Source organism: Streptopelia decaocto (genome assembly GCF_964273445.1).
Source record: "Streptopelia decaocto genome assembly, chromosome: 10".
Lineage (NCBI taxonomy): Eukaryota > Metazoa > Chordata > Aves > Columbiformes > Columbidae > Streptopelia > Streptopelia decaocto.
This window is the reverse complement of record NC_138665.1, coordinates 6714940-6980667: the sequence shown is the minus strand read 5'-3', so window position 1 is coordinate 6980667 and position 265728 is coordinate 6714940. Positions and strand designations below refer to the sequence as shown.

Genomic DNA, 265728 nt, shown 5'->3' with positions numbered 1-265728 from the left:
CGGGAGCTGTGGGCTCACCGGCGCTTTGGGCCGCCACGGCAGCCGCTGTGTGGCCGCGGTCACCGGCGGTTCCTTCTTCAGCGCCGCGGGCGCGCAGAGAGCGGCGGAGGGTCCCTGCGGACACCGGGGTGGGTGCCGGCGGGGCCGGGTACGGGGCTCAGGCCCGCGCAGTCGGTTTCCTTCTGGGGCAGGAGTCAGCTTGCCCCGTTCCGGCTTTACCGCACCTCACCCTGCCGGGCAGGGTCTTCCGAGATCCGGCGTGGGACCCGGGACCGCAGATTCGCCCGGGCGGTTCCAGCCGCAGCAGCACTGACTGCTCACTACTAGTTATTGGGAAAAGCACCGTAATACCGTATTATCTTAAAAATGAAACAAAACTTCCATTGTCCGTGTGCCGGTGCCTTACCTCGGCTCTCCAGCGCACGGCACTCACGTTTCCGTGGTCTAATTACGGGGGGCACTGGGAAGATGTCAGCATGCCTGGGGCACGTGGGCGGTGCTGCCCTCGGCGGGTTCCGGCATGCGGTGCTCAGTTTGGAGCCTTTCAGCTACAAACTCCCAGATTAAAAAAGGGGCCGGGTGCCGGCGCGTCCCTGCGGCAAACCGCCCCGGGAGCCCGCCGATCGATAGCGGCGAGCCGGCGCCGCGGCGAGGAACGCAGCGGGACGAGCTACCCGGCCGGAGCTGCCGCGGCACAGGCCCCCAGCTGACGCCTCGGCGCTGCAGCCGTCCCGCGGGCACAGCCCGAGCACCCCCGCGGCGGCGGCTCCGGCCCCCCGCCCGGCCCCGGCCGCGCCGTCTGGCCCCGCGGCTTCCCAGGCACAACGGCGCCATCTAGTGGCCGCCGCGGGCGGCGCGGAGCGGCGGGGACCGGTCGAACCGCGCACGGCGCAGCCGGGAACCCGCCCGGCCCTGGGAGGGCCCCCTGCCTGGGCGGCTCCGGAGCGGCACGGCAGCCGGCTGGTTGGGCCCGGGACACCACCCCATCTAGAGACACCACCCCCCGGGACCGCATCCATCCACCGACACCGCCCCCCTGGACACAACCCGTCGGGACACAATCCCCTGCGACATCTGTCCAGGGACACCACTCCCTCCAGGGACGTCATGCCCCAGGACACCCGAGGAGATCCCTCCCTTCTCCCCGGGAGTCCTGGGTGGGACGCGGGGTCCCTCCCCTCCTGATCGTCGTGTCCCGGAGGAGCGGGAGCACAAGGCAGCGGAGAGAAGAGCCTTTGCTCGGCATTTCTTCCCCTCCCCGGGAAACAGTGGCATGGGTCACCGCGACCCGCGGGGGAGTAGGGCTGGGACGTGGGGAGGCGACAGGTGGGGACGGTGCGAGTGGGCAAACCTTCTGCTCCCGCCTTCGCGAAGTCTTCCTTGGAAAAATTAATTCTGATGACTTGAACTGTGCCATGTGGATTGAAAACCTGGCTGAAGGATCATAAACAAAGGGTAATTAGAAACAGGGGGAGGTGTTTATGGGGTACTGCAGGGATCTAGGTTAGGTCTGCTCTCATTTAATACCCTCATTAATGACCTGGAAAGAGGGAGTAAACTACACATTAATGAATTTGGCAGATGATGCTATATTGGGAGGTGCTGTGAGCTCCAGCAAGCATAGAAAATTAACACAAAAAGGGCCTAGTGAGATTAGAAACGTGGGCAGGAAGCAGTAAAAGGATCTGTGCCTTGGACAAATGTGAGTGAGTGCAGCTGGGAGGCAAATGCAAGTACCAACCAACAGCAGAAGGGGCAACCATGGCTGAACCAAGCCAGCAGCATCAGAGCAACACCCCAGCAAAGGGCCTGGGGTGAGGGAGACAGCGAGGGGGACCCAGGAGGCTGCTGAGCATAAGGGCAGCGGAGAAGAGACGAGCCCCTGGTGTCCAAGGATGGCGTGGAGGTGCCGGGGGGCTCAGGTGTGGCCACAGCCGGAGCACAGGGCTCCCTCCGTGCAGATATGTTGGCGGTGGTTCACAGGGAAGCCACACAAGTGATCAAAGGCACAGAGAGACTGATTTCTGAAGGAAGATTAAAAGGCTTAAATATATATATTGCTTGGCTAAGAGCTGTCCATAGGGAGACAAACTAAGAGCCTTACAGATCTGGTCGGTGTAAATAGAGAGGGAGGGAAGGAATTATTTAATAGAGTACAAGGGGCATCACCAGAAGGGATGACAGGAAATGAAGAAATGGAGCATTTAGGTTGAATGTCACAGGGGAAAAAATTCCCTCTGCTGACAGCGAAAATTATGAGGCTGTGACGTGGTTCCCTGGAGGGAGAAAGTTCTGTGGCTTGAGATATTTAAAACCAGACAGGATCAGTCTGAATATAAAGGCGCCTGCAATGAGCCACTGGCAGGGGATGCATGGAGGAGCAAAAGCTGGGCAGGAACCCACCTCATTCTCTAGTTCTTTTTCCACTGAAATATTTCATTATGTATCACATATATAAAAGTTCCGCATTTTTTATTTATTGCATATATGTATTTCTGCAGCTGTAAAGGAAATCATTGACATGATTAATGCTGTGCCAGGGCTGAACAGGCCCTGAAACTGGAGAAACTTCACCTCTGTATAGTCACAGAGGGGGATTAGAAGGGGGTTAAGTGACTGGCAGGAGGTTGCTGAGCAGATCCACAGTGTGACATACCCTGAACCACAATGTCTCCTGCACATTCAGCTTCTGCGGAACATCTTGTATCTCAATGGCTTTCTGCAGGACACTCTCCAGGTGACCGAGGAGAAGCCAGGCCACAGCTCGTCAGCTGCAAGGCACCCATAACCATGGTCAATGGTCCATTCCTTCACCATGAGTTAATGCTCAGTTTGCCAGAGGCTGTGACAGAATCCCTTCAGAAGAAAACAGGCATCGATTGCAGCCCCACCCCTCCCCATCTCCTGCCTCACTGGAGGTCTGTGAGTGCTGTCAACAAAATGGATTAATAGTCCTATTATCAGTTCAGATGGATGGCCAGGGTGAGGAGAAAACATCGCGTCCCAGGGAACTCAAGTAGGCACATTAATAAAGATGCCACACGTTGGCTCTGAAATCTAAAAGCTTCGCTCCACTCCTTGCAACACAATTAGTTTATCCAAAGCCCAACACTCCCATCATGATGCACCTGCCAATGTCCCCAGCACTAGTGCATGGTGGCCTGACAAGGAGGGAAGGGGTGGGTGACACAGTGGTCCTTATGCCCTCCTTGGCCAAACCCCATGCAAGAGCTCTCTGTGCACAGCCTGTCACTCACCAGCTCATTGATGGGTACAGGCAGCATGCAACAAAGATATTGGTTCTGGTTCTGCCCACGCTGTAAAATAAGGAAAGCTTTTAATTAAAAGCAAGTGGTGCAGCCTGCAGCCCTTTGTTTGAGCGCTAATGTGAATGACTTTCCTTTCCAACCCGGCATTTATAGCTGTCTCTCTTGTACCTGTCAAAAAGTAAATCTCAGGATCTAAAACATGTATATTTAAAACTATGGTATCAGCAGGCTGTCAAGCCTGGGGTTTTTTATTAAACATTCCTTGTGCAGGGCGTGAAAGCAAAGGATGAGCACGGGGTGAGGCCAGCAAAGCAGCGGGGCCAGTACCTGCCTCCCAGCACACGACTGGACTACACAGGCAGAGGCTTCATGGGCAAACTGGCCTCCACTGTCACCCACAGATGGGGCAGCAGGATGGACTCAGCGCTGCCTCTCCCAGGGCACACTGCTGCGGAGGCTGGTGGGCTTCGGGGGCTCAACGCACACCCTGCCTCCCCCTATAGCAAAGGCTGGTACCCAACCCAGATACTGGTACCCTGCCTAGATGCTGGTACCCAAGCCACCACTCGCATCCTCTGCTACAACAAAGGGAGTACAAAGCTCACTCGGACCCAGCTCCCCCACCACCCCATTTTTCCAGGTGCAGCACAGAACTGGATAAAACATGAACAAAATAGTTTCAGATTTTGAAATTTGTTTTAAACATCAAAGAGGAACTTTATCTTTTTAATTTTTCAGAACCTTTCTTTTAATTTCACATTTCTGAAGTGTTGTTTTTCCCCTTTCCAGCACCTTTTCCTTTTAGCTACTAGGTGAAGTAAAATAAATGATGTAGGTTTATTTTTTCCTTTCTTTGCTTATCCAGTTCTGCAAAACTTGAAAGCTTTTCAAAGCATCTGGGTGTTGGCAGGTACAGTTTAAGTTTGTACTTTTTTTTTTCCCCTAGCAATGTTTCTAATATCACACCAAAGTAGGAAAAAAAACTTGTAGCATAGAAAAAGGAAATGAAGAAATAGGAAAACTCAGAGCAAAATCCCTATCAGACATCTGCTGTGTGAAGAGAAAGGGAAGACCTAAAAAGGATAAAAATAAAATATTTTGTATTTGGAAGGGTGTTTGGAAAATAAGACAAAATATTCATCTTAGAATTAAACACACTTTTTTTTCCCCATCATGTGGGAATTCAGCACATGTCCACTCTCAAGAGGGTTTGGAGCGAGAACAGCCTGGCCAGCTCTGCCCATCAGCCCTCTAAGAGCCAAACTTTATCGAGCATCCACAGGACTTGCAGACATCTGTCCATGTAACTCTGTTAGCAGTTCGCACAGAATGCAGATAAGGGACCACTGCTGTAAAATATTGAGTCTTTGGACTATAAAAAACTGTCTTTCTAAGCTGAAATCTAACTTTATTTGTACTTCTGCAATTCCATCCAAGTCAGCAGGGTTTCCTGGCTGTTAGCAAGGGCAGTGTCTGGCACACTCCTTCCACAGGAGAGGTTAAAGTGCCAAACAGAGGACAGCATCGCTCTGAGGAATTCGATAAACTCCTATCACTCAATAGTTTAATTCACTTTTCCTGATGCAGCATCTTTTATCAAAGATTACATAATGCTGAATAATCATGAAGCACATAATGCAGAGCCAGACAGGCAGTTATAATCAGATTTAAAGCCTATATTAAAAAAGTGGCAGGTGCGGGGCTAAGGCTCCGCTCCGGCACTGGTGCCAGTCCAAAGGAAATCCGCTGGAGACGCTCTTGATTTATACAACCCACCCGGCAGCAAAATGTGGGGAGCAGGGTGAAATAAAGGGATGGTGTTTTGTGGAGGTACCTAAGGAACGAAGCAGGTGAAGGTAGCGCAGGGAACAGCATCACTGTGTACGTTGCCTGGCTCTGGGCAGCGTGCACCGGGCAACACGAAGGCGAAAGGCAGTCAACATCACCAACCCCACTCTTTTCAATGTGATCTACTCAGATGCAAAGCAAAAAATGCTACATGGATCAGGGGGCCATTACAGGCGATGTGGCCTTTCCCCCCATCTCACTGGCCCACGTCCTGGCTGCTGGCAGCATTCATTACCCAGCAGCTACCCAACAGCCTCTGCCAAACGAGCACACTCATTCTCAGGCTGCTTTTCAGGAGGCACGTTATGAAAAGCCACTGCTGTAACCATCTCTGCTGGCTGTGTCAGCTGAGAGGCTGGGGCTGAGCAGGTTGGGGACATGCCCCCACCCAGGCAGGGAACCCACAGCAAGAACCAGGACCACCAAGTCAGTCCCGCTGCCAGCACATCCCCACTGCACCCAGGTCAGCATCAAGCACCAAACAGCATCCTCACAGCACACCGACAGCTGACCTGCTGTCTTCTGCAGGATCAGACAAAAAAAAAACCAAACTATGCAGCTTGATTGATTTGATCCCATGTTTTACAGGAAAAGCTGACCTGAGGGTCTGAAAAGGGCTCATCACCCTCTGAGACGTCCCCCTGGCCCCCAGGTGCAGCAGCACGCCTGCAGCTGGCAGCCTGCAGGGAGACACAAGCTTCAGCCCTGCTGGCTAAATATTTCCCATGCAATCAATTCCAGTGTATAAAACCATCAAACAGGATAACCTTGTGATCAAATGGCCAACAGAGAAAAGTGCTTAATATTATCCACTCCAGATAATGAGCTGTATTTGTAGCACAGGCCCCAAACACACATCACCGTGCACTAAATGCCGTGCAATTGCCTGCACAACAAGTTAAGCAAAGATTAAAAGCGAGGAGGAGAAAAGGGGAAGGGTAGAAAATTAAGCACAAGGAAATTGCAATCTGTGCCGTCAGCGTGTGCAGGAGCAGAGCCGGGGGAGTGCTGCAATGCAGCTCAGCACACAGTTGCATGGTGGACCTTCAGGATGGCGTGTTGGACACCTGCCTGGATTTACAAACAATGCGTGCTGTTACCCACACAGGTGAAGAACAGACAGCCTTAGGGTTTACAAGACAGCAATGCCATGGATGAATTAAGAGGCAACCAAACTCCTCTGTGTGGGATATCTGCCTGCTGGTGAAAGTTATCCTAGGTGATGGGAGAATAGCTGCTCTTTCTACCCTGCTTACAAATAGGATGTCTTAATTCAGTGTCCAGGTCCTTGCATGGACAAACAGATTGTGAAGGTTGAGGGAATAGAGACACCTGGGGAAGGACAGTGATTTAGAGAAACAGAACAGCGCAGTATCTCTGGTCTGAATGGCTACACAGGTAACACACAGGGTTGGCAAACTCTGCACAGCCACTCCAGCAACATCAAAACAAGCACAAATACAACTAAACCACTTACTCTACAATTTTTTTTCTTCTTTCCTCCCCTCTTCATTCCAGACACACTGCTTATTTTGCTGCTGACTCCATGGGATGGGAAAGAGACTGCGATGCTTCCTTCTTCCAGCAGAAATTACATACCTGGCACTGGCAGAGAGGTGACAGTTCCCAAACACTTGCTTGCATTTACAGAGCCACAAGCCTGCTGCCCAGAACACAACAGGCAGGAGAGCACATTTCTGGGATATATACAGCCTCCTGCCCCAGGGCTGAACACCAGCTGGGAGATTTCGGCAGCATTCCTCAGCTGGCGTGATTTGCCCCAGCTCTGGAGCCACTGATGGAGATGTGTACCACCTGCTGAGGAGCAGCCCCTGTCTGCAGGCCAGGCTCCAGCTCCATCCCACCAAGGTGCCGACATCAGGCAATCTGGCTCTCTCGCCTCACTGGTATTGACTTAGCAGCATCCCACGGTTTGCCATTTCAAACACTGCCTGCCTGTATCTTACACCCGGCAATTAGCAGTCCAGGCACTGATCCCGGCACGCTTCCCTCCTCCCTTCCCACTTCTGCAACTGCACATGTAGGGAAACGGCAGAATACACCCATCAAAACCCCAGCTCTCCCCCCAGCATCTCTGCATGGATTGTTTTCATCCACCAAACTGAGATTCACACATTGCAGCACCCACCTGTGCTGTCTGGGGTGAGCCTGCTCTTCCCACACCACAGCAAAGCCCGGCTACCAGTGCTGTTTCAGAGATGAGAATGTCAGGGAAAGCAATTTGTCACATAACTACCTACAAGAGAAGGGAGAAAAGGCTAGGAAAATGCCTCACAATTTCTGTAGTTATGGCCTCTTCAAATGCCTACACGATGTCAGACACGGTGCAGGGGAAAGGGCTGGCACAGCTTATCATAACTGAACTGAGGGTGGATGCTGTTCCAAACCAGGGATTAATAGTCTGCTAGGATTTGGTTTGGCACACCAAAGAACCCAGCGCAGCGTCTCAGAAGGATGCAGGATGGACAGCTCGGAGCAGAGACCCCATCCAGCCACTGGCACACCGCAGCGCAGGTGCTGGCAATGCTGGTGCAGTTGGTGACCCTGCGCTGCATGGTGCTTGCTCCTTATTTGTGGGGTAATGGCATCCTGGCAGAGACTGGCTCCTGCTGCTGTCCCAGGCCCTGGAGCTCCTCGAGCTGTTCCCAGCACCATGCAGAACAGGCATAACACTGGATGCAAAGACCAGCATGCAGGCAGGACCGCTGGCTCCCATGCTGCTCAGCAGCCTCTGCTGGTGCTGTGGGAAGACAAGCACGTGAAGGCAGCTTTGTCGCCACTCTTGCATCAGGTGTATCTCTGCAACAAATTTCTGGAGCTCACTTCTAGGATGAAGCTTTCCTCCTGCAGCCCAGGCTGCTCCTCCTCGCCTTCCCCAGCCCTCAGACTTCATTTGCTTTGAGTGGATGAGACATCACCCTCCGGGCAGCCAAAACAGCAGCCACAGCTCCAGCAGTCCAAAATCATGAAATGTGGTCCCCCAAGAAGCCACCCACCTGCCATGGGGTGGGTGGACAGAGCACCCAGCCCAGGATGGAGCTGCCTCCCCTCAGGACCTCAGGCCAAGGTTTCACCACAGCCATGGGCAACATGGACCCTGTTCTTCAGAGAAGGACACAGCTGAGAGGTGGCAACCATGCCCATCCAACAGCTCACATCACTCATGCCCTTGGAAAGTAAGAGGTAGATCTTGGCTATCCATGCGATCAGAGACCAACATCTCAGTGTCTGCTGATGGCAACGTATCCTTCAACATCAGGCTAAGGATAAAAGTGAGTGCAGCTGGGCCACAAGATATATTGTTTGGATCAGGCTGAGAATCACTTATGCAGTGTTTTATTAACCATAATGGATAGCTGTGCCTGGTAAAATGAGTAATAATCTCGTTTAAGGGATCGCTCCTGAATCACACACCGTTGCTGCCAATACCACAAACTTTTCTCACTGATCTGCAGGCCAAATCCCTTCCTGGAGCAAGCAATGCCCAGAACAAAAGAGAACAAATCAGACAGAAGCAGCTTTCTGCCTTTTTTTTTTCCTTAAGAATTTGAGATAATATAACAGGTAGCATCCTACATCTCACAGTGCCTCTGATTTTCACACTTCATGTCACCTTAGTCCATGCAGAACACTATCTCACTTACCCAGCCTGCTGCTCCACATCCAGCTCAGGTTTTTTCTTGGGGACAGAGCTCTGCCTGGAGTAAATGGTCGGTGGCTAATGGAAGGAAATAGACGAAAAAGTAATTTACATCAGCTAAGCATCTCTTCTGTACACTGTTATTTTGTGATCATCTATAATTTTATTCTATTAACAGTAGAAGATGCATCTGTTCTCTAGGTTTATCTTGTTTACAGGTTATGTGATCCTGAGGCACTGGTCTTCTATTTGAGGGCATTTTTTGAAATTCTGTATTTCTACAATTATGAGTGACTTCTGAAAGTGAGGGGGCACTTGGGAAGGGATGGCATCCTACCTGACAGAGGAGCTGCCTTTCAAGCAAGAGTGTTACATGCTCAGTAGCAGCAAATCCTGCCACATTGAGACTGCCAGCCTGTTTCTGCAACGACAAGACACACCGCTGCCGTCACCCCAGCTCTGGTTAAAGAGCAGCAAGGTGCAGCAGGTGGCAGCAGCGTGGAGACAGACACACAGACACTGTGCAGAGCTGGGACCAGACACCCATACTGGGAGGACTGATCTGGAACTCATTTGGATCCCAGAGAAAGCGGTCAGCTAGAGCATAGCTTTGCATGCACGTCCTCCTGAAACATCCACCCCCTTATTCTCCACCCTGTGCCCCAGACACTCACACAGCCGAGCCAAGGCTGTGATTCAGGGCACCAAGCTCTCCTGCAGCCAGGGAATAAATAATCATTAAAGTCAGGGCAAGTACCATGTTCAAAGGAAAAAGCAGCAATTACAGCCTAGAGCATGTGGCAGAGTTATGTGATAAGCTACGTGAAAACACACACTTCTTGGTAGACACTTAACATATACCCCAACCCTATCACCATGATTTACTTTAATTAGTAAGCTAATCAGCTGACAGTGCTGTGGAGCCAGGGATGGCACTGGGTGACAGCTGAGGGTCCTGGTGGAGAAAGCCACCAGTATGAACTACTGCCCACACAGGCCCTCTGCACCCTACACAGGGCACCCCTAAACCTGGGAGGGGTGCAGGTGGTGGACTCAGTACCACAGAGCATGGGTCAAGCATCTGTCCTATCTGTCCATGAGGAAGGCCTGAGCAACCAGCCCATGGCCCAGATCAAGTTCCCAGCTCCTTGAAATTCTGCCTGCCCTTCACAAACAAAGCCCATGGCTGGGCTGGGCACCCCCGTCCTGCCTGCACAGCTGGGAATTCGGGCTTACCCACAGCCGGATGGGGGACCACACATAACCATCAAGGCTGCTGCTCAGCCTCCTGTAGACATCAAAGAATCAGAAAAATACTAAACAGGTCTCTCACAACGCACACAAATGCCACAGGAATCATCCTCTAAGATGAGCCGATTTTCCCCCAGGACCCCCTTTGAGCTCTGTTTTTTCCAAGCCCAGGACAGTATCTTTTTCCTCGCAGCTATCAAGGCCAGCAGCACAGGCAGGCTGTCCCCCGCTGCTGTCCCCAAGGGGATGTTCCTGCCTGCATATGGAAATGCAACTACACTCAGGTTTTGAATAAGTCACATATCTGCAAGAATCACAGCCACCCCCAGTGGCTCTGCCCACCGGGCTCTGGCTGACGCCATCACTCACACACTGAAGTTTTCACAGCTTCGGGCACCTGCAGAACCTGAGCAGGAATGGGCAGACCTGGTTTGGTTACTATATTCTGTATATTTGCAGCAAAGTGTTTATTGGAAACATTTAGCTCTCTTTCTGTTCATTAATGAAGTTCAAACATACTTTCATTTTCTTCATATTTGCTCATTATTTGAAATTGCACAGGGATGCTTTAATGGGGATGTTCCAGAGTGGGCACTGCCTGCCCGCTGTTCACAGGCAAGCAGCAGCCACAGCACAATCCTGCTCCAGCCTCGACATGCTCTGCAGGATGGAAACCTGGCAGGGATTCAGGCTCCTACTGCTGCCCCCCAGCCCTCCTCTTTCTGCAGGCTTTTCTGCAAGCAGACTTTGCTCCAGACACAGGAGCTCTTGCTGAGAGCAATTTAAAAGGGTTTGCAAACATCAGCATGGTTCTTATTGAAACAAATATCCACCAATCTGCGCCATGCTTCGAGAGCACCAGCTCTGGGAAAGATCACGTCTCCCCAGCTGGTTCAGACACGGTGTAACGGCAGTGGTGTCAGAACCGCTTGGGCACAGGCAGCCGCCTGCCAGCCCTGCCTGTGCCATGAGGCACAAGTCCCGACCGCCCTTTCAGCCAGCACACAGCCCCAACAGGACCATGGTGCTGGAAAAGGGAGGAGGTGAATGCAGCTGGAGAGTGTGAGGGGACACCCCATCGCCAAAATGTCCCCTGTGGTAGGAGCACCCAAGCCAGGGCAGACAATTTGTTGGGAGGATGTTGTGGGCACCAAGCACAGCTTCTCTGTGCTCCCATCAACACCTGCATGGAGAACAAAGCTCCATGTACACAAGTCCACCATGCAGACAAGGAAATGCAGATGTCTTTTTCTGCTTCTTCAGCCACCTCCCTGACCCAGGCCAGGAGGTCTGAGGCAACCCTGGCTGGTGTAATCAGAAGGGAGAACTGTGGGGTAAGACATATACTCCCCATTAATCCTGGTTACACCAAGAAGGAGCATCTGTGATGCTGCCACATCTGCCAAACTGCAGAAGGAAGTCTCACCTCAGGCATAGTGGAGGTTCCCTGCCCCAGCTGTGGGACAAACAGCCAGCACAGGGGTTTCCAAACAAGAAGCCAACATCAACCAGCAGAAAGCTTTTCTGTGGATTCTTCAGCCACTGCCAAAACTTCTGCAGACTGAATATTCCAGACCTGCTGTAGCATTCTGGTATTTCACACAGATCGCACAAACCCAGTTTAGTTCGGGAATTATATGGTGATGGATAGCTAGATGCAAGGAAAGGCCATTATACGCTATAAAAAGCTACACAGCCTTCCTGCCTGCTCCGTGCTCTGTGACAAACCATCTGCTTTGCCTGCACCTCCTTTTGTTTATCCTGCTCGGCTCAGCTGAAATTAAAATTGACAAAAGCAATTTCTCCCGATCAAGTTGGAAAGATAAGGAGAGTGGCTGCTGCACACACTGCCATAGAAACCTGGGCTACTCCAGCATTTCATCCTCCTCCTCCCCGTGCAGCAGCTAAGCCTGTGAAGTGCCCAGCTGCAATGGGAAGATCCTCCTGCTCACGCCAAAGGAGAAATACAGATGGATTTAGCCACGGGAGATCCATCTCACAAACACAGCACTGAGAAGGACTTTTGTTTTAGTCGTGCTCCAATCCCCTCCCCTTGGATTCAAAAGTACAAAGTGGCCCCTTTGATTAGAAAAGCACATTTGGATGAATTTGGAATTATTTCCCGTTCGAGGAAGGGCAGGGGGAAAGCAGCATATTTTCACAGAGAACATTGCTGGAGTGTTTGAGAACCTTCTAGGTTATATTTACACCGCTAAAGCACTTTCCAGCTCAAAGCACTCTGCAAAATATGGGTCCAGGCTGCAGATGCAGCTGTAGCTCAGCTCTGGCATCACATCTCCAGAATTTGGTCCCCCAGCTCTTCAGCCCAGACTCTGACAATACAGCTGCAAAGGGCTGTAAAAAAGTGGGAGACAGCCCCTCATCACCTCCTCCCACTCTGGGACCTTGTCCTCATGGGGCTGGAGCACAAGTTCCCCCTTTAAGCCCAGTGGAGTCAGCTCCTGTAACATATTTGCATCCCTCAGTGCTGCACCGTGCATGCAACAGCCCAGAGCCGGAGGCACAGAGTGCAGCTCTTAAAAGACAGGGGACCTTCATATTTTTACATCCAATTTCTTTAGACATGTTAATAGCATGAGGCCTCTTTTCTCCAAGATGCAGGAGCAGCTGTTCAAGTCTCCACTGAATTAAGCTAAGGGGCAAGTTTTATGTTTTGAAGAGAGATTTCGGGGGCTCTGGTATTTTTATTTTTTTTTAAACCTGAGAGCAAAGAAAGACATCAGAAAAACAAGCTGCTAGACATGCCATTTTCCCTGTGCCCATATAACTCAGGAACAGCTGAATAACTGCAGTCCATGTTCCTAACAAATTCCCTAGTGGGCTGAGTAAAGGCTGGAGAAATTCCACCCCAGAAGGTAATTGCTTTTTCTTTCCCCTTTCTGAAGTTATTAGAGTTGCAGGAAGACCCTGAAGCAGAAACCCCTTGACTCGCAGGAGCAGCAGATCCACGTCTGCTGCACCTGGGACTGGGGGAACCAGCTTTTGCAGGGCAATGCAGCAAAGTAAGGGGACCATCAAATGTCACGGCCCTTCTGCTCACTAAAGTCACAAGTAGAGGGTCAGGAGACCTCCAGGGCTCAAGAGGAGACCAAAGAATACCCTAGGTAGGAATAGGGGCCTTCAGCACCTTCTCCAGGCATCCCTGGCTCTGTGACCACGTTCAACAGCAAAAAGCAGCTCTTGCAGCTCAGGTGAAATCCAAACAGAGGGTGCCTTGATTCCCAGCCAGCCTTTAACCTCCTCCCTCTATTGTGCCAGTCTGACGTAGGAAACCTCATCACTCCACAGTCCTGCAGCCAGGCATGCCAGGCACTCACTGCCACCAATTAATCAAGATGACCGCTTTGATCATGTTACACGTCAAGGGGTAGATAACAATGATAAACCCCCTCACAGCAAGGCAAAACCAGAGCGATGACGGCAGCAAATCAATAGAGTGATTCTGGATTTGCACAGGCTGCGTTACCTTTGGATCTGGATCTGCTCCTGGGTTTTTCCAGGATAAGCAAGATTAGATCTGGATCAATCCCAAGCTTACCAGGGCTAAGCAAGATTAGACCACAGATCAGCTTCCATATTGATCATACCATTTGTCACTACTATACTTGGGGAAAAGAAAAATCCCCTGTGCAGCTAATGGAAGCTGTACCAGCACGAGGGAGTGGAGATGCCAGCCCTGCTCCCCTCACTATATTCATTAGACTTGTCATTCACTCAGCACAGGCATTGTTTTCTGTGATAACATACTTAAAATTCAGCAGCACACTCTTCCCCACATTTAAATAGAAACACAGATTTACCCCCGGACATATATTATGCATTAAAACAGTATTTTAGAAATTGGAGTAAGAATTCACCTGACTCCTCATTTATCTGTGGCTAATGAGGCTCTGCAAATCAGCACCCCATGAAGGCTCCCTCCTGGATGAGAGCCGGAGGGACCATGATGCTGGGATGGCACAGAGGGAGCAGTGTGCGGTACAAGTAGTAACTCGGGGGAGAAGCAAGCCCAGCATCCGAGGAAGCCGGGTACACAAAGAGAATGGGGAATGATCCGCAACACCACTCGCTTGACAGCATCCGCCGGCATTGGCCAATGCGATGTGACATTTCCATGTCTGATATCGGGACGTGACTACTTCATCTAGACCTTGCTCGGTTGCCCTGGGATTTTGAAGGGTTTGATGATAATAATAACTGGTTGTGGTTTTTTTCATGCGAGCTGCTTTTTATGCATCCCTGACTGGAAGAGTTAGAAGGAATCAAAGACTTTGCAAACCTTCTGGCAGCCTTAGGGATCGCAGCCCTCTGCGAGCAGGGAGGAGAGGGAAGAGCTCTCCTGGCCTCTGAAGTTCGCTCCTCCTCGGGGAGCTGCAGAAAGTTATTTCTGCAATATTGCAACTGGATCAGCTGAGGAGGAGATGACATGAGATTAATGAAATAATAGTGCTCTGAGGGCTGAGCAGGGCAGGATGTCACCCTGGTGATGCTCTTAACAGCTCACTGAGCAGCAGGCAGGAGAAATCACCTTCTGCCTTCAACCCTCTGCCTCCATGCAGCAAGGACTACTGTCTGCATCTCTCCCATGTCCTCATCCCCTCCTGAGCAAGAGAGGGTCATTTCCAGGCACAGAGACAACACATTGCTCAGTTACAGCTGATGCAAGAACACCAAGCCACAGCTTGCTGTGTTTGCAGTGTGATGAATACGCAGTGCTTGGGACTCATCCAAACAGAAGTCATCCCCAGAATTCCTCTTCAAATTTTCCCTAGGTATCCATGTCCCTTTCCTATTGATTGCACTCTTGAAAGCATTCTGTTGAAGACAAGCATTCTCACGTGAGTGGCAGATAACACAAATAAATCACTGGGTTGTGCTGCTGCCAGGGAGACCCTGCTGAGGAAGGGCTGTGGGGGCACCTGGTGCTTGGTTTGGGATCCCTCTCTGAGCTCCCCAGTTGCCATTTCCCAGCCCAGCCTCGGAGCGAGACCAGGGTTTGCCTTGCCCCATGCACCAGAAGCCCCTCGAGGGGCTCAGCCACCATCTGCAGACACCAGTTTCTGCAAACAACACATGCACACTTTTTTTTTTGCCTGCTTATCCCGGTAAATATGTTTCAGTTAATCCAATTTGCTCTCACATTGAGTAGCATCAAACACAGCAGCTGCCAACCAAATATTAAAGATACAAAAAAATAAAAGGCAGCTCCAGCCCCTTGCTGGTGGTTTGGGAAGGAAGGCTCAGGGCAGGCATCCACACATTGCTGAGGGCAAGCAATTCCCTTGGCCCCGCGAGACACAGCTGGGGTACGCTGGTGACCGGCAGCAAATAACATAGGGGCAAAGGACTAACTCACATTTGTACAACCTCCTCCCCCGTGTTTCTCTGCATTATTTAAGAGAAAACATGTTCTCTTCTAGTCTTTATTCTTTTGCACTCAATTCCTGCTGCTGCTGAGTGAACTAAATCAAACCCTCCAAAGCCAGGCTTCGAAGCAGCATGAAGCCACCGGCTGGGTCTAGAAAGGTGTCCCAGTTCCTGCAGCGGGACAGAGCTGGCTCTGGGATCAGACAGACCTGGGCTCAGCAGAGCCAAGGGCTGCCACACATTGACTGGAAGCCCAGAATCCAACACTTGTAGCTTTGAAATGCAGATCCAGGTCAAACCCTGGGGAAGAGCCATGCCCAGGCAGCAGGACACACAGGCTGCTGACTCTGACCAAGATCATCACAAGCATCAAGAAGGACCAGGACAAAGCAAGAGCCTGAGACCACCATGGTCAGGCAACATCTGGAGCCAAGGCCAGGCAACAAAAACCCCAGGTCCCCCACCCTCACTCAAGCATCAGACAGGTCTGTGGCATTGCAGTTCCATGTAATAAGTGTCACACCAACCTGTCTAAAGACCCCAGGAGGACCTCGTAAATCCTTCACACCCTCACAACCTCAGGGCCTTGCAGGAGCAGCATCACTTTCCTCAGCAAAATGACTCCCCACCTGCACCCCCTCCCCAAGCACAGGAGGAGGGGAGGGTGACAAAGGGACAGCCCCACACATGGCCCAGGACAGGCAGGGGAGCTGCTTCCCCCCCAGCAGGCTGAGTTGAAGGCAGGGAGGGGGTTCTGCCCCCCTCAGGGCACATATTAGGACATGAGGTTAGAGCAGGTGCCAGCATCTCTATTGGGAAACCTCCCCCTGCAGAGCTCAATTGATTTTTTTTTTTTTTTAATTAATCTATTAACAGCAGTCAGGGTTGAGCTAGCTTTAGATGTTATTTAAGCTGCTTTCCCCTCTGCCTCAAATTCAGCATTTGCATGGTGGGATTAAGTCAGATGGGGGAGCAGAGGCACAAGCACCTCTGGGTGCTGCTGTGCAGTGTCTGCACCCCCACCTCCTCACAGCCCTGCATCCAGCATCCCCAAAGCTTCCCCCCACCTGGACAAGGCAGTGGAAGCAGTGAAGAAGCCCCAAAAGCTTGCGGTGCAACATCTGAGGGCCAGACCCCACCAGCCTGAGGTTCTCCAGCCCAGCAGGACCCCCAGCAGCCTCCACCAGAGATCCTTCATGCTTTGGAAGAAAAGCTTAGTGAGGAGGATTTCTCCTCTGTCATTAACCTGACATAATGTCTTTCCTGCTGGCAGCTTTCAGGCTCAGCAGGTTTGTTATAAAATTCATTATCAGATATTGCAATCACAGTCACCTTTATTGGGCTCTGCATTTACAATAATTAGGCCAATAAACACTGATTTATAAAAATGACAAACAGGAACTCCCGGTAAGCAAGAAAAATGCGCTTTCTTTAGCAAGTAGTTTCTCACAGGACAAAAAAAATGTAAAAAGGCAGAAACCAATCACTGTAGCTGATGGTAAAGTTAAGCAGATTGTCCTGGGAATTTCCACTTGCCAGCCAAGACCTCGCCAGGGACAGACCCAGGGTGAAGACCCCATGGCCAAGCAGCCCAGCTTGGGGCAGGGGCTGCACCGCTGCGGTGCGTCTGCCTTCCCAGGGGTGCAGCACTGAGACAGCCAGGGAGCAGGGGAGATGCTGGAGGTGCAATGGGTGGAGAGGATTGTGCCAAGTGGCACAGAGAAGGAAAGAGCAAGGAGGGGGCAGGAGGAACCCGAAGGGAGGGCAGGAACAAAGCAAAGGAGGAGAGAAAAATCCGATAGAAGAGAAGCACCTTGGCAGGGAGAGAGGAAAAAAAAAAAAATCTCTGCCAGTATAGCAAGGGGAGAGCAGAGTTATGAGAGAGAAAGAGGGCAAGAGGGAGCTTCAAGCCTTAATGTTATGAAAAAAAAAAAGAGCCTCAGCAGGAGGAAAGGAGAGGGGAAGATCACCTGAGAGGAGGCAAAGCAGATGCTTTCCGCACACCTGAACTGCTCCAGAGGTATATGGGGCTGGGCTCAGCCCACTGCAGATGGGCTTTGGGGGGGCACAGGGTGGGCTCAGCCCCTCTGCAACAAACCCTGGTGGGTACATCAGATGAAAGGTGAGGGCAGACACACCACACACAGCAGAAGTGTGCAGTCATGACCCCAAAGGCAAAGACTCACCAAGTTGAGGACGGAGCTGAGCTGCAGCCAGCCCAGCTGTGGGGCAGGGAGACAGCAGGGCACAGCGTGGGGCCAGCCATGACACGGGTGGCCCAGCACCACATGGGATGTGAGCTGGCCCTCCTGCGGACCCTGGGGTAGGATTTGGGACAGCTCTGTACAGAGATCAGTACACTGGGACTGTGGCACCTTCCAATGACTGTGTCACCCAGTTTTTCACAACAACCCAATCACAGTGGGACAGCAGCTCCCAGTGCCACCAGACAAAGCCCTAGAGCTTGCCAGGGTCAGGCAACAGCCTCAGGACACAGTCCCCGATCAGGAGGCAGCCTGGCAGCAGCTCTGTGCCCATGGCCCCAGCAGCCAGCCCACAGGCAAGGAGCCTGTGCCACGGTACATCAGCATCAATATGCTTATTGTCTCCCCTCCACACCCCCTTTGCAGCCCATCTGCCATCACACATGGCTGAGGCAGAGAGGAAGCTGCAGAGGAGGAGGAGAAGGAGGAGAACCCACCACAGTCACAGCATAAGCACACAGCCCATCACAGGTGTCAGTTCCATTCAGGAATGGTGCTGGTTGACGTGCCCAGCACTGCCATGACCATGCAGCTCCCACCTCACCTGCATGACCCAGAGCCTCCTCCCTGCTCTGTTTCCCACCATTTTCATCAATACTCATCCCAATTTCCTCTTACCAGTTCTCTGCTCTCAGCCCCCTCTGACAGCTCAGGGCCAGCAGCAGCACAGCCCAAACTCCCGCTGCATCCATCCTGCCCCCTATATACCCCCCAGGCAGGGGCAGCTGAGCAGCACTGGCTCCATCACTTTTGCTCATGGGGAGCACCTGGTGCCCCAGCTGGAAGAGCAGTTGCCTGGGGTGGCCCAACCTGGACACCCCCAGCCCCTCCCCAAGTTGCCCAGGAGCATCTGAAGGGGAGCCAGCCCACAGCAACACCAGCTGATGAACCCCAAAATTCATAGAGCTGCAGAGCCTTCCACTGCTTCTTTCTATTTGAGGCAGAGATGGGCTATCGCACTGAATTTGGTTCATTTTATTTATTTTATTGATTTTTAAAATAGCTGCTTTTTTTCTTCCAAAAGAACCCTGGGGCTGTGAACAGTTTGACTGTACACATGAGAGCTGAGAAAGAGGCAGTGGCTGAGCTCGAGGAGCAGGGGAAGGGCGGCATGGGGACATCACTGAGAGGACCGGGCAGACCCCCCATCTTCTGAGACTCGGGGTCTCCCCAGAAACCCCAGCACACCCAAGATTCCAGAGTATTCATCCTCCCACCGCTGGGATGTTGCGGCTGTACATGGTCTCAGAGGACAAAGAAAAATTATGCTTGCAACATCACAGAGCAATTAATTACAAAGGCCATCAATAGGAGATTTAATGACAATCAGAGAAAAATTAACTGTGTTGAAATTCTTCAGTTTAATGGATTCTTCCTTGATTAGTTGCATTCAGGAGCAATCTCAATTCTCTCTTTACTTGCTTTAGTAAGTAAACAACATTAATACTCATATCAGGTGACAGAGTAAGATAACACAGGAGCCTATGTCATACTGAACTAATTTAGTGGGAAATTTTTAATATGTTAATACTAAACATTTCAGGTTTACTAAGCAGTGATAATCAAATGGTTATTCTGTTCTCACAATCCCAGCACAATGCAGCAATTTTTGCCAAAAATTGTCTTCTCCCTCTGGGTTTCCCACTGTTGGGTTCACAGACATGGAGAAATTCAGGCCCTGCAGTCCCCCGAAGGGACCTTTCTTGGTTTCTTTTCTTGCACATCCAAGAGGAACTGTAGACTATTCCTTCAGATCTTAACAACCCTTAAACTATTTTTAATAAAATGCTTTTCAGTGTGACACTGATGCACATGTAGCTTTCAATTACATTTTAGCACTCCCAGTGGGAAGTAGCTCTTTATTGGGAGAAGTGACTTATGATCATGCAGGATTATGGGTTTGGTCTCTGCATTACAGATATTCAAAGCCTGGTGAAAATAAAAACTGCTCAGCACATATTCTAGAGATGAGCTAAGCCTTGTACACGGGGAAGCATTTCTGAAGAAGTGTTTGACATAAAACTGTGTAGTCATCTAGTAGAACAGAGACGTGAAATTGTTATTTGTCAAGATGAAACTGGCATTTGGATAAAATTCTCTGGCGCTGTTAATAACTTCAGTTGACGAGGGAGTTACAACAGGAGCAATAAGGTAGACATACCCATGAGCCCAGAGGAGCAGAGCTTTTCATGGGTTGTGAGCAAGGAGAAGAGTGTGTCTTCAGTAATAACTTTCTGAGCGGCTCCATCAGAACGGCCACCACGAATTTATCTCTTTCTATTCTCTCCAAAGCTTTGTCAGCTTTGAATAATCTGCTGTGGCTACAGGCTGCTGGAGTGCCACATGGCCACGTGCAGCTCCAGCATGAAGTCCAACTCCCCGAGCAGTTTTATCATGATTACGTTTCTTAACTTAAATCAAGGAAGTCTCTGGAGTTCCCTACGACAATGTGAACTTAAGATAAACAATGAATGATGAATAGGCCAATTACTGAAACCTCCCTTCAGCTGAAGCCATATGCGACTAGTTGATAAGAGGAGGTACGTGTCCTCTCATCTGGCAAGTCTGACAGAAAATGGGACAGTTTGAAGCAGAGATGGTTCTGTGTAATCAGCCACTTGGGTAATGAGCAATTTCCTTTCATATGTGATTTTTCCTTTTCTCAGTTTGCTGTTCAGGATGTTGGAAGTGGGGAGAGAGCCGGCAACGTGACCAACACACACGCAAGTGCTTTGCTCTGGGATAAATCACCCAGATGGCGCTGGGTCTGAAGGACGGTGGTGTTTCTACAGGTGGCATGTGGATCCAGGGTGAGAGCTGCATCCTACACCCCTCACTCGGGCTTCCCCCTCCTCCTGAAGCCCCCCCGGGGCAATGATACCTGAAAATGCCCCTGCAGAGCCAGCACCACTCTCTGCCCCACAGCAGGTCCCAATCAGAGACACAAAAGCATCACGAGATGGCTGAGGCCTGAGTGAAGGCACCGCACGTGTCTCCCAGGGGTGAGGAAGCCTTTCCCAAGAGACCCACACAAACTAGAAGAAGAGACCATCTGTAAACTTACCAGCAGCCTGCTCAAAGCTTCGTGTGTGCCACAGCAAAAGGAACAGACACCCTGGACCATGGCTGCAGGACCAGGGGACAGACACCTTGGACCGTGGCTGCAGGACCAGGGGACAGACACTTCAAACTGTGGATGCAGCACCCTCGACAAGCTGTAAGCTCCAGGGCTCTGTGCATATTTTGGGGCTGGATGGCCTAAAAGAGCAAAGGGAGGGGCATTTCCCCTACTAAGGGACCCCCTAGCAGCACCCAAGGAGAATGGGCAAAGGCTTGTAGAGGGACACACACTGGGGTCCCCTCAGGTGCTGCAGCTCCTTGTTGCTACGCCGACTCTGTCTGAGAGTCGGTGCCACCACTGTCACCACTGCCACCACTGCCACCCTGCAGCGAGAGCTGCGAGGTGCCACGTCCCATGGTAAACGGTATGATTTACTTACTACCTATGGAATTGCCCAATTAATTCACTATCCACATTAATATTATGGCTCATTTTTAACTTTACTGTCTCCATCGTTCCAATTTAGTGCTGCTCAGAGATGCTGCCACTGATCTTAACGGGTTTTTCATTATAACGAAGAACACCGTATTAATCACAACGAGGTTTCAGCTGGAGGTTGCTGCCCAAACCCCACTGCTTTGGGGAGCTGCCTTTTAGTGCTTTGGGGACCTATTTTATTTTTGGCAGGTTCCTTGCCCCACCTCACGCCATGTGTGAACCTTCATGCTGTCTGGGAGGAATTTTTTGGTATAACATTTCCAGACACACAGACTTTATGCGGCACTCAAGCCACGCTGTGGATGTGATAGATTTTTCTGGGCAAATTGGAGCAAGAAGTAGAAAACTGAAAGGATGCACCAGTTGTAGCCAACGAGCTTCTTATTGTCCTGTATAAAAATCAAATGCCTTTTAATCATTTCAAATGTTCTTCTGGGTATCAATTAGTCACACATTAATATCAGTATTGCTTCTCATCCTCAGTTCACATCAGATTAAGTTCTCCCCTGTCATATAGACTTGCGCTCATTAGCTTCAAGTAAAATTAGTGATTGTTCCCTCTTCATTGGCACTGATGGGAGATTTCCATTGGAACTGCTTTTTATACAGAAAACCTGATCGTCATCTTAAAGAGTATGAGAGGTTTTTTCCCCCAAAACATTTTTGTCTTTTCATGGAAAATTCTTTTTTTTTTTCTTCCTCTGAAACGGAGCCCAAGCACTGGGGAATGGGGAAAAAACCAAACATTCCTGGCCAGCAGGGGGTTGCTGCCATCAAATTCCCCCCAGTTCTAGGCTGTATATTTATAACGCTCTATGGAGAGCAGTGGTGATCAGGGGTCTCATCCTGCTCCCTGCCCTGCAGACGGACTGGGGCGCACGCTTGCCAAGCGCTGGATGGGATGATGATATTTATTGAGTTTTATTAACTCCCAGCCCTGGGACGTTCTCACCTCTTGCAGCTAATTCAGATGCCCGACTCCTGCAGGAGTTACAGTGATTGCCATTAAAAAGCTTGACATTTACCTTACAACAGCAATAAAATAATAATGCCTAATTTGGTTTACGAGTGGTATTTGCAGTGTTTCCTGTGCCTGGAGTGGGGGATATTGTGAAGATTGTTGCTATGCTGATCAATTATGTCTGCTTAACGGCACTGTTGTAATTCTTTCCTGTAATCATCACCATCTTTCAGTAGAGCTGCTCCAAACTTTTCCTTTGAAACTGTAATTTTGACAGGAAAAGAAAATGATTTCAGATACTTCAGTTTCCAGTGAATAACAAAAGCTTCAGAGGCGAAACTTTCTGGTGAAAAGTGAAGAAAGACAAACCTGGTGTCTGCATGGATTTGCTGCATTTAGATTCCCCAAATCTTTCAGATGTTTTCAAAGGCTGCCTGTGATTGCTTTCCATTAAAAAAGTGATTTTTCTCCTCCAAATAACCTGCTGTCTTTCACTCGTCAATATAATTCCCTTCTGTTATTGGCCTCTCCGATATTAAAAACCCTCACTGTGTTTTACATCACTGAGCGATCGCTACCGAGTTAAGCGGGGGGGAGCTGCTGCGGGGCTGTGACGTAAGGAGCCCAAAGCCCTTTGCAGGGATCCGATACACATCCGTGCACACACGCCCCTTGCACACACACATGCACAACACCTTTCTCAAGCTATTCTGCAGCTCCGCTTCTACTTCTGTCCCGCTTGGATTTGCCCCCAGGTTGCAGGCAGCGATGCCTCGACACACTTGCGAAGCCAGCACTGGGCTCACTAAAAGCAATTTCTTCCCCCATTTCTCACACTGAGCAAACTCGACATGGATTTTCTTCTTTTTTTTTCAGTGCAATTTTAATTAGTACATGATGCACTCTGGGTTTTTATGAGAGTAAACAGCTTGGAAAAACAGTTTATGCCAGCTCCTCTACACCAGGGAGCCTCATCCTGTTCAGACTAGAAACCTCATGCTGGATTTCTGAAAGCCTTTCTTAAGATGGGTTCACTTCCACAAAGAAATGGTACAATTTCAACACATGGAAAATTTTTAATGTAAAAAAAAAAATCAGGAAATTCCTAGTTAGGCTGACTTTGGGGCAAGGCTCTGTACAAAGCGGGTGTGGGATGCCAGAGACCCCGTGGGGAGAGCTGGTGCTTCACACCGTGCTGCTGAGGGCTGACAGTGAGTATGTGTATGCGCACACACACGCATATATGCATGCACACCTATGTAAATGTGCATGTTCATGCATGCATACACATGTGCACGTGTGCATGCACACCTATGCACATGCACATACACACACGTGCACACCCATGCATTTGCACCCACGCACATGTGTGTGCACACCCACATGTGCACACCCATGTCCATGCACATCCCTGTACCTCCCACCACGCCATGTCCCCCCACACACAGGCACTACCCCCCAAAAGCAGCAGTGCCCTTGTCCCCAGAGCTCCGGGGGTGACAGGAGCGGAGTTAAATGAAAATTTGGGATGCCAGATGTGGCCGATGGACAGCGCACAGCAGAGCTTCGTGCAGGCTCATCTCCAAAAGCGTGGGAATGGCTGCGGGAGCACCCGGGGCCTGGCAGCTGTGGGGAAAGCTGGCGGCTGCCGTCATCGGGGCGGCCGTGACCCAGCCTTCCCCGCCGAACGTGCAGCCCAGAGCCTCTGTAACTCCTCTGTAACTCCACCTCAGAGCGGGACTGCATCCTTGCACACGGAGGAGACCATGGGAGGGACGGCTCGGGAGAGCCTGGAGGATTGTCGCTTTCTGGACGTAAGTTCGTGGCTTGCTTTGCTACCATGCAGCTTGTCAGCATGATAAATCTCTGATATGCCTGTGTGCTCGTCTCTCCTTGAATCATCATCCAACCTCTGGCTATGGCTGTTTTATCATTAATTAGGCAGAAGCATCCAAGAGGCAAAAGAAGACCTGCACCAGATACCAGGTCTGCGGACTGCTCCTCAGTGTGCTGCTCATTTCTCTTATTCTGATATTTTTTGGTGTCAAATATCTCTGGAACCCAATACCCAGAAAAGTAAGTAAAAACTCTTTGATCTGGCGTTTCTGAGTGCCGCTTCCCCAGACAGAGCTGTTCCCCCCGGCTCACTGAAACTTTTAACTACACCCCGACACCCAGGCAACTTTACAAAATGCATTTTCTCAGACCACAAGTATTCATGGGACTTAAAAATCTTCATATTATTCATAACTAGCTTTGACTTTATACGCACTGTTTTTTTTCCTCTGTTGCTGCATTCTTTCCCTAACTGACAATTATAGGGGATGGGAGCTACACCACGAAGAGTTAAAGTTAGTCTTATTTCACCGGCAGCAAATTTTATGACAAGTAAGAAAATATTTTCCATTTCATTTCAATTATCTTGCCAGAAACTGGTGGAAAAGTCATTATGCCACCGCATAAAGAGGAGAGAAAGCCAGGACGCAGTGGTGATTGATTGTCATGGATTATATTTCTTACTTTAATGTGTCTGCAATGTGAGGGGACGGTGAGACGGATTAGCTTTTGGAGGAGCTCCTGCTAACTGGATTGTGCTCGTTTATTCCCAGGTCCCCAGACAGATGCTGCTGTAAGTGCCGAGCATGCCGGGGGTGGCATCTCTGCCCATTCTGGCCAAGAACTTGGCAATTCTGCCAACCTCCTCTTTTTTTTTGTCCCATACCCAAAGAAAATAGCTTAACCTTGAAGCCAACAGCCTGCCCAATGCTCCCCATTGCTCCTCTTTGACTTTCCACGGTCTTTCAGGAGGCTCCGTTCTGCAGCCTGGTGCTGGTGGGTTTTGCCAGCTCTTAAGAGCATCCCTAAAACACCCAAGTACAGCCAAAGTGTCCTTTTTCCCATGGTGGCACATCCTCTGTCCTCCCTGTCCCACACTGGAGCCGCGCCAGGGCTGCCCTCCCACGGGGCAGAGGAAGCGCCCGCTCGCAGGAAACTTTGTCTTCTTATCATCAAGTAGAAATACATCCCCCCCAAAAAATAAAAGAAAAAGCAATAAAAGCCATATGTGCTTCCAGGCTCCTGCCAAGATGGTTATAAAGTTTCTACTGTTCCTCGAAAAACAGGGTGTGTGCCAGCCATGGGAGGAAGAGGCTGTTAACCCCCGGAGGGGAGGTTTCCTCTGAGCCAGAGGCACAGAGCCATCGCCACAGCCTTGGAAGGGTTATCCATGGCGCTGGTCCTCGGCTCCCATGGCCTGATGGAGGATGGAGTCTGGTATTTCTGAAAGCCCTTCACAACACCTGATGGATGGGTGAGCGAAGCACAAGGTCACGGGAGAGCAAAGATGTTCCTGTGGTGGAGCCACAGGTGTCATGACGCTCCTGGTGTCCAACATCGCCGTGTCTGGCATCACTTCTCCAGCTGGTCCAGGAGTCCTCTGGGAACAGGATGATGGGGGAGGCTGGGAGCTCCTAATGCTTGAAAATATAAACCAAGTGGGATTAAACTCTTTAAAGAACAAAAAAACCCTTTGAGTTCCCTTCATGCAACTGGAGAGTGGAAAAAAATCTTTAAAGAAGACTTGTTCCTCTGAGGGATGGCCTTGGACATGGCGCTGCCCTCTGCACAGCAGCATCCGCGCCGGCCGGCACCACGGGTGAGCGAAGGCGATGAGTCAGCTAACAAGGGGCTCGTCGCGGCCTCGCAGGGGGACATATTTCAGCAATTCGCAAGCAAGTGCATTTTTAGCCCTATAAAACATCTCACAGCTCTATGAGCAGCACAAAGGCAGCCAAGCCCAAATGGGTTTGCTAGCCACTGTGTTGGCCAAAGTAATTCTTCCTAAATGGCAAGATACTCGAAGCTAAGGTGCCATCTGGGATCCTACCCTCCTAGAAATGATTTATGGCCCCGTGCACTTTTTGTCAGTCAAAACCGGCCGCCTTCCAGCCATTTTAGGCTTCAGACTGTCTTTACCATAACATAAAATCCATTGACAGCTATATATCTTGATAAAAGCCTCCTGCTGACTAACAGGAGATGCTCATGGCTGCCAAGGCGCACATCGCTCTCCGAACTCTTAAGCTGGGGTTACTGCCTGCACAGCCGGTTCTGCAGTTGCAGAATGGGGGATGCTGATGTGTCTGGGGGTGTTGATGGACAGTCAGCTCAACATGAGCCAGCGGTGTGCCCAGGTGGCCAAAAAAGCCAACAGCATCTTGGCTTGTATCAGAAATAGTGTGGCCAGCAGGAGTAGCGAAGTGGTCGTCCCCCTGTACTGGGCACTGGTGAGGAGGAAAAAGAGGCTGAGGGGAGACCTTATCACTGTCTACAACTACCTGAAAGGAGTTTATAGCATGGAGGGTGTTGGTCTCTTCTCCAAAGTAACAAGTGATGGGAAGAGAAGAAATGGCCTCGAGTTGCACCAGGGAATGTTCAGATTGGATATTAGGAAACATTTCTTACTGGAAAGGGTTGTGAAGCACTGGAACAGGCTGCCCAGGGCAGTGGTGGAGTCACCATCCCTGAAGGATTTAAAAGATGTAGAGATGAGGCTCTTAGGGACATGGTTTAGTGCCAGAGTTAGGTTATTGTTGGACTCAGTGATCTTAAGGGTCTCTTCCAACCAAAATGATTCTATGATTCTATGAAAATATTGTTCAGAGGCTTTGAACCCCCTGACAGGGAGTGACATGCAAGAAGCAGGGGCCTGTGAAAGGGGGTTTGGGTTGGGTTGCAGGCAGAGCCCTGCCCCTTGCTGAGGCACTGCTGTGGGACCAGGGCACTCTTCCCCAGCTCCAAGACCATACCAGAGGACAAACAGGGGTTTTCCATCCCCGTGCCTCCATCACTCCCTCCTGCCTTGCAGGCTTGAGGAGTTTTACACAAGCCCTTTGCTTCCGCATGACACCGTTTGATTCGGGAAATGAGACTCCCCAAGGCTCGTCAGCTCTCACCACGCCAGCGGGATCATTTTTGTGCTTCAAATAGCATCTGCCACTGCTCATCCTGTAAGGTCAGACATCCACAGGGACTGGAGGGCTGCCGGGCTGGCTGAGTGCAGCGAGCACCTGTGAGGAGGAGAGGCTGCTCCCCCCGGAGCTGCTCCCCCCGGCTCCCCGTGGGGATGAGTGCCGGCGGGAAGCCGGCTGCTACGCCCTGAAGCTCTTCAGCAGCCCTCGAGGAGGTCTTTGATCCGCAGGCAATCCCTGATCTTCTCCAGGCATAGAGAGGCTTTTACCTCTGCCTTTCCAGGAAAAACAGAAGGCGCGGAGATGGAGCAAGCGAGCTGAGGATGATACTATGGAGCAAGTGAGCCGGGGACACAGTGATGGAGCAAGTGAGCTGGGGATGCAGTGGTGGAGCAAGAAAGACAAGGACACAGTGATGGAGCAAGCAATCCAAGGTTGGAATGACAGAGCAAGAAAGCCAGGCAGAAGGCAAAGCAAGGTCCCTTGGGCTCAGGACTTGAGTCCAGCCTGGGACGTAAATGGGCTCGTGGCGCAAACAGCAGCGGAAAAGGCTGAGACATGGCAAAGCTCCTGGTGCAACTGTGGGATGAGCATCTTCTTCCAGGCTTGACACACTTGCCTCCACACAGCCTGGCCTCATCCTGCCCCACTTCCCACCCCCGGTGCCTGGGAGCTGCCTCTCCTTGCACAACCCAAATGATTGCCCTATCTCAGAGCTGAGATGCAAGGAACCAAGCAGCCCCATGGCGGGGTGCTCAGCACCAGGGTCAGGCACCCAGCAGCAGCCCACCTGCCTACTGGCCACCCTGTTAAATTGGGTGGGGGCAGAGGCAACCCCTGTGCTCTTTTGGCCCTCACAGGTTTACAACATGGAGCACACATTCTTCAGCCATGGTGAAAAGAAGAAGATTGTGATGGAGATCGACCCACTGGCCAGGACAGAGACTTTCAGGAGCGGGAATGGCAGCGAGGAAATCCTGGAGATCCATGACTTCAAAAATGTGAGTGCAGCAGGATTTGTCCCTGGGACCCTGCCTCTGGTCTTGCAGCAGGACCAATGGGATCCCTTAGGATGCTGTGGGGTCTCTGGAGCAAGACCTGGAATGGTCAGGGAGAACCACGTCCTTATGCAGCCTCTCTGGGGATGCTCTCAAAGGAAAGGAGATGTGTACCTACAAAAGCTTCCACTGGTATTTAATAGTGGTGTGGTTCAGTTCCAGTGAAATATATCTTCAAAGCAAGACCTAGTTATTGGATTTACCCTTGCAAAGGAATGCAATCATCATAAATCTATCCGAGCCAAGTACATTTGTCTGTCTGGAGAGAACTAAAACCTCATGACAATGTTGTAGGTTGTAGGCTCTCTCTGAAACCTAATTAAAATTTGTAGGGAAATACCTTGTGCAGAGACATATGGCAAAATTTTCAGCTAATAGCCTAGCAGAAACTGGGTGCTGAATGTTCATATAACCATAATGGTCAGGTGCTATTCTGCATATTTTTATTTATGATAACCAGAGCTCATGATAGTTATATGGAGAAGAGGAGCAAAGTAAAAATTTTATCACTATCTGCCTTAAAATATTTGTAAAAAGCCCAATTCTCCCAAACCATAAAATGCAATATCCCTTAGGAGAATCTGTTAGTACATCTTAGCACTCTTGCTGAACAGAGTTTGCAGAAAAACATCAACAGGAAAAATAAAACTATACCCTCATCCAGCTGTACCTTCCATGCAATGGGGTTATTTATCCTCCTACTTTGCCCTGACTGCTGTTTTTTGTGTTCGTTTTGGTGCTATAGGGAATAACTGGCATCTTCTTTGTCGGACTTCAAAAATGTTTCATCAAAGCTCAGACTAAAGTCCTACCTGAGACCACAGAGGCCAAGATTCCCGAGCTTGAGGTAGGTGAATAAAACAGGACACCTTTCTTCCCCCCATGAAATACCCCCTTTCCTTGGTGTTGGGAGTGTGATCACTGTCCCCACTGCCCTCCCATCTACTCCAGCCTTCCCAGAGACTCCTCAATAAAGAAATAATGAGTTATGATCACTTCATGAAATGATCTTATTTCAGAGGCCTGCTTGTAAAAACAGCAAGTGGAAAGAGACAGGATTAGACAGCCAACAGACAAAAACCTCTCTGCACAATACCGGAGATCAAGAACAATAATCCTGTTGTAGTCAAAAGGTCACAAGGCAGCTCAGGATTAGCAGGCACTAAAAAGTCCATCAAATTGTTTTCTCCAAGAATTGAACCTCATGTTCTCAAGCTGGATGAGGCAGGAGTAATGAATTTAAAAGAGCAGCCGCGTTAAAGAAATGTGATTTGAAAAAGCACTTGGCAAACAGCCCTGGGAGGTGGGAAGTGCGGGGCTGGGGCCGCCTCCCCGTCCTGACCTTCTCCCACAGATGTGCCCCATGGCTTCTTACACCAATTGAACTTCTGCCCACCACATCCTGCTGCTGGGAGTCTCACGCTTTGCACGATGCATGGAAATATTGTTTAAACCCATATTTTAAACCCTCTCTGACTGCGTAACCCGGGGTGATGCCTCTGTCCCTTGAAAGCAATCGTCCTCTTTCCCTGTCTCCTTCCCCAGTGGCACAGGCCCTTGGCACAGCCCTCCTGCCTCCACGTTTGCAAGACAAAGGGTGATAGCAGACTGAACCCCCCCTCAAGGAAGCCATTGCAGATAAAACACCAGCAGGACACATGTTTGAAACGAAGCATGGGCAGAAACATTTCCCTGAATCATGACCCAAATTCCCAGACACCGATTCTTTGATTATGCCATAAGAAGCTAATAGATCTTTTCGGCTGCCATCATAAAAGGGATATGACTTCCCAGGCTTTAACAGAACATTGCCCCGGGTAGAGAGCTGAAATGTAAAACCCAATGAGATAAACATAGATTTAAGCTCTATTCATCTCTTCCCAGCGCTGCCAGGTTCTTCAGGCAGCACCTGCCCAACCCCCCAGCTTTCACCAGACACCCCAAAACCAACTCAGGCTGGTCAGGTTGTGTTGGCGCTTTCCTAAGACTTCCCAAAGCCAGACGGAAAAACTCTATAAAAGAGAAATACGGCTCTAGACACCTTCTGGAGAGAAAAATGCCATTTGCCGGCTTGCTCTATGGGCTACCACCACCAACGTACACAACGTCTCCTTGGCAAGATAGCTCAGCACAGACACATCCAATAATCTTTATATATCTCCCTCCCTAAGTGCCTGCCAAAACACACCATGGACTAATGCAACAGCAGAGACATGTGGTATAAATTACAGAATACGGCCGTGCAAAGAATTTCTGTGAGGAATAAATTAAAGTGTTCGATCACAAAATCAGTAGCAGAAGGAGAGACAAATTAAGTAATAAGAGCAAAGCAGAGGGGAGATGTTTTAATTTTGGCTTTTAAATGAGCTGGGGCACTCCAGAAGGCTCTTCCATATGGTGGGGACTGCACAGGAGAAGGCTCTTGGAGCATGATGAACAGAGGGAGGAGAAAGCTGGGTGGTGTTGGCTTAGAGTGGACAGGACAGAGAAGGCTCCTGATGGGTCTCCCTCCATGAGGACCAGTGGGTTGTTGCATGTGCACCCAAGCAAGCACCACCATCGAAGGCAGATGAAGTCCAGCTGCTCTCTGGGAGGGGAGAGGTGCCTCTGGGTTAGCCAAGAAGAGGAGAAGCAGCCAGCAGCGGGGAGAGGGTGTCTCACCACGTCGGGGTGAAATCTCACTCTTCTTTCAGGGAGAAGAAATCACGAGCACCTACTTTGAGCAGTCCGTGGTCTGGGTGCCTGGGGAAAAGCCCATTCAGAACAAGGAGTTCCTGAAAAGCTCCAAAATTTTTGACATCTGCAGAAATGTGACCATCTACTGGATCCATCCAACGCCAATAGCAGGTACAAGGAGCCACTTCCTCCCCGAAGTGCTCATTAATCCCTTCGCTGGGACCAGCCCTGCCACCTGCCCATGTCCCCACTGCCATTTGCCCCAATACAACATGGTGGAAACCTGTTCCTGCCTCATTGTATGTCTCAAACGCAAACACAATGTTGGCCATGACCACAAGAGAACCTGGCCAATGTAATAGCAGGGGCTGAAGTTTCTCTCTGCAGAGTGCTCATTTCTGCTGGCTTCCCACTGTCCTGCACTTTGCAGAGTAGCCACCCTCCTCATAACAAGGCAAAAAAAAAAAGAACCACCAACCCAAACCCTTTGTACCTGCAAAGAAACGGGCACTGCTGGAAACTGGGACGCCTAAATTCTCATCACTGCATGAACATCAGAGCTTGAGCAGACATCTGCATCTAAATCACACAACGGGGTTGCCACCTCCAGCTGCTCGCTGCACAGCCCTCGCAGAGGTTGTGGCCTCGGAGATCTGCCAGTGTAATTACCTGCTCTCTCTAACCCACTTCTCTCTGAATGAGGTAGTTTAAAAACTCCTACTGAGAAAACTTCCTCTGCTCTGCTGCCCCCCAGGGTGACAGGCAGCTCATGGCCATCAATGGTCCTGGGAGCAAGTGGGTATCAGAGATCCCCGATGCGGAGAGAGGCTGCTGTCCCCTTTCTGCTTCCATGGTCACTGCTGTTCAACCTTGCCGCAAAGAAAATTAGTGTCACTGTGGGTCTTACCTGAGCCACCAACAGGTGCTGTAGCTGGGTATAATCTGCTCCCAACCACATTGACTTGATGATGGTCTACAAATCCCACCCTGCAGCAGCAGAACCCACCACAAGGGCCTATAAAAAAGGGGACTATAGGAAAGATGAGGATAGACTTTTTAGCAGAGCCTGTTATGATAGGACAAGGGGTGATGGTTTTAAACTAAAGGAGGGGAGATTCAGGTCAGACATGAAGAAGAAATGTTTTACAATGAGGGTGGTAAAACACTGGCCCAGGTTGCCTAGACAGGTGGTAGATGCCCCATCCCTGGAGACATCCCAGACCAGGCTGGACGGGTCTCGGAGCAACCTGATCTGCATGCTCATGGCAGGGGTGGACTGGATGAGCTGTGAAGGTCCCTTCCAACCCAAACTGTTCTATGATTCTATGAGGACATGCTTCTCTGCACCTGCAGCCCTGTGCAGGGGGTGCCAACACCACCCATGGGTACCCAAAACCCATGAGCATAGGGAAGGTATAAGCCATGTCTTCTCTGCCCTCTCCTCCTGCATAGTATCTCCTACAGACCTTCACTTGAGCTTGGTAAAAGTAGGAGGCAATGGAGCACAGCTGGTTCACTGGTGCAGTTACTGAGGTTGCAGTGATTTCCTCTTCTTGTACCACAGAATTAAATTTTGGTAGAGACATCAATGCCTGTTGCTACATTTGTCCCTCTGCTCCCTCACTGTTGGTGTTTGGGCTCTTCCTGTAGCTCCTGAGCTGGCTGACCTTGAAGGGACAGAAGAGGAGGACCCTGAGCTGCTTGTGAACAACCAGAGCTGGCTGGATGGGGAGAGTGAACGCGAGGTGGAGAAGGATGCACAGCCAGGGCCCAAGCGTCGGGCACGGCAGCTTACCGAGGAGGACCTGCCCGTCAACGACTATGTGAGTGTGGGGAATCGCATCCTGGGGGTGTCCTGGACATGGTCCTGGGGTGTCCTGGCTTTACTCCTTGGAATGTCTTGTTCATGCTTCTGGGGTGTTCTGGTCATGTTCCCAGGGTGGTCTGGCCATGCTCCTGGGGTGTCCTGGTCATGTTCCTCAGACGCCCTAGCTGTGGTCCTTAAGGATGTCTTGTCCATGCTTCTGAAGTGTCTTGGCTGTCTTCTCAGGGTACCCTGGCCACATGTCCCCCTCTCTCTCCACGTGTCCCGCTTTGCTGACACTGGCTTTTCCCACAGTCAGAGAACGGGCTGGAGTTCCACCCGCTGTGGGATGAGCGAGGCTACTGCTGTGCCCAGTGCCGCCACGCCAACCGCTACTGCCGGCGGGTCTGCGAGCCACTCCTGGGCTACTACCCCTACCCCTACTGCTACCAGGGTGGGAGGGTCATCTGCCGCATCATCATGCCCTGCAACTGGTGGATTGCGCGGATGCTGGGCAGGGTGTAGCACCCACCCACCCGGCGCTTGGGTGCTGCCCTGCACCCGCCTGCCACACCACCCCCTGTCCAGATGCATCCCGACACAGCTGATGTGCAGATCGTTACCTGATTGATTGCTGGCGAGCGTGCAAGCCCCCTGGCTGCGGCACCTTCACTGCCTGTCCCACTCCCCGCATCCCCCGCGGGGCTGGGGGAGGCTGTGCTCAAGCGCATCGTTGCCACGCTGAGCAGCAAGACGCGAACAATAAATGTCTTGTATGAGCAATTGCAAAGAAAATGGAAAGTTGTTTTAGTCTCAGTCTGTGATGCTTAATGGGTCTTGAGAAGTGATCTAATTGCTTGGCTGCCTCGTCACGAGCATCCATAACTCAGGTACCGGGACCGCCGGCGCTCGCCTCTCTGGGAACGTGCAGAGGTCCCTAATTTGCTCCCTGACAGCGCTGGTCGTTGTTCAGCACGTCCCATGTCTCCGTTCCAGCACGTTCCCATGTGTTCAGTAGTTATTGGTGACAGCTCAGGGGTGCCACCAGGCCCCTCAGGAGCAATGTGCAGCGTGACATCATGCGGGCAAGGCAGAGGCAGAAACAGGCACAAGATCTCCTGGGGAACCAGCAGCCAAAGCCAGAGGGAGCGGAGGCACCGAGAACCCCCAGTGCCATCAGCTGTCCCCAGCTGTGATCAACAAATGGGCAAAACCTGAGCTGTGGGAGGGAAAAAGAAAATCCTTGACACTGCAGCTGCCCTGAGCAGGACACTGCCTGTGTGCTGAGGGTTAAGAGCGTATTAACCCCTGCTTAAACCCTGTGCACCCCCTGACAGCCTACCTCTGCTTGTGGCCATGGTGCTAAGGCCAGACCCAGGTTCCAGCTCCTGTCCCAGCAGCTTTGACACACCGGGTAAGAGAGGAGCCTCACTGCGCCGCTGCTGCATTACATTTGGTAAGGCAAAGGCTTGCCAGTCAAACAGCAAACACAAAAGTTTAAATCCATGTTTCTTGCCCCGGGGAGAGGCTGGAGATGCCAGCAGCTCCAGCAGCGCTGTTCGTTGCTTTGAGCGAGCGGTGGTCAGCGGAGGATGCACACGTTTGCATGGGGCTGAAGAAACCCACCTGGCTGCTGCCCTTCTGCTTCAGCACTGTTACACAACCGCTGTTATGAAGAAAATTCAATTACAGAAGGTATTTGTAAGCACAAGTGCACCAGTGAACACCGGAGAACTGCGAGCTGTAATGGTCCAGAGGTTACTGGCTGGCCTGGGGTGAGCAGATTGCCTCACGGGGTCTTGCTGCTGTTTAGAGTGACCTAAGCAGAGAAATTTCCAGGAGATGAAAAGCCAAGGCAGTTTAATAGAGTAAAATATCTTAATATTTATTGTGTCTCAGGACAAAAGAGTTCTACTCGATACAGAAAACGAGTTAAAGCAGCATATAATACTGACAATCAAGTCACAGCTGACTCGGTGCAAGGACACCTACCAAGGTAAAGGCACCAGGAGCTACGTCACCAAACCTCGCTACAGCTTACAAAGAATCACTACAGCCTGTACTTTTAAAAGTACAACTATAAAAAAGTATATAAAACTCAGGGATGAGAGAAAGCTTGGCAACAACCCGAGACCTTGCTGAGCCAAGGGCTTCAGGCAGACAGGGCTGTGTTTTAATGGGGCAATAGCCCCATCTCGAGAGCAACTGTGTCTGGAGAGTGAGGGGAAATTGAGGGGTTGCCTGAGCTGAGGGAAAGCATCACTTTCTGAATGAAGGCACTGGAGATGAGCACTGGGAGTCCCATGGGGCTGCCAGCGTAGTCGGCTTCGGCACGGCACTCGAGCGCAGCACCGAGGAAAGAGCCGGGGGCTGCAGCGCCCGGCGGAGCACGTTTGCTGTAACCACCACAGCTACACTAATTATCCCACGCGGTGGCACAGCAGAGTAGTGTTAGGACAAGTCCCTGAGCGCACCAGGACAGCTGCTGCGCTCGTTTCTATGAGCTAGTTGAGAAGATCAGTCAGTTCAAAGGAAGATTTCAGGAAGCAGCATCCAGAGGAAAACTGGAGGTGGTGGCATCCTCCCTGGCTGCAGAGAGCACATCCTGGAATGCACAAGGCAAAGTGTTGAGAGGGCTGCATCTACACACAGCTTAAAATGATGGAGCAGACACAGTCTTGCAGGTCCCCTCTATCCCCACACAGCCCCAAAAGTGGTACCCGCTGCTGTGCTGACCAGGCAGCAGCCCGGGATGCAGAGGCAGCGCACCAAGCTCACATCGCTGGGCAGACATACCTGATCACAGCTACACCATCTCATACTGGTTGTTCGTGATGTACTGAGACAGGCAGCAGGCGAGAATGATGCCAACCAACTGAAAAAGAGAAAACAAGAAAAACACATCAGAGGTAGCCAAAAACAGGTTGCAGTGATTTAGGGGACATGCCTGACAAATTGCTCCAGAACATCAGTTTCATAAATTCCAAAGATGAACAGTGGGATTTATAAACCACAACATGGGCAGCCATGCTCTGCCTCAGTGTAACGGAGAGTGGCTGAAGCGGAGGATCCTGGCAGGCACCAGCCAAACAAGCTCCTCACAAGAAATGTTCCACAGCCCATCCTGTTACATTTTGCTTCATGAAGCATTTAGTGTTTCATGGAAATTTTGGAGATCACACAGACATCAGGAGTGTCACAGCCAATTAAGCAGCCACTAGAGAACAGTAGCCATCTCTCCCTGTTGCAAAGACGGCTGGGAAGCAAGGCTGCTGTTTTCACATCAGCATCTGAAAGACACGCTATTGCTATCACAACGTGGCCTCCTGGCCCCTTACAGACATTTAGGGCCAGATACTGAACGAGTTTGACCTACACCAGTAAAGTTAGAGGTACATTTGTATGATGGGTCCCAGACGGCCACATGACATAGCAAGGCCTGCTTTAAAGGCAATAAAAGCCAGGAACAGGTTAAAATTCCCAAACCTGGCATGAGCCGAGATAATTTCGCAGCCGGGAGCGCGCAGCTCACAGTTTGCGTGTCGGTCACGTCTTGGTGACCTCATGGTGAGCACAGCCGGACTGAGGAGGGGATAGGGGCGAGCAGCTGGGTGCAGTGGAGCCGCTCTGGCTCTCAGGCTCTCCCAGCCGCAACCGAAAGCACTTGGTAGCACAAACTGCAGCCAGGGGCTGTCAGCTCCCGCCTCTCCCCCAGTGCAGCACATCCGGTACCGTAAACACATGGCAACACGCTCATTACAGGAGAAATATCTTGGCAGGGTTGTTTCTCCACATGCTGATGTGGTCAGCCGGTGGTCCTGGCCACCAGCGTGCCGGACCAAGGGGAGGGTGAATTCAAGCCCCTCCAAAGTCAAGGCCAATTGAGCTTCCTCCACAGCTGCTCAGCACCCAACAAGCTCTCACAAACCAGCTAAAAAAGGGTTGGCTGTGCATCCTGCAGGTCCCACTACAGTGCATTGGGAAACCCCACCGTGGCGTCAGCGTGCCCAGCACAGCAGAGCTGGGGGCAGGGGCCTCTCGGTTCCTGCTGGGATAAAGCTGCTGCTGCGGCTCCTGCAGGAAATGTCCTGCAGGATAAAGGAAAGGAGAGGTTGGGGAGCAAGAGGGGGAGGAAGCAATTGCAGGGTAAGGCAGCACGTGGGGTGTGAGCTGCCAGCATAAGCTGTGACCCGCAGGCACTCACAGTGTCCCAGCCACACAGAAGAGATGCCAAAATACCTCCCTGATAAAAAGGAAGGTCAGTGGGTAGGTAAAGGAAAGGCACGATTTGATCCCAGCCAACAGCAAACGCAGGGAGCTTGCCCAGCGCAGCACAGCCTGGGTTTTCTGGAAATCGGTTGTTTCAGACAGGAGCTCTTCTCAAATAACCTGGGCTCAAGGAAACAGAGCTGGTGCTTCAGCCCTGGGTTTAAGAGACTGGAGACTCTACAGTGGTGAGATTAAACCCAAGGAGAATGTGCAGAATAGCTGTTTCTCCCTGGCTGAAACAGGCTGTGCCTTTTGTACACACACTAGACTCACAGAAATTAAATTCCTCTGGAGACACACTAGCTTCACTCTGCACTCCTGTGCCAGCCAGCAAGGGAGAGTTACCTGGAAGCAAGCAATGCCAAAGGAGATGCCAGCCACAACGCTCATTTTTGACTCCATTGTTGACGTTACCAGGAAAAAACAACCCTGCAGAGGAGGAAAAGCAAGCACATGGGTCCAGTGCTTTTCACACTCCCTGAGCACAACCCAGCACCTCTCCAGAGCGCCGGCAGCTGCAGGGAAAGATGCTCCTGTGCAGGCAGCCGAGAGTTTCTGCCTGCCACTGTCCTGCCTGGACTTGGCAAAGTCATTTCCCTGTCAGCGCTGCCAACCAGCCTCCCAGCCCAGCAGCGTTATCAAGGGCAGTGCTGCCCTTGGGCTGCTCCCAACAGGAGCCTTGGGTTGAGCAAGGTGACTCATCAGAGGAACGTTCCTTGCATCACTCGGCCGTCTCTGCTGGATGAGGTCACCTGTGCTTACCAACAGGTCAGGACTCTGCACGGCTGACGAGAGACACCAGCGCTGCCGAAACTAACTTTACTGAGAAATTACCTCCTTATTCACCCTTTGCCCCGAACACACAGCCCTGAGCGCAAATACTTGTGTGTCCAACTGGTCCTGAACCTCCAAGGAAGAGGTGGGGCAGACCTCAGACATGAGGGAAGGCTCATTCCTCCACATCTTCCAACCCCGGGGGATCCCAGGACCACAGGGTGTCTGCAAGGAGAGAGTTCTCCTTCCAAGCCTCCCAGGGAAGGGCAAGCCCTTCTCCACCCACCAGCTCTTTGCTCCCCACCTCCAGGACTGGCAGGAGGGTTTTCTGAGCTTAACTTACATCCACAAACACTTTCAACTTGGCTTTTCTCACGTCCTTCAGATCCTCCTCCGAGCAGTCGTCCTGGCTCTTGCAGCAGCTCCGGGGGATGCCCCTCTGGGTGAAGTACTCAGTCTTCTCCCAGTCCGAGTAGTTCTGCACCCCGCAGCAGTGCAGCTGGAGGGGGAAGCATGTTTGGGGAGCACAGCCACACCAGGGTACTGACCGCCTCAGTCCTACCACTGGTACCACAGCACCCCGCCCTCACCTCTCTAGGAACTGCCCCCATCTCACCAGCATCTCCTCCCAAACTCAAAAGCTTATGGTGCAAAAGGACCCCCAGCACCACGACAGGGATGCTGATACCACACAGGGGTCCCAAGGGACGTCCCCCCAACCACTTGCCAGCCTGCGGCACTCACAGTTCTCTGGATGGTGTCGACGGCCTCGCTGTGCCGATCCGCAGTCACATTGTAGTCCCTCAAGGCCAGGTTGAGGTTACTCTCAAAGCTGGTCTTAATCTGCAAGAGAGAGGTCTCTGCAGCAGTGCTATTCCCTCCCGCACTTTGGGACCCATGGTCCCACATTAGTCACGTCTCAGCGACGGTAGGAATGACTCGGGCCATGGCCACCAGACATTCCCCTGGCCACCCAGGCAATTAAATGCTGTATTAAAGGGCAGGCTGGGCTGCACTGTGGCGGCAGGGGTGCTGTGTGTAATAACAAGGATCTTACACGGTGCCAGCTCCCCCCCAAGCAGGCTGCTCCAGGAGCCCTTGGAGTAGCTTTAGTTACAGGAAATATTGCAAAAGATAGATCAAAGCCAGAAATTAAAGTCCAGGTTTACTTTGCCTGTTCTGGTGGAGAGGCAGCGTGCTCTGCTGGGTGTACGCTGTGCCCAGCCTTGTCCTTATGGGGACCAAGCTACTCTTCAGGCTGTTTTAACCTCATTTTAGCTAAACTAAGCACCACTGCCAGCAGCACCTCTGTGCCTCCAGCAACATCTGCTTGGGTTAAAACCAGCAGAAAACTTGCTCTGCAACATTGGGAGACAGCAGTGGTCGCCCAGACTCACCTCGTGCCTGAAGACGAACCCCACGACGGCAGCCACCAGGACGATGAGGAAGATGAGGGACAGGAGCATGGCGTACTGTGGGCAGAAAGGGTGGGATGGGGTAGATGGGATTGGGTAGGATGGGATAAGATGGGGTGGGATGGGACGGATGGCGTTGGGATGGACAGGACGGGATGGGACACGTCCGGATGGATCAGGACAGGTTGGGACAGGTCAGGAGGGGATGGGACCCCATCCCACCCCATCCGGCGACATTTACCAGCTTGAGCATCCAGGTGCTGCCGCGGCAGGTGGCGAAGCAGCCAAAGGTGCCCAGAAGGACAACGACGGTGCCAGCGCCCACCAGGACGAAGGGGACATTGGTGGCCTTCTCGTCCAGCAGGGAGAAGTAGACGGCCAGACTGACCCTGCCCCAGACGCCCACGGCCAGCAGCACGATACCCGACACCTGGGAGAGAGAAAAGCCGCTGTGGTTCGTGACTGTCGCGACAGGGCGGCGCGCCCGCGACACGTCGTGGGGCCAGGACAGGGCGGGGCGGGGCAGTCGCGGCCCAGCGCTCACCCAGAAGACGAAGGTGTAGGTGAGCAGGACGCTCTTGAGACAGGTGATCACCGGCTTCGTCTGCAGCCGCCGCGACGGGGACGCCATGGCCGACACGGGCCGATCCTGCCGGGACGGGCCCCGCCGCGCCCCCGCCCCGCCCCGCCCGGCCGGAGGAGCCCGAGCGGAGGCGGTGGTTGCCGAATGCTCACGGAAATGGCCGAGTGAGCCCGAAGGCGCATCGCTCCGCCCAGCGAGGGCGCCCCCTGCCTGTTCCGTGTCACTTTCTACCTGCCCGGTGCCACCGTGTGCCTGTTCCGTGTCACCTTCTACCTGCCCAGTGCCACCGCCTGCCTGCTCCTTGCCATCTCCTGCGTGCCCTGTGCCACCCTCTCCCTGCCCCATGCCACCCAGTCGCTGCCCTACTGCCCCAGCAGCTCCACCCCGTCGTGGCCCCCCAGTACCTGTCCAGGAGGTGTCCCCCTGCAGAACAGGGACCGGTAGGGGCAGTCACCCTGTGCCCTGGCACATGGCACAGCCGCCATGCCAGCAAGCGATGGGCATCCTGCCCACCATGGGGCGAGCACTCTGTGCTCTCCTTAGGGACATCTGCAGGCTGCGGGGGGCTGCAGGTTTGCCGGCCAGCGTTCCCCACACCCTTCCTTCATCAGCCCAGGCAGCATCAGCCCCGCAGTGGCCTCCCAGCAGCCCTCTCCTGCTCAGGACAGCTGTGTTATTAATTAGGGTGCTTACCGGCCTGGCTGCCACATAATTAGTGTATTCAGGCAGCATGTTTCCCCTCCACCCCCACCCCACCCCGAGCCAACTCTCCTACCTGTCCATGCCAGGTTCATCCCTTGTCTCTCCTCACCCGTGCAGTCCTGTGCTCCAGAGCCAAAATCCCGGGTGGCTCCAGCTCCTCTGTCCACTCCCACCCGACCCCGTGGGACGTGGGGTGGCAAGTCCTAACGAATGTGCTTTATTACCTCGGCCTCGTAGGGACTGAAGTTCAGCTGGAAAACAGCTGGAAGCACTTGCCTCTGGATGAGTTTCGGAGCCCGCCGTCTGCAGCGAGGTCTCTCCCTCCCTCCTGGCGGGAGGTGGGAAAAGGGTCCTGGTTCCTGCAGTTTTGTCCTCGGCTCCTCAGGACCCCCATTCCTGGAGCCCGGCGGGGCTGGCAAAGGCTCGGCTCAGCTCTCTCCTGTGTCGAAACCAGCTCCTGGATCTTCTGCTTGCAAAGAAAAAAATCTCATAACCTTTTAAAGCCTCGGAGAAGCAGGAGGTGCATTGGAAAACGGGTGATCCTTGGATTTATTATTTTTGACAATCTCATCACTTTGGGCCTGACTCACGGCTTTTGAATGTTGGGGACGGGCAGCCGAAGGGAAGAGTAGGTTTGCTCAGCACAGGCAACAAGGACAGGCAGGACAGTCAGGCAACAGAGGGGGTTGCTGTCCTGTTTCCAGCCCCCTCTCCATCGTCGCTGGGGTTCGCGGCTGCCCCCGGACCCGGTACGGCAGGCGGGCTGGCCGGCCCCCAGCCCCCCCAGCCCCCGGCATGGCGCAGGAGGCGGCCCCCGTCCTGCTGGTTGTCCTCACCAGGCTGGTGTCATCCACGTGGCATGAAGGTGAGAGCTGGGGTTGTATGGGCACAGCGGGGCTCCCCGGGGATGGCAGCCGGCAGGGTCCTGCTCCAAACGGGGGGCTCACAGCAGGGAGAGAGGGAAGGGGGGGTGCCCTGGTACAGCAGTGCTGGGGAGAGCATCAGTGCCTATGGGGTATGGGGTGCCTGTGGGGTTGCACTGTGGGGTACAGGGAAGAGCGGAGGGGGGTGCTGGGAGGCATCCAGAGAGAAGCGGAAAACCAGCCTCTCCATCACGCCACTGCCTGCGGGAGCACAGCTTTCCCGCTGATTCCCTGCTCTCACAGGGGCCATCAGCCGGCAGATGTTTGCCTGGACAGAACGCTCACATCCAAATCGCCTTGCAGCCGAGCAGCCAGGTCAAGGATCAAAAGCCTTTACCCTGTTTGGGGGTGTTTTCCCATTCCTTTCTCCTGTCCCTGGCCCCTGGTCCCACTGCCAGCACAGCCAGCTGGGGATGCTCCTACCCGGCACAGGCAAAGCTGCAAGCTAGCCCTAGGTGAGAAGAAAGGGCAGCGCCTGCAATTGCAATTAAATGGCACATCTACCTGTGGGGACAGAGCATACCCCATCCCCACTGTCCCAGCAGGGGCTCAGCAGCCCCTCTGAGAAGCATTCCTTGCTCTCTGGCACATCCCCACTGCCAGCCTCATGTGTGCCAGCCCTGGGCTCGTCCTGGGACGCTCTGCTCCTCAAGGCATCCATGGCAGCATGGGAAGGGCATCAGAATGAAAAGCTTTGTGGAAACGAGTGGGTGACTTAACAGAGCTTGTGGGAAGCGCTGGGGAGCTGCTCTGTAGTAAAGTTCACGTTGGAAAGATTTGTAATGCAGTTTCCTCCCATGACGGCAGGGCTGCTGTTTGGATCAGCCTCGGTGGATATCCCCTTCCCAAAATGGGTAGCAGGGGGAAGTGAGATGAGTGCAGCCATGGTGGGTCTGCTGCTTCACCCGAGGTCCCCTCCTGGGCTGAGCCTCCCCACCATACCAGAGTGGGGACCGTGGTGGGGTGGGCTGGAAGCGAGGAGGGGGCAGCGCTGGCGGGGGCTGGCGGAAACACGGCGGAAACATGAGCTCAGTGCTGGGGAATGCCGCGGCCGGCTGAGACGCCGCCGTGCCGAGGGGCCGACGGGAAGGATGCCAGCCCTCTCCCCCTGCTCGGCTCCCTCCCTGCCTGCTGCTCCCATGGGGACATGGTGCGGGACAGAAGGTGGCCTGCAAGAATGGTGCAGTTATGTCCTCCCCTGTCCGTGGGGTCAGGGGCCCCTCTGTACAGTATAAATGGCATGGGGCCAGCGGCTCCAGCCAAGTCCCTCCAGCAGCTTCATCCTTCCCTGGTGTGTGAGGGGCTGCATCCCCCCCCAGCCCCTCTTGGCCAGGGGGCTCCACTGGGATGGGCAGGAGAAAGCAGCTTCTTCCTTCCCTCAGAACGCTGATGGCAGGGTCAGCGCCACAGGGACAGTGGAAGAACTTCTCAGCAGCACGAAGCCAGGGGTCAGTGCCAGCCCACTGCGCCAGCCCTCATTTCCTTCCGTAGCCACGGCTGCTCCTGCCACTGTTTAGTCTGCGGGCCGGTGCCAGCACACATCTTGTCGCAGGGGACTGGGCTCGCTGTCTTCCCAGCTTAACCCTTGAGGGCAGCCCCAAGACCAGCAGGACAGAGTCTGCTGGGGGGTATGAACGCTCACTGGGGCGTCATGGGATGTTTTGAGGTTGGAGGATGCAGCTGCCCAGGAAGACATGGTCACCTGGATGCTGCTGCTGCCATGAACCATCACACAGCCCCCTTGTCTACCTCCTCCTCCCTAGGGTCTGGCTATTACACAGCTGAGAGCCATGCCAATGAAGTGTACGTGGAAGAAGGCCCTCCCGATCCTGCCCTGGACTATCGCCGAGGTAACAGCACCTGAGCCTATCCCTCAGGTCCTCATGGGGAAACTGAGGCATGGCAGAGCTAGGCAACCCCCTCGCCTTCCTTCTCTCCCCCAGTGCCCCAGTGGTGTGCCATGCTCAACATCCACCGCGGAGAGGCCACCTGCTACTCGCCCCGGGGGGGCTCCTACCGCAGCAGCCTGGGGACGCGCTGCGAGCTGAGCTGCACCCGCGGGTACCGGCTGGTGGGTCCCAGCACCGTCCAGTGCCTGCCCAGCCGCCACTGGTCCGGGATGGCGTACTGCCGACGTGAGTGTGCCCTGCCATCGGCTCACCAGCATCCCCATGGGCACCTGCGGCAGCCGGGCCTGGGCACTCTGCCCACTAGCATGGCTGGGAAGCCGCTTCCCTCCCCTCTTTGCTCTCTCCATCCCAGAAATACGGTGCCACGTGCTGCCCGCAGTGCTGCGGGGCACCTACGTGTGCTCGGCCGGCGTGCAGATGGATTCCCGCTGTGACTACACCTGCCTGCCTGGCTACCAGCTGGAGGGTGACCGGAGCCGCATCTGCATGGAGGACGGGCGCTGGAGTGGGAGCAAGCCAATCTGTGTAGGTAAATTCTCACCCTACTGTCCTCCCAGCCCCACACTGCTGGGGCACGCAAGGGCCTGGGGTGCCTACAGGTATCACCCCTACATCTGACCTAACCGTTGCCAGGTGCCGGCTCCTGCACCCCTTGTCCCTGCTGCTCCCTGAGGTGCTGTTAGTCCCGAAGCAGGGGCTGGCACTGGCTGGTCTGGGATTGGGTCACTCTGTGCTGGCATTCGGGGTGCCCAGGCTGTGCACAGCATCCCTGGGGTCACTGAGCACAAGGGATGGTGCCCAGCTCTGGTAGCCCAGCCCCAGCCCCCACGGGTTCCCCCACTCCCTCTCCTCCCTATGCACAGATTTGGAGCCTCCCAAGATCCGCTGCCCGGAGTCCCGGGAGCGGATAGCTGAGCCCGGCAAGCTGACCGCCACCGTCTACTGGGACGCCCCCCGCGTGAAGGACTCTGCCGATGGCATCATCAAGAGGTGAGGATGGAGGCACTGCTGGCATGGCTGGCAAGGGCAGGAGGCCAGGCTGGGTGCTCCCTCCCAGGGCCCTGATGGAGAAACCCGTGTTCTGGGTGCAGGGTGATGCTGCGGGGCCCAGAGCCCGGCTCCGAATTGCCCGAAGGAGAGCATGTGATCCGCTACACCGCCTATGACCAGGCGTACAACCGAGCCAGCTGCAAGTTCAGCGTCCGTGTCCAAGGTGAAGCAGGATCCCTTGGGGCTGCGGGCTGCCCCCTCCCAGCTCCAGGCTCTGCACCCCACAGCTGGGGCTGTGCCCCATCACCCCCAGCCCTCACCCTGCCTCCCCTTTTGCAGTGAGGCGCTGCCCCGTCCTGAAGCCTCCGCAGAACGGCTACATCTCCTGCACCTCCGACGGCAACAACTATGGTGCAACCTGCGAGTACCTGTGCGATGGGGGCTACGAGCGCCAGGGCACCTCCCTGCGTGTCTGTCAGTCCACCCAGCAGTGGACGGGCTCCCAGCCCCTCTGTGCACGTAAGTGGCGTGGGGCAGTGGGGGACCTGCTCACAGGGATGCCCAGTGCTCAGAGTGGATGCTGCCCAGTAGGGCAAAGGGGTGGAGAAGTGGTGATTGGGGCAGGGGGGGGAAATGGCATCTCCCCACACGCTGGCCTCTTGCCCCAGCCATGCAGATCAACACAGCTGTGAACTCAGCCGCCAGCCTGCTGGACCAGTTCAACGAGAAACGCCGCCTCCTTGTCATCTCAGCTCCCGACCCCTCTAACCGCTACTACAAGATGCAGATCTCCATGTTGCAGGTGAGGAAACGGTCCCACTGCCCCCACCGCCCCCCTTCCCACATCACCACCCCCAGCACCCTCTCACCATGCCCCCTCTCCACAGCAAGCTGCCTGTGGGCTGGACTTACGTCACGTCACCACCGTGGAGCTGGTGGGGCAGCCCCCGCATGAGGTGGGACGCATCCGAGAGCACCAGCTGTCTCTCAGCATCATCGAGGAACTCAGGTAGAGTGGATGGGGGTCTGTCCTGAAGAGCCAAGTGCCTGTGTGAGGGGACAAGGGGATGAGGACACCTCTAGCAAAGCAGGAGGCTGCAGCTGGGTTCATGGACAGCCCCTTCCTGCTGCATCAGAGGGGCTTGTGCCCCAAATAAAGCATCACCAGGCCCTGAGGAAGAGCTCACAGCTGAGGAAGAGATGGGAGCCACCATCCCGGAGGAGCCGAGCATGGCTGCGTGGGGTGGGCAGGCTTAGCTGCCCCAGCCCTGACCAGCAGCTCTCCTTTACACCCCCAGGCAGTTCCTGCACCTTACCCGCTCCCACTTCAACGCAGTGCTGCTGGACAAGGCGGGCATCGATCGTGAGCGCTACATCTCCCCCGTCAGCCCTGATGAGCTCTTCGTCTTCATCGACACCTACCTGCTGAGCGAGCGGGAGGCGGAACGGCGGGCGCAGAGCGGGGACCCCTGCGAGTGAGGCAGCGCCAGGGAGAACCCCCTCCTCCACCGCCACCAGCCTCGGGGGACAGACACCTTCCTTTCTGCTTATCTAGTCGCCCACTGTAGAGGAAGACCAGGGTGCTGAGGACCTCCAGGGGAAGGGGAACCCCTCTCCAGCTGCTCTGGCACAGAAAGGTGAACAGGGACCGGGACCAGGTGCCAGCAGCATCCACACTGCCCAGCAGCCAGGAGCAGCCTCCAGCTGTTGCGTGGGATGGCTCAAGCCCAGCTGGGACCACGGCAGGAGATGCCAGAGCCCCTGTGCTCAAACCCCAGAGCAGGGGGAGAGAAGAGACGCCAATACTGGGCTGCCAGAGCAGGGGAGAGCAGGCAGGACAGGCAGAGAACAGCACAACAGCCTCTCATGCAGTAGCTTCACCCTCCCTGTGACCATCCACACCCTGTGCACAACCTGAACCTGATCCCCGTGACCTGGGGTCAGCTCTGCCGGGCCGGCACTGCTGGAGCTGCCAGGAAACCTTTAGTAAAAGTGAATTGCCCCACGCTTAGCAAAGCCAGTAGTATCCATCCCCCCCATCCCTTGCTTCCCCTTCCACCAGCCACAGGGCAACCCTTCCTGGGAACTATTTCGACAGTAGAGTAACTTGAAATAAATAAATTTGTACAGAAGTCATCACAGAGAGCGAGCCCTGGGAAACCAATCCTTCCTGGGGGCCACTACCCCCAGCCCCCCCGTCTGACCCCACAGTGCTCCATCCCGGCCCCACAGCCAGGGCTGGGGCTGGGCTGTGCAGGGGTGCCCCATCCTGGAGCTGGCAGCATCCTGGGGCAGGAGGGTGGAAAAGGCGAGGAGGGAGCAGACTGTGAAACAGAGGGGGTGGGAAGAAGAAGAATGGAAAGAAGAAGAAAAGAAAGAAGAAAAAAAAAAAGAAAACACCACATTTCACGGCGTTTTGCCTAGAGGGGAAAAAGGGAGGGTCCACAAGAACTCTAGTTCAGCCTGAAATTTGGTGCAAAGGCAAAGACAAAAGGAAAACCTTTAAACAAACCAAGGGCAAGAAGGCTTTCTGCCCAAGCCTGTTTAGAGGAGGTTATGTTTATTAACGTATAAGCAAAAAAAATAACCAGGTTTGGCAGCCCTGCCAGGCTGTGCAGCTCTCGAGCAGCGGTGCCAGCCCTCATCTGAATCCCGGTGCCAGTGCCGCAGCCTATGGCCTCATCTTGGCCATGGTGGAGCGGAGCTGGAGCGTCCCCTCGGCCCAGGAGCCTGGGTACTGGCGCATCTTCTGCCACAGGTTCAGCTCTTCGCCCGTGGAGTCCATCCAGTCCACAGCCTGCCCGTTGCTCATGCCTGGGAGAAAAGATGGATGTGGGCACAAGTCAGTGCCGGAGCTGCCTCCTGCCCACGAGTGAGGCAGCCCTGAGCAAGGCTGCTTGTCCCCAGGGTTTTATAGGACCCCAGGGCTCCTCACCATTGCCCACCCCCAGACGGACACCCCCGAGGAAGTCGTTGCTGGACAGTGGCTCCCGATCCCAAACCGTCAGCTCCAGGCAGATGTGCTGCAGATCCTCGGGGTTGATGCCGTTGTAAACAAAAGTGTGGTTGTAATGAGGGTTCAGGGTCTTCTTCACCACGGGCGTCTTCCTCTTGGAGGCTTTGGTTTTGTGTGGCAGGAGGTAGCTGGGGAGGCGTCCCCTTTGGTTAGCAGCAAATGTGCAACTGCCTTCTGGCCCAGGGATTGGGGCACCCCAGGACCTGGTCTGGAGGCCATCTTCTCTAACATGGCCCAAGAAGAGCTCTTCCCCAGCTCCTGAAAAGCCACTCAGCAGACTGCAAGCAGTCTAAGGAGGGGAGAGGACAAGGACCGGCTGCCTGGTGGCTTAGTGACCTCTGGGAAGATGATCTGACAGCAGCTGGATCCCTGCCATGCACACAGCTTCCCAGCACGACTGCTCAACAAAGCAAAACCCAGGAGCGCATTTGCTACCAGGAGCATCTTGGCTCTGGGCAGATGGAGACTTTCAGGGTACCAAAGCAGGCAGCGGGTGGCAGATAGCAGAGAGACCCTTCCCTGTCCCAGGTCCTTGTGGCAGCTTTGGGAAGTGCCCTGGGATGCAGCCAGGGAGGACAGTGCCTTCACTGCCCCCCACACCAGAACCCACACTCACCCTTTGACAAAGCTGTCTGATGTCCCCCCAGATTTAGCAGCCGTGAGGTTCTTGGCTTCTTTGATCCAGACCTGGAGCTCACCGCCTTCCCCTGTTTTGCCTGGGAAAAACCCAACACAGCAAGAATTAATCAACCTTAATTTTCACCACCACTGATTTCTAGGAAAGTCCTGCTGAACAGCCTTCATGGCAGAAGCAGGCACAGATCCGCAGCTTGTATCACCTCCTGCCTCCTCCTCTCCTGGCCCTGCCTGCTGAGGTGAAGGCAGACAATTGCTTCATGCAAGGCCCAATGGTCTGGCATTGTGCAGCCCCAGAATAGCACTGGGACTACTGGGCCAGCCGAGGACAGCCAGGTCTGCCCTGAGCCACAGCAGCCTTGCAGGTGCTGCAGAGAAGAAGGCTGCAGTGGCACCCCCAGACTCATCTCGCCTGGCCACGAGCAGGTCCTGCAGCCTATACAGAGATCCTGGAGCTTCATTACTCACCCTTTCTGTCATTCCCAGCCCCAGGATGCTTGGAAGATGGGATGTACTTCATGGAGACAACCAGCTCTCCCTTGTACTGGTGGAGACCAGCAGCATCTGTCCCGATCTGCAAAGAGGCAAGACTTCTCAAAAAGTGCTGGAGAAGCCAAAGCAGACATGGTGATGGACTCTTCTGCATGCATCACCTCCCCAGGCTGGGCCAAAGGCTTCTCCTAGAGGTGGTTTAGCTGGCACAAATGCCTGCAGACCCTCCCCAGCATTACCAGCTCAAACTCAGATCAGTTCCTTTGGCTACTGCTACTTTGGCTCAATCACTCCCCTTAGGAAACTCTATTGAGGACTTTCCACAAGCTGCTCGAACCCCAGCAACATGGAGGGCTAAGCCCACAGTACAAGTTAATCTAAAGAACCAGAATTAATCCCAGCAGCAGCAACTGCTGCTGCCATCGAGCTGCATGAAGGCCCTCGCTGCCCATCCCTGCAGCCCGCAGCACGATGTCACAGCCAATTTCCCTCACTTTTTGCCCTGTTTCTCCAATTCCTCCTGGCCAGGGCAGGGAGCTGGGAAGAGCTGTGCTCTCGGAGCAATCAAGCAAGCAGAATGAAAATCCCTGATGTGGCAGAGACAAGTCCTGCAGCATCACGTAGTGGACTTACTGAGGAGGAGGAGAGAAGCTAGGCTCAAGGCAGAAGATCTGCCCTTTTTTACTAGAGCAGTACTGCTGTCTGCTTCCAGGGTCTTCATTTCTCCAAAGACTTGATTTAGCACAAGCCTTTTGGCAGCTCTCTGACCAGGTCTCTGTACCCCTCTGCCCACAGAGGGCCACCCCCCGGCAGGGCTGGGTAAGGGAGGACTGGGGTGGCCAGGCCAGCACCTTGCCATGCAGGGGCAGAAACTCCTCCAGCTGGCTCTCGAAGTTCCAGGCATCCAGCGGGACCTCCACCTCCCCCAGGAACGTGTTACGGCCAAAGCGATCATGGTGCCAGACCGAGAACTGCAGCGTCCTCGCAAGTAGGAGGGACTTGTTAATCTCGTACTGGGAAGAGAGAAAAAAAAACCCAGCGGTGAGCAAGCAGCACCAGGCAGGGGACAGGCTTTGTATACACCGTATACACCATCAGCCACAGCTCTCAGACAGGAGAGGAGACAGGTTTGAGGAGCGAGGGTTGCACGCAGGAGGCTGTTCATCCTCCTTCCAAACCCCGCTGAAACCTCAGAGCCCTGGGGCTGTGGTACAGGAGCCCAGGCTCTCTGGGCAAGTGCTCCTCAGAGCCCATGTAGAGCCAGGACCAGGACTCATGGCACCCAGCCATCCCACCTCAAGTGAAGTTCTGCCAGCCCACCAAGCCTCAGGTGGTCAGAGCACAAGACCTCAGCAAACCCAGGGCTGAGGGAGCCCGGAAACCAAACGACAGCTCCCAATTCCCTCCTGTCCAGAGAGCACCTGGCCTCAGCAACGCACTGCCAGGCTGGGGGACAGAGCCAGCCCTTCCCACCACCCGGTGGTGGCCACAGCAGGGACCGTGATGGGCAGCGCCAAGTGCTTCTGCCCTGGAGCCCAGAACTGCCTTATCTGAGCCTCTGCAGCCCTGCTGCCCTTCCTCCCATTGCTGTAACCTGTCTGCAATGGCCCAGGAGCCTCTTCCGTGGAAAACAATGCCCAGAGGAAGCAGAAGGCCACCGCTCTGGGTGCCACAGGAATGTAGGCTGAGACACACAGATTCACATCTGCAGCTGTGCCTCTACCATGGCACCTGGGGCTTGACACCACAGCCCCATCTGAGCAGTGACCCAGCCTGGCAGTGGCTTTTTCCAGCTTTCAGCGCACTGTGTCTGGACATGGAGCCTCTGCAGAGCCCCCACCCCGGGGCTTGGAGCCCATCCATCCCCTGCTTTGTTCCAGCAGCATCCCCTGGGCCAAGTGCATGCCAGGCACCAGACCGTCCTCACTCACCTTCAGCAGCTCATTGTACTGGGGGTTGATGGTGTTGCGTTTGATGGTCGTCTTGCGTTTCCCTTGTCGGGATTTGTCGGGCAGGAGGTAGGTCTTCACATACCTGCAGGGAGCATTTCACCAGGGCCTCCCCACAACTAACTCCCCATCACCCCCCTCGCCCCCCAGGACAACCCCAGACCTCCTGCCTTGCCAAGACCCATCTCTACTCACAGCTCCCATCTCTGGTGTGCACCCCACAACCCAGCTGAGCACCACCAGCGATGCCACTGGCCACCCAACCCCAGTTCTCACGGGTTGGAGCGCTTCTTGCCCTCGTCCCCATAGGCCAGCTGGCGACACTCCTTCACATGAATGAACAAGGTCTGTGTCTTCTGCTCGTAGCTCAGGGAGAAGGAGATTCCCCCGGTGACCGCAACGTTGCCGAAGTCACCGGCCTCGCTGTAGATGCTGACCATGCTCCCCAGTGTGCCCTGGAAGACACAGCAGGGCTGAGCCAGGGCAGCATCGCTTGGTGGGTCCCTCTTCATCTGCAGCAAGGGTACTCCCCATGCCTCCTCTGCTACCTCCCCAGCCCGTCTCTCACCCCTCCATGGCTGGGGATGACTGCCAAGCTCCCTGGAAGACAGCTGGGTCTCCACATTTCAATGTGTTTTAACACAAGGAAGCCCCCTCACCACAAAATCTTGCCCCCATGCCCCAGGAGCTGCCCACTCTGCCTCCCTCCCACCCAACCTGTCGGCACTGCCCTTCTCCACCATGTCTTCCCACAGCAGAGCAGAGCACGGCCACGCTGCAGGGACCCACCGAGGAGGTGCCGCTGCGCATGCTGCCCCGGGCCACCCTCTGGCGATGGATCTCCACCAGGTTATCGATGTCCTCCTCCTCCTCCTCCTAACAAGAAGAGACTCATCAACTGCCTGCGTGGGGAGCACCAGGGCATGGCCAGCCAGGCAGCTCCGCCACCTTGCAGCTGGCTCCACAGCACACCAAGGGTCTCACCAGCTCTATGTTGAGGCCAGGGACTGACTTGCTCCGGTCCCCCAAAGAGCCACCTTCCCCTACAAAGTCCTCCAGGCGCAGGTCGATCACTGACTTGGTGTAGTCTGCACGAGAGGTGGTGAGGCAGGAGGCAGCAGCGTGGTGCAGGACCGGCAGAGCCCTGCTGCTCCCTCAAGCAAGAGGCTGCACCAGCCTCTCCCACCTGCACCGAAAACCCAGGGACAAGCAGCTGCCCCCCCTCCACCAGGCTGGCACCCAAGTCCCTCCTGCACCCAAGCAGCTCTCACCCGCAGGCCTCACCACCCGCCGGGGATTCTTCTTGAATATGGTTCCATGCTCATCCACCAAGGTGCTGCTGCAGGTCCCCACGGCAGCATCCTGGGGAGGAAGGGTCCCTTCAGAGCAGCGCAGGGCTGGGCACCCCACGCGACTCCCAGCCCCACGCCCCAGGCCAGGGCTGAGCCTGCCGGAGCAGCAGCACGCACTCGTCCAGCGGAGAGCGCGGTTTTGGAGCGGAGAGGGAGGGTCAGGCTGGAAGCAGCAGGTCCTGCTGGTGCAGCAACCTGTTTTCCATCTCTGGGAGGGGCAGCTCTCTCCAGGGAGTTTCTCCTGTAGAGGACACAGAAAGGTCTGTCCCAGGCCAAGAGCACAGCTGGGAAGCACCATCTCCCCACAAGCTCCTTGGAAACACACAATATCTGCAGAGCACCCCAGCCTGGGAGGCAGAGGACCTGCCTGTGCACAGCCAAGTTTTAGCCCAGCCAGAGGAGCCAGCTCCCCCTCACTAGGCAAGGAAGCTGAACAGAGTAAAACACACTTCACACAAAGGTCCTCATCCTCTGCCAGGCCAGCCTTGCCACACACAACCTGCCCAGGTCCCCCCAAAAGGAGCCCCTCACCTGCCCCCCACACCACCAGGACTAGGTCTGTAGCCATCCAGACTCATGTTTTCCATGGACTCTGTGTCGCTTTTGCCATCTGGAGGGTCTGAGACATCCGGAAACAAACTGCAGACAAACAAAACCACAGGTATGTCCTGTTTGGCGAGAAGGCCGGTCTGAGAGAAATCTGCTGCACCACCAATGATCCAAACAGGGCTGCAGCGTCCCTCCTGTCCCTGCGGTAGATGGGTGCCCAGAGCTGGAGTGGTAGCAGGGACCCTCACCTGCGCCCCTCCTGGGGTGCTAGCGGGCTCTGCTGCTGGGCTGCGGAGGAGCTTTTGGGCTCACCGAGCTGGGCTTTCTGGAGGAGGGTTTGTCCCACAGTCTCCCTTTTGCTGGCTGGAAGGAGAGAGGCACCAGGAGGACCACATGTGGTCCCAGCCAGCTCCACACTGGGCAGAGGAGCACCAGGGAAAGCCGGAGCATCCCAGGGGACTGGGCTGCGGGAGAAGGTGTCGCTGTGGCATCCTTACCTGCCGACCTGTGCCGCAGGGACAGCCGCACCATGTCGCTGCCCAGGCGGTTGGCAAAGCGGTTGACCCTCTGGTCATAGAACCAGTCACCCGTTGTCTTCTTCAGCTCGCTGCAGGGCAGGGGGGCAGTGGGGGACAGTGAGGGGCAACAGGGGGCTGCTCACTGTGCCCTACTGCCACAGCCAAGGAGAGCACAGGCTCCGTGGGCAAGCTTGGCAAGTAGCTCAGCAGGGACGATGCACTAGGTAGAAAACAGGCCCAGCTACATCCCCAAACACAAGAGCGAGATGGGCTTTGCGGAGCAGGGAAGGTCGAGAGTGAGGAAACCTGGGGTGCCTGAAACACAGGCTGCGTGAGGGCCAAGGGGGTATGCCAGAGTTAAGGAGGAAAAAGAGTAGGGAGGGCATGAAGGAGACCAAGTGTGCAGCAGAAGCCAGTTCTCCATCACCCAGCCACGAGTACCCACCCTGGGAACTGACAGCTGCCCTGTGCTGGAGAAGACCAGCTGGGCCAAGAAAGGCTGGCCATGAAGCATTAAGCTGGAGTGACCAGGAGGAAGAAGAGAACAGGAAGGGTGTGCAGAGTCCCTGCCACTTGTCCCTGGGTACTCACGCCTCCTTGGTGCAGACTTTGCAGCGCCAGGAGCCGTTGGGACTGTAGGAACGGCAGTCCCGACACACCAAGTGGTTGCAGCCCCGGCAGGTGTTGGCCTTGGGGCTGACACGACCCAGACTCTGCTGGCAGCGGGCACACGTCCGCTCACTGTAGCGCTGGCTGCCTCGCTTGGCTCCCTTGCGCCGGATCTCCAGCAGCTCATTCTTCAGGCGCCTGCTCGGACGCCAAAACCAGGAGCCGTCAGAACCGCCCCAGCCCCATCACCCGCACCAGCCGCTTCTGGAGCCAAGCAGGGAAACCAGCAAGCACCCTGCCTGGCCCAGCCACATCCTCACCTGATTCGCCTTTCCTCTGCTTTGCGGAGCTCCTCATCACGCTGCAGGACCTGTAGGATCAAATCCTTCTCCGCATCCGACAAGAAGGACAGATCCACAGCCTCTGACATCGCTCTGCCGGGATTGCTCACCCTCGCCAGAAGTAGTGGGACGTGTCCGTGCTGGGAACAAACCAGCCGCTCAGCACAGCAGCCGCATCGCGGGCTCGCAGCCCCACCTCAGCCCACGTCTGCTGTGTGCCCCATGCCTGCACCCCGAGGCAGGACACGCTGCCACCCCCCAGCCCGCATCACTGCGCCCAACACACTCTGGGCGCAGCCGGTGCCCCGGGCGCCCGCACCCAGCCCGCCCCGCCGCCTCCGCGGCCCTGCCCTGGGCACGGCGCTGCTGCGGGCTGGGCTGCCGGCCGCCTGCCAGCCCCGCTGACCTCACCGGCTCCGTGGGACCGCGGCCGGCGCCCAGCACCCCCGGGGCAGAAGGAGCTGCCCCAGGCTGCTGCACCCACAAACGCACCCCGGGCTCGGAAAGCTGCTCTTCCCCACGCAGAGCAGCCGGGGTGGGGACGCGCACCCGGAGCAGCAGCGAGAGCAGGATCCGGTCCGGAGGCGCTGACAACTCGACCCCGAGCGGCCGCGGCAGCTCCAGCCCCGGCGGAGGAGGGCAGAGCCGCGCTCCCGGAGCTCCGGAGCCCGCCCGGCGCCCCCCGCTCCCTGCCCGAGGTGGCGGCACCGGCGAGCCGGGAGACGGATGGCGGCTGGAAGCGGCCGCTGCCGACCCCGGCGGGAGGGACTTTCCCGTCCCCGCAGCCGCGCCCCGGCGCCGCCCAGGGACGAGGCGGGAGCGGGCCGGACCCCAGGCTCTTCAGTACCGGCGGGGTCCAGCGCCGGCCCCAAGACTCCCCGACCCCCCCCGTCTCGGGCCGTCCGGTACCTGCAGCGGCTCCGGCCGGCGCCTCCCGGCAGCGGCGGCGGGAGGGACAGAGCGGGGGCGGTGCCGCCTTCTTAAAGAGGCCGCGCCCGCTGCACCTGCGGCACCGACGGGAGGCCGTGCCCGCCCCGTGTCCGGAGCTCCCGGCACCGTGGGGACGGTTCCGCACCTCCAGAGCTGTGGCCGCAGCCCCGCGGGCTGCTCTCCCCCCGGCAGGGCTGGGCACAACCCAGCTGGGTACCCGGAGCTGGGCGTCCTGCCCCGGCTGCTCCCCCGCAGCCCTGTCTGGGAAGGCAGCTCCTCCCAAAGAGCACACACAAGCCGGCACAAAGTCTACAGCCACTCGACCGGCTGCGGCGTCCTCCCGGGGTCCCCAGGACAGTGCGGGGTGAGGGAACACGACCCAAGCAGCATGGCCATAACGTCCTCCCCCCAAGGCTCCAGCCTCTGCCCTTGTCCTTCGTGGGCAGAGATAGAGCCAGCATGAGCCCGAGGTCAGGCAAATACCCCCCTGGCGTGATGCTGGGGTCAAGCCTGGGGCCCTTCTAGGAACCCACTAACCAGTCTCAGAACCTACATGCAAAATGCTTTTCGTTTTTACATTGACAAGAAATATCAGTTGTCTGTGTTACACTGGCAGGCCATGAAGTCTTCAACTCCAGTGCAGTTGGCTGTAAATTAAAACAAAGCAAATATTTGTTTAATGCAATTCCATCAGAAATTCAAGTTTCATATGACGTACTTTGCTGACGGTAGTAGATCTTCATTTCCACTGACTTGTACCTTCAAAATTCTGAAATTATTTAAGAAATGAAGGTTTACCTGGTTAAATTACTGAGATTTCATGCCCATCTTCCAGTTAGCCAGTAAATTGTACAGCTTGTATTATTATGATTTCTATCACATCATTTAAGTGTGATTGTATCTGAATTCCACTAGGTGTCACCTCTGGGTTGCTGGCAAAGGCTAAAAATCATGAAACCCATTTGAGATTCAAACCCTCTAAGAAAACCTTTTTGTGTGTTTTGCATTGGGATTGTTCCTTATTTTGGTCTACAATAGGATTTGTTTTGCGTTAATGTCAGCTCTCCTCCATCCCTTTTACTGTGTGAACTGAGCTGTAAATTACACGGCAGAAGTCAAGCGCTTACAGCATTTCACAGGCATACAGCTGCCTAAAAATTACCTCCTCATCAGCAGCCATAATTAGACAGCAAAAGGCACCATGGTTGGCACTCAAGCCTGTCATTCTTTGCTGTTTCTCTCCTGTGCGGGACTCGGACTGAATGCTGTACTCATCATCCACACAGTGAGCCACCAGCTGACCCAGATTCTGGTGCAAAGCCGCTGAAGTCTGTGATTTATGGAGATGAACCTGAAATCTTGACCTGTGGTGTACAAGCAGACAAGCAACGGCAAGACACCACTGGAGACGTGGAGAGAGAAAATCAAGACCCGGACTGTGCATTGCAAGGTCAAGCACTACTATGGTACTCAGAAAAACCTAAACCAGCCAACACAGCTGAGTAGAATTTTGCATAACTTTTCACATTTAGAATAAACCCAAAAAGAAGTAGCAGAGCTCTCGGAGCAGATCCACTGCGCCCACCCAGCAGCTGAGAGGAAGAAAGCAGTGTCAGAGCAGCGGTGCTGTTATTGTTTTGCTCTTTTAAGAGGGGTTTTACACCATGAACTGGTGGATTAGCAAACTCATGACCACTGCATTATTAGCTAGAGAAACGATGCTATGAGCAGCCTCTATCTCAACAAAAGATGGAAACCTCCTTCCTCCTCGCTGCCCACGACAATCTGATCCAACATGTCCTGTTAACCTGAGATGGACTTCTTCATTTGGCAGGAGCTGAGTGCTTATGAAAACATGCCAAATGCACTTATATTAACAGCAAAAGGTAAACTTTAACCTTTACCTTTCAAAGGATAAATAACGATCTGTAAAAATCAATGCCTGGCAAATCCCTGAAATAATTCTGCTTTGGCTGAAAACCCAACAGTACTTCATTTTACAGCAGACAATAAGCCAGACTCTCAGCGCTGCCAGCAGACTGCTTTACCAGAGATACTAGAAACATTGATGTTAGGACTGCTACAAATAAAGCCTAAAATGTTACCAACACTTACACCCTTGATAGCCTCAGTTTAGACCTTTAACCTGATCCCAGCAAGGAATTTCCTTCAGTTGTTTTAGTAAAAACAACATCCTACAGCCCATCAACGAAAGAGCACAGAACTTATTGCACCTTCTACGATTTTACGACCTGGATTAATGATGTTCCCACTCAGAACCCGCAAATGCACCTTCCTTTCACTGCTTTCGAGGCACTGAGGGAACTTCCATTTCCCTCTCCTTTCTCTTCTCCACCTTACTAGTATGTACTGATACTCTCATTTTTTTACAACACAAAATAGATTTGCCCACGAGACTTTAAAAAATAAAGAAGTTTCTTTAAATAAAAAAAATTAAGTGTAAAACCAGGATTTTCCAACTTTCAGATTTCCTTCTCCTTAGCATTTCAGTTTGGTTTGTAACTGTTGCTCAGGTCTAAAAGAAGAGCCCATCAATACCATTGTAATATAAATAATGTGATAACTTCCAGGATGTTTTCAATTACGGTCTTTCTTGACTGCAGCTCACCATCAGCACTTATCTGAGCTTTGCCTCTTAGAATCCTGCAATTTAAAATAAAAACTACACACAATGCTACTTTTAAAAAAGCACAGACTTTGTAAGAGCCCACTTTCTTTTTATATTTAAAATACATTTTCTGTTTATGAATGCAATTCAGAAACACTGCAAACTTTCACCGCAAGGTAACTATACAGATGCATTAAAAAAATCCTCACAAGGTTTCCTAAGTTATTCAAGCATCACAATGATAATCTGCCATTAAAACAGCCACAGTACTTACTCGCACAATTTTTCTTCTTTTAAGGCGTTACGCTGTGAGTTACACCACGTATTAAATTATTTATGACTCTTGGATTGGCAAATTACTTTACCTGGAAGATTATCATGGAGCCATACTGAGGGAAATATATTTGCTATCTGCCTCGTTCTTTTAACAATATATGTCATTCCTCCAGTGTGGATAAAAGCCGCCTTTATTCCAAGTTCAGAGCTACAGCAATCTTCAGAAGAAATTACCAAGAAAAGAAAATGGAAGCGCTTGTCAACATTTAAGACACATAAACAACTGAATGCTGAGCATTAACATGTCCTGGATGTTACTTTGTTGATTTCTTCCAGGAATGCACTTTTCAGTACTTCGGGGGTGAAGTTTTTTCCCCATTAGTGAAACAGGTGTGACTTAGTCATGTTTGCCAATTAACTTCTTCAATCTACTTTAGAGTAAAGGAATTGACCATTTGCCCTACAGATGAGACAACATACAAAAGTTAATTTTTAAAAAGTATCTTATCACCCTTTATTTTCAGGTGCTTCACAATAATATGACAAAATAAAGTATCACAATCAGGTTTATGTAAATAATAATAATAAAAAAATCAACAAGTTCCAAATTTCTATATATTAATACAATCGAACATAAATAAAAAACATGCATTAAAACTATTTATATATTACAAAATATCATGTGACCCATTTCTTTAAGACATTGGATTTTTCACAAATATATAAAAACTACAGTATACATTCTTTTATTATGTTACTGTATTACTGCATTATGAAAGAAACTTTTAGTGACTATTAATGATACATTTGAGAGGCATTTCAAAGTATTTCACTATAAAATAATAAATCTATGTCTTTCAATGCAGCTTTTCCCATGTATTTATGTTAATTCTCCATTGCTTAACAGGCTAGCACACTGGATCTGAAATCTTAAAGAGATCAAGTCAGGCACATATAATTAAAGTGAGGACTCACAAGCAGGGCATAAAGTAGGTTTGGATTTGCTTTTTTAAAGCCGTTGCATAGCACCTTTATGATAAATTATGAACACAGATGTGGCTGCAGTTCCTTGGAGTGGTCTGGAACAAGCCGTCTGCAGAGTATTGCATGAAACATGGAGGTTTAGGTGTGTGAACTGCAGAGGGCAGGCACCTCGTTAGCCCTGACAAAGAAACATTTCACAAAATGGCAGTGGAGTAATAAAGATTCACAGTCACCATTCCAATACTTGCGCAAGAGCAGATGAGTAATGTGATTTGCGCTGCCTTCATTTCAGCAAATTCACCCCAAACTTCTCTATAATAACCTGCATCTTTTTTGGCACCTTTAGAAATTTCTCTCATCATGTGTCTCACATGGCTGACTCGCACAGAAGTTTATACCAGCAAAGAACTATTATAACAGATCATATTCCAGGTTTTACTAAAAAATTCTTTCCCCCTACTAATACATCTATGATCTAGGACAGAGAAATATCTACTCAGAGATTGACTATTGTCTTTCTGAAACCAGAGAACACACCTAGACAGGATACAAAACTTTTCATACTTCTTTTGCCCGGTTTTCTTTGGCTGCAGACAGGGCAACAGTTGATATTTAGCTATATCTGTTTCAGTGCCAAAACCCAAGTCTCTAATACTAGTCCCAGCTTTTCAACTGTGTAGGCATATTAAACAAAAACTGCTGATAGAGAAACAAACAAAACATTACCTTATCCTGTAGAAAAGAATGAGAAAGGGCAGTTTTGTGTATCATATCCAGTTACAGCATGAACTTCCTGTAAAATCAGGGCTTGTAACACAAACTGCTTGTATGAAACATCTAATTGATTGTCTAACCACCGAGGTGTCCAGTGTACTTTCTGCAGACCAGACACTTTCATATGTCGCACGAGATTTGAGTGGTAATGCCCTTAATGTATGGAAAGGACCGGACCAGACCAGCTCTTGTTCCCTCACAAGTGTCCAAGGCAGCTTCTCGCCCTGCTCCCAGACTAATTCCTGTGCATTGTTTCACACTATGCACCTAAAAATGACACCAGAGTAAACCCCTACAACATCCATGCAAACCCGCATCATCTTACCTTTCTTGTTGATTTGTTGTGGTAGTTTATCATTCTAAGGACATGAATTAGAACTTAAATAGAATTTAGGAGTAGAGCAGATGTTTTTTCTTTCAGGTTTTTTACCCAGAATCTGATCAAAGGGAGACAGATAATACAATTTCTGCCGTTCACTCTTGCGTTTGAAAATGATCATTTATTCATCATTTTCACTTCCTGCCTTATGTCTTCTTCTGCTTCCCTGGAAATGGTATATGAAGCCCAGCCATCTAATTTTTCTACTCCTCTCTCTGTGATGGAACACTAAACGTGTCTTGTCCAGGAGCTCTGTGAAGATTAAGTTAATATCGCTGCCTGAATTCTGACAGTTTCCTGGGCCTTAAGAGATGATTACAGAAACAAAACACATTAAATTCTAAGTCATCTGTCCCAAGCAAGTTTAACTAATAGAATTCTTCTTTAAAATTCACGTTTACTGACTTCACCTTCTGTTGGACTCTGTATAACAAAGCCCACCACTTTGCCTGAAATTTGGACTCCAAAATGTCAATACTTCACTATTCCTGACTCGTCATAAAAGCCTTACTTACTCTTTGCTCATTCACGATTTATGCCATTGTGCAGAACCTCCTCACAGCTTCTGCTAGTCCCACTGTGACACCAGGAATACTCTTTGCCCACAAGGCAGAGGCACCTGCTTTGTGTTAGTGGCCTTAGAAGGTGGAACCAGGTTGTGAAACCTCTTCTTATGCAGAACAGGAGGAAATATCCCTTCGCATCCCAGTGCTGAGAACACATCCACATGAAGCAGCATTTCTTTTCAGGTTTAAGTGCCAACCAAACTATCTATTTGCACAGTTTGTTCTTGTTCCCCCCACCCCCAACTTCACAACAAAGCACATGTTTCCATTAATTGAAAGATAATAGAATTCAACAGATCGAAGGACAAACTACCAGCACAGTGTCCTTCTGCAGTTTATGTACTAGGGAAGTGCCATAGTAAACACAGACGGAATTTACCTCTGAGCAGCAGGGTGATTATCATCGTATACTGATAACGAGTTGCAGTGTGTTCAAGGAAGACTACCAGATCTATTCCAACCCTTACAAGGGTGTTTTTTGAAGAGAAACGGAGAATGAACAGAAGTGGAGAGAAATACACAATGATAAAAACAGTGTTTGAAAGTTTCATCCTACAAAACTGAATGAATTTCTCATGTCGTTCATATGGAAAGAGACAGAATTTCACAGAAATCCTACCAAGATCAATGGGTATTGCATACAAACTTCTGGGAAAAAAAGTTGGCTGCCTATCACTTCTGCATTTTTAATATTTGTCAGCACTTTAAACCTCAAAACTACGGGAGGTTTCCAACTTCCTCAACACTGCTAATGCATTCTATATAAAGTGAAGCAGTATCCGTTTCCTGGATTAAGCAATTTGCATACAATTCCTCAAAGTAGTAGAAGTATGTGAAAACTAATGCACAGACTATAAAGGATGTTTTGGAGATTGATTGTGTGTTTTTCCCAACTTAAATGAAATTTAAATTCACAAGAAGCATGCAGGACAAGAAGTTGTTTCCATTCACCTTTGTGAAAGAGGCAAACAACACCAAATGACTTTGCAATGAAAAAAAAGGTGACTTGTTTATACAAGTGTTAAAGATAATGTTATTTGTAACATATAACAACCAACTTTTAAGGGTACTCAGACTAACAAGATGTTACACTTCAGTCCAGAGCTGAAAGAAAAAAGACAAAGAAGGCTCTGCAAACCCCACCCATCACATTCTTCTTTTAGATCCATGAACATCTGAGCCCTATGGAGCTATGTTTACATTTTCAAATATCCTTTCGAAGTGACATTAACAAGCTTGGCACAGAGAAACCTCATTGTGAGAAGACATTGACAAATTTCATTTTCTCAGTGTCTCACTAATGACACCAACAATGAGTGAATCCTCACTGTTTAAAAGTAATGAGAAACAAACTATTCACTAAACAGAATTATGATGTTCAATACTACAAATTGGGATATAAGAAAATACCTGATTAAATTATACTGCCCAGAGTATGTATTGTAAGGATTACTCCTTCCCTTCTTCCCTCTCCCTTATCTGTAACACTTTGCAAAGACTTGTACGCAGATTTGTCTTAACTTCTAGTACTGTACATGTCCACATCTTCTGGGCTGGACTGACCATGGTCCATAAGCTTTGGATCAGGCTTAAACTTTGGTGTCTTCACTCTTCCTGTTAGAGATATTAAAGAGATGTAATTGAAAAAACATATATATATTTGAGCTGTGGGGAAAAAAAGCTTATTAACACATTTTGATTATTATTGTATTACCAAACACAAATGATCAAAATACATATATTCTCATTAAAACTATGTAAGTGATCCAGGATGATGAAGGCATGTTGTAATTATTAGCATAGAGCAGTGGATGGAGAGCAGGTCTTCCTCCTACTCTCTAACGCATAGAAGCATTAAAGATATGTGGCCTGAAGCGAATGTATAATAAAAACAGATTAAAGCATTCCATGAATCAAATCAGGAAAAATACAGGTGCAACGGTATATTACAGTGAAAGAAAAAAAAAATATTGAAACCCTGTCCAAATGTGTTCTGAGTAAAATTCAGAATTTTTCCCTACAAAATATAACAATATTGAAAAACAAATTCAGTTATCCTTTAACAGGTAATTCCACTATTTATCTTAGCAATTGGCCTATCAAAGTATTTGTATGTTATGTATGCTGTTACATGATCTAGTCGATTATCTCAAGCACTTTAGATGCACAAAGAACACCACTGCAGAAAACCTAGCAAAATAAAATTACGCATTCCTCTTTCAGCAATATCTGAAGATAAAGAACCCATACAGCGAAATGAACTGTAATTCAAATCAGCTGTTTTCACAAAAATCCAGCAGTAATCCTTTAAATTGTACTTCTGGTATTCTGATAACAGACAGATAATTTAAAGTAGGTATTTAACAGAAATACTTGATGATCGCATCTCATTGGTAACAATATGCAGTCCACACCATCCGGAATGAAAGAAAACATTATTGAGAATGAACAATAAATATATAAGAATTCTGATACTGTGACAGGGTCCACAGTGATAAAATTATCACCTCCCTGAGGCTCTGAGGTGTATATTGACAGTTTGTGCTGTGACAGTCTGCTCCATGTTAAAGCAAGGGTAACTACAAAATTAAGTCAAGTAAATCAGAATTTGCATTGGATTTGTGTGTTACCCTGAGATAACACTTGAAATTTTTACTTCACCTGATGAAGGCACTGGATCTTTATTACTCCAAGACTCTACTGGAGAAAATTCTGTTCTGTTGAATGATCTTGACTCAATAGCAGACTCAGGTTTTGTACTAGAAACGTCTTTGTTTTTCTTATCTTCTCCGGCAACTGATTTTGACTCCTGTGAACCAAACATTAATTTAAAAAAGTGCACATGGCTATATGCTCAAAACATTATTGCAAAATAAAGATTTCAAGCCTGAAAGCTTATCTTTCATTAAATTAATTTCAGGTATGACATCATACAAGGATATTCAACTGGCAATGTTGAAGTCAGCTGCATGCAAGGGACACGGCTGGAAAAAAAAAACATAAAAGAACCCCACAGTTCAGATACAGTAACTTCAAAAACACGTGGAAGGAAGCTTGCTTCAGTCTGACACTGTGCTTTTACCTGAGACCCTTCACAAGGAAGTCTCTGTTCATTTACAGATGAGGAACCTACAGTCTTGCACAAGACTGAAACAGCATTTAGTATTCACAGAACACTTGCCACTCTTAGTTAACAGAAGACGGAAAGATAAATCACGGTAACATCTTAGTAATCAAAAATAATATACTGGTTTGGGAACAGGCTTCACTCCGGGAAAAAATATAATAGAAGCTGTCTTTACCACAATTCTTGTTTCGCTTTCATTTTTATTACATTTATCTGAATCTCATTTTCAAAATTCAGAATGCGATTTGTACTCCTCAGTGGAAATACAAGGTAAGGACTGCGTACAAACGACCATAGACTTCTAAATGTTAATATAACTGAGAAACTTTCATTTTCTTTTAAAAGGGAAAAAAAAATTGGTGTCTGAAAGATATTACAAATGTGACATTAAACACTGAATTTACAAAATATCAGAGAGTTTTTTGTGCCTCATTTAATGCAATCAGTAATCTTAAACAGTACCACCAGAATAGTACTTGACCTTCTCATTTACTTTTATCTCCCTTTGAATTTCTGAGTTAGTCATTACTTCAGGAAGCCTACCTTGGTGACATCTTCCTTTTTTGCCCATAGTGATCGCACAGCTTCAAAGGTTTGATGGCTTGCAGAAAATAACTTTTTCCCCGTTACCTGTTTTTTTAGAAAAACATAATTAAACAACAGCTTTAAAAGTACTAAGATACATGGACCCTTCAAATGAAAAGCATGTTCTTTGCATGAGGACATGCTTGACCCCATACTAAGACATTTTAATCATCTGCTTTTCAAGATCTAGCACATATTTCTATTACATCAAGCAAATCCTAAATAATGTTTAAATTGGTATGAGAAATCCACAGGTAGCATCCACATGCTACATCTACCTACTCAAAATGAAACCAAAGCCTGATCAGCAAACAGTGTTTTGGCAATATTTGCACCATAGACTGGAACAGCAGCTTTAAAGGTTCCAAATTTGTCTGAGTCTCTTGGAAATGATCAGACAGTAACACAAAAGGAAAAAGCCCTGAGAGATGCCCTGGCCCATGTCAGCGAGCAGTGCTTTGCTTTCCCAACTGCCAAATCCTTCTATTTTCAAAAAGTAACTTTATAACATGGCAATAACTATGGAGTCCATTTACAAATGCTCTGTAGAAACAGAACACTTCACAGCTGCAACTACAAACAACTGTGCAAAAGGTGAAACATAATGTAAGCGGATTAAAACCAAGAATTTAGCTGCCTGAGACAGGTCGTAAGGGATGGCATAGCGTTCCTTTCCATCTCTCAACCCTGACATTACGTCTTATGATAAATGAGCTAAGAAGTCGCGCTGGCTCTGGAGGAACCATAACCTCATTGATGCGCATGTAAGACAAAAACAACAGATTAGTTCAGTGATAGAGATCACCCCAATATTTTAACCACAGTACAGGTCTTTGAGATATCTTCTGAAGTACTCTGGAAGAACAAAAATCCCAAAGAAAAACATCCCACTAAAATTAGTAACAATAACAACCGATTCATCATGATGGAAAGTTAGAGATTCAATAGTACAGTTTTTTTTTTTTTTCTAATCAGATTTCAGGATAATGTTCCATAAATCTTTCTGTCAGATAATTTCACTAAAAGACAGAAAGTCCCAGAACCAAACATGCCTAAAACCCCTAAATTTTCCTATCTCACTAATTTCACATAAAAGTGCAGTTTTGAAACAATAAATACAAAGTTCATCAAGGAACTATGAAGAACTCTTAGGAAGCAGTATGTGCTTTTCTAAATAGGGAAACACCGTAAAACTATAGAGAAGGAAGAGATGGATAAACTTTATATCCTGTTTTTCAATTCATTTTTTGTGTAGAAAATTACTGTGTGCAAACAGTTCTTGCATACAAAATACTAAGTATAGATCTGCTTTTCAAGATAAACAGCCAGGACTTACTTTGCTGAGGTAGACAACTGCAAGGTGACATAATTGGGAAACAAGGAATTCTAAAAAGAGATGCAACTGTACAGTATCTCAAATCGCTTATCTATCAAGTTCAGAAAGGCTTTTATTTTATCTGCTGAAATAGAAGTAAATAAAAAAAAAATCTTCATTTATTTTAGAAATGAGGATTAAAACTTGAGAGGCTATGCAACTGCGTTTTTACATTCAGTCATTCTATTCATACTTATAGCTAAGCAATTAACACCTGTGATGCATTACATGTTTTAATGAAGATGCAGGTGAATTCTGACTCCTAGAGCCATTACACTTAAATCAAGTGAAATGGGAATGCTATGACTAAATAAACTGTTAATTCAATAGTAAAATGCAAGTAAACTTACTTTAGCAACAACCACTGACTGAGCTGGGTAACAAACAGAAATTCCTAAAGTTGTAAGTCCCAATGGATAAGCAATTTTCTTGAATCTAGAGCCTGTATAAAGCCAAATATTTCAAATAATTAGACACTATTGAAAAGTAAAACTAAGCAGCTGTATGAATTAAATGCAATTGTTTAACCCCTAACCATTGTTTACATCAAACTTATCCCCGTAACAGCTGGAGCAGAGAACAGAGTGTGATTATAGTTTAGTACAGTCAGGTATGCAGGAGATACTGATATTCTGAACACTTGTTTCTTGAATCAGAAATAATCCCAAATTCGATTTCCCACTATTGTGAAAAATTGCTTTCCGAAGTGCCTTCTCTTGTACCTCTTAAGCAAATGCCAACATTCTTCAGCATCTTCCTTTTAAATTCCCCTAATTTTCACTATATCCAGTAACCTTACCTGTTAATTTGTCTTCAATTTCCTCTCATAAATGCATTGTTTTTGAAAACCCATAATGAACAAACTCAAAACAAATGTCCCACTTTCAATTTCTGTTGATTCCACCATAAAAATGACTATATAATCCTGCTCTGTCTATTAGGTCTTAGCCAGCTTCTAGAAGTATCTAATAATGTCACTTCAATTTGTCAGGAAGGATTGTTTTTTAATACTAGTTACATAAGTTTTGCCTATTTTTCTGCAGTCTTTTAAACATTAAAACTACTACCTGCTACATAGCCAACACAGCAATAATGAAAATAAGCAAAAAACCCCTACCTTTTCTTGCCAGCACAATGCCAGCTAAGCCTGATATTGTAATTACACCAACTTTGGGAAGAAATTCTGGTGGTGGATTCTTCAGGTAAACATAAGCGTCTTAGAATTAAAAAAAAGAAGACATAAAAAGAAGCATAGCAATTCAATATTAATACTTTTATTTTATTTCCCACTTAAGAAATAAAGATGGAAGTAAAATTATGAATATCTAAGCCCAGAAACAGTCTAAGACTGGATTTGTTGTTAATGAATGAAGATGCTTTATTTTCCAGGTGCGCACCCTGCAGTCTGCGCTAGACAGAACAGCAATCATGGTCCTCAAAACACAGCAAAATTAACCATTTTTTTCCTTAGATACTTTTTTTGTGTTTTGTAAAGTGTCAGTCCTTAATAAAGGAAAAGCATAGTTTTACGTTTACTGTAAGTTAATGTAGATTAAATATGACAACGCACCGTTTGTAATCTGCCAGTATACTATTCCCCTTCCACCCTCCCTCCGGCTCTCTCCTGGAACCAGAATTTGCTGTCTCAACCATCTTTCTAAGTCGCGAAGAAAAAAAACAGAATGTGCTCAACTCAGGAATATGCAACTTGCCTACCTTTTCCAAACTGAATTGTATCCATTATTCCATTTCTAACAAAGACAAAAGCATCCTAAAAAAAAAGAAGTAAAAGGTTAGAAAGTAGATGTTTTCAGTACAAAACTACTCAGTTGATACATATGGATTAGCAAAATGAGACAAAGAAATATTATGTAACTTAAACCAAGTCAGATCTGTGACTTTCTACTTTCTGCATTGGCTGTGCTAAGATCTATCCCTCTTCTCACTAACATATTTATATTTTTAGGCCTTTCCTCCGTATTTCATTTTAAAAAGTCTCTTTAATATAGTAAGATCACTTTCAAAATTGACATCTCAGGAACAAAACTCTAGGGTAGCAAAACATTTGGACCACAACTCTACAGTTAGGAAAACTCAATTATCAAATCCAATCTCTTCTTCCCTAGAGAGACTTACCCAGTAAAACTGGCTGTTTCTTTTAGTTTGTAAAAACGGTGCTCAGTTTTGCTGAAGATAAGCAATATTGATTTGGTCTAAGATCTGTGCTCAACTAGTTTGCATTACTCCCTTCAAATTGCGCAGCTTACTTAATTACAAGGTTTTCTTTATCCAGCAAATAAGCTTCTTCTAGCCTATAATTAGTATCATTGTCCTCATATTGCTAAACAAATTGAGTAAATACACATTCTTTAGGAGATTAATGAAAAACAATGTCATCTTGAGTTATTTCACCAAAATCATTTGTTTGCAGTAACACAGAATTTTACCACCAGAGGTCACTGCCAGCCAATCTCAGAAACACTCAATGATCAAGGGCATGGAAAGGTTTGATACAGACTTTAACTAATTTATTTCAGTTACACAGTCACTGACAACATTTTCACAGATCAACAGAACTGAAATTTACAGAAAATACAGGAACACATTTTGATTTCTTTGCCTTTTTCAAATCATAAGGTCTACTTCATTTGTAAAAGAAAAACACAAGCATCAAATTTTTTATACTAACAAGAGCCAGGGCAAAGTTGTCATTTACCAGCAGTTGAGAGAATGGTGACAGGTATGACATTCTCTTCTATGCCTACAATATTCCGTAACAGAGATGTGAAGTATTTTCATTACTAATTAGCAATAGTCTGCTTTAACAGTTACTTTGGATACACTCAGTTAAAGCACCTAAATCGGGTCTTTCAGCTTGCCCTTCAGAAGCAGCTCTGCCTCTCCACGGTCTGTACCTGGAATTTCAGACTCCTCAATGCCATCAGGTTCTGCTAGAAACAACTTACCTACGTAACTCCTGCTGTAAAGTGAACCAAGACGTACTTCTGAACCTGACATTGCGTGTTGGCCTAGATCCAGTTTACCATCCACTGAAGGGGACCTAATTATCTTGCTGCCTTTTTGATTTGGAAAACAGGGAGAACACACGTGTTCCCCATTCTAAGCACAGTAAGAAAAATGAAAGAAGGGTTCAAGTTTTGCGTCTCAAATTATAAGGAACTGCAATAATACTCCAGAGTGAAGTATGCTGGTTTTTTAAGTGTTTTGGTTTAGCGCTGACAGGAATTGTAGGAAACTCTGGAGGCAGTTATTAATATTTCTTACCTTGCACCAACCAATATAGCGGCCGGTTGTCTGTCTTACTGAAGAAAGCTGCTTCTGCAAGTGACCGGGCTGTTCTTCAATGTATTTCGATTTCAGAGGTGGTGGACAATAAATAGGAAGCTGGAAAGAAAAGCATAACTGTAGTGCAGGGGGGTGTTTTGTACACTGGCTAGTGTTTACACTGAACAGCTTGTTTCAAGACTACAAATCCTTAGAGTTCCCATCACAGCAAACAAAACCCCTATCTCAAATTCTGCTCTGTTACATTGACAAACTTACTTTACATAAGTGCGACTACAGATTAATTCTTTAGAAATGAAAACCGAAAGTATTGCATAGGTTCTAAGAAGCAGAATTACTGAGTATGATAAAAATATTTTTTATTCGGAAAAAGCGTGAGCAAGAATAGTTAAAAGATGCAATGTATTATTAGAATGTGTACAATAGAAAAAGACTACCATTATCAGTAAGTATTACACACTTTCTACCTTTTCTGGCTTCAGTATGGAAATAACGTAATAACGAAAATTAGATAAAACTTGACTAACTTGCTACTGTAACACTTTGTGTTTTATCTGTGCTACAGCGGTCAGTTATTTAGGAAGGAATTCTTATTATCGCACGTTACTTAGCTACGTGTTTTATTTACTGGGTGATAAAATTCAATGGAAAGAGATGGTATTGTGCAGATTCTTCTACTATTACTTTGAAGACTGACAAACACTAAGATTCTTACCTGATGTGGGTTCACCAGCTGAACTTTTGATTCCTTTTCTGCAGCTGCATATACAGTGATACAGGCAAGGGGCAGGGCAGAAGAAGCAGCTGCCAGCTTTGCCATCTGGGACAGACAACGAAAAAGGGACTCTTAATGCAGAAATACAAATCTCACTCCAGTAAAGCCTGGATTTTACTATTCTGCTGTGCTTGATCAAATATGAGATTAAACAAGTCACTTTTAAAATACCATATGGTTTAGAAACAACTTCTGTCTTATACAAAGATTTTCTCAAATTACAATGGTATAGAAAAAGCTAGAAATCACTGACAACGGTTGTGCCTAAAATATCAGGAAGAATTTTGTGTCCAAAGCCATGGTGATGCGTCCATCATCCCTTAAGGTAAATTAAGCCGCAATCGATTCAAAATGTGGGTACTCCAAGTCAATTAATGACCCTTGTTTCAGAAAAAAAAGCACCTCAGTTTTATTTACAGGAATTCTCCATGACATCAGACGAAATGTCATCTTTCCAATTCAGAGAACGGTTCAACTCCTGTCTGTTTGGAATAATCGCATGTCAACAATACACAGAGATACATAACAATTACTGGAATTAACCACCTGCTTACCCTTTTGAATCCTGTATGGTTGCAAGTGAATTAAAGAAACATAGGTTTGGTCATGAGTTTGATGTCTACTTAGAAGTATTTTGTTTTTCCCAGAAGCTATATGAGACATGACGGTTGTCAGAAGCTTCTAGGCTGAATCCAGTGTTTTAATTTGGGTATGTATTTATTTCTAAGTCTCTAATGATGACTACCAAAAAAAAACCCCACAAAAACCCACACGTGAGTGCAATGGAGCATCCTTCTACTTCAACTTACTGGTACTCCATGGATTTGTTTTGTAAATTTGTCTGCCAGATGGTAACGCGCAGAGAGTGAAAAGGAGAATAAAACTCTATTAATTTTCCATAGTAAATAATAAAGAACACAAAGTCTCACCACTTCACCAAAGGCACTGAATCACTCCTATTTATGTACTAAACTACACTACATCAGGACCATCCAGGCATACAGCAAATACAAATACAGTTTCTTCTTTCAGGTGGTTGTGTCATAACAAACTATGGTAAAATGCTTCCTTTTCATCCTTTCGGCTGTCCTCACTTGCATAATCCTTTTTCTTTGCAGATATATACACATTTAAAATGCTTCGCAAAAGTAAACATGAAGAGCAGCATATTCATCAATTTGACTACAAAAACTGGAAAACCTGACAAAACATTTGAGTGAAAGCCTGGCTCTTTACAGGCACATTTTTCCCTGTTTAAAGGCACTACATTATCTCTACAATTAAAGATATTTTAGATACTCCTGAACCTGTTGGATTGTAACAGTGTGATTTTAACATCCCTGTTTTTAGTAGTGGTGTAACGCTACTACACTTCACAATGCCGGTACCAAACCAGTATCTTGATATTTCATCTCCCGAGTAAGGAAGGGAAGGTGTTTCAGAAGCTGTGAGAACAACCAGAAGATAAATACTTATTCGCTGCCGTACAATTTAATTGCTTTCCTTAACCAGCTCGTTCTACCTCAAATTCTGCAACGGAGAAAGCAACACCGACACCTCTTACTTTCCTATCCTGCTCCACCTCAGCCCCCCGGGCCGGAAAGACCCTGATCCCCTCATCCCGTGCTGGCGCAGGGCGGCTGTTCAGCGCCGGGAAGGGCTGAGGTAACACCCCCAGCGCGGTGCTCAGCACACGGGCCCGCCCGCTGCCTGCAGGGCTCCCCCGACCGGAGCAGCCGCTTCAGCGCTGCCCGGAGCTCCCGAGGGGCGGGAGAGCCGCAAGAGACCCCACGGGGCTCCCTCCGGCTCCCCCAGAGCGGAAAGGGGAGCCCCGGCCATGGGAGCCGCCGCAGCAGCGGCCTCCCCCCCGCCAGGCGGCACTCACCTTGGCCGCCATCTTGGGACAGCCCCGTACGGCGAGCGGGAAGGGGCGGGCGCTGCGTCCCCGACGGACTGACCGGCCCCTCCGCACTGGCCGGCCCCTCCGCGGGGCGGGCACCAACCGGGGCGGCCGGGTGGAACCGAGCCCGGGGCCTCAGTACCCGGGCAGGCCCGGCAGGCGCGTTCCGCCCCGCTCCGCCCGGCGGTGCCCCCTGAGGGGAGCGAGCGGCAAGCGCTGCCGTTCCCTGATCTCCCCTAATTAACAGTCGCTAGCACACACACACAGAAAGGCACAACATTTAAGTGCAGATAATTCGTTTATTGAAGTCCAAATTTACAACTAAAGTTTACAATTTTTTTTCCCAAAACAAAAGCTTTGTTTGAATTTAGGAAGAATAAATGTTCTTTTTTTTTTTTTTTAATAATGTACAGACTATATCTCTTAAATAAGTTAATATCTTTGAAAAAAGAGCAATATGTTCCTTTTTTTAATGTTGCAGTGCAACTTACAACTTACACGTCTGTGCAATGTACCATGAGGTATATGCCCAGTGAGCAACACACAGTGAAGTTTTCCATTCATAAATTTTCGTTGTAGACACACAAAAAGTTAACAAGTTAATCTGTGATAGAAAAAACGCAGCCGGTTACAGTAATTCACACAGAACTCATCTGAAAAGAAGGGAAAAAGAAACCTAACGTTCACTGCCTATAGAAACTATTGGGTCATCTCTCAACATAGACAAGTATAAAATTAAAAATACTGTTGTGAAACTGAAGAAATACTGTATTATCCAGGGGTTGAAACCTCGTTTTACCTGTATTGATCTAGAGCAGTTAATTTTCTCTCTCTGTAGCATCAATGAACCGAGGGGCTTTGCTACGGTACCGGTAGAGCATCTGCTCATTAAAGCGCTTGAGCGAAATGGGGATTATAGAAAAGCTGCAGAACGCTCCGAAACGGTGATATAACTCTGACATTTTTTTTTGCCATTGCCTCTCAGTTCATCTCACAGCTGATTAGAATAAACAAGGCTGAAACGTGGAAGGTTACTAATATTTGAAGCTTTGACACTCCAAACTTTTCAAGATGGCTGTAAAATACTTATTTTTCATAATGACAGAAAACATGTATTTATTTAAGAAAGAGTCAACCACAACATAACTTTGTGATAAATAACAGTTCTGCCTCTAATACATATATACAGACTGCTTGTAAACAAAAAATGCCCACAGGTCATGGAGTCTCCATGATTTTTATACAAGGCGCTATAGATTTCTTTGTTGTTGAAAACAGTCCTAGGGAAAGTTTGGTTTATAACCTCCTATTGCTACCGAAACAGTAAGAATGTTTATATTTACAAAGAAACAAAGACCATGGAGACCCCACAGCGTTATTTGCTAAAGATTTTAAGTTAGTGGGGTTTTCAAAATACACGTTGTGTCAGCATGTTCTGATTTAATGGACAGTACAGGTTGAACACCAGCAGGACGATACTCTAGCGCTTTGGTATTTCAACCCCTGAATATACAAAGACATGACTACAGCCTACTTCACAGTTTAATGCAAGTAAAGTGCAAGCCATAGTACAAGGGTGTCATACATTTTCATACATTAAGCATTATCTAAAAAAGGCTCTCTATACAAGTTTTATTAGCTACTTTAGTAAACTAGACAGAAGTCACCTATGGCCCAGCAAGTAATGGTCTTACAAGGATATTTTCTTTGTAATACAGTATGTGTCAAATGTAAAAAGTTTATTAATACTAGTGCATTTCTCTTATATCCTAACCTGTTTTCTTTTCAGATTTTTAAGCTGAAATCCTTGTTTCTCAGTAAAACAGAAGTCTTAACTGGTAACAGGGTCTTACTGGTATTTTGGCCAGTGAACAAGATTGGCTAAGACATATTTGTTTCATGGTTGATAGTGAAAAAGATGCAATAGAGTTAATATGTGTATTATGGCATCCTTATTTAATCTGCAGCATTCGGACAGATTCATTTACAGTTAGTAGAAAGATCTGCATTGATACCCTCACCAACGCCTGAGAATGAACACTTTTCTAGAAATGTGAGGACAGAAGCTGGAGTGCCTAGCTGGTCAAACAACAGTTTGTCAACTTTTTTATAATTTTTACAACATTCCTTTCTTTCAAATACTGCTCATACAGTGGCATTAATGCATACAGCAAAGTCCCTAATTGTCACTTATAACACTTGTATGCGTCTGATAGAATTAAGCTGTCCGACCTGCATTAAGAATGAATATGGTTCTTTTCCTGAAGATAACAACAGGCAGTTTCTGTCTGAATTTTTTAGTACTTTTATTAAGAGTAGGTCCCAGTAGTATATCAGCTATCTCAAAAACTGGTAAAAGCTTAAATGATATTATTTGTAATCCTCCTTCTGAATGCTGAAGTATGGTATAAACTGTAAAACGCAGAAACTAAGCCTTAAAAAAAAAGCTTCCTCATCTATTAGTTATACCAAGAATAGAGAGTTACCTGCCTACACATTCGCGAATGGATCTGATCAGAAGTACAACATTATGCTTACATGTAACAGGAGTAAAGGAAATAATTTTAAAAATCAACTAAGAAAATACAATTTACTAGTGTCAGTTGAAATAATAATGTATTTTCCATTTCCATTTGATTTGCAGACACATGCCCAGTTAACGCCCATTGAGAGCCTCAGCCACACAGTGGGGAATCATCTGTCTGAAAAAGCTCCTCTGAGCCTCAGCTTTAATGGGGGAAACATTCGAGAAGAAAAAGAACTTCTTCTAATGGATGTAAATTAATCAGATAATATTGTTTCTTCAGTCTTTCCCGTTAATACCCATTTTTTGTACTAGTGGTAAATAAACATAATTTGGCAACAGAGAAGATGGTGATTTTAAGATCAGCAGTCTAAGGCATGTGATATGTGGAAAATCTACAAACCTACCCTCTGAGCAAAAAGGCATTTGTTACAACGTGCGCCCTTCTGCCTTCACTAGAAATTCACAATTTCCATATTGTGAAAACTAAAGAAAAAATTAAAAGTCCTTTATGAGACCAAGTTACCACTTATTTCTCTAACGTGACACTACAGGAACTCGGCTGTACTATAACCAGTATTTTCAGGGCTGAGGCCCAGTAATACCAACAAGCCCGTGCTCTCTTAAGCAGAATCTCTCTAGGACTGAGTCCGGAGACGGGAGTCAGGATCGTTGTAGAGACACAAGATTTGCTTATGCTAACAGAATTAGTGTTTAAACAGTAAATAAATTTGTGTGATAGGCACCTTTGTATTACAGTTTTGGGGTCAGCTGACAGGTGTTGCAGATGGGGCTTAAGTTCTGCTGATCAGTTATGCTGGACCTTGCCTTAGGCCAGCGTTCTGGCAAGGCCAAGGATTGTTTCAGGCAATCCTCTTTGGAAGCACTTTGGCCCCAATTGCATGAAGAGTTTTTCCAAACCCTTGGAGAAATATCCAGAAAAAACTCTGCCTGGCAGAGCTGTCCCACTCCAAGAGGCCAACAGCCGTGGTTTACCGGGATATAAACAGCCCCTGGATATATCACCGTGGTCATAAGTACCACCATTTTTTTTGCAAAAAAAGAATGCTTTTATTACTTTGGAGGACAAGACTACCTGATGAAAGAATATGGGGAATATGGTATGTGATGGTCTTAGGTCTGATTTGTGTTGCTTGAGAAAAAGATAAGAGATACAAGAATTTTCTTTGTTCTCTTCGTTAATGTGATATGGATAAATAAAGCGCATCCCAAAAATCTCTTTGTGTAGTTCTGTATGTTAAGAACCAAGTGTTATCTAAACATTCAGGCAGGAAGTCTAGTAAGTTAATAAGACTATTGTACTGGTGCTGTATAGTTCCCTTGATGAATTCAACAGCAATCTTTTCTCTTTTTTCTCCTCATTTAAAAGCATTTGATCAAAACCACCATAATACTTTCAGCTGCGTTGTGCAGTGTGTTTAGGTACCTTTTGGTTTAGGAGAATTTGACATATTTTAATATGTGAGCAGGATTTGGTTCATGGATTTTTGAATACAATATCTGTATTGCACTTTGCATTCCAGCTATTTCAAAGGTCATGAAATACCAAATAATTGTGCCATGGTGACTTGGTACATTATTCTGTGCAGTACAGTGCGATTAGTACCCCAATCCAGAAAGAAGAAACTAGTGGTTGGGGGAGAAGGGCTGTCGTACGGGGTTGAGTAGACATGCAAGAAGTATGACAGAAGTCTTGTGAAATTACTTTAAAATGCCAGCTGGTGTTTCTGGAAGAATAGAGTATTTGTATTGCTTAATTTAACAATCAGACTTTGCTTGCTCTAAGGCATAAGCAATGCTAGACAAATCTTGCAAATTTTTCTCCCAGTTCATCTTCCTTTCTTATAGGAAAATTTTCCAGTGTATCTCAGTTCACCATATGAATCTCTTGGATAATTTATCTTCACTATTCAGTGTAAATCACATTTACACATCTGCTCTCAAGAGCAGAATACAGAGTCATGACTCTGAGAATTTCAGAGAATATGCATTCGTGACATTGCAAGATTTGAAAAATAAGCTGAGCAAAAGTATGATCTCTCAACTTTTTATCTCATATTTCAGAAATGTATTTTTTTAACTTTCAGAAATGAAAATTGAGATTGTCTATTTTCCTTACTATTTGTGTTATTTTTGAGAATTATATCTTCCTAATGATGTTTGTCATTTTCTTCTGTATCTATAAGTAGCATTTTAGAAGAGAAATATCTTATTTCTTTGTTCACCAGGGACTTCATTGAATATGCTTGGAGGGCAATTCTGGAGGACAATTTCTGTCTTGAGTTATAATACAGTGACATTTGAAATTCTTTCTGAAAGCTATTTTTAAATCATATAAATATTTTAATATATTTTCTCCCCTTTTCCTGTTGAGGAGGGGGAGTGAGTGTGTTGTGGTGGGCCAGCCCACCACAGCCGCTTTGTGGAGGCTGAACAGGAGAACATCATCCAGTTCTGGGTTTGGGAATAATTACCTCTCTTCCTGGATACTAGGACCCCATTGAAATAACCTTTTTTTTCCATTTATTATAGTGAACTGTATGAATTTTACAGTTCTTGATGTATGAGAGATGACTAGGCTTATCTTCTGAAAAAATGATCGGTGAATGTCTTTGTTTAAGTGAATTGTCTTCAAGTGTATCCACATCCCCTTTGTTCTGCTTTCTAGAAATATGCAAGCAAGCACAGTCAAAGGAAATTGTGAACAGGTGTTTGAAATTTATGTTCAGTAGCATTCAGAGCATTTTTTTTTTCCCAAGAATACAAGCATTTTCTCCAAAATCTGATTCTCAGAAATCATTCGCATCCAGGCAAGGAAGTGAAATACACTATGTGACTTGTGTCTCTTCCCAAACCAATCAATACAGGTTGGTTTTCAAATGATGTATTGAGTAACTTCACCTACTTGCTAATGTACTACTAACAGTTAAAAATTATTGCCAGACATCGTCTAATTTTGAATAATTTACTCAGCTCTAGATATCAGTCTATTGGAGAATTTAATTGATTACTTCAGGATTTTTTTTGAACTTTAATTCTTATCCTTGAAGCATCAGAGCTTTTTTGAATTTTGTGACTCACAGTCCTGTGTGACTTAAATTCACAGTGAAGAAACTATGAAAACCTGCAGTACGTACCATATTCAGCGCAGAAGTTTTTCTTTCACCATGAAATACCTCAAATTATACTAAAATCAGTTTAAATTGCAGCATTAGTGAACAACCAACATTGTTCTACTCGTATCTTAACCTCTGTGCCATACCTACTTGCTTCTATGCATTCATTTTAAAGGCAGGCACAGTATGTTACAAACACAGTACCTAAATGGCATGTACAGTATGCCCATAGGGCCAGATTGGGATCTATTTGCTAGATGTACAGTGTACATTTTAAGGCACACCATAGGGATCGAGTTTACATTTTGATAACTCTGTCCTTTTATTTGCAAAGATGGTCACTACCTGGAAATGTTGCAAAAATAAATGTTCATCTCTAAGAGTGGCCAATGTATTTTTGTTTTCATTTTATATTTTTCTCAAGAAAAAAATGTGTGAAAATGTGAACTTTAGGGCATTTAAAAAGTAAATGTCAACTACCGTGTTACATTTTATATACATAGATACATCTTCCTATATATCTAAATATATAAAATGATTTAGGAGCTCATACTATAAGCTTAGTTTTAGTACAGTACTTTAAATATACTGGTATTTATTTTCAGTCACACTTCTGCACTGCTTCTTTCTAATGCAGAGCTTGATACGGACATCAGTTGATAATAGCAAACAAAACAAAATTCATGAAGAATAATATTGTCTTATCATGCAATGTAGTAGGCATCCTGCGGCACTATTCTCTTACCCAACTTATTTACAGTACTGCTGAGTACTTTATCAATAAATATTACAGTGTTTGTCTTATTCAATTTTTCACGGAACCCAGCAATTTTTCAGGATACGAGTCCCGTCAGACGTGAGTTTCAATGAACGAGTGTGTGTGTGTCAGCATTGGTGCTGAGGTTGCAAGTTCAGAGGCTCCATTTTGAGATTTCACAGCAGCACTGTACTCACAAATGTCCAGGAAAAACTCATAGTTCTTTACTTTCCAATCATTAAACTTCTTTGACGTTAAGTTGGGATCATCCAGAAGGCTGTTGATAACTGTGAGGTCCCCTTCCTTCGCCTATCAAATTCCAGAAAGACACAGTACATGTCAAAATGAAGTTTATGCTACATTTTGTATTTCGGCACTTTATTTCTTCTTTCATTTTCATGCAAAGTGCTAAGGAAACAACTACGGACACTGGAATCTTTTACCCATATTCAAGAACTATTACGGCTTAAACTGTTTGGCAACTCAGTCCTTGGTACTTTCTACCAGATGTCTATAAAGGACAAATAATTATTGTGTGTTGTTGTTGTTTGTTTGTTTTTCCTTAAACTGGAACGTATTTACTTTCAAGTATTTTTAGTTTCTTTGGAACTTAATTCTAGAGCTACAAAGAAAGCCTCATCCATGGCAAACACTAAGAGGTTATACTTTGACTAGTTTTTATTTCTTATGCACAAAATTAATGATAAAGCCTTACTTTTAAAGTGCTCTTGAGAACTCTGATGTGGTGAAGCTTTTCATTGATAACTGGATCATTACATCGCTTTACAAAAGACTTGCGGAACTCCTGCTTGGTGGAAGGACGCTGCTCTCCGAAAGCTGACAAACTAGCTTGCTCCAGAGATTTATACAGCTCTTGAAGACCATCTGTATTTTCTCCAATTTCTTTTATATTTTCTGGAAGAAAATAGGTAAAGAAACCTAAGAACAAATCTAATCATTCAGATGAAGTCTCTAAAACCAGCAAGCAGTAATGAAAATTAATGTATAAAGTCACTCTATAACGCGTTCTTCCAATTTTTGTTTTGATAAAACAAGAACATTTTAATCAGCCCCAAAGCTACATTTTCAGCACTGCATCCAAGCATTTGAAGTGCAAACTCCTGTGCAGTGACTGATGAATTTGCCAACACATAACAGTTCAACCGCAAAAACATTGCTGACAATAATGGCAATATTGCCCTGGCTTTCAATGGCAGTAAAGAGGACCAGAATGTCTCCAAAATCTTACCTTCTGCACAGAAACTATTATGCCTTCTAAGGGGAACTTTCTCTTCTAGCTTGTCATCTGTTCCTTCTATGGACCTTACACGTCCCTTACCCCTGACGTCTCTGTTTCGGGGAAGACTTTGACTACGTTGCTTCTGTGGCCGGCTGTGAGCGCTGTGTCCCCTTGGACATTCCACCAAAGGGAAAGGCCCGTCCTGCTCATAATTATGACACCTTTGTACCGGTAGCGTTGCTTGTCTTCGTCTGTCTGGTGACATTCCGGGCCGGCCACCCATGTACTCCGCCTCGGGAGGAACAGTCTGAAGGAAATGGAGCCCTGAACTGGTTAACGGCGTCTCGATCAGGTCCTGCCACGAGCGCCGTTCTCGGTAGGGAGGTCTGCACCCCGATGAGTGTGTGCTGCCCGCTACGTCTTGTCGAGAATCCTCGGCAGAAGAATGAGAATACGTTGATTCACTTGAAAAGTGTCGACCATGTTGGGATTCAGGGAATGGGCTGGAAGAATTCACCTGAAAAGATACAAAACCATCTGGCCGTAAGACAATGTTTTGAACAGACCCAAGAAAATGGCTATAGAACATTATATGATACATACTAATAAAATGGACTGGTGTGTGTGTTTTGATATGTCACAATATGAACCTCTGCAAACAGAACATAATTAGCATTGAGAACTTTTATGCAAGTGCTATGTTTTAACCACTCCCTATTCTTGTTTTGCACATTCTCTGCCCATGAGCAGCTCCTGCTGGAAAGAACAGTATAATACTGGTACAGGTTTCCTGAAGACCTGTCCAGTTTACACTCAGTCCAGCAGTTTGCTCTGAAGACATGAAAGGCCCCAAAAGAAACCATCTTTGGGTTTCCGAGTCCAGCCAAACAGAAAAAAAAAAAACAAAACCAAAAAAACCGAAAGCAAACCAACTTCAGCACCCAGGAAGATTTTTGAATTTTGGGGAAACTGCTGAACTTCTCAAATTATTTAAGTTATTCTGCTGGGTCTGTAAATAATTTTCATTCAAAAACAAAGAGAAAGGCAAAAAAGTGGAAAAACAGAAAGGGAGGGGCTTAACCTGTGTCCCAGTTGATAAAACAGCATCACATGGGTGAAAATCAGTCTGAACTTCACCCATGTGATGCTGTTGTCTCAGTCACTCTCTCTTTGGTTCTGGCTGTGTGAGGATCATGTCATTCACGTTGAAGAAAAATCTGAAAGAAAAATAGAGAACAGTCCTATCTGCGCTTAGAAACAAAATAATTATCACAGCCTGTCTATGTTCTGTATAATAGAAATGTTCTTATTTGCTATTAGAGCCTCTTCATATACAAAATGTTTGGGGTTTTTTTTCCCCTCAGTTCCCCAAACCTGTCTGTACACAATATAATAGAAGCACTTTTGTCAGCTATTGAACATCGTATGACACTAACAGAAAATATTGTCACTACTATGGTATTGTACACAATGCCTCATGCTGTAAAAAAAAAACAAAACAAAACAACAACCCTGCCTCTAAAGATATGTTCTTAAAAAAAGATGTGTTCTTAAAAAAATGTTTGTACTAAAATACGATTACTGCATGAATGTGATCTGGTCTTAATCTCTAGCATCCAGTATCCAATATTTGTACTTGAGAAACAGTCTCAGTTAATACAAACTATCCCATCCACCATATTCTTTCCATATTCTGCAGTAAAGTCAACATTTGAATATTCTGTTTGTATTATTAGGTGTGGTCTCCCAAGTCCCACAAACCATGTCATATGACATATCTGTGTAAGGAGACATTTACCTTTCCTGCCTTTGTCATTGGCTTGTTGTGGAAACATTCAGCTCCTGAGGATCAGCAGTAATTTCATTCTTACAACGAAGCCTTTGTTCTGCCGTTATGGTAATTAAATATTCCAAAACAAGGGAAATGCAAATCAAGGCACACAGATATATTTTGGTAACCTTCTGCCAAATGCAATATCTTTAACTCACTGAGGGCGTTCGGTGGTAGGTGTCACCCAGAGTGGAAGAGCCTTCCTGCTTCAGGGTTAGGGAGCCCTCGGTGTCGTCCTGGTCGCTTTCGCTCCAGTAATCTGCTGGCAAAACATCCCGGGGTCACTCATGAGCTTTTCCACAAGAAAGCAAGTCCCACATTTAAAAAATATCTTTAGCATGCAAAGGTAAGAACACACTTGTGAATATGTCTGGCACCTAAGATACACAGATACGTGGAAGAACTTTCAAGCAGGTTGGGCACCCAGCTCCTATGTGCCTAAAAATGGCTTCTGGTCACACGCTTTCAAAGTGCAACTTCATTCTAGATGCTGAAGTAGAGCCGAGCCTCAATTCTTAAATTAACCGTGTTAGCAGAACAGGTTCCACCACAGGTGATGGTGGAAAAGCAAGGCTGGCACCGGAGCTCAGGAGCTGCAGAAATGGTTCTGAAGCGCAGGTTGACCTGTGCTCGCAGTGTCTTCACTCACTCTGGGGTGACAATCACACCCGATGGCTCTGACCTGGGACATTTCTCACCCTCAACCTGGCATTATCTTCATTGCTGGTTTGAAAATATTTTCCTTGGTGGTGGCACAAATAAATATTGATATATTAAGAGTTCTTAAAGGATATGTATTCTTATGAAAACTGATATTTTAAAATATATGGCACATATGTTAACAAATTTGTTAGTTATGACATCTCTTTGTTCAAATAATGACCATATGTGCACTCCGCTCTCTTCTAATGACAATCTCTGAAGCGTTACCTTCATCTGGATGAATGTCCTTGTCATCAGGGGTGTAACCAATCGCTGCGAGACCCAAACGATTCATCCATCTAATAGAACAATGAAAAATGAGGAGGAGAGATATTTTAAAGGCACTTGTAGTGTTAATGTGAGGGCATACACATTCTTAACATCTGGAAAAGTCAGAGGTGATGCCTAGTCTAAAAAGATTCAGATGTGTTCAGTGGTTAATAGTTTTATGTGAGGGTGCTCCAGTTCATATATCATACAATGCAGAGGTAGTTCTGGTCTTCTATTCACATCTGCTGGAGCGTGTTTGATGCTGGAATATCAGACTCATTGCATTTTATTCTGCTGCCCAGAAACCTGAAGAATCATGACATCAGTCTTCCTTATGTCATCAAGAAAGAGAGAAGTCTACCTACTGGGATGCTAAACACAGTTTTTAGAGTAGTCTGTTAGAACAGAGAACATCCAGCTCTGTCTCCACTGTAGCAGAATCAAATCCCTCTCTAAGCTGCACCTGAACCTATTTGTGTGGAATGGTTTCCAGAGACGTTATGTAAAGGAGCAGATTGCATTTATTCTGATTGCTACTTCTATTAATTTCAAGAACTTGCCTGAATTGCCAAAATACTATAAAATAGCGTTATGGCAATAATCGTATGAAAACCTGTATTAGGAAGCAAGTTGTATTACGTTTGTATACTCAAAAGGCTGAAACAGGCTATGACAGTGTTCCACTGGTTATGTGCTGCTCTGCTAGATTCATGATATGGGTGGTATAAATGTTTGGTTGGTTTAGCTGTGATGTCAACATTATTTTCCTTTGATTTTTTAAAATACAGAATCTTAGGTTAGAAACCTTCAGAAAAAACAAGACTTGATAAATTGAAAGTACTTCAATATTTGCATTTTTTATCGGATGATTTGGTTTCTTTCCTTGTCCCCAAATTAATTTGTTTGATCAAAAATATTTTTTTTTATTCATTAGGAAAATAGTTTATTTTGGGGAAAATACCTTTAGAGATATCTTTATGTAAGATTACTGGATGTTTATACAATATATAGTTGAAAGACAGGAAAAAAGGAAACTAACACGTAGAGAGGAAAGTCACTTAATATTCAGCAGATGGAAAATAAAGAATCAGCTTATTTTCATCAACAAATATAACCACAGAAAAAAGCCCCATTAATAGACATCTGTAATGATTGCGATGCATTCTTAAGTATCGCCTTACTCAGTGACTAGATTTTTTACGGTCATTAATTTGCTAGTGTATTGCACGTCAGTGTTTTCTAGGAGCAGCTCTTTTCTTTTTTTAACATTTCAACATAACATATGTTAATAATGACGGGTTTGATTGATTAATTGTATGCTGACAAAAACACCTTTCAAGGATTTCAAGACAGATGTTAGTAAACAATGCATAGCATGTCATAAGGACAAGTTTTTTGCAGATTAAAACAAGAAAACTATTCAGTGTAATTCTTTCCTCACTTGTAATAGAACTGAATAAAAGCTTCTAGGGACACAGGTGCATGTATTATTGGTCTAATGGCACAATATATGGAAGATGCTATAGACAGCAAGCAGGCAGAAAATGAAGAGAGAGCTCTCCACTAAAAATAGCACAGAGTTCAGGATGTATTGATCTGCTCTACGCAACGCTCTGCAGCTACTCAGAGCCACGATCTTAATCTGGAATATTGGATATAACACTGACTCATCGTGTGGCCTTCAGCAAATCGTTCTACATATCTTACGACTTCCCTAAGTGTCCAAAGGGGACAACAACATTTACTTCTTACAGGGAATTGTTATAGGGTTTAATTTACTTGCAAAACTGAGAATATAAAGAATTATACAATAATATTGCTTTGCCTTTCAGTAGTAAAAAAGAAGTCAGCAAATTAGAAATAACAGTGGAAATGATTAGTTTTCACAAAGATCAGCTGCAGGGTTCAGACTGCTTCTGGAGACACTATTTGTACAAGCACGTCAATAACTCATCTTTATCATGAAGTCAATTTAAAATGTGTTAACAGGTTCACTGAAAAGCTTTTCTACAGTGTGCACCAGTGTAATTTCATTCAAATGGCTGATCACTTGACATTTGCTGCTCTTGAAAGGCATATTCTTTATTGCCGTAATTGAAATGACATCATCCCCTCGCTCATTATTAGGCATTTGTATTCACTGTTTTTTCAAGAGTTGTTCCTGAATTTCTAAACTCATTAGTATTGGAGCAAAATAGTTTTAGTCATACTTTCCCATATGCCTTTGGCAATTAAGCAGAATGTCTCAGCGACTTCAACGAAGGTTCTGCTTAAGCACCAATGATAAATTAGGACTCATTACCATTTTCAAAGCTAAAACAGAGTCAGCCGTTTCGGTGGTTGGCACTTGAAAATTTATATTGTCTTAAGTTTATTGCCAAATTTGTCTTGTTGCTCATTGTTAATTTGAAGGTTTTAAATCTTGGAAGTGTATATAGATAATAGTCAAAATATTAATATTAACCTTCAAGAGAACACAGATATTCTTAGCATAGACAGAGTATCAGCTTTACTTATATGGCTTCGATGTCCAAATCTGGAATTAGCAGAAAGAATCTTCCTAAGCCTGCTCAGGTTTTTCTCTTCCAAAGGGCGCAAAGATTGCCCGCTACGGTTACAAGTACTTTGTTCCCTCATTTACCTCAACTGAGACTTAGCTCTTTGTCAAGATAACAAAAAGGGTTATCTGATGACATTCAGTGGCTTATAATGATAAAATCTCTCCTGATAAAAGAAAAAGAATCTCAATTTTAGGTTTTGTGTTTTTTAAAAAAGCACGGGTGAATGTTTTTGAGGTTAATCAGGAGTTATAGAAGTGCTGAGGTTACTGATCCTTTTGATACAGTTCACAGGTCTTTTTTTCAAGGAAATGCAAACTCTGTTCAAAAGGAACACTCTGTAAACTCGATGAATTTACTTGATGAGCAAACCACTTTCATTTTTAAGAAAACAGGCAGTGAAAGTTATAAAAAGTTCTCTGTGGAAAGCTTGGAAACTCAGCCATTTGGTTCTGAATGCTGCATTAATGCCTCATAGGCAAATGTCAAGGCTTCAGGAAGGCAGCGGGAATCTGTGTCAGAATGGGACTCCCCGAGGGATCGACGAGTGCGTGTTTCATTGGAGGTCAGGCAGTGCAAGACTATGTGACACCTGACAAGCAGCAATAGTGAAAAAAACCCAGGAGATCGTTTCTCTGATTTGGTTTATAGAGCTGTTCCCCCTAATAGCTCCTTGAATTCCACGTGATCACAAAAAGACATGAGATATTCTGGCAGTTACATGTATAGCAAACTTACATGTACATCTCTATGTATCCTGGCCCCCTGAGGCACAATTTGGAGACATCTCCTCAGATCATTTGATAGTTTCAACATCTCTTTTCTTCTGATAATTAGACAACTTAAACAGCACATTTCACTAAGTTTGAGGAAGTCACTCAAGGAACCACAGGGTTTGCATCTGAGGTAGAAATTAACTGGGATGCACATAGAGCTGTGCTAAATACCCCAAGGATTCCTGTTACAACATCGAACCTTCAATATTGTACAACATCTCCATAAGATATAACAACTTAGAAGGGACCAAGAAGTGTATTATTTATTTTTTATTGCCTATACCTCAGTGAACCAAATGCAGGGATAGGTAATCCTCAAGTAAAGTAATCTAAATACATTAGTAAGTTTTATACTTTGTCTCAATGGCTTAAATCCTAAAAAAAATCAGACTCGGCTTTAGTTAATTGTGTTTACAACAAACAGGCACTGTTGCCATTGCTTCGGGATGAAATAGAGCTGCATGGTAGGAAGTTCAGTTAAATTTACTGAGATAATTCTGGCTCGTACCAGGGATTACAGCCCAGAGCCTCTTCCAAGAGTCAGATTCTGTCCCCGGGCCTGGCAAGTGATGGTTGCAAAGGCACCGAGGGCAGTGATGAACTAAATAGCTGTGACAATAATCAAAACTTGATACTGAAGAGTGAGACATGCTTGAAAAGCCCTGAATTGTCCGGAGTCAGGAGCACAGTCTCTTGCCGATCGTTTAATAGAAACACTGGAGCAATGTTAAAGTGGATCGAACAGCAGGGAAACAATTTCCTCTAGCTTCACTGTCCTAACACGCTGCATGACAAACAAGAATATGTCACCACTCATGGTACAAATGCAGTAAATTTCTGTTTGCTAACTGTTATAATTGAGTCCTGCCGAGTACAGTGATGAGCCAAGTCCAAGGTCTGTGTGAGGTTCTGGGATTGAAGGCAACAGGAGTTTTCATAGCAGGATCAGCCTTGACCCCCTTGGCTGCTCCTTTCTACAGTCAGGAGTGAAACAGCACAAGTGAGAAAACCAAACCAACTTGGACAATCTCAGTTATAATACATTTGAGAGAACTATTACATTCAGTGCAGGAGAATAAAAAGCAAAGTCAAGAAGATATCAATTTAAAAAAATAGGTCAAAGACTTATTTTTAGGGTTATAATTAAAACTGTTCTATAAATCCATAGAGAGCAGGTCAGCAAGTAGTGAGTTTCTGTGGGTCAAATCAGTTTTACTTGCCAATATCCTCAGTGCTGGGTACACTTTTTGCATATACCAGATGGCTGGTAGATAGAAGAAACCTTAATTCAGGTGAAAAAGTAAATCATGGGTATTTCATGAAAAAGATATAAATCCAAGAAAGGGTCTATCTGCTTTCACTATTTCTTTCTGTTAAATCTTCCCTTAAAATGAAACCATTGAAATATCAAGGTATTAAAGGATAAAAGAAATGAATATTTATATATTTCCTATCTTTCTTGCATCTTTTTATCAATTAGTCATTGCACTTGTACATCATCTCAGGTTTGTATTAAAAATGTTTTAGAGCAGGAATACATCTTTTTTTGCTTTTGAGATTGCATCTACACCCAGTTAAAAGGAAAAAAAAGGAATGAAAGTGGAAGTCAAATTTGACTTAATCAAGTTATCTTTAAGTCTATAAAAATATAGATTCCCTTGAACCATCAAATTTATTCAGTTCAATTTGTATTTAATTTCTGATTAAAACCTTTGTGTTATATTTTTTTCCATTAGTGGGATAGCTGGATTCCAGAATTTCCTGTAAATATTTTTGCAATACAGAGTTATATTTAGAATTGATTTTGTATTTGTTAAGCTGGCTTCTTTCTGACCAGTCTTTTTTAGTGGACACCTGAAAAATCAATATGCTTCCTGTTTTAGCTCCTAACATACATTATTTTCACTATTTTCTACAGTTGTAGAGGTAATATATTAATTTAACAGAATAAAGGTTCCTGTAATAGTTAAAGCAAAAATGATGCCTTTATTTCTCTCCAAACAAGAGAAGCCCAAAAACGTAACTGATGTGTCACAGTGAAATACAACACTGAGCAGTCTCCTCAATGGGTTCATCTCTCCGAATATATCAGCTCTCAGCAGCCTGTATTTCTACTATTTTATTTGTCACAGTTGCTGGAATTTGTTAAGTAAAATCATTCATGGGATAAACCATAAGCACTCTGATTTGATAATTTGACCTGACTCTCTTGATCTTGTTTCATGCATTGTCTTCTTGGATTTGTCAGGCTGGCAAAATATGAAAAAAGCCCTAGAGAGCTTAAGAGTTGACAAGTGAACCGTGACAATTTATACCCTCTTTGCATGTGCATCTACTTCATGTAATTCACAGGAGGGGTTTTTTTCATTAGTCTTTTGTTGTTGTTTTTTAACTTCATTCTGTCAACCAAATGCACTTTTTGTTGTTGTTGTTTTTTGGTTTGTTTTTGGTTTTTTTTTCCCCTCTCTCTCCTGGTCGATGATAGACAAAAAAAGTTCACTATTTCTGAAATAAATTGCCCTTTTGGTAATAAGTGAAATAGCATCTTCTTGTATAAATGTAACTGTTTATTACAGAGAATATACATACAATAACTATAATAAAAATACTGTTAAATACCTGACTTATTTAATTACGTCCATTACTTATTTCTATGACTAAAAACTTCAGATTTTGCAGTGTTGACATAGTATCTCCACTATAACATCATGATATGTGACTGTAATGCATGTGCACTTACTGCTGAGAGGTACAGCACTGTAATCACAAAATCTGCTGTATTGAATGCAGTTGAACTGTTTGACTCCCAGAAGACCATACCCATGCACAATGGTATTATTTACAGCAGAATTTGATTAAGTGAATTTTGTAATGTAAACTAGTACAGAAAGCCACCACAAATCATAACTCCAGCGTGTTGGGGATGAATTCACACCTGAATGCTCATTTGGACTGTGTGTTGCATAATTGCAGTTGTATATTGCAAACTCCTTTGAACTGCTTCAGTGTAATGCTATAAACCAGGGGTATTGAGGGGGATATGGTAGTTCACAAGTCTATAGTAAGTGGTCCATAAACTGGAGAAAGGAGGAGTTAGGTGGCTAGGCAAGAAAAGCAGATTTTGAAGACTCGCAGCTCTGTACCAGGACTTTCTAATGTAGTATTTTCCCTACAATTCACATCATGGTTTCATCCAGTCTCCAGGGCCTGCAGCTCATTCTGATCAGAAAATTGTTTTACCTGTGCTTCAACTTGTGAGCTTTTATGCGAGAAAAATAAATTAGAGGAGTGAAGTGGCCTTGGGCATGGACTATTTTTCCTGGATTTGAAACAAGTTTCTAGGAACCTGAAGGAAGAAGAGGAAAACCTGCTGTTGATGTTTACTTACACCACCACTGGGAAGCTCCATTTCAGGGATTTCTGTTTGAAAAGTGCCTTTCATGTCCTGCATAATTCTCTCCTTGCTTTTCATCAGGTAAGGGACTGGGGAGTAAGAGCTCTTCGATAATTTACTCAGCTCTCTTTATTAAAGAACAGTTAAATTAGGACAGAGAGATCTAACTTGATTACCCTCCCGTTCACTTCTCCAAGACCTCTTGTTTAAGTGGGGCAATATCTAACAGGGGTGTATGTCTGAAATTTTTAGTTATAAAGTAAATTAAAACTGTGAAAGATACCTTAATACTGGCCCACCATCTGAGTTGGCCAAGATCTGTCAAGGGGACTAGCATGTGACAAATTTAAGGAAGACAGCTGAATGAGCTTCAGCAATAAACAGGATGGTTTAGGGAAACCGTTGAGTGACTTGGTTATATTCTCTACGTAAAAATACACAGGATACACACCCTGAAATTTGCTTATAATCAATAGAGATTCAATTCATATTAAAGCAAACTGAAAATTGAAGTAAAGGGAAATATTATGTTTGAAACTTTCAGGTCTTTACTTGGAAAATATTGGAAGTGACCCCTACAAAATCAATCATCATTCTGTTTCAGTGAGTAGCAGATATTGGTTCCATTTTTTGAATGAATGCAAACGATTTATGGGAGTTATTAAAATTGCAAAGTTAACCCAGTTATTCAAATCAAATGTGATCAAATTATTCAGCCTGAAATAGAAACTATTTTTTTTAATTTAATATTTGGAGTCCATGAGGAGATTGTAAATGCACTGCACTGCACACTTCAATCACATGAAAGTTTTAAATAAAGTAGATATCGTAAAACAACTGAATATTAAATTCAGTGCTACTTTCCTTAGGAGTATTAAAGCCATAAACAGGTTATGCATGGTATGGTAATAGATGAAGCACTTCTGGGAAATAAGGCCTTTAACAAGCTTGGAGTGCCCCGTGACCACGGCAAGCGAAAGATGAGCTCATCTATTTCATTATTAATTCATTTCTAAGAACACAACTATGCTCATGTAAGACTTGACAAAACAGCATGAGCATTAATTTTGCAAACCAAAGTCTGTCTGCACCATGCGACACAGCAGGCAAAATTCAGCTGCAGAGTGGCTCGATCTGCCACATACAAATCAATTACTACCCATTGGTGTACAACTCTTTCCATGGCAATGTGGTATTAAAGGCAGATTAAAATATTCTGGAGTGGAAAAAATTATTAAACAGTGAATCTGAAGTTAGATACTGTAAAAACAGCTGTTAAAAACAAAAACTGGTGGTAAATGCAACTGAAGAAAGGGTATAATTTCCCGTCATAGTGAATACTGGAGTGCTATGTTTCTCTTCATATTAGAACTCCTTTACTTTTCAGCGTGAAAGATCTACCCTTCTGTCAGCATGGAAAATCCAGTTAAATTTTGTGGTGACAGCAGGAATGTGAGATACCATGCAGAGCATTTGCCCTATTTCCTCAGATAACATGGCTAGCAATTTGCTGGGAAGACGGAGATTTTTGAAATTAGTATTTTAAGTGCATTTTTCATCTATGAGTCTTGTTTCTCATTTCAAATTTTGCACAGGGTATCTGTGAGAAGGAACTCCAGGAAGCATGTAAAATGCTGCAGGGGATGCCCAGGGACTTTTACAGAGGCAGCAGAGTCATCCATCATTTGGGCTGGGGAGTGAATTACAATTACTCTATAGGAACAGCATTTCTGAATGAAAAGTACTGCAAAAAAATTACGTCAAGAGGAAGTTCACCTTTTGTCTTTTCCCCTGGGAAGCAGACTCAAAAAGTCAGGAAAATGTCTCTCATAAATTCCAGACTAACATGGCAGCGTGATATGAAAATCCATCCTGGCACCTTTCCAGCTGCGACTCTCCGCAGAGGCTGTAAACTGTCACGCAGGCGGCTTCCTCGCTCCCCGGTGTACCAAAATCAATGAATATTGTAAGAGCAGTTTATTGAATGTATGTCAAGACTTCCTGGTTTTCCTCGAGTCAGAACATTTTATGGCATAATAGAAAGATATGATCAATGGCACTTCAGCAAATCACAGCTATCCAAGTGGCTAAAATCTAGGGAGAGACCAGGCTTAGCTTAAAATAGCAGAAGATCCTCATGTCAGTTTTGGGGCAAACCAAATCTCAGTCACATTACATAACTGAACAATGGAACGTTATTAAGATTGGAAAAATATTTTTCAGCAAATTTATTTCCTGTAAATGACAGCTAGCCACAGCAAGATACTCCTGAGGCCTGAACCTCATCATCGTCATCAGTGGATGATGAACTAGCCTGAACTGTTCTCATGCAGCCAGTCTTCTACATCAATACAGGTTTTCCTGAAGGGCCATGTAAGCCACAGAATACAAATGTTCAATTTAAACATAATTTTTAGACATTATTATTCCAAAGAATATCCTCAGCTGTATCCTGAGATAGTTGTGTCCAAGTCTGCGAACAGAAAGAACTAACTAAATCTCAAAGCTGCAGCAGTCTACGCCAGGGAAGATTTGAGACTTCGAAGTACGGTAACATTGTCCCGTGTGCCCTTGCTTTTTATCTCAGCTGGGAATAAACAAGTTACCAGAGTAACAGGAGGAGGTAGAACATTTGACTCTGCCTTTGAGCATCAAAGGTACCTCCCCAGATTTATCTAACCTCTGCGTTCATCGCTCAATCACAAAATAGAAGCAGAGGGTAATTTGGGGTAGAAGAGATCTCGGGAGGTCACCTAGTCCCCCAGCCCACCCGCAGCAGGACCAGCCTTGATGTTGGGTCAGGGTGTCCAGGGCCATGCCCAGCTGAGTTCTGAATGTCCTCCCAGCACATCTGAGAACACGCAGCGATGCCAACAGCTGACCTGTGCTACCCTCTGCTTGGGACAGTGACAGGATGAGTAAAGTTAATTACTACTGGGGTTTGTGTTGCTGGTGGGTTTTGGAGTTTTTTTGGAGGGTGGGCAGACTTTTTAATTCTGGCACAGAAAATAAATGCATCTCATCAGTTCAATTCCTATTAAAAAATGCTTCACGTGGCTTTTCTCTGGTTTTAGGTCATGACATGTTACTGTGGATAGTCAGTAGAGCTGACTTTACAATATCTTAATATCTGGGTGTACTCGTAAGTATGACCTTTGGTGCTATGTGTTGTTTTTATATACCAGAACATTTGTGCCACATTATTTCTAACATTGATTGATCAACAAAAAAAATAGAAGTGTGATATACTTTATGCCCATTAACAAACACAAAGTCTAATAAACATAGATGAGACCAACACAACTGATGTCCCTAACACCCCTTTGCAGAGTTGTGACATGTGGCATAACAGAAAATTTCAGCAAAATGAGCCACAGAATGTAATGTATGTATTGAAATTTATGGAGAACTAAGTACTGAGAACACTATCAATCAGCATCACATCAAGCTCCAACGGTATATTTCTATGTGAGATGAACTATTATTTTCAATTATTGGAGTACCATGATAAAGGAGAAACATAGCTTACCTATTCATTTCTTCAAGGCAGTCTGTTGCAAAGTAGAAGCTCTTTATTTTGGGGTGGCATGCTTTGAAGGCACTATCAAATAAGCACAAAGAATAGAAAAAAACCACTTTTATTTCAGTTTCTCTGCAAATACACAAGACTGACCTGCTCTGTGATTTGTTTAGCATGCTACAGGTTTCAAACACAATTGTATTTTCAGTCTGATTCTTAATTTATTTAAGTAAATCAGGTATTTAAGTATCCTTTGGCATCTGGACACTGGGGATTTCAACTGCAGATCCTCATCTCCCTAGGTACTTGTATTTTGCAAATGAAAATAGAGAGTACATGGCAAATCCTGAATAGGAGGAAACTTTCTTGATGCCCACTAGATGGCATAGGCTTGTTAATTATACCTACTGAATTTTAAGATGTCAGAGCAAGAGGTTTTTGATCATTATATAACTATAGTTTTAAGTATACTCTGATTAAGTTTATGATTTCTTTTACCCAATTAGTATAATATCATTTTAGTGTCAAATATTCTTAGTCTCCTGCTTGTTAATGTAGAGCTTTTTACACCCCTTATGCCAGTTGAGTACCAGCCACTCCAACTGCTCCAGCAAAACAGATGATATCTGGCTGTGGATAAGAAACGTGAAATAGTTTTGTATATGTCTTCATTCACACACACGTATGTTAGAGTGGTACATGACACATTGTTAATTACACAGTAATTAACAAATACAACACCTCCTTACAGAAGTCCTTTAGAGAACTTGATTTTTAATACTCGAAATAGAAAGTCATTACTAAACAAATACTCCTGCATTGTTATAGTATGTAAGCATGGCCCACTCTCTTCACGGATGTACTTTTTTGCTGAGATATCAGCATGCTCTGTGCCACATCTCCATTTTCTAGCATTCTATTTGCCCAACCATCTTCCAATTCTGAGATTTAAGTATCGGCTCAAATTGGAGAGGATTATGTGGCGGATCTAAAGATTCTAATCCTCTTGATTAATCCTGTTAGAGTATCACATGATAGAGTCTCTGCTTGTAAATAGGATTATTTTCCTAGACAGGAAATTTACATACATAAATGCATTAAAATGCCAATATTGGGGTTTCAAAGTCAACCTTTTAGAAGTTAGAATAAGTCAGAGTTATAAACAACTTAAATTTGGCTCCACTACGCTCTTGTAATGTGATACAATATATGATTATATATTTGAGTATTACCTTCTCGCAGGAACCCTAACTCAATTAAGGTACAGAGTGGACTTGCTGGAGAGGTGAATCAGGATTATGTGACAGATAACACTATTTTCTGTAGGACTCTTGTCTCAGTTATGGAATTCCTGAATGTGTCATAAATTGCAGAAAAAGCAAGAATCTTTTCAAGGGTAAATCAGTTAAATGCTGCAGGTCTTCCTACTTATGCAAAGGAGTTCTCCTGTGCTGCTAAGTCACAGCGGACACATTTAATAATTAGTCACTACATTAATGTGTCTTAATATAGTTTTTGCCTGATATTCTGATAATTTACTGCAGTGCTGAGCACTTACAGCTGCAATAATGTGTTGCACTCTTATATATTTACATATGCCAAAGAAAACTTTATTTTTATGAAACAGAGATCCCAATTCAGTGGAAACTTTTGATTTAAATGTTTGACAGTTCTGTTTGTCACAAAGATTATTATTACAGACCCATTTAGATACACGAGCATAAAGAACTACAGGAAAGTCTCCAGGGAAACAATTCTAGATCTATAGACAAACATGAATAATGCAGAAGAATGATACACGTGTTTTTACCTTTGGCTTGTTCTGGAGGGCTGCAAACTGGATGCAATAATCCAGTTGTGGTGTGATGAGCACCAAGTAAAAGGGAATAATCACTTTTTTCACCTTTTGGCTGCGCAGCAGCTAACACAGCGCAAGAAGCTGCCAACCCGCTTCCCTGCGGGGCTGCCGGTGCCTCAGGTTTGCTTTGCTGCCTACCAAAACCTTTGAGTCCGTCCCGGAAGAAGTAATAAAATGTACTGAAACTGTAGCAACTTGTAGGATATAACTTCATGTCTGCCTATACTATATCAATGATGTTTTATATGGAATTCTGACTGCACAATTTCAATATGAAACACCAACGATATGGCATATGATCTCTTAAGTTTAAGACCTAAATTTGCATGATTTGTGCAATGAACATTTTCAGTAGGTGGAGATTTTTTAAAGTTCAGGCAAAGCATTAGTTAACAATAATTAATCATAGAATCATTTCAGTTGGAAGAGATCCTCAGGATCATTGAGTCCAACCAAAACCTAACTCTAATATTAAACCATGTCCCTAAGAACCTCGTTGAAACGCCTTTTAAATCCCTCCAGGGATGGTGACTCCACCACTGCCCTGGGCAGCCTGTTCCAATGCCTGACAACCCTTTCTGGGAAGAATTTTTTCCTCATATCCAATCTAAAACTCCCCTGGTGCAACTTGAGGCCATTTGCTCTTGTCCTATCACTTGCTACTTGGGAGAAGAGACCAACTTCCTTCTAACTTCTCCAAGGACAGTAAACTCAATCATTTCCTGATCACTATACCCAAGGCAACCTCCAACCAACAGGTTGCCCACGAGCCCTTCTCTATTTACAAACGTCAGATCCAGTGGGATCTTATAAACATAGTTCTATTAATCTTTAGTCTTGTGAATCAACTTCATCACGGTGCATTATAATTGTCTTCAAAAATAACTTGCTATTGATGTCATGCCACATCACACAAACTTAAGTAACTAAAATTTCTAATAGAGTATTATCATTTTTAATCATGAAGTTGCAGGTATTGCATAAAAGCAGTGGCAAGTTTTTCCCTGTGAAGGTAAGAAACCTCCTTTCACAAGGACAAGGTCATTCTACATCCAAATATAGCCTGGAGAGCTAAACCAGTCTCAGATAATGCCATGATTTGTATAATAATCAGGGTATCTTCGTTAAATGCATTAGTGAGGCAAATCATCAAACCACACAGAATAATGCATTCAGTTACTATATATTCCTGTGAAAGCTTGCTTAAGGCTATTTCATTCCATGTATACTGTGGCATCAGTGACAGTCATTCTATAAAACAACGTTTTCCATCTGACAGAACTGTGGAAAAGACAGATCTATTAATTACTGTAATATGACTTCAAATTCTTTTGTTCAGTCAGGTTTGAACATTTCACATTGATGGCTCTGAAAGTAACAGAAATTTGAGGGGAAATCCAAGTTGAGCTCCAAAATGTTCTTGGTTTTCTTTTGAGAGAGTTGAAAGAAAATTAACTCTGTGATTTTAGCTTGACTTCTTTAAGCACTGAAATACTAAGTGTATGTTTCAGGTAATTTTAATTTAAAAACAAATGAAACTACCAAAAATAATAGTTTTTTCTTCCCCTGTCCTTATTATCTCTCAAGGTAACTGCTTTACTTACATTTGCATTAATGTTAAAATGGACTCAATCGTATAGAAGTGACTAAGAAAGCAACCAGATTTATGTTCTCAGATTTCAAGCTTGCAATGAATTTCAGGTTACATTCCAGCACCTACTAAAACCCCACTATTAAATGAACAAGATATCCTAAACCAGAAAGAAGTGATAACTGGTCTTTTACTACCTCTCTGAAAAGGAGGCAAGAAAATACCAACTGAAATTATTCCCTTAGTTTAGCAGAGAGAACAGAACTTTTCCAGAATATGCTGGGTCAAAACAGATATACTGAAATGTGAGTGTAACATGGGATTTACTTTCTCTACAGTTTTCAGAGGAGCAGGTAAAATAGTGGCCAATGTAAGGTGTAGCTTTTCTGATGGTGAAAGTATATAAATAAGTGCGTGAAGGAAGAACTCGAAGGGAAATTCATCTCAGTGAACACAGGGAATACTATTAATGCCTTCATTATACTTTTACCTCTGTTTGAAAGGATTCAAAGCCTGAAGGTACTCATTTTTCAGTAGTGTGCAAAGTTTTAGTTAATCAGACTTTTTTGCTGTGCATATACCCTACAGAGCTTGTTCTCCAAGAATGTTCTGAGGAAATGTGTTCAAATACTTCAAGCAAAACTCTGGAAGGTATTTCTAGCTGTGCACAATGACCTTCTGTTTGATCTTGCTTAATTCACTGAAATTTGCTAAGTGTTTTATATTTTAACAAAAGAGTATTATTTTTCCTCTATTTTTGTTCAATATTATTATTAATATCTACTCATTCCTCAGAGGAATTTATAGTGCTCAGTTCATGTTTAATTTCTACAGGGATACACTCAGCTGAAAGGAGTAATAGAAGTATAAATGCAACATCATCTAATTCTCAGACAGACAGTGATAATACCTCCAGAAAAGAACATGCAATTGAAGAGGTTTGATTTTCTGATGAGTTGTCTCTATTGTAATTCATATCTTCAGTATTTTTATTGTACATGTGTTCATAGTAGTAAGACTTGTATTCCTGAGACCAAAACTGCATTTAGTCATTGGAAAAGCACACAAAACCACATCAGGATACTTAGCTATAATTAGTTAGAGAGTATCTTTAATGTCATTCTGTGCAGCTCCTCATAGCAGTGAATTTCAAAAATCCTAATGCAGCATACAGAAGACACATGCAAATAATTGAAGAGATAGCAGCAAAGTGCCGGTCTCAAAGCATTAGGATTGTTCTGTTAAACCTTCTGTCGGACAGCTATGAATTCCAATCCCCACACTGCTTCCAAGCCATTTCCAATGAGTCTCCGTTATTACATATGCCTTAAGGGGGGTAAAGCTCAGCATATGCTTTTTACTGAGAGCATAATGCAGTAGTAGCAACATGCACGTAAACAATAATGCAATGTTCATTTTGCATATGGAACCTAAATATTTTAGCAGTTGAGAATAACACAATATTGGGGAAGAAAGCTTCCCCCGTAAAGGAGAAAATGGAGATTATATTCCCTAACCTTTGCTATGATTTTTTTTATGGTACTTCCTATGGGAATTTTTTTCTTGCACACTAGACCATACTGAACCTAAGGAAGTTTCATATCTTGGCTAACATATTATTTTTTGCTTTACTTTGCTAACTGAAGTTGTAACTAAGCTATCTGGAAAGCTGATCAAAGAATTATCCAATTCTTGGTGAGATATTTTGTGGAATTTACATTAAGTTGTATCTTTTACAATAAAGACAAACTCTAAAGCTTAAAAAGATCTATTATGTATTATTTACAGCTTTCAAGGTTTTCTGCATAACTTCCTGCCCCGGGCTTTACACGTTTTCAGTACTCTATATAGTATACTTCCAAGAGCAATCCCTTAATTTGTAAACATAATTGACACATTACTTACTGTTTTCTTCTGCATTCAATTGCTCTATCTATTCTGAACTCAGGTAAACTAATGAATCCTTCTGCTTTTTCATCCTATCAAAAGAGAAGAGAAAGTGATGGTGTAGAAGAACATGGAGTTAAAGAAGAGGGAAGTGAGCAGTAGCCATTTGGGTCTTATACTAAGAACAACCATCTAATCAATTGAAATACTGAACATATTTTCCCCATAATGTTTTTATTTATAAAAATGTATTTACTTTGCCATACAATGCCAATAACTTTTATGAAGTAACTAAACTGACAGTTCCTTAAAGGAACTGCAGTCATCCTGATTCCCCTTTCTTGAGGATTACAGACAACCTTTCAGCACCAAATACAGCAGCTAAAATAGCATTTAACGACATCCACAACTACAGAGAATTCTCAGTTTCTTCATCATATACTCTACATTTTAAAACTGTTTTGTGGATGCCTTCTCTTAAAGTCACGGTTGTGCAGACCATCTGCTCTGCTGATAATAATTGAGGAGATTCCTACAGCGAGCTCACCAGTGATTAAATGCAAAAGTAATAACTAGGAAGCATTGCTTGCCACTTTTTGCTTCTTATGAAGTAATTTACCAGGAAAAGCAAGGAGACATATTAACACTGGTCAGATTTTTGAAAAGCATTAGCAAGTGTACTATGAGTTATGGCTTGGCTGTAAACAACAGACTGAAAATCAGTGGGACACACAGTGATAACCACCTTGCATGTAACTGTGTCACACAAACAAAATGTACAGCACAAAACCTGAAACAATACTGTTTGGGGCAGACAGGGAAATACTAAAACTGAGAATAATTATTCTAGTAAAATTGTCCTCTTGAAGAAAATGGAAAATACATACTAAAATATCAGTAATCAAAGCAGGCTGTAGGCAGTTTAGATCAGGCACTAAGGCTCAATGCATACCAATGGAAGAACAGCAGTCTAAAGATTTTTGGCTTCTCCCCGCCCCCTGTTTTTTCCTACAGATACACAGATTGCACAAGCGTAGGCCCAGTGACTTTCAATAACATTTTGCCAAGAGCAGTGCTGTACACATGAGAAACTGCAAACTCCAGACTAATTCAGCAAAAAGCAAGAGGAACATCTGCATAAGAATAACTTTCAGATAAAGACTTCTCCGAATTCAGATTTTCACATCCACCTCCCATCATGCTGAACTAATGGGAATGGTTACAGTGTACAGATCTTCCCACAGTGTGTGAACACTGTGTTAGTGCAAATGAGTAGTACCTGTGGAAAAGTATTAACCACTGACATATTAATTTCTGGAAGAGTGTCATGAACATCTGCTATTTGGGCATGGAATTCAGAGACTTTAAAAAATTATTTCAATTGAAATATTCCCAGCTTCAGTGATCCAGGCCTGGCAATTAAAGTGGCAAGTCACTAACATATCCTACCATGTAGTAAAAATAGACTTTATTCAAAAGAATTATAAAGCTTATTAACTTTGGCTTTCTCCAAACACAGGCTATACTTACATTCTGGTTTGTGTACCAGTACAAGGACGAATCCTTCAGAATAAACCAGTATTTTTTCCATTTCTGCGTGAAATAACCTTTGGCATCTTTTTTCTTCCAGAGCCAGCCTTCGCAGTCTCCGTGCCCCAAGTCTTTGCAGGAAATCCGTCTTCTGCTCCCACTCGTCAGAGAGCTCCCTGAGAACACGACAACAGTGTGAGACACCTCACTCAACATAAATACACTACTGATCTTTAATCAAAAATCCTTCAAACCAAATCCTCTCCAGTTTCAGGGAGAGGAGTTTGAATGAACAATTTCCAAATTGGACAATGCTCTGCCATTTTAGTTTCAACATGAGTACAAAACGAAAAGGCCTGTTTTATGAAATGTTTTACTTAATCTCTAGAGGGTTCATTTTTATCTGATTAAGATGGGTATCATCACTCCAAATAAAACTGTGTTCATTGAGCCTTCAGTCTGAAATGCAGAGTATCATGTAATCTGTAGACAGATGTAAACACGACTTCTGCATATCTTCTGTTACTACTTTTAGCAAAAAAAGGCCTGTCAAATTCTGGCAAATTTTCAACTCAATTTATATGGTCACTATTTATAGCAAATGAAAAAGAAAAATCATCCACCTCCATATAAATACGTGTTTAGATTTCTTCTATTCTGAATTTAACTGAACAGTATTTTAACTTAATCACATCCTGTTTAAAGGCACAGCACCAGGATTTTGTTGTTATTTCAATGCATCCTAATTGAAAGGCTTAAAATTTTAGTGTTCCTTGTAAATATCAATAAGAACACTTTTTTTTCCCTCTCTTTATTAAGGTATCATTTTTCCTTAAAATACTACACATTTTTCTGTGAAAAAATGATGTTTATATTGTTACAAGAATTATATTTGTCCCAAAGCTGTGAAATAGTGAAGAAATTTAGATAACTGCAGAACACCATCTTTTGTTCTGCCACCATTCCACAAACAAATTCTTAATACTTTGTTCCTTTTAGAATAAGATACTGTACTATGTCCTGGTCAAGTTTAAAGCTTATTGTGTAAGAAAAGAAAAATTTTCATAGATAAGAGACTAAATCAACAAACAGAATAAAAAGAGCTCTCTGACCATATACTTTCATATGAATTTATTATGCTGTAACTATTTTTCAGATGGTTATTGTTTTAACAGTCAAATAGGCCATGGATAGATAAAGAAAGAGAGCAGAAGGAAATGGCACAATATACAGATGCTGCCTTTCTTCTGCTTAAGTCAGAGGAAATTTTACCACCAAGTCTAGCAATATTATACCTTAAAATGCATTTATTTGGTATTTTAGTTTGGTATTTTACTTTGGTGTTTATGATCAAATTTATAAACATTTGAATTAGGTTGAACCTTGGCATTTGATCCAGACCATTTATTAGCAAAGAAGTCTCATTTTCTAGTTCCAAATGTTAGCTCAAATAAGTTACCTTTTGACCATTTTCTGCTTTTTACCCTGAGGGAAGCGTAATGGAATGACTGTAAGGAAAAAAAAATAATTATGAAAAACCAATGCAGGTAATAGTAGCAACGTGAAACAGCTGGCATCAACTACCATCTCCATGGTTGTCTTAGGGTTACTTATCATAGGATCTCATTTTTCTTTTACTACTGTTATAAATTTCATAATGAAAACACCACAGTGCTAAATCTGCCACTTAAAATCCCATTTTCTCAGTTATTAATTACAATTACAATGAAATCGTTAAGGATTCTTTGCATGAAAGGTTATGGAATAGTTTGAAAACTAAGGACATAAACTCACATGAATGACCTAATAGAGTCAATGATACTTGAAGTTTGTTGTAAATACATGAGATAGTTATAAAAATATTCATTCAAGAAGAAATATCCACCACAAACATTATATAGTCAGTGTTTAAAGTCATCCTCAATGACACGTTGAAGTCATGTTCTTTAATTATTTCCAACCATTGGAAGCTATTAAGTTTGTTAGGTTGGTGGGAAAAACATGAAAGAAATTATTTTGTGTCTACATTATAAAATTGTTACAGATTCTTAAAAACAATGTAAAAACAACTCATTATTTAAACCTTTTGAAAACAGGGACCAAAAAGCAAACACCCCACAAAGTCCTTATTAACAACCATGGTACAGTGTATTAAATAAGTGTTCAAATGTCACAATATTAAAAGAGCCGAGGGCTATAAGTAAAATAAAAATAATTGAAATTAATATTTAGGCTAACGAAGGATTACAGCTTGAGCACCACAGAAAAACAACAGCTGAAAACAGGACTCCAGCTATTGGAGAGGCAAAGTTTTCTCTTAAATGCGAGTGGAGGAGGGCAGAGGGGTTTTGCACACGCACAGACCTGCGTGTAACCCTCTGCAATTCCACCCGTTTACAGCCTTGAGCAGCATGGACATTTTGTAGGGACTTGCAGAAATCAGCAGATCCTGAGAGAGCCGGCCCAGAGAACACCAGCTTTCTGTGTTGGGTTTATCTCAGCCTGTTCCCCCAGCACAAATCCTCCCCCAAAATATTGTAATTCTAACAGGCGACAAGCTCTGTAAGTGTATATGCATCGTATCGCTGTAAGACTCTACGTATTCTCCATTTACTTGATAGCTGCAAATTTATCTCTTTGTTTGGAGCACTAAAGACGAAAATTAATGCTTGCTCCTGTGCTACAGGAAACATAGTAAAAAACAGTCAAAAAATGAAAACCAAAAGTAAGTCTGTGAGATAGTATTAAAGATGCACAGCGACATTGTTTTTTGGTTTTGTTTGGTTTGTTTTTTTCTGTTTGTTTTGGGTTTTTTTTTTTGTTTGTTTGTTTTTTAATTGACGTACTGCAAGCCACAGCAGCCGTACTGGTCAGTTACACTGTACCAACTGGAGTTCTGTGGTGACTGTAGATTCGATGTTCCACTTTTTGTATAAAAATGCATTAGGACAGAGCAAGTATCAGTTTCTGAGACAAAGATCACCCAATTTGTCCACAATTTAGGCTAAAAAATATAGTGACAAAATAAAACCCTATAATTAAGCTACAGTTTTCACATGTGATTAAATTTAAAAATCTGCAAGAAAATGAGAAGAACCGGAGGATATATGTGTTAGGATACTCACCAGAAACTGGTATGCATCATTCAATATAAAAGTTTCCAAAATAATGAAAATACAAGCACAACAAATCAAGTAGAGCTGAAAATATTAGCTCTTCTAAAACTAAAAGTTAATTAGTCTTCTATGTTTTGTTTCTGCACACATGCAATTGTTTCAAAGCAAGAAAACTAGAGAAAGTGAACTGCTTGCAATACCTTGGGAATCAGTACTTAATTAGTACTGCTAACTTAGAAAAGTCAAGCTTCATATTCTGAGAGATAAAGGAGCTATTATATAATTAACTTTGTGGTTAAGCACTAAGAAAACAGTCGGAACTTTTAACTTCAAAATGACTCAGAGTTGCTATGGGAAACAGAGAGAACATACTGTGGCTGTCAGCGTTGAAGCTCTCATCTCAAAACCACAACACCAAGTCAAATGTCAAACCAAACACACGTCCTCCCAGCCCAGCCCAACGAGCAGAACACCACGGCAGAGAAAAAAAGTGTGAAAGAATTGAATCTGTGCTACGTGAAGCTAAATTAATGAGACCTCAACATAATCACAGGGTAGTAGTAAGAGTGCTGTCACAGGATCACCAAATGAAAATCTATCCTGCATTTAAAAAATGCCCCGGAGACTGGAGATTCAGTGACCTGTCAGGATGATGGAACCGGGCTTATTAGTGCCAACCTGGCTGTGTGTGTCTCTGCTGTTTGAGCCTTAGGAGTTTTTAATGAAAACCATTAACAAGTTCCAAACACCCATCGGTGCATTCAGTAGCAAAGTACACAAATCACAGGGCACATCGTGCTAATTTCCTCCAAGCCTGTGTATCGGACTATTTGCAGGACCAGGATACCGCGAGCAGCCCGAGGTCTGTGGCAAGGGAGGGACTGGCAGATCAATAAACACAACTGCAGGTTTTCACAAACCGCAGGGAATTTAGTCCTACATCTTCCACTATTGTCACTGGTCTTTAGCTTCACTTTGTAAGTATTCAGGAGGCAGAATGACATCTGGCAACTTGCAAAAGTTATTTAGCACCTGCCTAGTGCAAAAAGCACTAAGTCGCAATGAAGAAATAAGCATTCTATAAATGAAGGTTCTGTTGTTTGTCCTTTGTATGAAATATTTGCAAAATACTAAGTAATAAAATAATGTCTAGATATTTTCCATTTAAGACCTTCAAAATTGGTACCATAAAAATATTTGAAATTTTTTTGAAGAAAATCTTAATGCTCTGTCTCCCTATCATAGTATTCATACTATTTAAATATTGTAAGTGTTTAAAATTTTCTTTACCTTCAGGACCACCAGAGGTCCCTTTTAAGAATATGACAATGAATTGAACCGTTGGGGATTTTTTTCTTTTTAAGTACATTTATAACTCATTACCTTCCTCATGGATGTGCTTCCTTGACGGTCAATGGCAGAACTTGCATATCTAGGACAGAGAGGAGGAAAGGTGTCAGCCAACTACAGAACAAAATAATCTGAATAAGTAGTGCATATACACACACACACTACGCATTTCCAAATCTATACTTACAGATATAATCACATACCAAAGTTATTTAAAATACAGCACTTAAAACAAGAGACCCTTTGGAAATTTAATTAGTCTTTTCAATAAACAGTGCTAATATTATCAAGAAACATAAACTGTTCGTAAGAACACATAAATCTGAAAATATCTGGTTCTGATTCCATCACTTGAACCTGATTCAAATACTTGATCCTGATCAGCTAAGATTCAAAAGCAACCAAAACTATTCCTCCCCTCTAGGGACTAAAGTCTTAGGACACACAGACCATTGGCAGTCTGCAGTCAGGCTTTTGAAAGCTGCTCAAAAGTTGATATCCAATAAAATGTCAGGAACAGGTCCTCTAACATACAAGCTTAATTTCTTTTATTTGGGAAGAGTTTTGTTTCGTTTTTAAGATTTTGTGCCTATCAAATACTCCTCCCCAAATCTAGTTATTAATCAGATATTCAGATCTACAGATCACAGAAGAAACGCTGACCTTTTCTTCTCTTTAGACAAGAAAACTCTCTGTGTGAAAGTGACACAACAAATTAGTTCAGACACAGAGAAATCCTAGTACACTGTCTATTCTGGTTCAAATAATCTGTATCACGTTTGGTTGAGTTATTCCTCACCTTTTTTCTAAGGAAAACAGTCATTACAGAAGTGAAAGGGAAAAAAGTTAAGGGAGGGGAAAGGCATGTGCAGCAATATGGTTATAATGGCCTAGACCAAAACTTTAGAAAATACAGTTGTGTGGAAAAGAATTGTACCTTATGTGAAAATTCTTATGGCTGGTTCACAAGAACACATACGTAGCAATTTGGATTTATCTACCTGGTCACAGGAATGCATTTTTAACCACCTTGCCTGGATTCATGATTTATATTTAGGTTATTAAAACCTCCATAGCTTATGCAATGTATTCTTGTCCCAACAAGTAAATGCTCAGTGCAAATTAATTATTGAGTATTTTGAAATCCCGTCTCAGTTCCACGCTGGCTCAGCTGCCAGCTCAGCACTGCGCTGCAGGCTGTTGCTGCTTCAAGCATCGCCCAGCGAGCTCAGATGCATCTGGACGGTTCTGCAGTTGCTGCCGTACAGGTGTATCAATACATGCAAAGCTGATAAAACAATGTCAGGACTAAACGTTATTTTCAAAATATTTCTCTCTTCATAACTCTTGTCATTAATCACAACTAAAAAAAAAAAAAAAATAAATAAATTCCAAAACATGCCACTGTGGACATGATTGAAACAGATTTTAAGCATTAACAGTTACAAAGATAAAATGAGTTACGAAAAAGAACCTGAGCAGTATTTTCATGTGGAAACTAAGTGCAAATAGTCACAAAACCTGTTTATTCAACTAGCAGTTGTGCAATGCATGAATGATACAATTCTTTTCTGCCCATTGTTTCCCCTGCAGGCCTGCGTGGTTGTCTAAGCGGAGGAGATTTTCAAACCCACGGTCTCCGGAATGGTGTCATGGTTACATTACACACGTGTCTGGAATCTGCAGGTGTCAAGCTTTCTTAATACTAGAAAAAAAACTTCTCCTAAAGTAAAATGAAGATGAAAAAGTACAGCGAACACAGCTAAACATATAGTCAGATGTTTGTTTGCAGAAAAGCTGCAGTAACCACTACATGTCCAGTGCCCATCACCACTTTCTCATTTGTGAAACGATAACAAAGAGGGTAAACCGCTTCTGATAAAAAAAGGAAAATAAATCAGCTGTTTCTTCAGGAAGTGTTTAATTTAGTTTACTTTCCTAGAGCCTCAGAACACACACACACACACGCACACACATATATTTAGTGATTCTACTCCCAGTTGCAGAGTGTAATTTCCAAAATCGTGACGCCCGCTCAGAAGTGAAGAGTCACAACCTGCCCGTGGCTGCCCCACTCTTCCAGCCACAAGAGTGATGAAAAGTAGAGCTCGGATTTTCTGTGTTCGGCAGACAGAGGCAGAGTTTACCATGTGAATGGACAGTATCTTATATCGAGGGTGCACGGATGGTGAAAGTCCAGCCCTGTGCATAGCGCTGGGCCAAACACGTGATGTGGATGTGCCAAAGGAGTGCGGAAGAAACAAGTGTTGTGATGCAGAAATACCCGGCTTTTGTTCTGTTCAAGGCTGAAAAAAAACCTGCTAGACTTGCTTTACATTCGACTAATTTGAAGAGTTTAGAGAGCTAGATATTCATAGTAACATTCTGTAGTCTCAAGTTCCTCACGCAGCTGCTAGTGTTTTTGGCAACTATTCCCTGCAGCTTGTGGCACATTCTACTATGTGCAAGAAGCAACTTTCTTCTGGTTTTAGGCTTTTTTTTTTTCTCTAAAAAAAAAAAAAAGGGATGAAATTATGTCATGGAAATTGCACAGTCAACTGTACAGTTAATGCAGATAAAGCTATTTCATCCAAATATGTGAATCTATCTAAAGAGTTTGTCTCCAGCTCCCCACAACCAAACTATATGTGATTAAAACTTTCTACCAGTGCCCATCTCAGATGATTGCACGCTGAAATATTTTGATTTTAGGTCACTTAAGCCACTTGAAATAAGGTTATTAGGAGCAAGAGGTAATAATTCTGCCTCTTTTAGAAACATTTTTCAATGTATTGAAAAGATATAATATGGTCGTGTTTTTGGACCTGAAATTTAAAATGTGTGGGAGAAGGATTAAGAAAGGGAGAGTCATTCTATAAAAGGATATAAAAGAATAGCCTTTTGCTATGAAAGTTTGCCAAAATTTCATCAAGCCTTATGTCCCTGGAAAACATCTCTTGGCAGATGTCCAGTAGAGACTTGTGTCCTGTCCACCAAGGATGTTCCATCTGGATGGTAACGTCCCTGCCAAACTGAGCATGTGCAACCTATTCCGAATAATTTTTCGTGCTTTGCACTGGGAAGAGTAAAATTCCTCTGCAATTCTTCTTTGTGACTGCAAGAAACTATGGGTGTGGAGAAGGGAGACAAAAAAGGGTGAGAAGTATGACTTTTTTGGGTCTGTGGTTTCTTTCGGCAGCAGAAAGTCGGGTAAGGAAAACCTGAGGGAGGGAGTGATAAAAATCAAGGAGAAACAAGTGTGAGGGTAGAATGGGGCAATAGGACCTGGCATGACAGAGATGGGAGATTAAGTGAAAACAGCAAAGACATAAGATTACAGAAAAAAGTGCTGAATACTCCAATATACGAGGTAAGACCAAAAGGTGAAATCCAGTTGTTTGCTTAAAAAAGAGACTGACGATGAGACACTTTTTCCCCCCACGTAGCTCCTGCCCCATACAAGGGGGATGCTGCTTTGGCTCTGAATTGGAACTCAACACCAAGCAGGACTATACTTCATTGCAAAAATAAGAATCAATTTTTAGTTGAGTTAATGGAGGATGAAGTAATGAACTACTACAATGATGGCAATGGAGAGACAAGCCTGTCTTTTATAAGATGAAGTAGAATTTTGCCCTAGAAAAACTATTTTTGACTCCATCTTTAGCTCACTTTGGCCTGCGATAGCAGCGCTACTTGGTTCTGCCAAATGCCATTTGAAACACGCACAGCACCCTGCGCTTGTGGAAACACCCCTAAATTCTGACTTACAACTGCCTTTTAAATGAACTGCGATGTAAGAGCTCAAAATGCTGAGAATCCTGAAAAATGAGGTACAAACTGACTTGTGCTTGGTGATCAGCAGCTAATGTTGTTGTACCTAAGACTTGTAGCTGTAATGAAGTGGTATTTATACCACTGAAAAAAAATCATTATCTAATGTAAATCCTTCGGTGGAAGCACTCGAACTGTAATTAATTATTTTACATTTAGTGCATGCTTTAGCTTCTTAAATAGGTTTAGGCCATATAGAGGATGAAAAGATGTAAAAAAGAACAATTAGCCATATTAACAGATTCAAATTAGGCTAAATTATGATGTTCTATGATACCCAAGTATCTGTTATTTCAAACTTATTCTTTTAATATGACTTATTGGATGCAACTAGAATAGGAGCATACTTCATCAGATAAACTGCAAAGGAAAGAAAGGCAAAATCACTATTTTCTTCATTAGAATTAGTTGATTAAATTCAACTGCAAGGGACAAACTGAAGCCCTCATTCTTAGTATTTGTCAATTAGCAGCGACAAATAAACAGTAACTTTTGTACAGACTGAATTAGCACATAGATGTTCATTGAAAAATTGTGCCTGTCATTTCCAAAAGATCATGCTAGACATGCATTATACTTTTCACACTCAGTGATCGTGAAATACTAAATTTTAAAAGTAAAGGAAAAGAAATGGGGGAAAACATCATCTACTTTGAAGTAGTATAATTCCCCTTCCCCCGTAATTTTTAATGAAGTTATATCTGAAATATTTTTTCAACCTTTGTAATCTTTATTTATATTTGACGCTAGCGAATGAAAGATATGGCATTTACTAAATGTAATTAAAGCTAGTATCACTGAACACTGAAAATTTATTCCTCAAATACTGCAACTACATTTCTAAAAGTAAACAAGCGAATGTAATTCATAGATAATGTATATATTTACATACAGAATAACAGAAATAATTACCTTTCAGTATCTCCACTGACTGTTTCCCCTGCTCTCTGTAGAAGAAAAACAAATAGTGTTAAGCACGACTCAAGACTATACTTCCTTCGTGCACTCAACGGAGCAGTGTCTGCAGCGAAAGAAGTCACAGGCGTAAACCACAGCAATCATTCTGTGCCTCTAAGGAAAAGGAAATGGAAAATTTGTTTCAATTTCTAACTAAATGTTCTTTCACAATCAATATCATATTTAAAGCAACTTACATCTGCACTTACGGTTTCAGCTGCTGGATAATTGTGATCAAAGCCGTTTAAGATAAGAAGGGAGCTAAAAATTTGTTAGAATGTCAATGGTTGCAAAAATGTTAATATTTGAAAGGGAGTCTTTTGAAGTGTAAAGGACAAATATTACAATATAGAATACAGAATTTCATAAGAATGAATTACAGAGGATTTTAAGAGCAATGATGAGCCTGTTTTCAAAACTTTCTTTAATACCAAACTTAAATAGCTTTACTTAACTTGAGATGCTACACTGGTTATTCCTCTGAGGTTTCATGTGTATTTGTTTATAAACACAGAAACCTGCACTTGAAAAATCTTTGACTACATGCTTTCTGAATAATCAGATAGGACACAGATTGTTTTTTGGAAGCATAATGTGTGTGTGTTAATCTCACAACTTTAGCCGTCCTGTGGGATGTCTAATCACACATGACTCGGGGCACAAAGTGCACGTTGCAGGCGTTGCAGGCAGGAAGTCTGCTGGATCCGGCAGCCACACGGCTGCAGTGCAGGGATGTTCTAGCACCACGTGTTTCTCAGAACGCTGTAAAACATTCAGGGGACAAATACACTATTTGCCACCTCCTTCCTTCGCATATCCCCTGTTGTGTCTGCACACAGAATCATTTATCATCTTTACCACACCCTTTCTACTATAGGTAGCAGATGATTTGCCATTTGAAGCAGGCAAAAAAACCTGAACCCTTAATGATCAAGTTACCCTCAGAAAAAATAACAACTTTGGAAGAGATTGATGATACTACAGTAATATTAAAACATCTGAGGAGCCTTGTTTGTTACCTGCTTGCATCTGATATGATTAGACTAGTTATCCAACCTAAGATCAGAAAGACATTGCCCCCAGAGCAGGACCATGTTGCTCTACACAACTACTTATTCTTCTTTTCTCTTAAGCATTCCCATTATCAAAAATGTTCCTTGTATCCAAAGGAGAATCAGCCTGCCACTGGAACATGTTGAACACACACTAGGATTATTAAGGGCAAAGATTTCTTTCCAAACCATCAAGCACATGGAGGTACTGACAGTCTAGACCTAGTCAAAAGTGGATTACTAAAATCAGTACACGAGGTTTCATAATGATTATTGTAATGATCCTCGGGCTGAAAATGAAGAATAGTGAGCGCTCTGCCCGATTTTGCAGCTGGTATGTTCTGTGATGTTCTTGTGTTCTGAATAAAACGTTGCCACACTCAACCCACACACAGGCCAGAGAACATGTCACGGCAAAACCATCCACAACACCACATAAATGGAGCACACTTAAAAGTTTTAACTTCGATAGGCTTTCCCGTCTCTTACCTGCCATAAGAACTAGGACGCTACATATTTTACAAGTAACTCTTGTTGCTGCATTAAATACTATTTACTACTAAAACAAACAAACAAACAATCTTTTACTTGTTCTGGGAATTAATTCAGCTAAAATATCCTAGCAAATAAGAGTATCAAAGGTTGTCACCATCCAAATAAGAAAACTTAGCTGGTGAAAAGTAATGAAATTTTGTCCCTACACATAAAAGCAGGGAGTTCTCTTACATACTTTGCTGAAACCAGGCAAAGGTAGGAGCTCCCCGTTGAGTAACTGAGTACACAAAACTATAACAGGCTTTCCTGAGAGCTATAAACAACTTAATCCCCCTTAGAATACACTGAAATCTAGTCTAAAGAACCTACAAAAATGAAAATATACCATGTAGAAATATTCATATTTTCTTGAAGCAGACTGTAGGAGATAACAGCATACACCTACAGCAAAATATCTGTTTGAAGAGCTTCAGTAAAATGCTGCATAAATGTCAAATTTCTGCTGCTGTCAGTGCACTATGAGATATGAATGAACCAATCTGATCATCCCTGAAAATTCTGTGGACAGCCTAGAAAATATTGTGTGGCCAACCAAGTAAAAGAACTTTGACAGCAGAACTACCCATGACACTGTCATAAAAATAACATTTATTCATACTAGAGGGCTCAAAGGTTTTCGTTTCCTATCCCTCTGCCTTCTAGTGTTTCTAATTTTAGCAACTAAAAGTGGGAAAAAATAATTCAGTCAGTTCAAGTGTTTCCCATTCTATTTCTTAATTAGGAGAAGCCTTTCTTTTCTGCTCCCGAAGTAAAAGCAAAGTGTTTTCCACATCAGGGTCTATTCACTGTCTCTCCCAAATGGGACAAAGCTGTTCACACTGGGCTGGCCATCATCTTTTCATCACCTGTAGCACATTTTTGATACCACTACATAACTAGCCCAGTTACTGATTTCCTTCCAAACACACAAAGAACAGTTATATCAGGGCCAATCACCTTGGATCATGGTTCTGAGATTCCTTTTGATCAGATATATTCCATTAGTACAACTATAAACAACTGTTTGGCTATTGTGAACTCGCATATATTAGACTGAAAAAGACATACCAGAGTGAAATGTGCTTCTGTTCACAAAACATGGAGTTGCTTTAGAGGTCTTTCTTTCAACACCACTAGTTTTTTTGCATTGATGAGCACTAGTTTTCAAAGATATTGAAAAATTGAATCTAGTTAACTAAAGAGTAGTCTGTACTAGGGAAATTTTGCAATGGTTCTACAATACTGGGAAAAAGTATGAGTTTTTACCTAGTCATAAATTATGCAAATTGTAACTGATTATTAGTTCACTGCACTTAGAAGAGAGCAAAGAAGAATATCTGTATGAATACAGAGATGGAGAAAACAGCTGATATAAGTACTTGAAAGATTTTAAATATAATTACAATGCTAGCAACCAAACATATTTATGACCTTTTTTATCAATATGTAATTTATTAAGACAGAATCTCTGCTCCTGACCAACTCATTAATGACTTACATATTATTACCAGTATGGACACTAGGGATTACTACAGATTTACGTACACATACATATGTATGACTTTATACTTGACTGAATTTTTATCCCCAAAGAAGCTATCATTGAAGTACAATCTAGTTCCCGGCTTGAAATACCAACCTTATAATAGGATTTGTAATAGTGTATATGGAAAAAACCCAAACACTGACATTTCTATACATGTGTCAATATAGCTCTAATTAATTCCCTTGTGCAATTGTAATTATATGCACAGATACAACACCGACAGTGACTTATATGAAGTAGATTATCTGCAATTTCAGCAATCCTATAAATGTTTTATTTGAGCGGGTGCTTCTCAACAGTGTTATGTTCCCGTTAAGGGAAAACGCTGTATCCTTGATCCCAGAATAAAACTTCATCTTACTAAAAGGCCACTTTCATGACTAGTAGACATGTGGGAGGCTCAGGAGGCACAAGTCTTGTCATGCTGTCACAGTCTATAAAGCACAAATTCTGTGAAATTCAGGTCACTGGCACCTATCAGCCTTCTTTAGAGTCAGCCTCACATTTATGTAGCTCTAGGGATTTTAGTGGATCTACTTCTGACTTACACAAGTAGAAACGAAAGGACAATAAGGCCTATGCAGTCTAACAAGCAGATCTGATGATCTCCTCCCAAAGCAAATTCTGTAGAAACTGCTATTTAACTGAAATTTCTAACAACAAAGTGTTGTTTCCTTGAGTCAGGATTTCATAATAAAAAGAAGTATTTTCTCCAAAGAAGTAAAGAAAACACATAAGTCACAGAAAACAAAAGAAGGCTGAACTGCAGAAATAGTGTGAAAACATTCAAAACTCATTGTTTATTTGTTGCTTACTGATGGAAGAGACTAGAATAGTTTGATTTTGAAACTTTGTAATCTCAATGGTCAAATGCAATCTAGTAATTCCATTGACATATGTCTTTAATTCAGATACAAAAAAGATTTTTTTTACCTTTGTTACAAAATACTGTCTTCTTTTATACTCAGATGTTGAATTCCCTACAAAAGTGATTTCTTCTCCTGCTTCCTTAACTCACATATTCATTATCCTGAGCATTTCCTTACATTATGTGTGTTCAAAAGTGAAACAGGCGCCTTGCTGCCAGGGGCTTTACTTTTCTCTCTAGCTCAGTGAGCTGAAGTTTAACCCATCAAATACACTTGCAAAATTATTGTGCTCAGCTAAAAATGAAAGCAGCCTTTGAGGTTTTTCTTCCACTCTCGTTGAAGGGAGAGATAATAGAGACAGGAAATAATCTCATGCAAGCTGCATCCATGTATAGTTCAGAGGTACTCAGTTTTTATGCTGAAAAAAACAAGATGACAAGTGAGAAAATTAGCTAATGACAGAAGGAAAATCTCCACGCAGAATTTTTAATCGTGTGGTACGTTGTGTACATTATGTTAGCACACAGCAGGTAACAAAGAAAGCAGCAACATTTTTTAAAAATGGAAGTTCCATTTTTGGAAAAATGTTACATCCAAAAGCCTCCTACTTGCTTTGCTGTAAAGCATCCTAATATAACTATCAGTTTAAAGAATTCAAAACAAACAAGGTAGCCCAACGCTTTGGAAACAAGCAGCTTGTGTCAGGGTTGAATGGCTGAAGTGGGTGTCACAGGGCAGTACAAATACCTCAGCCCTGACCACTGCAGGCTGTTCAACACTAAATTCCAGGATCTCTCCCAAAATCCTGTGCAACTGCAACCCAAACAGGTCCACAACAGTAACGGAGATGCTGCACCTGGGCTGAGCTGCACAGCGCTCTGCAGGGACTGATGGACCCACCGCACCCTCATCCAGGTGCAGCACAGTATTAAATACATATATAGTATATAAATATAGTATTATAATATTTCAGAACTAAGCTCAACTGATTTCTAGGGTGCTTCTGGATCTGAAAAGGTACATCTGAAACCAGCGTTGGTTTGTACTGTGCAGACACTTGAGCTAAATTGAGTCTAACTTAAAGAGCCTATACATGGTTTTCATTATGCATAATAGGCTGACTAGAAAGGGTACTAAAAGTTCAGATTTGATGGTAATTTCACTTCCTTAGTGCAGTGGAACTCGCAGGCAAAACTTTTTAGTATATGACAGAACTTACTTTATGGAATGAATTGCTCAAGACTAAAACCCAACACAAATCCAATTGCCTTCTTGCTTCTCCTTACTGCAAATAAGTGTCATTCATAGAAACCAACGACAGCCATGGTTTATTTCCCTTTATTTTCACTTGTACTGTAAAATACCATTTCCCTGTTGAACTATTTAGAGATTAATGAAGAGTTTAGTTTTGAGAATCATGTCTGAACAGAACTGTAAAGAAATATATTACTGGACATTGCTATGGAGGACTTTGTCTTACAGTCCTAGCTAGATACATGTAGACACTTATGGCACAGTAGAAATGCAAAATAGACTTATAATCAATATAATCAAACAGAATCACTTTGAAGCTACAGAAGCTAGAAAGACTTCTATTAGCTCTTCTGAGCAGCTAGATTCCACATAATCATCCTCAGAGTGATTTTTCAACATACCTGCAAGGTAGGGAAAGAAGCTTTGCCGTATTACAGGTACATAAATAAAAAGCAAAGATATAATTTATTCGGCAACTGAGAAAGGAAATAAAACTCTCAAGAAAGTAATTCTCATCCTTGACAGCACAGTTTTGTTTCTTCCTGCAAAACCAGGAAGGAAGATAAAATACGAACACTTTTCCTACAAAATTGGCAATAAGACGACTCCTTCAGTTCTATGGAACTGAATACATATGATTGCCCCAGACTATCTTAATTATTTTACTTATCACAGTAGTCCTCAGATTGCTTATCATCCCAGAAAAGTGTCTGGAACATCTGGCACATCCCAGCATGCATGTATTACAGAAAAACCAGACCTATATTGGTTTTGCACACATTTTAGTTCTCAGCATGTACCATTAAACGTTATGTCGTTTGTCAAGCTGCCTTCTGCAGCTCCAAGAACATTTAAATAGCATTTCCATCACTCTGGGCTAAAAGGCATCCATTAGCAACTTCCTGGCAGCAGCAGGAAGAAAATAAAAAGCAAGTTAAACAAGTGTTGTGAAACGATGACTAAACCTAAACTACTACAGTGCTTCAAGTAATCTTTAAAATAAAAAGTGACTGCTGCCATAACATTCTCAATGACTACCCTAAAGCAGCCATTATTTATTTCTTTTTTACTATGTAGGGAGTTATCCAAATGAAAGAATCTATCTTAAAATTCATTAAAAATTAAGTCTGTTCTACACACTGAATTCTAATTCAGAAAAAAAAAAAAAAGATTCAATAGTTTATAATCCAATTTCTTAATATATGATACTACAAAACAAGATACCCAATTACTTTATAGATAATAGGCCCAGAACATTTATTGCCAAGTAAAACCAGATGAGAGATCATTATCTTATTTGAGAATTTAATGTAGTAGCCGGTAAATTAAATTTCAGAGCTTCAGAAACTCGTGCAAATCTGAGGCAGTAAAACCGCAAAGCTCAACATTGTGGATTTTCAGACGGGGTCTGGAATAAGAGCTCCAATATTCCTTTTAGACAGAAGCTGCTTCCCATAGCGCAAACTGTAACTGAGCAGCAGAAAACACAGTTTGCTGGAGTTTTTAAATATCTGGAGCACCAGTTTAAAGGAAAGTGTTTTGTATTCAAGCATTTTGTGTTTTGTTTTATGGGGAAAAATGCAGAATGAAAAATTGCTCCTGTAAATCTGGTCTACTGTGCAGGAGTCTTACTTGATAAGTTAACTTTTTCAGAATGAGCTCTGGCAATACAAAATAAAAACATATTCAGATTTTAACTCCATTCCTGTAAGCCCAGAGCCTATTCCAATAGTCTATTTCAGCAATGTACAGTGGATATAACTTTTGTGATATTTACATACACCTCAATTTTTATGCTTAATCTGGTAAACAATATCACTTCAGAAGTGAAGCATTGGTAAACATAGGAAGTCATGTTGTGAGAAATACTTTGTTAATTCATAATTCATTGTAACAGCCTTGTTAATTGTAATTGATTCTTCCTCAGATTCTGACACACATCACAGAACTGCATATCAATTAACTTAGAGTTACAAACATATCCTGAAAAGGGGCAGTGTTTCTTGACTGCAACATAGCTTGATGCATCATTTTATATCCTGGGCATGCTGCCAATATTGCATTACCTCAATATCCATTTTATATAGTAAATCTGCATCCTCACAGCAACTTATGAAATCAGTCTAATGGTTTAATTTTAGGTTCCAAATTAACATTCCTTCCAAAGCATTAATCTAGTGGTGAATCTATGCAATTACCAATTTTCTAAAACTTCTTATGTCTGTGTCTGGTAATTTAAACTACTGTTAAGTAAGTACCTTTTTTTTGGTATGCATTTGTGTAAGTACACTTCGAAAATAAAGCAATGGCTAAGTGACACTCTGTTTCTCAATTTCTCCTTCCATCATGCCCTACTTGTGTGTACTTGTGTGTTTACAAGATACTATGGCTTTCCCTTTAGTTAAGCTGATTAAGATGCTATTTAACATCATGATCTCCACTTTCCAAAGCATTTACCTGGGTTTAAATTTAGATCTATATCCAAAAGTTGTTCTGGGCATGTGTTAAGCATATAGGAATTAATGGAAATTTGATTATAACTGTTCTGCAGTTTTGTCTTCCATGGAAAACAACAACAAAACCAACCCAGACAGTGCTGCCTCCAGACAGCTGAGAAAACAAAACACAGACTAGAAAAGCAAGGAAAGGTAAGCTGGCCTCAGGAAAAAAAAAAAAAAAAAATATATATATATATATATATATATATAAAATACAAAAGCAGCAAAAGCTGGTTTATGGTAATTTGGCTAGGTGAAGTTTTGAAGGATCTTCTTTTGATTAACCTTAGTCTTGCTGTAGAATGAATTCTTGATACGATAAGATCACATTATCCAAATTAAATATATTGGAATGCTCATGAAAGTCCTGATAATGCCTTTAGGTATTAGAGAAATGAAATTATCAACTTAAAACCTAAGTTTCTACCTAGGAACACAACTGTTATTTTGCTCTTCCTTTTGGATATCAAAGTACCGTTAAATAGTCTTTGATATTTAACATTTTCATTCTGAGTAGCTATCTTTCAGGATAGATATGCCAAACAATTTTTTGCTTTACTTTACAGAATTCTTTCAGTATTCAAAGTGGAAAGATGTTAATACAAATGATTCTGTACTGGCAAGAACCCTCAAAACCTCTGTCAGCAACTATTGTACATTTGTCAACTCAGTTCCTCTTGTATATTCAGAGGCAGTTGACTAAGTGCCTGAGACATTCCGATTCCTATGACTGACTCCTGAAGGACGGCAAAGGTCTGTCTCTAATGTTGTTCAGAAAATTTGTGGTGATAAAGAACTTATACTACTCTGTCAGTCCATGAATAATCACTTTACACATGTCCTCCTCTGTAATTACTGCACATTACAATAGAGTTTCTGCAACAGGTAATGGACTGACTTTTTGGGTTGACCAACCACTGCATGTTGGTCTACCCATGTTGCAGCATCCTCCCATGATATTGCATTGTTCGGGTTTCCTGCATTTCCTTCAGGCTGTTTACAGTTGGCAGATTATGTCATTAGGTTCTTTTTCATATTTATTATCATACAATATCATCTTAGAATTCATATTTATCATATCTGTTTCAGATAGTTGCATTTTTTTTAATATACTAGGAAAGCCACAGAATGAAGAACTGCTCCTAGTCACTGTAAGCTACAATCAGAAAACAGTTGACAAAAGTAACTTAAAATTGCCTTTTGAGACCAAATAATATTTCTACAATGTGCAACAACTTGTTTTTCTGTACAGAGTGATTTGCAAACTGCTATACAGAACACAAAGCTCATGTGACAGAATGGAAATCATACAAGGTAATATAACTTCAGTTCTGCAATCATGGTGAAAATGTGGCGCATAATCTTCAAGAGAACTGCCATTTTTATTTTTGAAAGAATGTCCACTTCAGGACTATCAACTTCTGACTCCTTTGATGAGATTGTTACCCAACATCTGACTCCTTATACTTTCCTCTGAAGTTATGACTTTAGTCATTGTAGGTTAGAAGGACAGCAGATCTGATTCAATTCAGTGATTTCTTAATGAACTCCAGGTGTTAAATTAGTCCAAAATATTAGTCCAAATGTATTAACAAATTCACATTACTAGCTTGTAGCCTTGGTATTGCAATTGAAATAAACAGTAACTCCATTAAGCTTGTCTATTTTTATAAGACATAGTGATTGAAGTGGAAATATTAAAGCACATAAACTAATCTATAATTAATTATTACCAAAGGATGAGTAAGAGATCCTTATGAACCTTTGAAAGAAGAATGGTAAAATTAAACTAAACTCAGTGAGAATGAGTAATTAAGAGCACTATTTTGCTTAAAACATCTCATAGCAAATGGTGGTTGTTTTGCATTTTTCTATTCTGTTTAGACTGGTTTTATGTGAAAGCTAATCATGATACTGACATTAAGCAACTTTCTTGGACTATAAAATGCAACATTAAAACACGAAGTACAAGAATGTGCCTTTATACTTGTATCAATCCTAAAAGGAAAACACTTTAGTGTTTTCCCATGTACTTTGTAGATAAGGTTTTTTGTTATGTACTTACGTGATAAAGTGGAACTGTATTGTTTTCTGCGAGTGAGAAATTCAAGACATCTTGCTGTCCAGGTTCAAGCCTAACATTAATAGTAGATGTCAACACAGATGGACTAATAGGGTAGTTTGGATTACTTGTGTTTTTGCCCTTTTTTCTTGACCTACGACCTGTGTCCCTTTTGTTGTCTTTTTGTGTCAAAGGTTCTTCTTGGATAACCAGTATCTTGTCATCACTCAGATACCGCAGGAGTGAATTCTCAGAGTCAGTTGTTGGAGGGAAAAGAAAGAAAAAAGAAATATTAGTATAAGGAAACAAACAGAGAACCATTTGGGCTGCATCTTTATTGTCAGTTTTGTTCATTCCCCACTTTATCTGGGCCCAGGAAAGACAATGATGCATAACCAGGTCCTTGTGTGACAGATAATGTGAAACTAGTCCACATTGTATGGCTTATGTAACAAAGAAAATAGAAATACAGCCAAAAGTTTCAGTGAAAGGTCAAAGATCATCAGCTGGAACAGTTAAACTGGAAATAGTCAAGTGAATTGTGAGGGCTTGCACTGAAAAATCAAAAGATTTGTAATACACCAGAAAAGACTTGTGCCTTAAATGAAATTAATTTTCTCTTGGAAGGGAAGATTACTGAAAAAGTTTAAAATCCTGTATTAATTTTCAAGAGTATCATTCAATTTTGTCGTATTATAAGAAGTCAGGTTGAACTCCTCTCAGCTACCCACAATGTGCCTGAAAGATTCTGAAAAATAGTATTTAAGAATCTTTAACAGGTGGCGTAATACTCAACATATTTGGATATTCAAAGAATATTCTTATAATCGCTTTCTAGAAGAGGGGGAAAAAAGGAGAGAAGGAACTTTGCTATCACCATGCTTCTTCCAAAGTTCGTAATTCCCACTGGAATCAATAGAAATGATCAGGACTGCTGGTCTGAACAGTGACAGTACAATTGCTGACTCTGGTTTCAAATATTCACCCATACCAATCAAAATGTGTCTCAAAGGCCATCATCTTACATCTACAACATCACTTATTGTTTTCTAGAACTGTGAAGATTAAAAGCTGATTGCTATTAAGGTATGTCTGAACATTTTAAGTCCCTCTTCCCTTGAAGTTTATGTTTCTTTATAATAATAAACTTTTTAATGTTTCAGAAATAGAAACACAAAAAAGCAGATAGTAAACGGGCTCTTTTATATTCTCCGTGGCACTCGAGAAAAATAGATTGGGTTCCTGTGATGATCTTTTCATGCTTAAGTAGCAAATAAAAAAAACCTTAGAGAACAGCAGAGAAGAAAAAAATACTCACCTCTGCTTCCCCTCTTGTACATGTTTTGTTCCTTTGACTCCCCTATCCAGCTGTACTCAGTAGGCATAGAAACAGGCCTTAAATCTCCTGGAAACAATTCAAGATGAAACAATATCATTCAGGATCAATTAAACATCATGTATGCCAGATTCCCCTCTTCACTATACTGATCTGAAGGAAAGTACCACTGACTTGGGTGAAGTTACTTGTTATTGTATAGCAGATTACGGATTTATTTTTCAACTCTGTCCTGTAAAAACTTGCTCACTCATTAAACACGTTTTGGAATTAACACGCACTTTTTAAATGGACTAGTATGCTTTAGTAAAACTATAAATATTATTAATATTAATATTAATAAAACATCACATATCCCTCAGTTAAACAGTAAGACCTATCTGACCTCAAAAATCACGTGGTAGAGTAATGAGGGAATCTCATGGTTTCAAGAAACATTAATTTCAAATGCCTTAAAAAGAAAACATGGAGTGTAGTTTGGTAACAACAACCAAAAAGAAGATTCGGACACCAAAGTTTTAATGAATATGATTTTATGGCACTGTTGGCTGCAAGATACGAATGTGCAGTATGCATTTGCTCCTACAGGGTCAGGAGAACATGGTTGTAGGCCATTAAATCAGAAATACTACAAAAAACTGACTACAAAGCACTAGCACTTTGGCCTTGTCATCGTTCATTATTGTCAGAAAACACAGAAACGCACCCTCTGGATTGTGGGTTAAATTCTGTCTGACCCATAAAGCCAGAGATTCCTTTTTCCATGTGCCAGCTGACTAAATTTAGTGTATTTCTTTAGCATTCAAGCATTTTTTTTAAGTAGTTCGATACCATTTCTAGGATAATTATATAATTTAGATGTGAACAAGAGTTTCTTTTTCATTATCGATTTCCCCAGGTTGATTAGAGTGACAAAGTATTTTCTGTGATCATTTGTATGCTAATATAGTTTTTTTAATTCACTATTTTTCCAAAATAGAAGCTTTTTAGCTACTAAAATGTTAGGAGGATTTAAGAGCAAACAGGTATATAAGACAAGTGTGCTTCTGGATAACATTATTTTCTGAAAACTGGAAGAATAACTAACTGGATGGAAAATATATGTAAGTTTCCCACTCTGCCTAACAGCTGAAAGTACTATAAATGTATTATTCAACTCCTGATATCGAATTCGGTCTTAGAAGCTCAATATTGTTTAAGAAAAATCCCCAACAAATCAAACGAAAAGAAGAATCAGTAATATGGAAAAGAATGAGAAACAAGTTTATAAATTAAAAATAAAAAAACCCAAAACAAAACAGAAAAATATGAAAATAAGGATGCACATAACAAATGAAGATAAACAACAAAACTTAGCAGTATTTCTGCAAAGAGATGAAATGCAGCAATGATACAAGCATAATTTTGACAAATGGTTTGAGAAAATGTACTTTTTATTTGCCTCTTTGCATTTTGCATATATTATTAATACTGAGGATCTCATCTGCCTGAGTATCCATCTACCTACCAGCTGCAACAGAATCTGGTTTCTAACAATCATTTTAATTCTGGTAAGTCCATGGCAGGAATTTCTGAACTGTGGTTTGCATGAGTCCAACTAATAATGAAAGCGTCTGATCAGCCGTGAAAGACTCCGAAAGTTTTCTTTCCTTCACTGTGCCCTTGCTGTCTCGTTCCAGCATCACATACGAGTTTATTGGATAGATCATAAATCCTCTCTTTCCACCAAAGACATATTGTCACTTTGATTGTTCGAATATACGTCTCTAAGTCAAAAAGTGCAGAAGATTTTATTTTTTCTAGAACAGAATTTGGATTTTCAAGTCTGTTAATTGACAGATTAATTTACGCTGTAGTTGAAAATATTCCAGTTTAACAACTGTTTTTGAAACAAAGGCATTTTCCTAAGACTTTAAAATCTAATTCCTTCTAGATTTTCAGTTACAGAAATTCTGATCCGTCTATCAAACATGAGAAACTCTTGCATATTACTGGGCTCAGGCACAGAGCCAAACATTTTAAGTCATCATGCAGCATAAATATATGAAAGCAAGCCAAATACATCCATCTGGCTCCAATTTTAATCACAGTTAAGATTTATCTTTCATTCTAATTTTATTATAAAATTATGTCAGGGAGATAAAGACTGAATATTACTAGTCTTAAGATGGAATCCTACTCTCCAGTGTTACAAGTCTTTCAAGCATACGGCTGTACAAGCTACTAAAAATATCCTACAAATAACAAAGCTCTGTTAAAATTTCCCTATTCTGATTTAAATGATCCTGCCCATCTTACAACTGAGGTTTTGCCATTTTTTTACCATAAATCCATCTGTAGTTAGCAAAATACTAAGACAGGAAAAAAGTTGAGTTTATTTGATGAAGTTAAGCAAAGATTTCTTTCAAACTACTAGGAGGACAACACCAGACCAACACTTGGTGAGTTGGATGTCCTTTGTTGGGAAAACCCAGCTAAGACAGATTATCACTCTCTATCACTACAGCTTGACATAATTTGAAATATCCTTGCGGCCATCATGTTTTCAGACTTGAATTCTAACCTCTCAGTGCTTGAAACAGCAGAAGAAATCACTGAACTGCCACTCCTCAGCTGATCTCAGTCGAAACCTTAACTCAGGCAGCTCATGCGAACTGTACAATAGATATCTCACATATGATGAGAAAACCTCAGCAAATGTTTATTGACAGAGGAAAATGCTTGTATGTCTTAATCGTCAAAAGCTGTTTTGGTATCTGGGACCATTGGTTGCCCTCTCCTAACATTTACGGTGGTGAGAACTCCCCAGTCTGAGAGCAGGGAAGAGAAAGCCGCATCATCTCGAAGTACTAACGACTGAAAGAGTCACAGGAAACTACATCTAATAACATCCATGGTATCAAATCCTGCACCAGAGACCGCTTCCCTGGCAGACAGACAGAATCAGTGCCTGCAGTGCTTAAAGATATTTTTTTCCCCAGCCGTGTTCCATTTCAGCTGTTATTGGATCTTCCACTGTAACTGCCTTTGCTATTATCTCCTTTGAACTGCAGCGTGTGTTTATTACCTGTGCTCTTCACAGGCACAATTTTCTTTACTGCTCTGAGCTTGTGGTTTTCCCTTTCCTGGATAGCAAAGGCAAAAAAAATTTAGGAATTTTTTTAATGAAAATCGGAGAAAGGAAAGAACACTCTTAGTCTCAGAGTAGGTGAATGAAGTACCGAGTGATGGCATCACACATATTCATATACATCCCAAAAGATGAAGCCTACACATACAGAAGGTTAGGATCAGAAGGAAGAGTCATTGCTTTCTCTGAGGTTCAGGAAAAATGCCATTTTCAAAATCAGATATAATTAGTTGTTGGGTTTTTTTTGGTTTTTTTAAAGAATTTTTTATCTTGAGCCTGTAAACTATAAAAAAAAATAACTTACTACTTTGAAAATAAGACCGCCACAAATATATGGAGAGTAAACTGCTGTGTTTCAGTAGTAGTGTTCTAAAATTCACCAAATAAAACAGTTTTAACAGATGAGAAAGAAAATCAATTAATTTTCAGTAATACCTTTTATAACTTACTCTAGATACATATATGGAAGCACACAGGTTGGTATATCTGTACACCGATATACACTTACATACACATGAAATTTATCTATAAAACCAGAGTTTTTTATTGTTTTAATGGCATCTTTTATATTTAAGCAGCCCCCATTCTAAGATTTTGACATATATATTTCTAGTATTAACAAATGCATAGTAAGATACTACTCATGTAGTTATATCCGTTTAGTACAGCACTGAATTTTGGAGGGTCTTACATCTTTATAGGTACTTCTATACTACCTGTAAGTCTTTTCAGGTCCCCCATTAAAGTTTAACAGTCCAGATCATTGCAACTAGGATAATTTCCAAGAGCTTGTGAATGAAATCGAGTCAATCAAGATGCTAGATATCCAAATAATATTAACTTGATTATCATTCAAAATTTTAAGTATGCACTGCAGAATAAATCTATAAATAACTTACACACTCCTGATCCTGAATGTGAGCTTGCTATTATACTAATTACTCCTTCACAGAAAAATTTTGTCTAGTATTCAGAGCCAACAGACCATGGTCAAATGAAGAATATTTGAGGATTTCGCAGTATTGATAGCACAATTTGTAAATTCCATCAATTAAAAAATGTTAAAGCAAGCAAGCCTACCGTGAGTGGGTGTTTTTTCTCTTCTCCGCACTCCTGTAGCTCGGCTTCTCTCATACTCAGAGCCCACAGGGTGGCCTTCACCTTCAATTAAGGTGTAGTATTTCCCACTTTCATGCTCCAGAAAATAGCTTGGAGACTCAGAGCCTTTCATTCCAGACTTCCCAAATTTGCTGATGTCATCACAAGACATTATTCCAATTTCATCCCTAAAAACAGCGAGCCAGAAGATTATGGAGAAATGAACCATTTTATGATCCAGCTAAAGTGTTTTTCAAAACCTCAAGTTCATTAGGATGTAAATACCTGGGGCCATAAAGTCCTGACATAGGAGACAGAATGAAAACATCCTGGAGCGCAGAGTTCTCCACTTTTGAGGATATGCCCATCGTGCTTGTTGGTGTTGTAGAACTGCTTGTTGGACTGGTTGGAATTACAGGCTGGGGAAAAAAAAAAAGGCATATGAAGAATAAATTAATGTTTTCTGTGCTACTAGTAACAACAAAGTTAATGTCCATAGTTTTAGGAATCTTGATCCCTTTTTTTTTTTGGATTAGTCATTTTTTCAGAATACTGAAGTTTCTTCCAAAAAGATGTCTACTTAAACTCTGTTTTACCAAAGAGTTCAGGACTAGCTATGAAAGAAACTGATGAAATACCAGCAGTGAACTTAATTTAAAAGCCATTTGATTGAAAGATCTGAGACTCTGAATCAAAATCAGATTTTTAATCAATGCAGAAAATCACTTATGTAAGGAGTAAGGACATCCACTATTAAATACCATTCATACAAAAATTAATTACAGAACTCTGAAATACTTGCACTGAATCGAAGTGCTCATGACCATAATGTTGGTTTCAGTAGAAGATTTGTTATAATTCAGTAAGCAAACCCTTCAGGTTGCCAGGAAAACATGGAACAAAACCATATGTATCACCTATCTGTTGAATAATACATCCTTTATTTGATAGGAGATCATTAAGAGCTGTTTGTTAGGCAAATTATCCAGTAATTCTCTACCCATTCAATCTCAGTTTCCCCATGTCCTTAATTCTCTATGCCATACTTGTGAGAACATCTTGAGAAAAGGTATTAATATCAGAGTAAGATATACAGCTTCTCTCCTATCTATCAGGCCAGTTTAACTGCTCACATAAGAGCATTAAATCTGTTTAATAATTTCCTCATAATAAATTCATGTTGTTTTCACTCACTTCTTATCTTCCAAGTACTCGCAAACTGTTTGTGCATACTAAGTGACTGACTTGTAATTCCCTGGCTCTTGCGTTTCCGCTTTCTGAAGACAAGCATTATACTTGGGTTTTTCTAAGCTTACTGTAATTCATCCATCTCCCACTATTTCACAATAAATACATTTGAAAAACAATGGTCCAAGAGTTCCTCCTCCCTTCCTCCCCAAGGCAATACCAGCTCTTCTTCTCACCTTTTCAAAGGGCAACCCGCTGAGTTTACCAAAACGGGTGCTCTCAAAGTTCACTTTTCCTGTATAAGGGCTACAAGCTTTTAAGAAAATATAGCACTGCATGGCTGCTCTCGGATAAGCCGTCTCCTGCCTTCTCCCTCTCAGCTTTACTTATGTTCTCTGCGTTCTCTGTGAAAAATACCCATCTTCAGTGCTTTCTGAGAATTTTCTGGCCATTACGTCTTTGGAACAATACCTGTTTCTATTCCTTTCTCAATGGACGCACCCCATCTGAATCATCATGCAGAGAAGAGTTACATTTGCTGGAATTATATGTTCTGGAGCTCAGAGTGAATATAGCACAGGTGTATTCCCTCACTCTGAGCTCTAGACACGCCTGTGATATCAGACATGGAATTTCAGTGGGTTTGGGTATCTGCAAAATAGCACAGGGGTCTTTTCATATTACTAAAACATCAGTTTAATAACATTATTTAAATATCATACAAAATCCAGAAATGTAGCTTTAATAAACAGTAAATATAATCCCAACCAGGACTACCAATTAGCCGTAGCCAGTTCTGGAAGTCGTACATTTCAAATCCATTAAAATTACTTAAACTGATTATGCTTTGTGTGTGTACAAACAAATGTTCGCTGAAGTTTGTGCAAATACATGCACAGTTGAAAGAAATCTCAAGGAAAACACATTTGTTGATAGAGGACTTCTGAAAAGCGACACTTCAGGCACCTGCTGTACATTATCCAAAGTTTTTAATGAGAATACCTAATTATCAGTAAAATGATTAAGCAACACTGAGATGTCAGAATAAAAATGAGAGATAACATTCAACACTCAGAAACAGTTGTTTGCCAAACAGAAAAATTCAAACTGTTTCAGAAACAAAACACATTGCTGCGATTCTGAGTGTGCGTTTGGCAAATATGCGGAATAATTAAATATTGTATCTGTTTTAAAAGTGCTGCTCAAAACTGTAAACATATGGCTGCCGTGCATCCTACAAAAAGCAGCAGATCAAGGTGCAGGAGGCTGGAGAAGCTCAATGGTGCAGCAATGAGAGGCCTGAACATGGACATCCCTCACCTTTGGGGAGGGTATGAAGATTAAGGGTGGGAAACCGAGTCTCTGCTTTCTCCCTTGAAGGAATAAACTCAACCTCCAGAATTCCCCTGATGGGTGAATTCACAGAAAACACACGGGTGATACTCTTCTACATGGGTTGCCTGCGGTAAGGGAAAATAGGGCTTTGTAACTGCGTTTCACCCTATAGATTCCTACAGTGTGTATTTTTTCTCAGAATAGTTTCGTTCATGCTGGTGATAGAGTTGACTAATTGCTTCTTGGACAAGCTGCTCAGAAAAACTAAATGTTCAATAATACAAATAGGTATAGCTGTGCTGTGGAACAGCAGGTACATTTACTTTTGGAAACTTGACACCTATACCTTTTTTGATGTGTAAATACAAGAGAACACAGTGAAATACGTGTGAATATGACAGAAGTCACTGAAAGCATGAGTGGCATGAAGAGAAAAAGGAAAGGACTGTTCACCTTCTCCTCCAAGACACTTCAGAGAACAAGACACAACTGCTGCATTTTCTTTGGCTGAGGTGTAACAAGTCTTTCCTTGCCCAAGATTTTTCTCCATCAAGATAGTGAAGTAAATGGGCAGCACATAATTTCAGAGTTCATCTGAGCAATTCTATGGGGGTACAGTACCTGAACGATGAACCACGACCTAACTTGAGTGGCATAAGAGAAGTGGTATATGCCAACTTGTTATTTTCCTTTTTTCGCTCTACAAGCATCCATTCTGATAACGCTACAGAATTTCCTTCCTGTACAAAGCAACATCTCCCCAAATCCATATGGTTTTCAAAATCTGAAATGAGCTACTTAGCTAGAATTATTCCGAATATACTTATAAACTTGCAGAACATAAAAAGTATTTTCTATTACATAAGAATTATTATAAAATTGTCACTCTTGACATAAGCTTTACTAGTCATATCACCTGAAAGATTCTATATCTCAAGCTGAATTTTAAAAAGTTTAATGTTCTGGAGCAAGTAGTTGTAACAGGAAGGATTATCTTGATTAGAAAATTTCTGCAAATAAAAAGAAAAAAAAATACAATAAATGTTGTATTTTGTGTGAATGAATTATCTGATCTGCTCACTTTTATGAAAAACAGAGCACTATTTGCCATTGCAGATGAAAGAACCATTTTATATTGAGTGGGAAGATAATCATAGAGTTTAAAAATGAAAATAGCCATCTAATATCACATAATGCCAGCTAGAGACAAAATGAGAAAATGGTACAACTGACGTGATGCCTCAATGAAAGATAATTGTATGTTCAGCATATGTTATAATAACATTCTGCTGTTGTTAATTAAGCATCAAGGGAAACTACAGCAAAGGAATACTACAATAAGACCAAGAAATAAATTTTATAAGGATTCACAGATTCTATATAATTAATGATTCATAAATTAACTATGTGGTATAATTTTAAACATAATTATTGTGGGGAAAATATTAATAACACCTATAAGTGTCTTAAGCAAGAACAGAAAACATGACAACTTGATTTTAAAAGTTCCTGCTGTGCACTAACCTGAATTAACAAATAATATTTCTGGCCTCTGAATTTCAAGTTCTTAGGCCCTACTTCCTTTGTTCCTTCCCTGTTTATGTACTGCTTTTGTTGTGTTTTTTCACCAACACTAAATCAGAATGGAAGAATTGCTCTGCATGTGTTATTTTTCATTATGTGTTACGTGTATCCATATAAATATCCATATATATATATATGCACCATGAGGAATAACACGTGGAGCAATATATACATATCCATATATGTAACAAACCATGAAATGTAACACATCTATATACATTCTCCTTTTTTTGGTGACATTTGCTGAATAGTTTTCAGCTTCTTTAACTGAGATTTTTTCCACAGGTTGTTGCTTAACTGGTCATTCTATACCCTGCATTCATACAACTGGTTACTTTTGCGTAACTACAAAACCTTCTGACTGTATTCTGCTTATTTCTGATAATCTGTCGATAGCCTCTGATGGCCTCTGTTCCCTGAGAGCCAATTGAATCCTTTAGCAGTAGAAAATTCCAGAAAAACAAACAAACAAAAATAAATAAAACCAGAAGTCTTCCTACCAATTCAGTGAATTAAACTAGAGAGTCTAAAAAGTGCCAAAGTCAAAGGCGAGGACATTCCACAGCCAAGAGCAGGGAGAGGGAAGTGAGATCACTGCTTTCAGCAGCACCAAGCTGTTATGTCAGCTGTCCAGGAAACACAAGCTTTGGTATCATCTTGAAATTTAATCATGCTAGTTCCAAGTCATTAATGAGAATAATAAATAATACTAGGTCCAGGTGAGAACTGCAGGAAACAGGCAAAACAAAAAACTGCATCCTGAAATATATCCAGGTCCTAATACTTGAGCTTACCTCCGCATGAAGACTAAAGACCACCTAAAGATGTTAAAAAAGACCTGAAGTTGGTTTTCAACATCTTATTACAAAATCTGCTGTTAAGAAGTAACACTGGCAACGCTTTTTTGTTTTCCAAGGTGATTTATATTTTTATTTAGATTCCTCACCCTAGTGAGAAAGACACAGCATCCTTTGATGATCAAAGGCTCTTGTGTCCTGGGTCATCAGGAGAGGACACATCACAAAATTAGAAACTGTTGATAATCCCACAAAAATAGCTTAGTGCACTTTCACTTATCTACCATGACAAAGACTGGCATGTTTTCTTCAAAGTGCCATGCCATGTATACAGTACATAGGGTTTTCACACTGACAAAATTTCCAGAACTAGCGCTGCTTGTGAATTATGACTCTTTAATGTACTAATATAATGAGAGGATCTCTATGAAAGCCCTGTTGCAAATGAAAACGCATTTTGCTGCCACTGGAGGCTTCATGTGAAGTTCACAATCGTCTGCTAGAGAGAGGAATGTTATTCCTGAACACTTCTGAGGGAGAAATCTGAAGAGTTCTGCATCTCCCCGAGAAGCAGAGCGAGAGCAAGGAGTGATGGCGCTAAACCCGGGAGTCAGAGCTGAGCTGCAGAGATCACACAAACCCGTAAGAGAAGCTGCTGTGGACGAGTTGGGCACTTGAGGAATGAAAGATTCAAGCAGCGCCGTGCAGGGAGGAAATCTGCTTGGATAGGTGTGAAGGGTTTGCTTTGTTTCATTAATTTAAAAATTATTCAGCAACACTTTCATGTATCATGTGATCCAAACAAAACAACTCTGAAGCTTCCACATTATGAAAATGCATAAACGTATTACAGAATGTTCTATAGCACTAAATTTAAGCATGCATAGTTATTAACTTGCTCAAAAAACTTTAATAATGACATTTAGAGTTCAGCCTTTTTACAGTGACTCAGTTTCCACTACAAATGTTGATGCTGTGGGAAGAACCAGCTGTGATATTCACAATTGATTTTTTTACATCAACATGTTTTCAAGGAACAAATATGCAGAAAATACCAGAGCTTCTATTAGCACTGCTACCAAAAACTCAAACTTGATGAGAAATGTGAAACAGAAGCAGACTTTTCCCGAAATTTAAAAGGTCTGACACACTTGATTACAAACAAATTGTTTTGACGGACTGTGAAATAACAGGCAGAGGGAGACAATGTTGTCTCTGCCGGTCAAAGTGAAGGGCTGAACCTCAGACCACCTTGTCCTTCAGTAACGGCACCTGTAAGTGTTCTTGCCCCCTGCAAATTCCTTTGGCTCCCAGCTTCACCAAAAAAATAGAGGAAAACCATCTTAGTGACACATCTAGTATTGCCAGAAAATTTAGCACACTATTTCAAAGGAATTTGGGACTTTTTAGATGCCTTTGTTCCTTTCACTGGAAGGAAAAGTGCCGGTGTTTTCCCTTGAATGAAGGGGTCACCAGGACAGCAGTGTTGCAAGAGCCTTCTTACCTGGAGCGCCAGAGGCTTCCACCTCACATTCTTCAGAAGGGCAGGAGCAGAAACCAGGGTATTCTGGGGCCGTTTTTTCAAGGTTAAAATCACTCCGTTTGGGTCTTCTCGCAAGGCATTTACTAGGTTCTTTAACTGCCAGCCAACCTAAGGAAAAATTCCATAATTGAATTTCAAAAGCTTTCCAGTTAACTTTAAATGTGAAGAAAATCTTCTATTAACCGAAGAGGTCTGTTACAGCCTGCTCTTTGCAAACATAAGCAGTTTTTATAAACTGTGCCACATTGCTCCTGTTGGACTGAAATGAGGCTGCTGAAGCTGGATTTATTTTTTTAGTTACATTTCTCAACAAAATAAGGCATAAGTGAATGGTCTCTCCCTTTTAATAATTTGTGAGATCACTGTATATTTTAAATCAAATGATGAGGACTAGGAGTCATAAAATAATTTCAGTCTGGACCCTTAGTTGAAGTGTTCACTGTTGAGGAGGACGACAGACTGTCCTACGGCAACATACATAACATATCTATAACAGCTTTAAGATACTAATGGAAGACAAATGATAATTTACTTGATTTATCCATACAGCCCCAGGACAGAGCTGAGTAATCCAAGTTACTATAAAATATAAACTTAGTCATAAAAAAGAACATCACGGACTAGCACTGAAATGATGTTATATGTGCCGCTCACAAAAAGCTACTTAGAGACATTTCTTAATCTTCTTGATTTTTTAAAATATGAATTCACCATTAACTGTTTATACATGAAAACAGAAAATGTATTTTTTTATAGTATTTTTTTAAATGGATGTTTACAGTATCCTAATATCCTAAATTGTTGAAGAAGTTTTAAAACTGTATAATAATATAAATTACAGTATATAAAGATTTTTATGATAAAAGTAATTTCTTACACATTTAAGTGCTGCTGAATTTCTATCTGTATTTCCACAGGCACAGAAGAAAAAACCAAAAACTGTTATCAGAAAAATCAGATATGTAAATTTAGAACTGAAAATAAAATTCATAAAAATTCAAATTTTTCCAAACCTAAACTAATCTTTCTTCCAAATTACACCACTGAATCAGTGAAATTGTACTAGTTTAAATAGGGGAATAAATTTGGCTCAATTCAGCAATCCTTTCGCCCTTCCCGTATACAACTGATGTATTTGCTTGTTCCCTATGAATAAAATAAGAAATTCCTATTACTTAGTACTTCACAGCAAATTATCATTAAAGTTAGTTTGCCCTATTTTCTGGGTAACACTTTTATTGAAGAAGTTTCTTTAGTATTACAGTACTGATAGAATTAGTACCAATAGACAGAAATATACTGCAAAGCTTATAGGCTTTGCTAACATTCACTTCTAAAGCTTGTATTTTTGCCAATATACCTGTGACCTGATCTAGATAACCAGGCTTATACCACAAATTTTGAGATCTCTCTCATCCATAGAAAAATGGTGCGACTAAAGCAGACTGAGTGACGCACACCCAAGCTCAGCCCTGGTCCCAAGGGCTGACCTATTCCCTCCAGTTAGTCTCATCGTGCTATTTTCAAGAAATACTCCAAGGATCTTGCCGAAATAACTCAAATTACAAGAACAAGCCCAACCTGGAAAGGAATTACTGGAGAGAGTAACCACTTGCAAGTGGCAATTAGGTTACTGGTTCACACCGAGGTCCAGAGAACAGCACGGCATTCGTATTTATAGGGAGAACTTTGGAGGATTTTCCCAGGCTTACTCATTTGCATCTTCTCTTCACACATGATTTCTAGACTCGCCACCCAAGGAAAGTGAATAGGCGCAGGACAGATTCCCACTTACCCTTTTAAATATCATGTCCTATTTAAAACATTATTTGAGTGAGACAGGTTTTAATTTGAACGCTGATGGTTACTTTCTGCTAAACAAAGTATGGATCCAACCCTGCACAGAAAATTTTTTCGCAAGTCATTTTATTTCCCAGAAGAGCTGAGCCTCCTGCACTTCTGTTAGACTCCTCCGTCCATTTGCTGTTCCAAACATGGCAGATTTTTATAGAAGCAATAAATGACCACAGTAAAGACCTATTATAAATGTTATAGCTACCACAAGTCTTAAGCCCCAGTGTCAAGCAGACCTGTACTGTACAGGAATTATTAAATAATAATATAAATAATAGAATGCGGTGTTGGCACAGCAGCTCTCCAGACACAGCTGTACTGAGGCCAAATTGCAGCAGCCTGAAAATCAACAGTTAAGAATGAAAAGCTTAAGCAATATAAGAGCAGCAACTGAACAAGTACATGCAAGCGTTACGTGCAGTTATATTTGCTATGCTTTCTGACTACGTTTGACTTGTCGGAGTTCCCTATAACATTTTAATCATCACTGCTCTTCTAACCAAAGTGTGTATTCCCACTTCTCTTGAAAAACACGAAAAAAAAATTCAGAATCAGAGCAGTCTACATATATCACCATTTTGTATCAGGTATAGTTTATAACTACTTCTTCTTACAGGCAGATAATATCTGATTACATATGAAGGTGGAGGAAAAATAATTAAGACAGCCTTGAAGAGCTTTCAATTAAAATCCTCTTACAAGGGCTGAAGAGAAGTTCAGATATAGCCCATGAGGTTCCAGCCTGTCTCCACAGTGGGCTGAAACCAGGATCCCAAGTGTGAACATTCAGCTCAGAAAGAACTGCAATACGTGTGGTAATTCTAAAAAAGATTGTAATAGCTTTTTTAAAGTTCTATTTTTAACGTTGCTGTTCTATTGAAAACTTGCTAAAAACATCCTGGGACAGGAAACCAGAAATTGGTAGTAATTATAAGCAGGCCAGAGCCAAACAAATGCAAATATGTCAACTTGCATTGCAAATGAACTCTTCCAGTTTGTGCTTTGTTTATAAAATGACAGAGGCTATATATATATATATATATGTATATATTTACTCAATTACAGAATTAAAAATGAACTATTTTTTATTTTTATAGATCAATGTAATTTCAGAAAGTTGAAATCTTTAGAGTTCCATGAGCTCCTTTTAGAACAAAAGGATCAATAATTAATTTAATGATAAATTATTCCAATGAGAATCCTAATGACAAAACCATTAAATACCAAGATCTATTAGAGAACAGTCTGCAGTCATTACTACCAGCCTATGATAAAATGCTCTTAGGAATTTGGACATGTTATTATAAATTGTATTACTAAAAATACCCTTGAAAAAAACAGAAGTCATTACAGTGGATTAAGAATCTTAGTTGAAAACCAGTCCATGAGACAGGTTTTGACATTTATTCTTAAGGAATCAGTCTTTAATAGCAATCACTTGCTTCTGGCTATGGTAAGAAGTATTCCGCAAAAGAGTATTTTGTTCCTTTAAGAATTTTAGCATATACATTCAGTTAACCAGATTCTACAATATAGGTTAAGGTATTTTACTCAGTAATGAAAGTTAACATTAGACTAATGAAGGAAAAAAAAACCAACAAAACAAAAAACAAACACTAATGTATATAGTTTCTGTATTTTCCTGAGTAAATGAAATTGAGGCAATTAGGATACCCACTGCATTCAAATCAACAAATTCAGAAGGACATTATTATGTTATCTTTGCACAGCATTACTACTCTAGTCAGGGTGCACTGTTCTCTGCTTGAAATGCAGTGGACTACTTCTTATCTCTTTATAAACTGGGCCTACAAAACCCATAACGTGGAAAGCCCCGTGCCTGCTGTTGTCTTACTTCATAACTCAAAGGAAAACCAAAATACAGTCAGATGGCAGTAATGAGAACTGGTACCGCAGTGATACGCACTGAGTTTGTAAAAAGAATAGAATCAGAGAAACTTTGATGCTTACTAACTTAAAACTCTTGACTTCTTAGTTAGACAGAGCATTAACTAAACAGGAATTTAAGAACTTCCTTGTTAGGCATTTGATCTGGAAATCAATTGTACAGTATAGTATTTTCTAAATATTTAGTACATACTATATTGCACACCACCTGAAAACAAGTATTTCTGCTGTGACTGCAGTAACCCTTACGTGAACCAGGACAGATGTTTCCCCTCAAGGCTGTTCAAATACATAAGCAAAGCCATCTGGCTACTTACGGGAACCTCAAGTGCGTGACCTCTCTTCATATTTGCATTAAAAAAAAAAAATAAGGCTTGTGTAAACTTTTTTTTTAAAGGAAACAGACTACCATCCTTTCATATTTTATGTCTATAATTCACTTTGCCTCATTAGGGAATTAATCAAGGGAATTTGTTTGATTAACATGGAAATCAGAAATTATTATCAGACGAAAATGTGTTGGAAGATCATAAGACTACTTTATTTCACGGAATGGGAAGCTCATCGTTAACACCTGTAGCTGATTCACTCTTCTTATTAATATCCTAAGTGTTACTAACAATAACTGATGACGGAAAGCCAAATGTTCTCCCATTATCTTACACAGTTATTTTCATTAACTAACGGAGAAACACAGCAAGGTTCCCAGAAGATACAAGATCTGGAAGACACGCATTGCTAAGCCTCTTTTTGAAAAGCAGAATCCTGAGAATAAGTAGCATGTGGCAATTTGTTTGGAAACAGAATGACATATTTTGGGAGAAGAAGCTGTAATTCTCATGACATCTCCCCTTTAGTGTTTGTCTTTCCTTTTCCTCCTTGTATTTCACAACACACAGTGTGCTGAAAAACAGATGGTATGACCTGGCACCACATTGACAGATTTACCTCCGTCTAAAATGAGCTCTCATTAAGGCTCAAATTTACAATTCAGCAAACATACATCTAGGATATTAATTCAATAAAAATCTTACCGGCAATAAATTAGTGCTGAAATTATTTCATTGTGCCAAGGCACTTGACACACTTAAGTATGGAATTTGACAAGGAAGAGTATGAAAAGGTATTAGGCTGTTGATCATGTATTTACATAGTATTCATCATTCCAAAGAATAACCTTATCAAGTGTGAAAATGCAACTACATTAGTTAAAAACCACAGTGATTTAGAGATAAAAAAACACCTTACACAACAAAGCAAAGGTGCTGGAACTGCAAAAGCCCTTTTAGGTGACTGCATCCACCTGTTGACTTTTCTGCAACATTTCCATCAGTTCTTCAGCCACCACCCCAGGCAGACCTTTTTCAAATTCTACCCCAGATTTACTTACAGGTGTTTGCATGGACATTTGCTCTTACACAACACTGAGTTTACCTTAAAAAATTATTTCTCTGTCTGGTCTATACAGCTTCTGTCTTTTAAAAAAGAGGAATGCTGTCTCATACCTAGCCAGATGGGTTAAAAGTACTGAAATCCATAAAACAATTCTCTTCATATCAGATAGATGATACATTTTCTTTTTTACCCTCCATTACACTTTTTTTAATTTTTGTGTGTAACTTCACACATTTGACGACTGTAAGTGACCTGAACATCACACAGCATCTCAGACAAGATATTACCAAGGTCAAAACAATGGCATTAAAACTCTGTTTCTCCTGGAAACATGTTCCAAATTAATTCCAAGTTCATTGCCATTTTCGGTCACATCACCTCTACAACGCTGAGTTGATTTGGGATTAATTACTACATTCTGACTTCTGGAGTCTTGCCACTTGCTCCTTAATAACATCTAGCTTTCAACAGGAATCACTAAAAGCATTATTATTGCTCTCTGTCCTATTAAATGACCTTCAGTTTTCTGAAAAGTCAGTTTTCCCTAGCTTATCAAACACTTTTCTATACACAAGTAGATCAAATACTTTACAGATGGTCGGGCAGCTGGATCAATATTTGTTTGGATTTGCAATCTTTCTGTTGTCTGAAAAACTATCAAAAAAAAAGAACATTAACACAATTTACTTCTCATAAATTTATGCTGCATTTCAAATATTGCATATTAATGACGAGGAAGTTCTGCCCCCTCTTACATTTCCCTAGCATACAATGTTATCCCAAAGAAGACAATTAATTAAAAATTCTTGCTTAGGGACTTGCAATTGAAATCTTGTTTCTTCAGTAAACTGAGATGTAGATGATTAGGCACTAAATCATCCAACTTTGCTTCCATCCTGGATATGCATACACCTAGATATTTGTTATGAGTGGTTTTATTCTATTTGTTCTATGTCTGATGCTATCCTTGTTATGGAAAATGGAAGAAACAAGTGTTTCTTGGCTAATTACTATCTTAGCTTTAATTTTACCCTATTTTCGCTGCCTGACAGTCCAAATTCTCTCACTAAAGAATTATGTCCCATGTATAAAACATCTCAACAAAAAAGACAAGGTGAAATTTACTGTTTCAAATGAGCAGCAGAAAATATACAATCTGTGGAACCTAAGGTGTAATTATTAGGTTTGCAATCAAATAAATATACAGTGGCACATTCAGCACTTTGGCATAATGTTATAAGAGAGGAGGTAAAAGTCTGCAAGGCAGTGTTAGAACTAGTGCCTGGTATTATTGTAGGGGAAAACAAAGGGTTAGTGTGGCAGTAATTTAGGATGTAGAACTTATTTTCAAATTTTCTTATGCTGTTTTATCAAAAGCTAATAAGCAAGGACAAGCAAAAAAGCAAATAAAGAAACTGGATAATAATAAAATATTTTTAACAGCCAGTGGAGAGTCGCCTGATTTAATTAATTTCTTGCCTACAGTACTATTATTTTTCTTTGATCTTTATAATTCTATTACAGAGTGTTCCTTGGTTGGACCAAATTCCATGTAGTAAGTCTTTTATTTTTCTCTTTCAATTGCTGCAATATACAGTTTGTAAGCTGCTCTCCTTTGATACTTTCTGAACTCTCAGCTTCAAAACAGCTAATGATTCTTCTCTTAAGATGGACTTATTGATGGAAAGTGTCAAACTTAAATTGAAATTACAGGTTTTGTTTTTAAAGGAAAAAAATAAAATAAAGATGCCGTCTTAGTTTCATTTTTGCCTATATATGAGTGAAAAATGAATAAAAACCTGTTAAAAAGAGTGAACAGTGAGTCGGCAATGGCTACATTCATGTAGTCTGATACAGCTGTGTAACTCGGTGTTAAATATGCAAAGAGGTTGCTGAGGAGGGTCCCGCATTAGGATGACAAACTGAAAGTGCTCAAATTATCTAGCTTACAAAAAAAGAAAAAAAAAAAAAAAGTGATGTGAATTTGATTGCATCCTGAAAATACCTAAATGAGAAACCTGTTTGCCAGTCTAACAGATAAAAATATATCACGATCAAAAGAACGGAAGGCTGTGCCAGACAAATCTAGACTACAAATCAAGTTACTTTTTTTTCTTTTTCCTCCCAGCAATGAGAATAATTAACTACCACAACAATTTATAACAGGTTGTGGAAATATCAGTGAAAATTTTAAAACTCAAATGATCTTATTAAGTGTGTGAATACGAATTTATCTAGAAAATACATTGGCCTAATTCAGTCAAAATCAGATTAAATGATGCAAGTAGCTATAGGATTGGAATATTTTTTATAAAGATCCACACTTTCTTGAATTAGGAAAGTATTTTTACAAGTGGTAATATCAAATGACTAAATCTAATTGTCTTCAGAACAGATTCTTTCAAAACACATTGTGTTGAATGGGACTTATACCTGCTGGACTACCAAGATGCTGCAAAACCTTCAATCTTAACAAAATGTCTTTGTTAGGACAACAAAGATAGTATCTGTGGGATGCAGTATCCCTGAAGCACACAAGTATCTGAAGAAAGTATATTTCTGCACCTTTACATTATATAACTTCATCTGCATGTATGTTTTACAAGAGCACAGAGCCTCTCTTACCAATTAACAGGTAAAAGCAGGAATAAGAAGTAACACTAACAGCTGCATTTTTATGCTTTTAATGCTTTAACTAACATGAGGCCATGGATTCCATCCATTTTAAACTATCTACTTGAAAATTCTGTTACTACCAAGGAAGTATTTAGTATAGTAAATGTAATAATTTACATCATTGCAGGGTAATGCTAAATGCTTGTTATGAAATAAATTGAACAGAATGATACATTAGAAAAATAAAGAAACACTCCGCTTTTTTCAGCTCCAGAACAAGGTAAAGGGAAAATGCAAGCTACCATAACTGCTTATAAAGCAATGCAAACTATTGCCGCAGTTTTGATTTAGAGAGAATGAAAATGTGATGAAAGGAAAGGAGGAAACAGGGAAGAAACATATATTTCATCTCCAGTTCAGAAATGAAACTCATGGTAGAAATGGCCCTACCAACTACCAAGAAAAAAGGGTTGGAGAACACTGTGAGAGAAGTGAGAAGTATGAAGCAGCTCAACAAACTCACTTCTGTCAGGTGTCATTTCAAACTGCTTTGTGTTTTTCCCTTTGACAATTTTACTTCTACTAGCTCTTGCTTTTGCTAAGCTTTTGTCCAAGGCTGTATGATGAACCACTGGGTTCCAGTGAGGGCAAATCTGTGCTCCCCACTTGGTGAGCCAGACAGTTTACAGCTCTGGAAAACCTGTGAGGCCACCACAGATTCACAAGCCTTGCTTCTGCAAGGTTGCTCAACCACCTCCCGTCATTAACTTCAAATGGGTTACACCTCGTTTTATGAGTTGGTCTTGCTAGTATTAAAATATCAATTACATGGACATTGAATGAGCTGTTGCCTCTGAATTATTCAAGTCCAGTAATGGAAATAATGGTAATTATACACACGATCTTTATCATCATGACTTGCGATAATGTGGGTGAACAAGGAACATAGGTAAGTGTAGTCTGCAGCAAGATGTACCAGAAGTAACTGAAAGGGTGCACTTGAAGATAGAAGAGATTCTTAAAACATTAAAACTTCCAATCTATGAGGAGAAGAGCGTTGGACATGTACCCCTGAGACGTGCAAACTCTACTGTCTGACTTCCCAAAATCACAGCGAAGACAGAATGAGGCTTTTCCAGCCATTTCAAAAGAAGAATACATTTCCAAAAGAAACAGCTTGCCATTTACCTCTTCTCTTATCTTGTTATAAACTTCAGAATGAATAATTAATACCAGATTGTTTTGGAGAAAATATATTTTAATGCCACTTGGCTCAGCTGTTGGTACTGTGGCCTTAGCTGGAAAGGGATTACAAGTATCAAACACTTTGGACCTGTTGTCATAACACAGATGGAAAGAGTTACTATCCAGAAAGCCAATTCTTGAGGAGCTGGATGAGGGGATTTAACCTACAGGAGTAAAGATTAAATCAGATCTGTCTCTTGAAGAGCATGTTTGATGGAGAAAGCCAGTCTAATGCATATTTCAACTTGTAACTATGACAACTCATACAACCTCTCTAATATAGATAAGAGCTGCATGCTGCATTAACATTTAAAGTGTAAATGAATAAGTCATATTGCTTTTCAAGAGAAAATATTTGCTCTTTAATCATGAGATTTTAATAGTGAGGCTTTCGTATTTCCACCTCACACAAACGACAGACAGAGATTTCTTAATTTTGCTGCTGCTGCGTTTGGAGATGAGGTTCAGCAAGACAAAGTTAAATGGCGAAATTATAAGCGCTCTAGGAAGTTATTGTCGTTGTCACAATGCTACTCATGCCTCATAAGTAATAAATACAAGTATTCATTTCACCTGTAGTTCCAGCAACACTGCTTCCATTCTTCTGTAACATACAATTTTACATTTTTTTAAAGAGACAGTCCCTATGACTTAAGATACTAATGAGAAAAAATTTGACTGTATTTTTTTCTGTAACCATCAACACTGGAATTAGCATCAGTTAGGAGGCAGCAGCTTGTGTCATCACCAAACAGGAAGAAAAATATTAATATAAGCATTCAACCTTGGCTGAGGCTCTGATAGGCTTTTAGATAGGCACTCTGATAGGCATTTAGAGCTCAATTACAAATAATTCAATCTAATAAAGAAATAAATGATTGATTCTTCAGCGAAGTCACATGTGTTTTAAGTCAGGATACAATTCTCTGAATGCTGCAGAAACATATTATTCCTGCATTTCTACATAAAACAAAATGCGAGTTTGTATAGATCCAGTACACAATACAGCACACAGCTGTGACAGAAATGCCATGGTAAGCACGTTTAAACATATGCAAATCATGTACCACAATACCTTAGGCTCTGCATACACTTCTGCATGCACATGCTTATGTGTTTTTAAACAGGTTAATAGTTTCACTAACTTTATAAAACTGCTCATCTGCTTAAAAATAAATTTGCGTCCAAGAATGCACAAAACTAAAATCTGACAGCTTTCTATCAACACTTTAATTGCCTTTACATTTTTTTCCCCAAGAGATTCAGAATATATGGCTGTTGCAGCACTTCTGCATTTTTAATCTGAATCCTGTATTATACAGAATGCAAAATACTGTTTGAGAGAAAAAATAAACGAGCTGGCACATCCATAATGACAAGTTCAAGAACTTCAGTGAAATATCCTGGGATCTCCTTATAGAATGAATGTGATGTTGAACAGCAGCTGTGCAAAATGTAAATTGGGCTTAATCCTTTTGGGCTGGTTACTGACTCAACTTGTGCCTTTTCTTACTAAGAATGAGCGGTGGTTATGATGTTTTAAAAGATAAATATAAAATCTAGTTTTGCAAAGTTACATTCTAAGAAGAATTTTTACCTTTTTAGCAGTGGAAATAGGCAGAGCCTGCAAAGCAGAATTTCTAAAATACTTACCACAGTTTGGTGGTTGACCTGGATCACCTCATCACCAGCATGGATTTTCTTACACTGGTCAGCAGGAGACTAAAGACAAGAGATAATAATAAACTTTACATGAGGGGTGTGGAGGAGGGAGGGAAGAGCAGGAATTAAAACAGTGAATGCTGGAGGAGGCAAGAATTCACAGAACTTTGGGATGGCTGAGCTGAAGAACTCCCTTATCCTAAATAAAGCTTCTGAACATGTTAAAATGGATTAAGACCCACTGAAAACCCACTTGAACACAGTCAACTGCTATCTAGCAAACCATTTTAAATGCTTCAATGAAACCAGATCCTAAGTCTGTAAGACAAAACTGTGAGGCATGCAGGGGACGAGCAGTCAGGAGCACAGAACTGAGAACTCAGGGCAACTTACTGGTGCCGTGCACTAGCTTACAAGAGTCTTCTAGTGACACAGAGTACACCAACTCAAAATTCAAGACAAAATAACCAGAAAAGAATTAAAGAGCCGAGAGGTCACCTTGAGAAATAAATCACAGTGGAAGTTAGCTATGAAGGAAGTAAACCAGCCTGGAGACAAGCTTGGACAAGCTTGAATGTTTATTCTAGTTGTTAGATGATGGAGTCAGAGAAAGGAGAGGATGGATTGTCTAATCTCAAACAATGCAGAAATGCTTAAAGAAAAATACTCTTTGAGTGACTGTTCAAGTTTCTCACCAAGTAAGCAGACTGCTAAGAAAGTGAGACAAAAAAGCCACTTGCAGCTACAGAGACTTGTCTAGCTCCAACACTGAAAAATTTGCTCACAGAAAAGGAGTTATGTCAATCAAAACTTAGTTCAGTCCCTGGATGTCTTTTAGAGCCAGCCTATAACATAAACTACCCATTGCACGACAGCCAGATACAGATGCGAAGGTAAAAAAAGATTTATCCGAACAAAAGTTTACTTGTAGAAGTTTCTATGCATGACCTCACTGTGTACCAATCAAGACTTCCAGGAACCAGGCAAGAGCTGGACATTCTTCACCAACCAGAAATCCCATCCATCATTTCCATCCCTTTTGGGGATGGAGTTTAAAAATAGAAGACAAACAATTAAAGGAAACAATGACTAAAGGAAACAATCCAACCAAAACCCAGATCGCCACTGGGAAGAAAATGACTGCAATTACTTCTGAATAAAATGTCAAAGAGATTCATCTGTGAGGAGGTCAAATTCCTCTCCAATAGTCAGCACCTGCTGACCAGCCCACAGCGTCTGCAGTCTACACAGCTGCTGGACATTAGAAGGGGACACCATTAATTATAGAACTGGGAAGAAAACCAAGCCAATAGGGCAAAGAGCCAGTTTGCCATCGTGATTCCAAGTGTGCTCCAGGTGCTTCTCCAAGCTGCTTGCTCATTCCCACCCTTACTCTGCCCAACCTGCCCCATACAATCTACGTTCCAGCTCCTCACCTGCTCCATCTCTGCTCGTTCTTTCCTAAGGGCTCCATGTCTCATGTCACGGGGAGCCCAGACCTGGTGCTCGAGTACCTAGTCGTTACCGCCAGATACCAACTGGCATCCTTCTGCACACAAATGGGATTTTATCTATGAACTACCTGACTCCAAAGTAACTTTCTGGTTTTGGTGGAAACTTGCAGAGTTCTGGCAGACTGCTCCTTTGCACACAACTAAACATGTAACAGAAAGGTATTTCTAGAATTCAATGTGAATACAAACTTGATTTCTTTAAATGGTGAATGAAAAGCAAGCAGGAATCTCCAACACCACTATTCAGTGTTTAAATTCACTTGACGTTAGCTGGAAAAGTAAAGGCCTGGTTCTTTCTCTTTTTAGCTCCTTTCCTGACTTTGATGAGGCTGAGCTAATTATTATCTTTTAAAATTAAGCACTGGCTCTGAGGTCAATTATCCCTTCAAAAGGAGTGAGAAAGCAATTTGCTGAAATGCCAGAAATTAAAGGTCTTTGAAGCTGGTTTATCTGCACATGTGGTTACACTTTCAGCAAAAACAAAAAAGCAACTTCTTATGGTGGTGTCTTATCAAAAAGTTTCAACATCTGAAGTTTAGGCAAAATAATAATTTAAGTCACTGGCAATTTAGTAAATCTTGCTGTGAATTTCAGTTGTAAATTTACAAATATTTTCCCTACAAACTGCATTATATTATTAAAATGAATTAGAATTACAGTAAAAATGTGGATTAATTATAGCATGAGTAATTCAATCTGCGAACAAAATCTGTTCCAACAAAATCAAGATGGGTCGTTCATAAGATTCAGGACCCAAGATATACATATAGTTATTTTAAGACTTCAAAATGCTGCCAATGGTGTTAATATAAACAAGGAAACAAATTTTAAGTTGTGATACACAAATCATCGGGCTTTCCATGGGTTTGCGCTGAGTGACAAAAACTGTATTATGCAACACTGCTCAATATATATAAATCAAGTAGAACAAATTCTCACCTGTGAAGCCTACCTGTATGGGCTAGCATACCAGCGATATATGCCCGTATTTACACCTTTGTGTAGCTGCACAGTGCTATTTTTATGTCCCTTGGATATCACCATTACATCATTTCAGCATTAGCTTTATAAAATCTAAACTTCTGATTTATCCAGCTATACGTTGTTAAACAGAACCAAGATGGAATGAAAACAGTGTGACTAAAGGACTATGTGAAAAACAGAAGGGATGGGTCCTATACAAAGTCTGTCACAATGATTAGTTTGCAGCAGTTGAAGTTTATTTTTTTTTTCAAATTTATAATTATGATTTGTAAGTCAAGTAACAAGAAGGATATTTAGAAGCTGCTTCATTATTCTTGTCACAGTTTACTTTTTCTATGATCATACTGATTTATGTGCTGTGACATTTCTGGTTGCTTTTGGTTCAGATTTGCCTAACACTTCTAGGACTACAATGAAAATGGTAATAATATATTTTTCTTGGTCTCTTCTGTATTTTTACAACAGATGATGGAAAATATGAAAATACAATGGTGCTTAACTCATCCTAACATTGTTCTTTCAGGAATGGTTATTTTCATAAAAGAGTTTTTCATACATCCTCACACAATAGTCATTTGGATTGTTAACTAACTTCGGGTTTTTAACATCATCAAATCATCTGTCCTCTTCCGTTTGTGTACCAAAATCTGTTTGCTCCTTTCCACAATTTCTCCCTTGTTAGTGATAGTCCTGTCAGGAACTACTGCTAGTTTTACAAACTTTCTGGTTTATCAAAGATTATTCTATAATATCTATAATATCTTAAGTTATCTTTCTCTGCTACCTGTGTTTTTTACATCCCGTACTGAAGATATTGTAACTATTTAAACATTCATTATTTTATATTCTATTTTACTGAATTGCTTATATATAGAAATGCTACTAATTTTATATGAGTCAATCCTAGCACAGGCATCATCTTCAAAAGTCTAATTTTTCTAACATGCTTTTAGAATTAATTTGGTGATTAAAACAAAAAAATACTGTCCCTTCTAAGAAGAAAGCAAGCAACTCTTAGAAAAAAAAGTATTCATTATTGTATGACAATATTTACTCACTGCATATGTCTATTTTCAAGGGTTCCAAGTTTTTACAAGGGTAATATAATATATGTAGAAAAAAGATAAAGAAAAAAAGTATTAATAAAAGTCATCTGATTTAAAGCAAGTTTTCATATTACAAAATGCACTGCAGATATACAGAAAGTACAAGTGTGCATGATAAAAGACATTTAGAACAGGGAAGCTTACATTCTCAGTTGTTCCTGTGATTACATGTAGTCCATCATACGTTGATTTTATATACATTCCCTGAAAAAAAGAGCAAAAAAGGTAATTAATATTTGTAGGAAACAAATAAATGATGTTTGCACGATAATTAAAATAGTATGTTTATTCCAGTTTAATGACCATAACATTTGAACAGACTGGAAGAAACCATGGTCAATTAACATTTGCAAATCTCAGTTAAACAAATATGTATCGAGATCCATTATAAACAACATCATTTTCTGACTTAGTGCTTTTTAGTATCCAAACAAATTTTTATGGATAGAATTCAACACTGAGCATCAGCATAAAAGCTTGTGCCTATTCAGTATTTGAACATTTCACAGGACCTCTTTTTATTACTTGTGACTTAAAAGAAGTATTGAAACTGAAAACATGAACAGCCTTTAAACTTAACTGCCCCGTCTTCAGAGAGTTACTGATTCAATAAAAATGAAACCAGAGCCTAACTTGGAAAAGGCATGAGCCAGCGCTCACATTGCCAATTTATGGAGAAAAATGAGCTTGGTGAACTAACAGGAGCTTTGTAATTAGTCCAGCAAGAATTCTGCTGCAAGGAGACAACTGGAAAGACAGAGATACAACCAAAGCAGGTACCTACCTACCTACCTAGGTATGCACACACAGAGCCTGACATGGCAAGTGAGACCCAGCTGCCTGTGGTCTTGCCTTTCAGGACTAAGGTCATAGCTTCACATCTCTCCATACAGCATGGTTATCCATCGCATTTTGAAATCTAATTAATCTAATTGGTACATTGTACTGCTGATGCATAATTCTTCCAATAACTCTGCATCACCTTGTGCTGTCAAAGTGGAAGTTTAGAGCCTCCAGCAACAGGAAAGAACATTTTGTTCAGACAAACCAGTTTCAAGATTACTGAACACTAGTGAAGATCTTCAGGCTGGGTTTTTACACAAACACCCCCTCTCTCCCCAAAATAAAATTATAATTAAAAAAAAAGTAAAAATACTACAAAGATATCATATTGCCCTCTACAACAACCTAAATTGAAAGGGTATAGAGGACAGAGCCAAACTCTTCTTGAAATACACAGTGGGGTGATGAGAAGCAAGGGACACGAGTTGGAATTCAATTAAAAATAATATTTACATTTGTTTGTTGTTGTTTTTTATGTTTGTTTTTTTCCAGTTTTACCATGGGCATGATAAAACACTGCACAGGTTGGCAAAGCTGTGGAATCTCAACTTGGAGATGATGAAAACTTGACTGGATGAGGCCCTGAGTAACCTGGTTTCATTTTCCATCGTGAGAAAATATGACTTCTACTTTAATGTAAACTACCTCAATTTCAGCAAGTTTCAACTTTACTTAAATCCTAGAAGTTTAGACTGGCTAAAACTGATAAGTGTGCCTAGTTCTGCTGCACAGGAAACTCTATTCTGGATTTTACGCACTATTCTCTTAAATGAGACTGCTTTATAAGCTATTTCATCTGTTTAAAAAAAAAAAAAAAAAAAAAAAGTTCAAATTAGATCTTGGAAGTCTTAAAAACACTGTCCTAAAATGTGATTAGTTGGAAGAAAGACATTTCTGGGGACTCTTCCACTATTTCCTTAATTGGCCTAATTTTATCAGTGTTCACTGGTCTGTTGTCTGTTGTAATTTCGGCTGTTACTGACAAACATCTGATTCTCCTCCTCCAACCAGAGGCCATAAACCAGAGCACTGGATCATGAAAACCCCTGAAGATTCTCATTGGAAATGGGGTGTTGAATCTCCACTAAAATTCTTAAATAGATATTTAAATCCATCTAGCATGTGTTATGCTGGATTTCCACAGTGAACTTTCAGCCAGAACGTTACACAACATTGTGCATCCATCACAGAAGTCTGTGATTTTAACACATCACAGGCTTCAGTAACACATCTCAGCCACACTTTTAATATCACAGTTCTGACACCCGACTGGTCTTGAAAAGATTCATTCCCCACTCAACAAACCAATACACTAAGATTTTTAAGGCCAAAATGGAACATAGCGTTAAACTTCTAACTAAATTTGATCACATATTTATTCATTCTCTTATTAAGCTATTGGTATTTTTGGAAAAAATCAAAATACAATTTTATCTCTTAACATATGCCATCTGAGAGATGTAAGAATCTGACTAATCACTAAGAATTACCCTACATTTTGCTGTCTGCTCTTTCATCTTAGCTATTAAACTTTAAGAACAAAATACAGAAAAATAAACCATTTCAGTGAATGATTCATAGTCTGGATAGTTCCCTGTCCTAGACAGAGTTTTCAACTGTGTTTTCCCAAAAGAAAAATAATGAAAGAGACTGTTTCTTGCTGACCATTACAGTAGCACTGTATCTCCTTGACATATCTGTGTCACCTGGAAACCTTGAAAGATTACTTTTTATCTAAAGAATATAAAAATGGTTAGATTTATTTTTTAGTTTATACAGTCCAGAATGCGAGGTTTTTATATAATATATATTACTTATATATTTTTTACATATCTATCATATATAAAACAATAGCTCTAAATGCATTTTTCCACTTGGGAGAAAGTCTTGCTACAGAACAAGGAAATGTTTTACAGGCAGTCGTATCAAGAAGCTGACTATTCCTGAGTAACTCTGTCACTGTCACCTAATGAGAGAGTGACTTAAAGGTTTTTAATTGAAATCTGACCTTTGAAAACATATGGCAAGAAACCAGCCATTTAAAATCCCAGTTTAAAGAGAGTATTCCCCAGAAAATAGTGTTTACAGTTATAAGCGGAATTCATTTGAAAAATTTCTTGCAGAGTCATCAGGTTAATTAACCAGGTTATAATGACAACGGTGTATTTTTAAGTGTCAGCAACTATTCCCAGGTTAATCCATGGATATTTCAGACAATATTTGAACAGCTTCAGATTTTGCAGAGACTAAACTTTCTTAGGTTCTATTTTTAAAACACAAAAAACTTGTCAATAGCCAAGATGCAGGTTTGTGATGCTACAAACTACCAGGGAACCATCATACCCCTTGATCTTTCGTCCTGAACGTAAAATGGTCCTTTAACCTTGTTTTAACTATCAAATTTGGACAGAAACATATGCATTTCTTTGCCACTACACAGCATAATCACAGCTCTATGTATTTATCTGAACCATTGCACTGAAAAACATTTATTCTTCTTTATTATAGTCCCTTTACTAAATCCTACCTAAGTAGAAGCCCATGGACCACAAAAAAGTTAAGGTACTAGAACGTTTATATGTCAAGCATGATGGAACTTTGTCAGGTTGCTGTAAGACTTTAAAAATAATCTGAATTAATTAGATGAACGTTTTTAGGACAGCCATGTGTTTTTCCACAAAAAAAAAAAAAATCTGCCTTCATATTCTACTTTTTCTTCTTGTATTCTTTTGCAATTCCTTTCTTGTAAAAATGGAAGATTGGCTTCCATCGCCATGAATTACAGATTCCACATCAAGAGAAGTACGATTTGAAAGGGTAGCTGTACAGTAGATAGATGAATAAGCCTTAATAAAAAAGGGTCTTTGTATCTGACAGCTTGTCTGTGTGTGTTTTATTTTTCTCCGCAGTGATACACAGCTGATCTTACAAAAAAATGTTTATTCCCACAATCTTTACTTCCCTTAAATTCTTAGATGAAAACAGAAAAGCTCCTTTTGCAGAAAAATAAACAAAACTGTGGATTTAAGCAGCACATATCTTAAGTGTGTCAGCTTGCACTGTTTATATCAGCAGTAGGAAGCTCAGTCACAAGACAAAACAACAACAAAAAAGGAAGGGAAGCAGAAGACAAGTGATACTGCATTCCAGGAGCAGAACATTCCTCAGACATCAGAAAACACCAAATCAAATCAAAGCCCAACAGCCTGCCTGTTTAGAATCTCCTGCTTAAGAGTAATCATTAATCTCAAAGAAGATTAAACTTGCATGTTATGCAGAAGCATCTTTAAATATAGGTACAGCACAACAAATTCAGAAGATTAAAATAAATTTTAGTCTGAAATAATACCGACTCTAATATGAAACAAATCTTCCGCTACTGACAATCTCTGATCATCCGAGAGGAAGAAACAAAAAAAAACAAACTTCAAAAATCAAATATCACGTCTTTGACATTAATTTTGCCTTATACTGAGCAGCCATGTGCAGTGGCTGAAAATTTAAATCACGCTGTAGTTTCATTTACCACAATTCTTGTAGTGCAGTGGAATGGAAACCTATTTTTCTCTAAGCAGGAAGAAAAGTTATTTGTAAAAAACATTTTTAAGTATAAAAATGATCCCATTTTCTTTGTCATGCTACAATTGACAGCATAACTAACTCAAAGAATTGAAAAACTAGAAGGCAGGGAAGGGAATTTTCTCATATCATGAAGTTAAAGTTATTTTATTCTATTCCATAAAAACTTACATATGTGTGTTCTCGTTCTGTCAATACAATCAGAACTGACACTGACTCTCACAGTCTAATTCTGGTTTAGTTCAGGAGTTTATTTCAAGTTTGTCGAGTTGTTAGTTTGAAACAAAGTTCTGCCTTCCAGACACCTCATTCAGGCTGATCACGCAATACCCTTCAGATGCCAATGGTATTGTCCTACCCAGTACTACCATTCAGGAGAAAAAAGTGGTTTACAATCTTTAAAGTTACTTTAAAAAATGGAAAATATGTGGAGGGTGTTTTAGTATTAGTTACTGAAAATTCAGTGGCAATACATGGAAAAGGAGGAAGTAATTTGATTTGTACATGACTGGTAGAGCTTGGGAAGGAATGGAAATAGAGAGGAAAAAAGGCAGCATGTTTCTGGAGGCCAGCAAATGCCTGTGGAGATCAGGATGCAAACACAGTCATCAGAACTTGGAACGGAACCCAAAACATGTGCTTCCCAACGCAAGTTCTTTTGTCCAGCAAACCGCCATGAAACTACCAGCAGAGTGTGTGTTCTGGAGAATGTGTGAGATAAGATGATTTTTAATAAATCAGACTGAAAAAAGAAGATACTTTAGAAAAGGGGGGAAAAAAAAAAAAAAAGGAGGAAAGACTATTAAGCTCATAAAAGTATGGACAGAAAGTTAGAAAATACTGGAACTGAAGGTACTCAATTCAAGTGACATACAGTCCCTCTGTGAAAATGCTTTATGATCCAGAATTTATTTAAACAATTGAACACACGGACACAGCCCTGCAGGCATTCTGCCTCTATGTACTAACTGTATGGACTTGGACCTGGAAATTAATTCCATCTGTGTGTAAGCTTATGCAATGTCTATAGGATTTCTGGCTCATTTGGTGAAGAAATTAGAATGCATATAATAAAAGCAGGTTTGCAAATGGAGTTTTGGAAATAGAGAAAGACTCATGATTAAGTCAACTGAATATTATTCCAGATAACTGAATTCTTCTATAATTTGAGTAATTTACAAAACGTTTTTCACCAATGGCAAATCGTGTTCATTTTCTTGATGCCAACCCTAAAGAAAGCTGAAGCCAGAATTCTCAGTAGCTCTGAAAACCTGAGCTACACTTAAAACTAAGAGAGACTGTATTTTAAACTTAGGCTATAAAAGTAACAAGTGTTCTGAAAAATTAGACATTAAGCTTCTCCAGAAAAATAGATTTTGGTGATTTTGACACAAATTGCTCTGTGCATTAGGTTCCCATCTATGAAACTAAAATTACAATATCATTTTCACAGTGTGCGGATGAACTAGTTGGCATCTGTGAAGCAATCGGTAAGGCCATATAAAAAACCCCCTCACGATGAAATTAGCAACTCAAGGGAATGCGGAGCTTAGCTGAAGTGTGGTAAATAAGACCTCAACCCCTACACTGAATGATAAGGACAAAAATGGAACACTGAATACTTTCCATTCAGTGAATAGCACTCATTTTTCTCTTGAATGGAGCAGAGATCCTGTGGAAAAAAACTGCTATACAATCATGAGAAAGCCATTTGTAATTCATTACTCTGTTCTATATTTGATTCTGATTAACGTTTTCTTTCCCTTTTCACATGATTTGTCTTTTATTCCCATTTATAGTCCTTTTTCATATTTTTTTCTAAACAGAACACAGTCTCAGCAAAATTGATTACAAGGAACTTTCCAACCTAACATGTTATAGCGCCTTCACAATTAGGTGCAGAAACTCAGTCATTTCACTTCATCTAAAATAAAAAGAAAAGCTTGACGGGCAATTCTGATGGCAGCATTTGTCTCATGTCCTCTGTCAGCAGTGCCGCTTTCTGCAGTTTGGTTGGCTATAAACTTATGGGTAAGCTGTAAATGATACCGACCAGTTATTTCCCGGCTATCCCTGCAGCGACCCAGAAATCAGACCAAACCGAGCCACCAGGAGAACATATTTGGCCACTGGGATGCAGCAGCACAGCAAGCAAATAGTACCTGTCTTCATGATTACATACTGGGCTCAGTACCTGTGACACCACATAATTCAAATTGAATGTGTTTTATGCTGTTGTAATGCTCTCTGTTGACTAAATCAGTCTAAGAACAAAGTAAACTCACATAGTCATACAAAACCCTTCATGCTATTAAAATACCTCATCCTCAAATTAATATGCACACCTCAAAATAATTACGCTTTTGTAACTTTGACAGGATTTGCAGATGATGTTCATTGCTACTCATTGTCAAAACAAAGAGTAAAATATTGAAATAATACAAAACTAACAGAAAAAAAAATTATATATCGCACTGAATTATAAACAAGAAATGTACCACAATATGTATAATGATGTTCAAATGTATTTTAATTTGCAATTCCAGAATTTTCTGCAGATGAGCCTCATGGCTACCCATTTCTCTGCCCACTTCCCCCTATTTTCCTCCTCCAAATGCTTCCTCCAAGCCCAGCAACAACATTCCTGGATTCTTCCTCTTGTAGGGGAAATAAATATAGTATAAAAAGAATCCTCAGAAAGCAGCTGAAGACAGTATAAGAGGCGGCACTGGGAAAGGTAGCCTGTCTGTTGAGGAGGACGTGCAAGAACATCGCGGTGCCTGTGGTGATACCTTCACTCTGGCTTTTCTGAGGATCTCAGTCCATGTCCCCCTCCAGCCCACCAGCATCAGAATTGTTGTAACACAGGGGACTATGGAGGGGAGACAAAAATCTTACCCACTGACCCCTAAAACCGCACAAAAGTCCCTTGTCCAAGAAACATAACGGTACTTCAATACTTAAAAGTGTGAGCCAAATACTTATTAAGCTATAATCTCTGCAGAAAAATTTAATGGTGAGACCCATTAATACTGCAGAGCAGCTGGGATGTTCGGCAGACACCTAACTAGTCTGCTCAGGGAGCAACAATTTACCAGTGTAAGGGATTTATTTTGTTTCTGGGATGGTACTTCTGAAAGTTTTAGTTGAACTGAATCATTAGGGAGGTGTATACATATTTTTATGCAAACCCAAGAAGCATATCTTGCACTAATCACTTTCAAAGCACATTAATTAATGATATTTAGTTAATTTTATTTGTATGTGTATGCATTTGGGGATTACTTTGGTACATTCCAAACTCTGTAATATGGCTGTCAAAGGACTACAATTTCTCTTCAGCTGGTCATAGAGTTACCAGTTGCACATGAAGCACGAGGTAAAATGGGTTTTAATTAAAAAAACATACAATCCCTTTATTTAGATAAATGTTAATTTAACCACTTTCAGAAATCTGGTTCAGCATACCAAAAAAAGTAGGACACTGCTGAAAATACATTTTGATTTATTGATAAATTAAAAGAAAAAAAAAAAGAAAAAAGAAATCACCTTAACGAACTGAGGCTTTTATCCTATATTCTAACAGCTAGACTTTAAATAGCTTTGCTACTTACCAAACCCTCACTGGGCATAATGCTGGTGAGATGAACTACCTCAAGATGTGCTGATTGTGACACCAGAGAATCAGATGAGAGCGAGATGATGTGGTCACAAATCCCAGACAAGGTTTTACACTACGAAGAAAAACAAGTCAATATAATTCCTCATATTCAACTCAACCTACTAGTGAAGAAGTTGCTATTCTGAGAACTACCTGAGAATAAATAGATAATTTTATTTCTTAGCATTGTAAAAACTGCAGGTATATGAAAGGCAAGAACAAGGGGTTAAAGGGACAGAAGATATCCATAAATGTCAAGAAAATGTATATGAATGTACAGTTCTTCTGATCAGAAGATGTTACAGTGCACTGAGAACATCCGTACTCTAAACTCTCCACTCCAACTATATGCACTTGAAAAAATATACCTGATGAACTTCATCTTATGTGTTGTTATAACGTATCATTATAAATGCAACAGAAGGCAAGGGAAATATCAAACAAACTACTTATACACCAATTTAATAACTTGTTTTGGTTACCAAATAATAAGATCAGCCCTACCAACAGTGATAATTAGGTGAATTCTGCATTATACAACCTAGAAAATATTTCCTTTGTTAAAAACTACAGTGGCAGAAAAATGCTTTAGTTAATCCATTTCCTGAAGTAAAATTCTCATGCATCTTTGAACACAGCCTTTGACTGATATTCTAGATCACTACAACTATGCGATAATTTTATATTCTCTTGTCTTCCAGCTAAAGATCTCAAAATCTTAATGCCAATCCACATGAACATCCATTGCATGGGTGGGAACAGCGACCCTGACAGATTAAACCTCCTGCCAAGGACAAAGAGGGGGCGATGGGTCAGAGAGGAACTGATCTGCACTCTCTGGGAACCTTCACATGGGAGGATTTATTCCCAAATTTGCAAGTGTCTCCTAAGCATTCCTTCAAAAAGACTATGCCTAAAAATATTTGAACCTAATCTGAAAGCATTCATTTAGATGAATTTCAGGATGGCCATCTGGTCAAACCTGTGCTGTATGCATCTAGTTTCCTTTGAGGAATATACTCTCTTTTTCCCTAGTTATAGCAAATGATAGTCAAATCCCTTAAGGGAAGTTTTATTTCAGGCATTTGCAAAAGCACGAGGATTTCTAGTATCTCATTTGACAGTATACATATAAGCTAAACAAATAAAGTTGTCACTATGAATAAATTAACTGGCTGAATTTATTGATTATATTTCCATTCACTGTATAGTTAATCATTTGGAAATCCAAGCACCGCTCTGGAGCACTGGATGTGGCATTTGTATTTTTGTATTGGCTGCGAGATGCAAAACGTCCCATTCAGGTGTGCATGACAGCATTGAGAGGTCACCAATCCGCAGAAATACATGGGGCAGCTTCAGCTTTGGGCCAGAACGCGCAAACAAATCTTTAGGTCCTGTCTTCTCCCACCAGAGAGATTGAAACTGTCTTGCTCAAAATATGTTTTGTGCAGCTATTCTATATGTGAACTGGTGGTTGACCCGGTCTGTCAGTATCTGTTTCATTCAGCTTTGAATTACTCTTGCATCAAAATGCTACGATTTGGAACTGAGGCACTCTATTATGCCTTAACATTTAAGATCATATGTACGATTCAGATGCAGACCAAATCCCACAGACTTTCTACCTTCTGATGTAGTGTTTTAACTTTACAGTTGTCACATGCAAAAGGTTTTCAGTAAATAAACCTTGGACTAAAATAAACAGCAAACAAGTTTGCAATCAAATGAGTGAACTTTTAAGATCTCCCCATGATTCAGAAAGTTAGTTAAAAAGTACATAGGATTTTAGCACCACAAAAATATTCGAGAAAATTATATTGGACCAATTAAAAATATCAGTTTGCTTTAAAAGCAGCAGATACAAGACAGACCTGACACCAGCTGTAAATAATTCAAAGGCTGAGATAGTAATAAATAGGAGCAACTGAGCAGAGTTTATGAATAGCAGCACCGGGTCAGGAAGTAATGTCTGATATGGCGCTATCAATACTTTAACACATGCTGAAGTATTTGGGGCATAAAAATATATTAGAATGGATAGTGGATCAGGTTATTTCAGGTGATTTTGCTCGGTCTAAAACAAGTTCTGCTGCCTTGGGATCCAGGCTCCTTCAGGTTCATCACACTGTCACTGCTGAGCTTCTGAAATACTTACAAATGGAAACTTTTCCCTCTTTTTTGTTTTTCCCTTTTCAGGTTTCCATCCAGAACAGATAGAAAAGTCAAAAGTAACATTCCTACTAAATATGTATTTCTAGAAGTCATATGCAGTTAGAATAGTGGATTAAAAGGTATGTATATATGTGTGTGCATGCCTATATATATATATATATATATATATATATATATATATATACTCCCTCCACATCCCAGAAGATTTCAGGTGCTTTTAGAAGTTCCTTTCAGAATCAGGTTTGCAACAGTAAGCTTTTTTCTAAAAGTCATCGCATGCTTTCTGAATTTAACAGCACATCAATGTTTTACGACAAATTTTAATCCCTGCTGGAAGCAGAATATGTGTAAAAGGCTTAAAAAAAAAAAGTCAGGCACTTGGTTAGACTTGTCAAAAGCTTATCTGAACTTGTAAATCCTTTGAGATTTCCTTTCACCATAGGTTTCAGCTCTATCTCAGTGTCAATAAAAGGTTTTAGTGCCAGTACCAGGAAAATAAAAAGTATTGAACTCTAAGGTAAGTATCTAATCAACAGCTTTGTATACGATTCTTCCATTGCCCTTTGTCATTAGATGTTTTGAGTGCTAAAGGCAAAAAGTTCTCAGTCTGACAACCAGTGCAGCTTGTAATGTACCACGTCTGATGGATCCATTGCTGGAATTCCATGTCAGCAATCCTAATAGGAGTATTACAATAGTAAGAGTGCTGTGAAGCTTCTGAAACAATCTAAGAACAATAATTATATATTTGTAATTAACTGTGGGTATAACAGAGACCATTACTCCAGGGAACTATGGGAAAAGGGAGAGTGAGCGGGAGCATGTGGCCTTGCCTACTAAAATAAACAGGCATAAATTAGGGAATAGCAGAAGAAAGCTGATTCTTAAGCCTTAAATTTGAAAGACTTCCAATGTAGGAAAGAGTAAAAAGGCTTGGTAGGAATGGTTCTTAAGTAAATTACATCATCTTCAATAAGCCTCCAATCTTCAGAGAATCCACAAACAACATATTGGGTGGAAAAATATTTTATTAATATTGTGTGGGTAGTGTCTCTCCACTTCTTCATGTTGATGCAAAAAAAGACATATTGGAGTATTAAATCTAGAGTACTGGGGCAGCTACTCATCTGGCTGGCAGGAGGCACAATGAACTTGCACCAAGCAGTTCACAGGGGGTCACAGAACATGTAAGCTGATCTATCTTCTGCTCATCTTGAGAATAATTTTTAACTTTTTAGCTATTTGATCTTACGTATGAAAAGTTTAAGTTTTAGCAACTGATATAATTCATCAGAAGTTGTGTCAAATATTAAAGAACTTTATTTTCCTATGGTAGCTTTATTTTTTTTTTTTAAATCATTTAAGTGGATGGGGTAGAATTAGAGAATACCAAAGCAGAATATTTAGATTACTTACCACGTGAAGAATTTTATTTTCTGTTTCATACACTGTACAATCCTGTGGTAAAATAAAACAAAGATAATTATAGCACATTGTTTTAAATTTCCTATGGAGAAAGAAAAGAAGGATCTATGCTGATAACTGTCTCTTACAGAGGTACCTGTAAAGACAAATGATCTCTTGAATTTCATCATGTCCAAAAGGTTACTTTACAGTTGTAGGAAACTTGACTCCTCTTGTGGTTGTTTGACCTCGGGGATCTATTCTTCCCTTCAAAGTCATTAAACTCATGTACTCAATACTAACAACAATATAAATGTAAGGCAGAGGGGACAGATTCATGATAGTGAGAAAAAAGTAATTGAATATAATTAATCTGGCAGGTCAGAAATTCAGTGATGCATAGAGAGAAAGACACATTGCCCAGCCTTAAGTCAGGCAGAATGTTGATCAGCTGTTCTACAAGTCTTGTGGGGTGAAGACAGTTGAGTCAGACCTATGACTAGGTAGATTGTGCTATTATAAAGCATGGGAAGAGTAAACAGAATATTTTGAAAACAAATGCAACACTAAAGATGTTAAACACTGTGTGTCTACACTGGTAGATTGGTTTGATCCGTCTTTTGCTTCTTTTCACAAAACAAAGCATCCAAATTCCTAAAAAAGACCTACTGCCTCTACTGGTATTTAATGCTTTGAAGATTTCCTCAGTACAATCCTCTATAAAGGAAGACGTGGTCATGGCAGGACCCTTTCCTACTGGCGAGGCCACAGTGCTCCTCCCGCCAGCCAGCACGCCAAATAACCACATGGGCTCTCAAGCTACAGTTTACTACAATAAAATGAAAAGGAAAATACAGAAAGCTCAAGTTTGCCAGACAGAGATTAGAAGAGACCTCCCAAAAACCCTGGTCACACCCCACTCCTACACAGTGAGCACCCACCCGTGACACCTCCCTGTCAGCAAAGGCGTGCTTTTCTACAACAAAATCCAAATAATAATGTTTCTTAGGTATCGCGGCACCTCCCTGTGTTCAGGGAGACCGAGCCCCCCAGCCCGTGGCTGCCAGAGTCCCAGAGCCACGCAAGTGAGGGGATGGAGGTGCTGCCACCAAACTTGCTGAGGACCAGGCAGGGAGGGATCATCGCCTTGTTTGTCACAGGAATCTTGTTTATAATGCCATACTGGTGCTGGGTATTTACATTTAAGTGAATTAATGGTTAATAACAATAACAAAAAAAGGGGGAAATTAATAAATATATCTCCAAATGCTCTCTCACATTGGAAAAAAAGCTTTCTACAAAGCAAGATAAGGATTTCAGAACATTTATTTAAGGGTGACCAAAAAAAAAAAAAAAGTCTTGTTTATTTGCCTTTTTTCCTTGAATAAGCTTTCAAGTAAAATTTAACTTACTGATATACCTAAAAGATCCCCTCAGGTAACTTAAGATTCCCTACAGTTCTCAAGATTTCCTCTTTCCTGGACCTGACCGTGGCAGCAACCACAGCTAATTGCTTCAAACTTCCCAGGAAATAATTCCAGCATCCTCACTCTATCAGGTCCACGAGCAGCTGAGCTGTGTGACCAGCTCAGCCTGTCGCACTCCCTTTATGGTTCCTCATCCAGCAGCTCAAGTCCTCAGCTGAGCCCCCTCCAGCTCCCCAACCTTCTGCCTTGGGTGCTGCTTTGGGGAAACCTCAGCCCTCAGCCCTGGGACCCATCACGGATCTCTCCCACCCTCAGCTCTAAGGGTCACGTTTATTTTGGAGGGTGGGCACTTTGATAGAAAAATTAATTTCTAAGTGCATGCTGTTTAGAGGATATTGTTACAGAATAAGTAAGTAAAAATCAGAAGATTGTGAGTGCCAAAGAACACAGAGAAGAATGTATATCAGTATTTCATGGTCAAGTATCCCTTTGATGTTTCTTCTGTATTCATACTGTTATTTTCTACAGCACAAAAAAAGAATGGATTAGTTAGTTTGGTTGGCAATGCCCAAGGCACTTTTTCCTACAAGTTTCAGACACATCTAACAGCACATCCACCATCTCCTTTAACCCTCCAAATACCAAGAGAACAAGATGATCACAGCAGGGTTTACAGCTTGACTTCAGAGCTAATGCTCCTTTTTAAATTATTCCTTTAATTTCTGTGCTAGAAATACAATACAAGCTTCATTCTAAACAAACTTAATTACTTCAGGTCAAAAAATACAGGACCTTTATATAGTAAGACTGAAATTTTATTGTTTTGTAGAGCAGAATTAATGTCAGCTATACTTATGCTGCACATTGAAGATTACATTAGCATTTAAAATGTTAATGGCTTTGGGATCCCTTCCAAAATAGATGCATATTGACTTTTTTTTTTTTTTTTTAATACATCAGACTAGTTTAACTGAGAGGTTGAAAGCACTTGCAATATTATACTAAAATATTAAGATATGTAGGTCATAATATCATTGTGATTTATTTTTCTCTAATAAATAGCAATGCACTATGGACCTCATAAAATCTTCCAGGACTAACATTTATAGAATGTTGATCTATTTTTCTTAGAAAATAAATAATACTTATAGTGATAGTCTTTCTACATCCTCCATAAACAAGATGACATGTTAAAAACGTTTTTTCTTAGAGTTTAAAAACCCTTAAAAAATTAGTAGCTGCATTCTGGTTTCCCTGTGTAAAATGGTAAAAGACAAGAATTACAAAAATAATCACAGCAGCAGTATTACTTACAAGCCCGTTTCTGTGCCAACCAGAACATCCTACCTTTCAAAGCCACAGTACACCTTCTTAAACCCGAGCAAATAAGCCAGCATTCTTTTGAATATTCATAAAGAGAAAAGGTCAGTAGGACTTGTGCTCACCCACACTGTATTCATAATTTTAGTTTATAATTCCAAAAGGAAAAAAATGCAAGTACTACTGAAGACTGCAGATACCATAAAGAATGTTTTATGGAAAGTCCTGAGGAGAGTTAAGTAACAAATAAAAATACTAATATTTGTGAAATACTTAGTTCATTAACTTAGTACAATAAAACAGCATGAGTTAAGTCTAGTACTGAAAAGAAACACAGACCTTATAAAAAAGCAACTTGGAAAAGAACTTAAAACCTTGTGTTGTTTGCCAGTGGACATGGTGGACATGACAAAATGATATTTAACAGTATATTGCTTGCATACATAAAATCAAACTCTCTTTGGAATTCACACATTTAAAAGAATGAGATTGCTCTGAAATTAGGCAAATATACACTGGTATATTTGTGAAGTTACTTATTTTACTTGGTTTAATTAAGGTAAAGACTTTATCAAAATGTATATTTAGAAAACAGTGAACAGATGTTCGATCACAAAATGTCGTTTAGCAAACGCAAGCAAAATAAGATTGAGTTGCTGAAAGCTGAAGTCTGCAAAGTTCAAACTGAAAATAACACCCAGGTTTTCAAAGGCAGTTGCTGAATCACAGACTAATTCAGGTGGAAGGGACCTCTGGAGGTTATTTAGTCCAGTCACCTGCTCAGAGCAGGGCTCATTTATAAAGCACACCAGCTACAGGAATCTACTACAACACAACAATTTCCATCAATTGCAGTATGAACTAGAGAGCTTAAAAAAAACATATGCTTCATCCTAAACACAAAGTATTTGACTAAAAATAGGGCACAAGTTGGCGATACGGTCTCTGAATTTATCTCAGTGATGTTAGTTGAACATTAGTGAAGGGGAGAACAAGCAAAATTTTGTTTCACTTTTATTGGAAACAAATTAGCATGAGTTGTGCTAACGTTCCCTCGTAAGACACAGACAAACTTCTTTGGAGAACGTTCGTTCGTGCAGTTTAATGCACATGTCAAAGGCAACTATTAATATCACAGGTTTAAACATCTTTGACATATTCAGAAAATCAATTTCTACTAGAACTAGTGAACTCTTTCTGCTCAATGTAAAATTAACCAATGTCTACATTTTATGAACAAAACTCCAAACCTGTTCTTCCCCAGTTATTCCAGTTACCCTTTCCCCAGGTTGGCCTTGGCACTAGACCATGGCCAAATCCAAATTCAGTCAAGTTAACCTGGTGGATTCATTTTCAGAGCAAAAAGGAGACGTAGCCTACCTTGAGACTGGAGTTATACTTCAAAATGAAGTCAACAGAGAGCTCAAACATTTCAGTGCTCTGTTCTAACACCTTTTTTGCACATTGTCATCAACACATTCTTACGGGACATTGCAGCTTTCTGCATGATACTATTCTTTTATAGTTTCCCTACTTATTTTAGTGAAGGTAGGATTGTGAGGGATATGAAAACTGAGAATAAAGTACATTCCCAAGCACAAAGTGGACAAGTCTAAAACTCCCCTAGGACAAGAGAATAAAGATCAATGATCTTAAAACCAGTACAAGAAGATACTGTTTACAGGCAAACAAGTGGCTGCTTGTTTATCGTTGCATTTACATGGTAAATAAACAATAATACCCAACATTTCAGTTCATCTGTTTGGTTTAAATTTCAAATGAAGATCACATCTTCACACACACAGAGAAAGGATATAACCTAAAAGCTAAAAAAGCTCCTTCCTGGTTAGATACAAGAGTGTGTCACTTGATGTTATACATACAGTACATCCCAGCAAGAAGATCCATAAGCAGTGTGTATATTAAACTAAGATTGCATAGTAATGCCCCCTAGTTAGAAGGAAGTTCCCCTTGGGCGGCAGCTGTAAGTTGTGCACACAAAGCATGGGAATTGTGCACAAAACAAATCTGCAGGTTGAAGACATTCCTTGCTTAATCTGCCAAATGCATCACCTTGACTGCTATTTTTGCACTAAATTAGATATCTGAAATTTATACCATTAATAAGGAGTATCTGAAAAGATCTGAGATTTAGGTTTCTATTAGTTATGCCTTTCAATTCATATTTTAGCCTACAGTTAAGACTGCAATTTCTGCTTTCACACATTAAGATCAATTTTCCTCAGATTTAGTAATAGCAAAACTGTCTCCCTATGAATAATTTTGTTTTATCTCCTCTTTCTGGTGCTAAGTTTAATATACTGTAATAAGATCTTAATAGATGACTATCAAACAACCCAGATCTGACAATAAGATAAGGAAAAGGCAAAACTTGATTTGTAACTGACCTGAAGAACTAACCAAACATTTTTTGTCTTGGAATGTCTTGGAGCTTATGCTAAAAGATAGATTGTTTTTAAGTTGTCAAAAGGAGGACAGCTTTGGGAGTGAAGAATTGAAAAAAAGAACTAAACTGGCAGAGAAGAAATGAATTTCATCTGCCAAAAGCAGTGAAATGAACAACAGAAAGGGAGACGGCAATTCAAAATTATACTATTTTCACCAAGACCACAGGGAAAAGAAAAATCAAACTCACACAAAGTGCAACATCAGCTGAAGGGTGGAATCAGAATCCAAACTTTTTATACTGTAGAGTTCATTTTGCTTAGTCTGTAAATCAAAAATAGCTTAGCGCTATAAACACTTTGTAAGAGAAAGCTTAATAACAATACATAAATAATTAAATGCCTACACAAGAACTTTTAAACCAAGAAAAGAGAAAAATGAGCTTTGTTTTGCACTGCAAAAATGCATAAAGGAGAAAATTTCTAAAAGGAATAAAGCTGAATATTATAGATAACCGTGTAAAAAATAAAGATATAAAGACGGATATTTATCAGCCTTAGTTATTTTTTTTTTTTTCCAAATAACTAAAATTAAATTGGGGGGGAAAAAAAAGTTTGCAGAATGCTGCTATTCCAGCCCCAGGTGCTCACAAACAAAGCTTCAGCTGAGCTTCCTTCTTGCTGTCCCTCCTACCAAACTTCCATCTTTCTCCTTTGCTTCATTCCAAGACAGTCCCACCTGTTCTCTGGCTTCTCCACATGTTCCAACAACACTATTTTGTCTCATCAGCATTTTTAGCCACTCACAAGAGGAGAATCTTGCTGTAATTATTTCTAAAACTGATTTCCAGTCAGTCTTTCTGCACTCCTGTGTCACCTCTTGCCTTACTGCAGGGCCAGACACTGTCAGACTATTATTATTTGTATATTATGTAGCACTACAGACCAGATAAACTAATTTTATGTACCTGTGGACCGTACTATATTAGTTAATGAATTTCAGTGATGAAAATACTACTACCCTTATTTGTTCCATATCTGGTTTGTTTAATGTTATTAATATTTCATGTTGATCACTAAACAGCTTTCATATAACTGGCTCTCCTTCAAGTGAAAGAGCCACAGTACAGGTTCTGGATATACTTGTATGTAATGTAAGAACTTGTTCCCAAAAGATTTTTGATCATCCATATTTTAATCTGTAACAAACAGCAGTAGTTAAGCTCTAGCCCACCATAGCTGTTTTCTTTTATTTAACACTTGCATGTTGGTAGATGCCCTGACGTGAAATTTTCCACTCAAAGCAAAGTGTATTATTTTTAACTTCGCACTGTCCTTCGATCTCTCCAGGCATATCAGGATAACCAAAGTCCAAAAATCTTCCCATCACTCCCAGAGAAAGAAAATAAGCAAGGAACAGAGAGGTAATGCTAAAACAATCTTTCCAGTGAAGTAAAAGCTTAGCAACATTTTTACTACTGCAATTTTTAAGCAACAGCATGAAGAGGACTCAGAGGGGAAGACGACCAGTCCTACCTGTTGCACAATGGTTGTTAGTTCCAGGCACAGTTGAACGATGTTGTTTTTCAGCAGCGAGTATTCCGTCACGCTGACAAATGGGGACCTGTGACAAAGGACAGATGAGTTTTTACAGCATTTAGGATTAAAACTCCTTTTTACAGTATAAGCAGATACGTGTGATACAGAGAGCAGTTCTACACACAGAAATGAGAAACACCTAATCATGACAACCTGCAGCAGCAAGGCAGACAGCTCTTGTAAAATACACCTTTGAAACAAGAAACAACATCTGCAGGAAAGACGTAAACTGGATTTTGGCCAGAACATCAGAAGTTATCGTTCTTGTGGAAAGTGGAAATAGGAGCTTCCAAATAATTGTCCAGATTTCCTTTGTACAGCTCATTAAAAAGACAGCGTTTCTAGTAGGACATCCCTCTTCAGCAGCAGTTAACACCTTCAGAGAGCAAAGGAACACTTGCTCAGTCACTAACAGCTTCCTGCCCACTTGGATTTTCTTCAGGCTTTCCAAATTCTAGCTGAATCTGACCCCAATCGAATTTATGAGAACTGACAAGGTCATAGCCTGAGAGAAGATGACTGCTGGCATTAGGTTAGGAAGATGTCACCGGGATTATACAAATCCTGCAAAGGAGGGTGATTCACTCTCACTGTGATTTCTAATGTGCCATTTATACGTTCGAGAGCATTCAGATTCAAGATAAAGCTATCTATTGCTAGAACTCCAAAGATAGAGAAACAGAGCTGATGCTATTTTATGTTTTGGTTTCTGTCTTGCCACAGTCAAAATTTTAGCTGCATTTATTCAGATAGATACTTTTATTCAAATTCTTAATTTATAAATGAAAAAAAAAGTGGTTGATTGTTGAGCATTCACCAACACAACTGTACTTAATACATCGATCCTACTCTTGATAAAAAAGCTAATGAGAAAATTTAATTTTCAGACTAAACAAGTACTATAATTTATTCTGAAGCTGCTGAACTGATTTGCTCAACTCCAGCTTTTCATGTCCTTTTGATTGCTGAACTACAGTTCAAACTCCACAGTCTTGACATCCTTACCTTTCTTTCTGAAATTACCAATGTTACCATTTGTGGCAGTGAGATGTCAACTTGGAACAGCACAAAAGTGTCTACTTCACACAAAATCCTATCAGACTGAAAACAACCTGGAAACAACTAGAGAAAACTTCAACACCCTCCTGACAAAAAGGGTACTACATTTTGCCTTCAGTATTTGAGAAATTTTCAAAACAAAATTTAGAGCTAGAATTCCAGAACAGCCATTTTAATATTAGAATAAAATAATAGAAGAGAAAAAGAAAGAACAAAAACAACCCAAAGAATTATTCTCATCCATAAAGGTTAAAAAAATAGTAAACTACCTGTCCAGCCAGGCTAGTAGGTTCTTGGCAGCACCAATCAGGTCAACTACAGAGGTAAGAAAATCATTTGGCAGTCGTCTGGAGGCCCTGCCATCGTAATGGCCACTCCTCCTTCTACCCGTTATGAAGTTCTGAAGATTTTTGGCTGAGGCATTCAGCTTGTGAGAAAGAGTTCTCAGGTTTTCAGTCTCCAAACCATAATTCTGCGGGGAAAGAAGAAGATGCACAATTAAGTGAAACACCGTGTTGTCAGCTACGTGAACAAACTGTGAGGTTAAATATTCAGATTGGCATTGGCTGACAAAAGGACAAGATAGTTATGGATTTTCTTCCGTTCTGCTAATTCTGAGGGAGGGGTGTGTTTGAATCTAAGTTTTCAACACACAAGTCCCTTTTCCCTTTATCCACATTCCTTCAGCCATGTCTCTGTCCTTTTATCACTACACCAGTTCCCCACTTAGACCCAGGTAACAAGCACAAAGATATCTCAGCTTAAATACATTAAATAATTCGCTCCAATTCACATAATATTTTGTGGCTAATCGTTCTTTAATAAAAGCACTGAAGGAATTCCCTACACTGCTCTACCTTGCTCTCAATGTCTGCTCCTGCCAGGATGACAGTAAGTGGATTTACTGGATGCCTTTCCCAGCCAGTGACCTGCTGGGCTTCCCCTCAGAAAGAGTTTGACTTTGCACGCTCACAGAATCCCAGAATGTCAGGGGTTGGAAGGGACCTTGAACTCATCCAGTCCAATCCCCCCGCTGGAGCAGGAACACCCAGGTGAGGTTACACATCATCCAGGTCCAGGCAACACGTATCTGCATATGCAGGATTATTTCCCACATACTAACAGTAGGAAAAAAAACACTCAGGAAGGTTTATGCCCTTCCCTGCTTTTCTTTCATGATGCTTAAAGTTGCTGCATAGTCATTTTTACCAAATTGCTCTTTTGGTGGAAATGGACATAGGGGTTTAGAGAATGAATACTGACTGTTAAAGCAACAGCAAATGCTGTTCATCTAGCCACATAATTCATCAAATTATCACAAAATCTGGATCGTGAAACCGCTTATCAAGAACAGAAAGCAGACTAAAGCAAACTACTCTCCATTTCAGTAAAACAGGCCTGATAGGTACATTGCAGAAAGGGTAATTGCTGGAAGAAAGGGCCAAAGTAACAGTAAATCTTCAACACAGGAAGATGTGACTGGTAAATGAAATGAAATGTTTACTTAAGCTTCTTCACATAAAAGCACCATTCAAACAGAGAGAAATTCTGTATATCCACTGGGTGTAACATACGATAGCATGAACATCTTCACAGAAAAAGAGTTACATACAGAATATCTGATTTGTTCAGCCACAGACTGATTCAGTCGTATATTTTAGGTCAGAGCTCAGCAATTCCTGATGCCCAATTCAATGACAGAAGTTGGAAAGAAGGAATTCAAGATGCAGAAATTCAACACAAATGTGAGATCAGAGACAGAAAATCTTATTATAGAGGATATCACCAGCAATAGCATCAAGATGAAGCTGTGCTCAAAGTGACACTTGTTAGTGAGGTGTACAACCGACTTAGGCTTCAGGATAAGTCTGTTTGCTGTATGTAAAACATAGGTTTTAGTTTTCACAGTTTCATTCTCTAACTCTCTGATTTTCCAACCGTCAGCGAGGATTTCTGCCATCCCCTGGCTCCCCTCCGCTGTTCGGTTTCAGATGCTTGTTCCCGTGTTCCAGCAGATCAGGGTTATTGTGGGGTGACAAGAGGAAAGAGACAGGACAGGTGACCCCCAGGCCTTTGGCAGCTGAGCTGTATTTTTTTGAAGCACAGAAAAAGCAGGTGGCTGTTGTCAGAAGCACTAGAAGTCAGAAGACAGGGGAGAATACCATTTTTTTAACAACCTGAAAAAGACTGTTGTTTTTACTGCTGCGGAGTGGAAGACATGATGCAAGAGACCCATTATGAATATTCCGCATAGTTAAAAATGCATACTGGAAATCGGAAAATAGGAAGTCTGCATCCAAAGAGATATTCATTCCTCTTTATATCATAAATCCAAGATGCAAAATAGCTAAATACACTGTGACAATGAACCCTCCAGCTCTGTGTCTGTATCACAATCCCAGCTAAACCTCTGCTGGTTTTGTGCACACATTTAGCTCTGAACTTCCATTTTTAAAAGACAGTGGGAAAATTAAGTACATTTTTTATCCACGTGATAATATAATACCTGTGTTTTTTACATATTCAAAGAACTGGAATGAAAGAAAATCTTCAGCTGTGGCTTAGGGTGTTTTCATATCTTATTGCTTGTATGCAATAACATCACAAATTAGTTTTTTATGCTAATAAAACTACTATCTGTGAAAATTTTAGCTACTAAGATAAAAATTGGCCAAATTATTGTAGTGCACAGTAAGGGAAGAAATAACAAGTACAATGGAAAAAAAAGTGCCAATCATTTTTTTGCAAACACTAATACCTGCAGATCACAAGCTGAACATGAAATATCTGCAATATAAGAAAAGTTTATTTCTTTTGTGGAAAAACACCCACCAGAGTTATATACTTAAAGATACTAATATTATGAAATTGTTTTGCTATAATGTGGAGTACAGAAGAAGAAAAATGTATGCTCATTGCAGTTTGTTTGACACAGGGTATAATTTTAGCTAAATAGTTTGTATTGCATAAGTAATTACTGCAACTTACCCTAAAACCAGATTTATTTTTAATTATAGTAGTTTTCTTAATGTTGGAATTCATGTAATTAGTCAGTGTAATGTATGTATAAATATGTATAAACACACGGATGCATACACAGCTTTTTCTGCAGGTGATATTTTGAAAACATTACAATTTCCAGAGAAATAAAAGTGCAGAGCAGTAGGACTGAACGAGGAGATGAACAGAAAAGACCCTGCCTGAAATTCAAGCATCTTACATGAAATTCACCACATTAAGGTTCTTAAAATACCACAATCTAAATATCATGCTATGCTCCCATTTTTAGGTTTCACAGAATCCCAGAATGTCAGGGGTTGGAAGGGCCCTGGAAAGCTCATCCAGTGCAATCCCCCCATGGAGCAGGAACACCCAGATGAGGTTACACAGGAAGGTGTCCAGGCGGGTTGGAATGTCTGCAGAGAAGGAGACTCCACAACCCCCCTGGGCAGCCTGTTCCAGTGTCTGGCACCCTCACCGTGAAGAAGTTTCTTCTCATGTTTAACTGGAACCTCCTGTGTTCCAGTTTGAACCCATTGCCCCTTGTCCTATCATTGGTTGTCACCGAGAAGAGCCTGGTGCCATCCTCCTGACACTCACCCTTTATATATCTGTAAACATTAATGAGGTCACCCCTCAGTGTCCTCTTCTCTGAGCTAAAGAGACCCAGCTCCCTCAGCCTTTCCTCACACGGGAGATGCTCCACTCCCTTCAGCATCTTCATTGCCCTGTGCTGGACTCTCTCCAGCAGTTCCCTGTCCTTCTTGAACTGAGGGGCCACAACTGGACACAATATTCCAGATGTGGTCTCCCCAGGGCAGAGTAGAGGGGCAGGAGAACCTCTCTGACCTACTGACCACCCCCTTCTAATCCACCCCAGGTACCATTGGCCTTCCTGGCCACAAGAGCACAGTGCTGGCTCATGGTCAGCCTGCTGTCCCCAGGACCCCCAGGTCCCTTTTCCCTACACATGCATGAAGAATGCCCACAATGTACCGGTTTGTTCCAGCTGTGCCACAGCTGCAGTCTCCGTTTCAGACAATGGTTTAGGAGCCCAAATGAGCCCCAGAGCAAATGTGCCTTTGTCCCCTCAGGTGCCACCATGTCCCAGCACCCAAACCTGCCCCGCTCCCCTCCAGCCCTCCATGGGCTCTGGGCACCCACCACCACTCCTCTGGGCTCAGCTTCCCCATTGCTTCAATCTGACAGGTTTGTGAAGTGCCACAGAAAGCCTCTCCCGTGCCACCTTCCCATGTCCCAGCACCATTGTACAGCGAGCGGGATCGGGAAATTAATTTGAAAGCTCAATCTTCAGGCTCATCTTCCCCACTACAGGCTGTTTTTTGAGTCATTCTCAGTTTACACATAAATTGACTTATAGTTATCACAGACTTGTGACATGTGCTGCAGCTTTGGGGGATGCTCAGCTGCCCCTCTGCTGGGAAAGCTGTTCTGGTCCCTTCCAGGCTGCCCGCTTGTCCCCACCAGCCCCGTCACCCCCAGGGACCTGCACTGCACGAGGTCTCTCCCCACCCGTCTGCCCGGGGCCCCCGAGACAGAAAATTCCCCAAAGCAGCTCCGGGCTTTTGTAACCCGCTTTGGGAAAACGCGATGTGGCAGATGGGATCCCACATCTCCCTGCTGTCTGCATCGCTGCACCCATTCTCCTGCAAAGGCCACGGCTTCGCAGCGGAAACTGCAGGGTTGGTGATAGTGTACGTTTGTTCGGCACTTCAGGGATAAAAACAAGCAACACTGTGTGTTTGATAGAAGCAACGATCCAAAATTAATCACACACTATGATTTTAGCATAAATAGTTCTGACACTTCAATGGAATGAGAACCATCAAAACACAGCTTTAAAAAGTTTCCTCTCTGAAGGTATTTTTTAAGAGGCTAACAGAAAACACAATAGAAACCTAATTCTAAAATACTTGCCTCTGTACACAGTTCTTTGACTTCATCAGGTAGATGTATTAAAATTTTGTAGTGTTATTTTTATCACACTTTAACACTGAAGATACTAAAATAGCATGAAGACAAAGTGAAGTGAAGGCATTGTGTTTCAGTCAGGTGTGTCATGTTTTCCTCTTTAAAAAGAATTTACAAGCTAAATAGCCTTTATGTGAATAGCTATTTCTCAAGGAGGTAAAATAAATTTTTCATGTAAATCACAAAGGTCCTGCTTTTGAAATTATCTTAACAAGAAAACAAATTTTGCTGCAACATTTAAAATACTAAATTAAAATTACATATTAAACCTCACTTCCACAGAATACGACCAACTTTGAGCATTTATTACAGATTTCAGATAGAGTGCTAAAAGACATAGATTGGTATTCTATGTGAGCAGAGGTGACAAATTCAGCTGAAGGAAGGAATAAATTATACCTTGTAATTAGTGCATTATATTTAGTAGTGTGAAAGTTCTGCTTGAGTGGTGTGTAGACAGGAAAACAAAACAAAACTTGACTTGCAGTCTGCTAACAGTTACACCTTTGGCACTCGATCCCATTGTCTATGTCATTAATATAATCAGTACTGGTCCAGTACAGACCCTTAAAGCCACCACTGATTTCCACTTGGACATCAAGACACTGACTGTAACTTTAGACGTGACCATCCAGCCAGTTCCTTCACCATCACATAAGCCCATCCATCAAACCCACCTCCAATCTTAACTTAAAAGCAGTTGCACATGATGCCTGAAAAGTGCCCCATCCAAAACCATCTAAAAAACCCATTAGTGACCATATGACTCAGTACAAAAGTTCAGGTCTAGAGATTAGAACCTAAAACTGAACACATTTCCTGAATGCTAGAAAAAGGACAATGATTAAAATAAAATGCAAAATCTGGCAACACTCAGTGAACAGTTAAAATAAATCCAAGAAGCACTAAGTTTCATTAACGAAACTCCATGTTGGGTGTAGTGTCAGCCTTGTCATGGCACAGTAGTGTTTTAATTGGGTAACGATCATAATCACAAACATGACCTAATTCTCAGGATGTCTGACCACAGACCCCACTTCTGCACAGTTTAACTCACCTGTCTGCAGTAAATGTCTAGTGGAATTACTATTAAAATAGCCATTTCAGCTACTGTACAGCGAGGAGATGCTGTAATGCACACCGAAATATCTTAACACACAAAATGATACCTATTTTGATATTTACCAGGATCCAATTTCCAAAATTGCAAAAGAAGCCTGGTTTACTAAATAAACTTGTTTTGCTGTGCATTAGAGAAGGGGAAAAATATATATATATTGTAAAAATACATAAAATCCTAGCCACTGTTGTTCTGCAAATTACAAAATGTATTAAGAAAATGCATTCCATCTTAATGGCTGGGGACTTCAGTTCAAGTACAACATTGTTCAAATTTGTTTTGGCTTTTTCTTTAAAAACTCTTCTCATTCTGAATCAGGAAATTAGCAACACTATACAATAAAAAAAACCAAAACCCTTCTCAATATCTTTAATAGCATTTGCCTATCAGTTTATTATGACAGTCAAACTGCAGTATTATAATCTAGTTTATGTGCACAGAACACAATGAAATTTCATAAAAATAAAAGCATGGAATTTATTAATAACTATGTTAATACTATGCAAATGTGCAAGATCATAAAACAAATTAGAGTACATTATCTGAAACACCTCAGTACTTTTCTATGCGCAGCTTTCCTCCCTCTGTGCTCCCCTCCATTGTAATTATTCTACCTTTCAGAGGAAATTGTGTCACAATTCTTTCTTGTCTCCCGAGTCTCTAATTTGGAACTTGTCACAGTGTTTCTAAGATCGACCTTCCTATTATCTTGTAAATAGACACATTAAGTAGATAGTGCTAAGATTAAATATTTTAACCTTATTTTAAAACCTGTCATTTGCATTGTATTTTTAACTTGTAGAAGAAGCTTTAGCATTTCCATAGTAATTGATATGTATAAATGTAATCAAGCATCATTAAGGTGCCTTGAAAAGCAATTTTATTGAAAAAGCCACGTGTTTCTGATTTCAGATAAGAACTAGGAGATGATAGTCATTCCTTTAAAAATCAGACTCAAAAAGACCATCAGTCCAGCCATCAAAGCAGAATATGGTATTTAATTTTTTTTTTTTTTAATTATGTTTGAGTGTTGAGAGTCAAATGACTGGACACCTGGTAAGAGGAACAGAGTTAGAGAAAAGCAGATGATGAGGATATATTCATGCAAGTATCTCCTCTGAAAACATGGAAAATATATGGCTGGTCTGGGCCTTGAAATGCCCGTGGAAGAAAGATGATCAAGAGCAGACACAGACACGGGATGCAGATTTGCTTGTTCAGGCTTCTCTGAAGGGTCACTCATTATGACAAGACTTGACCCAATAGATGCCAGGCTAAAACTGCACCGGAGACTGGTTTCTATGAAGAAATTGTTAGGATGATCAAGAATTAACCGGTGTTCTTATCACCCACCTAAACACTTTTTAAGTAGCTTTTCCACTGTAGCTCTCGCTACAGGTCTCTGAATATGCTACATAAAATCACCTTGGCCTGCTTGATCCCAAGGAAGTCAATGGGATTTAAATCCTACAATATCCAAATATTCTCTCTAATTGGGTAAGCTTGAATAAGCTGGAACATCTTAATGTTTGCTATGTACGAGGATGAGAAAATCTTACTATGGTACAAGTATCTAAAATACAAAGTTGTATGAGAAAATTAAATTAATTATACACAGCACAGGCATTCAAAAATGTCCTACAACATTAAACAAATCAAATACGCAAGTACCTCTGTCAGGCTAATCAGTGTGAGAAGTATATACTTTCCTAAAACGCATTTTTAAATCATATCATCATACAATGGGTCACGCAATATGATCCAGCACATCACGACACGTCATCAATGTATTTTTTGCTTAAGGTGTGCAAAAACATGAAATCTGCTATTCAGTTACGTAGACTGCTTGTTGCCATAATAGTGTCAAGTATAAAGGAAGGTACTTTTATGCAAATAAAAATATTACGGCACAACATCTGGTCCCAGATGACTTGGGCCACTGGTCTTTTTTCAACATACAGAATGTTCACTTTGTGATACATCCAAATATATTTTCAAAGATCATGCCACTCTCACTCTGAGTCTGCTGGCCACGTTCTGAATATCTTAATGTCATTTTTTCCATATACGTTTTCTGTTTTCTTCATTTTTTTTCCTCATTTATTTATTTTATAACTTCTAAGGCTTTTGTATATTCCTCTTCACAGTTTTAGATCAGTCATTCAGCAAGTACTTGATTTTTTTTTTTTTCTGTTTTTAAATAGTCTAAATAAGTATACCTTGCTATCTATCTCATTTATTGAACAGAAATATATCTATTTAAAACTGTAACTAAAACTGGAGGTGTGTAGCAGGGACTACAGAATGCTAGTTTAAAGATTTTATTAAGCAATATCCAGTCAAAACAAACTTGTGTATTTTCTAGATCAAAATATGTGCTCCAGATGCAGAAGATATTTGTTACATTGAAACTGTCTAAAGATATATCAGGGATCAGCTGGTTTATTTATTCTACTTTTTGCTTGGAATCATCTAAAGCATTGAAAGAGCTATTTGTTTAGTTAACCCTCGTTCTCACAAAAGTTTTAAGAACAGCAATTTTGAAAAGCACAGATTCCCTCTGAAAGGAGATTTTACATCTCATTTCAGCTGTAAAATGTAGAGTGGACATTTCTACCCCTGAACCATCAGGAGATTTATTTCTGTGGAAGCAATGAACCCTCAGTTCCAGAACCAGCAGAGCCTGATCCTAACCTGTGCGTACAATAGTACTTTATCTGGAAGAGAATGTTTTACAGCTTTGAACTCCAGGAGCATCACCCTGAGCTGTTCGTAACTCCTCTCCCGCTGTACTTCCAAATTCACAGCTTCTGCTCAACTCCATCTTCACAGCAAGTTTAGATCTAAACTCCCTGGAAGTGAATTTGCATTTTAAAAGTCTTCTCCCTTTCAAAATGTATTTAATGTTTTCTCGTATTTTTTTGAGCAAAACCTTAATATTACATCAGCATGAAATAATGAAACCTTCTTGCAAGCACACTGACATAAAACGGTGAATGTACCGCACCATCCGCGCACCGTTTGTCCTTTGTCAAGCTGACATCTGTGCATGTTTAACAGCTTCAATGGCAACCCTCAGAAAATACGCCCCTAGGAAGATAAAGCTGTGGCAGCGTCGCTTTTCTGATAAGCACAAAAGCCAGAGCAGAGAGGAATAAGGCAGTTCGGCTATTTTGTGTCTTCTTTTCACGTCACAAGATAAATGGTTTCCAATTATTTTCCCTCTAGTACGAAGTAAGGACTGATCTGCATATGGCTTCAATTAAAAAACCCTGTGTAAGCCAGACATCTGCGATGGCTTGACCTCTTCCGTATGTGTACAAAACAAGCGATGCAGGATATGCTGATTGGGGATACTGTGATAAATAAAAAAGACCAAAGGATGACCTAGGAGATATTACCTCCAAAAATGTATTAGACCATGGGCTGGTGACTTTTAAAAATTGCTACCAAGTATTGGCCACATTAGTGCTCACCGGGCTGCAAGTGATGGTTCCCAGTGTGCGCCACGACTACCCAAACGTCACATCCCTCTTAGAAGCACCTAAATTACACCCAAATTCTTCTCAAAATTTCCTTTTTCCATTCCAGAGAAACTCCACCAGCTTTATGTCATGGACAAAACATCACAAGCCTATACTGTACCTTGCCAGTACCCTCTGATCTTCATTCACATGCTGCTCAGCAGAAGTTAATGAGGTTGCACACGTGTAGCACACTGTCCAACATCAAACCTGTATTATTCGTTACTAAAACCTCGCAACCAATTAAATTTTGTTATTTATTTCATAATAATCATAGTTTTGTGTAAAAAAACCCAACCATCCAATCATAGGAATTCTAATATTTTCATTTTTAAATTACCTTTTAAAATGAAATATAAGGTAGAAATGCAAGATTAGAGGGTAAGAGATTCAGTACATAGGACAAAATTAGAACTTTAAATGATGGTGAATTATTAAAAGTTCAGAGAATAAATGATAGGCTTTTCTTTTGGAAATAAAACGTTGACACTGACCAGTTCCCTTAGATCAGACATTTAGCTTCAGTTCTGGCAGAATTGGTGGTTCCATGTTAAAATTATACCAGATTTCAAATCAGGAATCACTAAAGAAAAAATTAGCTATTGCTTTCTGCAAGGGAAAGATCATTTTGCAAATGAAACACATAAGCAATAAATGTAATAATTTCCAGTGAAATATCTACAGCCGCAGAAAAAAATTCAAAGCTAATTTTAAATATTCATAATATTGTTTATACTTAATTATTTAAACTACCAAATAAGTAGCAGTGCAACTATTTTTCATTAAAAGACTAAGAATTACCAATGTATTTTATGTGAATCATTATAGAGACAACAATTTCTTTGATGTTTTAGACTTTGAACACATGAACAAACCAATAAAATATCTGTATATCACTGAGCTTTTGGGTTATTTTAAAGAAATTTGAATATTATGTTAATGGAATGATATTTTTTATATATAATGGGGAAAGTTAATATCTTTCTGCAACGGTCTGCATTAATCTTCCTTTTTGTTCCAAAAATAGAATCCTATACCCCCTTAATCTGATACACCTTCCCGCTACTATTTAATGTAATTAACCGGGTCTGGATCAATTAGTGGGATTCAGCCAAGGAACCGTCCATCAGTGCCCATGTGTTCTGGGTGTGGGGAGGCACAGACCTGTCATCACCCATGTGCCGATGCCTCTCCCCATGGATCTTCTGGATTTTCTCCCAAAAAGTCACTGGTTTAGGCTCCACCCCACTGGTGACCTCCTGACCACCCCAGGATCCTCATGGATTTACTGTTCTGTCAAGTTTAGTTGCGATTGTGTAAAACTGCCAAATGTTGCCACAGGTGCTATGGGGTGAGATGGTGCAGACAGAGGCAACGCAATCACAAAAACATCACCTGCTTTAAGAATTATTCCCATTTGGATGTTTCTCACTCCCAGACATTATGAGACTTCAAACAGCTTTGGTAATGACTTTTAATAAAACATGCTAAGCCATCCATTGCAGCTGGCTAATGGATTTAAATTATATATTTAAATGTTTAATGCAATAGTATACAATTAAATGTTAGGTAGCAATACACCAAAACCACACGCTAGTGTTTGATGGAAAGGGCAAGTCCCCTGTACTTCAAGTCATGATTATAGAAAAACAGTATGTTTTCCTTCAATACACCCTGCTTAATGCATCATTGCTGTGTTTGCAGCGAAAGATCAGAACAGGAGAGATACCACTGAGCGCTCCAGAATTCAGAACTTAAAATTACTGAGTTTAACTCTCGTACAAAAGCATGGGGTTTAGTGGCATTTTTATGAAATCACAGCATACTTTGGAAGTCTGTATTTTTACACTTTACTGAACAGAGCGCTAACTTTTCAAAATTGCGTAATGAGAGCAGGCCAACAATTTCCAGACATTTATTGTCACAGTGATTTGAAGTCAGCAGTAAGAACTATTTAACATGAAGCCTATATCTGCAATGTTCTAAGTGTGTAGAACACACAAGACAACGCTAGATAGAACTAAAAAGTTCCCAGGATTTTAATAGCTTTTTTTTGCCACCTCTCGCTTTCCCCCCTTCTTGTGCATGAAGAATTCAAACAAGAAGGATAAAGACCATCTAAGCCACTGACATGAGTTGTTTTTACAAGTCAGTGCACACGCAGACATCTGAGCACAGTAAATTAATGTGGATTTGCATCAACAACCAGTAATTATGTTTCATGTCCGCCAATAAAGAGCAAATGAACAATGAATTAGCTTGTCAGAGCTGCCCAGAACCACAGATATTTTCAGCCACAGAAAAGTTTTAATCAGTTCCAACATTTAACGCACCTATCAACAATTAACAAAACCTTAAGGGTAGTCCACAGACCAATCCCAGAACAACTTGTCCAACTAGATTTACGAATTTGTCCAGGGTTTCTGCACTGTCCACAATCAGTGTTATTTCCATAACTTTCAAAACCCAGAGTATTCACCCAAATGCTCTCGTCAACATTCAGTTACCTAAGTCACTTTTCATAAAGTTTCACTGTACTTTGTTTTAAATGTTTGCATGAATTTGGCTATAAAGCTCTAAAATTGCCAAATTAACATCCCCTTCTGCACAAGAGAAAGACACAGTTGCTTAGTATTAAGCACCACGTGACATAACACTGTTATTGAAAATCACATTTACTGAAGACAATATATTCTGTAGCCTATGGCATTCTGTATAAAAGCAGGGATTCTTAAAATAAAAGGCTATGACAGCTGTTTAGTACACATGGGTTTGTATGACAGCATTACTACTGGTATTATAACATAATAAAAGAGTGATCTAAACAGATTCACCTGATCACACCAACTCCTACACTTGGCTCTTATTCCTGTACTTACAGTCTTGCAAAAAATTAAATGTCCACTTTCCTCAAGGATTTGAGAGAGCACAAATCCATTCTCAGCTCAAAGTCGCCCACAAATATCATGCAGAAATAGAAAAATAAAGGTGTGAAGCACTATTTTATCTCAGAGACGATGTTTGCATAGCTTTGATGAGAATTTCTCACAAGATTTCCTCTTGTGGCAAGCTTTAATCAAATACACTCTAGTGTTCTCAAAAGCAATGTAGAAATCTAGCAACACATTTTATCATGAGATAAGACATGACACAGGTCCCAAATATTACAAGCATGTTTTTTTTTTTCATTCCTTTAGTCTAGAAATAAAACAATAAAAAAGAAAACACGAGTCCTCTGCTGCACAACTTATTCATGTGTCCCTAGCAGCTATTCCACACATTTCACAATGAAATTCTAGGGAAAGTAATAAATCATATCCACTTAATTGGATATGTCAATTCTAATTAGCCCACAAAGGCCAGGTAAGTATCCTTAGGAGACCACGGGGCATCTCCACATTGCTGCAGACAATGCAGCAGGTCAAGTGTCCAAATCTTGGCTAGTCCGTGGCGTGGAACACAAGAGCTGACACAGAGCAATTCAGAATATTGGTGCAAGGCAGCAGGGGAATGAGATTAAAACCAGAATCTGGCCTCTTGCTTATTGCTGTGCACTGGTTTTAGCAAATTAGACAATTGTGCAATGAAGGATGCCTCAGGAGCACAAAGAAATCAAAGCAAAAGAAGCAATAAACACCCACTTCACACTGTAACACGCAATGTTACAGCAGCTGGTTTCAGCAGAAACAACCATGAAATGAAACCAGGTGTTATTATGTAGGTTTTCCTTCTGCCACTGCACAGGAAAAATGCCCATTCCTTATACCCAATAGTAATTGTGATCACTATCATCAACCTTGAAGGAACCGAACATCCAGAAGGGCTGAAATTACAGACAAAAACATTGTCTTCCAGATCCAAACCTCAAAAGAAACCCAAATGATGCCAGAAATGAACGTACCATTATCATCCCCTAAACCAGAGGAATATACACAAATTATACTGTGTACCAACACCATTTGGATTGCATTTCAGCCAGTATTTTCCCTCCTGCCCTGGTCTATAGCATCGGACACATGTGGTATTTCAACACCATATAATTAGCCTACCTATTCATTTGCATAAATTTCTGCCACTGCATTGGCCTAATAAGTAGTGATACAATTTATTTGCACATACTGCAGTGTGCTGTTCTCTGCCAGTGAGTGACAGTAACTCATATTATGAAAAGGCACAAAATATTAATTGACAGAATACCACTGAGTTTACCCAGACACATAACCAGTCATAGGAGGTAGTAATGGATTATTAAAAATGGATTATTTCATAAATTTATAAATGGAAATAAGTACATTGATTTTTCACTAGCCTGCGGTAGTTCCTGTAGTGGTGTATTCACCAGCCTGGCCTGCAATGGGTCAGGATCCTCATTCTCAGCGCTACTGAAATAGATGTATTTTCAGAAGAAAGTTACAGCCTTTGGAACAGATTTAACACTGTGAATGGACCCTGTCTCTCCCTGTTTTCTGAAAAACAATTCTTGTGTGACAAGAGGTAATCTCTCAACTATGTCAAAAAGACAGGAAAAACAAGAGCCTCTTTCCTCTCATTAATGTGTTAACATTGTCTTGCTCTACAGGCAACTGGAATTAAAATAGGAGTCAATACAGCAGATTTGTACCTTACCCAATTTTTCTTACCTAGCCTTAAGTAGGAAGAATACAGAAATACTTATAGCCTAAAATAATTGATCTGAAGTTATTAATAGATAACCTAATACCATAAAGACTGGATGCATTATTTGTGGAAAAGAATTAGATGTGACCTACTGGAATTCACCTGACCTGCAGCCCACTCGCTCCTACTCTTTCCCTTTTGGACAGTGTGCAGGCAGCTGAAGTTTGAGTAAAACGCAGCCAACTCCTATTCTATTTCTGGTATATACACCTTCCTGACAAGACAAAACAATTATGCACACGCACATGTAAATTACCTGTGAACAAAAGTACTTGAGGCTACTGTGAACCGTTTGTACAAACTTAATTATCTTCCTTAATGTTCTGATCCTAACAGATTTTTGAAAATGCAAAAGTTGGCAACAGACTTCAAAAAGATAAAAAACAGACAGTCCTTAGAATAGTTTATTTTTCCAAACTGCATTATCTGAAAGTCTAAAAAATAATTAAGCAGCTAATTAAACTAAGCAAAAGATGATACATCCTCTCTAATATGTGAAGTAATTAACTAACCCATTCTATACTATTAATTCAGCGGTTTGGCACAGCATAATAAATAATGCTGGACTGCCAAAAGTTGAAATTCTTTTTCAATTGAGATTAATAAAGCTCTCTGGATGCATGTATGTTTGTATAGACAAAAATAATGTATGTGCCTGGTTCCTCATTACACTGAGGAGATGGAATCTCTCCTGATCTCTCCATGAGATGGCATTCCATGGCAAAGAAAGATTTATTTCCAGCTATTTAAGCATCAATACGTATATAAAATGAAGATTTTATTCTAGAATAATTACCTTTGAATAACCTCTGACATGTGGGGGGAAATAAGTATCTGTCACACTGAATTATTTGTTAAAAATGAAACTTGATTACATGTCAGGTAAAGAAAGAAAAAATACTTCTCAATATACTCTCAATATTTACAAACCAACAAGTGCATCAGCAGAATGAAAGATGAAAAGGATCTCAAAAGAGATAACTGTAGGTATGGCCATTAAAAATAGTATTAAATAAAACCTGAATAATTTTAATTCATAAGAAACAACTGTGTCAATACAGAGGCAGCTATGGAAGACTCGCTGCTTCATCTTCAGCATGGCATACTGCAAAATGAATTATTGCAAACTGCTTTCCATCTGACCAACAAATTACTATTACTGTGGCAATTTTGTTTAGGAGATGCCTAATAAAGAAAATGTTAGAAAAATATTAGGGGGGGAAAAGCGCATATTTGGTAGCTATATCCCACACAGATTTTGCTGTTTTTTTTCTTAAAAGTAGTAAATATGTGAGCAAATGACACTCACTGCAGTTGTTATAAACATGTTGACCCACAGGTGACTTTATTTTGCCTTCTAGCAGAAAATCTCTCATGCTTGGATTGCTAAATTCTGCAGTAACTGCAGACAGAGAAATGTTCTAATCTTTATTTCTCCTTGAATGCTATCACAGCACAGTGCCTAATTTCACTAGCTGAATGCCTATGAATTAACAGTGCTTTTAATTACTTTAGATACAATCTATATTTGAACATGCTTTTCATTTTACATTCATTTTTCTTCCAGTCATTATCAAAGTCCTTCTTTCCACTAGACTGTTTATATTTTAATTTGTGCGGGCCTTAACAACATACTGACTCCAATACTGCCCTAATGAAATTAAATTTACTTGCATAGGTTTGAACAGCAACCCATGTTGACCTCAAAATACTCCTTCTTTCCAATATATTTTACTGTCTATCAAAGAATTATTTTCCCCAGGCTCTACTACTTCTTCAGAGTCAGCCTTTGTGCAACTAGTCCTCCAATACACACCCAGATTCATATTTCAGCTTTAATAAATTTACAGTCCAAATTCTAAATGGCCTGCACTTTTTAAGTCCGTAGATGTTTTTTAGGTCACTTCAAATAAACAATTGCAGAGCAGCTTCTGACCGCACTAGTAAGAATGGACTGCTGACAGAATTTTTTTCCCCATAGCCATCATTCCCAATTTTATTCATAATTAAAACACTACTCAAAAATGTCTTTCTAGAATAGGCAAAGAATTGAAGCTGAAAGTATGGCTCACCTATGACTTTTCCTTTCATAGCACTTCAATTCAACCCAGAGCAATCCCAAGAAAGTGCCAGTATTCTCTCTCCTACAATGAAAGATACTCTCACCTTTTGGACTTTAATTTTATCCTTTCAAAACCCAGATTATTCTAACATTTTAAATTATTTTCTTTTTAAGGTCAAATACATATACTTCTATATCACCATATTGCCACTTCTGTTATGCACAGGTGTATCTAGTACTTTGATTTTCCTCTGTTTACTTTTTTTCCACCTCTCTCTTTCCAGCTGCAGGTTGGCTTCTTCCAGTGTAGAATCTTTTTACGATAAGATTCTCATATGTAACAGGAAGTTAAAGAAAGCTCTGAATTCACATCTTTAAAAAGACAAATTATGATCTGTGATTGTACTTACTAGTAACATCTCTTCTGATTTTATTGAGAAATAAAATTATGGTTTGAATCATTTAATCAAGACATTATCAGCTTTTTTTTTTTTTTACGTTTATTTGTGAGAAGTGGATACAAAAACATATTGAGGACAAATGTGTGATAGATTCTACAACTAAACCTTCCCTGCCTTTAATAATTTGCATTTGAGAGTCTAGCTAATATGTGGGTTAGGACAGGGAATTAAAACCACAGGATGTGCCTCCTTTATTTTGATTTTTCTGGCACATAGAACCCTCAGTATGGGTCAGCATGGTCTGGATACGCTGTGTAACAGTTTGCCTCACTGTGACAGGAGCAGAGATGCTGGGTTTTGATGTGTAACCCCAACAGCTGCCCCTCACCCCCCAAAAAACAACCAGTGGGCTGGTGGCCAGTGCCTCAGGGAGCACAGATGGAAAATACAGCGTCGCAACCGGCACTTCCAGTGTGGTCCAAGAGCTTGAGCTCAGATAGACCAATTTCTCATGGTTTACCGAAGCCACGTCACTTTCCTGTAGCTAAACCCAGGACCAACGTGCAGCCCAATTCATGATGCATCACCGAGCCTAAGATCACCTGAGAGATTTCTACAGTACGCTGGAGATGCTGCTGCTGAAGTGTTACACAACCCAGCTAGCGAAGATGGAGCAGAACATTCTGCTAATACTGCCTGGAAGAAATAGGTCACGTCACTTGGATGCTGCCAATAGCCAAACAGAAATCTATTAAGAAACCCATGTATGGGGCGGGGGGGGGGGGGCAGAATAAAAAATAAAAATCAATGCTCATTGGCATGGGCCAGTGAGTGGATAATACACAGAGCACAGAGTTGTGCTGGCATTTATCGATATCAAGAGGAATGCAGCTCTGTGATCCAGACGGGAAGAGCACAGGGTGTGCATGGGATGTGGGTGCTCAGCCAGCACGGGACTGGGAACACTGCAGAATTTTAGACCAAAGTGTTTCAATTGATGTTTCCCCTGAATTTGTTTCATAACAAGTTTTGATTTTTTTTTTTTCCCAGTAGATGTATATATGAATCTACAAATATACTTACATTGTCCTCTACGAACCCTGTCCATACATACAAACACACACAATGCATTAACATATTATAGCGTCTTGCTGACTGGGGCTGCATTCTCACTGCCCATAAACTGTATTAAGTCTGCTTATAATGTGACTCAGGAAATCAGGGGTAAGACAGAATGCTCCTTAAGACATTCCAATTCAAATAATTTCTTCTCTCTTAGTTCCTGTTCACGGGCTCAAGCAAAACACAGATTCCCCTCCACTCTTTCTAAAAATTACTTTTAAGTAAAGCCTTCCCCATGATTTTTTAGGTTCGTTAGTCTAAAAATCTACTAGAGTGATGAACTCCAAATCGCAATTTTCACCAATCACTCAACCAGCAGTCAGATTTTAGTGCAATAATCTATTAATGTTTCAAGATTTAGGACAGAAGAATAATAAAATGGTAATATTTAGAAGTGTATTTCAGGTATTAATAAAGGCAGCATCAGATCTCCTACCATTCGCTTTCTGACATTATTTAAAAGAATTAAGAGGAATTCTTCATTATGCTTTTTGGTTACATAGATTAAAAATCTTATAAATTATTACAGAATAAAAATAGACACTATGCATAGTCTTGTAAAACTTTCAGTTGTGATCCTTGCTTGATAAAAGCTGCAAGAATTGAAGAATGTGTTGTGCAGAAATGTCAGAAAGAGAGAATAACCCCAAGAGCAGAGCCGCAGGCAGCAGGGACTGCGCTCAGCAGAAACCGCATGGAAAGGGCACCAAGCTAAAAAATTAGAAGCAGGGGGAAGAAAAAAAAGAAGAAAGAAAGAAAAAAAACCCATGCAGGCATTTGAGACACAGAGTGAGAAAGGAAGGGTAAGGGCTAAAGGCAGGAGGCTAAATAAATGATACCAGGAGCTGGAAAATCCCCGTCCTGCTTTGAAAGAAGAAAGAAAATCATGAGACACAGTGAGAGCAGAGCTGCACCACGGACCAGCAGGGCAGCGCTGAAGAACTGCAGCTTCTTAGTGAGAAAAAGAAAAAACAAGGATAAAAAAATTCAGCAAGGGTCCTCCTAATGGGCACAGCTGACCAGAGGGCATTCTTTGTCCAGAGGAAACTTCTCGGGTCTGCTATTTCTGCCCGGTGTCAGGACACGGCGCTGTGCTGATGGAACATGGCGGGGTGCTGAGGTTCCAATCGCCCCGGTTTGTTGGGCTGTGCGGATCGCAGCAGTTCACACGTCTGGCTGCATCAAGGCCAAAAGCATTTCTTGGATTTGACATATATTAACATTTAGTTTGTAAGAACAGATAGCAAGCTACATGAAGTATGTTTTCTAATTATAGGTACTTCCAAAGAAGCATATGCATAATAAAAAGTACTTTGTACTATTTGTTTTTTTTCATAGATCAAGTGCATTTTCCCACTTGTTTTCTATTATACCGCTAAGTGCCACTTTCCCTGTTGGAGACAATTTATCTTATCCAAATCCCACAGGATAACCGAGTTTGTGCAAAAGCAGAACACCTGGTAAAGAAGTAAAATACTGAGTCCTTCATAACTTTACTATTATACTTTTCTTTATTTTCAATATCCTTTCACCTGCTCACCTACAATAAGTTATTTTTTCATTAGAATTAATACATTACATTTTATTAGTCAGTAGGAATTAAATTAGAGAGGAAAAAATAATTTCCTGACATCAAAGACTATTTTAGGAGGCTAATGGAATGAATAACCTGTTACATGGAAAACAGCATTCTTACACATTTAGATGCTTGCGGGTTACTAAAGAAACCCAAACAAGCAAAGAAAACCAAACTACAACAACCACACACACACAAAACCCCAACACACACACAAATCAAAACACTCTAAATTGACATACATCTGCACTTTATCTAAAGTCAATTTTATCATTCCAGTCTTGTCTTAAAGCTCATTTTAAATGATCTTCCAGTCTAATTAGCATTACCTTCTGGCTCCTTAGTAGCATCCTTTTGAATGCTGGCATGGTTAAAACGCTCAGGTCTACTTGGGTTAGAAGAGTGTGGCAAATGTCAGTGAAATACGAGGGCATATGGCATATAATTACAGAACCATATGGATGTCAGTAGTGCTAGTCAACAGTGTTTGAATGTAAGACCAATAAACTTAGAGGAAGAACAATAAAAGACCATCATGTATAATCATAAAATGGAGATATGTCTACATATACAGTATTTTTACAGCAGAAAGAAGCCTCTGGATGTCTGTCCTTTAATGAAGCAAAGCCACTGCATATGTACAAGTATATCATTGTGGATGCAGTCTACATTATTTCAGTTTGGGTTTGGAAATTTATACACCCAGATTATTAAGGAGAGTGATGCAAAAAACCCCTTACCAATGCACAAAGCAGATCAACCGCTTCCAGGATCAGTTCTTGGTGGCCAATGCGTGTGACTCCCAGCTCCTCCAGCTCCTGGTGAGTGATGTGCAGCAGCTGCTCGCCATTGATCTTCTCTCTTTCAAAATTTTTTATGTATTGTTGGAGACAATCATCGAGACCTATTAAAAAAAAAAAAAAAAAAACAACAAACAAAACAATGCACATTCAGAATGGAGACAATCATAATTCTGTAATTCATAAATATAGGTTTCTTGGGAATATGAGTATAATTACTTGTCTGGATGTATTCTGGAAAATGTGCAAAAAATGCTTTAACTTACATAGAATAACGCATAACACTAAAGAGAAAAGTTTATATTCCAGTGCATAATACTAAAGAGAAAAGTTTATATTACAGATTTAGTTTTTACGTTCTTAAGCATTTTCATACTAACTTTAAACCCTCATGGTACTTCTTAGGGAGCCAGGGGGAAGGACAAAGAAGCACAGAGAGTGACATTACAGAAAATCTTTTTCTTATGATGTCACAGAGACCTAAATATAAGTTTAGCTCATGATTAGGAACAGATTCTTCCTGGTGTTCCTCTTGTAGGACTCTTCAAAGTCATACGGTGTGGCTACCACTGATTAGCAAGAGTGTTTTCAGGCTCAGTAACCACCGACACGAACTCTGCTGCACCCAACGCCAGTTTTTACATTCTTTCAAGTCCAGATTTTTTTTCTTTTAAACTCAAATCAGCAGTTTGTAACTAACACCTAAGCCTTTTCTCTTTTCTGGATTGGTCTGCAAACAGCAGACTATTTCTCCACACTTTTTTGTGGTTTTAAATTATTTCAAATAATTTTATGTAAGTATGTTTCAGTTTGGATTGGTGGAAACTGGTCACTACAAGTTCTGCATTTATTATTTACCATTTGAGAATCAGAGCTGTTACACTTTTCTGTTCCCTGTTCGCTCAATCATAATTCTTCAAAACAATTTCAGATCAAATTCCAAACCCCTTGCCTTCCAGATTTGTTTTAGGGACTATTTGCCTAAAAGCAATCAGAAAAGTCACTGAAACTGATACAAGAAATGAAATTTTGAACAAATGTGAGTCAAATTAATTTAAAATTTTAATAGCAGTGGCCACAAATAAGCATTTGTAGTGTTCAGAAATATTTAGAAAACACCAAATGAATGTGACATCCTATAAAAACTGTAGCCAGAAGTATTAAATGTGCCTTTGTGGCAGAGAGAATGTATGACAGAAGAGCAAAATATGAAATTTGTATTATTCATGCTGCTCTGTAATAGCTCCCCAAGGCACCTTTAGGAGGCGTTTACTTAATGGTGCAAACAGTATAGCAGTTGACAACAGAATACAGAAATATATCATTAAAGGACCAGCCTGTCTCATAGCACGACAGCATCCAATAAATACACAGGAAAAATACAAGAAAGGAAATATTTGTCCATTGCTCTCTGCTCTCTGGTTCTATTTCCACCTCGACACTAGGTGTTGCATGCCATTGTTCCTTCTCTTGCCATGTAAAATTTTGTGTTTGATAAGCTTGAGGTGTTATGAAGAATTTAGCCAGCAGTAGTTCCATTCTTTATTTTCACAGTATCACAGTATCACAGTATGTTTGGGATTGGAAGGGACCTCAAAAGATCATCTAGTCCAATCCCCCTGCTGGAGCAGGAACACCTAGGTGAGGTCGCACAGGAACATGTCCAGGCGGGTTTTGAATGTCTCCAGAGAAGGAGACTCCACAACTTCCCTGGGCAGCCTGGTCCAGTGCCCTGTCACCCTTACTGAGAAGAAGTTTCTTCTCAAATTTAAGTGGAACCTCTTGTGTTCCAGCTTGATCCCATTACCCCTTGTCCTATCATTGTTTGCCACCGAGAAGAGCCTGGCTCCATCCCCATGGCACTCACCCTTTATATATTTATGAACATTAATAAGGTCCCCCCTTAGTCTCCTCTTCTCCAAACTAAAGAGACCCAGCTCCCTCAGCCTTTCTTCATAAGGGAGGTGCTCCACTCCCTTAATCATCTTGGTTGCCCTACGCTGGACCCTCTCCAGCAGTTCCCTGTCCTTCTTGAACTGAGGGGCCCAGAACTGGACACAATATTCCAGATGTGGTCTCACCAGGGCGGAGTAGAGGGGAAGGAGGACCTCTCTCGATCTACTAACCACCCCCCTTTCATGACTATAATTGTTTTTAGCATGAAAATATCAAAAGATGCAATTAGACGTAGTACAGAATGAGACCATTTGACTCACCAAAGCCAAATGGAATATGTATTTCCTCAAGCCACTTAGGCCCCATTAGTGCTTTTTATGCAATTTTCGATATAATTTCTGTTTACAGATAAGGCTTAAATTAGTTAACAGTCATAACTATAAAGAAGTAAGGGGCATTAACTTTGTTTTTTTTAATGTAAGTAAATAAAATTAAACCACTATTCCCAAGTTACACAGTGTCAGAGTCAGGCAACAAACACAGAGGCTTAACAGTTCTGTTTCTGTGCATTCTTACTGTTGTTTGGGTACACTTTGTAACTAACTGATAAATCTGTCATTTTGCAATAAATTAATTCAAGGAAAAGTATTTAAACATTAGTATTTAGTGCTTTATTTTAAAGATGAGATTTAACATCCATTATGAGAAATCTATATTGTCTCTTTCCATTTTTAAGTAAAGCAAGCTGATCCCATCTGCATGGAAAGGAAGATTTTCTCTTTATTTAAAGAGTAGAGGAAAATCAGGCATCTTTGCTATGTTGACTGCAAACTTTGATTTGGCAAATAAAGAATGTAGGAAATTGCCTAGATCAAGAAAATGTGAAAAAGAAAGGAAGCGGAAAAAAAAAAATAGGGAGAACGGGCAGGAAAAGAACTGCACAATCAAGAAAAAGGGATAATTAAAACTACAAAGCAAAACAACAGGTTATAAAAAAATTCTCTGTAGAGCCAGCTAAAATCAGATTTAAGTATTAACTCAGAGCCCACATCACAAAAGAGATGGTACATATTGTGGGCAATAAGGCCCACTGAGATTAAAATTAATCTTTCCATTGATGTCAACAAACATCATGTTTGTTTTACATTTAAAAAGCACAAAAGTAATTGCCACGTTACATAACAATCTGTCCCTTCTCTCTGACATTAGACAAAGATATTGAAAAGAATTACTATAAAGTTGAATGAAGGAAAAGCACAGAGCGTTGCTCTCCATGCAGGAGGACAAGTGATGCAGCCAGGGCAGCAATGTGGTGATAACTTCGTCGAGTGTGATTCAAGTTTAAAAGTCTGTCATGTCAAATTTTTTATAAATCTCCCTATAAATTACTTCTACTTGCTTCTCCTTTTTCACAGATTTTAGTGGATTTTGTTACTTATCATAAACTATGCTGGTTTTGTAACCTATCCTAAAAACTCCTGCCCAAAGGATGGTTTTGTCCGTACTCCATCATTGCTCCCAGAGGAGAACGCGCGGCAGCTGGCGGGGCCGGGGGTGACGGGAGGGCAGACAGGGAAGGTCCCCACCAGTTCAGCTGTCACAAACGCGGCCGCTCTCGGGAGGTGACTCTTCTGACAGAAGAGGGTACATGCAATGATACTCTCCCTTATAAAAAATGCAATGTTGCTCATTCTGCTTTTAGGGTCTAGGATGAAACAGAAGAACAGCTCAGTGGAAACACATTTACCACTCCAGACTTTGGTAGTTTGGCAGTGAGACATGTGAGAGTCCACTCACAGCTGGGTGGCAAAAAATAGAACACAGAAAGAAATCAAACCCATTTTAATTAAGGATCTGAGAAAATATTTAATGTTTCTCCTAATTAAAATAATTTTTAAAATAAAAAGCACATAGAATACCAAAAATCACAACTGCACAAAGGCTCATACACAACAGCAAATTTGGGGTTTAGATACAAGCGTCTGTGGAATCCAGGTCTAAAGGACAAAACCTGAAAGTCAATGGAATGATCTCAGTTTGTTCAGAAGGATCACGCTTTGGTCTGCCAAGAGCAAATTAATATTCCTATTAATGTATCTCATTTGACTAATAAAAGCTGTACAACAATCGTATCTCTGTGGTTGCAGAATGGTGGTTTGTGAAAACCAATAAATCAAAGTAAAATGGGGACAAAAATCAATTTTCAAACATTGTGCTGGATGTTGGAGGAAAACCACTAAAGCTGCTGTGTCCTTCAGAGAAGATAGATGCAAATGGTGACTGTGCTTGTTTGTGAGGGCAGATATTTCATATAATATGACCAGAGTGCTCAACAGGAACACACCCTCAGTGGTACCTACGGCTCAGTAGTGTGAGTCAAGCTGTAAACCACCAGGGTCATCTAATAATTCAAAAGAAAACTGATTGTACTGAACATGCCTCTGGGTGACAAGGATAAAAAAAAAATAATTTAAAAAAAGAGAGGTACACTGCAAAGAAGGGAACAAAAAAGGTAAAGGACAACCAGAAACTGTGTGTGCTTTGAGAAGAGGCACAGAGAGGAAACCTGCCAAAGTAGGTCTGGAACCGTAAGAAAATAAATGTTTGATTCCTGCTGGTTTTCGCAAGGGACCCAACACATGACCTTCCAAATAAACAGGGCTGAGACACCTTGGTGATTCCACCAGTGGCTCCTCTTGCCAGGCAAAGCAACTTGCAAGTCCAGAAAATTAAGTATAAATGTATTTTCTGTTAGAAAAAACAAGGAAACTCTCATTTCTGTGCTGAAAATTATCTGATTAATTGGGGAAGGCAGCACAAACTTCTGCTCCTCTCACAACCTTCAGTTTATGTATGCAGATCTGCTTAAATATATCCAGTGTTCAACAGCATCTACAGGCTCAGTCTAAGCAGTTGTTACAGAAAGTGAAAAAGCTTTTTGTTAGTTTTGTTTTTAAAAAAAGCCACAAGTGGTATTTTCTATATAAAATGCTATTTAGCAGCGAGCTAGAAAGATCTGAAAGAAACTACTGGGTTGGCTAACAGAGAGAAGTAGGTGGAGAACACGTGCCTTCTCTTAAATGCAACTTTTTTGAATACCTCATGAATTCATGGATGTTCTTCATCAGAAAACTTCTTTGATTTATTGCACTGGGCTTCGGCACAGTGGATATTCTCCAATTCTTGCATAACTTGTAACAACAAAAATCATCAGGCGGGTATTTTTGTCAATGACGTTAAAAGCTTTTTAAGAATCATTCGGTCCAAATAAAGAAAAGACGTAATCCTCAGGCCCGTATTCACACTAAAGTGACTCTCAAATATCAGCTGTTTGTTCTTAGGCCCTTTCAGGAGGAAAGAACAATGTTTAGAGTGCCTGGAGGAAAGGATCTTCATACAGCGACAGTTTGGAAAGGGAATATGTTTGAAAATACTCTAAAACACCAAGCTCAGAGCATTTCAGAAGGAAACTTGCCTAAAGTTTACAGCCTCAAATCTAGAAAGTATCATGCAGGATTTTGTACCTTTAAGCCTGCTTGTTAGAAAACTGATCTACAGCAGTATTGTATGTATATATAGTATATATACATACAGTATAGTAGCTAGATGGCAAAATTCCATACAAAAACTACATTAAAAATCACAAGTGATAGTATGAATACACAAACACACAAAAAGGAAAGAATTAAGATTATCCTGAAAAAAATATTCCCTCAATTCTGGCATTATCTGACCTTTAAACGCTTGACTGTGCAAGTATAATGTGTTTAAATGTTGCTTCCCAGATGAGTTCTCTGCGTCACTGTAACATTCACCTAGGTGCAGATGGAAGTTCTAGATGCAAATATAGGCAGACTTCTGCTACTTGACTTTACAGATCCATCATCTGCATGAACAGCAGCCAGAGCAGGATTGGTGCTTTGATTGAGTGTTTCCCAGACGCCAACTGACACTGAAAATGTTGACTTCCAAGTGGATTGAACTTTACTGGACGTAAACTCTTCCATTTGCCTCAGAGCTCTGGGTAAGACTGTGCAAGTCTTGCCACAAAACTCTTGTTTTTTCCCTTAGCAAAACCCTGTGTATCTCCAGCTCCCTTCATTGACTGCCAGCTTCCATTTCCAGGGTCACATTTTTTTTCCTCCTTCCACGCTGTCCCTATTCTTGTACTTTCTCTGCATGAATTCAGCAGCTTTGTCCCCTCTGTACCTGCAGGGAAGTGAAGTCACAAGAGCAGGAGCCGAGGGAGACAGAAGCTTCTGACCTCAGTTCTTCTCTCCCCAGAACAGGTCAGAGCTTCACTTGCAACAGCAGATCTCCTTGGCCACCAGGGCCTTTGGTAAAAAGGACAATCTTCAAAAATTTAAAAATCTGCTGCACATGCCTAAACATACGAATATTTTTTATTTTCCCCACCTCCGAAGCATCCTCCTCTGTAAGGGCAAACATCACAGCCACCTCTGCATGGCTGGGACACAAACCATCCTCCCAAATCCCATCCCATATGCAAAACCAATGGGAGTACTACATCCTCCCTGTAACTTTATTTCACTTATATATACCTTTTTTTTTTAGCATGGCCAAAGCAACAGGCTTTCCCATAACCTCAGGGTCTATAACTACAAGCTCTTTTCAGCAGCATTTTTCCAATATAACTATATTATCAATTAAAGAGCTGTACTGAAATTATTAATATTTTAAGAGTTGAGAGCATCTGAGGAGGTTTTGTAAGGGGATGTGTCAAGCAGTGTTAATAACAAACGAACAAACTGCTGCACCTATAAAATTTGATTTAATGATATGCCACCACTCTTAAATTGACATTCACATACACGAAATAAATGACTTTATATAGTTCTGCCTTCATTACCTATGACTGAACGATAGGAAGACATTCTAACTTTTTCCTGACAAACTGACAGGTGTTGTTGAACTGTGGTATTACCACAGAAGTAATAAACACCATTTTCAAGAAGCTTGCTGGAACTAGACCTGACATTAAAGAGGTTTCTGGAAGAAAAGTGTCATGCTCAGAGAATGTTTCACATTTTCGGACAGAAGAACACGCTCCTTGCTGTCACATTTCACAGGAATCTTAACCTCGAGGCATGTCTCTGGTGCTGTTATGGATGAATTTCCCATAAAAGTGATGAAACACGGAAGTGTCTTTATTAGCTCCCCATGCTAATAAAATTTTAAGTCTTCCCTTAGCCTCATCAATTTTCTCCTTGATAAAGATATAACAACAGCCTCCAGTCACTTCTGAAGCAGCACGGCTGAAGAATGGTCTGGAAGCCCCAGCAAACCTCCAAAAGCTGGCAACTTCTTACCTCCCATTTATTTGATTAAACGCTTCTACACCCCAGGGTGACTAAGCTGAGAATACTTGGACCCTGAAACTGCCTCGTTACATTTATTTTACACATGCGGCTGTGTAGTGAACTGGCTCAGAAACTGCCCCATGGTCACCTTCCTCCTTTTGTTACCGGCTGTTTTGAACTGTTCCAGATGAGGTGGAACACAGCACTGGATGGAAGAGCAGATGCTTAACCTGGCACAAGTGCCAACATACACTCTTTTCAAGCTGCACCACAAGAAAGCCACATTTGACAACTCTTCCCTTAGTTTTCTCTGTTATTTGCTGAGATGGCAAATGTGATCACCATCCCAGCCATTGCTCCAGACATCCTGGAATATATATCAAAGTTTAAAAAATAACTTTTAGTATTAGCTACCAAGACAATATAAAATAAGTTCACGAGGCAAAAAATATATCCATATTCAGAAGAATCTTCTTGATTTATACTCAAATCAAAATGCAGAAATAGCATAATCAAATTCTCAAATCTCTTTTCCCCATCATGAAAGAGCAAATACCTCTGCATTAGAACAACTCTGGTGAACATCTCTAGGTTAACAGTTAAAAAAAACAACATCTGCCCTGCATGCGTGAGGGGTAGAGTTGCTTAGAAGGGGAGAATTGATGCAATCAGGTTTCAAATTCCTCCCTTTTAATATAAGTGCCAAAGGTTGTCGTCTTGTCTCCCCGCATTGGAGGGCAGTGGCGTACGTGATTCAGAGCGCCTGTTCCAGTTCTGTTTCCAAGATGGTGTTTCTGCAGTAATTATTAATCTGCTGCCAAAACTGATGGGAAAATAAAAACTACGAAAAAAAAAACAAAAAACAACCAAACCACACAAAAAATACAAACCCCAAAAGAGACACACCAAACACCACCAGTAAAAGGGAACTCTTCTTGGGTGGAAAGAAAAATATTAGAAAATCAAGTATTATTTCCTTCACTAGAGCCTAAGCACATCAAGCTGAGTTTATTTCAGGCCCCTGTTATCTCCATTTTAGAAAGGTCAGAAATTCTAATAAAGAAGGAACAGCATTAACCATGTTCTTGAATGGAGGGACTGATCATAAAAGGAAAAGTACGAGAACAAATAAAGATAACAGAAAGCTCCTTTCTCTGGCTTCTGATGATTTACCAACCTTACACTCCCCCACAGGAAAGTCTTAATCACAGATTGACCTTCAAAAATTTACAGTTCGAAATATATTAAAAAGAAAAAAAAAAGCCCCCACACAAAACAAAACTATCACACCACGTTTTTGTACAAGTAATAGAGCTATGCCCCACTTGGCCCTATCTAAAACATGAAGGAAAAAAATACTGAAGAGATAACAAGTCTGTCTCAACTAATCAATAGAGAGAAAAAGTAATTTGTCAGGCAAAATTCATATAATTGTGTAGCAGACATTTAAAGTTCAGTTAAATGCATCCTAACCTGAAAGTATCTCTGACAAGCTTGCACTAGGGCTCTGCATTAAGTTCAGTTCATAATCATAGTGCAAACCATCCAGTGTCACAGATGCCTCGGAACAGTGACTTCCTGGCCAAAACACGTATAAAGAAAGTAACATTTTCTGAGGCATATATATGGCTGCAAAATATCCTAAAGAAAGTAAACCTGTAATAAGATGGACAGAACCCACAGAGCGTGTTCTCTGTCCACGAGCGCTCATGCTCGCAAAACTGAGCGGTGGTCAGAGCTGACACAGAAGAACCAAACAAAAAGTGCTACAGGTGTTCCAGTGCCAAAATATATTCGTTCTTTTTCATTGACATATTTTACTAAAAATCCTATCAAAAGAACAGCCAAATCCAGTGCAGAGGTTTATACTGAAAAGCTCAAACAAATAAGATTCCTCCTCAACACAATTTCTGCTATGAGTCTAGGACCAAATTCAAAAATTCGGTTTAAACATCTACAAGATACAAATCCTGGGAGTACAAGGTAGGCTTAAGCATTCCTCACAGGGCTGCCAAAAATCATTGGGAATCTGCTTTCAGATTTCTGCAAGTTAAAAAAAAGGCCAGGATTTGATTTTTTCAGGGATATTTAGAAGCTTTGGTGGGAGCACCTCTTGGTTGGCGACTTGGAAAGTCCTGTGGATCAGGAGCGCAGCTCTTGCTCACGTCCTGTTGAATCTACCAATCTGGATGATCTCAAATTAGGTTTGTTACTCCAGCAGTTTGGAGGAATTAGCTCTAGCAATCTGTGATTAGCTCGGCTATAAGTCAGGCATTGGTGATTAATTGTAACATCCGTCCCATGCTAGGAACTCCTATTCTTATCAATACAAACTGTGTGAAACAAGAAAACTAGACAAATGGGAAGAAATCAAAGAAGAAAGAAATCAAACTGTCAATCCTACTGAAGAAAGCAGCTTTTCTTTCCTTATGTTTACCCATTTTTATTCTAAGTATTTATGTTACGTCATGATGCCAGACAAATTTATTATAGTTGTTATCGAACAGAGTGAGAGCTAGAAATTTTTATTCACTACCACTTTCATGCAGTATCAGATTAAGACAGATTAAGCCTCTGGCTACAGCTACATGATGAAAAATATTGTTACATCTTAAGTCACTATTATTTTGTGTTTTAATTCTGAATTCTAAATGTTTTGCCATTTGATCTGGCCATAGTTTATCCAAGCTTAAATACTTCTATGAAGTAACATGAAACTGGTAAGAATTTTAATATATCTAAAGATTTGTATAGCCAGAAGTCCATGAATAAAATACAATTACAGCTCAATGTATTAAAAAAAAAAATTAATCTGCCCAACAAAGCAATAAAGTTATTGGTAATTCTAAACAAAAAAAAAAAAAAAAAAAGTAAAATCTAGTGATTACAAAACATTTCAAACCCACACAATATCACACACACTGGTGTTTGAAATATTACTTTTCAATATGCTTAAAATGATTAAATCTTTCACGCAGCAGCACGCAAAAATTGTTGTAGGTCAGGACTAGCGCCTGAGATTTAAATCTCTTTGACAAGAAAGGATCAGGCTGAAGGGCTGCGGTTTCCATCTAGACCTGAACACTGTTGCAGCTTTAGAGGCCACTTCTGCCAGAGAACAAACGAGAGAAAACACAGTTCTTGAACCAATCCTGGTTATATTTCTGTTCTTCATACAGAAAGAACCGAAGCTGTTTTCTCAAGACTTCAGAGAAGGAGTAAGAGATACATAGTAGTCGTGTGCCAGTAATAAAAGCTGTCCATAAATCCTCTGTTTAGAGCTGCTGGTGAAAAGGTAAATGTATTAACTCACTAACAACACAGACCCAACAAGACAGAGCAATACATTCTATTAACCGAGCAAGATAAATTAATTTATGTCAGCAAAAGCAGCACACTATGAAATATCATTTCTGATTACATTCCCCACCAGCCATTGCCAGTAAAGTCTCAAAAAAGAAAAGTCTCTCCTGGTTTTCTCTGGCTTATTTTTCATGTATGCCAGAGACCACAACATGGAAAGACAGAGGTTAGTCAGCTCCTTAAGCCACACTTAAGAAGTGGTTTGTTCCCATCACCGCACTTCGACACCAGAGCCGCAGGCTCCTGGTCTTTGAGCATAACCCAAGACAACAGGGCTGGGAACCTTGGGCAGCATAATGCAGAAACAATAAATTACTGGGGAAAGTGAGTATACAAAGAAATTCAAGAATTACAGGTTTCTGTATTTAAAAAATAGCTGTGATAAGAAAGAAAGCAGGGAAGGCTAAAATAACGCAAAAAAAAAAAGGTCAGAAGAGTGAACTAGATGCAACTTCCATAGCTACAAAACATTTTGTCTTGAAATCATTGTCTGATTAGCTTTTTTCTAAATTGCCATTTTTCTGGACTTCTAGAAACACCATATGAAACAAAGGCAACTTCATTTCCTGGGATATTACTAATTCTCAGTGAAAATTCATTGTTATCACCTATCGCTACAATTGTTTTTTCCTGTGATATCACTTGGTACATTAACAGGTAAATCTGGCCACTCCAACCTCTCTCAGCAAACATGGAAAAGCATTGCTGGATCCAAGAGATTTTCTCTTTCCAACTCTTCTGCATTAGCAAAAGCAAAAAGAACACTTGAAAAAGCTTTCACATGAGTGCTCAGCACCCATGTTAAGAGGATTGGCCAGGTAAAGGGCAGCAACTTGCTTCAGCCAGAAGCACAGATGCATTTTTTATGGCGTAAGAGGATCTGATGAGTAGTTTTAGTCACTGTGGTGCTGGAATTGTTTGCTGTTCCAGAAGACACACACCTTTGGCTCAGCAGGGATCCAAGAAGAACAACCAGCCCTCCCCACACTCACATCCCCACTCCCTCAAAACTCGAGCACCAGTAGGAACCATTCTGACAAGCTGAACCTTGTCCAAAAAAAATAAACCAAAACAAGTACACAAAAATAATTACAGAAGTTGATTCTGTTGTGTGAAATCATTTCAAGTTGCACTATTCACATTGTGCAACTTAAGGAAAAAAATCCACAAACTTAATTACAAGCTTCTAAAAATTAAATGCTAAGCGGATGATTTTCTTGAAGCAAGCACAAACTATTGATAATTTTCAATTGGAAAGTGCAGGTAATTACATCATATATTTTACATATAAGGTGTATCATGATTCTTGTTTTTTTTAGTAAAGATATCAGCTGTAGATAAGACAACTCTACCATCACACCCAGCCTTGTTCATGGTCTCTCCAATTAAGAATTTAAAGAGTTTCAGAAACAAGAAAGTGTCATTTTGATCTCAAACACAGTAGCTGCCTAAGACTGAATTTGGATTTTCCCTTTATTATCCTTTTGTCATATAAACAACTTTTGAGAATGTAACTTGAGTAATTTTATAGTGTAGATTAATTGACAGTACTATTCACAGTGTTTCTTTTCCCTAAAAACATATAAATGGGACTGGAAAAATTCAATTTATGATATCCTTTAAGACACATCTAGCAATGTTATTAGTTCAACTATGATCAATTTGTAAATCCCAACTTAAAAAACACGAAGTACCTGTGACTGTGTTAAAAATGACTTACAAAAATTCAATGTCCTTGACTTAGTTTAGTCATTTTCAGAGACAGGATGAAAAATTAGTATTTCCTCTAGAGGGCTTCAGGGTCTGTATTATTTCACAAGTCATGTAAGTTATATTGCACTAAGTGATTCCACCACTAAGGGTCAGAAAGGCTCATTGTTATTCTGATTGCTCCTCCTTTGGAAAAAAAAAAGAATAAAAATTATAATTAATTAAGTGCAGAGATAACAACCTGGTGATCTTGTATCCCCCTTTCCAATATGGCTATACAAAACCCAAAAACTCAGATGGAAAGTGGTTATAAGTCTGTATTATCATGTCTGTATTGTGATATTCTTGCTAATCGAGTTTCTGATTCAAGGAATTTATACTCTACCAAAAAATTTAACTAAAGTTTGGGACTTCAAATTTAATCACCTCACTCTCTCAATGTTTCCAGTTTCGCCACCAGAAATCCTTGCCCTGATCAACAAAGACACTTTTGCACTATAATCACTCTTTATTTCTCTCTGTTCTTTAGCAAAACTTGTATTTCATACATCTACCTTACTACTGAGCCACTACATTTTTCACTGCCTCTCAGCAGCTCGTAGTTTTCAAGTATCTGATGTGTTAACCAGACTTCTAAAGATGATTATTTCTTATCTTTCCCGATGTAAAATGTCCCTAAAGGTGCATCTCCGTAACGGGCTTAAGCCAACTCCAGACTGTGCTGCTGCCAAAGGGGGCAACGACTTGTCCTCCCCGCTCCTCTTACATTTGCATTAGTAATTTTATGGCAGCACAGGGCATCGGATCAGCCTGTTTCAGCAGAATGAAGGTGAAGCATGCAGAGGTGAAGGGAAGCTCAACCTTTTTTTGCAACAGCATGTGAAACATCTTTGCTTTGAAAATTCAGCTGCTAAAGCAGACAATTTTCTGCTCTCCTCTGCCTCTTGCTCCTACCTCCAAATGTCTTTGTGGCTGCATGTTGAGCTGAACTGCAGAACTGATCCATCTGAACAATAGCCCAGAAAAAAATAAAAGAAGAAAAGGTTATTGCCTGGCAGGTGAATGTTCTCCAGTTCAGTTTACAATCCAGGAACCACAGCCCACGTTCCCAGGGGACGGGGCAGGCAGGAGCTGCAGGGGCACAAGAAGCGTGGAGGTAGAAACAACCATATAAACCAGGACTGCCGGAAAGAAAGCTCTTTGATCAACTACATCCACATATAAAAGCTTGGAAATGAAAGATTACTCTGATAATAATAGAATGCTACAATTTACTGTAGCAACATTTTTTAAAATGTATTACAAACAGAGCAAAGCAAATTGATCTTTTTTCGAACAGGTGCCAATTGGTTTAGTCCCAAGTGTCTCTGATAGGTCTGGTGGTCCTTTTTATATAAATATGATAGAGAAGAGAAGGAAATTGAAGTGTAGGTCGATGGAACTCTAAGGTAATAGAAAGATGATTTTGATATGTTGCACTAGGAATTAAGAAATCATCAGTTAAATCCTTGACAATTACAGAAAATCTCCTTAAGACGTACCTTATATTTAATTTCGTAACTGAAACAGCAGTCAGACTGTATAACTCACTGAATCAAGCACATTTTCTTATAGCACACTGCTATTTGAAAAATCATTTTTTTAATCAATTCTGGCTGGTTCTTGGAGGGTCCTATTCTTGGTACCTGCCATTATTTATCACAGAAAGGACTATAGCAATGATTTGTGTGAGCATGGCCTTGATCCAAAGAACTTAAGTGCCTGCCTCACTTCCCTGTGCATTGCTAATCCTCCAATTGATTTGCACGGGAATATTTACACGATTCAAATCCAACTTAAGTGCATTGCTGGAGCCAAGCCAGAGTGCACTGAACATTGCATGATTGAGTCCACAATGGCCAAAGGGTTGGAGATGGTCCCAATCCATCTCACAGATTAAAATCCATGTCTCTCTGGAAGGACATCACACAGAAAATTTATACCTCACTTAAGGCTTCCTCCAATTCGAAAAATCCTCTACAAGAATTCATGTCTTCTATGATACAATACATATGTGCTATTATAATTTCCTCCATAATTATGCATTTTGGTAGCATATTTACATTTTTCCAGTACTGACAATTGCACCACTCTTGATGTCTCATCCACTCTAGGAGAGGCAGTGACATGATTTAAACACCACCTGCTTGTTAAGAGATTATATTCCTTTCAATACTAGTAGGTTGCTGGTTCCAGAAAATGAGATAGCCACTAAAAATATTTCTCATTTTGTCTCATCACCTCTATGTTATCTTCTCTGTCATAATATTTTAAAAATACTTTCAGAAAGTTATTATAAAATCCTTTAAAATTGCAGATAAATATTAGTTTAAACAAGAAAATACTCTATAACTTTTGAGGGACTCGAACTTGTAGGTTTTCATTTGACTGAGGGGAAAAAAAAAAAGTGAGGAGATGGGAAGATGAGAACACTGGTCACATTTGACAAAGTGAAGGTACTGATCAGGAGAAGAAAAAATTCCCCCAGACTGTGACTGATGAGTTGGGTCAGTTTGGAAGAACTCCAGCCAGTGAGGAGCCAAGAGAAGGGCAAGTGACCGGTTTTACACTGGTCAACGCTCTACCAAGGGACATGAGTGTGAGATACAGAGCTGAAAGAAATTACTATTTCCATTTTCCCTAGACAAGTCTCTCTTTGCAAGGTCAGGCTGGTGTGTACACTGTGTCTGAATTGAAAGCAAAGAGATTTTGCTCTACATGTGGAAAGACAAGAGGTCAAGAAGCTGCTTTTCAAGAACTGAAGGAAAAAAAAAATCCTTGGAGACCAGACTGATAACTGGTGGTAGTTACATGAATGTTCTCTTGATTAGTTTTATTATTAAGCACATTCAGACCTTCAAAAAGCAGGTGCTCAGGTATATCCACCTCTCCTTTCAGAGCCAGAACACCATTTTAGAAGAATCAGTGGTCATTGCCACCCAAGAGCTGGATAAGTAGCACTGTAGCAGTTTGGAACATGAAGTTCTAGCACAAAACTCTCTCAACAAAAACAGACACACAATGCACAAACCTCATCTTCTAACTTCAGTTTTGGGGCATCAGTAAACATCATTACCTCAAGGTCACCAGCATTTTGCATATAAGCTGAGATACAAAGTACTGAGCTATATACTGGTGTTTTAGATGAGGACTGAACAAGAAGATGATTCATTTCTGGTTGTCCGTGACACACAGGTATCCAAAAGATAACAGACATGAACTCTTACTCATGCCACTCACTCAAAGATGGAAAAATAGATTCTCTGTTCACTGTGCTGGCAGAAAAGATGTCCCCTGATGACGATACGCACTCAACAGCTCCTTCAGATCTGGTAGACCCATTGAAGTGATCAACCACATGTTTGAACGAGCAATCCGGTGGCATAGCTTATCAAGGGACAAGGCTTTTTTTTCCCCCTTTTTTTCAGCTGTACTTGCCTAATCAAACCCTAAAAGGGTTTGGTAACTCTAGGCCGAAAGCAACATGTGAGTTTATTTTGCATATTCGGAAATGTTCACATTCCATTCTGAAACAGGTTGTTACATTTTGCTACTACAAACTTGGCGGTTGTGCTGTATTTTGGATATACTGTGAACACATTTTGATTTGATTCTGGCAGGCTCCCAGTTCAGCTGAATTACAATGAATGCCAACACATTACAATTTCTTTCAGCAAACGCAAGCCACAGCTTCTTAGGCAAACGGCCATCTGCCGCATTCTCACACTACTCATTTTTAACCCAAAGAGCTGAATTTAGCTGTTGCTTCCGAAGAAAAGATGACAGTCAATGTGACTCCTCTTGTACTTAACAAGGCTGAATTCGGTTCTGTGTCAGAGAGAGATCTGTGTGAAATGGCAGCGCACAGCTACGCCAGCTGGGGAAGGTAATTCCATTTCCAAGGGCTAGAAACAGGCGATAGCAGGATGATGATACTCCCCATTCTCTCTTCTATTTTTTTTTATTTACTTGTGTTTACTTGGCTTCTATAGTCATGCACATGTGTCAAAGCTACTCCAAAGCATCAGTTGCTGCTGCATGGAAACATCAGTTTGAGGAGTGTTTTCAGGCTGAAGTAAATTCCTTTTGAGAATATTGAAATTTATTTCTGAGAGAATCTTAAAATTTTAATTAAAAATGCATGAAGGTGAACCAAGCTAGGTAGGGGTACAGCCAGAATTCGGAGATCACTCCTTGTTGAGGATCTCATTTCTCAAAATGAATATATATTGATGTGAACTTCCAGCCAGCTAAAAATTCACTCCAGCAGCTTCTCAGAAAACTGTTTCTGCTCAAAGTCTAATATTGATCAAAATATTCCCAATACTGCATCATTTCTTCAAGACAGTTCTGACAAAACTCTTCTGAGAAGTGAGTGACAGGCAGAAGCACTGAGTGGAGAGCTCTTCTGTTCATCTTTTTAAACCTAGGCAAAATGACAAGTCTCTTATTTGAAGCCTGTCCAACAGACAAAAAGCAATGGGAGAGCCCAAATTCACCTAAAAAAAAAAGGAAAAATTTCTACACTGGAATATACTTTCAGTCTTACAATCACTTTCCTGCTGAACAAGGTGTAGTATGTGTTGTGTATATGTATTATTACATGTATATTATTATATGTATTAATAATAATAATAATAATGCCTTAGCCTTATGTAGCACTTTTTTTAAGCAAAGATCAGATTTCATTATAATCCCCTATTTCACAGGTAGGAAAACTGAACCAAGGACATGTAAAGTGATTTTCATGAAACCACACGGAAGAGCAGCATGAGAACTAGAAACAGGCCCTGTGCCTTTTCACAGTTTTCATGCATGGGCTTAATTAACCAGGAAAAATTTGAACCTCTCTAACAAGAACTGAAAGGGAGCACACACACACACACACACACACACACACACACACACACACACACACACAACCTAATCCTGCACCATGATCTTCATTGTCTCTGAAAGACTGAAGGAAAATTTATGGCATACACTTTGCCCTTTGGTTTTTGAAAATAATTTTTCAATATTTGCAATAATCACCGTTCAAGCCACATGTTCCACTAGTGCGTTTTAGTCCACAAGTGTTCATAATCAAAATAAATTCAACCAAGTATTGCAAATGAGACATGGAAAATTACATCCACTCAGTCTACCACATCTTTATCACATTCTTCATGCCAACAAATTCAAGTGACTATGTATTATGTATTCACACATTCTGTCGCTTGCTTTTTAACTCTTCTTGTTTTCCCACACGTCTTGTTCATTTTGCAAATGCCATCTTAACATCCTTGTCATTTTTTGGTTTAGACCTCTGTACTACCATTTCTTTATCTCAGCACCTGTTTTTAGACTATCCTCTGTTTATTCCATTTGCATCCTGCAATGTCAGCTCCAACTCCTATTTCCTAACCTGCAATTTCTGTTCCCATTTCTACTAATGTGCAGCTGAGTGGCTGCTGAGAGCACAGTAATGATGCAGACGTACAATTTGCAGCCCCTTTTTGCAGTCCACTCTATTCCCTGCCAAACTGTTTTAATTCCACTCTGCAAGTATGCTACATTCCCATTTTTTCTCCCTGCAAAATAGCGTGCTAATACCATGTCAAAGTTCACCCCCTTCGAAAACTTTATTAACAAGTTGATAAAAATAACAAATTCTAATTTATATTTTTCTTAAATTTGGTCATTCCCTGGCATAAAAATTTTGTCAGTCCTTGGTTTTCAATTATTTTAACCCAAAGCATTCTCATTTTTCTCCTAAAGCCAGTTCTCTTGCTGCAGTAAATCTGCAGGACTCTGTATCTCAGCACGGTTTCAATCTCTGATCAATAGATGGGTCAACAGAAAAGTCAGCATCCAAAGGCAGAAAAAAAAAAAAAAAAAAAAACTTTGAGAAATTTCAGCAAGCAACACAACTATGACTTCTCAAAAAAATATACAAAGCATTTCAGCATTGTTTCTAGAACTGAAAACCAAACCAGACTACAAGGTCAGCAAACTCCAGATTCTGTCTCATTTCAGGATGCAGAACAGATATAAGCTGCTTCTTCATTTCTGCGCCTCCATAAGCGTGCGCCACACTGAGAGACAGCTCATTTTCCAGCTGTACACCCACCCAAGGGCAAGTACTGTCTTTCAGAGCTGCAAGAACCTGAGCGCTGATGTGAAAGGTCACTGCGACATCTCTAAGAGCATCAGGCTGCAGCTGAAAGGCTCTTCATTCCATGCTCGACTTCCGGGAAGATTTGAGATTTCACCCACGACCCCACAGAGACTGAATGGTAAAAACGTGGGCAAAGGCTGCTTAGAACTTTTATTTGTAGGTTGCTGGATTTGCCCCTATACCTTGAACTTAAAAGTAAAAACTGATTAAAATCTCCCTCAAATTTACCCTTATCTCCCTGTTCCAGTTCACAAGGTCTAGTTCTCTCACACACACAAACACCTTTTCTCCTTCCCTTTTACTCTAACTATTGTTTAATTACTCTGTTCTTTTTGATCTTAAGCACTCTTTGCTTCCCTCTGTCTCAAAAAACATCAAGTCTTTCAGGAAATCCACCTCTAAACTCTTCATAGCTCCTCTACCACTTTACCTTCCAAGTCTCATGACATATTTCTGTCTTCATCCTGCACATATTTCTTTTCTGCTTTCTTTTTAATTTGGCTTCTTTCACATTCCATCAAAACTGCTCCTTTGCATTTTCATAGTCATAGCAGGCAGAGCGAGCTCATGAACAAAATTAACAATAAACGTGTTTCAATGACACACGGCTATGTCAATAAAAAGACTGAAATATTGTCTGAACAGAACTGTGTGACTTTGAGAACTAGACCAGTAGATATTGCATGAAATATAGCAAATGACCAACAGGTCACGCCGTCTGGGAACTATTAACAGATTACTGCTACTGTGTGGTCATCAGTTTGACAGATTTACAATAGAAAAGAAGGAAACCATCTGAGGTTCCTTAATAATCAGCTTTATTCGTGTCAGACAAAAACGCACTGCTTAGATATTGCCACAAATATAAATGTCTTGAAGTGCGCTCTAAAAGCTGATTGCCTTCATTATTTTTATATTTGCTCTTTTTATTTTAAAAGTCTGGAATGCCATATTGGATTTTCTTTAAGCCCAGAACGCACAAGATGTGTTACCCATCCCTGTTTTGTTCACATTTTCTAGCATGTCTTTCCCTCACCAACGCGAGCAACTAGAACAGCAGAAAAACCAAAGAAATGCATCTTAGTTTCCCATCCATCGACAGAAGAGTTCAATATACAAGCACGTCACTTCATAATTTTTTTTTTCTAAAAGGATGCAACATTTCATCCTTTATTTGACAAATATATCTTGAAGTTCAAAAGCAAATCAGTAGAACAACTTTATCACAGCACCACTCAGAAAAATTACAGGTATTGCGTCTAGGTGTTCTGTGCAGTGCAGTCAGCATTTTTACACTTTCACATTTTCAGGAATAAAAAAAGTATATACTATTGTATTGAGGGTGCTCCCATTTTCTGCTTAACTCACTGCAATCCTGATTTCAATTTGAGATTTATTAGAAATTGCTGGTTTTACATCTGAAGAAACTTTGTTGGAAGAACGAAGAAGAGGAATAGTAGCACTGAGGACACAATGACAGAATCTCAAGTGCTACAGGTTTTTCTTCATGACAGACCTACACACAAGAAAATAATCAAGTGCAGTTGTATATAACAAGTGAGGTGTCCCATAGGGACAGGTCTCTTTTCTGGCTACATCTGCTCATACAAGCTTTCATAAGAATTATCCTTTGCCTTGTCAAGTTTCAAGTGCCTTAGGAGATATTTAATTCACTGCCACTGAATTCAGCATATACACAGCTACCAGTTCTGTTGCTAGCATAATTTCTGGGTTAACCAGGCACTTTTCAGATCACATTATGGTAATACAGTGTAAAATTGGGCATTGTCACATTTATCAATTTTAACAGATTACCCAAGTTATCACATTTTTCTAGCAAGTTTGCAGTGCTTCTTATATAACAGAAAATTATTTGCTATTAGCTCAGACTTTAGTTAACTATAATACACTTCTTTTGCAGGCCTGGGAAACTTTGTACACAACTATTAGGACTATAAATATCATAAGTGCATGAACAAAAGTAGACCTGAAAGTGCAAAACCATTTGCTCAAGTGTTCAGCTTTGCCATGGAAGGAAAACATAGCAAGGTGTCAGAGCACAAAGAATTACAGGACGTAACCAATAATTAGATGGGCAGTTTTGTTTAAATTTAGTTGTTTGTTGTGGTTTTTGTTTGTTTTGTTGTTGTTGTTGTTTGTTTTTTTAAGTGTGTTGATCCTCAGGTCTTACACACAAAAAATAGTCAGTACACAAACACTTGTAGATTTGGCTGCTGGATTATTTCGCTTTGGTTGCTTGTGGGTTTCTTTTGGCCCCTATACATGACAAATTAAAGTCAGAGCTGATATTTATAACTGTAACATTGAGACAGAATGCCCAGAGGAATTTTGGAAAGAGTGACTGCACTCTTGAGAAGATTGTGAAGTGCTACTTGTAGAGACCCAGCCATTGTGCAAAGATGTTCTGCTGCTACAAAGAGGGAATGTTCATTAAAGCTCATCTGTTATTATGGCAGTCATGTCAGATTAATTTCATCTGTAATTTTGTCTTCGTAGCAATCTCCTATCAGATGTGTCAAAGAGTCTGAAATGTCCTTTTACTACACACACCCTGAATTCTTTCATTTTCTTCTAAAACTTAGTCATTAATGGACAACATGCAACAATCCGGTACCAGCAAACCAAAGTAGAGACATTAGTTTTCAAAGGACAGAGTCTCCTTTCGCATATCTCATGAATGAGGCAAGGAAACAAATTCATGTCCTTATTTAGCGAATTCTAACGGCATTCAGCTGCAACAAACCTTGGTTTATAAAAAAATAAGAGTATCTTACAGTGCCAAGGGAAGAATTACCTATTACATCAGACATAGAAGTCCACCTTAGATGCAGAGTCTCCCTCTCTCCTCTGGGAGCCAGCACAAGATGTTAAACAACATATCACAACACTCGGGTAATCACCTTGGTTATAGTGCACTAAACTGAAACCTCGTCACTTATCCCCAGCTTTTCTTTGCTGTTTTTAATGAGTACTCATCCACAAAAACTTTTCCCTGCCTCTCTCCCCCAATATTTTGATATCTTCTCCATAGAATGTACGTGTAATACCATCAACCAAAGACAACATTATCCGCATCCTTAGCAGCTCCCACAAGGAACTCATAGATTTGGAGGCATGAGTCCATTTAGAAAAGCCATATTGATTCCTCCCAATGTGTCTTATTTATTCATGTAACTTTAATTCTTAACAGCACTTTCTACCAAACTTGGAGAGCAGGAAAATGAGATTTATGTCTCCAGTATATCACAGCCAACTGATAATCCCTTTTAAAGATTCCTATCTCTGTTGCCATCTCTCTTGTAAGACGACATAACTGATACATAAACTTTTATTCAGATATTTCACATTTGAGGCTTTGTTGTGTTTTGTTTGCTTTGGTTTTAGAACTTTTAGGATTATTTTAGTGAAACAGCTTGTAACGATTTCTTATTGTCCACCAATTTGTTGCATAAACTGTGTGCTAACACTTCAATTTCAGATGATGCTCCAGACACAATTCCTGTAAAGAATATCCTCCTGATCTCCTCCAGTAAAGAGTTATTTATTTTACATTACATTTTCAACTCAGCAGACAAAGGGCAAATTATGTTATGTATAATAAAGTTTAACAGAGGAGCATATAATCCTCAAATTAGGCAATTACTTCTAAAATGGTTATAATGAATACTGCACTTAAACTCAATCATGCTCTTTTTTCAATATTTTTCCTGTACTGTGTACAGGCCACAGCTTCATAAATAGATGTAGATATCCAAGTACTGAAATGAATCATTAGCAGACAAATTAAACTTGTTATCAAAATGCAACTCTATTGTTAACAGATGAAAAATGAGAGGATTAAATCACTGCAGCAGGAAAATCTAATAACAGCTCATCTGTGACCTGTCAGCTCCTGCCACAGCCCTTAATTCATTGTAACACACAAGCACCAATTATTTTGTACCTGCATTTATTTCTGTATCTCTAAAGTAATTTCAGGATTCAGCTATACATCTTCATTTCTGAATTAGTGGTTCCCAGGGAATGTGCTATCAGAGGAATAGGCTGAGGAAGAAGGGGGAAGAGGGAAGCTGGGAACCTTCTTGGCAAACCACGGGATAGGTACTTTCAAGGTTTGAAAATGGAAAGATAAGAAAAAAGGATAGCCTAAAATTCAGCCAAATAGCTCCCACATCTGAGATTATTTTGTAATTCTTTGTTCTAATGACAGAACGAAGAGGAAGGGGACAGAGGGGCAATAGCACAGGAGTTCTCCATACTACCAATTTCCTCCACATTACTGATTTTCTCTGCATTACTAATCTCCGTTGTTGAAAGGTTTCTAAATTTCGCTTTAAATATCAAGAGACATGTATGCTTCATGCCAACACTTGATGGAGAGCAAGTCAATCTCCAGGTAACACATATAGTAATGACCTTTCTAAAAGGGTCCTGCTTTTCAGCAGCCTCTTGGTACTTGAGTTTTCCAGCAAACAAGGAGAGAATCCTACTTTTAAACAGAGATTTTGCAAACCAAGTTGTTGAGCTTTTTTCGCTCGCTAGCTCTCCGGGGTTTTGCAGGTAACGTCCTGAAGTAAAACGGAATGTAACAGAACGTGAAAACTGCGAGTCAAAGGGTGAAGTGTGGGCCACAATCACAGCATGCAGGCTGCAGGGGTTTGTGACTTGATTTTACTGTTAACACACGAGAAATAAAGATGGGGAAATACCTCAAAACCCTGCCTATGTATGAAGATGCAATCATCACAGAATCACAAATATGATCTAAAATTAAATCTTCTTTAGATATTTTATTTATATACTACAATTTCTGTATAGGCTCCTCAACTTCTCTGAGATAGATTCTATATCTGCATGATATGGCAAGCAAACCAGGAAAGGGTGGCACAGGTATGACAAGTATATAACATGCACTAGATTGCATGACGGAAGAACTACAGATGCTAAGACACTGTAGCACACTGTGCTTGTGAAGAGGGTAAAGAAATCCCCAGCCCAAAGTCCTTTCTTCCTCCAAGTCTCTGGGAAGATTAGACAGAAGCAGCATCACCCTCTGCAGGGAGCAGCACAAAGTGAAACTCCAGAGGGAACCGTCTGCTGCCAATATGAACTTGGGATAAAAAAAAAAAAAAAAACGCTTTTCTAAAAAGGAGAGAACACCTAAGAAACCCTTTTGCTTCTTGACTGGCATTTATACAAATCACAGCACTGTGAAGAAAACACAGATTTGTCATTTATATTCATTACTTTTCTGCTGTGTTGTGATGACTTTAAATGGCTGATCTCAAATAAGTCATTCTGTAATCTCCAAGCTTTTAAAGTGTAACTACACAAGTGCTACAAAACTACAGCTTCTTCCTGATTCTGAGCTGTAGTTCAGGGTGACTTTTATTATTTCCCCAGGTGTCAGGGAGCAGTGAGAGCTGGGAACCAAGGGGGATCCCAGCACGAACAAGATGCAGAACCCGACATCCGAACACAACGGGCAGTACTGGGTCTTGGTAACAAGGTCCATAGTCACAGTCAAGTCCTGGAACAGCTCCTGAGAGGCCAGCAAAGACCAAAAGGAGACAGGATAAGAGACAAAATTACAGTGTACATCATTGAAGGGGTCCAGCCAGGAGAAAAACTACTTACAGCACAGGTCTCCAGCACAACCAATACACCATGGCTGGGGCAGGGACTGAAGGCCCAAGGCTCAGGTCCCACGAGGCTCCTGGGCAATGGGCAGGTGGGAGCCCCAGGTGAGATTGGTCAGGGCAATTAACACTTATCAGCATCCTGTGGGCCCTGGCATTAGGAGGCATTGGTCAAGGTGGCAACACTGTTGTGTTGGCTATGCTGCCTTTAAACCAAAGGCTAAATCTGAGTTATCATCTAATGCTGATTTATCAAATTATTAAGCAAAAGGCACACATTGTGTAGGAAAGAAGGATCATTGTCTGCATCATGGTGCAAATTTAGCGCTCAAAGCAACATAGTGTCTGAGATGGGGACGGTATTTTGCTGCAGCCATGATGGCCTAAGGATCATCTAAATATAGCTTTGTCAGAAACTTGTAATTTGCCAAGGAACCGCTAGTATAAAAAATTTGTAACATGCAAATTCACGTTATCATGACAAGAAATGCTCCCTTTCTTTGAAAATACGTGCATCTATAAAAAGAATTTCTGATACTGTATACTAATAAACAGCTGATAACTCATAAATAAAAGGGAACTGACTAAGTGAAAGAGAATCACCACAGAGCATAAAATTCAGGTAATAAGCCCTCTGGTACCACCTGGGAGAGCCCTGCAGCCATCACACCATTATTCGAAGTATTATTAGTGTAAGTGAAATCTTCATAGAAAGATTCTTCTCAGCTTCCTGTAAAATATGCAGCATTCTGTGAGAAAAGCTCCAAAGTCCTCTGTGCTCATCACAATCTCCTCCTGATAACTTCTGCAAGTCAGAGCCATCCAGGAGTTCAAAAATACTTTTCCTTGGGTTTTCTCAGGTGGAAATAAAGGAAATAGCAAAAACCAACCAACCCTTTCTTTACATTCCTCGTTCACTATAACCCCAAAATACCTGAGTCAAAATGCAACGCTTGCCTCAGTAAGAGCAGCCACAAAAACCTTCATGCGCATATCTTTAAAAGGTGCATCCTTGTCTTTTACAAATATTTTGAACCCATTTCAGTGATCTACAATATTAGGAAGCATTTACAGCTTCATAGCTTTTTCCCTTCAGGGAAGTAATTTTTAAACCTTCACCAAAAGTCTCTCCCAAGTACAGGTCCCGAAGACGTTGTCTCCAGAACACGGCTTGCCAAAAACGTGGAAGAGCATTAAAGCCACCATTTCTTTGTGCATGTTATTTTAAGCAAAATATTTCTTTAAAATGACATTTCCCAGCTCTGAGTTTACTGTAAAAATACCAGCCAGCAATTGCTTTTACCAAAAGACTAAGAGAAGCCATTAGAATGATTTCAGCTCTGTAATCAGCCACACTCCCAGGCACGCAATTCAAGCTGATTCATTAGCTTCTAAAGGAAAGCCAGGGGATTCCTGATCGAGTAATAACACTGTTGAGACATTATGCAAAACTTCACCTCTAGGAAACAATCTTGTCTAACCATGATTGCATCTCAGCAACAATGCAGAAAGCTTTCTAATTTGGTTATGAAGGGAATATAATCTGTTAGCAAGAGTGAGTGATCGTCTTTTTTTTTTTCTTTTAAAATGAAAGTGTATCCAGAAAAATTATTGAGAAAATGCCATAGATAAAACTGGATCCTATATTATACACTTTGAACTTATAAAATATATGACGTCCAGTTATCAAAATAGGAAGTTAGTGACTCCACAGTCCAAACTGCTGAGCCCCAGCATTGCTGAGGCTGCCACCACCAAGAGGCTGAAGCATGTTTAATTCTTCTCTTTTTCTTTCTTCCCCCCTCCCTCCCATGTATTTGAAGTTTATACAAAGAAGAATTGTACTAAGGTGATGTTGAAATGGATCTTTAAAAGAGAGAAGTAGGCCAAGGGATGTCTAATTTCAGTTATTATGGTCTGTCATATATTTTTTGCTCTCTTAATAACGTGAGACACTGTAGCCCCTTCTCCTTTTCATATCCAGTTCCAACATCCTGTATTTACACCTTTTCTGCTTCTGTGGCAGAGTGAAAATCCTCATTTTCACATTGCAAGCCGTTCTTGAACTCCATTTAATTGCTTTCTTGTATTATTATAATAATATCAATCTTCAGGTTTTCACTGCTTCCTTGGAACCATGTTTTTATATATCTTCATTATTCACGTCCATTATCAGGTGACTAATTTTTGACACACAATTACCACAATTTCTTTCTATCCTTTCTTAAAAAATTCTGCTGGTATTAAATATAAGATCACTGCAAATAAAATGGACAGAAGACAGAGAAATTGGTAAAAATGTAAGTAATGATGATGTTAGGGCAACTGTACAGCTCCAGCTGGATCACTTAATAAATTGGACCAGTTCAAATAAGTCAATTTTTTAAATGGCCAAATACATTTAATGCATTCGGGAATGCAAACTGCAAGACATAACTTCAGAATGGGACACACATCAGGGAAATCAGATACACTGAATAAGACTTGAGATGGTCCAGTAACTTAATATAAGCCCCAGGATATAAATTTATGGTGAAAGACAACGTGATCCTTAGATAAATACATAGGAACATACTGACAGAAATAGGGGAGTGATGTACCATGGGTGAAGTGCTACTTCAATACTGCACCCAGCTCTGATGCCTACACTTTTAGGATGCTAAAAAAAGAAAAAGGATGCATAAAAGTGGTACAGGATTTAGAGGAACATCATTAGATAATCTCAATTCATTTAACTTAGCAAAAAAGAATACTGAAGTGATACAGCTACAATTCATTAGTACCTGTTGAAAGAAAGACAATATCAGGAACTGAAGCACTTTAATTTCAAAAGTGAAAGACTGGCTGGAAGTTGAAGCCAGACAAAAAGATGGAAATTAGCTGCTTTAAAAAACAAACAAACTGTACACTGAAAACGCATCAGTGAATGTTATTAAACAGAAGAAAAAGCACCTGGAGACATGATGGATACTCCATTTCTTAACATTTTCAAATGTATCCTTCTGGAAAATTCTGCATTAGTGAAACAAGTTACCAGGCAAAGTACTTTGCAGATGGGTGCCAGATTTTACACAGCGTACAAACCTGAGCAGTGATCTCAGAATACTGTTAACTGGATTTGTTATCTCATCAGCTGTACTTTCATAATTTATTGATCACATACTTATTATTTTATCATCACTACTTTTAAATACTGTGTGTAGTTACCCACTTCAGTTTTTCTCACTGCAGACCTGCGAGAAGATAAAGCCAACTGCTGCAAGCCTTAGAAAATTAGAAAGCAAAGTGAGGAAAAACCAAAAGAAATTGAAGAACATACCAGGTGCATAAGAAAAGAGCTGAACAGCAAATGCTGTGCTCTCACTACTGCTCCAAAGGTTCTGTGGGGTTGTGATTATATTTTTATGAACATCACCTTGCTCACCCAAGAATCTTCATATTTTCTTCCCTGACTTAACATTCAACCTTTTTGTAGATCCCAAGCTGCCCTTTCAGCAACACTATTCCATGGAAACCAAATCTTGCAGGCTCTGAGCTGTGCAAACCCCCTGCACTCAGGCACTTTGGGAAACCCTGCAGGAGCCTGAAATGTCAAAAAGCAGCTTTTGGCCTTGAAAAGGGGAACCTTAGAGGGACTGGTTTACTCCACCAAATTTATCACTACCAATTCAGATGATTTTTCAAATGCCAGAATAAGTATTTGGACTCCGAAAAGTGTTTGTGCTGTTTACTTTCAAGTAGAGTACAGGGGTTTAGTGCCCATGTAGATCTGCTCCCATTCAGCGTATTTCAAGCTTATATGGATAAATAATCCAAACTACCTGAGTTCTATTCAATATACTCTGGGATGGCAGGATGGCAATAAGAGAAAGAGGTTTTATAAATTGTCCTAGTGTTAAAGTGTATGTATGGCATCAAGATTGTCTTAATATTACAATAATAAACACTCTCTTCAGCACTTTCCAATATAATCTGGATTTATTTTAAGATCCTTGGAACACTTTTTCCACCCACTGCAACAAGACTCCCTTGAGGCAGAAATGATGAACAACTGTTCAACTGTTCCAAGAATCCAGAAGAGGGAATCAGGTTATTTTGCGGTGGCGTGGGGGGGGTTGCTTTGCAGGTTTTGTGTGTATGGTTTTTCGTGGGGTTTTTTGGGGTTGGTTGGTTTTGTTTTGATCAAGTAGAAATCGCTATAAATCCAGTATTTTCTTAGAGTGATGCAGTTTTAGGGCACTTTGAAAGGCAGCTTTCTATCAGGTTAGGACTGGAGTTTGATCTTTAGAAACAGACCGTAACTTGAACTTTCATTTGCTGCCAAAGCACAAAATTTTACAGAGTTCTTAGAAATCTGTTGACTTGGCTCTAATGAGGCCACAGGTATCCTGTGAAAATCAAGCTGACAAGCCGAACTGCGCGAGGCAATTCACATCTTTGGCAAAAAGCAGCAAACATTTCAGCGGGGTGTGATCAAAGGCAATTCTGCTGCACTTTAAACATTTCAGGGAGAGGTACAGACCACACCAATCTGTCCACACAAGAAGTTCAGTATTAAAAAAAAGCTGTTAGATATCTGATTGAGGCAGTTCTCTCAGCTTTCTAACAGGTTTATGCTACGCTAATAATTTGCCCCAACAGCTGGGGATCTGTACAACTGTCTATAGTCCCACAACTCAAGTATAGGAAAAAAAAATCACAAAAACCACACTTTTTTTTTTCTTTCAAAATGATATGGTCATGCTATGACTTTAAAGGCTCTGAAGAATCTTTCCTCCAAGAGAATCTATGCAACTTTTTCTCCTCCGTCAGCAAAACCACTCCAAAGGTCCCTGCCCTCCTTGCAGCATCCACGACCCATCTGCTGAGCTGGTAAGAGCGGGCACAGAACCACGTTGGAAAGAGGATTAATGACATGATCTGGCTTAAAATTAACCCTCTAGAAAGAAATTGAGGGGAGAGAGGCATATTTTGCACAGCAATTCCTTTCACAGCAAACCCTCCATACAGTGTTCCTGGCACAATCAGGGAGATGGGGACTTCTTGAATTGTATTAATCTGAATTTTATTAATCTAAATTAAATGAGATTCAGCTAAACATATATAAACCTGTATTTTATGTGTTCATTGAGCAGTAAAATGATGATCTTTGCTCTTCAGCAGAGATTCGCTAAGGTACATACTAAAAATCTACACATTACAATAAGTACTAAATATGAAAAAATGGAATATGGCTACACTTTTGTTACTGAGAGGGATAATGATTTTTTGTTAAACAATTAAATTTTGAGCTTTGAATTATGTAACTAATTACTCGATTTAATTACATAATACCTATTAATTTTAATATTGTGTGAAAACATGAGTGACTAAATTTTTGTATGTGAGAATATTGTTTACTATCTGAGCTTCTTAATTAAAGCATCAATAATCATGATCTCCACCTGAAATATCTGTGAAAAACACCATTGTGTCATAGCTAATATGCAGAAAAGCATCTAAAAAGCAGCAATGCTAGCACTATATAGGCTACCAAAAAAAAAAGGTCCAAAACCAAACTTCATTAGCAGATATACTTAAAATAAATCCAAATTTTCTAAATAAAAGAGAAAAAGCTGGAAAGGGCACTTGCTCGTTCTCTTTAGCTGAATTCTTTGAGTATCTCCACTTATAAGCCCAATATCCTCCAAGTCTCATTGCTATGCCTTTGTTCACCCATTTAATCTCCAATGCATAACCTTGGTGCGAAAAACACAAACTGTGCACGTTTGCTACCAAGATAAAAATGCAATAACAAATAGGAACCAACCACTGAATCAGGAATGCCAGTTTTCTGTTCTAAAGTAGATGAGACTTCCAGATATTTTTCTCAGGAGGCTAAAAGTAAGTAAAGAGTAAAGGTTTATGAAACAACAGCAGAACCAATAAGACCAGTTACATACAATATCTCAGTCAGACGTCCAAGGCTTCAGCAAAAGGTGTGCTAATCAATGGACAAGGATGCTCAGCACATGCTACAGGGAGGCTGCGATTGAGGCCCAGATCTTCAAAAGAGATTTCCCCAAATAAAGAAATGCATCAAAGAGCTGTGGTGTTCTAGGGAGACCATACATCAGCCAGAAGGCTGCAAGCATTAGAGAGATATTTACAGATGACCTTCCATAAGTACCAACAAGCACAGTAATGAATCAGAGCTTTAATCCCCCTTTGCCCACACACAGACACAAAGCCAAGCTTAATCTAAAATTTTAAAACAAAGTTACAATAAAACTTCCACCACACAATCAAAAACAACAATGGGAAATATCTGAGAAGGGCTGTAGCTAGGTGTTTCATATTTCAACCAAAATTTACTGACCCCTTTCTTGCTCCTACTGCAATATAATATGGAAAACTCCCACAGTAAATGATTCTAACTGTAGGGAACACGCTTGTTCTTAAAGGAAAAACAAAACCCATGAACAAAGCAAAATGTCTCTACCTAGAACTGGATGCTGAACAGGTTATTGTGTGAGGGAGAGCACGGTGAATCATTATAGCCCCGGGGAAAATGAAGTTCCTCTTTCTAATTAAATCCACAGTCACTCTGGTTTGAAAACTGGCATTTTCGATGGAACTTACATTTCTAAGTTGTTATTTAAAATATCTTCTCTACAAATACTGAAGTTTCAGTAACATCAAGAGGTATCATTTATGATCAAAAGCGCAGATCTTACAAACTCACACTTAGTAGCGAAGAAGAAAAATTACCATGGCATGCGGTCACTGAAGTACAAAGCAGCAGAGAACTTGAATTAGACAGAGAATGAAAGTTTAAGAGATTTTTGAGTTGAAATACCTGATGATTTTAATGTATTATTAAGGCTAGTTTTTCACTTAAGGATGCTACTAGATAATGCATAGGCAACTAACATATACAAGTCCAAAACACAGTGATCAAGAACATTTATCCATTTCACATCTCAAAAATTTCAGAATAAATTTTTCTATAATAGCGCGTGTTATGGCATAAACCTGTGAACGTACATATATTGAAAAAGGCACTTTCAAAACTAAAGAGACACAAAATAATCGTAAATAACAAATTACATATTATTTGTATGCATCAAAATGATCAAAATCCACCCAGACCCTACAAAAGCACTCAACTCTGATACTCCAATTAACCAAAACCAAACTGATATTTCCATAGTTTTTCCAAAATATTTCCTGGAATTACTTTATGCTATTCATCAGCTAGGACTATGAAACATAACTGAAAGCATTTAAAATGGAAGAGTCTAGTGAACATCTCATCCAAGACTTAACACAACATACCTGTTTTCTTCTTTAAAAGTCACAAAAATTAAATATTCTTCTGCTCAGAGAACATGTACAACAGGGCTCCTGCTTATGAACTGATCTGAGCACCCACCGAAAGTAAATTTCATTTCTCAGTGCTCTCAAACTCACCAGCACAGTCTTTACAGTCATATATATATAGATAGATAGATATATCTTTATAGCCATGCATATGTAGTGCTCTGCTGGAAATGAAACAGGTACTTTTAAAAAGTATTATATTTAAAAAAAAAACAATTAAACAACAATCATACTGCACCTGACATTCCTCCAGCTGATCTCACAGGGGGATTTTATCATCAGCAAGTCATCTTTTCTAATTAGACAGGATTTCAAAAATTAAATTCAAACTTTTAATAGAAGTAGGTATATCAGCCTGAGAATCAGCTTCCCGTTATATTATTAGCAAGCTTATTATTTACACTTCCTGAATACATTGTCGTGTTAAAAGAGCGATCTAAAACTGGCTTGTGGCATCCATCTGAAATCCAGCCACATCCCTAACACTGACTTCATGCGGTTTTAAAAAAAAAGCCAACAGCTCAGCAGGAAAATGAAAGTTTACTGTATTCAAAACAAAACCAGGCTCGGTTCCATGTCTGAATAAGCACAGAAAAGAGCAATGTAATATCTAATGGGGCACTTGGTAAATTATACATAGTGCTCCTTATTTTGATGGGAAATGTTGTATAAACACAATCATGGAATTCTCCAAAGTATAATGTTTTACAGCTTGTGCATTAAAGCTGATGTCCAGCGGAATTCCTCAGACACGGGACACAAATGGCAGTCGAATTTGCCAAAATTGCCTGCAGATGTCTGCTGGCCATGCAGGCAGGCAGGGAGTCAGAACCAAAATGGTATTTAATGCCGCCATGAAATACCAATTATACAGGACCCCCGTCTTTCTCTGGTTTTGAAGTGAAGGCAAAGTTCCCCACACTATTTCTATTTTCACTCACAACTTCCCACTAGCCTTCCATAAAGCTATTTCTTCCAAAATTCTTTCATTCCATCTGACTCCAATTCCCCAATACTGCTTTCACCTGATTCTTCCTGCAGATCCCACAAATCCTCTGAAATTATCAAATTTGCCAGAGTCTTCACACTGTTCTATATGCCGACTTCTACAAATATTCCAAGGTTTCATGGTAAATTTAAGCATAATGACAACAGGCTTGGGAATTTGGTTTTAGAAAAGGAGGACCTGTGGTCAGCCTGAGCGCATCCTGTTCACAGTGCCCCTCAGGAGGGCTGCAACGAGGAACGTTAGGTTGGCAATTACTCTATTAATGATTACAATTTGCTGTATTTCTGTAGAATTAAATATAAATATTTCATTGCCTTTGATAGGTGAGGAATGATACTTTTTTTCCAGATTGTTCTACCTTTTCAGTTCTCACATCTAGACCAGAAACAAGGGAATGTATGGACTATAAATGCCATGCACTGGCACGTATTAATTCATAATGAATTAATTCAATTATTTTGTTATGTAAAATCATAGCTTCGTGTCATTTACACACTCCAAAAAACTCAATTTTTCCTTCAGGTAATCCATCTTTACAACCATTTTTTTTCTGCTTTTAAGTCAAAGTAGATAATTCACAATAAAAAAGTTAAAACATTAATTCCTCTCTTTCCATGGCATACTCAAAAATTTCCGTTAATCAGGCCAACAATAAAAATACACAAATATAAACTTTATATCATAAAATTTTATTTAAAAATGAATGGGTATAGTAAACGAGTCTACACGCAACTCAAAGACAGTTGTATTTACGGAGTGGGAAGGTTTCTATTCCAGCTTCTGAAGTGGAAGCAGCCAAGGCTTCTTTAAACATACGTTTTTAACTAGAAACACTTCCAAATTGGGAACAGGCTGCCTGATGGCTACAATTAAACGTTTTATCAGCAAAAGAAATACATGGTTGTTTCCAGTAGCAATAAATACATAATCCAACATTCATCCTTGACAAATATGAGCCACACTATGTGTTTTACAGCCAAACAGTCTGAAAAAATCTATCAGCAGGCAGGAGAAACAATGTGTGGTATGAATACCAGTTCATAGTGGCTAAAATATGGTCTGAGTGTGTAGAAAAAAAATGGAGCAAATAAATGTGGTTCAGGAATATTTTCTCCGGTGGGGGCAAAACCATAAAATGGGTGCTAGGTTTATTTGCCTTTATTCTGATCCCACATGTTGTTCGAGAAGTCAGATAATAACGCAAATATATGAATCTCTCTTAACTGAAAAAATAAGGAAGTCTTATTCAGCTAATAACACTTTAGCAAGAGCGATTTTTGAGTGTTAACACTATAAAAACTGCTTATAAACAGTATTCATTTTTACGCATTTTCCCTTCAACAACTGCCCAAGTAATTCGCTTTCCTTAACAAAACTCAGCAGTTTTCTATAGCTTTGCCAGAAATGGCTTGAATTAAGAAAACATGGAGAAGGAGAACTATTCTACTTGATATTCTGCATATCATAGTACATTTTTAAATTCATATTTTATGTTCTGGCTAAGTCCACTCACAGAAAATGCATTAAAATGAGCAAATACCCTCTTCCAAGCCTTTCAAACTCAGGCCAACACGTATCTGAAACAGTTCGTGGTGTGCTCTAAAATTCACATTTTTGGTTTGGTTTCAAGCTACTTTAACAGCCTCAACATTTGCTCAAATAAGAAGCTAAAAGTAAAAAAAGAGACTAGGAAAAACTTACATTTCATTTAGAATTTCTCTGTAATTTTCTCTGCAAAAGCACCAACTGGAACAATTGCGTAACTACTCAAAACTCAACCATTTCCCTTGTTGCTTTAATATATTTATAGAGAAACTACCATAATCCATGAAAATGAGTTAAATTTTGTGTTCACTCGATTTATATCTATTGAGAAACTAAAAAAAAAAACCACCAAACAAGATAAAGATTATGTGTTTCCTCCTGTTTAGGGACTGTTAATAGAACTCTGTTTCAAATACACCTACATTTATACAAATTTTGTTGTTTAAAAGCCCGGTCAGAGAATGCTGGTGCTGCACATCTGGCGTGAACACAGAGGGGAAAACTGGAGCATGAATAACTCCCGGAATCACAAAGCCATTAAGGCATCACCGCCGTCCCCTCACCGGGAGCAAGTTTGAGAGATCTTACAGGAAATATATAGGTCAGCAGCTGCCATTCAGGGTCCTACTTGACGAAGCTTCAAACGGCCAGTTAATGTTTTAAATCAGGTTTGTCATCTGGGACTGTTGCTGTGTCTATCAAGCAGCACAATGTATGTATTTATATTTACATTCAGCTGAATTGTCCTTCACCGAGGGATTCACAGATTATTCTCATTCTTCCTTCCCCCAAAATATTCACACACACACACACACAAAAATCAACAGGAATACAGATTGTTTGCTGTTTGGAAATGAGTTTTGCTCAGCTTTATGTATTGAATTTCTGAGGCAATGTGGTGATCCTCACTCACGATGAAGGAATAAATTGGACATAACCACTTATACTATAAAATCTGGAAGTTCTGTGAAGTGCTAATCACCAAACGCTAATAACTGGCTGCTTTTTGTTCTTAATATTAAAAAACAAACTAACAAACAAAAGTTTTAGGCGTCCAAAACTAGCTTTCATTGAGTCTCTTGGTGTTCACTGAACCTCTTGAATAATTAAAATGTTTTCATACTGTTAGATATGAATGAAAAAATGTAAGAATAAGATGTCAAGCAAATAAGAAAGAGACACTTGTAACCACCATGCTGTTCAAATTAAATTTTCACTCCACAGGAGAGACCATAGACGTTCTTTTTCCACACTGGCAGGACTGGAACAACATCACGACCAGGACTGTCTGAGCTGGTCGTCATTCATTAGGGCTGAGGCAAAAAATGGCCATGGAGGAACAGGATGACTTTCTGATTAGAAAAAGTGAAATTACTTCCCAGAGATCAATGCATAGGAAAGATGTAAAACTACTACCACCGTAAGCTAATAAAACTTTACTTCAGGTGGTAGAGAACTCCACTTCAGGACTAAGGAAAGCAAGGCTGCAGTCTTAATTCCCTATATCTGTATGTTCAGAATCAATGTATTTCTGGAAATTGTAGCACTGATGTCTGCAACATAGCCTAGAAATAAAATGAGTGAGCTTAAAATCCGTCTAGAATGATGGAACCAAGCCAGTTGTTGTGGGTCAGTTAACTTTGCTGATCTATCTGAAATTATTTTTGGATTTGTGTGCACTATGCTGCAGTTTTCACTGCAGACATTTCATTTATTTACTTTATACTGATTCCTTATGGAATGCTAAAAAAAAAAAAACAAAATAAAACATAAAAAAAAAAAATGACAACAACAACAAAAAAAGCAAAACTAAAAAAAAAGCCAAAAGCAATCCCTAGTGCCGAGGCTAGCCTTAGAAAAACAGTATGTTCAAGCTGAAATGATCAGACGTAGATATTGTCAACAACACTCTTTATAGCATTTTAAACTGTTACATTTGTCTATTTTAGCTTTCCAGTTTGTACACCATTTAAGATTGATTTCTAAGAGCTATTTCTCTGAGCAGCATGGTTGGAGATTCAGTAAAGAAACTGCTTTGTGTTGCATGTGGAAAATTTTCAGCATAGTCAAACCTGGAAATACTTTGTGAGCAACATTTAAATCCTATATAACCCTAATTCAGACCTAATATCAGTGAATATCTGCAGATAAGACCAGAGCAGCTATTTGTAATACACTTTCTCCAATAAAAACATACCCCAATAGAAATTCTCGGCAGGACTCTTGGCAGGTACTCTGATACAGACCCAGCTTTTTCACTTATGTTCAATTTCAGCAAAGAGCAGGATTTTATGCTGGAAACACTTCTGCTGATACAAGCGCCTGAGAAGGTTATTTTCTTACAAAATTCACTCTCAAATTCCGTATTCCCCTTTCTATAGCAAGATAACAAAAAAATCACATCCAGATAAAGTTATCTGTATAAAAAGGAACAACTTCCAGCTCTAACCAGGATGTAAACTGGGCCAATGGAACATGTTCCTCTGAAATTCCAAGGCCTATGGCAAAAGAGTACTTTTTAGTGATGTTGTATCAATTACAAATTGCTGGAGTATTGCCTTGCATACAATATACTAGGAATGTTGAAGCTGTAACTAGTCTTTTAGAAATTCGGAATTTAGAAAATCTTTTACAAATTCTCTAACAATAAAATCTTTCAGGTATAGGGCTTTGGTTTTACTTCCACATAATGAATAGAACTTAAAACATGCAACTTCACTCATTTTGCCCCAAAAGCCTCTGTGAAGTAGCTGCGTGTTTCTCAGACCTTGTTTTAAATCCCAGCCCAGGATTAGCTCCTGGAACCCAAGTACATCTAAGAACAGTAGCACAAGTGCTCTTGAGTTATCTTCGGGATCTTAAATATCAAGCAAACTTATTTTCAATCTCTGTGGTGTTCACAGCTTCAAAAACTCACTACTGCTGAGGTATTAATATATATAAGCTGAAAAAATGCTAAAACATGGACACTTTAAGTGAGTGTCTATAATAACACCTTCCTGAAATTTCAAGGCACTAGTTTATTTCATGTCAAATGCTCCAGTTTGTAAACAATGCTGAAAGAGACAGTCTGAAAAAGAATTAAAAATAAATATAACCGGACTCCTGACGGCACCTAATCTGAAGTGTTGTGATGAATGCTGCCCTAATATATCAAATGCCAGTTAACAATAGGCTAGAGGGAAAGAGCTGGCCTTGGGATATGTTTACTCACGTCATTCTTGGCGAGCATACAAAGTATGAGTCAGTCCTGGAACATTTATACTACATGTTGCAGTTCAAAAGAGATTTACGTCTGACTATTAATACCCAACTCACTTTAAAAATACTTGCTTTTCTACATGATTGTTTCCTAAGCTCTCATGTTTGAAGTATGCTTCATTTATTTTTAAGGAAAAAAAAATCCTGTATTGGAAGCAGATACCTATTTGTGAAACAAAAATGGCAGCGTGCATGGACTGAACCTGATTTGAATTTATCTGAGCTAAACAGTGAAATCGCAATATAGGTTGAAACAAAGCTGACAACCCATTTCTGACAGAGGTTCCAGCTCAATTCCTTCAAACCTTCTGCAACAGCTCCTGGATTTGCAAGAGCTGTCATTACTTTTCCAGGGGAAAATGACTTTAAAATCTGTTCCAATATCACACCATGTTGCCAGAACACCAAACAAAATCACCTTTCAATTACCCTGAGTAATTGGGAGTTCTGATAACAGAAATGAAGCAAAAAATCAGTAGTTACACAAACACACAGACATTGAGCTGCAGAGAGCGCCGAGGAACCAGGAAGGCGGTGGACAGCGATGGCAGATCCCATGGCGAGGGGTGCCCTGAGTGATGACAGCGCAGCGAGTCCGGCGGCTCCGCTTTCCCGCCCACGCAGCGCGGGGGGAACCGGCTCCACGTTCCTGCACCTGCAGCCCGAACAACTGTGAGGTGATTGCAGATGAAATCCAAGAAAATGAGCAAGCTTTTCACTCTCTGCAGAGCTATTTATCACAAAAGGCTAACTGCAGTGCATGTAGATTGTGAGGAACGGGAAAAAGGAATGGAAAATAATGGGCCAGTGCTTTCCTCAACAGCTAAAAGTATTATGATTTTAACTTGAATATACATCATCATTTTCTAGAAAATTATATACACAAAAATTTACAACAAAGACGGAATTTAAAATGTGATTTGGAATGTTATTGCATTACACTCTCCTAGGACGTTAGATAATTATAGAGTTATTCATACTTGATTTATGAAAAAACAGACACATACCAAATATACTAAGGCTGAATATAGGTATTTTTTTAGTCTATAATATCCAAGAGAGAAATTACAACTACTTCAGTGAGCTGCTTCTTTGGCAGAAGGCATATAAAACTGTTGGGAAGAAGATTATGGTAGGAAATCAAGGTGCTGATGAGGTTACAAGAGAGTGTGGGGTTTGTTTTTGTTTAACAGCCAGTACTTACTCAATCTGTGCTCCATTTCAGAAACTAAACAGGCAAAGCGATGTGACTGACTACTCTGATTTCAGCAGCTCCTCATCAATATTTGGAAAACAACAGCAGCATCTCGTTCACGCAGATTTGCACAAATATGTGTTCAGTCTCACCACATTGCATCTGTTTGTCACACCCACTCATGTCAGCAAGCGTTCATCCCGCATAAACACTTGCTGCAATTATTTCCTCCTTAGCAGGCTCCATCATAAATCTATTTAGCACAGTATACAAATAGATAGACACATACATATACATTACTGGCAGCAGCGGCTCATCCCACCGCTCCAGCCCACGTCCAAGCTCCTCCACACGTTCCATTGCTCTCCCCACTCATTTTTAGAACAGTTCAGGCCCTTACACTTTGTGGCATTCCTTCTGCTAATGTGTATATGTATACACGTATATATATATATGCATATATATACGTGTATATATATATATACACATATACATACATACATCCTCCTCCTCAGACACAAGCCTGAATTTCCTCCCTGAAAACTCAATCCCAAATCACAAGGCGGAAGCCTCGGGGAAGCTCGGACTCACTTGACCCCAGGCTCTGTTGTCTCATTTTTGCTCATTTTCCGATCCCCCTGCCCTCCCTCTAAGCCATCCTGCCCCGTGTGCTCGGGCCGTCACCAGAAACACCCACACCTCTCTCTTCATGAATTGCCTTAGAAACTAAGAGAAACACGATTGAAACCAACAAGGTATGAAATTGTCCTGGTTTTGTTAAAAACAAGTTTCTCTTTTAGTGAATTTGCCTGTCAGCTAAAGCCTTCATATTAGCTGCATTTTTCTGAAATGACAGATCTGTGTTTTGGTAGACGTAGCAATGGTATGCAAGGTCATTGATAAAAATGGATGAGAGTGGATGCACATCTCACGAGAGGGGCAACGAGAAACAGGTGACCAAAAAACTGACCAACTGAAGTATAGCATCCCCTTCACGTCATACTTCATATAAAAGTGGGAGATCACGAGGATCTCGCCCCTTTTCCTCATGGCTGACATTAGCACAGAACCTTGCAAGTCGTCCCTGCGAACTGAGGCCTAGTGACAGACTGAATCCAGCTCCAGTTGGCTGCAGAGTCCAGTCCAGGACTTCAGGTGCCGGCTCTGCAGTTGCTGGGACTTTCAAGATTGGTTTTGTATATTTTGTTTTATTTTCTCTATTTTTATTGGTAGCACTAGTAAAACATTTTTAATTCTTCCAACTCTCTTCTCTCTGTCCTTCTTTTCCTCCCAATCGCCTGTCGTTACTGGGAAGGGGGGAGAGGGAGGGGCTGAAGGGAGAAAGGGGGGGCAGAGGGGGTTAACAATACATCTGCCATGGTTTTATTGTCACCCCTCAATCAAACCTCGACAGACATAAAATAATTAACCCATTTATTTACAGTAGACTTAATTTTTAAAAGTGAATTTGAATAACTTGATAACTGTGTAAATCCTGAAGAGCTGTTGGTATAAACGCATAATAATGGCAGTGCTACCTGCGGAACACAATTCAGGCACACAGCCCTGCTCAGGTTACCGACTGCCGGCCACTACCTCATGTTGAGACTGGCTGCTATGATGTGACGGCGCTGTTGCAAGCAATTTTCACATGTAAACCATTGGGCTGAATTTAAATAACCTGTGAACACTTTAACAAGTCAGACCAAAGGATACAAATGAAGTTTAGTAGGTGTGTGTTCCTATAATTCGTGCACAGCATCTCTCACGGAAATATGTTTGAGATGCCGGCCTGCATGCTTTTCTTTCTGTAGTCTGAAGAGAAGACAATGAGTCTTTCCTCTGCTGAACTCCAGGCTGCTCAGAATTCATTCACTGACTTGACCTGGAAAGCTGACAAAAAAGATCAGTGTAGAGTCCGTCAGCTCCACCTCCTCTCTTCCTCCTTTTGTGAGTTTCCACTCCTCCCTTTGATATTTTATGTAAATATTACAGTTGCCTGTAATAGCTGTCGCTTTTGTGTCAGTGGTTGCAATAATTCTCCATCTCCGCTAACGTACTAGACAAATGAACCAAAGAACGGTACCATTTCCCAGGGAATATCCTTGTCTGACTTCAAGCTTCCACCAGTATTGTCAGTGTTAGTATGAATAGCAGAAAGCCTGTAAAGAGCCTTCAAACCTAAAGATTCATTAGAAGAACCTGCTTTTTTTGTCCTTTGCAGCCAATGCTTTCAGTCTTACCCATCACTATTCCCCTGGTGAAGCCTATCGCTCTCCACTGTCACACATTATGCATCTGCTTCTCTTGCTTTTAATATTCTTAATACTTACCTAATGTTCTCTTTTTTTTGGCACATTACTACTTTTACTAACTTCTTTATTCTGGAAAACTGCCAGATACATCAATTCTCTGCAGTGTCTTTTTTTCCTCCCCTTGGAAGTTGCAGGCGCGCAGTCCGGCTGCTTTGCTTGCCCCGGTGATCTTGATATGAACTGATTGTCCTTCATTTAGTCCACACACTCTTGCTTCCAGCTTACAAGGGAAAGGTGTTCACTTTGTGTGTAATTCAAGCTGGGGGGAACTTGAGTTTAAGATCACGTTTTCTGTGTAAGCAAGATCCTTAACTCCACCAAGTTTCAGGGACTCATACTTCTTAAACCTATTTACAGCTTTTCTTATCTACAGATGGAAACACTATCTAGTTGGCTGGGTTCTTGAAGTGTTTTAAAGAAAACTGCTGGAAGGGCTATGAGCTAAAGCCTATTTTGTCAGGTAATTCGAATTTATGTTCTACCCTGACTGCATTTCCCAATGTCACCAACACTCATGTTCAAACCCGTGGGGTCCTTCTTTGCAGACACTGGGAAATCTTTTAAGCGTTGACCGATGACAGATCTCTTTGGCAGCTGTAGACACCCATTATTAAAAGAGACAATTTGCTGAATATTCCTACATGTAGAAAGAGGTTTTCAAGTGGATGCAATTTACATAGCGTGTGCTGATGTGCAGTTTGTCGTAGGGAAAGATACTTCTTTTTGTACGGAAGAACACAGCTGAAGTGTCAGCAAAGGCTGCAGCGTGCAGTGGCTGAATGACTCCGGATACACGGTATCAAAAATACCACTTTGAATGGTAAATCAACTTCAGCCCATTTTGTTTTGGTTTTAATCAATATATGAATATATTTTTACAAAGTTACTGTGTGGACCCAGTCCATTCTAGTCACCCTTTTTCTGTTGGCACAATCTCCATGAGATGTCTGGGCTCATGTAACTCTACTTATTATTTACTTTTACTTTACAAACAGCTGTGATATTAGAAGATGTTATGCTATTAGTCCATGTCGTTTCTCATTTTCTTTCTTCAGAGTAACTTGATGTCCCACAGTGCGAGAGTATCACTATTTTAGGCAAATTGGACACCCCTATATGAAAATATTTGAGAGTAGTTATAAAATAAAGGAAGATATATTCACCCTTTAAGGGTATAATAACATCAGAAGTTTTCAGCATTTGGTAGACTCAGTGGTCCTGTTGTCCATAAAGAGATCTTTAGGGAAGTACAAATATTTAATGTAATCTATTTTACGTTTTATTTAATCTATTTCTTATTATTTTGTAGTTATTCATACAAATACGGAAATCAAAGCCAAGTAGATGAGACAAATGCAGTTTGTTCTCCTACAGACAAGGCACCTATGGGAATAAACTAAATGTGACCCTGAGAGCTGTCAAAACAAATTAACTGGTCAGGAACCATCTAAACTAATTCAAATTTAAACTGCATAAAACTAAAAAAGAGAGGTCTTTCAGCTGTCATACTTAACATTTAGACCTACAATGTTTAGAGAATGAGATGTACCTTCAATTTATTTTTCCTAAAGCACAAACATATTTAAAAAATAAACAGTAATGTCTGAAGCATTACTGAATTATTGCCAACAGCCAGAACGAGCTAAAAAACAAAACAAAACACCACAAAAACCACCAAGCAAATAAAATCAACTAAACAAAGCAACCAACCAATCAGCAAACAAACAAAAATGAAAAAGGAAAAAAGACTTCTTTGGAGATGGAAATTAATTCAGGAAGAGTTATCATAACTGCCAAACTGGTAACGTGGTTACTGGGAATTTAAGTTGTAAGCAAAACCAACCTTCATTTTCCAGGCAGATGAGCCAAATGCCACAGGAGAGTCTTAAATCACAGCTACTTTCTTGGAGTGAAGTCCTTTTGGTGAGAAAGGTAATTTCTCATGCAAAAAGATACAGTCTATATTCTGAAAACTGGCCAAATCATAATTGTGAAATTCAATGTGAACAAGAAATATCAGGAGGTTGTAAAATGCTAAAGTCAGCTGTTAGGGAGAAAAGGTTCTGGTGACTATTATGAGTTATGGGACAATTTCGTAGAAATACAAGTTCTGATATCATTCTTGACTACATACATTACATAAAATTGACAATATCAAAACATGAGGCAATTAAAGATCCGGTTCACATTAAGACTGCAGTCAGAAAAGCTTCCAGAATATATTTCCCTGGGATGACCCTAACCTTTGTTGAGGATCTCACCATCTGTATTTTGTAGTAAATGTATTACTAAATAATAACCATGCTCATTCCACAACTGCTGAAAATACAGCGATAACCAGATGCTCCACACCCAAGCTCGCGAGCCCGTCTGCAAAGGTTTGACACTCGAATGTACTTGTTCGAGTACTCGTTTGAATTGTATAATAAATGTTCATAATTGCACCCAATTAATCCAAGGATTAACACCACAGTGAAGATGTAGATACACAGTATGAGCTATTGACCACAACAGTGCACCAGATGTATCGGAAGGAAAAAGACTGTTTTCCCAGCCAGATTATAATTCTACTGAAGGTTACCTTCAAATCTGTTGGCTTTCTTCCGGAATTGATAAATGATATGGCCAGTTGGAAGCCTGTAACATTTAGGAAAAGATGTTATCTGTAAAAGCTCTACAGAAAAGTACATTCTATCATTTTTTCTGATCTGACCTTCCACGTAGTTGTTGTCTATCAGAAGGGACAACCACAAGCGTTCCAAAGAACCACCAGAGAAGTCCAACTCCGATACTCCAGGTACTGTGCTAATTCTGAGAGGTGCTGTTCTCTGATATATGAAAACCACTTTTTTCTGACTCTCAGCACAGCCAAGTTATTTTGTACAGCAGTTGTTTAACTGGGTCTCCCCTCGTGACCCTCCTGTCATTTCTTTTAGCAGCTCCCTTCATAAAAGCCCACTTGCTGCAGGTATTGATTTCTACTCTGCTTGCTCCCTAGAGCTTCCCTGTATCACTTTTATGATGCTTATAATAGCAATCCTCTTTTGCAAAGTGGAGATCCCATTTATAATTTACGTGTTTGCCTATCAGAGCAACCACATGTTTTTATTAGGTTCTGTTCTCATTCCGACTTTGCTTTTGATGACATTCTTGCCTTGGTCCAAGAAAATGGAAAAATTGTGCGAATTTGGCTGGACTTTTGTGTATTTCTGAAGACCTTCATGAACCGGCGATGACAAGAGTGGATCCAGCTTCAGCTGATCTCCAAAGATGACTGAATTCAGCTGCTGAATTCAGGATGAGCAAGATCAGACATTTCAGGAAGAGAACACAAACATCAGTTTGCATTTAGGGATGCTGGGATGCTGCTTCCCGTGTTCGAAACACTCAGTCTTCTGGGACAAAATGTACCGAGAAATGAGCCCTTGCAAGTCTATCTCCGTAAAATCAACAAAAAGAATGTCTTACAGAATCAAATTTCTTATAATTTTATTCCTTTTTATCCCCCCTTAATGTCTTGCTTTCATTTTCTTCTGATGAAACACTTAAAATAGAGCAGTTGGTTAGAAAATCAGAACCGAAGTGAAAGTTTTCTGACTCAGATGTAATATGTTAGTGTTCCACATTCTAACTATACCTTTTAATTTTGTAATAAGCATTAGTGGAAGGGCTGACAAATGGCAGAAACCTGGAAAAAAGTGACAGAAGAATTTTCCGCTCTTCTTTTTCTTTTCCCCTGCTGCCCACAAAGAGCAAAGGAAATATGTGAGATGACATCAGCGAGGAAAAAATAGAATCAAGAGGGAGAGATGTGATGGAAATTCCTATAAAGTCTGTTCTGTGATTAGAGGTATCGTAAAGCTTATGAAGAAATGCTGGGGATTGCCTGGAGTTTTCTTCTGACTCAGAGGCATCATCACACGGTGGGACAGACAGCTGGAGTCTGTGTGAAATGACAGTCTTTTCCAATAAACTTATTACAGCAAAAGGAAAAAAATATTCTATGCATTTCTTCAATTAAAAAGAGCTAGGATGGGTAGCCTGTTTTGAACTGAAACATGCAAAAAACCACTGCTTTCTACATATCCATGAACTAATTAAAATCTACAGCGCAGGGAATACCAAGAGAGAAATGAGAAAATTCTATGTATTCAGTTAATGCCCAACACTCAGTGTCAGGTTTTTCTTGTCTTAAAGGTCTGTGCAGTGCAGAACTGAAAAGAAAGTAAGCACAGTATTCTTAATCTATTAAATTGCCAAAATAAATATTTTTGAGTGTAGGACTGGTTATGAAGAGATAGTTCTCTGCTTCCACATTGTAAAATGGGAGATAAGAGAATGAGAAAAGCAGGAAGTTTCTGAGCAACATTAAGCAACATACCCCTGAAATAATTTTGGTTTTTGCACATCGCCCATGGCTTTAGTTCTGGAAGTTCCACACCTATAATTAATGCCCAAAGAAACCATTGTTTTCACCTTCTTGAAGGCAAGAAAAAATATTGTTCACTGGAAACATGAAGACAACCTGATATCCTTGCCCTGAGAATGAAATTTCCTGATTCTGTTTTGCCACCAGCGTAATTGTGTCACTTCAAAGGAGGCAGGAAGATCTCAAATGTGTCTCCTCTCCCCATCCCAAGGCCCCGGGGCTTCAGCTACTGCTGCCATCTCAAGGCTGGCACCCCCGGCAAAATGTATGAAAGTCTGTCATTAAATACTTATTTAGATTTCAGAATTCAAGGTTGGAATTTGTGATAAAGTGTTAGACTCTCAGTGCACAAAGAAATACCGGAAGTTTGGCTGAGGAGGTGTGCTGTCCTGTTAGAATAATTTTCTGCCTAAAAATTCCGTATTTCCTTGCAAAAAGGGCACATTAAAAAGGAAGACTAAGGAGTTTTGACAAAGATGATGACAGAGCTTTTGAATGGTTCTATGTCAGAATATTCTTCATTTTGCTATAATTCTCCTTGGTGGTGCTTACACTTCTTGGCTTAGTGTACATGCTGGTTGAGGACAGATTGTTTTGGTTTGTTTTGATGTTTTTTTGATCTTTGCATCTTCTGCTTTTGAAAAGGATCAACCTTCTAGGCCAACACTTTCTACAGGGTAATGACGTATATCACAAAGACCCAGCTGTATCTTTCCAGAAGAGTTGGCTGTTCAAACACAATGTTCGAGAATTGCATTATTTGATGTTTTCTCATCTTGCTCTTCCTCCTCCTTTACGAATTTCATACTGATGTATTTTTTTTTTAAGGATAACATCAAAGAAGCCTGTACGCATGTCAATCCCACGGTGATACTTTGCACACCGCTCGCGTTCGTGTTATGGAAATGGGAGAGAATCACTGGTAGGAAAAAGCTGCTACAAAGCAGGTAGTGATTTAATGAAAAGCACAAAGATTGAAAGGGGTTTGCCAGAGCCCCGTGTGATGTGAATGTTAAGAAGCCCATTCACGTCACCAGCATCCCTGCTGCACCTCCCATTCTCCCTCCTTTTTCAAGCCAACCTGAATAAAGGGAACTATGAGCTCAGGAAAACCTTAAACTGTGTCGTCCGTCTATCCACAATCAATGCAGGACAGTTCATCATTTTTTTTAACTAAATTAACTTTTTTTTTGCCGTGTCTGCATCTCTTTTGACACTGGAGCAACATAAGACATATTTAGAATTTAGTTACTTTTGGAAAACTGTATTTCTACACTCAAAAGAAAAAAAAAAAAGGTTTTTCTTTCGAAGAGGAATGTTCAGGTAGTACATATTTAAATAACGAAAGTGTGCCTAATGCATAGTTTAACATGTAAGTTTAGCTCTGAGGATCTGATCTTCTCTTGAAGCACTGAAAATGTGAACTAATGCAGCTGAAAAAAAAAATAAAGTAAAACTGTAAAGCCACTATTAAATGAGAGTTTGCTGGAGTCAGGAATTTCTGCCCAAAATTGTTTGGGGATTGCAGCCAAGCTAAACCTATAGGTGTTGGAGTTCACAGAGCCAACACAGTTTTTGGCTCAGCAAGTCTACAAATTTTATCTTAATTCTTTTTCAAAAAGATAAAAAAAGTGCTTTTGCCATTGGGGCACTTCAGTTCCACCAAACGCTATTGATTTGTTGAGTTTGTTCCTTCAAGGACACAGTATAACACTAAACAGCACCATGTTCTACAAGCAGTCCCACTGATCTGACTGCGCCATTCAGGGTCACCTGTGGGTGAATAAAGTAGTTTTAATTATCCAATATGAAAAATTAAAGTGGATTTTCCTTTACATTTAATAAGGGAGAATTCCTTTTGTTTCCAAACCAGATTGTTTTTGTAAGCAATGCGGCACAAATCCATTCACAGTTGGACACAGTGATTTGCAGTGGAAGTGTACCAGTGCTTTACATTGTGGGGAGACATAGGAGAATGAGGCATCATTCCATTTAAGTGGGGGTTGTTTCTATATATAGACTGTCATTACCAAAAAGTCCATTGTAACAGTACCTAACCTGTTGCATCCTTCAAAATAAATGAAATATCCAAGTAATTAACACTGGAAAAAGTAGAATGGATGGTAAAATACTTCACTTTATTAAAATTTGTTCTGGCACCACATGATAGAGGAAACTAACATTTTTATAGATTTTTTTGATTTTTTTAATCTAGCAGTGGCTTTCTTACCATAAGTAAATAGACTGTAGTATTTAAGTGCCTTTGAATTCCAAGGGATTTGACACCCCCAAGTGTAATTTAAGGCTTTTAAAATTAATAAATATTTTCTAAAAATATACTACAGAATAAATCACAGTATAATTACTTAGCTTTTCTTGCCCTGTGTCTGAGAAGTTTTCTATAATTCTTATCCACTTTTCTTGTAGAAAAACTTTATTACATCAAGAAAGAATATAAATAACAACATATTTTTGATTTATTTTCACATCCTCTTGTTTTCCTCACCATCCCTCTCTGCCTCATCCTAATGCAAATCAAGAAGTTAATTTGCATGCATTACTTTAATTTCAAGCTTGATAAGATTATATTGTTAAATATCGGCAGTACGCTTTTTTACCAATAGATTCTTCTTCAGCCACATATTTTTGCAGTGGCAAATTGCAGCTAAAGTCAATGGACATTGATTTCTAGCTGCTCTGTAGAATTTCAGATTTCTTCCTGACTGACCTGCTAAAAATAATTAGCTATTTCCTTATGCTGAAGTGACAGCTACCTGCGAAACAGCAGGCATTCTCAACACTATGCAGCCTAAGGCTTTTTTTCTTAAATTACTAGTATAATGAAGATTGCAGCAAGTCATACTTGTTGAATAAATTGTGAAGATGCTTTAGCTTAACAAATCAAAGATGAAACCAAATACACTAAAAAAGGAACAGAGAATTAATAATGTTTTGCCATAGGCTCGGGTTCACAAAGTACTTGGCTTATGACGACCAGACTATGTGATTTTGTTTCCATAAATGATTCCTGGTTAATACTTGGGCATGAATTAGTTTGTGACCTATCAATGATACCTGTAAGGGTTGTTGGGCCTTAGACAACAAAAAGGTTCTCTCCATCATGGCTTGGGGATAACACAACACAGTATCATTAGGTGAAAAAACATCAGATATATGTATTACTGAATGAAGATTCATTATGTTCAAGCTGCACGTGCTCGTAATAAGAGGTTGACCCTTTGGCCAAACAGGTTGCTCCACAAGTGCAGGAGGAGTGGAAAGGGTGGCCACAGGAGTGATTCTTAGGGTCAGCAGGGAAGACTCAGGGACCACGGCAGAACCATCACCTCGTTTGCCTTATCCCCTGTTCACTGGGCTTCTACCCCTCCTGGGTATACACCTGAGCTTTTGTACCAAGACTTACATTAGTATGTTTGTACTAAGCAAATTCATACCAAGTCTTGACATTGCAGTACAATATGGATCCACAACATACGCACATTTAGAGAAGACAATTTCTGGCACACAAAAATCAGTGTGCCATAAAACATCTTCTGAAAATTAGTTTTGACAAAAGATATGTAAGTTATTTTCTACTTCTAACATGTTTCAGAATAAGTCAGTAACTTGACAAGCACTGCATATGCTTTTGGAGAGCTGCGGGGCTCAGCAGGGATAGTAAGGAGCTTTCCTTCAAGAGGGAATTACACAGAGCAGTCCACCTGAAGGCCTCAATTCTATCATTAAAAAGACGTTTTTGTATTCTTGTAACAATTGGCTGATGATTCCCAACCCATACGCTTGTACCAGATGTCCGAACTTTCACGGGCCCAATTGTATTTATTCCTTCAGATAAACTATTTCATATTACTTAATAATAATAAAGATCACAATTTTAATTCTCATCACTTCAAATCCAAACACAGAAAATATGATTTATAAGAAGCTTCAATTTTTCCCCTTGTCTAATGGGCTTCTTCTGTGCTGTGTTTAGGATTTGGGATGAGAATCATGTTGATCATCTCCCTGATGAGATGATCCACATGATCCACATGATCCACAACAGAGTTATATACGTGCAGAAAAAACGCTTCCATCTTGAAGACGTGATTTCTCCAATGATGCCATTGCTGGCCATATCTTCTGTCCTGAAGCAGTTTCCCTGCATTGTGGAACAACAATTGTGATTCTAAAGTGCAAGCACCCAAAATGAAATTTTAGACCTTGTATGTGCTACAGACACTCCCGGTAATAACCACCATTTCTCTGCATTTCACCGTGTCTACCTGTCACTTCTAAGAGTTGTTGCTCTCAAAATACTTATTGCCTGTAAAGCTCAGAACCTTTATCAGCATCACACTCAAACTTCTCGTATCTCTTTCAGTCTCTACCAACTCTGTTTGTCACTGTGGGCATTCCCTTTAACAATCCAAAAATTCCCTGAACCACGCAACAGCAGAGTTTTGTGTTGAAATACTGCTATATCGGACACACCAGAGCCTAAAAGAAGTTAATAGTCCACAATGTATACCAGGTCTCCATTGCTATTTCACAGTAAATATTGCTTTGTCCCAGGTTACTTGAGTTGAAAAAGAACCTCACAAGCGGCAGGATGTTAATAACGACCCTACATTTACATCATGTCTCTCATGTTGGATGTTTTAAACTCTGTTGTAAAAGCTGCACGAGGACAATGTTATCCTTAACTGAATTGCCAGCTGTGGACTGAACTGTGATTGTTGTTTAAAGCAGAAGTGAACAGCCCAGCACAGGGAGAGCAGATAGTGCAATCTACCTACCCACTTTCAATAAGAGCAGACGAGCGTACAAGTTTTAACAGTGTTTTTCAAAGCATTTTGACAGCTTTCCATCACCTAAGTCTCTTGGAAACTCAGTTTAGATCACATGATGTGATCACATCAGCAAAAAAAAATAGAAACGTCACCATGATGACTTGGTTTAAAACGTATGTAGAAAAATGATCATTTTCTGAATCATAAACATAATATTTAACTTTATATTAGTGTTTCTAATCTGATGTATCTGCAAACTGGTGCCTGTGTATCTGTATATAAGCAGTGTTTTTCAACAACAGATGTGTGATTGCCTGTGTGGTTTTTATCAGAAGCCATACCTGCATTTGCCTATAACTGCACTAGACTACTAGATCCTCTTTCAACCGTCCCCTAGGTAGGTTTTTTTTTCAACTCCTCCTTGTCTGTGAGTGTTTATCTATTTTTTGAGTCAAACTGATGAGTTAAAACACAGGAGCTGGAAACAGAAATTGCACAGAGGCAAAATAGAAACTAATGAACATTGGAAATAAGCGTGGATTTAATAAACATTGCTTCTTTGCTGGCTACTAGTTGGTTCTGTCAACTCTTGGTAGATCACTATAAATATTAAATTAAAAAAAAAAAAAGAGAGAGAGAATAAAGAGAATATAGCGATGCACAAATGTACTGTGATCTAAAATGTCCCTTGAGAATATTTCCTAATTATACTGCTTGATCAGTTTTATTACCTTACCCAGAATAGCCAGTCTACAAGATATACTGACACTTCTGTATAGAGAATGCTACACTGTAATAATGGATTTATTTTTACGTAGTTGTGTCTCATTTACTAGTCTGACTTGTGGGCCAGGTTTACCTGTATGCCAGATTCACTCATATGAGCTCAAATTAATAAAGAAACACCAGAACTTCTTGTTCTGGCTTACTGTACAAGTGGTATTGACAGCCATCCGGATTGAAAGCAACACAGATGATAATGCATCTATCACCTATAAATACTACTGAATTTCTATATTTTCAGTACAAATCTCAGATAATGTCCCTTTCCTAAGATCAGTACAGATAAAGAGATGGTGGGATGGACCTTAAGGGAAGACCACAAGTTTTCTTCAAATACGTAATTTCCAATAATTCTGAGGCATCGCGTGAATTTCTCTCTGAGCACAACTGGTCATCTAGACATGTACATCAAGTTTACTGAATAATCCTGCCTACAGAAAGTGGTAGGATGACCCTCAGACTGAAACAACATGAAATAATCTTAGCTTCAAACTCCTCTGTACTTCTTGGACACAATCTAGAAATTGAGTTTGTTTTTAACTCCCCAAAGAATCACAGTTCCCACTTCAAAATGTACTTTTTTAGAATAAGAAGTTGGCCAATATTTTAATATATTCACTAAATGGCTCTTTTTTTTTTTCTTTTTTCTTTTTTTTTTTTTTTCCCTGGGAAATCTGTATTCTTTCTTTGCACCAAAACTAAAAAATGTAAATTCTGTTATCATTTAGGGAATGCTTAGTCATGGAGCTTCATTATCATGCTTTGGGGATGGTAGCTGTGTACTAGAAAAAGCTATTGGCTCCATAAGAATTAGCGATGGTCTGATAGACACATCATAATTAATCCTGGTACATCTCGAACTGCTGGAAAATTACAATAATTGTGTTAGTATTTTATGTAATTTATGAATTTTGTATATAATTGTGGCCTTCTTAATCTTCTTCATGAAACTTTCTCATCAGCTTGAGGACAGCAGTCCCAGGTGTGGCTTGCACAGATAATATGAACTCAGGCTTGCCCGGATGCCTATCAGGGTTAACCATGGATGCAGCTTATTTCCCTCTGCTCTTTCACCATTGTCGTTGGCTTCATTATGAGAACAAACCATACTGTTTAATTTTGCTGGTGGCATTGCCCTTTCGCGTGGCAGCTTACCAGTTTGCAAGCAAATATTGAAATATTGTCCATCATTTTATGGGAATTCCAGCTATTAAAAACAAGTGTGACATTAGACAATCAGCAGGGCAGTGTGACATTACATGGAAAAACCAAACAGCTTTGGTTCACATGGAATTTCTGCCTGGACGTATGACATGGAAGCTGGAGACCTATCAAAGACATTAATGGGGTACTTAAATACCTTTGAAAACAAATGCCTTTGAAAAAATGCCAAGGGTTATGTGGAATTAATTCAATCCAAATGCCAGGATTCCTTATATATCAACATCCTTTTACTGAAAAAGGTTTTCATAAAAAAAAATAGGAAATAAAAAATAAGATTTTAACAATAAAGCATGCTATTTTAACACTGGAGGACCTCACAAAGGTGACCTTATCATTGAAATAACTGCAAAACTACCTTTAGCCATGTAAAATTTATGGAACTTCACAGTGGAGAGAAGATGCAAAGAGCAGCCCACAATAAACAGGGAATAGGAAAGCTTTTTTTTCACATACTAAGTGATATTGATGGTTTCTTGAATGATTCAGAGATTGAATTAAAACACTTTCATTGAATGATCATTTGAGCAATTTGGTTTCTAGTTAAAGTATTTCCTCACTTGCTGATACGCAAATAATGATTTCTGCTGCTACCACAAAAGCTACTGATAATTAGTTCTGAGAATGATCAGAAAAACAAGAAACAGCTCATAAGATCTCCCAGTGCATCTTTCTTTCAGTGCATGATGGTTTCCTTAGCACATCTCCTAGTGGTTTTAGGTCCACTTTTGAAAGTCTCAAGAAACGTTTTCCTCCATTTTCCTAAGAAAACTGTAATTATTTCAACAATTATTATCTACTTTTCTATTTCCCACGAGAAAATTTCCTGCCTCTCTATGTATGGTTATGATTTCCCTGGTTTATGATTTAGATTTTTTTTTTTTCATTTTTGATTGATTATTCGCTAATTCTCTTCATTTTCCCAAAATTTATGTTCGAAAATACAGCACCTTTGAGCTACTGCACTAAGTGGATCCATTTCTTTTTAAGACATTCAAGCAGCGAATATTCTAAACTTTTCTATTCATTCTGAACTTCTCTTACATTGCCTGTTCTCTTGAACTTTATGATTCAAATACAAGGTTCAAAGTGTGTTTTCTCTGCTTTGAATGTATTTTACCTCTATAAACCATCAAGTTGTTTTCTGTATAACTAAGGAAAATTCTCAGCGTGGCTTGGCAATGAAAAATTAAACTCTTTTGGCAATGAGCAATTAAAATCTCTCCTTACTGTTCTGTAATTTAGGCCATTTTCATCACAAGCTCGTTGTTCATGCTGAGTGATCAATAACAGATGCCTACATGTCTTCCCTAGTTTTAGAAACATGCCCACTGCAGCACATCCCTCTCTACTATATGTTCCTCCTCATTGCAAAGAATTTCATAAACAGATACCATTCTTGAACCACCTCCCCTGTGTCTTCCAGGCAAGCAGCATTTCACCCTCTGAAAGAGAAGCGAGAAGCATCTTTGATATTTACAGCAGATTTCAAAGTAGAATCAGTGAAGCACCAATATTTACCATCTTCCAGCTGCACCTTAAAGCCACAACAAGTTGTGCTAAGGCTCTTTAGGCAAGTGGTTTTCAACTTGCTCAAATTCATCTGACGCTGTTGAAATGGTGACTGTTTATTTATAAAAGAATACTCTGATGGAATTGCATGCATCTGCAACGTACAGAAGTACCCCCAGTTTGCTGAGCTTAAGATCAAAACTTTCTGATATACCTCACTTCATTTTTGTTGTCTGCTAATGATTAGTATGGACATGTTTTTGTTATTTTGAAAATAAATTTTTGAAAAAGTAGAAGTATTTGCATTTCAGGACAGACAGTACAGTATGGCAGCTGAGCTTTGTGTTATTTTGCATATCACCCCAACTCTGTACTACAGCACAGGAAAAACTCCTGCAAGGGACTGGACCCTGACTGGAGAATATTGGGGAGAGGGGAGAAAAAGATTTTATCATCCCTATTTTGTTTCTTCCATTCTTTTCTCCTATTGCTCTCCCTTCATTGCCTTCTGGATTTTGAATGCAGTTCACTTCCAGATCACTGCAACTCTCTCTGAGATATTTAAGGGTTGAGTTAGAATTTTTTTAATGTTAAATGAATGAATTACTTCACAATCTGATGATTACTTCCCATCTGATTATGAAAAAGGCAGGAAACATACTACTAGAGAATAATAATAATAATAAGGATAAACAAGAGGAGAAGGACAAAAAGAGACCACTGGAAGCTGGTGGAGAGAGAGAGAGCTCTAACATGCTCTTCATTCAAGTGATAATTGCTGTGTCTGAGTTATCGAGCTGATGACACTACTATCTGTCTTAACTTAAACACAGGTAGTTCTGCATGTAAAGCAAAAAGCAGACGTGTCAAACTAATCCTTTCTATAGTTGTGGTAGTTTCAGTGTAGTTACAGAAGACACAATTTCTGCTTAAGGACTCCTGAGATCCATAGAGGTTTTCTGGGCTTTGGATGAATGAAAAAGGTGGGCGTGTTTGTAGAGAGTAAAGCTGAATGTATTCTGTAAAACTACTGGCTGTTACATTTTTATTTTAAACATATCACCTACATTATAACTAACATGCACCTCAGTCTTTTTATCATTCATTTTTACTGGAAAACAATTGCTGGAGAATTCAAGTAGGAAAAACCAAACATTGCATTAGACTTGAATTCTTCGGAGTGCATCACTATAGAAGGTCAACAAGGATACTTGTTGGGAGCTGCTTGAGTACTAGGTAATCAGAAATAATTCCATTTTGATTCATCACTAGAGCTCTTCAAAAATACAACCTTATAATTTTTTTCTTTTCTTTGAATCCTATAATGATAACTCACGAAGCTCCATCTTTCCAACTCCTGTCATCCCTACAATGGCATCAGGAAACAGGGGAAAGTTTCATGTTTAGTAAAAAAAAAAACAAACTGAACTACAAAAGAAGCATTTAGAAGATACATACAAAATCATTCTGGAGGAGAGGACGAATGTATGTTATTGCTTAGCAATATTCTATACTACTATACTTTATTAATTACAGTGCTTCATTTAATTAGTGTCACTAATTCCACCAGCAGAACCACAACCTCCATTGCTGTCAGCATGGCAGGACAGCTGTTCTCAGAGACAATGGCATTAAAAGGACAAGTTCTTTCCTTTTTAGCTTTTAAACCTTCGTAGGTGCTAAAATAATTTTGCAAAACACCTCAGGACAAACTGTAACACACTTTTTACTTTCCTGGCATATGCAAGCATTGCAATATTTATTGTGCCTCCTGCGTTTTCTTCTTTCATTACAAAAAGAAATGCAAGACATTAAACCCGTCAGAAAGAGATGTATGGAAATTTCATTAGGTAGGAATATTTCTTTACTCAAGCACATGAAGCGTCTGAGCCACAGTGCACATTTAAGAGACTTGTAAAAGCAATTCTGAAGTGTTACACTCAATGTTATGGTACACGTGTTGGTGTCGTTCCTGCCAAAGCAAGGAAAAATTTAGGCTCCAGATTTAGTAGGGCAAGAAAGCATTGTCAGGATTATGTCTAGGAAGAAACCATGGAATTATATTTTTGCATGGCAGGATCCAGTATCTTTGCAGTTTCTTGACATTCAGTGACTCATTTAATGTGATCTGAAAGTGTTACCCACAGGATCCAATTTATTCTGAATTCTGCTTCCTAATATGATGCATTGTGAAACAACACAGATTTGGAGAATTCTCTCCTTTGGAGAAATCTCTTCTGAATTTACATAGCCACTCTGTTCTCCCCATAATGGTAGAATCTGAAGAAAGTTGGGGATTTTGCATAATGTGTCTTAAGAACATATGGAAAGGTTACAAGACACAGCAATGCATGACAATTTTGTCTGGCCACCTATACTAAGGTTCAAGACAATAAAATCAATTTCTTTACATAATGACCTGGAAGATTAGTTACGCTGGATAAATGTGACTTGAGAGACATTCATTCAGCTCAGATTTCTCTCTGCAAGCAGAATCACATTTATTTAAAAGGTTTGAATCTATCTGCTTTATAGATAGGGAAATTTTAGAATAGATCCCTAAGTCTCCAGATAATGAATATAGACCATTAAATTGCTAATTTTTGCTGAAATCTTTTATGGAGACAGTGCTAATCCAGTTGGTTTTCGGAAGATACATAGACCAGTTTCTAACTGGTCCTCAGAAAGGTCCTAGTAACAATGAGGTAATAGTGATGGGGATGCAGAAATACCTCAGCCAGATAATTTCCATAGAATACTACAGCTGGACTCAAGATATGGATGTCTTTGTACAATACCCTACTCAGCTTGTGGGTCAGCCGGTCTTGGCACTAACTACGGCTGCGTGTTTACTGGGAAGGCTGAAAATGGAGTCCTGGACTCAGCAAAGTGTTTTGTTGTCTATCAGGCTGCCAGGGGTACACAGGTTGACTTAAAAGTGATGATAGTTAAAGCCTTGAAGGTACCAGTTCTTAGTTACCCTGCCAGTCTTCTGAGCTCTGTCTGGTATCTTAACCTCCTGGATTGAGAAGAATGGGCCTTTTGTAAAACGTTAGTAAAGACAGAATGGGTATATATTTGCAGTAAATTGTTTGTTTCAGTTTTGGAATTGGTCAGAGTAGAAGGAAAACGTTAAAAGCTTTACTTTAGAACTGCCTGAAAATTCAATGTTAATTCTGAGGCCATCTGGCCTTCAGTTCTCTTCAAAACCTATTTGTCTTCAGAACGAACTGAAAAGATGTTACAAAACCTGCATTTTTCTAAATAAGATATGACCTGGTTTATCTACTCAGGCTTCAAATGGTATCTTGTGAAGTCAAGTTCCTGCATTATGGGATTCTAAGGTCACAAAGGGAGATCAAGAAAGCTAAGTATCATCCAGCTCAGTGCCTATAATGCTGCTTTTGCAGTAGATCATAACATTTAGCTGTGTCTCCAGTATACTCTAAGATTTTATACATTATGTTCCATAAATGGAGGAGACTCCCTGGTTATGACATAGTGCTACAAAACAGGTAGTGATCTAATGAAAAGCAAAAGAAGCCGGAGAAGGGGTTTGCCGGAGCCCTGCGTGACATGAATGCTAACAAGTCCACTCACGTCATCAGCTTCCCCGCTCTCATCTCCCCCTCCCTCCTTTCCTTTCTCTTCTATGAGCCAGCTTGAAATCAGGGAATTACATGCTAAGGAAAACCCTTCAGCTAAATATATAATTATTCTGCACAGGATCAGTGCGGCACAGTTAATCAGTTTACCAACTGAATTAATTATTATTTTTTCATGTCTGCATCTCCTGTTGAGAGTGGCGAAATTCTAGATTTAAAGGGGAAAAACCGAGTTGCGGTTGTGAAATGAGTACCTGAAGCTGAGCATTTATTAGGAGGGAAACCTCCACTGCAGGCTGTTTTGGCAAGCAAACCTCACCATCAGTCCCCAGGACTTTGAATAACTGACTCCATGTGGAGTTATTACTTACAGGTACTTAAGAAATAACTGCCTTCTTATTTTAATTTTCAGCTGTTTATTAACATCCCATTCTCTGAAAGTCACAGCTCTGTTTCATTGCATTGTGTTTAATTTCATTTCCTTGGATTGTTTTGAAAAGTTAGTATTTATTTGTAACAAGGTGTCACTCCACTGTAAACGAGTTCACATTTTAAATGACCTACTTGCAAACTGCTTCACTTAGGAAGTACAAAATCTTAAGTGCTGCTATTTGTGAAAGTACAGAGAACACCTTTTAGATTCTACTTAAAATGAACACACAAGCTATCATGCTTTTATTAATTCTAAGTGCAAATAAGAGCCAGGAGTCATCATACTGCTCCTCTGCCACCCAAAATTCCACAAATTCTTTACAGGATTACCTTCCATGGTGCACACAAATTAGAACAGATGGCCTTTGGCTTCTGAGCGCTCCCTCTGACGAGTTGTTTGCAACTGCAAAGCGTCACCAAGTTTCACAGTAAATTCGAGATTCCTGGGCCAAAACACATTCCAGGTCTCCAGGTAGAAGTGTTACACACAGAAATATTGAAGTGCAGTTTGTCACTTACTTGTGTTAGTATGTTAAAATGAATCAAGGGGAAAACTGAGCAAGTTTGAAAACTACTCTGATTATTGATGTGCTTGCAAGCTTTATGGGTACCATTTGTTTTCCAGCAGTGCCACAACGGAATTGGAGCAAGGCAAAGTTCTTTCTCTTGAAGTGCCTTTTGGGTTCATAGCACATATCCCCAGGAAAACATTTAAGTTATGTAAGAAATGGGCACATACCAGGAGAAATGCTTACTCATTTTCTGAAGTGAAAACCATTTAGAGAAAACTATTTTTTTTTCAATTGGGAAAAAAAAAAAAAAAAAAAGAAAGAAAAGAAAAAAAGAATAGTGACTAAAAACTCTTGTTAGAAATATCTTCACAATTGATGTTTTTTGCTCCTCTGAAAACTTTTTTTTAACCACAGTGCCTTCTGGTGCGTGTTTGCTAAACTTTACCAAAAATTTTTGTTTAAAGACAATTTCTTTAACACACAGGTATCTAGAGTCTTAACTTCTAGATCCTCTATAAGCCTCAAGAATCGATTTCTAAAGACCTGCATGGCCTTTTCAGGTTGTCCACGTCATTAGGTGCACTTCCCAAGCTGAATTCCAGTTGAATGTGTTCCCAAGAGAGAGGATCATTTATTGACATGTTGCTTTCTATAGCAAAGGTGATATTTCACATTCATAGCACGGCAATATTTCTAAAATGTCTTTACTATACCTTTTAACGCTGTCAAAGTAGTGTACCCTTCAGTATAGCAGATCTACATAAAAGCTACCTTATCACTGGAGTATTACCAGCCATGCAGACCTTCAGCCCCTCTAATGCATTAAGAGCTACTTAGCAGAATGACTATAACTAACGGAGCTGACATACAGAATATACGTAAATGACAAGTAAACAGTGGGAACAACTGGGCATTTCTTTGTAAAGTAAGGGATTCACAAGTAGTTTTAAAGTAATTCTGCTATGCTTCTATTTGTGTACATTAGGTCTTTTCTTTGGCTACAACTGAAATATACCTTTAGGAAGGTAAACACTGGGATAAAAAAGAAGGGGTTTGTAATATTAGCATGGTAAAGATCATCAAATAAGCAGTTTTACTGTTTGTGGATCTGTAGCACTCTTGTTACCAAGGAAAATACCATTCTTGTGAATACTTCAGTGTCCATTGCACTGTCCCTATTTCTGTTGAAGCCCAGGGGCACATGCTCGCAACGCTCTCCCCGAGCCGTCCTTATGGATGCAGTCTGTACTCCTTGTACAGAAATTTAACTGACAGGCAACTACATATGTTTGAACCTTTTATTTGTATGACCATCTTGCTTCCCATGCTGTGCACTACACGTTATGGATAAATGTTAACCGAGATGTAATTAGTCTACATCGAAAAGGATAAAAAAGTAGCAGGAAGCTTTTTTAAATTTAGCAACAAGTATTATGCACACTTTGACATTTAATTTACATTATAATTCAAGTCATAAGCTAAAATAGCATAATGATCTGTCCACTTTTTAAATCTTAACATATTGAAAATAAAGGTGTGAATCAGAAAACTCTCCTCTGCACATGAATTAGGAATTGATTTCAAGTAATGACATTGGAGTATGGGAATCAATCCCGTATCTAATGGTTTCGGGATCCATCCTGATGACCTGCTTAAGACCTTCCAATTAAGCTGAGTTCACAAACACCTGACAAACAAACTACGCACATTCCCTTAGATACCATTAGCTTCATAATAGAGTGTGCTTGTAAAAGAACAGTTTGCTCATAATCGTAATGTGTCTGGTGAGCACCTCACCAGCCCAATTTCAGTTAAGTATGAAGACATACTTCAGCAAAATGAAATTAAGCCATTCTCTTATTAATCATAATACTTTGAAAGCTTTAAGGATATTATAGTGGGCATCCAATTCAACCCTCCAGTAAGTTCAGTAACCACATTACAAAAATCATTTCCATGAGTAAGGTACAAACAAAATTGGCATGTCTTCTCCTTATATAATGGAGATCCCTTCTAGCAGAAATTATTTGTCTGTAAGACAGACAGCTCATCAGTAGCAATGTATAACAACAGTAATGCATCCGACTGTGGAAATACATTTTTCCCCACTCTGGAGAGATTTGTCATCACTTATCATCACGAACAATTCTTCACCCTCCCATCCAACCCAGTCTGTTTGCAGCACAGCCAAGCATCGTAAGGCAAAACATGTCACAGCTCATGGCTGTGTTGTGAAACTGCGAATGTGCATGGAAATCATCATTCTGCCAAGTTATCGGGAAAAGAGTTTCCCCGGCAAAGCTGTGCTCAGCCCCGGTGCCAGTGAGGGACGGGGACGGGTTCAGGGACACAGATGCGCTGGACACAACGGCGGCACGAGCAAGAGCGGCTGGGAAGCCTGAACAAATCAGGACATGTCACTAAAGAAGCAGAATCCCCCAGTCCAGCCACCGGCACCTCACGCTGCTTGTGGTACCCTAAACTACACACAAGTGCTGCACAGCCACTGCATCAGATCACCTGATATGAGCAAAACACAGCTAATCAGGGCAAATTTAAAGCAACCAAACATAATAACGTTACACTGTGTAATGCATAAAGGAGCCATGAGACACAAACACTTTATGCCTGCATTTACCAACAAATGCATTTGATTCCTACTCAGTTCTCGGCAAAAATCCCAGCAACATGCTGCACAGCTTAAACAGCTTCTCTCCTCAGCTGTGTCTTTAAAAACTACTGTGCAAAGCAGCATACAGATTATTAAAACTGAATAAACTCTTCCCAAAACAAAGAATAGAGGAGCAGATATGTAAATTGCAAGGAACCAAAGTACAGACAATACATGACAATAAATGACCATACCTTTCATCCAATCCACTACTTGCTTGGGCGTCCACTTGCTAATAGGTTCCATAACGAGAGCCATCATCAGATCACTTTATCATTCACACCAAAATCAGAAAAAGGAGAGAAAAAAAAAATGTATCAGAGCATAGCTGGGCTAAGAGAGCTGTAGGATTTTACAGTGCAGTCCAAAGAGAAGATGATGCTTTGTCCCTCCAGGTTTCTCCCGCACTGATTCAGTAATGTATAAAATTACACTGCTTGATCAGCGCTGGCACCTCCCCCACTGCACACAGCCTGCAACACCCTGGAGCACAGACCGGGAAATGGTGCAGTACGGACAGACTGACTTACCACAGCCTCTGCCCGCTGATCTACTTATTAGACTGGCACAAAAATAAATTATATTACACAGAAAGCAATCCGAGCTGGCGCTATTCCAGACACCGAGTTTTAAGGAGCTTTATTCCGACAAGCTCTGGGATCTTCATCAGGGAAAATATCGGTACTGTAAGTTGATAGCAGATTGTCTTGGCTTCAGTGTGAATATGCTGACTGTCACTCAGTTTAAAGAGAAGACAGAAATATCAGAATATCACTTGGCATCTGGCAAAATGCTGAGCATCTCCATCTTTACAATACAAAATGTTGCTGGAGTCTTATACTATGTAATCATGTAATTCAGAATGTCACAGCAGAAAAAGTCTTACCCAAGAAAATAACTGTTGGAAGAAAACTCTTTTTTCTGGCCACATTCAGAGTCAATATATTTCCTCCTATGGGCTGTTTATTTTATAACGAAAGAATGGCAGCATCGAAGAGTCGATTTTTACTACTACAGCACTTTAATATAGAAAAGTATAGCAAGTCCTTTGATTCAAAGCACTGGGACCATTAGTCAATCTCTCCCTTTCATTAAGGAGAACAAAAATGTTTTAAATATTCCTAATACTGAAGTTTACTACTCTTCCGTAAGATGAAGGTGAAACATTTTTATGAGATATGCCAAACAGCGTTTTTTGGACCCTTTTGTGACTCTTCGCACCTCATGCGGCACTAGTTCTGCATCGTGGGGTTGAAGAGGCGCATGTTTTCTGTTGGATCCATTGTGCAGCCCCGCTATTCTATCTTAGGGGGAGAAACTCTGATTCCAGAAAAAAAAAAAAAAGACAGAACAAAGCAGGTCTACCTTTCTTGTCAGTTATCTTTCATCTGTGCCTTTTCTTCCTGCACTGCTCCGAGTTCCGCCAGCACATTGGGGTAAGCAGATGATGATACTGTTACCAGGTCTGCCTCACTAGGCCTGGGTTCATTTACCCAAGCTAAGATCAGTCCCCTCTTTCTCGTGGCGGGAACATAAAACACAAATGGAATATTTATGCTATACCATTTCAGGGCTCTTCTTTAAGTCTATATAGGTAAGGATGCAGACAGGCATCGTTTCCCTGCCCTACCTGAAACATCTCCAAAGAGATGTATCATTCTCAGCTCAGTCATGCACTCTACCCTTTTCTCATTTTATTTTGCTTTGGGAAGCAGTGTGATTAGTGTTCTATGATGTATGCTGAGTGCTCAGTGCACAGATCTCCTTTCCAAAAGGATTCACATCAGTTCTCCTTCAAGAGGGTTGTTTCCAGCTGAACAGCATGTCAGCTCTCTCTATGAGTTTTGGGAGACGACTTTCAGCAGCTTTACTTCTGTCTAAATAGCTGTTTAAAAGAGACATAATAATGACAAAGATTTCAAATGCACAGTACTTCTCTTTTCAGGCAATAGTGGACGAGAACTGAGATATGCAGAGTAAATATTTCCATTAGCTATTGGAACCTGCACAAGCTGTTTGTTTTGGGGCTATGCTTTCTTAAAATTCTTTTTCACACAATTATCATCTCTCTTAAATTATTTTAAGTTCAATGTAGGCATGGAATAATTTGAGGTAAGCTATGCTGTGGATTAATTTAGTGTTTGGACACAATTACATGACATAATCTTCATTCCTGATTGTTTGGACTATTTCCCTAACTCGTGTAATTTGACAGACATTCTGTGAACGTCCTTTTGTCTCACATTTCCTACTCGTGCTTGACTGGCAGACTTTTTTAATATATTTTGACATATTTTTGAAAGAGGATGAACCTGAATTAAAAGCCTATCAATGTCAGTGGGCATACTGCCATTCATTTTAATTGTCCTTACCTGACAAAAGCTGCCCAAAACTATTCTTTTGGAATCAGTATTTCCATTTTCAGAATGAGAACTTTTAAAAAAAAAATTTATCATGTCTTGTTACTGAGGCTTCTCACCAGAAAGATGGTTTGCATTTTCATTTATTCATAGTTATTCACCACCATGGTGCTAGTACAGGCAGTAACTATAATTTAGCTGAAAGACCTTCATTTTTAGATAATCTCCTGTGTTTTTCTTTATTATTACTAGTCACAGTTTGTCTGTTTTGGGGGAATCTACAACCTTCTGAACAACTGCCTACTTTTTTTTTCCTTCTTCTTGGAATAAAATATTTAAAGTTGTTAAAAATGGTAACTCTCATTCTTGAGCAGATGATTTATTCAGCTTCATTATCATCGCATAGATCGGTGCTCGTAGCCGTATTTTGTCACGAATAATTCTAAACCCAGAGCTTTAACTTATCTCATGAGTATGTGCCTTGTAGAGCTGCAGTTGATGTGCATGGGTATTTCCTCTGCTTCTTGCTTTGTTCTTTTTCAAGAAAGATTAATTTCATACACACATGTCACAGCAATGTGGGAAGCCTTGTCTAGATCAGAAAAGGAGCCTGTGATGGAGCACAGTAATGGGTACAGCTGAGTAATAGATAAGGCCAAATGGAGTCAAGATGTGTTCAGACTATTTCTATAACCACAGCTGAAGTCAGTTCATAGCCCTTTTTAATATAGGTTGTCCAATATTCCAGCTGAGGTAACGACTCTGAAAGGAGCAATCATGGAATAAGGCACCCGTTGCACTGAGCTATCATCCTTATTACTGATGCGGTTCTGAACAGAGCTGTGCTAGAGTTAAATCACCTCGCTTGCAGTTATTGTCAGCTTTAGGTCACTCTAGTCAAATCAAGTTTGAAAAGTCACTAAACAAGGAACTTTCTTAAAGAATAAGCAAAACTGTGTAATCCCTAAAGCTATTCGATGTGTTTTTCTACCCATTTATTGCAAGGCTCCTGCCTAGATCTATCCCCCAATCTACCTGGCATTGCTTCCTAATACCGACATAAAAGAAACAATGCATTCCCATGATTGTGTTTTTCTTCCAGGCTGAATACGGCAAATCAAGAGAAAAAAAAGATCAAGGAACATCTTTCTCACTATTATTCTATCTAGGTCATGTAAATGAGAAATACTTTCTGACTGAAGTCTACATAGGCATCGGAGCAAAGAAACACAGAAAGGAAACAGACCTTTCACTGTATGATGCAACGTTGTTCTCAAAGGCCTATATAAAATAATCTGGTGATTTCAGGGCATAGTCACTGCTATCATCTGTGACAGCAAAGGCCTAAGGCTGAACAGACTGGTTGAAAGGTTTTGAGTCCCTCCTTCTTCACAGGAATAATGCTGCTAGTTCTTCAGCTTTTAAGCACTACCTGGTATCTCTGGGATTACTAATTAAACCATCATTCTCTGTATTTTCATGGTCACCGTGGGAGGCAGTTAAATGTTCTTGTGTATTTCATGGCCAGCGATAACTTTGCAATTAATGATTATGGTCAAACCTGGTAACATAGTATACTAACACTTAGAGCAATCATATATTTCTTGCAGTTTGCATTTGGTAACAATTACTCCCACATTCTTTGATGAAGAAATAAGTGTATGTAGTGGACCAAGTCCTTTACAAGTAGGTTAGTTGAACAAAATCTTGACATTGCCATTTGAGACCATTATGGAAAACATAAGCATGAAGTTTCAGGTTAAATAAGTAATGAAAATCCCCTGAAAAAGTGGTATCTAATGTTTTAACTTAGGACATTTATAATCTATATTACTAACGGAAATATAAGCAAAATCTCTAAGGAAATTACTGTTGAACTCTTGGTTGTCATTAAAGTTCTTTATCATGCAATATTCATGTCCTAAACAGCTGCTTTTTGTGGAAAAAATCTTCTTGAAAAATTTGAATGTAGCTCAATTACTAGTTTTGATCAGTTCTATTCTAAGCTAGGTTCTGCCTGATGCTGCTTTCACACAATCTCTTCTTTGCATCTTGACTCTTGAGACTCTTGCATTTCAAAGATGAAGGGCAAGAAAACTGCCTGTGGTGAATTTGTATGAGAGCAATAAAGCTTGTGCGATGAAGAACAAAACTCCCAGCCTGCATTTGTGATAGGCACCAACAGACATTCCTATTTAATTATAAACCTTCGTGTTACCTGAGTTTACAAGCTGAAGGGTTGGATTCTGGCTGTCCTCACATGGGTTCAGGAGAGCTGGAGGTCTCCTGTGCTTTGAGCAGCCCACATGAGGGCTGTGAGGGAAGGAGAAGACCATTGCCAGCTCCCAGCTAACGTGACATAATAGATCCATCCTTCCGTTTTTGAGACAGGTTGAGTATACTAGGTGAGCATATCTTGTATCTTCTCCAATATACACCTTCGAACACCATGTTCAGTTTTGGGCCCCTCACGCCAAGAAAGCCCATGAGGTGCTGGAGCGAGTGAAGAGAAGGGAATGGAGCTGGTGAGGTGCTGGAGCACAAGTGTGATGGGAGCAGCTGTGGGACCTGGGGGGTTCAGCTGGAGAACAGGAGCTGAGGGGAGACCTTCTGATCTCTGAACTGCCTGAAGGGAGCTTGGAGCCGGGGGGGGTCGGGCTCTGCTCCCAAGGAACAAGCGATAAAACAAGAGGAAACAGCCTCAAGTTGCACCAGAGGGGGTTTAGATTGGATACTAGGAAAAATTTCTTCCCGGAAGGGATTGTTGAGCACTGGAACAGGCTGCCCAAGGCAGTGATAGAGTCACCATCCCTGGTGGTGTTCAAAAGATGTGTGGATTGGGTTCTTTAGAGACAAGGTTTAGAGGTGGACTTGGCAGCACTGGCTAACATTTGAACTCGATGACCTTAATGGCCGTTTCCAACCAAAACAATTCCATGATATTATATGCACCAGCAGGTGCAAGTGTGTTCACATTAGCCCTTATTCTCCTTCCTCCACGCCCCTCGGCCCTGGCAGGGCGCTCAGGGGCCCCAGGGGCGGCCATTTCCCGCGGGCCGGGAGTTCCCCGTGCTGCGGCGCCACCTGCCGGCGCCGCTGGGCGCTGCGAGGAGGGAAGCGCCTCGGACGGGAAGCGCCGCAGGCGGGACCGCGCTCCGCGCCTTCCCTCCTCTGCTTTATAAAACAGCAAGTGCGTGCTTAATTTCTACTGCTGATGTTTATTTTCATTATTATTATTATTAATTAGGATTTTATAGTCAGTCTCTTGTTGTTGTTCTTCTTCTTCCCCATAGAAATCCACTCATTCTCTGCCATTCACTCAGAGGCGTTGCACTACTGTTCCAGCTTTTACATGGAGCTTCATTAAAAATTTATATATTTTTCATGCTCCATTAGGTGATACAACTGTTTTATTAATGTGTGTTAGTGATAACATATGATATCTTACATTAATTTGGTATTAAAACACCCTTAACGTATGGTTTGGAAATCAGGGTTAACCTTGCAAAAATGCAATAAATATTCAGTTTTTCAGGATTATGGAGAAATTATTTCATAATCACTTGCTGAGAAATATGTCTTGACATTGCTAAGTGGTTTTGTGCACCACTTTTTTCTTAGTGTATTTTGGTGTTCACAGAAGCTCCTGTTCTGACATCTCTTGAGACCGATGTCCTCTATTTAGCCACAAAACACATACAGTATGGACAGAGGCAGCACAAATTTCATCTTATCTCACCATCAGTTTTATCATAATATCTTTTTTTTTTTTTCAGGTATGTTACAATTCCTTGATATCAACAGTGATTTCTATAAGATGCATTCTCTAAATTACATATCTCTCAGAAAAAAAAGATCACTTTTTGCAGCCATATTTGGAGTTTGAAATGTACCTCAGGTGTGTAAATTTCAAATGTATCTAAAACCATACAAAAAAAAAATAACATAAAGAATATATTTCTTCTCTAATATAAATTTATTGACTTCAGTGAAGACACTACAAAATCACAACAGGAATGCATTTTTCCCACAGAAGATGAACGAGGTGTTGCTTTCACTGGGACTGCAAATGTTTTTTTCTGAGCATATTAAGGGAAACAGGATTGTCTGGTTTTGGTCTGATTGCTAATATCTCCAACATGTTTGCAGTCTTCCGAACAGCTCCAAATAAGAGGGACGCTCAAACCTGAGAATCGCTGTGACAGTCTTCAAAGGATGGATACAAGAAGAAAGTACCTTGATGAAGCGCCTGTCAGATATGCTTCTGCCATTCAAGGAAAAGGATGCTTTGATACAGAGACTTGTACCACCAGAACCAGTCACAGCTTCTTCCTGCAGAAGAGTAAACGTCATGAGGATACAGATATTTGGGTAAGGCGTAACTTTTAGAGAGATAGGTAATACAGGTGTCTCATCTGCACAATTTATCTCTTCAGTTTGACATCATCAGGGTGGCAAACAGGGAAAAAGTGCAGAAAGATCCCTTGTTATCATTTTTCTGCACAGAATTCCTTTGAAAATAACTATGAAGTTCTGCTAAATTCAGAATTGACTGGATAGGGTAACTAAACTAAGGAGAAACAGGAAAATATCTTGCAGCAAGTCTATTTGAGTTTCGCCTGCAGCTTGTTACATTCAGAGGGGATCCTGTTGCATTGGGCAGACAATTCTATGCTCAGAATGAATTCACCATCTTAATCTGGTTTTCCAAAAACATAGGGCTTATAGTATCAACAGTCGCAGGGTCAACATGAGAATTTCTGAAGGCAAAACTGGACCATCTCTTTCCAAAATATGTTCCATCTTAGTAGAAATTGTCAGTGTGATGCCAAAATTATTACACATGGCTCAATGGCCTGTATAAACTAGGTATTATATAGATCAGACTACATTTTCATAACTCCTCTTTTTGGCCCTAAACTATTTACATTTATGAATTTAAAAATCTGAGTGGCTGTTTAGCATCTTTTCTTTCAGGACAACTAAATACTAGAATATTTATTACTACGATATGTTTCATTTCCTGCCAATCTATCCATATTTATTTGTATACAATTTAAATTATACTTGGCTTTCTCCTTCTTCTAGTAAATAAATGGCAAATATGTGTTTGATAAAAACAGAAAAAGTGTTCAATACACTTCCTCTGCAAGAGTCATATAACCACTTATAAGCAATAAACCATCTGCTTCTCACTACATTAGGTAAACCATATTACTTTGGAAAAAAGCAATAATAATGGGAAACTTGACAACAGTAATAAAACTTCCAAACTACTGATACCAGGTTCCCTTGTTATTCATTATTTGCTGGCTGGAAAGCAGACTTTGAAACAAAACTGCCCGTTGATTTTCCTCATGCATTCAGAGAACTTGGTCTGTATATTCGGTTTAACATTTATTGTTTGAGGGAAGCAGTCCAGCAACATTGCAAATGGGAATATTTTGCCTCTGAGGGACACTCATTCACTCCGGTGGCAGAGGAGAGACAAGGCCAAGTTCATACAGGAGAGCACTGGTGTGGAATCCAGCCAATGATGTGGAGAAGTACTCCACTGAGAAAAGACATTTTATGATTCTGCACTTCATCATTATCTTCTTCTCCATCATCCCATGGTAAAATTTGCCTTACAGAAATATTTGAAAGTGGGCTTAAATATTAAAAGAGTCATTTTGCCTTGCAGAGATATCTGATGGGGTCACTCAGGACGTGCTGGCAAGGAGAATGTCAGATTCATAAAATTATAACAATGATTATTATGCCACCTTCATTTTTCTGTGTGATTTTCAGTCCAAGCTTGTCTTTCATATTGCCAAGTGGCTGGAGACAGGCAAAGCTTTTCTTGAAGGCATTCTCAAGATGGCTTTTTCTTTATCTTAACATCTCTGCAAAGCCCTGCTATTATTAGGTCTTTGTAATGCCTTGGTTAAAACCTCAGAGATTATGCTCCTACTTTATACTCCAATAGCTCCTTCGTTCATGATGTTTAGTTAGACTAAATATTTGCTTGGAGGACTGGCTGTGCAGTGACTACAGAGATATTCCCCACACGTGACTAGAGCCACATTTTCCATTGCCTTAATATTGTGAACAGAAAAAGAGATATAATAACCTGAAAGCTAGAAAAAGAAAATTCATGTAGGCCAGTAATACCTGCCAGACTAACCTAACATCAAAACATTTGCCGCAGCCTTCACCATGTTTACCTCAGGGAATTTAATACGTGAAGCTTCCTAGACTGCCCTTGATAAGTCTGTGAATGGCTGGTGGATGAAACATCGGGTTTAAATGCAGAGCTGGGAGGTTTTGATCCTCTCTGTAGTAATACACTGATATAAGTAAAACACTGAGGATGCAGAGTAAAAAGGTCTCTTCCCTTCAGCCTGTCTCCCCAAATTAACTTGCTTTGGCATTTAAAGAGACCAAGAAGAGGATGGTGATATGTCCTGTCGTGTTTTCTGGTACATCCCAGCAGCACACTCTTTGCTCTTAACCAGGAGCCTTCGCATTAGCAACCAGTTCTCCTCCGCTAATTCACTTGTCAAGACTCTTCCTCTGTTCTCTCCGTTCCACACAGCTCCGCTCTCTCTTACATGCAATAGGTTTATTTTTAAAGAGCTTGGGAAGCAAACAATGTCATGTTTTCCTTTTCTCTTAAAAACGCACTTGGACAACCTGAAACCATTTTAGAAGGTGACACTACGTGCTCTGATCAAGCAGGGGTAGGTATAAACTAATTTCCAAGAACTGTAAAGCTCTAGCTTGTGCTTCAGGGTCAGCTTCCATTGCTGTCTCACTCTCCTGCAGTGACAAATTGCATAAGCTCAGCTCCAAAATAAAGACCTGACGTCCAGAAGCCTTGTTTGTACCAATAAGTGTCAGAAACCCCCAGCCGTCTGCAGCTCCTCCCAATCTGTGGTGTCTCCCCCGTTCTGTCAAGTGTCTTGACAGGTCTGCAGCCAGACGTCAGAGAAGGACAGCCTCGACAACATATTCAGCCAACAAAGACTATCCCCAGCCCCACTGTTCAAATCCGTGAATAGGCTTTTCATCTTTCCTTGTTTCAGGGGTCTTCAGCAGTTATAGCAATTCTTCAAATGCTCTCTCGTTTCTGCTGATAGCCAAGTGATTGAGTGTTTCCTTAGGACCCCTGTCCTCAAGTCCTCAGCACAGCTTTTTTTTCTCAGGTCTCCATGAGGAATCCATCTTCTCTTTCACAGACTCTTCGGAGTGAGAGGAACCTGCATTTTTAGCTCTTCTCTTAATGGGGCTTGTGTTTTGCCTATAAGAATAATTAGAAATGCTCCCTAATGGCTGCAAGTATCAAAATACCCAAGCCTAAAAAAGGAGACGAGACTCTTTTAACCCAGATATGACCATAACTGAGCCTTGCCCTTGGAGCCCTGCTACACATCCATCAACAATTCACCATGTCACTGAGTTTTACTATTTTTGTTCCTCAAGCTTCTGTTCGTTTCCCTGTCGAATTCAGCCCACTGGCTGCAGGGCAAAGGTTTTCTCTGAAGGAAAAAATCTCCTGCAGTTCGAGTTGTTGTGGCTTTATTTTTAAGTTCAGCGCAGTAGCAGCAGCAGACATTTCTGGCTACAAAACCTCTCGGTAGGTGGTTAGCACTGCGAGACAGGGCTGTGAAAAGGTCAGACAGACAAGACACCTGTTAAGAACTTGACCCTTATTTCATGGCCCCTGTAGACAAGGCCCTGTGCCTTCTGTCTGGAAGAGCTCAATGGTTTTGGTGATTATTTCACTCTGTTTTCAGACTGGTTTCAGCTTCCAGCCCTCCTGCCTTCTTGGGTCTGCTATTTATTATTAGCGAGATTAAAATAAAATATCATTAATGTAGCACAAAAACCTCTCCCTAGGTTTACCTAAGTCCACGGCTCCTGCTGCTTGACTCAGCTCATCACCACAGTTCCCACTGACTTTGAACTTGGTACCAATTTCCTTTTAGATTTGGGTGATGTGAATCCAGAGCCGCGCAAGCACCCGCAGCAGCAGAGAGGAATAAAAGGTGCTGGCTGACAGCATCATCTCTCACACTTGCAGCACCAAGCTCAGGTTTAAAAATTTAAGCCATATATTGCAATATTATCTCACTTTTCTTCCTTGTTCTTCCAAGGCTGATCTCGAGATAATAACTTTTCATCACATAAGGTACCCATTTAACATTTTCTTAGCTCTCTGGTGAAGGGGAGTAACCGTGCAGCTGTCATAAATTAATTTGAAGGAGTTAGAAAAAATATTGATTTCATTCATCTGTCTTAAAACTATTAATACTAGTTCCATCTATTATTTATAAGTTCATTTTGCATTCTAAACTAAAACATACATAATTGCTTATGTTTAATGCTGCCTGCATGTTTTACTGATGAAGTGCCACATTCTCCACTTTTTTGCATCATATCATTTTAATAAATGCCTACATTTCTACAATCATGTATCTTTCTAAGAAAGTTCTTACACCTTTTATATAGCTCACCAATTTTGTTGTATCGCTGCTTTCTTACACTACATCATCATGTAACTTAGCATAACATTTTTCATGTTAATTGAACATTCAGCCGATATATACAGATATTTATAATCTCCTAGGGGAAAAGCTGTTTTAGTGGTTTTTTCACAGCACAATTAATTTTCATATTTTTACTTATTCACAGAAAACACTGGGATTAAAAATAGTTTAGGCTGAAAGCTTCATTTAAAGCTTTTTTTCCCCTAAGACTCTAAATATATAATACTAAACTGCAAAAGTTGTGGGGTTTTTTGCTATCAAAATACCACCGGCAACAAAACTCTGCAGGAATTGTAAACCACATTCTGGTGATCTTTCCAGCTGTGATCTCAAGAAAAAAAAGGATCCTCTGGTGATTTTATAACTTCCTAGTTTCCCATTTGCTGTACTTTTGTCTCCATAGGCTCAGAGTTTCTTTGCAATTTTTGCTTTATTCAAGTTAACTGGGGAAGATTTAACTGGGGCTTGTTTCACATTCATTCAAATGCTTAAAGAAATGTTGTGGAAAGAGCTATCAGGGGCAGTTTTTAGAAATCTAAGACAAATCCTTTGTTTCAACTCCAAATCTCCAAATAAAACACAATTAAAATGTCCAAAAAGAACTCTTCAGAATAAAAATGTAATTTCAAATCTCTACACATGCCAAATCAGGTGTTTTACTGGCGAGGCTCCTTGGCAATACTTCAGCCCATAGTCTCAATAGCTGAAGTCACCTTATCACAAAAAGAAAATAGTCTTTCACAGCCAGTAGTTGGAGACGTCTAATGAAAAAGAAAACTTTATATGGCAATTAATTATGTCAGTGCAATTATTTTTGTAATTGCACTGTATATTATCTATGTATTTTATCTAAATGCTGCCCAAGTATTTTAAACAGATCATTTGGGAGCTGGAAGCATGGTTTTCTATGTGAATTTTTTAAAGCTTTTATTGTGAGCCATGGATGCAAGTTAAGTGGCTACTGAGGACATGTTCAACGCTGACAGCTGGGCAAAGATATCTGAATATTTAGGTTGTGGACACTTCCCCAGCGGGCGCAGTGCTGGAGGACGCAGCGTCTGCCGAGAAGGATCCAAACAGCCCACTGGCTGGTCACCCAGCTGCTGCCTGGTTTTTCCAGGCACACGATCTGACTTTAATCTACTGTTTTGCCAGGATTTGTCAGAGACAAGATTTCAAAAATAGAGTACTGTCTCCTGGTTAAATGACATTTTCTAAAAATATCAAAGCAGACTTATTTTCCAAAGGCTTGCTCATCTCCTCTCTCATTATGCCAGTGCAAACAAGCTACTTTCTCCTCTTATTTCAAATAAGTAGGACATTTGGTTCAACTCCTTCATTTAAGAATAATTTGAAACTCTTCAACACATTTATTTCAACATAAATACATTTTATAAGTACAAAATGAGATTTTAAGTACTTGTCTGCACAAGCAGTGTGTCTCATAAGAACAGTGTTGTGATATCCTTCCTAAACTGATGGAGTTTTTGGCAACCAGCAATAATCTAGTCATATTGCTGGCTGACAGAAGCATTTTACCTCTTTATACCAAATCCAGATTATTAACCTTGATGAGATTTAGGATGGGTCACTGCCAGCCTAGGCTGTGACCCTGTTTGTCGAGATAGCATTTTCAAATTCTTTAACTTACCACACATGGATGTCTTCGAAATCTTCCCCAGGAAAATAAAATATTTATGCTAAAAATAAGCATTCCCCTTTACACAATTTTAGAGGTATCAAATTAATAGCTCTAAAATATGGCTTGATTTTAACTTTGTGTTCTGTGCACAGCTCTGCCAGTGTAGCACTTACAAAGTGATGCAAAACCTGGGTAAGCGTTCGTGGCACCACACCTGCCCACCCACTGCCCGAGCTCAGTAAGTCTCAGAGTTCTCTGTTTCAGGAACCGAGAGAAAAGTGTTTTAACCAGAGCTCAAGGGAGCTGTCTCTGCAGCACACTCGTGTGGCAGGGAGAGGATGGGCATTAGAAAACAATACAGAATTAGATTTCCTTTTTCTAGAACTCAAGTCTTCACCTTTTATGGGCCTGTTGTGCCAGCCTCGTGGTTAAAAAGCAGAAACTACTATTTGAGTTTTCCTTCCTAGTCAGTTGTGGCCCTTCTCTTACAGTCATTTCAGCTGGATCATGTTTTCTTGTTGGCTTAGGAAAATAATATGAAAAAATATGAAAAATTATCATAGTAAAGCTACATTTCTATCCATGAAGAATTTTGTTGCCTGGAGTAAAAAATCTTTTGGGCTCATAACTTCTGCTTTTCTTCCTACAGGCATAAAATGATGAGCTGTGTCAGTCTGCATATATTCACGTATTAATACCACTTAAGCAAAGCATAAGGACCTGGTTTGACTTGGAAAGTGGTTATGGTAATTAGCTTAAATTTGCAAGAATTTGACTCAATAGGAACAACTTGACATTTAGTTTGAAAGGTCTAAATGTTTCTGTAGAGTTCGGATAACAATATTGCCAGTAAGATATTACTTTTTTTTTTTTTTTTTCCCAAATGATGCTACAAATACAAAAAGTTCATTTGCAAATGTTTACCTAAAATAAAATGACTTACATGAAGGCCTATCAATGCAGCTGACACAGATCCCGATTAAGTCGAATCCCTGGCAATAGAGTCTGCCACAGAAGTTGGGCTATTTGCTTTTCTTGAATCCTCCCTGGCTTTAGAAGCTTTCAAATCTTTCCTAAGCCTTGCTGAAGGCCACAGCTAATTAACCTGGGAATGCTGCTATGCTGCTGCTTTTACAAACTACAGTGACATACCTGCACAATATCGAACCATGTCTGTAGATATATCAAGTAGCTCAGGGAAAAATATGTTTGCAGTAGAGCACAAAGCCACCTTTCTACCTGCTTTTTTAAGACATACAAAGGATATCTCTCTTACTGCAAAGCATCAGAGACATACCGTTTGCTGGGCTGTACCTACAACTGATGACAATCATTATTAGTTTATTTATTTCCATGCTTTATGCTTCCAAAGCACGTTAGTTCTTCAAGACATTCATGGCCCCACAAACAAAGTGATACTTGACATCTCCTTTGTGGTCCAGTTTGCACGTTGCTGTTAAAAAACTGTTTCCTCTGAAATTGTAGAAGTATGATATTGTGCTGACCACTGCTTCGCTCTCCGTTTTTTCAATTCCCAGAGTTAGAAATTGATTAGTTAATGGAGCTTAAGCTCTATGGCTTGCAGCACGCTGCACCCTTTCATTAGCTGTGAATCCAAGATAAACACAGTGATTTAGGCCCACAAAGCAAATCCATCAGCTACGTAGCATGACAGGTTGCTTCTGCTCTTGGATCTTTATTGAAATAGACTGCTAACAGCTACTATTTTTTTTGCCATATTATATCAAAAAGCTTGTTTTACTGTTCAGATGATGTGTCAGGGCAGAGTGGAGGTGGCTGCTCCCCAGAGACCAGGAGGCTGGGTGCTCCCCCCAGGGCAGGGTCTCACACCCAGGACCGAGGTGCCTCATGGGGGTGGTGGCAAAGGGTCCTGGGCTACAGGGTTGGGAGAAGAAAGATTTCAGAAAGGCAAGAGGATGTAAGTCCTTCTGCTCTTTCCAGGTGCCATTGAACCTTTTCTGATTAAAATTGTTAGTTTAAATGATTTTTTTCTAGTCATTCCAGGTGAGCTAAGACACTGTCATAAATCAGTGCTATCCATCTATCCACACATGTACTCAAATAACCCAAGTTGTTGGATGCTTAATTACAAATACACATTTGTGTGACTTTTCTATTGATATTTTTTGAGAAAAACAGAGGGACAAGCTGACTAACCAGCAGGAGATCATGAGCATTGGTGGTGCTGACCTTACTCTGACTCAAAACTGTTGCATTTGAGCACATGCTGGAAGGGCAAAATACTCCAAACCACAGGTGTCTGTTGCATTTAAGAGTGGCCTGACTACACGTGTCACTGTATATGCCACCGGAGAGGAAGCAGCTTACACATCAGTCTCCACATATTGCCATCTGCATGTGCTAGTGTGTTTTTTGAAGGTCTGCATTTATTTAGGAAAAGCCAGTTTGCAGAACAAAATACACGGTAAATAAGATTCCCTTTCACACGATGCAGAGTTGCCCTGGTTTTATTCACTGCAGAATAAAAGAGCACAACTCATTGTTGGTGACATTGACATACCTAGCAATGTAATGCTGCTTATGTTTACTTACAGTCATTCCAAGTACTACAAAATAGTCTCCTAAAATATATGTGATAATAAAAAGGTATCTTAATGAGATTATTGAAACATGAAACCTTTAAATAGAGAATTACTTCTCAAGTTTAACAGTGTTTTTCTGACCCTTGATTCTATTTACTATATGGAAAAAAATAAGGTGGAATGAGAATGAGTGATGAATAATAGTTTTGGATGAAGTGACAGGATTCCTAAGGCAGAAGACTTTGGAGACAAAATGGATCAAAATGTCCATGTGAGTGTAAAATATGTTATTATTTTATAATCAAACTTATGAAATGCATTAAAAACATAATTAAATACATATTTGGCATCGGAAAAGACAACAATTAAGATTAGTTATTGATACTGATAAAAACTGATGATTCATATTAATTAAGGTTTTGTAGCTGGAAATTCCCTGGTAAGCAATACATTGATGCTGTCAGGAAACTCAAATTCCCATGGCTCATCTTTCGTGCATTAAACCACAAAAAATGCGGTATTTCTGTCATCTAAAATACTGATCGCTTGAATTACAAATGATCAGTCCATTATATGAGTTACTCCTGTTTTTTAACACAAAACGTCTATTGCCAGCCATTGTTGTGGAGAGGATATTAGGCTAAAAAGGCTTTTGATATGATCCAACACATTAATCCTGTGTTTTTCTATTATTATCTTGCTTTAAAAAGGACACGACTCTATTTCGGCACCAAATGCTGCTTTCAGGTGCATCACCACAGCAGCACTATGGATGATAACAAACATGGGTGGCAGTGGCTGGGCCTCTATCTCAAGAAGATTTGGCATCTTGTCTTAACTCCAGGGAGATAAAAAGGCATTTTCTGGATATCGTTATTCAAGAAGCAGCATCTATTAGGAGCCCCACAGTACAAACTATATTGCCATTAGATGGATGCAGCGATTGGGAAAAGTATATAACCTTCCGCTCCTCTTAAAAAATCTTCTCTTTAGTGTTACATCATTCCGTTTTATCTGAATTGAGATTAAATAAGATTATATGTGTGGAGGAAGTAAAACAGATTGGAAACAATAATGTAGTCCTACCACAAGGAGGATTTCATTTAAAGAGGTTGTTTCAGCAAATAGTGATTAATAGAAAAGCGCCTGCAAAGCTTTGAAATGATTGTCTTCTTTCATGAAACAAGTAATTTGCATTTAAACAAATTCTTCTATACATAGATAAAATAAAATGACAGGGTTAGTATAGAGGGAAAATTATTTGGCATCAAACCATCAATACTTCAATTGTGTTGTTATCTGATCCTATTTCTTAATAGGATCATTTTCTAATGAGCGATAGCAGTTTGTGACAAGATTTAATCTTACATAGTCTTTTTGCAAAATATATGTGATTCTATGGGATCAAACGAAGCAGGATATTTTATCTACAAAACACAATGGCTCCCTCCCCAGAAGTACACTTCACCTGATATACTTGGTCACACAAAACCTCAGAAATCATGCTGTGCTTTCAGAAATATTCACAAGAAAATCATTTTTGTCAAATAGTTAAGTTTGAAAATGTGCTTTACTATAGACCAGAAGAAAAACCCAAACTCCCGCTATTCTCACGATAAAAAAAATAGTAAACTGAAGAAGTGACAGTTCAGGAAGGATTTAAACACTCTGATTTTGCAGCCTACAAATTGCGTTCTTTCATAGTGTGGAACATGTGCTTTGTAGGACAGTTGTGGGGCAACTGCATTGTGAATTACAGGATTATGCAATAAAGGCTGCAATGCTTTGACTTCTCTTGAACCCCCACCTGCAAACTGACGGATGGGTCAACTGAGCATGGATGGAAACGGTCTCATGGATTTCCTCAGCTCTTAGATTTGCTTGCAGGAATTGATTGTGGTAAACAGGTTTACTATTGCTCTCCCACTTCAAAAAATCTCCTCTGAATCCCTCAGATTTTCACCCTTCTTCTTCAACAGGAATGTGGAGCTACTGAGGAATGTGGGATGCTTTGTATGGCTATTTTAGTTGTATTCTTGATCTCATGGCTTTTGTCTTCATCTTTCTTTTCATGATACAATATATTTTAGAATCAGATCTAATCTACATTCTATCATTTCATTTCTTTCCCCTACTTTGGCTTGTGACAGAGGAGAAAAGTCAGCTTGACTAAATTCAAACAAGTTAACAGAACCAGGGAGAAACGTGTGAAGAAACAGGTGGATGATGGATATTTCCTTTATTCCCAAGGACTAAGAACAACCATTGTGCTTATTCTATTTTTAGAGAGGGAAAAAACACTTTTCAGGCCCTTTCAAGGCAGTCAAGGGTACAGAATAAAGGTGAGGAGCCGGTGACAAGGGGGATAGGCATGAGCCTTAGTGGATGTACCACAAAAGTTAGAAAAGAAGGAGCAGACAAATGTGTGCTTGTGGGAGACCTGAGCAAATGGGAAAAACTGAATCTCTGGAGAAATATTAAACCAATCAAAAGGAGCGCACTGCCTAATCTAGTAAATGCTCTGAAGATTCCAACTCAACATTTTCTCAGTTGCTTTTCCAAAAAATCATCGGAAATAAGAACTGTTTGTGCATCACCTTTAGGTGAATCATTTTACCAATTGAATTTGGGCTTGTAGCGGGGTGTTAAATTACTGAAAGAGGGGCCGTATGGATTTGCCAGGCCATCTGTACTGATACGTGCTGTCACAAACAGATGTCTGCATGAGCAAGGTGAGAACCATACCCATCTTATTTTGTTCCATGCATCTCCAGATTGGACTTAGGATACTTCAAGCAGTAGAAGGAAAATTGTGAGAATGATACCATAGGAAAACCGAAGGAATGGAGCAAGTTTCTATAATGTTCTGAAAAGCAATAAGACTCTGAAGAGTTCACTTAAACTAAAAACATACAGCTGTATCCTGGCCTGGACAGCCAAGAAACTAAGTCAGCTAAAGGAAACTGAACGGCTCCAAAAAGATTTACTGCTTGTGGGGTATAAGTTTTTATTACTTTCGAAAATAAATACCCCTCCTTTCAGGAGGTCTGTGATAATGAAGTCTGAAACAGTAGGCTGGTGGATTCTGTACAACAGGCATCACAATCCAGGAGAATATGGGATTAATTTGTAAAGGCTTCTAAGAACAGGTCAATTGCATAGGCAGGAAAAAAAATGGTGGGTTCCCTCCCTGGTTCTTTGCTTCCTGGTTCTTTACTGGCTTTGTTTTTATTTTTATATTTTGAATTATTTTAACTTTTTCTTTGTACTATAAAACTCTCTATGCTAGGAATATTAATGAATGGAAGATAAATATTCAATAATTATCTCCCTCTTTTTTTTCATTTTTGGTGTATAGCATTTTTATACATTCCTCAAGTTCATAATTCTCATGGTTTACTGTATGAAAAATTATCAATGGTAATAAAAATGAAAGGAAACAGCACTCCTGATTTTCATAAAAATATGCCAAGAAATAAAAAAGTGGAACAAATCCCTAAAATACATACACAACCAGGCTCTTTTTGCATTTTTTTTTCCACAAGCACCAGCTGTTTTTTGCATACTAGCAGAAGGGACATACTTGCAGATTCAGTTTATGGGAGCTTTGTTTACACACTGAGTGAGGATTAACAACTAATTTTAATTAATGTGGCAAAACCAAGTTCAAAGAAGACGTAAAATTTGTAAATCTTGTAAGGCTACTAATTCTGGCTGCATTCTTTGATGCAGAAAAGGTGCTGCATGGAATTTTCCATCTTAACATTTTTACTAAGTTTTACATAGTGTATTCCTTCCTCCATCACTATTTCACAAGGAACCTCCTGATTTAGCAGATCTTTAATTACACCCCTGTGGCTCCCAATCTTTAATGTGTCTTTACAACCTTTCTGTAAAACAGACAAATTGCATCGTTGTCATTTCAAGTGTTCATCAAGCAAGAAATCTGTGGAAGAGCCAGCAACTAAACCAAAGGACTTGTTTTTTGGAGCGACCTACACCGGCGCAATGCTAACAGCAGCAATCCGAAAAGAGCAGCATCCACACTTTGATGGAAACAAGTAAATTAACAACAGGCAACTTGGATTTCACAAGAATAAATAATGTCAAACTGATCTAACTTTCCTTCATGACAGAATAATGAGCCTTGTGGAGACATGAAGCTGTAAATATTATATATCTTGACTTTAGCCAGGCTTCTGGCGTGGTCAGATGCAACGTTCTTGTAGCGAAGCTGGGGAAACGAAGCATAAGAACTGGCTGAGGAACTCTGCTCAGAAAACTCTTATTATACTTTTCTGACGAAGGAGCAAGTGGGGGTTTTGCTTTGGCCAGCCTTGAGCCTGAAGTTTAGGAAATCTGTTCTGAGGGTGTAACTTATTAAAGATTCAGAAGGAATATGAGCAAAAATTTCATAATGGGAGGATGTTCAAGCACTAGATTAACTGTAGGGTTTTCAAGATTGGATTCTCCTATACAGTTACCAAAGCATGAGTTCAATGCTGTTCTCTTTTGGGGACGAAGGGACAGATCCAATGAGGTGATGTCCCTTTTTGGCTGATGCTATTTAATCACATTATTTAATGCCTTACAGCAACGTCACAGGCAAATTACTCATTTGAAATCAGGCAGCATCACACCAAATTGCAACACAAATTGCTGGTGAGAAGTCCTTGTGCTCCTTTCCACCCCACTTTCACCCTTCCCCAAAACACCACTGACCTGTCAGGTCACCCTCAGGTCTAGCTTTGAGATTTTTTCTCTAAGGCATCACCAGAGTAACAGCATAATGAATTGAGTGAAGCTGTCCTAAGAGAAGTTTCTGTTTAGTGGATTGGTTTTGCCTCATTGCCTTTCTTAGTGTTTTCTAGGTTGAACAGAAAGCCTAGAAATGGAAGTAGCAGCCATTGCTCTAAACTGCGTGGCCAAAATTGTTCAGGTTCATTGCCTGGGGTCACGTCAGCTCCTCTGCTCTGGGGCGTCGTTACAGAGACCTCTTTTACCTACCCGATATGCTAAAAACCTGAAAATGGGATGAACTGCTGGAAAAAGGTGAAGATCTTGGTACATGATAAGAATTCTGTGATTTTATAGTTGGGTTCCCAACTGTGGAATAGGAAACAGGGCTCTTGACCTGTTCCGCATCCCCTGTGGGGACGGCGGGACAGCCGCACCCTGTGCTGCCGGTGAACTGGGGATACCCACGCACAGCCTGGTATTTGTGAGAAAGGCTTTCTCCACCACGCAGAAGCAGTAACCCATACTGAGCTAAGTAACTAATAGTAAGATGAGCTAATTAGTTTAATGAGCTAATACAAAGTAGCTACATCAGAGAGTCTCGCTTTGATGCTAATTCCCTCATGTAAGGAGTCCTTTTATGTCCCGGGCTACTGTTTAAACCACTGGACCAATTTGCCAGCCCCTGTTAATTTAAATCTGTTATTAATGAATGAGAAAGCATGTGGATCTGGTTGCAGTAGAAGAATATTTGTTTTATTTCATCCTGCTGTGGTTTTTCCTTCAAGGTTTGTCTCATTGAGAGGCAATACCAGGGAAGGAAGTAAATAATGTGAAGTTCTTTCTGGAGCTCATTCCACTGCTGCGAACAGCAGCAGTGTTTTTAACCTATACATTCATTTTACTCTTCTGTATTGTAAAGTATGTATTACTGAGCACAGCTCTTCCACCTGCTCCTACCATGACCATGAATATATTTTTTCACAGTTCCTTTACCTCTTTTTTCTTTCAATATTCTTCTTGCTGGATATAGACGTTTCTTAAGCTCTTAGTCTTGGCTTTTATACTG

General features: G+C 41.0%; 6 protein-coding genes across 10 annotated transcripts; 2 read left to right on the top strand and 4 right to left on the bottom strand.

Moving 5' to 3' along the window:
• The first annotated feature begins 23897 nt into the window (after positions 1–23897).
• TNMD (tenomodulin) lies at positions 23898–33488 on the top strand. Its single transcript, XM_082061844.1, has 7 exons — positions 23898–24015; positions 24143–24277; positions 28032–28172; positions 28975–29076; positions 30923–31076; positions 32556–32728; positions 33025–33488. The coding sequence occupies exons 1-7, from the start codon at positions 23968–23970 to the stop codon at positions 33232–33234; spliced, it is 963 nt and encodes a 320-aa protein (XP_081917970.1). The 5' UTR covers positions 23898–23967; the 3' UTR covers positions 33235–33488.
• A 1080-nt stretch (positions 33489–34568) lies between these two features.
• Positions 34569–39918, bottom strand: TSPAN6 (tetraspanin 6). 2 transcript variants are annotated; one of them, XM_082061830.1, is made up of 8 exons: positions 39712–39888; positions 39409–39597; positions 39150–39224; positions 38497–38595; positions 38096–38251; positions 37324–37407; positions 35506–35584; positions 34569–35314 (listed from the first exon to the last, which is right to left on the bottom strand). In XM_082061830.1, the coding sequence occupies exons 1-7, from the start codon at positions 39796–39798 to the stop codon at positions 35516–35518; spliced, it is 759 nt and encodes a 252-aa protein (XP_081917956.1). In that variant the 5' UTR covers positions 39799–39888; the 3' UTR covers positions 34569–35314; positions 35506–35515. The 2 variants fall into 2 exon arrangements, with proteins under 2 accessions (XP_081917956.1, XP_081917957.1); XM_082061831.1 differs by lacking the exon at positions 37324–37407 and having other exon boundaries at positions 39712–39918.
• A 625-nt stretch (positions 39919–40543) lies between these two features.
• On the top strand, positions 40544–46411 carry SRPX2 (sushi repeat containing protein X-linked 2). The gene is made up of 10 exons (XM_082061698.1): positions 40544–41317; positions 43139–43225; positions 43319–43510; positions 43638–43814; positions 44149–44275; positions 44377–44498; positions 44615–44794; positions 44944–45077; positions 45163–45284; positions 45574–46411. Exons 1-10 carry the CDS (start codon positions 41248–41250, stop codon positions 45752–45754), a joined length of 1392 nt encoding a protein of 463 aa, XP_081917824.1. The 5' UTR covers positions 40544–41247; the 3' UTR covers positions 45755–46411.
• Positions 46412–46772: 361 nt separating this feature from the next.
• SYTL4 (synaptotagmin like 4) lies at positions 46773–54672 on the bottom strand. 3 transcript variants are annotated; one of them, XM_082061688.1, is made up of 17 exons: positions 54647–54672; positions 53717–53877; positions 53379–53594; positions 52767–52876; positions 52518–52632; positions 52252–52359; positions 51838–51961; positions 51640–51730; positions 51353–51456; positions 51158–51244; positions 50645–50823; positions 50351–50453; positions 49271–49432; positions 48396–48501; positions 47908–48007; positions 47211–47419; positions 46773–47089 (listed from the first exon to the last, which is right to left on the bottom strand). In XM_082061688.1, exons 2-17 carry the CDS (start codon positions 53824–53826, stop codon positions 46947–46949), a joined length of 2067 nt encoding a protein of 688 aa, XP_081917814.1. In that variant the 5' UTR covers positions 53827–53877; positions 54647–54672; the 3' UTR covers positions 46773–46946. The 3 variants fall into 3 exon arrangements, with proteins under 3 accessions (XP_081917814.1, XP_081917813.1, XP_081917815.1); XM_082061687.1 differs by lacking the exon at positions 54647–54672 and adding an exon at positions 54230–54615; XM_082061689.1 differs by lacking the exon at positions 54647–54672 and adding an exon at positions 54287–54615.
• Positions 54673–58059: 3387 nt separating this feature from the next.
• On the bottom strand, positions 58060–71439 carry APOOL (apolipoprotein O like). Of its 2 annotated transcripts, none has more exons than XM_082061716.1 (9): positions 71329–71439; positions 69384–69488; positions 68648–68767; positions 67079–67133; positions 66480–66578; positions 65713–65804; positions 63946–64032; positions 62937–63084; positions 58060–61889 (listed from the first exon to the last, which is right to left on the bottom strand). In XM_082061716.1, exons 1-9 carry the CDS (start codon positions 71338–71340, stop codon positions 61792–61794), a joined length of 816 nt encoding a protein of 271 aa, XP_081917842.1. In that variant the 5' UTR covers positions 71341–71439; the 3' UTR covers positions 58060–61791. The 2 variants fall into 2 exon arrangements, with proteins under 2 accessions (XP_081917842.1, XP_081917841.1); XM_082061715.1 differs by lacking the exon at positions 71329–71439 and adding an exon at positions 69846–69901.
• A 4998-nt stretch (positions 71440–76437) lies between these two features.
• Positions 76438–245083, bottom strand: LOC309444301 (connector enhancer of kinase suppressor of ras 2-like; the record flags this gene model as incomplete). Its single annotated transcript, XM_082061999.1, has 24 exons — positions 76438–78070; positions 78477–78676; positions 79011–79518; positions 80991–81091; positions 81763–81833; positions 92062–92133; positions 97407–97480; positions 98919–99094; positions 100378–100426; positions 103418–103466; positions 108131–108165; positions 117994–118247; positions 119309–119395; positions 123537–123742; positions 123840–123973; positions 129963–130109; positions 140673–140741; positions 144430–144489; positions 152322–152441; positions 155960–156001; positions 162636–162723; positions 164027–164229; positions 183972–184135; positions 245020–245083. The coding sequence occupies 24 exons, from the start codon at positions 245081–245083 to the stop codon at positions 77855–77857; spliced, it is 3189 nt and encodes a 1062-aa protein (XP_081918125.1). The 3' UTR covers positions 76438–77854.
• Between the last annotated feature and the right edge of the window lie 20645 nt (positions 245084–265728).

Coding starts and splice junctions, on each gene's coding strand:
- TNMD (XM_082061844.1), top strand. CDS start 23,968: ATGGGAGGGACGGCTCGGGAGAGCCTGGAGGATTGTCGCTTTCTGGAC. Junction 24,278..28,031: donor GGAACCCAATACCCAGAAAA/GTAAGTAAAAAC, acceptor TGGCCCTCACAG/GTTTACAACATGGAGCACAC. Junction 28,173..28,974: donor AGATCCATGACTTCAAAAAT/GTGAGTGCAGCA, acceptor TTGGTGCTATAG/GGAATAACTGGCATCTTCTT.
- TSPAN6 (XM_082061830.1), bottom strand. CDS start 39,798: ATGGCGTCCCCGTCGCGGCGGCTGCAGACGAAGCCGGTGATCACCTGT. Junction 39,225..39,408: donor GCACCTGGATGCTCAAGCTG/GTAAATGTCGCC, acceptor TTCTGCCCACAG/TACGCCATGCTCCTGTCCCT. Junction 35,585..37,323: donor TTGGCATTGCTTGCTTCCAG/GTAACTCTCCCT, acceptor TCTCTTTTTCAG/TTGGTTGGCATCATTCTCGC.
- SRPX2 (XM_082061698.1), top strand. CDS start 41,248: ATGGCGCAGGAGGCGGCCCCCGTCCTGCTGGTTGTCCTCACCAGGCTG. Junction 44,499..44,614: donor GTTCAGCGTCCGTGTCCAAG/GTGAAGCAGGAT, acceptor CCCCTTTTGCAG/TGAGGCGCTGCCCCGTCCTG. Junction 44,795..44,943: donor CTCCCAGCCCCTCTGTGCAC/GTAAGTGGCGTG, acceptor CTCTTGCCCCAG/CCATGCAGATCAACACAGCT.
- SYTL4 (XM_082061688.1), bottom strand. CDS start 53,826: ATGTCAGAGGCTGTGGATCTGTCCTTCTTGTCGGATGCGGAGAAGGAT. Junction 52,877..53,378: donor AAAGTCTGCACCAAGGAGGC/GTGAGTACCCAG, acceptor CCTGCCCTGCAG/CGAGCTGAAGAAGACAACGG. Junction 48,502..49,270: donor TTCTGCCCCTGCATGGCAAG/GTGCTGGCCTGG, acceptor GCCTCTTTGCAG/ATCGGGACAGATGCTGCTGG.
- APOOL (XM_082061715.1), bottom strand. CDS start 69,893: ATGACATTTCGTCTGATGTCATGGAGAATTCCTGTAAATAAAACTGAG. Junction 67,134..68,647: donor GCTATATTGGTTGGTGCAAG/GTAAGAAATATT, acceptor CTTTTTTTTTAG/GATGCTTTTGTCTTTGTTAG. Junction 63,085..63,945: donor AAAAGGAAGATGTCACCAAG/GTAGGCTTCCTG, acceptor TTTGGTTCACAG/GAGTCAAAATCAGTTGCCGG.